General features: G+C 39.7%; 1 protein-coding gene across 1 annotated transcript; it reads right to left on the bottom strand.

Moving 5' to 3' along the window:
• Positions 1 to 5,046: 5,046 nt before the first annotated feature.
• On the bottom strand, positions 5,047 to 207,692 carry LOC149184187 (CLP protease regulatory subunit CLPX1, mitochondrial-like). Its single transcript, XM_089417418.1, has 15 exons — positions 206,944 to 207,692; positions 188,641 to 188,729; positions 188,307 to 188,401; positions 188,041 to 188,120; positions 154,263 to 154,313; positions 116,759 to 116,833; positions 116,556 to 116,633; positions 65,777 to 65,833; positions 65,442 to 65,512; positions 65,213 to 65,312; positions 65,000 to 65,104; positions 64,630 to 64,692; positions 64,365 to 64,487; positions 33,780 to 33,935; positions 5,047 to 5,517 (listed from the first exon to the last, which is right to left on the bottom strand). Exons 1-15 carry the CDS (start codon positions 207,358 to 207,360, stop codon positions 5,449 to 5,451), a joined length of 1,629 nt encoding a protein of 542 aa, XP_089273544.1. The 5' UTR covers positions 207,361 to 207,692; the 3' UTR covers positions 5,047 to 5,448.
• Between the last annotated feature and the right edge of the window lie 80,666 nt (positions 207,693 to 288,358).

Genomic DNA, 288,358 nt, shown 5'->3' on the forward strand with positions numbered 1-288,358 from the left:
CTTCTGAGTGGCATAAATTTTGCACACGCTCTGATTGAGGCACTTCTTGCGTCGTTGAAAAAGTCTCTGTGTAGAATAGCATGAATAATTGTTGAAGTAAAGCGACAAAGTTTTACCCCCACAAAATGTCATTTGATGCTTCAAAACGCTCTTGGAAGGTTACAGATCTCGTTTTGCCACACTAGATCCCGCCGGTAAAAACGATCTCGTGCGCTGATTCCTCCACCTTTTCCACTTCAAATGCATCGAGATGGATGATAAACAATATAATGATCCAATTCGGATCGATGCCCATTTTTTCCCAAGTGATCAAGTTTTCGCTCAATAACATTGTCAGTCTTGGAAGATTCAAGAAAAATCACATTTCTATACAGTAAAAACTTCTTATTTACTTCATCATAGAGACGATATGCTTTGGATGTATTCAAGTACCCCAAGAAGATACACTTTTGACTCTTTGCACCAAGTTTGTTTCTATGTTCCTTTGGAATTAAGGCATAACAAGTGGAACCAAAAACCCTAAGATGCCTTACCGAAGAAATGTGGCCATACCACATTTCATAAGATCTTGTTTTTCAGAGCATGAGATGGACATCTATTTTTAACATACACTGCACATAGAACTACATCAACCCAAAATATCAACTTTTCATTTTTGGAAAACATCGTTGAACGAACCATATTTAAGATTTCCCTGTTCATCCTTTTAGCGACAATAATGTTGAGGATTATAAGGCACAATTGCTTGATATTGAATCCCATGCCAATGAAGATAGTTTTCAAATTCATTTGAAGTGTATTCTTTTCCATTATCAATATGAATAGAGGCAATATAAATTTGTGTATTGTTTTCAATACATGAATGAAAGTTTTTGAAAGTTACAAAAATTTCAAATTTATTCTTCAATAAATATACCCAACACATTCTGGTGTAGTCATCAATAAAAGTTATCATATATTTATTTCTATTTGCAGAAGGGACATGCATAGGACCACATAAGTCAAAATTAATCAATTCAAGCTTTCTATGTGCTTTGGAAAGAGAATCATGAAATGGTTGTTTGTTATGTTTTCCCAAGATACAAGCATCACATTGTTTTAATTTTCTTGGAATGGTTGGAAAACTAGTAACACCATTTCTTTTCAATAAACGAAGGGTATCATATTTCAAATGTCCTAATATAACATGCCCTAAGGGACTGGATGGAAATGTACCTTCATCATATTGAGAACTATATACATAGTTTTGTGCCTAAGCAAATGTTCCTTGCAGTGTTCAAAGGTATTTCTTCTTCTATCCCGGTCATGACAAGTGAGTTTTCTAATGCTTTTCTCACCTCAACTTTGTCATCAAAGATGTGAATGTAGTGTCCTTGCTAGCGGATGTGAACCAATGACAACAAGCTTCTCCACAACTTTGGGAGGTAGAAAACATCATGCAAAAGAAAGTTAGGGAGTCCATGCAATTTGAGCTTGATTATGCCAAGTCTAGATGGCTTGAGTTTTTTATTTGTTTGCAAGGTAGATTTCTCCTTCTATATTGTCACTGAAATCTTCAAAGAATTCCATTCGAAAGGTCATGTCGCAGTTTCTCCTGTATCAAGCAACCATGCATATTTCCACTAAGCATGTGAAGTACTAAACAAGTCTTCAGTTACTCCAAAATTCCAATGTGCCACAATATAATGGATGGATTCAAGTGCTTTACCTTTCCTTGGATCCGGTGATTTTACCTTTCTCTTCATTTCTTTCTTGTTTGATTCTATCCCAAGAAAGTTTGCATGTGGAAGCATCATGTCCATTTTTGTTCCAGTGTATAAAATGAAGATTAGTTTTTCCTCCTTGGTAACATTTGCCCCTTGTGCCTCTGTTATTTTTCTTTCTACGTCCTCTTCTGCCACCTCTTCCTCTAGAAGGATCTTGTGCTTGATTCTTCTCTTTCTATGCAAGACACGCAACTTCTTTAGGAGATTGAGCAATTGTCTTCCTCTTTCCAAAAACTCTCTTTCTACAAACTTCTCCACAAGAGAGTCAAAAGTAATCTCTTTAAGTTTTCCACCCGCTTGTAATAGTTTAAAATAATGAGAATATGTGGGAGGTAATGCCTCGACAAAAGTTGTGAGAGAAACATCCATTTTAACGTTGGTGGCTTCTACATCATGCATAATAGCTCTGATTTCAAAGGCTAGGGGAAGAGAATCATCATCTTTCAATTCTAGATTGAAGAGTTTGATCATTAATTGGAATAATTCAAGCTCTGAGGGTGAGTCATACAAGTCTTTTAGCTTCTTTAAAGCACTAAAAGCATTGGTAAATGGTGTAATGTGACGACTCACCTCTTCATTTACTAATGCAGCAGTCAAGACATAGGCCTTGTTGTTTTTGTTCGCCCATATGGCAAGCTCTTTTTTTAATGTGGGTTTTTCAAGTGGATTCTCATCTTCTCTTTCACATACTCATTTCCATAATTCATTAAAAATGGGAGTATACTTTATTTTTCTGAATCATTCATGATAGTTCTCTTTTCCAGTGAAAACTACTCCAACTATTAAGATAAGAGAATGCGTCTTCAAAAAGCAACTATTTATTGACAATTCTTGTAAAAAAAAGCTTTCAATTTCAAAAACAAAAACCTTACTATCTACCTTTTTTGTTATTATCTCAACAAGATACTAGATACCCTTCATATTAAAATGTGTCAAAACTTTCCACTATCACATATAAGGCAATCACAATATATATGAAGGTGGCACCACAAACACAATAAAAGCATAAAGCATAAATATGTGATATGTGTCACATAATCGGACTGGAAAAGAAGCCACTAAACAAATAGGTCGAACAAAATATATAACTAACTTCAACAAACACGTATGGCTGAAACTTATATATGTATATACGCATTGTGAGTTCCATTCATATGCGGAGTAGTGAAAGAAACCACTAAACATATGGCCTTCATCCGCATATGAATGGAACCCACTAGTCGTACATATATAAAAGTTTCAGTACATGAATTAACAACTCTCAAATGAATACCAATGCGACACAGTCCATTATTCAACGCACATTACAAGAGTTTTAACCAACGCATATGAATATACTTTGAATGAACCCAATGCATAAATAAACTTCACCATTCCGACATTCAATTCAATACAACGCCAAAGGTTTTGTATTCCCTTCGACCAACGTATGAACTATGCATATGAACCAACGCATCAGAAATCATTGCAGATTTCACACTCTCCAACTTACAATGCAGAGGCATATACTCATTTTGTTCAAACTGCATATACTGTTCAATATATTCTAACAAATTGAGCAAATGGAAGAGAGCAGATGACCTAAGGTTGTCTTTAATGAAATATTGTGCAAAAGAAAAAAGATTTGGATGCAGCAAAATAACAAATGGTTTATTAAATGGGGTTGAACACATGTCCCATAAATAGTAAATAATAAAAGTTTTTGTTATGGATAAGTTACACAAACATGTTTGGAATAAGAATCTAGAGAGAAAAAAAAAGTACTAAATTGAAGTATTTAATCCCACTTATAATCATCAACAAAAAACATATATAGAGGTCAATATTTCTTGGAGAGCCAAAATTCATATTGCTCAGTTAAGGATTAATTCTCATCAACTCCGTTGTGAAACAGGGTGCTGGAAAAGGCCAAAAAAAGTGTGGGATGAAAGAGTATGTATTTTTTGTTCTTCTGGAAAAGTAGAAACAAAAAAACATTTCATTTTAGAATGCAAAGTCTTCAAACTTCAAAGGCAAGAAGGAAAGTTATGCAGATATTCTGGCAGCAAGCTCTTGTGATAATCTATTTAGAGAGGGTTTCTCAAGAAGCTAGGAGCGTTTATTGTGAGGCTTCATAAGAAAAGGGCCGAATACGTCAACTAGATGAAGAAGCAATTTGCCCCATAGGCTATCTTTAGCTTCATGGGCATTAAAATAATTTTCTTTCTTTCTTTCTTTCTTACATTCATCCAAGGCACTGACCTTCATCGCAAAGAGTAGAAAGACATACAAAGCAAATGTATCACACGCACCATTCAGCGTTGTATTCCCACTCTACATTCAACACAGAGAATATGAAGAGATCTTGGACAACTCTCAATAGATGCAACAGCCGCAACATAGAGTAGGGACAACTCTCAATAGATGCAACGGTCACAACAAAGAGCAAAGACAATTCTGAGGGGGAGCAGAAAAGTATTAGTAGAAAAGAGTTACTAGGCTAAAATAAGACTTGTAGCCCTGCACTATGATACCATGTCAGACCAAGTTTGGTAACTCCATGAATAGTGGAATTTCTCTCAAGTATCGTTAACATATACATAAGAGAAAGACCCTTGAGATTCACTTTCTAAGGTCTCTTCATCTTATTATTTTGTATATACATATTTACAAAATATTTTCCCAATCCTTAAGTATTAGGTGTCAACATTACTAACACATATGTACACATGTTCTCTTTGCACAATAAATATACTCTTTCATAGTAGTGGTTCCCCTGATTGCCAACATAACTTATTTATTTTAATCCACATTTATTAAAACCCTAGGTCCGTATAAAAACCCCAGCTATACGAATTCCAAAAACTCTTTCTGTTTTTCCATCGAAAAGACTCTGTACCCAATCTTACTCGAAAGTAAGAATAATGCCTTCTAAACATATAGGAATTGAAAACACTCAATTTACTGAATAGATAAACGTACCTAAGCATGTGTTATGTTTGTACTTTATTCCAATTTTTTTTTTTTTTTTTTTTTTTTTTAATTTCTTCACCTACATTTTCTTTTTTTGAAGGGTGTAACTTTGTCTCACGTAAGTATATTTATAACAGTGTATTAACATGTGCACAGTTCAGATGAATCTCTTCTTATGCTTAATACATAGTAAACAGTATGATGCTATTGATTCTTACAGCAATTCCAAAGCAAATTCAGTGTCTACATGCATGGGATTCTTTTAACTGCTCATGAGGTATACCAGATATTTTGATCCATTTCTAAAATTGAACTACGCACTCTGAAATAGAAGAAAACAAAAAATAGAAGAAAACACATGGGCCAGTACAACAGCAGCTTCTCTGGTGCAACTTTTGCCTATGTTGAGATATAATGCTCATGGCATGCCTCACATCTTGGATGATATAATCAAATGAAGATGACTGTTACACAATAAATGAATGGATGAAACTACAATTGCATCTGTTTTGTGCTTACAACCACGAGCACAGCTCGAGCAAGTTTCTGTACACTAATTTTCTGCTAGTCCTATATGTTGCACCCAACCCAGAAGGGTTTTCACTGGAGCCACATTGTTGGCCAATGATAATAGTGCATAGATTACAATTTCCAATTCTTCTTTGTATGGTGTAAAATGAATGGCTCTTTCCATTAACTCTCATTAGCTTATCTTCTTCAAGCTAAACAATTACATCACAGCAGCTCTCGCAGTAAGCTCAGACTCTGCTTCTCCCTCCTGAGGGGTATCAATGACAACCTGTAGGCAACGAAATAAATTTGTTAAACGAGTAAAGAGAAAAACTTTTCTTTTTTTAATAGATATTTAATCATGTTTTCATTTAATTCCAAATACTTGGGATATAACAATACACTCAACCACTAATTAATACAGATTAGAAACAAACTTATCTACCCGAGATAGGCAAAATTCAGCAAAAATTAAGCATCTCAGCCCAATATTGCTCATCAAACATACTATTAGAAAAGTCCCCACGGTATGACAGGGTAAAAGCAAGAAGCTAATCCCAACTTAAGGGAGATTGGCCATATAAGGTAAACCTTAATCTGACATTCTTCTCTTCAAACTTAAGTTGCACGGAAAAGGAAACATGGGAGAAAGGGATGGAACAAATTTTCAGAAAGGCCAAATACTACAATATGAGGCCAAATACGACAATACAACACAATAGGTAAGCAAAAAACATGTATCTGTTAGTAATGGGGGAATATGACACGGGTGTTGGGTATGTGTTATATTCTTTTCACAACTAGGCCTAGGCGCTGTTACGTTGCGCTAGGCAACGGGGGGTGGTAGCCCCCTTGCACGAGATCCGAAGCACTGCCTCGAGATTTTTTTATGCGGACCTAATAATAGTTGGGCATACCCAAAGATGGTGGGTGGACTTACCCATGGTTTTATACATGGTTTTTGCACATGGTTTTGGGCATGATGTTTTTAACCCATGGTATTTTATAGGTCCAGTCAAGAGAACTATGGTTGTTTTAATCCAGGGTTAATGGATTAAGGTTTTTATGAACGCTTCAGCATGTATATAATGTATTGTAACATTGAAAAGAATATAATGAAAAATCAATCTGGTTTTCCTAGTTTTGGTTCTAGGAGAAAATATTTGTGTATATTTTCAATTCTCACCATTGTATATTTTCTATTTTTTAAGAATTTGTTTGTAGGTCATTTTTGTACAAGGTTAAGCCCTACATCTAGTATCATAGTTGTTTCAGCTTCAAGGCGGCACCTTTACGATTGAGGGGTTTTGCTTGGACGTGTGGTAGACCCTGTTATAGTGGGAGATTTGCAGAATCGATTCTTGTGATGAAAGGAGATGGCAAATAGTGGAAAGATAGAGATCGATAAATTCAATGGACAGAGTTTTGAGCTATGGATGCTCAAGATGGAGGATCTGTTAGTGGACAGAGATCAGTGGATTGTTGTAGATCTAGGTATGACACCAACTAGAATGTCAGCAAAACACTCTGCGAAGTTAAATCGGAAGGTGAAGAGAAAAATACGATTGTGTCTCTCAAATTCAATATTGTTGAATGTATCAAGGGAAGCTACGACAAAGGCTTTGTGGGACAAGTTAGGGACTTTGTATCAATTTAAGTGTCTGGTGAACAAACTATTCCTGTGGAAAATATTGTATAACCTGCGGATGAAGGATGGAGACTCAGTGACCACCACAATAATGGAACGACCTATTTGCCTAGACAGAGCATTTAAACACCTTCAATACTGTGGTAAGCAATTGTTATCTGTTGATATCAAAATTTCAAACAAAGATAAGTGCATCAGTCTGTTGTGTTTTCTATCAGACGCGTGGGATAGTTTGGTTGTTGCTATGGGTAGCAATACAATTACCTTGAAGTTTGATGAAATAGTCTCATCCTTGTTGTTGTAAGAGATGACACAGAAAAATATGGAGAGCCAGAATGGAGATGCCTTGTCTGTAAGAAGACAATCCCAAACATAAATAGAAATAAGTCCTCAAGTGGGAAATTTAAATCTCTAGGAAAATCTGTAAAGGTACGCTGGAAATGCAAAAAAGAAGGACACTAAGAAAAGGATTGTAGATCTAAAATTCTTGAGAAAGGAAAAGGATCTAATGATGCTCCTTCTACAGAAGTGAAAACCACCTCAGATGAAGGTGGGATGTGTATTTGGCTTCTTCTTCACGAGGCATGGTTGATTGACTCAAGTGCATCATTTCATATGACTTCCCATAGCGACTAGTTCTGCGAGTACGAGCAATATGATGGTGGTTATGTCTTCCTAGGGGATGACAGGAAGACCAAAATCATTGGAAGTGAGAAATTCAAGCTAAAGTTGCAAGGGGGGAGGATTTGAACAATTCCTGGTGTTCTATGTATTCCTACATTAGCGAAAAATTTAATTTATGTAAGCAAGATGGATGATGCAGGAGTAAAAATAGTGTTTGAGAAAGATACTTGCAAGATGGTTTGGGGAGCACTGGTATTGATGAGGGGAGTTCGGATTGGAACTTTGTACAAGCTTCTGGGTAGCATTGTTATTGAAGGGTGTAACAATTCTGTGGTTCTTGAAAGTGGAGCAGAAAATCTAGTGGTCTCTAGAGAAAACACTATGGTGTGGCATCAAAGACTTGTATATATTGAAGAGAAGGGATTCGAATGTTGTATGGTAATCGTATGGTAGAAGATATGTCTAATTTCTCTCTAGATTTCGATCAAGGTTGCACGAAACGGGGAAACGGGTACGAGTTTCCGAAACGGGAAGCGATACGAAACGCGACCTCCCCAAATTTTGGAAACGGGGAAACGCGAATATATATATATATATATATATATATTAGGAATTTAAGAAATATGTGCAATCATAAAGCATATATGATACATTCTAATTTATTACATTATGATAAAATTGTCAATTGTCAATGCATAGACTATAAGTATCTAAATTTACATCACATTTACTCATGAATAATCACATAATGAAAATAGAAATATCCAAAATCAGCCACGAGAAATTTCTAATTTTTTGTCTCGTGGTTGATTGGGAGTCTCCTCCTACATAGTCGAATGACCTTAGTGCTCTTGATTAAATACAAGTTTCATACCCTAGTACCCTACATTCTCTTGATTATTGGGAGTCTCCCCTGCATAGAGGGCTTTGTTCTCTCGATAAATACAAGTTCCATACCCTAGTACATGATAAAATCCAATGGAAACATTGAAATCCCCCCAATCCTGAAATCCTGAAAAACAGATAAGTCTGCTGGATTTTGAGTAAGATCTAAAATTCTACTTTCTCCATATGAAATCCAATGACGACGAAACCACTCTCAAACATCCTGAGTCATTTCATGGTAATGTTAAAAATTTAAGTAAAAGGATGAAAATAAAAAACAAAGGAGAATATCACTTTTACTTTAAGAATTTAACATTACCATGAACTGCATATCAACACTAGGGCAAACAAATGTAAGAGATCTACATTAGAAAAAAAAATTAAAAAACAAATGTTTTTTTGGGGGAAACATGGCCCGTACGGCTTGGAAACGCGTTTCCAGCCGTACGGCCACGTTTCCGTTTCGGGAAACGTGGCCGTACGGTCGGAAACGCGTTTCCAGGCCGTACGGTACGGGGAAACGCGTTTCGTTTCGTTTCCCCTGGCGAAACGCCCCCTAGGGCCACGTTTCCTGCAACTTAGATTTCGATTTTTGTGAACATTGTGTATATGGGAAGTAGAATCAGGTGAGTTTCCCCTTTAGTGCTAAGAGGGCAAAAGGGATATTAAAGCTTGTGCACAGTGATGTGTTTAGACCTGTGTCAGTTCCATCACTGGGTAAGTCTATGTACTATGTCTCATTTATAGATCATTTCTCAAGGAATACATGGATATATTTCCTCAGGAAGAAATTTGAAGTCTTTGACAGGTTTAAATAATTTCAAGCTCTGGTGGAAAATCAGACAAAGAAGAAGATTACAGTGATAAGGAAAGATAATGGTGGAGAGTTTTGCAAGAAGGAATTCGAAGAGTTCTGTAAGAAGTGTGGTATAGCCCGACAAAAGACTACTCCATACACAGCTCAACAAAATGGAATTGTAGAAAAAATGAACAGGACGTTGATGGAAAAGGCAAGAAGCATGCTCAGTGGTGTCGAGTTAAGACAATAATTCCGCACAGAGACAGTGGATACTGCATGTTACCTGTTTAATAGATCACCTTCATCAGCATTGGAAGATAAGACTCCACATGAGGTATGGACTGGTTAGAAACACTCTCTCACATCTCAGGTTATTTGGCTATGATGCATATGTACATGTTCCAAAGGAGAAAAGAACCAAGTTAGATAATAAATCTGACATGTGCATCTTTATTGGATATAAGGATGGTTTAAAAGGTTACAAGATTTGGAATTGATAAACAAGGAAGGTTGTGTAGAGTCGAAATGTGGTGTTTAGAGAAGTGAAAGAAGATAGAGTTCGAGATGAAGGAGGAAGAATCAGACTTTGCATAGGAACAAGAATTAGAAGAGGAAGAGCCACACAGTGTTGAGGACATCATTTCGAGAGAAAAGGCAGCGAAAGAGGTATAGTCCATATACCTTCTGTTCAATTTTTTTTATCTATTACTGATGATGATCCAAGAACTGTCAGGGAGGCAATGGATTCAGATGATGGAAAAGTTTAGAAAAAAGGCCATGGTTGAAGAAATTGAAGCCTTGGACAAAAATGAAGCTTAGGATCTGGTGGAGTTACTGGCTAGAAGAAAACCCATTGGCAACGAATGGGTGTTTAAGAAAAAGAATGCAGAAGGCAAGGTGGAGAAAAACAAAGCTTAGTTGGTAGCAAAAAGTTATTCCCAGATGCCAGGAATTGATTTTGATGATATTTTTTCTCTTGTTGCCAAGTTTTTCTCCTATTAGATTGTCTGTTGCTGTTAATTTTGATTTTAAGGTAGAACAGATAGATGTGAAGACAACATTTCTTCATGGAGGTCTGGAAGAAGAGATCTCCATGAAGCAACCAAAAGGCTTTGTGGTGAAAGGTAAGAAAGAATTGGTATGCAGATTAAAAAGGTCTCTACATGGGTTAAAGCAGTCACCAAAGATGTGGTATCAAAAATTTGATACATATATACGGGGACTTGGCTTCACAAGGAGCAAAGCAGATCACTGAGTGTATTTTAAATTAATTGGTGACCGTGTTATTTATTTGTGTCAGGCCAGGGTAACTCCAGGATGAGCGGGAGCAAAGAACTGATGATCTTATTCATTAACTAGCTCATGTTTATATACAAAAATAAAACGGATCAGTTCATCTTCTAGATGACTGTCCAGTTCACCCATCCGTTTCGGATTAGGTGTCAACATTCCCCCCCTTAATCTGAAGGGATGTTGGTGAGTCCAAGCATCGTTCTGAATCTTTCAAGCTTTTCTCTTCCAAGCGCTTTGGTGAAGATGTCTGCAATTTGCTCGTTTGTGGAACAATGACGAAGATGGATTGTTTTGGCCTCAACATGATGTCGGATCAGATGATATTTAGTATTGATGTGCTTAGTACGATCATGGAACTTTGGGTTCTTGGCCAACTTTATTGCAAATGTGTTATCAATCATGAGTGGAGTTGATTGTATTTGTTTTACTTGCAAATCTTCAAGAATTTTCCTGAGCCACACAATTTCTTTCGTTGCTTCAGCTGCTGCCACATATTCTTCTTCTGTTGTGGAATCTGCTGGTACTGATTGTTTGCATGATCTCCAGGAGACAACTCCTGATCCAAGACTCATAGCATATCCTGAAGTAGATACCCCAGTTTCTTTGTCTCCATCGAACTCTGAATCAGAGTATCCAATCAAGTTGAAGTCGTCCACCTGTGTATACTTGATTCCAAGGTCTTGAGTTCCCTTCAAGTACCTTAGAACTCTTTTTGCAGCAGACCAATGTCCCTCACAAGGCTTTTGCATGAACCTGGAGAGGATTCCAACAGCAAATGAAATGTCTGGTCTGGTAGTAGTGAGGTAGATGAGACTTCCTACAAGCTGTCTATACTTTGTTGCATCCTCAAATTCCTTTCCTTCAATAGATGTGAGCTTCAAGTTTTGTTCCATTGGAGTACAAAGGGGATTGCACTCTGTCATGCCAAATCTGTTTAACAAATCTCCAATGTATTTCTTTTGAGAAAGAAATATGGACTTTGGATGTTGGGTTACTTCAATGCCAAGATAGTAATGAACATAGCCCAAATCAGTCATTTCAAAATTTTTTCCTAATTCTTTCTTTATGGATGCAATATAGCTTTCATTGTTCCCTGTCATTAAAAGATCATCTACATATACCACAAGATATACAACTGTTTTGCCAACTTTCTTGACAAATAAAGTTGCATCATCAAGATCAAAATGTTTGAAGTTGAGTTTCAGAAGATGCTCAGTTAGTTTTTCATACCAGGCTCGTGGTGCTTGTTTGAGGCCATACAAGGACTTCACAAGTTTGCATACTTTGTGTTCATGTCCTTTCACAGCAAATCCTTCTGGATGGGACATAAAAACATTCTCTTTTAGGTCTCCATTCAAGAATGCAGTTTTTACATCCATTTGATGGACTTTCCAACCGTTCTGAGCAGCTAGTGCAAAGAGTGTCCGGATGGTGGCCCATTTTGCTGTGGGAGCAAAAGTTTCCTCATAATCGACCCCTTCCTTCTGTGCAAAACCTTTTGCCACAAGCCTAGCTTTGTGCTTGTCAAGTGAGCCATCAGCTTTGTACTTGTTCTTGTAGACCCACTTGCAGCCAATTGGTTTGGTTCCAAATGGAGGATCAACCAGCGTCCAAGTGCCATTCTTTATGAGGGCATCATACTCCTTCTGCATTGCTTCTTTCCATTCATCATGAGAAGCAGCTTCTTTGAAGGAAGTTGGTTCAAAATCTGTAGACAAGTTCAATTCACAATCATAAGTAACATCCATATCAACAGGTGAATTAGAGTTATCTACATCACCTCCATCTTGTCGATTTGTATTTCTGGTTCCTGTTTTTCCAATTTCATCAGGATGAACACTTTCAAGTGTCTTTGTCAGCCACTTTGGGGGACCTTTCTGAGATGGTCCAGGCTGTTCTGTTGATTGAGTTGGGACTGAATCAAAGATTAAGTCTCCCAATTCTATCAATTACACTCATCCGTTGTTGGAGTGTCATGCAGGGGAGATTGTTCTTCAGAAGGAGATTCCACATGTTGATCTAGTATAGGAACCCCCCCTTCAAGATGTGGAATCTGATTATCAAACTCTTGGAATGATTTCGGTTTTGTGAATCTATCCAAGCGATCAAGTTGCCGCTCAACAACACTGTCAGATTTGGATGATTCAAGAAAAATGACATCTCTAGATAAAACAAACTTTTTATTTACTTCATCATAGAGGCGGTATGCTTTAGATGTGTTTGAATACCCCAGGAAGATACACTTACGACTTCTAGCACCAAGTTTGTTTCTATGTACCTTTGGTATTAAAGCATAACAGGTGGAACCAAAAATCCTGAGATGTTTTACCGAAGGAACATGTCCATACCACAATTCATAAGGAGTCTTGTTTCTTATAGCACTAGATGGACATCTATTCTTTATATATGCAGCACATAGAACAGCATCAGCCCAAAACATTGTCTTTACATTTTTGAAGAAAAGCATGGATCGTACCATATTCAAAATTGTTCTGTTCATTCTTTCAGCTACACCATTCTGTTGAGGATTATAAGGCACAGTTGTTTGATGTTTAATCCCATGTTGGCGAAGATAGTGTTCAAATTCATTTGATGTATATTCTTTTCCATTATCAGTGCGAATAGACCCAATATGAGATTGTGCATCATTTTCAATCCATTTATGAAAATTCTTGAATGTTTGAAAAGCATCAGATTTGTTCTTCAAAAAATAAACCCAACACATTCTGGTGTAATCATCAATAAATGTCATGATATATTTATTTCCATTTGCAGAAGAAACAGGCATTGGACCACATAAATCTGAATGAATGAGTTCAAGCTTCCTATGTGCTCTTGAATGTGAATCATGAAAAGACTGTTTGCTATGCTTTCCTAGAATGCAAGCATCACATTGCTTATGTTTTCTAGGAATTGTAGGCAAACCAGCAACACCATTTTTCTTCAACAAGCGGAGACTATCATAGTTTAAATGTCCAAATCTAGCATGCCATAATAAACTTGATGGAAGTGTACCTTCTTCATGATGAGAAATATATGAAAAATGTTGTGCATGAGCAGAGGTTCCTTGCAGTTTAAGAAGTCTTTCTTCTTCTATACCCCTCATGACAAGTGAGTGGTCAGATGCCTTTCTTACCTCAAGCTTGCCATCAAACATGTGAATGGAGTGACCTTGCTGGCGGATGTGGACCAGGGACAGCAAGTTTCTCTTGAGTTGTGGGAGATATAGAACATGATCCAGAAGAAAGTCTGGAAGACCAGGCAGTTTAAGCCTGATTGTGCCAAGCCCTGATGGCTTGATTTTTGACTGATCTGCAAAGTATACTGCTCCATCAACATTGTCAGTGAACTCTTCAAAAAAATCTTTCATATGAGTCATATGACAGGTTGCTCCTGAATCAAGCAACCAGTCATTTTTCGAAGAAGCAAGTGAAGCATTAAACAAATCTTCATTTACTCCAATGTTACATTGTGCCTCAATATAGTGAGCGGATTCAGGTGCTTTACCTTTGTCTGTGTCATCAGTTTTACCTTTCTGCTGATTTCTTCTCTGCTCAATCTTGTCCCATGGTAGCTTGCATGTAGAAGCATCATGTGATCCATTTCGTTTGCAGCGAATGCAATGCAAATCTGCCTTTTCTGCTTGAGGATGTCTGCCCCCCCTGCCTCTGAAGTATCTTCCTCTTCCTCTTCGTCCACCTCTTCCTCTTGTAGAATCTTGAGCAGGATGCTTTTCTTTATGAGCAAGGCAAACAGTCTCTTCAGAAGATTCAGGGACTGTTTTCTTTCCAAAGGCTTTCTCTCTTTCAGCAAACTTTTTCACAAGAGAGTCAAAGGTTATATCTTTAAGATTTCCATTTGCTTGTAAAGACTCAAGATAATTGGAGTAGGTAGGATAGAGTGCTTTGAGAAAGGCAATAAGAGAGATATCCAGCTCAACCTTAGTGGATTTAATGTCATGCATTATAGACTTTATTTCAGATGCAAGAGCAAGAGGATCATTATTTTTCAGTTCAAGAGTGAAGAGTTTAATCATGAGCTGAACAACTTCAAGTGCAGAATGTGTATCATAGAGTTCTTTCAGCTTTTGTAGAGCTTCAAAGGCAGTGGAATAGGATGAAATATGACGACTTACTTCTTCATTTACAGATGTTGCGATCAGTGCATAGGCTTTGCTGTTCTTGTTTTCCCAAATGGCAAGTTCTTTATCTGATGTAGGCTGCACAGGGGTCTTTGTCTTCTTCTCCGACACACACTCCTTTCCGCAACTCATTGTAGATGAGGGTGTGTTTTACCATCCGAGACCATTCTGAATAGTTCTCCTTGCCAGTGAGAACTATTCCTACCATAGAAATGATTGAATGCATTCTGTAAAAAAAAATATCTCTGCTAAAAAACTTCTATTGATAAAAGACTTCTAGGTTAGTGGAGGTAAAACCAAAATGTACAGTTGTTATTTGTCGGTGAAATGATATCGTGATATGAATCACAAACCAGAAATTTCATCATTCTGCCTTATAAAATCTCAAGCAATCCTCTTTCTTGTCCCTAAATATCATAATGCTGACTTATGAAAAAATCGAACTTCATTTACTGCTGCAATAACATCACTTTGACTTCAAACATTCCAAATAATAAAAATCTGCAACTTCATTCCCATTTGCTGTTGCAATAATATCACTTTGACTTACAATAATCTCAAACCATAATCGGAAACCATAATTTGAGGCTCCTTATTACTACACCGAATAGAGGCGCAGCGGTTAGAGCGTGCAACAATAGGAGCAGTTCTTACAATAACTGAATGATACCACAGTTCTTACAATAAAAACGCAGCGATACCACAGTTCTTACAATAAAAACTGAGCGAATAATAAAACTGAGGTCTCTTCTTAAAAACTGAGCGATACCACAGTTTGGTATCAGAGCTCTGAGCGATACCACTGAGCGAATAATAAAACTGAGGTCTCTTCTTAAAAACTGAGCGATACAATAAAAACGCAGCAATACACAGTCATATTTCAGGTGAGATGGGGGTAGAGTAATAAACCCAACGCAGCAATACACTGTTCTACCATACGCAGTAATAAACCACAGTCATATTTCAACACAGCAATACACTGTTCTACCATACGCAGTAATAAACCACAGTCATATTTCAACGCAGCAATACAAAGTCATATTTCAAATGAGATGGGGGTTGGAGTATGTCGTAATAACCTCTGAAATTGAATGTCTCCACTGAAATTCGCTTCCATTCACCCGTGAATTGCAGAGGAAAATTTTAGTTTTTGTTTTTTTTTTTACCAAATCCCGCGCCTTGACCATGCAGCAGAAAAACGGATGCGCAGATGCGTTGGAATATGGACAGATATGTCAGGTCAGAGGCAGCGCAGAGAGGGGCAGCGAATTCAGGCAAACGTTTATAAAAAATTCGCAGTCTCCAGGACAGAGGTTTCATGAGGCAGCAGAGACCTGGCAGAGGCAGGAGTTACAGCTATTTCTGGGACCTGTGCTCTGATACCATGTCAGGCCAGGGTAACTCCAGGATGAGCGGGAGCAAAGAACTGATGATCTTATTCATTAACTAACTCATGTTTATATACAAAAATAAAACGGATCAGTTCATCTTCTAGATGACTGTCCAGTTCACCCATCCGTTTCGGATTAGGTGTCAACAATTTGGTCATGTATGTGGATGATATGTTGCTAATTGGAAATGACAAAGAAATTATCTAGGATTTGAAGATCCAATTGTCCTCCAAATTCGGCATGAAGGATCTTGGTGCTACAGATTATATTTTGAGCATGGAAATTAAACAATATCGGGCAAAGAGGAAGCTCTGGTTAAACCAAAGAAAGTATATCGAGACAATATTACAGAGGTTTAAACAGGTGAAGGTTCCTGTTACTCACCATCTGAGGGTAGTTTATATAGGAGAAATGTTTTCTCCTAGATGATCCTCAGCCGACAACCAACAACCACTTGCAGCCACTAGATAGCTCAATGTGCCATGGTCTCCACCACCTGAGCTAGCTATGTGGTCCCTCGACTAGTTGTCATGAATGTATGTTTGAAGGTGGGCCTCCCGACCCCAAAGGTATGGCTTTTCATTGGTATAATTGAGTAAATTTCCTTGCTTGTCATGGACACTTTTGGACATGGATTGGTGGGGAGATTTGGCGGAAAGAGTGGGTTAGGCTTGTATTCTTGTCTCCACTACCCGATTATGTGGTTACCCATGTATCTAGTCCCGTGGGATCTCCTTTGCTGGCCATTAGCTTTAGGGATGACACTACATAAGAAATCTTGATTTTGATTGCGTGGTCCCGCTTTTCAATACCACCTACATCACTCCCCTTCCACTCTTTTTAGCCCCATTCCTCTGTTTTCCCATCTGAGTCCACATGTGTCCACTGGGTCCACATAGGGTTAGCCTCCCCCTCCCCTTGTCCACACCTTGGGTCGGGCCAAAACTAATGCCCCAAACATTGATGCAACTAAAAGAAAATAAAAAGCATAATTTGGTCAGTCTCAATAGGAAATGTACCACAAAATGCAAAAGATGGCCGGGACAAATTTAGCAAGTGCGCAAAAGCTAAACATGAGCTCTACCCTTATCCATGGTAGACAATGAACTGTCAGTCTGCCCCACCTCAAGGGGGGATCCACTACTACATATTACACATCATGTTCTCCATCCCCTGGAGCCCCAAGCAGTCATGAAGAAAAATCAATCAAAGGCAAAAGGCATATGAAGAAGGGTGGAAAAATAAAGGTCAGGGTAACTCATGTACCACGATTTTCTCTCTCCTACACTCCTATACTTAGGTGTGGGCTTCCCCTTATTGTGGCTACCCATGAACCATGACATGTGATTTGGATGTTTTCCCTTGATCCCCACTCCGCTCCATTATTATATCATTGCCACCTACCATTTGAGGGATGTACCATTGATATGTCACCCCCTTTAGAGGTTGAAACCACCTAATAGGTTCCTTGGTTAACCCGTCGATTGAGCTTGGAGACACTTGTACATGCAAAACCCCACTACAGAAAGGCATGCCACCATGAAGTGCCCCATTGATCCTGTGATTTGTAAGCTTTATTACTTGATTATTCTAATGACTTGTTGTATTGAAGGGCAAAAGGGACACATTGGATCTTATGCAAGATGGCAGGTGGATCTCCATTTGGGGCTTGGTCTCCCTATACGGGGTCCTAGCCCTCTAGAGGGCCACATTAGCACTTGTAGGGTGAGTGTTGAAAGCCCTGGGCCTCCAACATAGCAAAGATTACTTCATGGATCCCCAACAACACTCATGGATTGCTCGTATTCCACCTTTTGAATGAAGATAATGCACCTGGTTCACCATGCCCAGTCGACTCCACACTTGCACAATCCACTTGGCAGATGTTCCAGAGTGAAAGGATCTCTCTTGCTGCAGAGGGAGGGCTTATGTCATCATTCTAGCCATTGCAGATGGTGTACATGCATCTTCGATCCATTTAGAGACCCATGAGGATGTCCTTTATGCCCCCACACCCACTTGGGAGCACTACATGTTCTCGCTCGGAAAACAAGGGGCCAACCCCTTCTCCACTATGTTTGGAGTCAATTTTCACATCATGGCACCCCTTGGACTTCATTAGGCCTTCTTAGAGGCCCAATTACTCACTATATTGATCATTTAGCCCTCTTGAGAGTCTAATTATTCTTATTATGGAGCTATTTGGTGGGCTTGTCACCAAAAGTATGTCAAAATTTCTAAATCTACACATCAAAAATCCTACTGCAATCACTGGTTTATCATCTCCTACTTGTTCACATTCAACAAGTTATTTAATTATTTAAATCGCAATGAAAACACTATTGCAGACTACACATACATACAGATCATGAACTAAAATAGAACGAGACAAATATACAAGGGACACTGTTATTTTTGGACAATCGTCCCCAGAAAAACCCAATGCGGGAAAACTGGTGCAGCATATAGAGGGTTTGTATTATTAAGTAGATTTCTGAATACAACTAGGGTGCCAAATCTAGCTCACCCAACAGAGAATAAACCCAGCCAACACCTAGATGAACAAACCCCACAAGTGACTGTGTTGTTTCCAGTGATGGGCAACAATGGCTGCTCCAAGCTCTGTGTTGGAACTGTGTCACCTCCTTTAGGAGCTGCTCACTGCGACACTGCGTCACTAAGACCCCTTGGCCTCCATTGTGTCACTACATCACTGCGACACTCTATCACTACATCACTACATCACTGCGACACTGTGTCAGAGCTCTCCTTCTGCATTGTCTCTCCTGGTATTGCTTTTCATCTCTGCTATGTATTTTCGGCCTTGGATTGAAGTCCCTCTGCCGAACTTCCCCTCACTGCAACTCAGATCACCTATTCGATTTTCTCAGCAAACCACACCCCAAAAAAATCAAACTGACTGATCTCTCAAGTGTCTCTCCAACTGACCCTCAAGCCTCCTCTTATATTTTTTCTATTGATGAATCAACGACCGAGATTAAGTCTCTAATCGACGACTAAGATTAAAACAGACTTGAACCTCGTCTCTTGGAAGCTTCTCACCCATATTTTTATTATAACCCATTAATAATTTTTTTTCTTAAGTTTAGACTTAGGAACCCCATTAAAAATATTAATTATTTTAATAAAAAAGCAATCCGGGTGGAATTTCACCAAACGATTTCTGAGTCTTGGAGATCTCATGTATTCTAGCCCATCCACAAAATTTCGGAGCTAGAGCACATCTAATGCTACCCAAAATCAACACTCCCTCTTAGCAAGGAATGTGCTCTAGCAATATTTCCCAATAGAAGCATCACACTGATCCATGACATCGGTCCTCTATGTTGTTGATGCTTGGCCTGTTTCCCTTCATCCACTGCACTGTTGCAACCTGTATTGTTGCCCATGACACTGCCACTGCCACTGCCATTGCTGCATCTGTACTACAACTCCCTCTCAATATGTTGCATCATGTTGCCCATAACACTGCCACTACTAACTGCTGCACTGCAACTTAGTAGTTGAGAAGTAAGCAACTAAAAAAAGCCACCCAAAGTTGACATGCGGGTCAGTCTGGATACCCCGTGATGTTGAAGCTACCTCTACTGCTAATCTGTGTTGACCCTCTGATGTTACTGCGTTGTTGTTGTATCTGCTTTGTGCCTCCCGCACTGCTCAACACTCTACTGTGTTGCTTTAGACTTTGGCACTCTAGCTCTGCCACTGTCGCTCCATCATCCCTCGCACCAACTGAATACCGTCATTTTGCTACTGTCATTGAGGGCTCTCACAACCGTATGTGATCCAAGAGTTTGGGCACCTCAAGGATCCTTCCCATCATGTAGTCCTCTCGACTACAACTCCATGTTGCCCCACTTCTTCTCTAGAGGCGCATGAGCACTCATGGTACAATCGTCATCCTCGCCTTCCCTATCACCTTTCGTTGGAGCAACCTTCAAATCAGAAGCCTCCTCCTTGCCCTTCTTCCGAGGGCACTGAGTTGCGAAATGTCCAAGTTCCCCATACTTGAAGCATCTGACCTTGGAAATATCATTCTTCTTTCTCTTTTGCTGCCCTTGCTATCCCAATGATGTGAGAACTGCATCCTCCTCCTCCTCCTTCTTAACTCGGGCTCCTTTGTTGCACTCCCTACCTTGGTCAACCTGCTGATCTCTTCTCGTTGAAGAGCTGCCCACATCTCCTCCCAATTGGGGAGAGTCGCTCTGCCCAAGATACTTTGGGCAAATGTCTCCCAGTCGTCAGTGACTGCATTCAATGCAGTCCTGACCATGAACTCAAGATCTGGTGTAGACCCCATGGAAGTCAACATGTCGCGAATCCCTTGCAACCTAAGGAGGAAGGGATCGATCTCTTCTCCCTTCTGCATCTGGTACTGTCTCAACTGATTTTCTAATAGCAGCTTCCATTGGACGGAAGTGCCCTGGTACAAGGTGGTCAGCACCTCCCACATCCCCTTCTTGTTTCCTTCTCAGCAATCTGTGGTACTACATGATCCTTGACCACATGTAGGATCATGCACTTGGCCTTCGCTTGGGCCTCCTCGTACTATTTTAACGGATCAGCATCGACCGAAACAATAACTACTTTCAAGGCATAGTCCTTGATGTGATTTTTGTCTAGGATTGCTAGGATCCTGGCCTTCCAGATGACAAAATTGGAAGCTCCATCCAATCTGTCCTGATCCCTCAGTCCATTGACTACCATCTCTGCTCAACAAATATAGGACAGGTTCTCTTCTCCCTCTCCTGCTGCTAATCCAACAAGACTTGGATCTGGATTTCTTTGGCGCAAGAAACCCTCTAAGGAACAAGCTCCTCTAGACTCCCTTTGAGTCCTGATTTCCTTCACGGAAATCCTCTGGCCAAATGTCGAATCACTCCTCTCTAATCCTCCTTTGTTGCTGCAACCCGGATCTAGATTTCTTTGGCTATAATTCTGTCAAGGTAGTGATTCCCTCTACCTCGGCTCTGTCTCTACAGACACTGTTATGTACCAACAGCAACAACGTCCCACCAACGCCTCAAATCAAATATGCTCTGCTCCCCCAACCCCGACAACTGAAGAATCTTAGCTCCTCTGGCTTTGCGCAATCACTGTGTGAGCTAGATCAACTCCTGGCAACTGTGTCACTCCTTCCTGGTCTGAAAAGATGACGTGGCTCTACGTGAGCCTGATCTGCCCCTCTTTTTCTGCGTTGGCCTAGACAGCTGACGCAGTTACTGTGTGGGCTCCTCCCAGCTACCGCATCACCCTCACCAAGCTCAGAATGCTAACGCAGGCACTGTGTGAGCCTCTATGTCACCTCTTCGGCTCTGCATCACCCTCCCTCTGCGTCTTTGGCTCTCGAACAATGTTGTCACTAAGGACAGTTGCCTTTCTGCAGCAAATTCTTTGGATCTCTCGACTAGTGTCTTTAGTCTCCTATGATCTGCAATGCTTTGATACCATGTGAAAATTTCTGAATCTACACATCAAAAATCCTACCACAATCACGAGTTTACCATCTCCTACTTGTTTTTACATTCAACAAGCTATTTAATTATTTAAATAGCAATGAAAACACTATTGCAGACTACACATACATATAGATCATGAACTGAAATAGAACGAGACAAATACACAAGTGACACCATTATTTTTGGACAATCGTCCTCGAAAAAACCCAATGCGGGAAAACCGGTGCAGCATATAGAGGGTTTGTATTATTAAGTAGATTTCTGAATACAACTAGAGTGCCAAATCTGGTTCACCCAACAGTATTGTTATTATGCGCATTATTTTATTTTAGAGTGCTCAATTAGGCCAATTTAGCAAAATCGAATTCATTAGTGTATAAATAGAAGTGAGATGATTCATTTTGATCATCATCACTTGGATTGGGTTCTTTGCTCTTGTGAAATTTTTGCTATCCCTTTTGGAGGACGAGTTTGGATGTTATGGATGAATTTTGATGTTTGGATATCTCTCTCTTTTTCTTGGAGCTTCATTATTGGCATAATTTGATGATTGGATATACTCTCTTATACATGTAAGAACTCTTTTAATGCTTATTCTTGTCATTTACTTTTGTCACATGAATGTTGTTGGGATTTTTGCTATACAAGTCTAAAATTTACTACTTCTCTATATGAAATTGTGGGAATTTTTGTTCTTTATAGCATTGCATCATGTCATGGGCCATGTATGAATGGATGAATGTTCTTAGGGATAATTTATGTTAAATACATCTCGATAAATCATCATTTATTGCAAACCGAAGTATAAAGTCCTTGCAATAGTTGTTCGCATGCTCTAAATGCCATGTGAATTTGTTGAAGGCCTCCTTGATTAGGTGAATTCTTCCCAAACCATAAATTCTCCTTGACTCCATCTCTCCCAAAGTACACGACACTAATCCTTCATTGGTGATCATTTTCAATGCTTATTCTTTTTCTAGCCCTAGCCTACATAGGTCACCTAGGGCATCAATTATCTCACAATCTAGCCATTCAAACACTTCGATTTTTTATCCACAACTGCGTTAAGGTTTTCTCTAGAGGCCCTCCAAATTTGAAGCAAATCAGATAGTGGGATTTCGAGATATAGCAAGCCCTAGCTCAAGGATGATTTCTTGCCCTAGTTTTCCCTTGGTTGTGTTTTCAATAGGATCATTGAATTCAAATCTCAAAGAAAATTTGTCCTTTGATCCTCTTCTCCTCCCTAATTAGGTCAAGCCCCTCATTGGGTGATCAACTCCATACCCTTGACCTAATTTTGGGTCCACTTGGTCCCGTGTGGTCCCACAACCTATTAACGTCAATTCCACAAAGATCACACAAAGACCAATCCTCCATAAGGATTTCCAGGCATCAGAATCATCCTTGCAAGATATATTCCCAAAACCTAGCCTCGAGAATCCTCTTATCCCTTCCTAGAGAGCATATCACCTTGCTTCCTAAGCAAGAAAACCATATAATTGAGTCTCTTTTGTGAATAGGCCCTAGGAATCACTCCTTGCCCTCTCATTGTTCCATTCATCTAGTGACTCCCCTTTATACTAGGTCTCCTCCCATCGGTGAAAGTCCGTAAAGAGCAGGGAGCTTTAGCTGAGGTGACAGTGGGTTATCGCTCCATTGTTGCCCTTCACCTAGTAGTTGCTCTATAAGATCCCATCCTAGGACCCCTGCTAGTTTGAGTGGTAACATTTTTGGCGTCGTTGCCAGGGACACAAGATGTGTGTCATGTTTCCTTTATGACATTATTGATATATCATTATTGGCAGCTCCATCGGAAGAACGAAGCCATAGTTCTTCATTGTACTTTAAGGTCTATGCTTGTAGGGTGAAGCAAGCATTTTTCTAGGGATATTTAAATTCAACCTGGCGACTCCTACATAATTTACATGTATATCTCAATAGGATGTCTTTCTTTGATGATTTCCCGCTTTGGACATCACTAGCATCCCTGGGCACCCTAATCATGTCATAAGAAGGATGGTACGTGGAGTGCCCATATTTGATGGTGATCCACTCTCCACAATTGATCATGTGGAAAGATTTATTGTGCATGCTTCAAAGGAGAAAGTGGTCCACCAGGATGTCCTTATACTATTATTCATGAGATCTCTCTATGGTCATAACTCATGGTTGCATAATCACAAACCTAAAAGCATCTCATCTATTGAGGAGTTAGTTGATGGCTTTCTTAGACATTTTCAAGTATGCCTCGCATTAAGCATTCAAGAGGAAGCCTTCATTAAGCATCATCAAAACCTTGAGAATCTAAATGATGAATGGGAAGACAAGTTCTCCTTGGGTTCACATCATGAAAAGGATGATTTTGAGAACGCGTGTTGGGTAGGATGAGTCTATGGAAAGTCAATTTGAGGCTAACCTTACTTGTCTCAAGAACATTACTCCTGATGACTCTTCTTTGGAGAACCTTGGGGAAGGTAATCCCATTAGCCCCTTGGAAGTTGATATTGGAGATTATTTTCATATTGAAAAGGAGAAATGGGAAATTATTGGTCCTCAATTTGATTGTGCTCCCATTTATGATATTGACAGGGAGGATGAGGTTGGGATTGGTCTTCCCTTTATTTATGATGACATATCCATCGATACCCTTGGGAAGGAGGATCATTATTTTCCCTTGCATGAAAGAGGGAAGTTGGAAATAATTGATTCTCCTTTTTGGGAAAACCCTATCTTTGATACTAATGATGAGGCCCTTGCTCCTACCTGCCTTCCTTGTGATTCTGGGAGTATATCCAAATCACTTGAGCCTTTAGAATATGATTTTCAAGAAAGGAGCCCATCGTCGTTCCTTCGTGTTCATCAGTTTGAGTCATCCATAAGTGATTCCCTCACCCCTTGTCATATTATCTCAAGTGACTATGAGCCCGTTCCCCCTTCTAAGTATAGTGTCAAGGAAGAGCCCCTCATTTAATATACTTTTATCTCCTTCGACACACCTTTAGGCTTATGATCACTCCATGACCTCCCCTCTCTAATGTGACCATCACCTTGAACAACCTATTCGTTACACTCCTTCCTTCCCTTACCCTCTATTCCCCTCCCATCATTACCTTGTGGCATCCACAAAGCATAAAATTATGAGCAATGATTGCGATAGGGAGTTTTTGAGAGTGATCATTCATTCCACTTTTGTGTACTTAGAGGGAAAACCTCGCACTTCGAGATCGACTTATTTTCCTAGGGCTTCTTGTTATCTCAAATGGAGATCATATTTTCCCACCTCTCACCCATTTCATCCTCTTTGTGATTGTGTCAATATTCACTTTTGGATTTGCTACATGAGTAATTATATTAGTAGGCATATGTATATTGATATGATGATATGTTGGTTGCATTGGATTTATGGTTTTACTTAGTATTAACATTGTATTATATGCATGTTAGGGTAGGATGCATTGCATGCTGATTTTCTCATTAGAACTAACATCATATGACATTTCTCATGGTAGATTAGTTGCATTTAGATTAAATTTGCATATTTTTGCTTTCTTGTTGATTTTTATGGCCTAATACTAAGCATAGGTGATCATAAGACAACACAAAAACATGCTGCCCCGTGTGCTTGGTCTTTGACATGTGTAGGTAACAGGTCTACAGTACCAAGAGATTACTGGTCTTCTCATGACCTCCCGTTCGAGGAGCTTCGTGCACTTTCCCAAGAGCTCATGTCCCAATTGATGCTAGATGTTAACCACCACCTGTGGGTCATGTATATAGGAGAAAAATTTTCTCCTAGATGGTTCTCAGTCAGTAGCCAACAACCCCTTGTAGCCACCAAATTGCTCAATGTGCCATCGTCTCCGCCACTTGAGCCATCCATATGGTCGCTTAACCACTTGTCATGAATGTATGTTTGAAGGTGAGCCTCCTGACGCCAAAGGTATGACTTTTCATTGGCATAATTGAATAAATTTCCTTGCTTGTCATGGGCACTTTTGGGCATGGATTGGTGATGGGATTCAGCAGAAAGAGTGGGTTAGGCTTGTATTCTTGTCTCTACTGTCCGATTACGTGGTGACCGTTGTATGTAGTCCCATGGGATCTCATTTACTAGCCATTAGCTTTAGGGCTGACACTACATGAAAAATCCCGATTTTGGTTGCATGGCACCGCTTGCCGATACCACCTACATCACTCCCCTTCCACTCATTTTAGCCCCATTCATCTATTTTCCCATTCGGGTCCACATGTGTCGATGGGTCCACATAAGGTTAGCCTCCCCCTCCCCTTGTCCACACCTTCGGTCAGGCCTGGAATGATGTTTAGGAAGTTGATGAATCTAAAAGAAAATAAAAGGCATAATTTGGCCACTCTCAATAAGAAATGTACCATAAAATGAAAAAGATGGTCGGGACACAAATTTAGCACGTGGGAAAAATCCAAACATGAGCTTATCCATGGACATCACCCTTGTTCCTACGGGCCCCAGAGGAGCCCTCTCCATCATTGAGGAACACATGATTGTCCAAACCCCTGGTGGGCGATGAACTGCGAGTCTGCCCCACCTCAAGGGGCTATCCACTGCAACATATTACACATCATGTTCTCCCTCCCCTGGAACCCCGAGTAGTGATGAAGAAAAAACAATCAAGGGCAAAAGGCATATTGTTGAAATTTCTAGGTCTAACCCATTAGAAATCCCTATTGCATCCTTTGTTTTACATTCTCCTACTTGTTTATTACATTAGCAAGTTATTTACAAATATAAATACTGAAAATCAACACAGATGCAACCTTAACTCATATAAAGATCATCAACTGAAATACTGGAAGAAACACACAAGGGACACCATTATTTTTGGACAATCTTCCCCGAAAAAACCCAATGCGAGAAAACCGGTGCAGCAGTTCTGAGGGTTTTATTATTATGCAGAATCTTGAGTACAACTAGGGTGCTGAAATGGCTCACCCAACAGAGAATGTTACACTGCAGTAATACCTCTTCTCGAAGACAAATATCTAGCTTCTCAACACTAGTCTACCCCACGAAAATCCTTCTAGCGCTTCTCCTAGGCTATGCGTCAACCTTGCTAGCCTCAGCGTCACTCCTGAAACCTCTGCGTCAGCCTTTTGCTTCTCTTCGTTATCTCTCTGGCCTTCTACGTCACCCACGCAAGCCCCTCAGCCTCTCGCAGTCTCTAGCTATCTTTGTGTGGCTCCTACTACCTCTGCGTAGCTCTGGCTGCCTCTGCGTACCCTCTCTATCACTGCGTTGCCCCTCAGGCACTATCTCTGCCTCTCTACTATGTACTCACTGCCCCTCATTGCAACTCAAATATTTTGTTCGAATTTTCTCAGTAGACCCCACTCTAGAAAATCGAACTGACTGACCCTCAAGCCTCCTCTTATTCTTTTCCTGTTGAGTCTTCAACGGTCGAGATTAAGTCTCTAATCAATGGCTAAGATTAGATCTGGCTTGATCTATGTCATTTAGAACATTCTAACCCAGTTTCATATTAATACTCATTAATATTTTAATTTTCCTAAGTTTAGACTTAGGAACTGTTGGAATTTCTAAGTCTAACCATTAGAAATTATTCCTGTACTATCTGATTTATTTCTTCGTACTTGTTTAGTTACTTAATAAGTTATTTACCATGTAAATACCGAAAATAGATAAAAGTACAGTATCAACACATACAAATCATCAACTGAAAGAAACAAGCACACAAGTACATTGTTGTTTTTGGACTAATGTCCCAGGAAAAACATGATGCGGGAAAACTGGTGCAGCTATTCAAAAGGTTTTATTATTATGAAATTTTCATAATACAACCTGGGTGCCAGAAATGGCTCAACCAATAGAGAATGCCCTCGACAGTAGTACCTCTCAGTCGGAGATAGATATTCCAGCTAAATCACCGGATGAATGATCCCACAGAAACAATACAACTTCTGTTGCTCTGCGTCACCCTATCCAACTCTCCAGCTCCAATCTATCCCTCGAAAATTTCCCAGCGTTGCCTCTAGGACCTGCGTCAGCCTATCTGGCCCAACGTCAGCCTCTTGGGGCTTTGTGTCAACCTCTGGAGCCTCTGCGTCTCACACATTGGCCCTCTCTAGCTCTGCGCAGCTCCTCACTGCCTCTGTATGGCCTTTGGCTGCCTCTACATGGCCTCTGGCTGCCTCTGTGTGGCCTCTAACTCGCTCTATGTCAACCTCTCCCGACTTCTGCGTTGATCCTCCCGGTACTAACTCTGCCTCTCTGCTATGTATTCACTACCCCTTAGCTGCAACTCAGATCACTTCACTCAATTTCCTCAGCAAACCCTGCCCCAGAAAATCGAGTTCTTGATCTCTCTTGGTGTATTCTCCAACTGACCCTCAAGCCTCCTCTTATACTTTTCTCGTTGGTCCTTCAACGACCGTGATTACATCTCTAATCAATGGCTAAGATTAGATTTGGCTTGATCCATGTCTTTTGGAACCTTCTAACCCAGTTTTATATTAATACCCATTAATATTTTATTTTTCCTAAGTTTAGACTTAGGAACTCCATTAAAAATATTAATTATTTTAATATCTCCTAAACCGGGTAGAATCTGTCCAAACCATTTCTGGGTCTTGGAGATCTCATGTGCTTTAGCCTCTCCACCAATTTTCATGGCTAGAGCACATCTGATGCTACCCCAAATCAACACTCCCTCTTAGCGAGGACTATGCTCTAGTAATACTCCAACTGAGCATCACTCTGATTATACGGCACCAGTACCTGTGCTAATGCTAGGCCTCCTCGCCCAACATCCTCTGCACTTTTGCATCTTGTATTGCTACCCATGGCTCTACCACTGCCACTGCTGCATCCGTACGACAACTCCCTCTGCATTCTTGCTGCTGCTGGACCTTTCTCCCAACACTGCATTTGGAAAGAAGGGAATCTTCATGGGCTATAGCGAAAATTCTAAGGGCTATAGAATCTATGTGGCTGGTCAAAGGGAATTCGAGATTAGTCATGATGTCACCTTTGACGAAGACATGGCTCTTAGCAAGGTTGAAAATCTTCCTATTCTAAGGAAAACTAAAGAAGGTGACACCAAGAAGCCGGATGAGGAGGAAGATGAGACGATGCCTGAAATGGAAGAACCTATGGATCCTATTGATCCCCCTCCACAAGAGTCTTCTAGGAAGAGGCCCTCATGGCTTAGGGGGGCACTTGATGATGCTAAAGGACACATTGCACCGAGAGGGACTTTCCGTCAAAGTAAGAAGTCGACTAGGTATCAAGGATACTTGACCATTATAAGCACGATCATTCAAAATGAGCCCTCATCGTTCGCAGAAGTCGGTAAGCATCAAGTATGGAAGGATGCTATGACAGAGGAATACGAGTCCATCATGAAGAACTATGTCTAGGATGTGGTCCCCAGACCGCAGGACAAAACAGTTGTCACCTCGAAGTGGCTTTACAAAAAAAGCATGGAGCTGATGGAAGTCATGAAAAGTATAAGGCTCGTTTTGTCACTCATGACTTCTCTCAAAAGGAAGGTATAGATTATGACGAGATATTTGCACCTGTTGCCTGATACACCACCATCCGCTTGATCATAGCCCTTGCTGCTTCACAAGGATGGAACCTACATCAGATGGATGTCAAGGCCGCGTTTTTGCGTGGTTCGATCAAAGAGGAAGTCTATGTGGAACAACCCGAGGGATTTTAGATTCATGATCGGGAATCTCACGTGTGCAGGTTGAAGAAAGCCCTTTATGGGCTAAAGCAAGCACCTCGAGCTTAGTATGAGAGGATCGATAGCTGCTTGATGAAGCTGGGATTCACTAGGAGTGAGCCAATCCGAATCTTTACATTAAGGTTGAAGATGATAAGCTTCTCATACTGGTGATGTATGTTGACAACCTCTTTCTGATAGGTGCAAGCCCTCTCATTCACAAATGTAAGAGGGAGTTGGCTTCCAAGTTTGAAATGAAGGACCTAGGACTGATGCACTATTTCCTAGGGCTGGAAGTCTGGCACAAACCAAGGGAGATTTTCCTATCTCAAGGAAAATATGTGGTGAAGATATTGGAGAGATTCGATATGGTGGACTGCAAACTTGTGACTACCCCGATGGAGCTTGACTTCAAGAAGTTAAGCGGTAGTGTTGTCGGCCCTGCGTTGGGAAATGTTACCAAGTATCGTCAACTCACAGGGGCATTGATGTTCTTGGTGAACTCCCATCCAGATATATGTTTTGCAGTCAACACGTTGAGCCAACATATGGTTGAGCCTCACCACTCACATTGGAACTTTCTGAGGTATCTTCAGGGCACAATCACTCATGGGTTGAGATACACTGCCGGAGATGTGAGGCTACATGGATATACCAATGTTGATTGGGTAGGCAATGTGGTGGACCAAAAGAGCACTTTCGGGTGTTTTTTCTCAATGGGATCTACCTCGATATCCTGGATGAGCAGGAAGCAGAAGTCAGTGGCTTTGAGCACTGCTGAGTATGGCCTCTTGTGAGTATGGCCTCTTATGAGTATGGCTTCTTGTGATGCTGTCTGGTTGCTGAAGCTCTTCAGTGAGTTGTTTGGATATACATTGGATACTACCGTGATCTTTTGTGACAACCAGAGTGGGATTCGTTTATCAGAGAATCTCATATTTCATGATTGCTCCAAACATATCGATATCCGGAACCACTTTATCCGCGATATGGTATAGCGAGGAGCAATAAGGCTCCATCATATCGGTACAGCTGAGCAGGTCGCCGACATTCTTATAAAGCCCCTGGGAAAGGTCAAATTCTTGACTTTCTGAGAACGACTTGGAGTCGTTGAGAGACCCTCTTATGAGGGTCCAGTATGATGCATGCATTGAGCTCTAGGAGCTCCGGGGGGCTTGGGGTACTTTGAAAGCGACAAGCGACCATAAGGCGACTCACCCAATGCTGCACGAAGCGGGGGCGAAGCGGAAGCGTTTTTTGGAAGCGGGGATGCAGAAGCGCCATTTTCCTAAAATCTAGGAAGCGAAGCGTCCGCGGAAGCGTTTGCTATATATATATATATATGTTTTTATATTTTTTTGCATTTATACTCAAAACAAACATCCCAAATAGCAAATTAATTGTAGAAGACATGAAAACATGCATATTTTTGCATAAATCAAGATAGATATAACATCCATTGTACATTAATGATTAACCATTCGAGCATCAACCATTTAGATGCATCAACCATCTAGAATCTAGATTCTTCTCCTCTTGTCTAGCCTTTGCCTCTACCTCAATTGTCTAGGGATATTAGTCAACATTGCCCAATTTTGATCAAACTACCTAATTCAAGACTTAAAATATGGTAGAAAAAGCTTAGCATGCTTGATCAATGATTTTGACTTGATTGAAAGGTAATTTTTTGCTAAGGGCGTGCCGCGTGACAAAGGAGTTTAACAATTAACACCACCAACACTAGGGTACATATAGGGCTTGGTGCTCTTGATTAAATGAATCACATACCTTCATACTTGATATAATCTAATGAAATGCCACAATCCCATTGACCCTGAATTCCTGAAAACTGTTAAGTCAGCTGAATTTTGAATAGGATATGAAATTCTATTTTCTCCATATGAAGTCCAATGAGGCTAGAACCACTCTCAAACATCCTGAGTCATTTCATGGTAATGTTAAAAATTTAAATAAAATGATGAAAATGAAAAATAAAGGAGAATGTCACTTTTACTTTAAGAATTTAACATTACCATGAGGGAGCATCTGCTATATTTATATTTTTTTTTGCCTTCATTCATCACCCTAACCCAAGGTGGACCCACCCCCAACAAGCAAACTCACCTAAAATAAAAAAAAAAAATTGAAAAAAAAACGATTTTCGAAACGCTTTTTCGGAAGCGTACAGGAAGCATATGCTTCCTCCTCTGAAGCGTCGTACGAAGCGGCGCTTCCGTACGGGGCGCACTTCGGGCTTGGAACTGTGCGGGGGGGGGGGGCGCTTCGTGCAACATTGGACTGACCCTCCCCTAGTGGTGCGATGTGTATAGGGTGAATGGTTCAGCCTGCCCCTGTGATACCCCATGGCAACTTATGGACAGGATGAGTGGTTCTCCTATCGAGGCATCCTACCCATGCAGTCTGGGACTCATGGGAAATACCTCTCATTTGGCCAATAAGTAGGGAAATGGGGTTAGGGACCATAGTAGTACCGATGGACGCATCGTGTATCTACTGTACTCCCTGTGCTAGGATGACCGACATTGATCTAGGATCAATTGGCACTGACTTCGGGTCAGTAAGAGTGATATAGCTCACTCTCTTTTGGCACTAATCTGGGATCAGTAAGAGTGGTATGACACACTCTCTGAAACTGACTTCGGGTCAGTAAGAGCTCCATTGAGCACTCTCTTTTATCTGGGACTGACTTCGAATCACTAGAGGTTGGTATGATACATCCTCGATCATTTCTTCTTCTTCATAATTCCGCAGAGCAAAGCAGAGCCAAGCAGTGTAGGGCCGTGCATTTGATGGCAGAGATAGTACCGACGATCAGATGGATTAGCAGATGGAGTTCTCCCTAGTTGAGAGGGAGCGTTAAAATTGGCAACTAGGGCCAAACTCCATGTGGGTCATCTTATTTATGGCAGCTGATATTTTTCTTGGATTCCTCTCGTCGAGAGGTGTAGGATTGATCTAACGATCATCCGATTCCAACATGTATTTATGGAGATATGAATTTATTTGTATATACCTGACAATTTGTCAAGGTCGGCCAACAATCAAATGTGTGGCACACATCCTCAAAAATTCATATAAATAGAAGACACCTTGTGGCATTATTCACTCATCTCATCTCATCACATATTCTTCTTTCTCGTTATTTGATTGGGTACACATCTGGGAGCAGCATCTCTCTCACATGTCTGGAAGGACGAAGTGATTTCTGGCTAGGGCTGCATTGACCGAGTTTGACTAGGGCTGCAGAAAGACACTTTGACCAGCGTTGACCAGCGTGGACTTTCTTGGACTGCGGATTTGGTGTGGCTGCTTCTCCTAGGCAGGCCGCAGATTTTGGCACACAAACCGAGGTGATCTGACCTCAGGTTTGACCAGTGTTGACTGCCCTAATTGCTGGCTGCAAGTTGACTTATGTTGACCTTCATTTGACTGAGTTTTTTGGACTGTTTTGGGCTGTCTCTTCTTGCTGTTGGAGGCCGAGTTGACTGGGATATTGACCAAGCTGATTGGAGGTCAATTCTGACTTGTTTGACCAGCTTTGACTTTGCTGGTTAGGGTTTTGTTGCTGCTGTCATAAAATTACAGAATTGTATATTTGTACTATTTCTCTCTCTCTGCTGAATTATTGAAGATTATAGAAGAATTGATCAAAGGGTTTCCCCACATTGGGGTTTGTCCCTGGCTAGCCGCCACATCTGGTGTCTCTTGTCTTGGCTTGTCTTCTGTCGATTTATTTATGTTCTATCAGCGTTTTACTTTATGTTAATGTGATTGCTAAACAGTGAAATTGACATTGGGATAATAAGTAGAAATTGAAGTAAATTGCACTAAGCATAGAACATATCATAACATAACAACTATTATATACATGATCAATAGAGATGGAGGTATGATGCACTGTATAAAATGATGTTTCCTTCACTCTTGATAACTCAATTGAAATTGGGGGCTCCTTATACACATAGAAGAGCATGTACACAACAGCTCAGACACATTGTTCATCCAACTAATTAGGACTTCCTAATAACAATGATATTCTTAGCTAACTCACAACCCAAGGTAAAAGTAATAAGCAATCACATCAATGACACCAATGTATAAGTTTCTAAAGAAAAAAATTGACTACAGAACATTGCCTCATAGTAACCAGTCTGGAGATAACATGTAAGACTTGAATAAAATGGACGGATCCAAGGAAAAGAATTTCGTTCAATAAAGACCATATTGGTAGACTTTATCCCAGCTCAAAGTAGACTATTTTCAGGGACACCCCATGGTGAAGGCATAATAGGGTTTAGGTTCATGAATCTGAGCATAGAATAGCTAAAATCAATAACTGTTTAAGCTGAAGCATTGAAAGTGGCAACTATCTAAGGTGAAAATGATGCTTTTTGTTTTATATATATGTATATATACTGCTACTGAACAAGTAGTAGTAGAAAACTGCAAAAGATAGAAAAAAAACCTTAATAAAAATGCATCTTTAGAAATGATTAATGGAAATCATAAACTAAGACTAATGTATATAGTTGATTGGAAACATACCAATGAATCCTTTCCTTGTTCTAAAAGATACCGCTCCAATGCACCTACTCCACGAAGGATCTTGGCCACTTTTCCCTCTGATTTTGTAGATGATACCACCTCTTCATCAACGACCACGGCATCAATTCTATTGTAGCCTGTTGTTGCCTCTGGAATCTGAGATTGGAATTGACAAAAGCCTGTAAGGAATGTATGGTGGATACAAGAATCAAGATAGTAAAGAAACATTCATCACATCCATAGTCCATTGAACTGGGTTTTGTTAGGTCCCTATAAGGCCACAGCAACATTTATATTCTTCGATTTCTGCAAATCATTCCTGCTGCAGCATCAGTCATATCACTACTCTAGCACATCTATCACCAGCATAGATCTATCTTAACCCTGGATCTATTAAGCACTAAGAGGGATCAAAAGGAAATGCAAGCAAAAAATTGTATATGCCTAAAAGATTGAGGTTAAGATGCATCAACGCTGGTTTAGTTTACAGTTATTATGGTTAGCTTTATTTTTGTTAGTTTTTGTAGCTCGGACAGCGGTTTTAGATTCAGATGGTGTCTATGAGGCTAGGAACACATGGATTAATTATCTCCAATATTCAAAAACAAAGTTTCTAAGTGAAATGTCTTAATTAGATTTAATTAACCAGTTTTAATTATTTTTCCTAAATAAAGGAATGAATTAATTGATGAGGATTAATTGGGACAAACTGATTCTGCTCTAGTGACTTCTAGAAAAGTGACTGGAAGGAGTCAAATTGATCTTAGCCATCGATTGGAATTAGATCGTGACCATTGGTTCGTCAACAAGAGATTATAAGAGGAGATCGATGGGACCTTTGGAGATCATTCGAACAACAGATTTACGGTGATAGCAAGGACGCAATGATAGCATGAGAGACACCAGCAGCAGGGTTTTCAACAGAAGAAATTGAGGAGAGAATTTCTGAAGAAATTCATCACAGTGATTCCAATTTTCCGAGAGCAAGGAGGAGGCCAAATTATTTTGCAAGAGAAAGGTTGAGTCAAATAGTGCGAGTAGCTAGTTTATCCAGTATGAGTCGCCAAAGGGTCGTTTTTGTTGCCAGTTACCAAAATAATTTCCCAGAGGCAATGCAAGTTCGTTAGTCAAGTTGTTGGACGCAGTATTACTCATGAGATTGATTTCTCCGAGGCAGTGCAAGTTTTTGGGAGGCCAGTTCGCATTTTCCAGTTTGGCATTGCGAGTCGTTGGAGGAGGTGCAAATAGCCTAGGAGACACCGAGTTGATTTGTAGAGGGAGAATTTGTTAGTTTTTGAAGCATCAGAGGTGTTATGTTAGTTTTGTAGCATCAGATGTGTTCTAGCCTTGAAATTTTGTGGAGAGGCTAAAATGCATGAGACCTCCAAAACCCAGAAATTGTTTCTGGAAATTCTGACTAGAAATGACTTGATTAGATTATTATTCAGTTTTTAAATATTTCCTAAGTCTAAACTTAGGGAATATGACTAATTAATCAGAATTAATTAAGTTATGGTGTGAATGTTCTAGAAACTCACACAGATCAACTTCAAATTAATGTTAACCATCGATTAAGATCTAATCTTGGTCATTGAAGTCTCAACATAGGATTATAAGAAGAAGTCGATGGGGCTTGGAGAAATCACTTGAGCAGTTTGATTTCATGAGCAGATCGATTTCCTGAGTAGCAGCATTCAGTTGCCGGAGAGAGAGACAGAGAAATCGAAGCAGTGAGAGAGGGGCAGGGACAGTGAAGCCGGAGGAATATTCCCTGATCCGGTGAGTGCATTTGCAGAGAAATCTAAGCAGTGAGAGAGGGGCAAGGACAGTGAAGCCGAAGGAAGATTTCCTGATCCGGTGAGTGCATTTGCAGAGAGGCTGAGAAGCCACAGTGAGGTTGACGTGGAGCAGCCTCTAAAGGCAAAGTCAAATTGTTGGGGAGAAGCAAAATTTCAATGCCAGAAGTTGAGCAGAGGCTCCAGAGGCCAGGAGAGAAGTTTTCACAAACAACAGTTAGTCAAATAGCTTTAGGAATTGTTCCAAGTTGAGAACAGCAACAACTACGCTAGGGTGACGGAGTGACTACGCAAAGGCAGTTTGGACGACTAAATTTGAGCTGAGGTCAATGCCGGGATTTGCCTGTGGAATGAGGAATTTCTCCTCGCTATATTTTATTGCCAGTATTTCTCTGTAGGATTGCACATTTCAGCATCCAGCTGTACTCAATTTATTTCACTGTTGCATAATAATAAAACCCTCAGTTGGTGCACCGATTTTCCCGAATTGGGTTTTTCTAGGGACATTGGTCCAAAAATAAATGTGTTATTTTATGTGTGTGCTAGTATTTCTTCCAGTGTTTATTTCTTCCGCAATTTATTTGTGTAGGTTGCAGTGTGATTGATTCAGTGTTTGTTGTAGCACACAACAAATAAATTGTTAAAAATAATTTAACAATTAGGAAAATTATTTCCAATTGCTATAATAGGAATCAAGTTTCCAATTTTTCACATGGTGTCAGAGGACAGATGATCAACCGAAGTGCTCAGTAGTGAAGAAGGAGTTTCGTTGTTCATTGAGGGACAACAGTTCAAAACCCCGAAGGCAGTGCAGTCACCTTGGCCAAGAGGTCAAATTCTTGAGGAGAATCGATTTTTCTGAGAGGGACAAAAAAAATCGATCTCTCCAGATCGAGGATTTCCAGAAGCAGAGGGAGCAGCTAGTATTTTTTCGCAGAGCAGATCTCTAGTTGAACGCAATAGTTTTGCAGCAATTTGCTAGTGCAGAGCTAGCGTTGGGAAGAAGAAGAGCACACACTGAGAGAAACTTTTCCTCAGGGAACTTCTAGTCTCAAGAAGTTTGAAATCCCTTGAAGAAACAATCGTTGTGAGCAGTTTTTCTCACTCCAGAAGGGAGTGGGAATAGCCTAGAAGCAACTGAGCAGAAGGAAAGAGGAGATTTTCGACATCATCTAAGATGGCCACTGCCAGACTACAAGATCAAGATAGGTTTGATGTTGCTTCCAACTATGTCATCTGGAAAGCAAGGACGTCCTTCCTTCGAGATGAATATGGCCTGAAGCCATAAATTGATGCAATGGTAGCTATTCCCCAAGACACAGATCAACTGAAGGAATATAGAAAGGAAATGGTGAGGGAAAAGAGGTTGATACTTGACGGTGTTCGAGATCACAATGCGTCACACATAGCGGGCCAAGGAACGGCTAGGGAGATGTGGGATACACTTTCCATGTTGTACCAAGGCGATTCCGAGCAGCAAAAGATGTATTTGGAGGAGAAGATGAGATGCACCAGGATGCAGAAAGGGGAACACAGACCCCTTCCTCACCAGAATTCAGGAGATCTGGGATTAGTTGTCAGTTGTTGGCACCTCAAGCCACAAAGCTAGTGTGATTGGCACTTAACAAAGTCTCCGAGGAGTGACAAGTATTCGTACAAAGAATTTTGGGCTAAGAAACCTTGCCAAGGTGGGATAGGATGAGGGTCGATTTGCAGTAGGATGAGACTTAGTGAAGAGCTCCATCAGTGGCAACTGTAGCGGATCGAAACAGGTGAAGGAGGAGAAAAATGTGGCACTCACATCGAAGGGTCCCAGTCAGGGACAAGGGGTGCAACGTAAGAAGAAGACGGATCTGTCGAAGGTCAAGTGCATTGGATGTCGTGAGCTTGGTCACTACAATACCCAGTTTCCTCTCAAGAAGAAGGACAAGGAGGAGAAGCAGGACCAATAGGCAACATCAGCAGAGATCAATATGCTATCCTCCAAGCTGGAGGAAGACTTCGCTATGTTTGCTGACATACCCCCAGGAGTGAAATGGGGCGACTTAGTGCTATAGCCCTAGAGTGCTACAGATGGGCAGGATTCTTGAGGAGGTCCACCTCTTGAATCAATACCTTGCTACAGGGGCCCACAGTATTTTGTAGCAAGATGGATCAATGGCAATAGATGCAGTCAGATGCCAAAGTGACAGATGCAGAGACTATTTGCAGTCAGAGGTTGGACAATGCAGTGTAGAGTTGGCAGCAGTGCAAAGTGGCACAATGCAGAGTGAGTAGTAGTGCAAATGACTCAGTGACAGCGCAGATGCTAGTAGCATTCAGAGACTCGGATGATAGATGCATCATACTGATCACAGTTGATTCAGTATTTAGGATTCTTTTTAGTTGCAAATGTTGCAGTTGCAGCAGCAACAGAAGGAGAGGGAGTTGCAGTGCAGATGTGATGTTGGCAGCAGTTCAACAGAATCAACAACAGTGAAGATGCAGCAGATATCAGAGTTGCGCAGTAGTTGGTGGGCAGCAGCAGCCAAACGTCAACAGCGTGACAAGAGATGATACAGTGAAAGGTTGTTGCTACAGGGGGCAGCAACACTAGAACACATTCCTCGCTAAGAGGGAGTGTTATTTTTTCTAGCATCGGATGTGTTTCTAGCCTTGAAATTTTGTGGAGAGGCTAGAATGCATGAGATCTACAAAAGCTAGAAATTATCTCTGGAAATTCCGCCTAGAAATGACTTAATTAGATTATTATTCTATTTTTAAATATTTCCTAAGTCTAACTTAGGGAATATGACTAATTAGTCAAAATTGATTAAGTTATGGTGTGAATGTTCTAGAAACTCACACAGATCGACTTCACGTTAATCCTAGCCATCTATTAAGATCTAATATTGGTCGTTGAAGTCTCAACAAAGGATTATAAGAAGTCGATAGGGCTTGGAGAAATCACTTGTGCAATTCAATTTCATGAGAAAATTGATTTCCTTAGTAGCAGAATTCAGTTGCCGGAGAGAGAGCCAAAGAAATCGAAGCGATGAGAGAGGGGTAGGGACAGTGAAGCCGAAGGAAGATTTCTTGATCCAATGACTGCATTTGCAGACGCTGAAAAGCCATAGTGAGGCCAACGTAGAGCAATGTAGTAGCCTCTCGAAGCAAATTCGAATGGCTGGGGAGAAGCAGAATTTCAATGTCAGAAGTTGGGCAGAGGCTCCAGAGGCCAGGAGAGAAGTTTTCCTAGACAGCAGTTGGTCAGATAGCTTGAGGAGAAGTTGTTCCAAGCTGAGAGCAGCAACAACTGCGCTAGGGTGACGTAGTGACTGTGCAGAGGCAGCTTTGATGGCTCAATTTGAGTTGAGGTCAATGTCGAGATTTGCCTGTGGAGTGAGAATTTCTCCTCACTAGATTTTCATTTTCTTGCCAGTCTTTCTCTGTAGGATTTCCAGTTTCGGCATCCATTTGTACTCAATTTATTTCACCGTTGCATAATAATAAAACCCTCAACTGCAGCACTGGTTTTCCAGGGTTGGGTTTTTCCGGGGACATTGGTCAAAAAATAACTGTGTTATTTTATGTGTGTGTGCAAGTATTTCTTCCAGTGTTTATTTCTTCCGCAGTTTATTTGTGTAGGTAGCAGTGTGATTGATTCAGTATTTGTTGTAGCACACAGTAAATAAATTGTTAAAATTAATTTAATAATCGGAAGAATTATTTCCAGTTGCTACAATAGGAATCATGTTTTTGATTTTTCACAAGTTCTAGTCTCGAAACTTGGTGGAGAGGCTAAAACACAGGAGTTCTCCATAACCCACAAATTGTTTCTGGTATTCCACCTAGAAGTGTCTTTACTAGAATATTAGCCTATTTTAAATGTTTCCTAAGTCTAAACTTAGGGAAACTGGTTAATTAATCGTAATTAATTGAGATAAGGCGTGAATCATTTAGAAACTCACACGGATCGACAAGGAAATAATATTAGCCATCAATTAAGATTTAATCTTGGTAGTTGGAGGTCCAACAAAAGATTATAAGAAGAAGTAGATGGGTAGATGGAGAACACACACACAATAGATCGATTTCCTTGGAGAGTTCGATTTTTCCAAAGTGAAATTTTTGTTGGAAGAGTTCGAGCTTCAGAAGGGAAGCAGAGACAAAGAGGGGTAGGGAGAGTGAATCCGAAGGAAGATTTTTCCAAATCTGGTGAGTACATTGCAAAGAGGCCGAAATTTCTCCAGGAGGTTATGCAGAGGCAACATAGAAGCTTCATAGGGAAGTTTGATTTTGTTGGGGTGAAGCTGGTTATCGTTTCTAGAGGCCTGAAGACATTTCTAGAGTGTTGGAGAGACAATTTCCCAATCAACAACAAGCAGGATGACTTGATTTTCAAAAGTTTTACACTGGGACTGCATAGAGGTGACGCAGGGCCTACGCAGAGCTAGGTAGACAACTTGCTTTTCAGAGGCAATCAAGTGTCAGGATTGCTCGAAGTGAGGGAAATTTCCCTTAGATAATTTTTTACTGTATTTTCTTTGCAGGATAGAAAGTATTTGGCATCCAGATTGTACTCAGATAATTTCACTTTTGCATAAAAATAAAAACCCTCAGTTGTTGCAAAGGTTTTCCCAGATTGGGTTTTTCCGAGGACTTTAGTCCAAAAATAATTGTGTCAAGTTTTATGTGTGTGCGGTAGAATATTTCTCAATTTTCAACGCTATTATTTTCGGCAACATTTTTGTGAAGATTGCAGTGCATTTATTTCATTGTTGTCGTAGCAATAAACTACTATTTAATTAACAGTTAGAAGAAATAATACCAGTTGCTACAATAGGATTTCAGTGGTGAAATTTTCACATTATATTAGAGCATGATTGATTATATAGGGAAGCTTAGAAGCAGAGGCAAAAATTCATTTTTCGGACTAAGTAGTAGGACAAATTTCTGGATATTGTGCAGAGCCTAAGCTAGGTAGATCAAATTGCTTAGGGAAATTTGATTTTTCAGTGCAGGATGGCAGAAAAAATTTGGCTTTGCCAGTTGAGTCATTTTGTCGTGTATCATATCCAGCAGCCAAGTAGAGGGAAAGAGGGAGATTTTTTACCAGATCTAGAGATGGCCACAATTGGGCTTAGAGATTAGGATAGGTTGGAGGGAGCCTCCAACTATGTCATCTAGAAGGCTAGGATGTCCTTCCTTCTGGATGAATATGGCTTGAAAGCCTATGTGGATAATGTGGTAGCAGTCCCATAGGATGTGTATCAACTGAAAGAATACAAAAAAAAAATGGCGAATCAAAGTGGATGATCTTGGATGGAGTCCGAGATCATATAGTCTCACATATATTTGGAAAGAACACTGCCAAAGAGATGTGGGATGCTCTCTGCCAATTATATTAGAGTTCTTCTGAGCAGCGGAAGATGTTCCTCCAGGAGAAGCTGAGAAGCATCAGGATGTAGAAGGGTGAAGGCATAGATCCCTTCCTCATCAGGATTCATGAGATCTATGATCAGCTTTCCGCAGTTGGAGAGGCACCTCAACCGACAGAGCTTATACGGTTGGCACTGAACAGTGTCTCGGAGGAGTGGCAAGTGTTTGTCCAAAGCATCTTGGGCAGAGAGTCGAGACACATTGTCTGGATGGGCGAGGATGTGGTCCGACCTAGAGCAAGCAGAGTTGAGGCAAGATTTAGTAAAGAGCACCATCAGCGAAAGCAGCAGTAAGGTCGTGAAGGGTGACAAGGAAGAGGAGAATGTGACGCTAACATCAGAGGGCTCCAGTCAGGGACAAGGGGAGAAGAAGAAGAAGGTCCTATCCAAGGTCAAGTGCTTAAGATGTGGTGGGTTTGGCCACTACAATACGCAATGTCCTCTCAAGAGAAGGACAAGCAGGAGAAGCAGGACCAGGCGACAACATAGAGATAGACAAGTTGTCCTCCAGGCTGGAGGAAGATTTCGCCATGTTTGCAGCTATACCTCCAAAAGTGAGGTGGGGCAATATGGGGTTATAGTCCCAGAGTTGCAGAGGTTTGGGAAAGGTCCATTAAGGAGTCCTCCTCATAGATCATTACCTTGCTACAAGGGCCCACAGTATTTAGTAGCAGGATGGATCAATGTCAGCGATGCAGTTAGATTGTGAAATGATATTTGCAAACTAGTAGCAGTCAGATGCTGAGGAGCGCAGTGCAGTGTTGACAATAGTGCAGAGCCAGCAGCAACGTAGATCCTTCAGTAGACAGAACAGTGGCCAGTAGCAGTCAAGACTCAGGAGATAAATGTAACAGATGCAGTTGATTTAGTATTTAGGATGCTTCTTAGTTGCAATAGTTGCAGCAATAGTTGAGAGGGAGTTGCAATGCAAATGCAAAGTTGGCAGCAGTATAGCAGTGTCAACAGCAACACAGATGCAATATCATAGTTTCGCAGTGGTTGGTGGGCAGTGGAAAGCAGTCAAAGTAGCCAGACATCAACAGCGTGACAGAGGGTGATACAGAGACAAGGTGTTGTAGCAATAGGGCAGCACTAGAACACCTTCCTTGCTAAGAGGGAGTGTTAGTTTTTGTAGCACCAGAGGTGTTCCAGTCTCGAAACTTGGTGGAGAGGCTAAAACACGAGAGTTTTCCATAACTCAAAAATCGTTTCTAGAAATTCTACCAAGAAGTGTCTCAATTAGATTAGTAGCCTATTTTTAAATGTCTCCCAAGTCTAAACGTAGGAAAACTAGCTAATTAATCATAATTAATTGAGATAAGGTGTGAATCATCTAGAAACTCACACGGATCAACAGGGAAATAATCGTAGCCATCGATTAGGATTTAATCTTGGCCATTGGAGGTCCAACAGAAAATTAAAAGAAGTTGATGGGTAGATAGAGAACACACACACAAGAGATTGATTTCCTTGGAGAGTTCAATTTTCCAAAAATCAGTTGTTGTCGTCAGAGTTCGAGCTTCAAAAGGGAAGCAGAGATAGAGAGGGGCAGGGACAGGGAAGCCAGAGGAAGAGTTTTCCAGATTCGGTGAGTAAATTGCAGAGAGGCCGAAATTTCTCCAAGAGACTACGTAGAGGCAACGCAAAAGCTTTAAATGGTAGTTCGATTTTGCTGGGGTGAAGCTGGCTATTAGTTCCAAAGGCTGGAAGACATTTCCAAAGTGTCAAAGAGACAGTTCCCCAGTCAAGAGCAGCAGGCAGGATGACTTGATTTGCAGAAATTCTGAGCTGAAGCTTTTGAGGGACTGCGCAAAGGTGACACAAGGCCTAAGTAAAGCTAGGAGGAAGGCTTGTTTTTCAAACGCAGTCAAGTGTCAGGATTTCTAGGAATGAGGGTAATTTCCTTCAGATAATTTTTGTCGGTATTTTCTTTACAAGATAGCCAATATTTGGCATCGAAATTGTACTTAGATAATTTTAATGCTACATAATAATAATAATAATAACCCTTTGTTGCTGCACTGGTTTTCCCGCATTGGATATTTCTGGGGACTTCAGTCAAAAAATAAGTGTCAAATTTTATGTGTGTGTGCTAGAATATTTCTCAGTTTCCAGCACTATTATTTTCTGCAATATTTTTATGAAGATTGCAGTGTGTTTATTTCATTGTTAACGTAGCAATAAACTGCTAATTAATTAATAGTTAGAAGAAATAATACCAGTTGTTGCAATATGATTTCAGTGGTGAAATTTTCACAAATTCTTGATTTCCCAATTCAATTTGGTCAGCGATAGTTAAGAGAAAAATTGTCAGAGCTTTTCCAATGAGAGGCACACAATTTATGTAATCCTTGATTTGCTGAAGAAATAATATAAACCTTCATCTATAGAACAAGTTTTTCCCTTTAGAGATTTTCTAGGGACTATTTTGTCCAAAAATATCGGTTTCCAATTTTTATGAGGGTCATTTTCTCAGTTCCTGGGATTAATTTTTGGTGAAATTGCAATTGTGTTTTATTCATTATTTGTCATGAATTAATTTCCATAAAACAAATAATCTGCAAAGGTAGACGAATAATAACTAGTAGCCGCAATAGAATTTTCTCATGGTATCAGAGAAACTCAGTGAAGCATAAATTTGGGGGCAAAAAAGCTCAAGGTAGGGCACAAGAAGAGAAATCAATGGTTTATAAAACCCAGTTTCAACTTTTTCCAGATTTATTTGGGTTTTGTCTATTTTTCAAGGGTTTTCAAAAATGGCTTCAGGTAGATTGAGAGACCATGATAGAATGGGTGGAGCTTCAAGTGTTTTGGATGCGGTTAGCAAGGACACTATGTCAATCAATGCCTGAACAAAAAAAAGGGCGACAAGAAGAAAGGGAAGCAGGAGATAACAACTTTGGTAGGTATTGGTGAACTATCTTTGAGACTAGAGGATGAGGTCACTCACATAACTTGCCTCTCTAGCTCTACCTTCACAAGTGTTTGGTATATTGATAGTAGGGCATCATGTCACATGACAGGAGTTAGAGAATACCTTTCCAGTTACCAGGAACAAGATATAGGCTTCAATATTTAGATTTGAAATAAGTCCATGTGAACACTAGTTGGGAGAGGGACAGCTACCTTTTAGAGGGAGTCGGGAAAGAGCACTAATTTTAAAGGAATGTTGCATGTACCAGGTTTAGGAATGGACTTGATTTTAGTTTCAAATCTTCAAGATAAGAGATATGATGTCTAATTTATAGCACCAAAGGTGTACATAATGTGAAAATTTCTGAATCTAACACATCAGAAACCCTACTGCAATTATTGGTTAATAATCTCCTACTTGTTTTTTGCACTAACAAGTTATTTAATTACATAAACATTGATGTAAACACTATTGTAGCCTACACAAATATACAAATCATGAACTAAAATAAAATGAGACAATAACACAAGGGTCACCGTTATTTTTGGACAAACGTCGCCGAAAAAACCCAATTTGGAAACTGGTGCAGCGTATAGAGGGTTTGTATTATTAAGCAGATTTCATGAATACAACTAAGGTGCCAGAAATGGCTCACCCAACAAAGAATATCCTTGGTAGTAGCACCTCTATCCGGAGACAGATATTCCGAAAAATCAGCATACGAATGATGAAACCCCACAACAACTCTGGCTGTTCCCTATGCTGGAAAGCGAGAGCTGCTCCAAGCACTGCTCTGGAACTGCGTCACTCCTCCGGGAGCTGCATCACTCTCTCCTGGCTCAGAATCTACTGATCTGCTCCTAGTCTGCACCACAGAATCTCCCCACTGCTGCCTCTGAAGCCCAGGGTCAACGTCTGCAGCTTCTACGTCTCACTTCGTCAACCCTTTGCGTCCTCTGCCCCAACCCTTCTAGGGCCAGCGTTGTCTCTCTCGACACTGCGCTACCTCTCTGCTATGTATTCTTGACCCTCGGATGAAAATCCCTTGCTGAACTTCCCCTCGCTACAACTTTGATTACTAACCCGATTTCCTTAGCAAACCACGCCCCAAAAAATCGAATTCTTTGATCTCTCTTGGTGTATCTCCAACTAACCCTCAAGCCTCCTCTTATTCTTTTCTTGTTGAATCTTCACCTAATCAACGGCTAAGATTAGAACTAACTTGATCCTCGTCACTTAGAACTTTCTCACCCATATTTTATTAATACACATTAATATTTTTGTTTTCCTGAGTTTACACTTAGGAACTCATTAAAAATGTTAATTATTTTAATAACTCCTCATCCGAGTGGAATTTCTCCAAACGATTTCTGGGTCTTGGAGATCTCAAGTGCCTTAGCCTCTCCACCAATTTTAAAGGCTAGAGCACATCCGATGCTACCCAAAATCAACACATAAAGCACCAGGATTGGTAGTCAGTGAAATTGTTAATTTTAGATAATAATGGTATGTTCAATGCTTAATAGCAATTTACTTCAATTTTCTTATTAGCCCAATATCAATTTCCAGATTAGCAATCACATTAACATGACAGGAAATGCAAATAGAACATAAATAAAAATAGTAGAAGACAAGCCAAGACAAAAGGACACAAGATGTGGCGCCAGACAGGGAAAAACCCCAATGTGGGGAAACCCTTTGACCAATTCTTCTTATTATTCTTCAAAATTTCAGTAGAGAGAGTACAATATGCAATATTCACTTGCCCAATCAAAGTGAAATTTGTCCAATCAAACAGCAGCCACAAGAAGCCCTAACCAGAAAATCAACGCTAGTCAACTAGGCAGAATTATCCTCCAAAACATCTCAGTCAAACCTAGTCAACTCGACCTCCAACAGTCATCTGAATCAATCCAAAATAGTCCCCAAAAACTCAGTCAAACTTGGTCAACACATAGTCAAACCCTCATGCAATCAACGTTGGTCAAACAGCTCAGATTGCCTCGATTTCTATGCCCAAAAATGCGACCTGCCCAAACAAAAATTCTCAAAAGAAAAATGCAGTCAAATCAAGTCAATAGTTTCTCAGTCAACGCTAGTCAACCCTTCTAGAAATTCGGTCAATGTTGAAACAAAAAATCCTTGTCTTCTTCTTTACACATGTGGAGAGAGAGGTCGCCTAGAAAAGTGTACACACCAATCAAATGAGAGAGAGAGAGATGTGTGTGAAAGATTGATGTCCAAATGAGGTAAACGCACCTTCTATTTACATGCAACGTTGAGGATGAATATACGTGTCTTTTGGGCTTCTGAGCCTACATTAGATTGTTGGTTGACCTTGACAATTTGTCCATAAACGAAATAAATTCATAATTCCATTTGTACATGTCAAAATGAGATGATCTTTAGATCAATCCTACACCTCTCGGAGATAGGAATCCAATAAAAATATCAGTTGCATCATATATGCGTTGTCCAAGGTGGAGTTTGGTCCTAGTTGCCAAATTTAACACTCCCTCTCAACTAGGAAGAACTCCACCTGCCAAACCATCTGACAATTTGTACCATCCCTGTCATCCCTACTCTACTTTGTTGAACCATGAAGAAATAATGAAGAAGAAATGATCGAGAATGTATCATACCATTCTCCACTAACTCGAAGTCAGTCTCCAATAATCGAGTGTATCATACTACTCTCCACTGACCCGAAGTCAGTCTCCATTGATCCCAAATCAATATCAAACATCCTAGCATAGGGAGTACGGTAGTACACGATGCGTCCATCGGTAGTACTATGGTCCCTATCCTCATTTCCCTACTCATTGGCCAGATGAGAGGTACATCCCATGAATCCCGGACTGCATGGATAGGATGTATCGATAGGAGAAGGTGAACCACTCATCCTGCTCATATGCCATAGGAGAAGGTGAACCACTCATCCTATGCATATATCAACATGGGGTATCACAGGGGAAGGTGAACCACTCACCCTATGGTCACTCATCGCTCCAAGAAGTACCCCAAGCCCCCCAGAGCTCTTAGAGCTCAACATCCATCTCATACGGGACCCTCATAAGAGGATCTCTCCATGACTCCAACTCGTTCATGGAAGGCTAAGAATTTGACCTTCCCCAAGGGTTTCGTAAGAATATCTGCGACCTAACCATCAATCCCAATATGAAGGAGCCTTATTGCTCCCCGTTGTACCATATCCCGGATAAAGTGGTACCTGATATCAGTGTGCTTAGAGCAGTTATGAAACACAAGATTCTCAGAAAGACAAATCCCACTTTGGTTGTCGCAATAGATCACGGTGGTATCCAGCACATGTCCAAACAGCTCACTAAAGAGCTTCCTTAACCAAATAGCTTTACAAGAGGCCATACTAGCAGTAATATATTCAGCCTCAACGAAGCTCAAAGCAACCAACTTCTGCTTCTTGCTCATCCATCTAGGATATCGAAGCAGACCCTAGAAAGAAGAAACATCCAGATATGCTCTTACGATCCACCACACTGCCAACCCAATCAACCTCAGAATAACCATGGAGCCTCACATTCCCGACAGTGTATCTCAATCCATAGGTGATTGTGCCACGGAGATATCTCAAGAGATTCTTGGCAGCAATCCAGTATATGTGATGAGGCTCGACCATAAACTGACTCAAAGTATTCACTGCAAACCATATGTCCAGAAGAGAGTTCACCAAGAACATCAGGGCCCCCACGAGTTGACGATACTCAAAAGGATTTTCCAAATCATGCCCAGCAGCACTTCGGGATAACTTCTTGAAGTTAAGTTCCACTGGAGTAGTCACAGACTTGCAGTCCACCATCCCAAATCTTTCAAGTAGCTTCACAATGTATTTTCCTTGAGAAAGGAAAATCTCACCTGGCTTTTTCCAGACCTCCAATCCTAGGAAATAATGCATTAGTCCTAGGTCCTTCATCTCAAATTCGGAAGCCAACTCCATCTTGCATTGATGAATGAGAGGGTCTACACCTGTCAAAAAAAGATCATCCACATAAAATACCAAGATGAGAGCTCTATCATTCTCAACCTTAAAATAAAGGTTCAGATCAGCTTCACTTCTCGTAAATCCCAACTTCAACATATAGTTTTCGATCCTCTACTACCAAGTTCGGGGAGCTTGCTTCAACCCATAAAGAGCTTTCTTCAACCTGCATACATGTGTCTGACAATCTTAAACTTTGAACTTCTCGGGTTGTTCTACAAAAACTTCCTCCTTAATTGGACCACGTAAGAAGGTGGTCTTGACATCCATCTAGTGTAGATTCCATCCTTGCGAGGCAGCAAGGGCTATAATCGAACGGATGGTAGCATATCGGGCAACAGGGGCAAATATCTCATCATAGTCCACACTTTCCTTTTGAGAGAAGCCTCGAGCAACAAATCTAGCCTTGAACTTTTCAGCACTTTCATCAGCGCCATGCCTGATCTTGTAGAGCCATTTCGAGGTGACAACGGATTTGTCCTTCGGTCTAGGGACTACATCCCAGACATCATTCTTCAGAATCAACTCATACTTTTCGTTCATTGCATCCTTCCAAACATGGTGCTCCACAGCTTCTTTGAATGTGCAAGGCTTAGATTGAACAATGGTGCTCATGGCAGTTAAGTACCCTTGGTACCTATTTGGCTTCTTACTTTCACGAAATGTCCCCCTTGGTGCAACATGTCTCTTAGCATCTTTGAGAGTTTCCCTAAGCCGTGAGGGTCTCCTTTTTTAAGAGGAGGGCTCATGAGGAGGTGGATCAATGGGATCCATTGGTCCTTCAGCATCGGGCATCGTCTCATCCTGCGGTTCTCCCTGTTTTCCTAAATCTACTTCTTTTTCCTTCCTTGGAATAGGAAGGTTACTAATCTTCCCAAGGGCAGCATCCTCATCGAAGGTGACATCATGACTTATCTCCACTTCTCTTTGGTCAAGCACATAGATTCTATATGCCTTAGAAGTTTCATTGTAGCCCACAAATGTTCCTTTCTTCCCAGAAGCATCCAATTTGCTTCTCTTTTCTTTCGGCACATGAAAATATACGGGACTACCAAAAATTCTAAAGTGAGAAACATCAGGTTTCTTATCAGTGAAAACTTCTTCAGGAGTTTTGGAGTCAAACGCTTGATGAGGGCATCTATTTTGAACATACACGGCAGTGTTGGCAGCTTTGGCCCATAGAAAGTTCGGAAGGCTTTGATCATTAAGCATGGCACGAGTGGCTTATATAATAGAACGGTTCTTCCTTTCAACAACACCATTTTGATCCGGAGTATATGCGGTAGTAGTCTCCCTCTTAATGCCAGCACCTCTATAATAGTCATTGAACTCATTTGATTCATATTCGGTTCCATTATCGATCTTCAATATTTTGATCTTCTTCCCAGTTTGATTTTCGACCAAAGCTTTGAAAGAACGAAACCATGAGAATACTTCGTCCTTCTTTTTCAAGAAATAAATCCAAGTCTTGCGAGAGAAATCATCCACAAGGATAGCATAATATAAATATCCTCCCAAAGAGGTCACGGGCATCATACCAGATAGATCAGAATGGACCAATTGCAATATGTCAGTATTCTTGCTATCACTTGAGGGGAATGGTCCCCTTGTATGTTTTCCTTCGGCACACCCCTGACAAACACCTTCATGTTCTACTTTAAATTCAGGCATACATGTCACCATCTTCCTCACATCAGGTAGAGCCTTATAATGTAGATGAGCAAACCTCCGGTGCCATAATTCAAATTGAAGAGATGTGTCACAAGACATAGCTCCCAATGGACTTCCTCCAACTTAATATAGGTTATCAACCCTGAATCCAAGTGTAAATGCATCTTTGAAATTTTTATTCCACACACGTACATTTCCATCGATGAAAGCCACCTTGAATCCTTTGTCCTCCATTGCCAAGATAGATGCCAAGTTCTTCTTTAGATCGGGTACATATAGTACTTCTTGTAGATGAATGGTTTTACCTTGATTCAATTGAAGAGTAACATTCCCAACTCCCTTCACCGGATAGGTGGCATTGTCTCTAAGGATAATTTCCAAATTTGTATCATTTTCAATCAAATTTGAAAGAGCTTCGTTATACCTAGTGAAGTGCCTTGAGGCACCACTATCAATCAACCAATTTCCCAAGGTGTTCAAAGGAGAGGCAGTAGAGAGGGCAAATATAAGATAAAATTGTTTTTGCTTGTTATCAACAACATTAGATTCATCATGTTAAGTTATGGTATGTTTTATGCTTATAGCAGTTTACTTTTCTTTCTTATTATTATCCACAGATTAGCAATCACATGTACATAAAGTAAAGTGCAGATAGAACATTAAACGATCAACAGAAAACAAGCCAAGACAAGAGACACAAGATGTGGCGGCTAGCCAGGGACAAACCCCACAATGTGTGGAGAAACACTTTGATCAAATCTTCTTTTATCTTCAATAATTCAACAGAGAGAAATAGTACAATAAATCTGATTTATATCAGCAATAGCAAACCCTAGATCAGCAGCATCAGCATTAGCGGCTTCATCATCAAACTAGGGCAGACGATATCTCACAAATCGACTATCGGATCGGCTTGATTCCACCACCAAAAGTTGCAGCTTCCAGAGGAGGTTCAGATGAACCTACAACGCATTTCAGATGAGGAGATATTCTAGTCCACGCAGGTCAAACTTCACTTCTGCAGTTGCATCTTCAGTTTCAGCAGCGTCGTTCAAAATAGCGCAGTCGATATCTTGCAAACCGTCCGTCGGATTGACTTGATTCCACCACCAAAAGTTGTGGCTTTTAGAGGAGGTTCAGATGAACCTACAGCGCAGTTCAGATGAGGAGATCTTCTAGTCCACGCAGGTCAAAATTCACTTCTGTAGTTGTAGCTTCAGTTTCAGCAGCTTCCTTCAAACTAGGGCAGTCGATATCTTGCAAACCGTCCGTCGGATTGACTTGATTCCACCACCAAAAGTTGCGGCTTTCAGAGGAGGTTCAGATGAACCTACAACGTAGTTCAAATGAGGAGATCTTCTAGTCCACGCAGGTCAAACTTTACTGCTGCAGTTGTGACTTCAATTTCAGCGGCTTCCGTCATCACATGTGTGAGGGAGAGACCCTTTTCTGCGCAGTAGAGAAGAGACTCTTTTCTACGCAGTAGAGAAAGAGAGATGTGATGAGATGAGTGAGTCCAAATGAGGATAAGTCCTCCTATATTTATACACAACGTTGGTGTTTGAATAGATGCGACTGTTGGGCTTGTGAGCCTACATGAGTTGTAGGTCGGCTTGATAATAATTCCATAATCAAAATAAATTCATATCTCCATGAATACTTATCGGAATCGGATGATCTTTATATCAATCCTACACCTCTCGACGAGAGGAATCTAATAAAGTATTATCAACCATGAATAAGATGACCCACATGAAGTTGTGCCCTGATTGCCAATTTTAACACTCCCTCTCAACTAGGGAGAACTTCATCTGCAATCTGTCTATCGGTCGTTACTATTCATCCATCAAATGCACTGCCCTGTACAGCCTGACCCTTGCCTTGCTTTGCTCTATTCTGCCTGTTATGCTTTGTCTTGTTCTGCCCTGTACTAATCTGTATTGTTCTGCTCTGTTTTGCTCTACTCTTGCATTGTTCTGTTCTGCTTTGATTTTTTCCGAATTATGAAGAAGAAGAAATGATCGAGGATGTATCATACTGACTCAAAGTCAGTCTCAGAGTATGTACCACTGGTCCCAGACCAGTCTCAACCAACCCGAAGTCAGCGTCATAGTGAGTACAACTCCACTCGTCCCAGACCAGTATCATCCTCCACTAACTCAAAGTCAGTCTCAGAGTGTGTACCACTGGACCTAGACCAATCTAAACCAACCTGAAGTCAGCGTCATAGTGAGTACAACTCCACTGGTCCCAGACCAGTATCATCCTCCACTAACTCAAAGTCAATCTCAGAGTGCGTACCACTCCTACCACTGGTCCCAGACCAGTATCGCAGTCTCAGAGACTGTACCACTGGTCCCAGACCAGTCCCAACCAACCCGAAGTCAACGTCATAGTATGTACCACTCTCGCTGGTCCCAGACCAGTACTGCACTGACACGAAGTCAGTCTCAAAGTATGTACCACTAGTCCCAGACCAGTCTCAACCGACCCGAAGTCAGTGTCATAGTATGGTACAACTCCTACCACTGGTCCCAGACCAGTATCATTGATCCCAGATCAATGGAGGTCATCCTATCGTAGGGAGTACGGTAGATAAAACAATGCATCCATCGATACTACTATGGTCCCTAACTTCATTTCCCTGCTCATTGATCAGATGAGAGGTATTTCCTGTGAGTCCCAGACTGCATGGGTAGGATGCCTCAATCCAGGCTTCACAGGAGAACACATCAATCCTGCTACAATCTCCATGGACAACACATCAATCCAGGCCTCACAGGAGAACACATCAATCCTGCTACAGTCACCATGGAGAACACATCAATCCAGGCCTCACAGGAGAACACATCAATCCTACTACAGTGGCCATGGAGAACACATCAATCCAGGCCTCACAGGAGAACTAATCATCCTGCTACACAGGAGAGCGAATCATCCTGTTCCACAAGAGAGCGAATCATCTTGTCCCACAAGAGAGCAAATCATCTTGTTCCAGTGCACACCACTAGGGGAGGGTGAGTCACCCTGTGGTCGTATGTTGCTCCAGTAAGAACCGCAAGCCCTCAGAGTTCTCAGAGCTCAATGTATGCAACATGCACGACCCGTGTACAAGGGTTTCTTGACGACTCCAAGTCGTTTGGGAAAATCACAGATTAGATCTTTCCTCGGGGCTTTGACAAGGTGTATCGACCTGTACATCATCTTAATGCGATGGAGCCTCCCTGCTCATCGTCTTACCATATCCAAAATGATGTCTATCTACTGGAGCAATCGAAAAATACGGGATTCCTCAATAATCGAATCCCACCTCTGGTTGTTACAGAAAATCACAGTGGTATCTATTCAAACAGCTCACTGAAGAGCTTCCCCAACCAAGCAGCTTCATATGAGATCATACTCGTAGATACGTATCCGATCTCGGTGGTGCATATGGCAACCGACTTTTGCTTCCTGCTCACCCATTATATCGAAGCAGAATCCAAGGAGAAATAACACTAAAAAGTGCTCCAGTGATCCTCCACACTACCTGCCTAATCAGCATTCAAATAATCATACAGTTTCATATTTTCGGTAGTGTATCTCAATCCATGAGAGATTGTGTCCTGAAAACATCTCAGAAGATTCTTGACACCAATCTACCGAGGCTCAACCAAATATGAGCTCACAATGCTAACTACAAAACATATGTTCGGATGGAGGTTCACCAAGAACATCAATGCGAATGAGTTTGGAGACGCAGAGGCATTTCCCAAATCTAGTCCGACATCACTACCATATAACTTCTGATAGTTAGGATCCTCGAGGTAGTCATAGGCTCGCAGTCCACCATACCAAATCTTTCTAGAATCTTCACCACATGTTTTCCTTGAGATAGGAAAATTTCCCTTGGCTTTTGCCACACTTAAAGTCCTTGGTCCTTCATTTCAAATTCAGAAGCCAACTCCCTCTTACATTCGTGAATGAGAGGGTATGCACCTGTTAGAAAGAGGTCATCCACATACAACACCAGTATGAGAGGCTTGTCATCTTCAACCTTAAGGTAAAGGTTAGGATCGGCTTCACTCCTAGTGAATCCCAGCTTCATCAAGTAGCTATCGATCCTCTCATACCATGCTCAGGGTGCTTGCTTCAGCCCATAGAGAGCCTTCTTCAACCTGCATACATGAGATTTTCAATCATAAATCTCAAATCCTTCGGGTTGCTCCACATAGACCTCTTCTTTGATCGAACCATGCAAGAACGCGGTCTTGACATCCATCTGATGTAGGTTCCATCCTTGTGAAGCCACAAGGGCTATGATCAAGCAGATGGTCGTATATCTAGCAACAAGTGCAAATATCACATCATAGTCTATACCTTCCTTCTGGGAGAAACCACGAGCAACAAAACGAGCCTTATACTATTTCGTACTTCCATCTGTTGTAGCTTTATCTTGTAAAGCCATTTTGAAGTAACAATTGTCTTGTCCTAGGGTCTGGGAACTACTTCCCAGACATCGTTCTCCATAATAGACTCATATTCTTTGGTCATAGCATCCTTCCATACTTGATACTTAACAGCATCTGAGAATGATGAAGGCTCATTTTGTATAATCGTGCTCATGATGGTCAGGTATCCCTGATACCTGTTAGTTTTCTTACTTTCACGGAAGGTTCCTCGGGGTGCAGCATGTCCTTCAGCATCATAAAGTATCCCCCTAAGCCATGAAGGCCTCTTCCTAGAAGAGGGAGGCTCAGGTGGATAAATAGGATCCATGGGTTCCTCCACATCAGGCATTGTTACATCATCCACCCATAGAGACAGCTTCCACAATCGTACGGTTCTTCCTTTCCGCCACACCATTCTGCTCAGGAGTATGTGGTGTAGTAGTCTCCCTCTTAATGACAGCCTCAAATATGCCTGAGTGAACCAACTGTAATATATCGGAACTCACCAGGCTATCGTAGATTTCCTTGGAGGTGTCCAGTTCAGAGATGTAGGCCACCAAGTGCTTGTCGATAGAGTCCCGGATGATCTTTTGTTTTGACTTCTCCGGTTTTCCATTTGTTCCATGCAGCAGCGGACGCATTTGATGGAGGCTCAACAATATTGCCTCTTACATGGTCCAGCACTCCTTGATCTTCTAGGATTAGATCGATACACATCTTCCATCCGTGATAGTCAGCGTTCTCACGAAGCTTGTCTTCGGCAGGAAAGAGTGTTGAAGACCCCATAGTTCTTTTAGGATAGCCTTGCCAATCTTCTCTTTGGTGATTGCTTTTGCTCTTGCTTGGGCTTTGTCTTCACCTTAGCTCTGATACCATGTTAAGTTATGGCATGTTCTATGCTTATAGCAGTTTACTTTTCTTTCTTATTATTATCCTCAGATTAGCAATCACATGTACATAAAGTAAAGTGCAAATAGAACATTAAACGATCGATAGAAAACAAGCCAAGACAAGAGACACAAGATGTGGTGGCTAGCCAGGGACAAACCCCACAATGTGTGGGGAAACCCTTTGATCAAATCTTCTTTTATCTTCAATAATTCAGCAGAGAGAAAAAGTACAATAAATCTGATTTATATCAGCAGTAGCAAACCCTAGATCAGCAGCATCAGCATTAGCGGCTTCATCATCAAACTAGGGCAGACGATATCTCACAAATCAACTATCGGATCGGCTTGATTCCACCACCAAAAGTTGTAGCTTCCAGAGGAGGTTCAGATGAACCTACAGCACAGTTCAGATGAGGAGATCTTCTAGTCCACGCAGGTCAAACTTCACTTCTGCAGTTGCATCTTCAGTTTCAGCAGCTTCCTTCAAAATAGGGCAGTTGATATCTTGCAAACTGTCCGTCGGATTGACTTGATTCTACCACCAAAAGTTGTGGCTTTCAGAGGAGGTTCAGATGAACCTACAGCGCAGTTCAGATGAGGAGATCTTCTAGTCCATGCAGGTCAAACTTCATTTCTGTAGTTGCAGCTTCAGTTTCAGCAGCTTCCTTCAAACTAGGGCAATCGATATCTTGCAAACCATCTGTCGGATTGACTTGATTCCACCACCAAAAGTTGCGGCTTTTAGAGGAGGTTCAGATGAACCTATAGCACAGTTCAGATGAGGAGATCTTCTAGTCCACACAAGTCAAAATTTACTGTTGCAGTTGCGGCTTCAGTTTCAGCAGCTTCCGTCATCACATGTGTGAGGGAGAAACCCTTTTTTGTGCAGTAGAGAAGAGACTCTTTTTTGCGCAGTAGAGAGAGAGATGTGATGAGATGAGTGAGTCCAAATGACGATAAGTCTTCCTATATTTATACACAATGTTGGTGTTTGAATAGATACGACTGTTGGGCTTCTGAGCCTACATGAGTTGTAGGTCGGCTTGATAATAATTCCATAATCAAAATAAATTCATATCTCCATGAATACTTATCGGAGTCGGATGATATTTATATCAATCCTACAGCTCTCGACGAGAGGAATCTAATAAAAATATTATCAGCCATAAATAAGATGACCCACATGAAGTTTTTCCCTGGTTGCCAATTTTAACACATCATACCTGGAGTTTCTTGATCTTTTGGGAGGTCAACCATTTCCATGCTGAGTAGTGAGAGCATTCTTTTTTCTTTTATTGTTGACTCTGCCATTCCTTTGATTGTTGTTGCCCTTGAAATTGTTATTTTTGTGGTTGTCATCATCATGAGGTGTATCCCTTCTATTAGGACACTCCCTAGCATAGTGACCAAACTTGTTGCAAATGAAACATCTTCCCTTCCTTTAATTTTTGAAACCCGATCTTCCTTGACATTGCTTTTTTTAACCTACATTGTTCTTCTTTTTAGCATGAGCGAAGAATGCAGTGGGATCATTCCTCTTTGAAGGCATATACATTTCCATCATCCTTGTTTCTTCTTGAGAACATCTAGTCAGCAATTCTTCAAAACCTTGAATCCTGTCGTTGTTGAGAATAGTAGTGTTGAACACATGCCATTCACGAGGGAGTCCTCCAAGGGCAATGAGAGTGAGCTCCCTATCAGCAATAGCTTCTCCAATCGAAAGAAGATCATTTTTTATCTCAGTAATCCTCATGAAGTAGGATTGAATATCTTCACCTCTTCCCTTCTTTATGTCCTTCAATTTGTTCTTGAGAAAGAGAACTTGGTTTGCATTGCTAGCTTTGAACATGCCAACCAACCTGTCATATATCTCCTTTGATGTGTTCAAATCAGAAACATAAGCAACTATTGCTTATGAATGGAATCTTTGATGATCTTCTTTGCTTTAACTTCACCCTTCTTGTACTTTGTCTTAGCAGTAGCCGATGCATTTGAAGGAGGTTCAGTAATCTTTCCCTGCACATTGTCCATAATGTCTTGCTCTTCTAAAGTCAAATCAAGAGACATCTTCCATGCATGATAATCAGACTTATCATGAAGCTTGTCATCATATTTGAAGTAGGATGTGGAGGCCATTAACTCTTTTCCTTTTCTAACGAATCTCAGTGATTGCTCTTCTCACTCTTGCTTTGGCTTTGTCTTCACCTCAGCTCTGATACCATGTTAATTTTAGATAACAATGGTATGTTCTATGCTTAAGAACAATTTACTTCAATTTTCTTAGTAGCCAAATATCAATTTCTAGATTAGCAATCACATTAACATGACAGTAAATGCACATAGAGCATAAATAAAAACAGTAGAAGACAAGCCAAGACAAGAGGACACAAGATGTTGCGCCAACCAGGGCCAAACCCCAATGTGGGGAAACCCTTTGATCAATTCTTATTATTCTTCAAAAGTTCAGCAGAGAGAGAGTACAACATGCAATATTCACTTGCCCAATCAAAGTGTAATCTTTCTAGTCAAACAGCAGCCATAGGAAGCCCTAACCAGAAAGTCAACGTTGGTCAACATGGCAAAATTTATCCTCCAAAACAGCTCAGTCAAACCCAGTGAACTTGGCCTCCAAGAATCATCTGAATCAGCCCAAAACATTCTCGAAAAACTCAGTGAAACTTGGTCAACGCAAAGTCAAACCTCGGGCAAACCCTCTTCAGTCAACGCCAATCAAACAACTCGGATTGCCTCGATTTCTGTGCCCATAAATGCAGCTTGCCCAAACATAAATTCTCCAAGGAAAAATGCAATAAAATCAAGTCAATAGCAGCTCGGTCAACACTGGTCCACCCTCCCTGAAATTCGATCAACGCTGACACAGAAAATCCATGTCATCTTCTTCACACGTGTGGAGAGAGAGGCTGCCCAGAAAAGTGTACGAACCAATCTAATAAGAGAGAGAGAGATGTGTGTGAATGATTGATGTCCAAATGAGGCAAATGCACCTTCTATTTATATGCAACGTTGTGGATGAATAGACGTGTTTTTTGGGCTTCTACGCCTACATTAGATTGTTGGCCGACCTTGACAATTTGTCCATAAACGAAATAAATTCATAATTCCATTTGTACATGTCAAAATGAAAAGATCTTTAGATCAATCCTACACCTCTCAGAGAGAGGAATCCAATAAAAATATCACCTGCATCATATGAGTTGTCCAAGGTGGAGTTTGGCCCCATTTTCCAATTTAACAGAAATAGATTGGGGTGAGAAGTAACAAGTTATACAAGTTGCAGTTGGACACTCCAAAGGTACCAGTGAGTAACAACAGAAGTAGAGACATTGGAGAATTATGGCATAGGAGGATGGGACATATCCAACATGGTGCACTCAAATTGCTCAGGGAGACAGTAATATGAGTTACATAAATTAGCACAGAACACGATGATGTGTGTAGAGGGTGTGTGCTTGGGAAGTTTAAAGCAACATTTCCAACAAGTGATAATAGAGCCATGGGTGTGCTGGACCTGATACAGTTTGATATATGCGGCCAGTTGCACAATTTTTGTCAAAGTTCCAAGGAAGCAGAAGTACCAATTTTTTCAACAAGATTGGGTCATCTACGAGCAATCTACATGTCATCGTAAATCCATTCTGCAAGTTATGTAATGTAAATTATCCTAGTAAGACCTTGAATAAATGTAGCAACCTAGGTAAGCCTATTGTTTTGGTGACGAATTTCATCCTAGGAGGTTTTTTAACCTCGCCGATTACCTGTGTTTCTAGACACAACTAATCAAAAGAATCTTTTCCCTCCAGCTTAACACCAAAGCTAGGGTGAAGCACTCAATGGGTGCTTGACCTATAAAATAAAAGTACCTGAGCATGAAATGTTGGAAAATGTAACTAGGTTCGGTCTTCATAATTGTACTTGAAGTCTAAATGTAATATATTTGTCAAAAGGAATTTTATTATTATTGAAATTGACTTATTAAAGCATGGGTTTCATGCTTGGGTCATTTGTATTAGTTCAAGCCTCCATTGTAGGCTTTAGGTTATTTGTCAAAGTCATTTATTGTTTGACTCCTCCATCAAGTCATCCCCTTCAGCAAAGTAATCTACTTGGCCTCTTCAAAGTCCTCAAGAAAGTCTTCATCAAAGTCTTCAAGTCGGCCTCAAAAGAATTATTATCAAAAGAACTCATGTCGGCTCAATTAAAGGACACATCTCTTCATAATACATGTCGGTTCATTTTAGGATGGACAAACCACTATATATACCTGCCTAGGATCTTCGCATTTCACAAATTCAGAGCTCGCAATCACAGAGAGGAAGTTTCAGTATATCTCAGAGGGAGTTCCAGTATATCTCAGAGGGAGTTTTGGTGAAATCTCAGAGACAGTTTCGGTGTTGATTACAGTGAGAAGTTTGGGTCTCAGTGAGACATACCCTCATTGTTGTCATAGTTAAGGGAATGCAGATTGTTCAATCTACCACAGTTCGGTGCCTTGGTGTAACTACAGTATGGTGGGCTTGATGCCACCACAGAATTAAAGTCTATTGTTGCTATGACCTCAAAGATATTGCAGTGATGATGTATTCGATGGTAACACAATGAAAGGAAGAAGGGTCACTTGATGGAAGTAGTCTCGAATGTAAGGGTCTTGGTCGTCTCATCTTTGAATCTACTGAAGGAAGAATTTGTGACTGGGTTTTCCCCTCGGGGGGGGTGTTTTCCCTTGCAGCGTGCCTATATCTTGTGTTCTCTTCTTTTGCTCTTTGACATTCATCTTGATGATAAGAAAGGATAATTAAGAAATCTAACACTAATAATGAAAAAATCACAAGTTAGTGTCATAATAAGGGAAAATTGTTTTAACTGCCAACCTATGGATTTTCCAACATGAAGCCCATGCTCCAATAATAATAATACTTTCTTTTCATTTTATAATTTATGAGAATACATTTCATACCTATGAAGACCAAACCTAGTTACACATTTTTCAACACTCTCTTCGGCTCCAACATAAACTGACTGAGAGTTTTGACCGTGAAGCAGATATCTGGCCTAATGTTGACCAGATACATGAGAGAAACGATAAGCTATCTATACAAGGAGGGGTCAACATCCTTGTCCTCTGATGCATCTATCTTCTTCCAGTTGGTAATCATGGGCGTATACATAGGTCTAAAATCTTGCATCTTGAATCTCGTCAAAATCTCTGTAGCATATCTCCCTTGGCCAAGGAAGATCTTCCCATCCTTCTGCCACACTTCCAATCCTAGGAAATAGTGCATCAACCCCAAGTCCTTCATGTCAAAATTCGCTGCCAGGTTCCTCTTGCAGTCCTCTATGAGCTCTATGACCCTATCAAGAAGAGATCATCCACATACAATACTAGGATGCGTGGCTCATCCTCTACCATCAAATAGTAAAGGTTGGGATATACGTCACACTTGATGAATCCCATCTACTACAAGTAGCTATCTATCTGACCATACCATGCCCTAGGAACCTGCTTGAGCTCGTATAGATGTTTATTTAGCCTACACACATGTGTGCGCCTTTCATGAGTCTCAAAGCCCTATGGTTGTTCGATGTTTACTTCTTCATCTATCACCAATTCAAGAAGGTTGTCTTGACATTCATCTGTTGAATCTGCCACCCCATATGTGCTGCTAGGGATATAACTGACCAGATAGAAGTATATCTAGCAACTGGGGCGAAGGTCTCCTCATAATTTATCCCTTCTTTCTACACATACCCCTTTGCCATGAACCTAGCTTTGTATATCTCCACGCTACCATATGCAGCATACTTGATCTTGTATATCATCGACAACTGACAATTGACATCTCCTCAAGCCTTGACACCACCTCCCAAACGTCATTCGTCAAGATAGAACTGTACTCTTCTATCATGGCATCTATCTGCACCTGATGTTGTGCGGCCTCCTGATAGCTGGAAGGTCTTCAACCTGTGCCACCAATGCTTAGTTACCTGTTTGACTATCTGTGTTCTCTCTTGTTCATCCTAGGAGCTCCAACAAACTCCTCTGCACCTCTCAATGTCTATGAACTTCTCTGTTGGTTCGACCACTAGTGGTGGGAGGCTCAACCAGCTCCTCATCCTGCCTCTATGGCTTCGTCTGTTGTGAACACACAGGGTGTCCTGCACTTGAGGATATGCTGGTACTGGTAACTGTACTAGATCCTTGTGATGACCCAATCGGCAGTCCCACTGGCTGAACCTGTGGTTGCCCCTGCTGCTGAACCAGTGGAGCTTTTGCTGGCTCACTCTGACCACGTGTTGGCATCTCGCAAGATTTCTTGAAGGCTTTGTCCTCCATGAACTTTACGTCTCGTCTCACTGAGAAGACCTCTTTTGGTGTTATCTTCCCCAATGCCTTATGAGGAATCTTGTTCTGAATATACATCATTGTGTTACATGCCTCTGCCCATAGAAACCTAGGCAAATTTTGGTCATATAACATTGCCTTTTGCAGCCCCAACTATAGATATGTTTTTCTGCTCCACCACCTCATTTTGTTGTGGACTATATGGAGTTATCCACTCCCTTCTAATGCCTTCCTTGGCACAGAAGTCTATGAAGTCTTTATCTGTGTAATCTCCACCATTGTCTTAGCGAAGCACCTTGATCATCTTCCTTGTCACATTCTCCACCAAAGCCTTGAACTCCTTGAAGCAATCGATGACCTCATCCTTGGTCTTCAAGAAGTAGATCCAAGTTTCTTGGAATGGTCATCAATAAAGGTGATGAAATACCCGGCCCCACCAAGAGCTCTAGTGGCCATAGGGCCACAAATGTCTGAATGTATTAGTCCCAACACACCATCTGCTCTGTGGTCACTTCTTGGGAATGCTTCCTTAGCATATTTCCAAAGCACACACCCTATGAACACATCATCATGTTCTGTGCCAAGTTCTCAAACACTTGTCACTATCTCCCTAAGCATTCTAAGTGCTCCATGGTGTAAATGTCCCATTCTCCTATGCCATATAGCTCATTCAAGTCTTTCCCCCTGTCACTATCATTTCCTATCCGTTCCATTGGAAAATCGAGCTTCAACCTATACAACCTGTTGCTTCGAACTCCAATCTGTTTCACCCTTTTCCAGCTCGGGTGTTTAAAAAACACCTTCTTCCCTACGAAGTGGACATCATATCCCTTATCTTGTAGCTGGGATACTAAAATCAGGTTCATGCCCAATCCCAGCACATGCAATACATCTGTAGCACTAGTACTTGTTGCTGACTCCCTCTGAAAATCGATGATACCTCTCCCCACTGGAGTGCACTTAGTCTTGTTTCTCATCGTAATCTGGAAGTCCATCTGCTCTTCACTGTAGCTAGAGAAATATTCTCTAACCCCTGTCATGTGAGTTAATGCTCCACTTTCGATGTACCAAACACCTTGTGAAGCTGAGCTATTTAAGCAAAAAAACTCATCCTCCAATCTAGAAGACAATTTTGAAGCCCTCTGAATATCAAATCTGTCCATGGCCACATTGGAGAATTTTGGAGAATTTACTGAAGACATCTTGAATATAAATTTGTGTGCTATTATTTCTCTTCCACCTGACACTGAACCTACTCTAGCGAACTGCTGCAAACTCTTTGTGCTCAGACAAGAAATCTGCTCTGCGAAAATATTGAGTTGTTTCTCCCTCTTCCTACTAGAACTGCTTCCCTAGACAAGTCGAACTTTTCTGCAACCTCCAACTAGAAAATTGAACCATGTCCAACAATTTGTACTGCCTGGCTAGGTACTGCACAACCCTTGAAAATTTCATTTTGTTGCCCCCTCTGCACAATGAAATTTTTCTTCTTCGACTTTGAGCCTCCTGTCTGTCAAATATGCGCAGGTTCCATGTGAAAATTCCTTGAAATGCAGCTACTGGAAATAACTCTTCTAACTGATAAATTAATTATGCAGTTTATTTTGTTTACGACAAAATAACGAATTATTCCCACTGCAATTTCTTCACCATAAAAAATATTGTAGAAGCAAAAAATAGGAATTGAGAAATGCTGGCATACACACGTAAAAGTGACACAATTATTTTTGGACAAATGTCCTCGGAAAAAGCCAATGTGGGAAAATCGATGCAATAGTTGAGGGTTTTTATTATTATGCAGCAGCAGAAATTCTGATTATAATAAAATGATGCCAAATTGGTGTTTCTATCTAAGAGTAATACTGGCAAAAATATCTAAGGGAATTAACCCTCCTCCTCAAGCAATCTTGCAACAAACTAAACCTCAGAAACTGGCTCTCCAAACCCTTGCACTAACCAGTCTGTGCTACCTTTGCGTAGGCCTACATGCACTAGATGGAATTTACCTCTGTAGATGATGTCCTCCCTGTTGCTGCCTCTGGAAGTGGTTCTCTCGACCTCTTGGAATTTTTCCCGACCACTGGAAGCTGAATCGACCCCTCCTGGTTGAATCGAACTGCCTTTCTTGACGCACTACGCAATCCCTGCGTAACCTCCTGAAAAATAATTTTGGCCTCCTCTTCTGACTCTTCTAAAACTAGAAACTCTTCCGGAAAATCTCTTTGATATCCCTCTGCCACCTGCCACTCGATCACTGGCTCGATCTCACTACTAAATCACCTGCCACTGGGAAATCGAACTACCTTGATCACTAAGTCTCTGCAATTGGTGTGTTCGCCATCTACCCATCGACCTCTTTTTATAATCTCCAGTTGAGACTTCAACGGACAAGATTAAAACTTAATCGACGGTTGAGATCATCTCCAAGTCGATTCGTGTGAGTTTCTAGAGAATTCTCACCTTTCTCAATTAATTACTATTAATTAACCAGTTTTCCTAAGTTAGACTTCAAAAAAAAATTAAATGATAGTCAATTAATTTAATTGAGCTATCTCTAGGTGGAATTTCTATAAACAATTTTTAGGTTTTGGATAACTCTCGTGTTTTAGCCTCTCCACAAAGTTTTGAAACTAGAACACCATCCAATGCTACAAAAACTAACATTTTATGCCTTATGTCATTCTCTGTTCTATTTTGTACTCGAGCTGTTTCATGCACTCCCTTTTTTGTCTATAAATACTCTTGTTCTTTCTAATCCCTTTGACCTTTCTGGTCTTTTGTGGATAACAATATAAATTTCAGTTCATTTTATTTCTCATAATTAGAATGGAGTCTTATTTACAACTATAGGATGACTATGTTGTTCTCTCTATGCACCTAACATCCCAATTTACCATTCAATGTGTGAACCAGAAGAAAAAATCACAAATTGAGAAATACATTGCTTTGGTTAAGTTCCATGACCACTACAACTTGTAGTGAAACAATTATTGGTGAATTATGTAACATAAACTCATCAAAGAGAAAACTGCAAGTTATTTACAGTCTAAAACACACAAAAGAAATAGTAAGTGTCCAAACTATTTACCTCAAACATGGCTTCAGTCAAAAGGTTTTCAAGGATGGAACGTAAACCACGGGCTCCAGTATTCTTAGCCAATGCTTTCTTTGCAATCTGTCGCATTGCTCCTTCTGTGAAGTGCAACTTAACCTAGAAGAGATCACAGATTAGTGAGTATTTACAGCCAATAGATGTAACTGCTCAACGACTCTTTCAACATTTTGAATGAACCCTGTTGTTCTCAACACATTTAAAAATATTACATAGAGATTAGCTTCATGGCCTATCTTACATTGTCCATAGAAAACAATTTTCTATACTGCCTGCCAAGTGCATTTCTAGGCTCCGTGAGAACCTTGCAGAAAAGGAAAAACAAAGAAATTAACATGCCTGTCACAAAATGTCAATGTATTTGTTTCTGATGCAAACAATCCAAGGATAATTTTCATGAAGAAATAATCTCAGAAGAGACATGGCATACAATCCTAACATTTGATATTATGCCAAATGCTCAAGCTGAAATCTCAATCCTGTGAGCAGAACAATTTAGATCCTATATTGATCAATAAAGAAGATATGATACTAAATAAATCCTAAGGAATAAGCTAACAAGAAAGTGAATGTAACTATCAAAAGTGACAAGAAGGATTACAAGGATCCACCTTAATAAGTTGGTCTTCACTTAAAGCTGAAATGCTCACAAAAACAGGAAACCGACCAACAAACTCTGGTATCAAACCATAAGCAACCAAGTCACTACTCTCAGCCTGTGTAAAGCGATGAATTGTAAGTTACCTTTCGGTTAAACAACATTTACAGGCTATATTCAAATCGCATTTGTTTGCAATTCCTGCTGTTCAAAATGGGATCTTTACCAACTCCAGTAATGATGATGTAATTGCTGCATTTGTTAGGCCACTTGACCTCATATTTGTACGTACAGGTGCTCCAAAGCCAATTGAAGCATCTTGTCGTCTGCTATCTTGACTCTTCCATGGGTGAGAAATGAAATAGGACAAACACATGAACCGAATTTACTTACTTGCAGACAGTTTACTCAGTGGATTTTGATAAATACCTAACAAGCAGTGCAGACAACTTTACCTTTCTGCAATTGTTTTCTCCAGGTCCACAAATGCCCCACCACAAATAAAAAGAATATCCTTTGTATCTATCTGCAGGACACCACAGTTAAAAACTAGATCCTTCAATAACCCACAATAAGCAATAGCTTGAACGTTTAAGCAATAAATCAACATTTGCCCCTCTTTATTATTTATATAGGATATTAGGGTCATATCCTTGTATAGGATATTAGTATCATATCCTCGTATTATAAAATAGATGATTTTGCTTGAACAGATGCACATATATCCATAAAACAGGTAAATAATTGGAGCAACAATATCAGAAAATGTTCTGATTACAAATAGATGCACCTGAATGTGATCACCACGAGGATTCTTGCGAGTTCCCTTTTCTGAAATACTTACAACCTAGACAGAGGTAAACATGTCAAATCACATAATGTCCTTTTCTAAATTTATTTCTCAACTTACATAACCACAACAAAGAAAAGCATCCATATGCATGTATTTTTAGTCAAAGGATAATAGAATGGTGTACATTTTAATTCAAATGAGATCATTAAACCAGTGTTGCAAACATCATGTTGGTGAATATATCGCCAAGGGTCCTGGAAGAAACTAATTGGCAACATAGAGGAAAATATCAGGAAATATTGGAAATATTTGCAAAATAAAATAAAATAAAAAATCAAATATTTAAACATTTTAAAGCAACCCCCGCCTTCTACCACTTTTATGGGCTAATGTGAAAGTGAACAACCCCTTTATTATCAATCCCCTATTTTCCCTCTTCAAACTGCTCAAAAAAATCCATAAATCTTCTTGTTGACCACTGCGTGTCAACTACCCATAGCAGTACACCCCCTTTTGCGAAAAAAAGGGTAGTGCTTGATCAACATGTCTGTGCCATTCGACTGACATCATCAGCCCCATCATGTTATGTTATAAACCCAGTCTGCATATGTATAAATTGTAAATAATCTTAGCAAATATATGTCATGTATGTATTTGCCTAGGTAAACCTAATTTTCTAGTGATGATCTACGTTCCAGAAGGTTTTTTGTTTCACCAACCCATGGTCAGTAGAGTTTTCCTTCAGCCTAACCCCAAAGCCGAAATGGATTTTGTCACTAGAATCTTAGGGCAGTCCTAGTGTGCTAGGTCGCGTCTATGTAAAAGTAATTTGGAAATAATTTTAACTATTTGGTTAGGTTATTACAAATTGCTTGATCTGCTAGATTATGTTTGTATCACAGAACTGGGTAGTTTATGAGGGTCTTTGTCAAATGGGATTCCCCCTTTGAGATGTAAAATTATAAAAGGCATGATGTAAAATATCTTGAGGGTTAGAAAATGTTTTATCCCCTCATAAGTCCTAGGTCCTAGGTGATTTTTCCAAAGGCTAAGTTCGAGGGTCCAAAAATAAAATATAATAATAAATAATAAATAATAATAGTAAAATTAATTAATTAAAAAATAATAAAATAACAATAAGTAAAAGTTTTGAGGAAATAAATGCAAAATTTTAATTTTTTAATATATTAAAATGCATTTAAAATTTCAATGGATGAGATTAAAAGGGATTTTGATCCTCATCGACGGTCAAGATTAGTTTAGCATGGATCACTCAAACTAACCGTTGGGAAATTTTCCTTTAAATAGGGTGTTAGGGGTCATTTGAGATCATTGGATCTTGGAGTCTTGCGCTAAAGAAAGCTCTCTTGTAATCATTTTCAAGTGCAATAAAGAAAGACTTTAGGGTTGAAATCTTGCTGGTGTTACTCTTCTCGAAATGTTGTAAGATGTTTTATTTTTCTGCATAATTTTAATTTCAGCCATTGATGATAGCTTTATGAAGAGTGAATTCAAACACAGGTATCTTGTTTAGTCGCTAGGGTTTTAATAGTAGTTAAATTTATGAATATGATGGCAAGTATCTCCATTAGATCTGGATTTTAGTATCGTTTTCTCCCTCTTTGTTAATGGTTGAATTAAGTTGTGCAAGAAATCTTGATTTTGAAGATTAACAGGCGTTTTGGGAAGTTCTTGGCTAAACCAACCGACTCCTGAGAAGCATATTCTAAAGAGCCCGGCTAGAGTTGATCCCGGGCTTATCATTTGAAATTTTCTTGTGAATGCATGAAGGGTTTTCTGAAGCATCTCATATTAGATTTAAAATTCTGAAAATATTTTTGTGGCCTACTGATAAATCTGCCTACATAGAGCCTTTGGAACTGTGAATATTGTAATTATTTAGCCGGTTTTAGGGATTTTAGTTTTGTTTCTTGCCTATTTTGTTTCTGGATGTTTGTTTTTGTCATTATAGGTTGCAGATCTAAAGGCGTAGTATTGTTCTGAAGCCAGATCTAGGCCCTGGAGGGTAAAATCTGGCCTCAACGTCATTTTTGCAGGGATATTCTTCAAAAGATTTTCTGAAGAAATTCGAGGGTCTATTCAAGCTATCTGTCTGTTGTGCCTGGGGTATTAATTTTGCAGTCTAAGGGTTTTTCGAATGTTTTAAATATGGAAGCAATCTTTCGAGGGTTTCATTGATAATCCTAAAAGCGTAAGTGTGAAATTCGTCTTCTGGGATTTGGGATAATTTTCTGAGGGTTTCAAAATCATTTTAGTTTATTTCTCTCTGGCTGCGTTTTTCTTGTTCTGGCAGACTTTGAATTTTTATTTTTTTTTGTTGTATCTGCCCTCAATTTGTTTCTCACTGTTAACCTCTTGCAGCTACAATCTTCCCAATCTAGAAGCCTTTTTCGCATTGCCAGAAAAGTTGTCTTCCTGCAGTTCTGCCTCCAATCAACACATCAAAATGCTGCAGCCATTTAATCAGCTCCTCATCGCATTCCTCTTCCCACCATCGCACCATCTCTACGCTGCGTTCAACTATTCAACCTCGCTGGTGCCACACCTTCTCACGCCATCTGCATGATTTCATTGCAGCTCTGTTTTCCAATTCCTCATTTCCTCAAACTCTCATATAGTCCTGCTTGCCATCCTCAGCTCCTCCCTCATCTGCACAGTACATTATTGCCTTACGCATCCTCACATGTCTAGCCTGCATGCGCCCTTCCTCCATTCTTCACTATTCGCTCTTCTCACCGCAAATCCCGTCGGCTTCATCAAACCATTGCTTGTTGCTCCCTCCGCCTGTGTTCCTTGCAGCCATCAATTCATCTCCAAACCCTCGCCTCTCCAGCTCCGCATCTCATCCGCTGCATCTGCGTGCTATTCCCGTTGTACACCTGCAAAACACATCAAATTCACTCATTTGCGTTGCTAGATCCACGCAAGTAACCTCTAAGCTGCTCATCTCCCCACGGATTTCCTCCCTGCTCGCTCCACTACCCTCACTCCTCTCGCTCGAGCCCATCCCCTGTCCGTCTAACTCCATTCCATCGCTGCAATCTTCGTTGCCGTCAGACGCCCAAGCTTGCACACAAAAAAAAAATCGTTTAGGCTTTATGTGTATGGTATTTCAGTTTTCATTTTCATTTGGATCAGATTAATTTAGTTGTTAAAGTTAGTGTATAGTTTTATTTTTAAATTTAAAAAATTAGAAAAGTTTAACTTTAGTTTTGTTCCATTTTGGTTTTGATTTTAAAGCTTTAAAATAAAAAATAAAAAAATAAAAAATATATATAATAATAATAATAATCATAAACATTAAAATTTAGCTTTAGGATTAGACTTTTTACTTTTGATTTCATCATTCTAGTTTTAGTTTTGGACTTCGATAATTTTGTTTGATTTTGATTTTAAGATAAATCAAAATTAAAAATTAAAAAATCCTAAAAAGCATAAAAAGTTAATCTTAGGGTTTTTATTTATTTCCATTTAATCTATAAAAAAAAGTTTTAAAAAGAAAAATATATATATATATATATATATATATATAATAAAATTTCCAAAAACATTTAAAATTTTCCAAAAATTCTAAAAAAATTTAAATTTTGTGATTAAGGATTTGAATTAAAGGGTTTTTCGCTTAAAAAAATAAATAAATAATGTGGCCTATGGCCCATTAAAATTTTGATTTTGGACCCGTTGATTAATTTCCTTGGTAACTCTGATGTTTCTAACGTTAAATCTTAATTTCTCATGATTTTCCCATGGTCAAATTACGATAAATGTTTTAAGTCTAGAATTCTCGTGCATGTTGCATCGTTGGGCATTTCTATGGATTATCGTTATTTTTTTCATCACATATTGAAAATCGATCAGGATAGTTTGTTTTATTGATGGATGATTTAAATATTGAAGGCACTGGTCTAAAATTTTCTATCTTGTGGTCGCGTCTCATCTTGGCATTTACTCTATCTGACTTAATCTTTTAAATCCATCAAGTTATCTGTCATTAAAATCTCCAAGTGCTTGATTTCCCCCCGCTGTGTCTCCCAAGCCAGCTATTTCTCAATTGGTTTTCCTTTATCCCATAGGGTCTACCCCCCTTAGCCTAGGGAGACGGCTTAAACGGAGAGATTGGGGATCAGGGTGACAGCCCCCCCGTCTGAGCGTTGTCGCGGTGCTTAGACACTTTGCGCAACAACATTTTTTGGCGTCATTGCCAGGGATAGAGTTTTTTCTGTCCTTGGTAACTTCAACATTCGTCTCGTTTCTTTCCTCTCGTCCTTTCCTGTCCTTAAGCTCTCTCCTTTCGAGTTTTTTTTGTGTTATATTCTCTGTCCAGGTGGCGACTTCACTTCATATATCCTCGGCAAGAGTGTATACTAGCAGACATCCAAGTAGTTTGGATAATCCTGCTCCTGATCCTAAAAGGGCTCTCAGAGTACAATTACACAAACTCTCTTCTCGTACACTTCTTGTTAACCTCGGACAAGAAGCCCTCTCTGATATCCGCTTGCTCTTTACTAGCCCGGTTGAGCACGACATCATGGACATATTCGCCCCGTGTAACTTTGCTAACATTCAAGGTTATCCCAATGATATTCCTAAGCATGGGATGGATAAATTGCCTATCTTTCAAGGAGATAATGCAATTAATGCTAATTCACATCTGAAAGCTTTTAGTTCATGGCTGGTAAGTACGCAAGGTTTGCTGATTTTAATCATGAAGATGTTAAAATGACCCTTTTTGTTCTAACCTTGGAGGGTGATGCTTTAGATTGGTTTACGGAAAAGCCTCAAAATTCATTTGATTCCTTGCAATCGATTGTTAATGCCTTTAAGGAAAAGTATGGAGATAAGAGAGAAGGAAGACACCTCGTGAAAGCTATCATCGTAATCAAAAAGAGAGAGAATGAAACTGCTAAAGAATTTAATAAAAGGTTTAATGATATTATTAAAGAATTACCTCAAGATTATAAACCTACCGACAAATCTCTTCGAAATTTTTATATTGACGCCTTTAGTCCTGAGCCTTCCTATGAGTTGAGATTATAGGGATTGTCAAGCCTTAGCAATAGAGCTTGAAAAGGACAAGGCAGCATCTGGGAAGTCGAGATCCTAGGGTTTGATAGGGCTGCTACGAAACTAAAAGAACCTAAAGGAAAAGCGGTGCAAGAACTTGATAGCGAGCTTGTTCAGAAATTGCTCCAGAAGATCGAAAGCATGGAAATTAATCAAGCGAAATTAACATCTAACCATGCTAAGGAGATAGCTACTTTGCAGAATAGGTTGGTCCAAATGGAAAGAGCGCAAACGCAAAATTTCCATCCCATAAATAATAATAATAATAGAAATAATAATTGGCAAAAGAAGGGTCAATCTAGCGAGCAGAGACCTCCTAATCCGCTTGAACATACTAATTTGGTCGATGATGCTCCGCCTTACTGTCGGGTTTGCGATGCTCTTCATGAGCAGGCCACTTGTCCCATCGTTAGAAGAATTTTGGATAATGGAATGTTTGGGGTGGGTGATCAAATAAATGTAGTGGGTAAAGAGTTTCCTTTGTCTATGAACGACTGGATGGAAGTTAAGGAAAATAGTCGAGATGTTATGCATCCCTCGTTAGCTTTTAGTATAAATAACCTTGAAAATGAAGATGACATTTTGGCTAAGCTGTATGGCGAAAAGCCCTCTCCAGAGCAAATAATGGAAATTGCTAGAGACAAAGGTCTAACTTATCAAAGAAGGGATAAAGATCAGAGCGGGAATCCAATTCCTCCTCGAACCTTTAACCCAGGTTTAAACTCTGGATTAGATGTCGATCTGGGAAGTTGGTTTAACAATGCGAAAATTTGGGTTCCTGTATTCGAAATTGCAAAAATCCCTTCCCAAAGAGATAAGTTACTAAAAGCTATTCAAGGTCCTCAAGCAAATATTTCTCAACAGAAGACCCCAGAAGTTGATTATCACGATGCTCCCATATATTTGCAAAGTTTAGATTCGGATAACAAAGATCACCAGCCTTTCTTTATCACCTTATTGGTTAATGGATATAAATTGAATAATTGCATGTTGGATTCTGGTGCATCAGCTTGTGTCATGACTAAGAGGGTCATGGAACAACTTAACTTAAGAGTTTCTAGACCCTATTACAATATATGCGCCATGGATTCTAAAAAGATTGAAGTTCATGGTCTAATCAAGGATTTACAGGTTCATTTATCAGTTTACCTGGACATCATGATTGTTATGGACATTGTTGTTGTTGATGTGCCTAATGCTTGGGGTATGCCTTTATCCAAAAAATGGGCTTCTGATCTAGGAGGGAGTATTCAAATGAATTGGTCATATGCTATGATTCCTTCTCCTAGAGGTGATGGTTTTGTGAGACTTAATAGAGAGCCCGAGAGAAAATTCCATGTTGAAGATCCTAAGAGACCTCATAACGAGATAATTAAAGAACAATCCGACATTGGGAATTATGCTATCATGTCTAATTTCATAGTTCCTCCTGATGATAAGGTTGATAAAAAGATTAGGGATCTCAATGATAAAGTTTGGTACATGTATTTTGATGGTGCATCGTCTAGACATGGTAAAGGTGCGGGTATAGTTTTGAAATCTCCCCTTGGTCATATTTTCAAGTTTGCCTATTGATTGGAATTTGAAGCAACCAACAACATCGTTGAATATGAAGCTTTGTTGTTGGGTCTTGAATTGGCAAAGGCTTTGAGAATCAAGTTGCTTAGCATTAAGGGGGATTCTGACTTAATTATCATGCAGCTTAAAAATAAATTTACATGTAAAAATCAAAGGTTAAGGAATTATCGAAATGTTGTATGGGATACTATGGAACACTTTGATGCCCTTGACCTTGAGGCAATCCCAAGAGAGCATAATACTTACGCAGATGAGCTTGTCGTCACTACTTCTACTTTGCAATTGTCTGATGAGCTAATTGAGGATAAGATTAAAATGGAAATTATATTTAGGCCTTCTGTTCCAAATAACTCAAAGCATTGGCAGGTCTTTAATGATGAAAATCAAGTGATTTGTTTTCTCGATAATTTGGATGAATTTGAAAATTTTCAGATAAATTCTGAGGATGGATCTGGTAATCATGAGCATATCATAAATCCTACTCCTAGGAATGTGATTGCTTTAGAACAACACTTTGATCGGCATGATGCCACAAAGTTGAAAGAGGAAAATAAAATGGACCCAGGAGAATACCTCGAGATAAACATTGGTACTCCTGTGAACCCAAAAATTGTTAAAATTGGTAAAGGTACTAGTGTTGAAGAAAGAAAAAAGTTAATCAATTTACTTCACGAATATCAGGATGTTTTAGCATTTTCTTATGATGAATTCAAAGGCTATAGGGAAGATGTCATGGAACATATTATCCCCCTAAAAGATGAAAATGCTAAACCCTTTTGCCAGAAGCTTAGGCAGATTAATCCTAAGTTAGCCCCTTTGGTTCAAAAAGAGCTTTCAAAGATGCTTGCAGCAGGAATTATTGCTCAAACGAGACATTCAACATGGTGTTCCAACCTGGTGATTGTTAGGAAAAAGAATGGTACAATAAGGCTTTGTGTCGATTTTCGAAATCTTAATCTAGCATGTAAGAAGGATAATTACCCTTTGCCAAACATGGAGACTCTGTTGCAAAGAGTAACTGGTTCTGGAATGATGTCATTGCTAGATGGTTTTTCTGGATATAATCAAGTATGGGTTAAAAAAGAGGATCGTCACAAAACCACATTCACCACACCATGGGGTACTTTCGAATACATTAGAATGTCGTTTGGATTAACCAACGTTGGGGCTACATTTCAAAGGGCTATGGATTATGCCTTCAAGGGTTTAATTGGGAAATTTATCGAAATTTACCAAGATGATCTTACTGTTTTTTCTAAGGATGGTATTAGTCATATAAGTCATCTTCGGCAAGTTTTTGATAGATGTAGAGAGTACGGGATTTCTTTAAATCCGGCTAAGTCTGTTTTTGGAGTAACCGAAGGGAAATTACTTGGTCACATCATTTCTAAAGATGGAATCAAGATTGATCCTGAAAGAGTTGAGGCGATCCAAAAGATTCCTCTTCCCCATAATCTTAAGTCCCTTCAGTCTTTTCTTAGGAAAACAAATTTTCTTAGAAGGTTTATTCCAAATTACGCAGAAATAGCTAAGCCTATTCAAAGTCTTCTGAAGAAAGATGTAAAATTTGTTTGGCAAGAAGATGGTAAAAAGGCTTTTCAGGAAATCAAATGCGTTATTGCAAGAGCTCCTGTCTTAGTTAGTCCTGATTATTCCAAGGATTTCATGATTTTCTCTTTCGCTTCTGAAGACACCATTGTTGGTGTCCTATTACAGAAAAATAAAGATGGTCACGAGCAACCTATTGCTTTCATGAGTAGAGCGCTTCAAAATTCCGAGTTAAAATACAATACCATGGAAAAGCAAGCCTATGCCTTAGTCAAATCTCTTAAGCATTTCAAAACTTATGTGGGTTATTCTAAAGTCATTGCTTTTGTCCCACATTCTGCTGTTAAAGATATATTAACTCAAACTGATTGCTTAGGGACTCATGCTAGGTGGGTTACTAAAATACAAGAATATGATTTAGAAATTAGACCCACCAAGCTAGTCAAAGGCCAAGGCTTGGCTCAAATGTTGACCGAAGGTAACGAAAAGGCTCTTGATTTGATTTGTCTTAACGATCTATCTTCGCCTGAGTTGCAGAGATTAGGAGAGCATGAGTGGTACAAGGACATTATTTATTGCTTGTTAAATCTTACATGTCCTAACCATTAGTTGCTCATAAGAGAAGGGCTCTTAGACTAAAAGCCACTAAGTATTGCCTTATGAAGGATGGCCTTGGATGGAGAAATCCTGAGGGCATAATACTTAGGTGTGTTGATGAAATTGAGTCCAAAAAGTTAGTTTCTGAGATCTATTCAGGATTTTGTGGTGGTCATTATGCTGCTAGAACTACTGCCCACAAAATTTTGAGAGCTGGTTATTATTAGCCTTCTATTATTTTTGATGTGCATAAGTTTGTTAGAAGTTGTCAAGCTTGTCAATTGTTCAATAGGAAACAAAATCTCGTTGCCCTGCACCTACAGCCTGTCATTGTGGAGGCACCTTTTCAGCATTGGGGTCTAGACTTCATCGGGAAGTTCCATGAAAATTCTAGCAATGGCTACTCATGGATTTTGACTGCTACTGATTATTTCACTAAATGGGTTGAAGCCATTCCTGCTAAGAATGCCACTGAAAAGGTTATTATGGATTTCACTAAAAATAATATCATTACTAGATTTGGTGTCCCTGCTAAGATCACTACTGATAATGCCAAGGCTTTTAGTTCCTCGGAGTTTTCGTCTTTCTGTTTCAAGTATGGCATTGTCTTATCTCATTCATCAAATTACTATCCTCAGGGTAATGGTCTGGCTGAATCAAGTAACAAGAATCTCATAACCATTATCAAGAAGATAGCAGGAGATAATAAGAAATCATGGGATAACAAAATCAAATATGCTTTATGGGCGGATAGGATCACTAAAAAGAAAGCGACTGGTAAATCTCCCTTGAATTGGTTTATGGCTTGGATGTGACCTTACCTGTGCACCTAAAATTGCTAGTTTATCAACTCCTTCAGCATTTTTCTACTAACAAAGATGTTGTTCAAAATAGAATAGATCAGATTGAGGAGTTAGATGAAGCTCGTAGGACAGCTTTTGATGCTATATGTAAAAATCAATTTAACATTAAGAAAAGCTTTGATAAATCATCTCAATCTAGATCTTCGCAGGTTGGAGATATGGTACTTCTTTGGGATCGCAAGAATGAAAAACCAGGAGAGCATAAGAAGTTCAATAGTTTGTGGCTGGGACCATATATTATTCGAGATATTGTTGGACCTAACTCATTCCACTTGAGCAGATTGGATGGCGAACCACTTGATTTACCTACAAATGGCCAAATTCTCAAGTTGTTCTTCAAAGATGATATCTGATGCCATGGGGCATCCTCTGTATTGTATTTCTAACCTTACTCCTTGTCATTTCAGCATTTTATTTCTGTTTGAGGATTAGATTTACTTTTCATGTTACTAGATAGTTAATAAATGAAGAGCTTATATTTTTCATGTGCTTAATGTTATATGATGATTTTTGAATGGACGCTACTTATGTTTTGTTGTGTGTTGCGTGGGTGTAGATTCTGGATTCTCACATTCCTACAGTGCAGCAATGTGTCAACAAGTAGATCCAGATGTTGACCACTGCGTGTGAACTACCCATAGTAGTACACCCCCTTTTGCGAAAAAAGGGGTAGCGCTTGATCGACGTGTTTGTGCCATTCGACTGACATCATCAGCCCCATCATGTTATGTTATAAACCCAGTCTGCATATGTATAAATTGTAAATAATCTTAGCAGATCTGTCATGTATGTATTTGCCTAGGTAAACCTAATCTTCTAGTGATAATCTACGTTCCAGAAGGTTTTTTGTCTCATCGACCCATGTTCGGCAAAGTTTTCCTTTAGCCTAACCCCAAAGTCGGAATGGATTTTGTCACTAGAATCTTAGGGGAGTCCTAGTGTGCTAGGACGCGTCTATGTAAAAGTAATTTGGAAATAATTCTAACTATTTGGTTAGGTTATTACAAATTGCTTGATCTGCTAGATTATGTTTGTGTCACAGAACTGGGTAGTCTATGAGGGTCTTTGTCAAATGGGATTTCCCCCTTGAGATGTAAAATTGTAGAAGTCATGATCTAAACTATCTTGAGGGTTATAAAATGTTTTATCCCCTCATAAGTCCTAGGTTCTAGGTGATTTTTCCAAAGGCTAAGTTCGAGGGTCCAAAATAAATAATATATAATAATAAATAATATATAATAATAAAAAATTAAAAAATATAAAATTAAAAAAATTAATTAATTAAAAAATAAAAATAAAATATATATAAAAAAAATAATAATAATAAAATAACAATAAGTCAAAGTTGTGAGGAAATAAATGCAAAATTTTAATTTTTTTAAATATTAAAATGCATTTAAAATTTCGACGGATGAGATTAAAAGGGATTTTGATCCTCATTGGCAGTCAAGATTAGTTTGGCATGGATCACTCGAGCCGTTGGGAAATTTTCCTTTAAATAGGGTGTTAGGGGTCATTTGAGATCATTGGATCTTGGAGTCTTGTGCTAAAGAAAGCTCTCTTGTAATCATTTTCATGTGCAATAAAGGAAGACTTTGGGGTTGAAATCTTGCTAGTGTTAATCTTCTAGAAATGTTGTAAGATGTTTTATTTTTATGCATAATTTTAATTTCAGCCATTGATGATAGCTTTATGAAGAGCGATTTCAAACACAGGTATCTTGTTTAGTCGCTAGGGTTTGAATGGTAGTTAAATTTCTGAATATGATGGCAGGTATCTCCATTAGATCTGGATTTTAGTATCGTTTTATCCCTCTTTGTTAATGGTTGAAGTAAGTTGTGCAGGAAATCTTGATTTTGAAGATTAACAGGCATTTGGGGAAGTTCTTGGTTGAACCAGCCGACTCCTGAGAAGCATATTCTGAAGAGCCTAGCTAGAGTTGATCCCAGGCTTATCATTTGAAATTTTCTTGTGAATGCATGAAGGGTCTTCTGAAGCATCTCATATTAAATTTAAAATTCTGAAAATGTTTATGTGGCCTACTGATAAATCTGGCTACTTAGAGTCTTTGGAACTGTGAATATTGTAATTATTTAGCCGGTTTTAGGGTTTTTAGTTTTGTTTCTTGCATATTTTGTTTCTGGATGTTTGTTTTTGTCATTACAGGTTGCAGATCTAAAGGCGTAGTCTTGTTCTGAAGCCAAACCTAGGCCCTGGAGGGTAAGATCTGTCCTCAGCGTCATTTTTGCATGGATATTCTTCAAAAGATTTTCTGAAGAAATTCGAGGGTCTGTTCAGGCTATCTGTCTGTTGTGCCTGGGGTATTAATTTTGCAGTCTAAGGGTTTTTCAAATGTTTTAAATCTGGAAGCAATCTTTCGAGGGTTTCATTGATATTTCTGAAAGCATAAGTGTGAAATTCGTCTTCTGGGATTTGGGATAATTTTCTGAGGGTTTCAAAATCGTTTTAGTTTATTTCTCTCTGGCTGCGTTTTTCTTATTCTGGCAGACTTCGAATTTTTTTTTTGGCTGTTGTATCCGCCCTCAATTTGTTGCTCACCATTAACCTCTTGCAGCTACGATCTTCCCAATCTGGAAGCCTTTTTCGCACTGCCAAAAAAGTTGTCTTCCCGCAGCTCTGCCTCCAATCAACACATCAAAATCCCGTAGCCATTTAATCATCTCCTCATCGCATTCCTCTTCCCACCATCGCACCATCTGTAAAGACTGATATTAAATTTCAATCAAATTAACAAATTTCTTTCGTAAAAATGTAAAGATTGATATTAAATTTCATCAAGATTGACAGATTCCTTTTCGTAAAATTCTATCAAGTTAATTCTATCAAATTAAATACATTTGCATACCTGATTCTTTGTGTACCTGATTCTCCCATCTGGTGTTGATCACATTGCTCCAAATTTTCTGGTTCCGTTACCAAACCAACTGATTCCTTCCTGCCTATCTGGGATCAACCTCTGCGGTTCCCAGATCCAGAGAACTTCGAAATGGAAGTCCACTGGCCCCTGTGCCCAAAACTCCAAGAACAGTTGAAGATTTTCCAGTTTTCAGTTCCAAAATTCAGCCCTTGGCTCATCCCTCAAATAGTTTGATTTTCCATCACCCTTCTCTGTATTATTTTTCCTCCCCCTTGAAATCCTCCTTCCTCTCTTTAAATAGTAGAGGTCCCTTCACCTCTACGTATCTGTTCACCACCTTTATGAAAGGATATTATTTTTTTGTTAAGCGGTGGTTGCTTTGTCATGCTTCTTACCTTTAATTGAATCAGATCCCCTTACAACATCGAGTGGTATCACTTTTTAATTATGACAGTTGGTACTTTAATTTATTAAATAGTATATGACCATAATGATTTTAAATATTAAATATTATTTTATGTTTATAACATATCAGGTTTAATAGTAAGGTTTATGGGTTTAGTTTATTTAATATACATTTTGTGTTATATATGAGCTGGAAAACCTATGAATAAACTCAACTATATTTCTTACTAAATTAGTTATTTAATTAACACTTTTGATAATTAATTCATTTATCTTATATTTAGACATTCTCCATGAATAGTCAATATATATACTAATGCAATGTATATGATGCATGCATAAGTAGCTATCATATGCATGCCTCACATGCATGCTAATATTACTATGTTGTTCGTGTTTTGAGATGGGTTGTTACACCATCTCCACGCTGCGTTCAACTATTCAACCTCGCTGTTGCCACACCTTCTCACACCATCTGCGTGATTTCATTGCAGCTTTGTTTTCTAATTCCTCATTTCCTCAAACTCTCATAGAGTCCTGTGTGCCATCCTCAACTCCTCTCTAATCTGCACAGTACATTATTGCCTTACGCAACCTCACTTGTCTAGCCTGCATGCGCCCTTCCTCCATTCTTCACTACTCGCTCTTCTCACTGCAAATCACGTCGGCTTCATCAAACCATTTCCTGTTGCTCCCTCTGCCTGCGTTCCTTGCAGCCATCAGTCCATCTCCAAACCCTCGCCTCTCCAGCTCCGCATCTCATCCGCTGCCTCTGCATGCCATTCCCGTTGTACACCTGCAAAACACATCAAATTCACTCATTTGCGTTGCCAGAACCACGCGCAAGTAACCTCCGATCTGCTCATCTCCCTGTGGATTTCCTCCCTGCTCGCTCCACTGCCCTCACTCCTCTCGCTCGAGCCCATCCCCTGTCCGTCAAACTCCATTCCATCGCTGCAATCTCCGCTGCCGTCAAACGCCAAAGCTTGCACACAAAAAAAAAATCGTTTAGGCTTTATGCGTATGGTATTTCAGTTTCCATTTTCATTTGGATCAGATAAATTTAGTTGTTTTAAGTTAGCATATATTTTTTTTTTAATTTAAAAATTTAGAAAAGTTTAACTTTAGTTTTGTTCCATTTTGGTTTTGATTTTAAAGCTTTAAAATAAAAAAATCTAAAAATAAAAAATATATATAATAATAATAATCATAAACATTAAAATTTAGCTTTAGCATTAGACTTTTTACTTTTGATTTCATAGTTCTAGTTTTAGTTTTGGAATCTGATAATTTTGTTTTGATTTTGATTTTCAGATAAATCAAAATTAAAAATTAAAAAATCCTAAAAAGCATAAAAAGTTAATCTTAGGGTTTTGATTTATTTCCATTTAATCTATAAAAAAATAATAATAATATATATATATATATATAATTTCCAAAAACATTAAAAAATTTCCAAAAATTCTAAAAAAATTTAAATTTTGTGATTAAGGATTTGAATTAAAGGGTTTTTCGCTTGAAAAAAAAAAATTTAATGTGGCCAATGGCCCATTAAAATTTTGATTTTGGACCAATGTTTTAAAACTCCGACTCGGCCGAGGGTCGACTCCGACTCCGACTCCGACTCGGTATCGACTCGGCCGGCTCGATTTCAATGACTCGGTCGTTGTAAAAAATACATTAAATATTTATTTTTTATAAAAACACATAATTTTAAAGATTTTCATTCATGTTTCCAAACACACAGCATTAGAATATAGATAGAAGACAACATATTATCAAAGTAGGCTCATGAATATATCCATTATATCAAAATGGCACCCAGTGCATTGTCCAATACATACACGATGATGATATAGAGATCAAAAGAAAAACAAATAACCAAGGAGGCTATAAATGGCCTCTACAACAAAACTCTGTGACCAGTATTACTGGCTACTGCTAGAGTAGCCAACATCATCTGGCTCAGTGTTACTTGGGAGCGGGAGCGAAAGTGGGGAGCAAGAGCGAAAACGGGAGCTGGAGCGACATTTTCAGAAGCTCCTGGTTTGGGAGCGAATCCTGGAGAAGTTCGACAACCAATGTCACTAACATCAAGGTACAAAGAGGGATTGGTGCTCTTGGTTAAATACGAGTTCCATACCCTAATACAGGACAAAATTCAATGGAAACATTGCAATCCTCCAATCCTGAAATCCTGAAAATCTGATAAGTCTGCTGAATTTTGAATGAAATCTAAAATTCTACTTTCTCCATATGAAATCCAATGAGGCCGGAACCACTCTCAAACATCCTGAGTCATTTCATGGTAATGTTAAAAATTTAAGTAAAAGGATGAAAATGAAGATTAAGGAGAATGTCACTTTTACTTTAAGAATTTAACATTACCATGAAATTTGAGTAGCATATCAATACTAAGAGAGGTGAATGGACCCCAAATAGCACTTAACCAATTTAGAAAACACCTTGGAGTCCCCAACAATCAGCTAAATGTTAAAAAGTTAAAAAAAAATTAGAAAAGTCGTTGTTTTTTGTGGGGACTGGCTAGATTTAATGACTCGACCGAGTAGATGTGGAAACGGCCGGGTTGACCGAGTCATGATTGACTCGGCCGAGTCATGCAATAACTCGGCCGAGTCAGTCATGACTCGGCCTCCCGAACTGGTTTTTCTGTCGAGTCATAAAATTCTTCAATGACTCGGATCAACTCGGCCGTTTCGGATTCGATTCGGTCGAATTTTAAAACTATGTTTTGGACCCGTTGATTAATTTCCTTGGTATCTCTGATGTTTCTAACGTTAAATCTTAATTTCTCATGATTTTCCCATGGTCAAATTACGATAAACGTTTCAAATCTGGAATTCTCGTGCATGCTGCATCGTTGGGCATTTCTATGGATTATCGTTATTTTTTTCATCACATATTGAAAATCGATCTAGATAGTTTGTTTAATTGATGGATGATTTAAATATTGAAGGCACTGGTCTAAAATATTTCCATCTTGTGGTCGTGTCTCATCTTGGAATTTACTCTATCTAACTTAATCTTTTAAATCCATCAAGTTATCTGTCATTAAAATCTCCAGGTGCTTGATTTCCCCCCGCTGTGTCTCCCAAGCCAACTATTTCTCAGTTGGTTTTCCTTTATCCCATAGGGTCTACCCCCCTTAGCCTAGGGAGACGGCTTAGACAGAGAGATTGGAGATTAGGGTGACAGCCCCCAGTCTAAGTGTTGTCGCGGTGCTTAGACACTTTGCGCGACAACACTTCTATCTCAACTAATGATTTTCAACTTCTAATGATATTTTGCCAGTATATATGGCCATGTTGGCAATATATCACTGATATTTGCATCACTTAATTAAACTATGAGCATAAGTTTGATTTAAAAATAATATGGCCACTGTTAAGTATTACAATTATTTTCCAAAGCACATCTTTGGCAAGCCTTTTGGGAAAGTACCTAGACACAGGTTTTATAGAGCATGCATGTCATCATTATGGACAGGTTGAAAGTTGAAACAAGTCAATATTTATTCTGGAATTGCAATTTTACGCATGAGTGTTGGACTTTTGTTCGAGACAAGCAGAGAAATATCTTTAGTAAGATCCACTGGGAAGCAGCTCTCTTGGGTGACAAATATTTTTTTATCCCCCTTCATTTCTGTTGACACCTAATCATTGGGATTGGGTGAACATATGTAAATATTGTAAATAGTAGATAATGGAGAATAAAAAAATGAAGAGACACTAGGAGATGAAGCCCAAGTCTTTCATTTCTTGTATATAACCATGAGCAACCTTAATGAATAAACAAAATTCGATTTGAGGAGTTACCTCCTGGCCTAACATGGTATCAGAGCCAGCTCCAGTTCCCTCTCTGCCCTTGTAACTCCCTCCTACCTATGTTCTGTCTATTTTGCAGAACTGACACCTCTGCCATTACTCTTGAGGCTCGAACCCACCTTCCATACACTGTCATATGCATTTTTAATATTCCATCTCTGAACACATACTCCTGAACATTGTTGGTTAACGCATAGTCCTGAACGTTGTTGGCTGAACACTGCTTCGCTGATATGATTTGTGGCGCTGGTTGCTCTAGCAGAGTTGGTTGCATTGACCCCTGTGGTTCCCCACCACCGTTGCACAGTTTACACACCCTCTCTACATCCTCGACTCATCTCATCGGACCTGTCAACTCCATACCCACCAATCCCCTCCCACCCCTCATAGTGCTGCTCCACAGTCGGCCTCACTTTACCACAATGTTGCTCCAGTCTCTTAGCATTCATATGTCACTTGGTATCACAGTCCTGTTTGACTATCACGTGAGGATTTTCACCTCCATACCACACTAAGTCGGTAGCTACCATCACACTGAATCCTCATACTCTGCCACCGCCTCTCCTCCCACTGGTCAGCGTTCCTCCCATAGCACTGGTTCACAACTCTCACACTGCATTTTACATTGCGTTGTTTTTTAACGCTGCCATGGTTTGAATCCGCTCCAGTTTTTTAACTGTGATATATGTGCGGTTTTGTTAATATATTACACCACTCCCATCGCTCTGGTTACACTCCTATACTCCTCGGTCCTACAATACCACCCTCCAATCCGCTGCTGCCCAATCTGCGGTGCATTTTTTTGTGTGGTGATATGCTGCAAAAATCTGCTCCCCAGTTTGGTTATATGTTGCATAAATCTGCTCCCCGGTTTTTCACTGTGATACGTTGACCCGCATCCCCCACTTAAATGCATTCATTGATCTCTATAATTGGAGTAGTTCTCTCTAGAAAGGAGAACTATCCTGAGTGGTCTCGGAAGACCAACCACACTCTCATTTTCAATGAGTTGTGGAAAGGAGTCCGTGAAGGTGTAGGAGACAATGCACCTGAAAATCCCACTTCAGATAAGGAGTTCGCCATTTGGGAAAACAAGAACAACAAGGCCTATGCCTTGATTGCAGCATCTGTAAATGAAGAGGTGAGTCGCCATATTTCACCATTTTCAAATGATTTTGGAGCCTTACAGAAGTTGAACTCTATGACTCACACTTTGTGCTTGAAGTTGTCCAATTGATGATTAAATTGTTCAGTCTTGAATTAAAAAATGATGATCCTCTTGCTCTAGCATCTGAAGTAAAATCTATTATGCATGATATCAAAGTCACTAATGCTAAACTAGACATTCCTCTGATAGCTTTTGTCAAGGCACTTTATCCCACTTATTCAAATTATCTTGAGTCATTGCAAGCAAATGGAAACCTCAAAGAGATTACCTTTGACTCCCTTGTGAATAAATTTGCAGAGAGAGAGAAAGATTTTAGGAAGAAGATAACGCCTTAGTTATCCCACGTATTCAAATTATCTGGAGTCATTGCAAGCAAATGGAAACCTCAAAGAGATTACCTTTGACTCCCTTGTGAATAAATTTGCTAAGAGAGAGGAAGCTTTTGGGAAGAAGACAGCGCCTCAATCTTCTGAAGAAGTTGTGTGTCTTGCACATAGAGAGAAGAATCATGCTCAAGATTCTTCCAGAGGAAGAGGTGGTCAAAGAGGAAGAGGAAGAAGAAATTTCAGAGGTGGGGGGGTAGACACTCTCAAGGAGAAAAGTCTGATCTTCATTGCATACGTTGCAATAGAGATGGATCACATGATGCATCCACATGCAAGTTTCCTTGGGACAAAATTGAGCAGGAAAGAAATCAAGCCAAAGGTAAAACCAATGACAAAGAGAAAGGTAAAGCACCTGAATCCGCTCATTGTGTTGAGGCACATTGTAATATTGGAGTGAATGAAGACTTGTTTAATGCTTCACTTGCTTCTTTGGAAAATGATTCGTTGCTTGATTCAAGAGCAACTTGCCACATGGCTTTTAGAAGAGATGAAGCAATATACTTTGCAAACAAATCAAAACTCAAGCTATGAGGGCTTGGCACAATTAGGCTCAAATTCTCCAATCTTCTAGACTTTCTTTTGCATGATGTTTTATATCTCCCACAACTAAGGAGAAACTTGTTGTCCTTGGTCCACGTCCGCCAGCAAGAACACTCCATTCATATGTTTGATGGCAAAGTTGAGGTGAGAAAAGCATGAGATCACTCATTTGTCATGACGGGGATAGAAGAAGAAATAATTCTGAAGCTGCAAGGTACCTCTGCTCGTGCACAAAATTTCTCATATAGTTCTCATTACAATGAAGGTACATTTCCATCAAGTCTATTATGGCATGCTAGATTTGGACACTTGAACTATGACAGCCTTCGCTTGTTGAAGAAAAATGGTGTTATTGGTTCACCTACAATCCCTAGGAAACTTAAGCAATGTGATGCTTGTATTCTAGGAAAGCATAGTAAACAGTATTTCCATGATTCACATTCTAGAGCACATAGAAAACTTGAACTCGTTCATTCAAATTTATGCGGTCCAATCCCTATTCCTTCTGCAAATGGAAATAAATATATGATGACATTTAGTGATGACTACACCAGAATGTGTTGGGTTTATTTATTGAAGAACAAATCTGATGCTTTTAAAACATTCAAAAACTTTCACACATGGATTGAAAATGATGCACAATCTCATATTGCCTCTATTCACATTGATAATGGAAAAGAATACACTTCAAATGAATTTGAAAACTATCTTCGCCTACATGGGATCAAACATCAAACAATTGTGCCTTATAATCCCCAACAGAATGGAGTAGCTGAAAGAATGAAAAGGACAATCTTAAATATGGTATGTTCCATGATGTTTTTCAAGAATGTAAAACTGATGTTTTGGGCTAATGCAGTTCTATGTGTTGTATATGTAAAGAATAGGTGTCCATCTAATGCTATTAGAAACAAGACTCTTTATGAAATGTGGTATGGCCACATTCCTTTAGTAAAGCATCTCAGGGTCTTTGGTTCCACCTATTATGCCTTGATACCAAAGGTACAAAGAGACAAACTTGGTGCAAGGAGTCGTAAGTGTATCCTCTTAGGGTATTCAAATACCTCCAAAACATATCGTCTCTATGATAAAGTTAATAAAAAGTTTGTTGTATCTAGAGATGTAATCTTTCACAAATCTTCCAAAGCTAACAATGTTGTTGTGCTGCAACTTGATCACTTAGATAGATTCGGATATGCAAAATCATTTCAAGAATTTGCTAATCAGATTCCACATCTTTAGGAGGGGGATTCCTATACTGGATCAATATGTGGAATCTTCTTCTAAAGCGCTCTCTCCCCCACATGAAACTCCAACCACTGATGATACTTTGAGTGATGTGATTGGCAAAATTGGGAGACTCAATCTTGATTCAGTCCCAACTCAGTCAAATGAGCAGCCTGGACCATCTCAAAAAGGTCCCCCAAAGTGGCTGACAAAGACACTTGAAAGTGTTCATCCTGATGAGGTTGGAAAGACAGGAACAAGAAATTCAACTAAACAAAATGGAGGTGATATAGATGATTCTAATTCACCTATTGATATGGATGTTTCTTATGATTGTGAACTGAATTTGTCTACAGATTTTGAACCAACTTCCTTCAAAGAAGTTGCTTCTCACGATGAATGGAAAGAAACGATGCAAAAGGAGTATGATGCCTTGATAAAGAATGGCACTTGGACACTGGTTGATCCTCCATTGGGAACCAAACCAATTGGTTGCAAGTGGGTCTACAAGAACAAGTATAAAGTTAATGGCTCACTTGACAAACGCAAAGTCAGGCTTGTGGCAAAAGGTTTTGCACAGAAGGAAGGGGTCGATTATGAGGAGACTTTTGCCCCCACAGCAAAATGGGCTACCATCCAGACACACTTTGCCTTAGCAGCTCAGAACGATTGGAAAGTCCATCAAATGGATGTAAAAACTGGTTTTTTAAATGGAGATTTGAAAGAAAATGCTTTTATGTCCCAGCCAGAAGGATTTGTTCTGAAGGGACATGAACATAAAGTATGCAAACTTGTGAAATCCTTGTATGGCCTCAAGCAAGCACTGCGAGCCTGGTATGAAAAGTTAACTAAGCATCTTCTGAAACTCAACTTCAAACATTATGATCTTATGATGAAACTTTGTTTGTCAAGTAAGTTGGCAAAACAGTGGTATATCTTGTGGTATATGTAGATGATCTTTTGATGATAGGGAACAATGACTGCTACATTGCATCCATAAAGAAGGAATTAAGGAAAGGTTTTGAAATGACTGACTTGGGCTATGTTCACTACTATCTCGGTATTGAAGTAACTCAACAATCGAAGTATATATTCCTCTCTCAAAAGAAATACATTGACGATTTGTTAAACAGGTTTGACATGGCTGAGTGCAATCCTTTGACTACTCCAATGGAACATAACTTCAAGCTCACATCCATTGAAGGAAAAGAATTTGAGGATGCAACAAGGTATAGATAGTGTAGGAAGTCTCAACTACTTCGCTCCTACTAAACCAGATATTTCATTTTGTTGGAATCCTCTCCAAGTCTATGTAAAAGCCTTGTAAGGGACATTGGTTCGCTGCAAAAAGAGTTCTAAAGTACTTGAAGGGAACCCAAGACTTTGGACTCAAGTATACACAGGTGGGCGACTTCAACTTGATTGGATACTCTAATTCAAAGTTCGATGGAGACAAAGAAACTGAGGCATCTACTTCACGTTATGTTATGAGTCTTGGATCAGGAGATGGCTCCCAGAGATCGCGCAAACAATTAGTCCAGCAGATTCCACAACAGAGGCAAAATATGTGGCAGCTGCTGAGGCAACAAAAGAAATTGTGTGGCTCGGGAAAATTCTGGAAGATTTGCAAGTAAAACAAGTACATTCAATTCCACTCATGATTGACAACACCTCTGCAATAAGTTGGCCAAGAACCCAAAGTTCCATGATCGAACGAAGCACATCAATACAAAATACCATCTTATTCGACATCATGTTGAGGCCAAGAAAATCCATCTACACCATTGTTCCACTAATGAGCAGATTGCAGACATCTTCACCCAAGCGCTTGGAAGAGAAAAGTTCGAAAGATTCAAAACGATGCTTGGACTCATCAACATCCCATCAAGTTAAGGGGGGGGAATGTTGACACCTAATCATTGGATTGGGTGAACATTTGTAAATATTGTAAATAGTAAATAATGTAGAATAAGAAAATGAAGAGACACTGGGAGGTGAAGCCCAAGAGTCTCTCCCTTCTTGTATATAACTGTGAGCAGCCTTAATGAAGAAACACAAATCGATTTGAGGAGTTACCTCTTGGCCTGACAATTTCAGAGGCATATGGCAATGTATGGGTGATAACTTTCCATATGTTGTGCAAAATTTATACATATTTAGTGTTATTGTTTTCTTTGGATAGTTTTAAGGATTGTTTATTGGATGCGATGAAATTACAGCTTAGAACCAAAAGCACTCTCTTTCACAGAGATGTACGAGGTTGTTCCACAGAGGCACAATCTTACATGAAGACTTTATCTTAGCTTTTAGGAAGACTTGCCTAGTTGTATTCTTCGTTCTGCTATATTTTTTTGTTAAATATGTTGCATTCTTGTGTGTGTGTGTCATAGTTATTAGAACTAGACCGGTCATTGGACCAGTAGAACCCCGGACCGGGAATTGGTCAGAACCATACAGAAACCTGTAAAAAAGCCGAACCAAAAAACTAGTCAACCAAAAACACAGAAAATATTCAAATTTTGACAAAAACGTATATATTCATGTGCATCCATATGAATCCAAACCATTTATACACAAATACGCAAAAATTCTCATTTATATAACATGTAAGGGTGCACATAAAAAAAATAGCACCCACTGCAAGCCATCTCTAAACCAAAAATACATCAGCAAACAAGCTCCACATGGCCTCTAGCATACAAAAAAATTATGTTACAATAAATACATGCATATCATCAAAATCATTGCCAATATTAGGATCTTCGTCATCAATCTCACCCTCTAAGCATTAAAATAAAATAGAAAAATCATAGCATTTCAAGTCAAGATTTTGTTTGAGTGATGGGTATTTTTTTTAGTAGGCTCATGATAGAGGAGTTCAACAACCAATGCCACTAACATCAAGGTACATAGAGGGCTTGGTGCTCCTAATTAAATATTAGTTTCGTACCCTCGAACATGAGAAAATCCAATGTAATGTTGCAATCCCCCTAATCCTGAAATCCTGGAAACTGCTACGTCTATTGGATTTTGGGTGAGATCTAAAATTCTACTTTCTCCATATAAAATCCAATGAGGTCAAAACCACTCTCAAACATCCTGAGTCATTTCATGGTAATGTTAAAAATTTAAGTAAAAGGACTTTACTTTAAGAATTTAACATTACCATGAAATGTATAGCAATAGTAGGGCCATATGCTTGAATATTAGGCACCTATTCTTGTTATTTTTTTCAACTAGGGTCAAATTCCACCTTGGATAGCTTAGATGACCGAGATGATGATTCCATTAAATTCCTCTTTTTGAGAGGACCAAAATCGACCTAAAGATGACCCCATTTGGACAAGCGAAAGTTGATTTTTGAATTATTTCATTCATTCATGTATAATGGAATGGGTCGGCCCTAAGCACATGTGAAATTGGTTAGGTCGGCATCAACCCCAAGTGGACCCTCATGAAAGCCTATAAATAGAAGGGACCTCAAGCTCATTTCTACACATTGATCAAGCCATCTTTTACTCTTCTCTTTTGTCTTGCTTCGCACAGGTCTGACGAAAGAAGTTCGTGCAAGGGTCCAGAATCACAAGGGGTGAAGTTTGCATGGATCTAGGATTTCTGTCCCTTGAACATAGACACGTAACTAAGCTTTTTCATCTCCGAACGCACGCACATAGTGGATAAGGGAGCGTCCAGGAAGTCTCGAACACTCACACAGAGGCTTGAAGGGAGCGTCCAGGAAGTCTCGGACACTCACACAGAGGCTTGAAGGGAGCGTCCAGGGTTTATGAGGCAAATCGGACAGTATTAGTCCCCAGACACTCGCACTGAGTGGTTAAGGGAGCGTCCAGGTAGTCTCGGGCACACGCACATTAACTGGAAGAGGGTGTTTGGGGGTTTGAAGTAGGGTCTGAGTGAGTTTGACCCTGGACACATGCACACAGTCTTCCTAAGAGTGCCCGGGCAGACACAGACGCCCTCACACAGTGGCTGAGGGAGCGTCCAAGGAGTTTCAAACGCACGCAGTCAATCTTGCTAAGAACGTCTAGGGTTTTGATCTAGGGTTTTACAATTGACTTCAGTTGTCTTCAGTGGTCTGTGTTGATCTAGATTGTCATTGATGTCAATATGGCAATATTCTCGATAGTAAATAATGATGTAAAGCCAAGCAAAGCAGAATGGGAGTAGGAAGAGTTCATCGAAAGCCATTGAAGAAGAGTTATCAGAGCAGAGAAGAGCTAATCGGAAGAAGAGGTATCAGAGCAATATATCGGAATTCATAGGAATAGAGAGAAACCACAGGAGCGAAGAGCCAAGACAATGCAGATCTATCACATATGCCAAGAGTAAGAGCCATATCTGAGGAAGTAATAAATCATGGGAACCCTTTCGACAGTATATAATATCGACAGAAATCTTATCGGCGGTTCTATTATATTAAGTTATGTAAACACTGCTCAAACACCCGACTGTGATATGAGTTACGGACCCAATGGTCCCATTACAACAAGCCCTAAAAAATATCGCATTTGCCATATCACTAACCTTAAAACCCTGTCACATACAAATCCGTCAATTGTGATATAATATGCGGATCCGCTGAACCATTATATTACACCTTAATGGAATATCACATCCGCATTGAAAGTTATGTATCACAAAGGAATGCCACTTAAATCCTCCGATTGCGATAATATTGTGGACCCGCAGGACCATTACAATTCACCTTAATGAAATATTGTGTCTGCCTATCGGAACGTTCATATCGCAAGCCATAAGGGATGTATATCCAAATCCTCTAATTACGATAATGTTGAGGACCCGCTGCACCATTCTAACATGACTTAATGAAATATCGCATCCACAGTAATCACAAGTTTCAAAAGGATGTCAAAACGCCGATTGTGATATAATACGCAGACCCGATATCTCCATAGAATATACCTTTATGTAATATCGCATCCAGGTATCGGGGAAGTTACACAAATCATAAGGGTTGTCACCGTCGGACCGTCGATTGCGATAAGACTTGTGAACCCGACCGCTGATTTCAATATTAGTTGTGGACCCAACGGATCTATTGACGATGGTTTAATATTATATCACGTTTGTTTCATCGGCAGTATGAATATCGACCATGTTACATCAGTGATGTTAAGAGTTGCGATTACGAGACCTCGAAAGTTGCGATTGCGATTGATGACATGGATGTGGGACCTCTTTGGGTACGGTCTCTCCTATAAAATCTTCCGTAAATAAAACAAGTTTATGAGTAATTGGATGAATATCCATAAGTTAGCCTCTCCTTTCAAATGAACGTGTCTTTTGAGTATTGGGGAAACCCGTATAAATACAAGTTATAAAACCTCACCTTAAGCATCGATCGAGAATCGGAAAAAAAAAAGAAGAATTAAAGAAGTTCACAACTCGTGAACTTGAAGAGACAGAGGAAGCCGAAGGTCTAGCAGACGACAAAGGTGCAGCAGAAGCCAAAGGCCGAGCGAAGAAGGAAGCAAAAGACAGAGCGGGAGGACAAAATTTTGACCTGATTCATCTTGGAAGCATCAGACGCGAAGTGAATCCATAGCGCAAACAACGATCTGTTGCAAAGACCTAGCACAAATATATTATTAAAAAAAACATCAACAGATCTTGGAGACTTTATTGAAGATCATGATGCATTGTTGAGATCATCATGAGGTAAACTTTGCAAACTATGTTGGATAGTATGAAGAATTGTGAAGACTCCTTCATATGAAGACAGGTTGTCATTGATGATGTAGCATGGAGACTACAGTGAAACTGTAGATTGACAGAATTCAGCGAAGAAGATTTTGGGAGCAGAGAATTAATATCAAAACATATCTAGACAAAATATAGCAGTGGGTTGGAGCCCAAAGGGTTGGTTCCCTGAAGGTTGGAGCCTCGAACAAACAAGGTAGGTGCCTTGAAGGATAGGGTTGGAGCCCTAGAGGATCGGTGTCCTCAAGAAACCAGGTCGGAGCTTGTACCAGAGAAGGGTTGGAGCCCTAGGGGTTGGAGCCTCTAAACACAAGGTTGGTGCCTTGAGAAGATAGGGTCGGTGCCCTAGAGGTTGGAGCCTCACAAAAGACCAAGTTGGTGCTTGGCAACAGGTTGGAGCCTAGAAGATTGAAGATCGGTGTCTTCATCAAGGGTTGGAGCCCTATATATATTGTACCTGATTTATTATAAATATTATATTAATAAAAGCATTTATTCCTATTGTTCATTTTGTGTTCCCAACATAATTGATTTAACTGGTAAAAGTAACAATTGAAAATAAATATTGATTTACCCCCCCCCACCTTCTCAGTATTTCCAACAGTCTGATGGATCACGGGTTTCTCTCTGTTGTTCTGTAGATCTGCAATCTGTTTCTATAAATTTGTGGTGCAAATTTATGTATTAGAATCATTGTACTCTCCGCTGAAAAAAATTTATGACAATCTAATAAAGAAGAAGATTTGAAAGGGTTTTCCCCCTTGTGGGGTTTTTCCCTGGTCTTGGAACAATTTGTTGTCTTTTATGGTTGTATCATTGTCTTCTTTGTCATTGCATATATTGTTCTATCTTCAATTACAGTTTATGATTGGTTACATTGCTAATAATTGGATGCATTGTTAATGAAGAAGTAAATTGGGCTAAAGTAATTGATACAACATAGAACAATCTGAAAAATTAACATGGTATCAGAGCTGAGGTGAAGGACAAGCCCAAAAGAAGACAAGCATTGAAGCCCTCATTATTAGAAAGAATATTGCCTAGTCAAGGTCAAGATGTCTTCCTCTACCTTCAAGGAGCATGAAAAGTTGGGTGACGCATCAAACTTTGCTGCATGGAAAGTCAAGTTGGAGATCATAGCTGACAACAATGATGTGTTGGAATACATTCAAGGAAGGATTCCCGAGCCTCTAGAAAATGCTTCCAATTCCCTCAAAAACAAGTACAAGAAAGGTGAGTCCAAAACAAAGCAAATTATAATTGATGGCTCACAAGATCATTTACTTGCATATGTTGGGAATTTAAGAAATTCTAAAGACATGTATGACAAGATAGTCGGCATGTATGAAATCAAAAATTTGAATGCAATCATCACCTTGAAAGATCAACACAAGGAAACCAAGATGAACAAAAGGAGAAGTTGTTCAATCCTACATTATGAGGATTTCTTGCTTAGAGATCAATTGCAGAGAGTTGGAGAAAACTAGTAGTCGTGACTCTTAGAGGTCTCCCTCGTATTTGGGAAACCTTCATTACTACTATAAGCAACAATAATGTCCTTCCATCATCTAATGAAATTGTTGGGAATCTTAGTCAAGAAGAATCATGGATGATAATAAGAGGAAGGATTCAAAAGCAATGAGAGCTCGCTGCATATATCACTCATGACAAAAGAAGAAGGGAAAAGGAGGTCCATCAAGGAAGCTTCCTTCTCAAAATTCAAAGGGAAGGAATGACAAATCTTTATCTCATATTGAATGCTATAAATGCCACAAGAAAATTCATTATGCTCGAGATTGTCTCGAGAAGAGAAAAAGGCCACGTTACAACACCAAAAGCAACAACAATAATAAAAGAAGGAAAGACAATAAAAGGTATAACCGCGAAAAAAGATATGAAAGAAGAAGAGATTCCTCAAGCGACCATGGAGAAGATCATCCTCCTCAAAAGAAGTCGAGCTCCCATGTATGAAAGTAATGTTGTAAATAAATATGAATACATTTTTATTTCTACCCTTACTAGTTCTTCTCCACCGGATTCATGGGATAGTTGGTTGGTTGATAGTGGTGTCCTCATCATTTCTCTAGATACAAGAAAATCCTCTCTAATCTAGTAGAGAGGGAGACTAAGTTGAAGATCATTCTTGGAGATAACTCCACTCGTCCCGTGAACAGTGAGTAGAGAGGGAGACTAAGTTGAAGATCATTCTTGGAGATAACTCCACTCATCCCGTGAACAGTTTTGAGTCTGCCAAATTTCAGTTGAATTCTAGGGAATCAATTATGTTGCACGATGTTATGTATGTTTCGGGATTAATGAAGAACTTGGTATCTATATCCGCATTGGAAGGTAAAGGGATAAGGGTTTGATCAAAGGAATTTTTTTGACTTGGTCTGTTGATTCACCTATGAGAGATGCATTCACATTAGGATCAAGATTTGAAGTACTCTATAGAGTCAATGGAAGGCCACTTCTAGCATTGGTTCATAATACCAATCATCTTGTTGAGAATCCAATGGAGCAATGTATATGTTAATTCTCTTAACTCGATAACTGTTTGTGTTACCTTTTTACTTATTATCTTTCATCTTTCTTATTCCAATCTGCAATAAATCAAAGAACTACCAAAAAAAAGTAAGAACAATGACACAATATATAGGATGCAAGTAAGGGCCAAAATCCCTCCTCTTGAGAGGAAAAACCGTAAAATATCTTCTTACCTTTCAGCTCCTTCAATTGACGAATACCATGACCTACACTCAGACAAATACCCTCCAAGATCAAGTCTTCCTTGACCTCCCAGTAGATCCGAAATTCTTCTCCCCAGTAACTACTGCAACTGTTGTTGCTTCTATAGGAGCCTTTGATCTCCCTCTAACTGCCTTTCCCTTGACCTCACTTGCCTTAACTTGAGTCCTAGAGCTAGTAAGATGCCCTAAGAGCCCTTCGCTCGCCTTCCTTTCTCTCTTGCTTCCAAAACTGAATCTCAGACTTTCCCATAGCAGAAACCCTAACTTCGCACTTCCAAAAGAATGGAGAGAGACCCAAACACTTCAACTTCTTCGCCCTTCTCTTCTTCATACTTCCATCTTCTGCCTTCTTCGCATAAGAGATGAGTAAATGAATGATCCAAGTGGAGGACGAGTTCCTCTTATATATAGGCTTCCTCAAGGGTGGGCATGGCTCTTCATGTAGGCCGACTTGACAGCTCATTAGGCTGACACGATCTTGGAGGAATTTTGACATTTCAAGACAAAATAATTTTTTCTTTACAATATACAATGTGCCCATAGGGTCTTCCATATATGACAATGACTCTTATACCTAGGACAAACCCTAGAAGCACTCAATGGGTGCTTGAGCTATAAAATAAAAGAACTCGAGTATGAAACCCACGCTTCAACAATAATAATAATTTATTTTTCACTTTACATTTAAAAGAATGCATTTCATACTAATGAAGACCGAACCTAGTTACACATTTTTCAACATTCCCTCTTAACCAGGGAGGTATTCATTAGAGGTACATAGTCATTCTCAATCTAAAGAGATCTCATAAGAAGAGTTAGATTGGTAACCCATCTGCCTAGCATCATAATAACCAGCATTGTCACATAGCAAGGCCTTGACTAATAGCTCTATCTCTCCACAAGATCAGAGCACAATTCTAGCAGGACCAATGATGTATAAACACCATCATCATTGTCTCTCCAAGGTACATATCCCACCCGGGTTTTCACAGAGTATGACCTCCGATTGGATTATTCTTATTTTGGGTAGCTAATCCTCAAAGAATATCGGTCCACGACTACTCTTGTCTTGAATGCCCTACTACATTCTCAAAAAGTATCGAATGCCAGATGGTTACCCAATCCTCCATTCTTTCTTCCCAAGTGAAGACAAGAATGTTGTGTCTATCTCTCCCTCTCAATTAAGGAGGACAAATCCACCAAACCAAGCTTGTCCCATAAGTATACAAGCTTCTTGTTTGGAAGTGATTTCATCAATATGTCAGCTACCTGCTCACCAGTGGAGATATACCGTAGTTGCACCACACCATTTTGTACTAGCTCTCGTATATAGTGATACATGTTGTTGATATGCTTTGTCTTCCCATGAAACACTGGGTCCTCGAACAAACGAATACAACTGGTGTTATCACAACGTATCATTATAGGGTTCATCGGTCCTTCAAACAAATCAGATAGAAACTTCTTTAACCAAACTGCTTCCCTGCTAACTTCGCATGCTGCGACATATTCAGCTTCAGCACTACTCAAAGCAACAGTGTCTTGCTTTCTGCTCATTCATGAGACCATAGATCCTAGACTAAAACATCCTCTCGAAGTGCTTCTTTCGTCCTGTTCACTGCCTCCCAAATCAGAATTTGTTTAACCAGTCAATTGAACATCATTCCTTCTATCATATTTCAAGCAGTAGTGTTGATTTTGGGTAGCATCGGATGTGCTCTAGCTTCGAAATTTTGTGGAGGGGCTAGAATACATGAGATCTCCAAGACCCAGAAATCCTTTGGTGAAATTCCACCCGGATTGTATTTTATTAAAATAATTAATATTTTTATTGGGGTCCCTAAGTCTAAACTTAGGAAAATAAAAATATTAATGGGTATTAATAAAAATATGGGTGAGAAGCTTCTAAGAGACGAGGATCAAGTCTGTTTTAATCTTAGCCATTGATTAGGGACTTAATCTCGGTCGTTGATTCATCAACAAGAAAAGTATAAGAGGAGGCCTGAGGGTCATTTGGAGATACACCAAGTTGATCAGTTAGTTCGATTTTTTGGGGCGTGGTTTGCTGAAAGAATCGAACAAGTGATCTGTTGCAGTGAAAGGGGTAGAAGCAGAGATTTGGATCAGAGAGGAAGTTCGGAGCCAAAAAGTACATAGCAGAGAGGCAGTTTGAGCATCAGGAAGGCAGCGCAGAGACCTACGACGCCCAAGAGGGGCTCACGCAGAACTGACGCAGTCTAGAGGGGCTCTTGCAGTGGCACTGCAGAGTATTCGTCAGTAGTCCGAGATTTTGCTGGAGAAGCAAGATTCTGAGTCGGGAGAGCTGAATGTGAGAATTTCTGAATATACACATCAGAAATCCTACTGCAATCACCGGTTTATCCTCTCCTACTTGTTCTTTACATTAAAAAAGTTATTTAATTATTTAAACAATGATCAGACTACACATATATATAGATCATGAACTGAAATAAAATGAGACAATCACACAAGGGACACCGTTATTTTTGGACAATCGTCCCCGAAAAAACCCAATGCGAGAAAATCGGTGCAACATATAGAGGGTTTGTATTATTAAAAAAAATTATGAATACAACTAGGGTGTCAATTCTGGGTCACCCAACAGAGAATAAACCTGGCAGAAGTACCTCTATCCAGAGACAGAAGTGAGCCTCCCTTGCTTAGAAGTTGATATGCTAAACTGTTGCTCTCTCTGGCCCACAAAAAAAGCCCAGCGCTGCCTCTAAGGGACTGCGTCAGCCCCTCTAGCTTCTGCGTCACCCTCTCTGGAGCTGCATTGTTTCTCCAGTGCTGTTATGCCTCTCTACTATGTATTCTCGGCCTTGGACAGAGGTCTCTTTGCCGAACTGCCCCTCTTCCTGCAACTCAAATCACTAGCTCGATTTTCTCAGCAAAGCTCACCCCAGAAAAATCGAACTCTTTGAACTCACAGGTGCATCTCCAACTGACCCTCAAGCCTCCTCTTATACTTTTCATGTTGATGAATCGACGGCCGAGATTAAGTCCCTAATCAACAGCTAAGATTAAAACAAGATTGATCCTCGTCACTTAGAATTTTCTTACCCATATTCTTATTAATACCCATTAATATTTTTATTTTCGTAAGTTTAGACTTATGAACCCATTAAAAATTTTAATTATTTTAATAACTCTTCATCTGGGTGGAATTTCTCCAAACGATTTCTGGGTTCTGGAGATCTCATGTGTTGTAACCCTTTCACAAAATTTTGGATCTAGAGCACATTCGATGCTACCCAAAATCAACACTGAATAATAGCTTTCATTGAGCAAATCGATCCAGCAGAAGGGGTGACGCAGTGCTCTAGAGGCAAGACGTTGGCCCAGGCAGTGATTGCATAGGGACTTCGCAGTCTTTGTCGGGAGGGTGTCAGATCACTCACTGGATCAACTATGACTTGGGAAGCGAGATAAACCCTTGAAATATATTTCTTATTGTCGTGATTTCTCTGTAAGGTTAGCCAATGTGAGAGGCAACCTGTTGTACTCATATTCTACGTGCTTAATAATACAAACCCTCTATCTACTGAACCGGTTTTCCCAAGTTGGGTTTTTCCGGGGATGTGTTATCCAAAAATAACGGTGTCCCTTGTGTGTTTGTCTCATCTATTGTTTCAGTTTATGATTTGTATGTCAGTGTAATCTGGACTCTGCAGTAGTGTTTACATCACTGTTTATCTAATTAAATAACTTGTTGAATGAAATAACAAGTAGATATTAAACCAGTAACTGTAGTAGGATTTCTATTTGTAAAGATTTAGAAATTTCCACATGGTATCGAAGCGATTGCAGATCATACGACACTGAAAACATCAGCCGAGAGATCCAGCAAATCTGCTGCAAAGAGGCAGTTGTCCCGAGTGACAATGTTGTTCCAAAGCTTGAAACATAAAGGAAGGGTGACGCAGTGCAGAAGAAGTGACGCAGAGACTCACGCAGTGCATGCATCAACATTCTGAGCTAGGAGAGGGTGACGTAGAAGCCGAGAGGAGCCCACGCAGTGACTGTGTCAGCTCTCTAAGCCAACGCAGAAGCAAAGAGGAGCAAATCAGGCTCACGCAGAGCAACGACATCTTTCAAGACCAGGAAGGAGTGACACAGCGGCCAAGAGGAGTTAATCTAGCTCATGCAGTGACTACGCAGAACCTGAGGAGCTAAGATTCTTCAGTTGCTGGGGCAGAAGGAGCAGTGCAGGTCAGATCGGAGCGGGGTGATTCGACATTATTTGGTAGAAGGATTTCCGTGAAGGAAATCAAAACTCAGAGGGAGTCTAGAGGGAACTTATTCCTTAGAGGATTTCTAGCACCAAAGAAATCAAGATTCGAGTTTGCTGGGGCAGCAGTGAAAGTAGGAGAAGAGAACCTCTTAAACACTCATTTGAGCAGAGATGGCAGTTAATGGACAGAGGGATTAGGACAGATTGGATGGTGCAGCCAACTTTGTCATCTGAAAGGCCAGGATCCTGGCAGTCTTGGACAAGAATCACATCAAGGATTATTCCTTGAAGACGATTGTTGTTTTGGTCGATGTTGATCCTCTCAAGAAATACGAGGAGGCTCAAGCAAAAGGCGCAGTGCGTGATTTTTGACGGGGTCAAGGATCATGTGGTCCCACATATTGCTGAAAAGGACACATCAAATGAAATGTGGGAGGCCTTGACCACCTTGTACGAGGGAACTTCCGTTCAACAGAAGATGTTGCTTGAGAATCAGCTAAGACAGTAACAGATGTAGAAAGGAGAAGAAATCAATCCCTTCCTTCTAAGATTACAAGGGGTTTGAGACCAGTTGACTTCCATAGGGTCTACACCAGATCCTTAGTTCATGATCAGGATTGCCCTAAATGCAATCATTGAAGACTAGGAGACCTTTGTCTAGAGCATCTTGGGCAAGGCTTCTCTCCCCAGTTGTGAGAAGATGTGGGAAGCTCTTCGACAGGAAGAGATCAGACGGTTAACCAAAGCAGGAAGTAGCGGCAAAGCAATCAGAGTCGAGGAGGAGGAAGAGGAGGATGCAGCTCTCGCATCAACGGAACAACAAAGATAGCAAAAGAGGAAAAAGAAAAACATATCCAAAGTCAAATGCTTCAAATGTGAGGAGCTGGGCATTTCGCCACACCCAATGCCCTCGAAAAAAGGGCAAGGAAGAGAAGTTTGACTCAAAGGCTGCTCTAGCGAAAGCTGACAAGGAGGACAATGATGAGGATTGCGCCATGAGTGCTCATGCACCTCTGGATAAGAGGTGGGGCAATATTGAGCTGTAGTCGGGAGGACTACATAGGGGAAAAATCCTTGAGGTGCCCAAACTCTTGGATCACATACGACTATGAGAGCCCTTAATGACAGTAGCAAAATGACGGGAGTCAGTTGGTGCGAGGGATGATGGAGCGATAGTGGCAGAGCTAGAGTGTCAAAGTCTGAAGTAGCGCAGTAGAGTATTGAGCAGTGTAGGAGGCACAGAGCAGATACAACAACAGCACAGTAGCATCAGAGGGTCAGCACAGATTAGCAGCAGAGGTAGCTTTAGCATCACAGGGTATCCAGACTGACCCGCATGTCAGCTTTGGGTGACCTTTTTCAGTTGCTTACTTCTCAGCAACTAAGTTGCAGTGCGGCAGTTAGCAGTGGCAGTGCTATCGATAGCATGATAAAGCATATTGAGAGGGAGTTGTAGTACAAATGCAGCAGTGGGAGTGGCAGTGTCATGGGCAGCAGTACAGGTTGTAGTAGTGCAGTGGATGAAGGGCAGCAGGCCAAGCATCAGTAGCGCAAAGGACCGATGTCGTGGATCAATGTGATGCTTCTATTGGGAAGTATTGCTAGAGCACATTCCTTGCTAAGAGGGAGTGTTGACTTTGGGTAGCATCGGATGTGCTTTAGCTCCAAAATTTTGTGGAGGTGCTAAAATACATGAGATCTCCAAGACCCAAAAATCGTTTGGTGAAATTCCACACGGATTGTATTTTATTAAAATAATAAATATTTTTAATGAGGTTCCTAAGTCTAAACTTAGGAAAATAAAAATATTAATGGGTATTAATAAAAATATGGGTGAGAAGCTTCTGAGAGACGAGGATTGAGTCTGTTTTAATCTTAGTCGTTGATTAGGGACTTAATGTCGGCTGTTGATTCTTCAACAAGAAAAGTATAAGAGAAGGCTTGAGGGTCAGTTAGAGATACACCAACTTGATCAGTTAGTTTGATTTTCTAGGGTGTGGTTTGTTGAGAGAATCGAACAAGTGATATGTTGCAGCGAGAGGGGCAGAAGCAGAGATTTGGATCGAAGAGGAAATTCCGAGCCAAAGAGTACGTAGCAGAGAGGGAGCTTTAGCATCAAGGAGGCAATGCAGAGAGGCCTATGCAGCCGAGGAGGGGCTCATGCAGAGTTGACGCAATCTAGAGGGGCTCTTGCAATAGTCTGAGATTTTACTGGAGAAGCGAGGTTCTTGTTGATTTTTGGTAGCATCGGAGGTGCTCTAGTCGTGAAATTTGGTAAAGAGGCTAAGGCACGTGAGATCTCCAAGACCCAGAAATCATTTGTAGAAATTCCACCCGAATGAAGAGATATTAAAATAATTAATATTTTTAATGGGGTTCCTAAGTCTAAACTTATGAAAATTAAAATATTAATGTGTATTAATATAGAATGGGTGAGAAAGTTCTAAGAGACGAGGATCAAGCCAGATCTAATCTTAGCGTTGACTAGGGACTTAATCTTAACGGTTAAATCGTCAACAGGAAAAGTATAAGAGGAGGCTTGAGGATCAGTTGGAGATACACCAAGAGAGATCAAGAATTCGATTTTATGGGGCTGGGTTTGCTGAGGAAATCGAGTTAGAGATCAGTTGCAGTGATGGGCAGTTCAGCAAGGGATTTCAATCCAAGGCTGAAGAATACATATCAGAGAGGCAGCAAAGCGACGGAAGAGGCAGTGCAGAGCCTAGGAGGGTTGATGCAGAGGCTAAGGAAGCCAGCGCAGAGGACGCAAAAGCCATAGAGGTAGACACAGAGAACGCAGAGGCTGACGCAGAAAGTCACAGAGGTTGACGCAAACAACGCTGAGGGTTGTAGAGGCTGACACAGAAAGCCGCAGAGGCTGACACAAACAACGTAGAGGGTTGTAGAGGCTGACGCTAAGCTGAAGAGGTTGCGTTGAGGAGGTTTTGTGGGGCAGACCGAAAGCAGATCAGCCGGGAGAGGCTGACACAGTTCCAGAGGAGTGCTAGGAGAAGCTTTCATTGTCCAGCACAAGGAATAGTCAGAGTCACTGTGGGGTTGATCATCCGGTTGCTAATTTGTCGGAATATTTGTCTCCAAAGAGAGGTACTACTGTCGAGGATGTTTTCTGAAGGGTGAACCATTTCTAGCACCCTAGTTGTATTCAAAAATCTGCTTAATAATAAAACCCTCATATATGTTGCACCGTTTTTCCCGCATTGTGGTTTTCCAGGGACGATTGTCCAAAAATAATGGTGTCCCTTATGTTGTCTGAGTTTATTTCAGTTGTTGATCTGTATTTTTGTGAAGGTTGCAATTGTGTTTACCTCGAAGTTTATGTAGTTAAATAACTTGTTAATGTAAAGAACAAGTAGGAGATAGTAAACCAGATATTGCAATAGGGGTTTCTGATGTGTTAAATTCAAAAAATTTCACAGTTCTGAGCCGGGAGGGCTGAAAAACAGTGTTCATCCATCAAATCGATTGAGCAGAAGGGGTGATTCAATGCTCTAGAGGCAAGACATTGGGCCACGCAGTGACTGCATAGGGACTTCGCAGTGTTTGTCGGGAGGGTGTCAGATCACTCATTGGATCAGCTATGACTTGGGGAGCGAGGTAAACCCTCGAATGTATTTCTTGTTGTCGTGATTTCTTTGTAACGTTAGCAGGTGTGAGAGGCAACCTGTTGTACTTAGATTTTGCTTGCTTAATAATACAAACCCTCTATCTACTGCATCGGTTTTCCCAAGTTGGGTTTTCGAGGACATGTTGTCCAAAAATAACGGTGTCCCTTGTGTGTTTGTCTCATCTATTGTTTCAATTCATGATATGTATGTTAGTGTAGTCTACGTAGTGTTTACATCACTGTTTATCTAATTAAATAACTTGTTGAATGAAATAACAAGTAGGAAATGTTAAACCAGTAACTATAGTAGGATTTTTGTTTGTAAAGATTCAGAAATTTTCACAAGTTGTTGATGGTTCCTTGTAGATATCTCAGAATATGTTTTGCTGTTATCCAATGATCATGCTTCGGCTCCACTTGGAATTAACTGAGTACATTTACTACAAAACACATGTTCTGTCGAGTATTCACCAAGTACATCAATGAGCCAATCAATTGTCTATACCTGGAGGAATCCAAAGGGCTCGATTCGCAACTCCTTAGTCTTTTCAAGTTTGTGATCATCAGAGTGGTCATAGTTTTACAGTCCATCATGTCGAACTTCTTCAGTATCTCGATCACATACTTTCCTTGATCTAAATAGACTTCTTTAGGTGTCTGCAAGACTTCTAGTCCCAAATAGTAATGCATCAGCCCATGATCCTTCATGTCAAACTCTGCTGCCAATTGCTTCTTACATTCTTTAATTCGACCTATTGACCACTGCGTGTCAACAACCCATAGCAGTACACCCCCTTTTTTCGCAAAAAGGATAGCGCCTGATCAATGTGTCCATGTCGTCCAGCTATCATCATCACCTTGATTTCCAAGATGTTATGTAAACTCTTTCTGCATGTGTATAATGTAAATAATCTTAGCAGACTTGTGTCATGTATGTAACAACCTAGGTAAAACTACCTTTCTAGTGACAATCTCCATTCCAGGAGGTTTTTCGTCTCACCGATCCATTCTCGAATGGTCAGCAGAGTTTTCCCCTCCAGTCTTACCCCAAAGCTAGAATGGATTTTGTCACTACGATTTTAGGCAAGTCCTAGTGTTCTAGATCAAGTATGTAAAAGTGATTTGGGAATAATCCTAATTATTTGTTAGGTTGTTTTATTACAAATTGTTTGGTCTGCTGTATTATATGTGGCACAGAAATGGGTAGTCTATGAGGGCCTATTACAAATGAGTTTCCCCCTTATGATGTAAAAAATATGAAAATTATAATGTAAAGTGTCTTGAGAATTGGAAAAATAATTTATCCTCTCATAGGTTAATTAATTAAATTTTCTGGCCAAAAATTAATTAAAATCCTAAACCAAAAATTTAATTAATTCTAGGTCCTAGGTAAATTTAAATTCTCCAAAGGCAAAATTCGTCGGTCCTAAAAAATTAAATTTTAAAAGGTCCCGAGACTAAGGTAAATTAATTATTTTGTTAAATTTTAAACCTTTGATCCCTAGGGTTAAGTCAAAGTCAAATTTTTGGGGAAATTAACTCAAAAAAAATATTTTTTAGTTAATTAAAATGCATTTAATGAAAAATTTCGAATTTCCCCAAATATTTAAATATTTTGATGAATGAGATTAAAAGAAATTTTAATCTTCATCAACGGTCAAGATTGTTTTGACGAGGATCACTCAAACTAGCCGTTGGAGGATTTATCTTTAAATAGGAAGTCATTTGTCAGTCGATCCATCCGATCTCTGAGTCGTGTGCTAAGCAAAAAGCTCTTGTGTAATCTTTTTTTCTGGATAATAAAGAAAAACTTTGGAGTTAAATTTTGTTGGTGTTACTCTTCATGGGAATATTGTAAGATGTGTTGTTTTCATGCATAATTTTTCTAAAGTCATTGATGATAGCTTCTGAAGAGTGATTTGAGTGCAGGTATCTTGCTCAGTCGCTGGGGTTAAATAATAATTTAAATTTTGAATGTAATAGCAGGTATCTCTATTTGTCTTAATTTTATTATTATTTGCTTGCTCTATTTTGATGGTTGGATTGAGTTTTACAGGGAAATCTTGATTTTAAATCCTCGAGTGTTAGGGGAAGTTTTCAGTTGAACCAACGAACTCCTGATCCGTGTTTTTCAAAGAGTCTAGCTAAATTAGCTCCGGACTTATGATAAGATTTTATTGGTGATACACGAAGGGTTTTGAGTTAGCACCTCCTTTAAAATTTAAAATTTTACTTTTTTTGTGTGGAAAATTGGTAGATCTGGCTATTGAAAGCCTTAGATTATTAGATCTGGGAGCGGAATTGGACTCATACTCCTCAGATCTTATAGATCTACCATTTTTGTGCATAGATCTATAAAAAAAATTGGTTTTCTGACTGCGGTTTCTGGACTTTATTTATTTTTGTATATTTGGGTTCTGGGGCTTTTTTTTCGTTTTTGTAGGTAAAGGGCGCAGATCTAAAGGAGATTTTTTTTATTTGAAGCCAGATCTAGGCTCTGGAGGGTAAGATCTGACCTCAATACCATTTTGCAGGGGCATTATTCTAAATTATTTTCAGTTTGAGGATCTCAGAGTTTAGATTTGGGCTTTTTCTACAAGTGTTTCGGCGACAAATTTTATATAGAAGAACATATCATTTTAATCAAAAATTTATGGGAAATTTTCTTAAGTTTTTGGCTACCATTTGTCTCCTGACCGCTGTCGTATTGAGCCGCTCTCTTCTACTGTTGGGTTTTCTCGTTTCTGGAAAAAAAAATTATTCTCTGCTTGCGTTTTTGGGTTTATTCCTTTCTCTGTCTGCGTTTTTTTTGCTGCTTCTCACATTCTTCAACTTTCCTTCTGCTTTTCTCCTTGTTGCTCAACATCCCTGCCTGCGTTTTTATTTGCTTCTTGCAAAAAACGCGTCCCTTATTCCCTGCCAAATCGCCACTCTCAAACCTCCTCCATCTTTTCTTTTAGGCTGCCCTCGCTCTAGCTGTCATCATCACTGCTCGGACTCGCATTTCTTTCTCCTTTGTCGGCTGTCTTCTCCTCTGTCGCCATCGAGCTAGCTCCTGCCACCACCGAGTTCCCTTATCCCTCATTTCCTCGAGCTCCCTAACCCGCAGCTCTTTCCTCCCTCGCCCGTCGACTTTCTTCCCTTGCGTCCTCGCTACCTGCATTCTCTTTTCTCTTCTTCGCTACCTTCTTCTCCTATGCGTGTTGCCTCCGCTCCTCAACTCCATCGACCTGCAATAAACCCTCGTCTCCTTACCCTTGTTGTCGCTGCTTTCTCCGCCACCAAACTTGCAAGCAAGCTCTAAAAGCGATTTCTCTTTGTTTTTGTTTTGCTTTGATCTTTTTTTAAGGTTTAGGTTTTACTTTTTTATTTTAGTTTTATTTATGCTAGGTTAGTTTAGTTAGTTCCTTTTGATTTCATTTGATTTTTTACTTTGGTTAACTTATTCATTTTTAATTTTTAATTTGATTTTTATTGTTTGTGTTTGTTTAGTTTAGGATTTGCGTTAGATTTATTTTATTTTGTCTTTTGACTTTTAGATTGGTTTATTTTGATTTTGTTTTGGTTTTTTTTTATATTTTTTTTTGTAAGACTGTGTTTTGATTTTTTCATTTTCATTTTTTTCATTCGAAAAATATTTCAAAAAAATTAAATTTTGGTGACTTTGATTGCGAATGAAATAAATCAAAAGAAATTTAAGCTTCCGCATATAGAAAATTAATTTTTTATGTTTAAATTTAGTTAACTACTTTTGATTTTTACTTTCGGTCACATAAAAAAATTTCATTTGCCACATAAAACTTAGCACATCGAAGAATTTTTCCTAAGGAATAATTAAACTGTTAATCTAAAGTTCCTTCTTGGTATCTTTTTTGTGTTAAGGGTAAAAAATCTAAAAGAAACTTTGTGGTATCAAACATTTTAATTCCTCTATAGTCAAACGCTTAATTTCTAATCATATCTAAAGATTGACTATAGGAGAAAGATAAATTTTCTCTAGATCTGGGTCATTAAAGAAAAATCATTTGAATTCTAGGATTGTGAATTGCTTAGCATTTGAATTTCATGGTTCTTCATGGTATTTAGATCTTTCGGAATTTAATTGCTATACTAATTTGCATGTTAAGATCGTTGTTTCTTCTGACTAGCTTGATTGTGTTTCTTCAAGTAGGTTCATGGTTAATTGAACATCTAAGGCACTGGTCTTCATTTCTATCTTGTGGTTGTGTCTTATTCATCTCAGTTAATCATAACTTGTCTCATTTGCATTAAGATTTTCAGCGTTAAGTCTCCTAGAGCCTATGTTCCACAGGTTTCCTTCATTCATTTACCCCTAGGGACTACCCCCCTGACTTGTCTAGGAGAAATTCTAAATAGAGTGAGTAAAGATTAGAGTGACAGCCGTTACTCCGAGCGTTGCCGCGGTCCCTGGACACTTTATGCAACAACACGACCTTCTACACCTGTCAAGAGAAGATCATCTACATACAAAAGAATAACTACAGGTTCATTGTTTACAACCTTAATATAGAGGTTTGAGTCAGCAGAACTTTTCGTGAAGCCTAATCTCTGTAGGTATGCATACATCCTAGCATACCATGCCCTAGGTGCTTACTAGAGACCATATAATGCTTTCTTTAATCTACAAACATATGCCTTCATATCTTTGACTTCAAATCCCAAGGTTTGTTCTATATAGACTTCTTCATCTATAATGCCATTCGGAAACGCAATCTTGACATCCATTTGGTGGATGTTCCATCCCATCGATGCTGACAGTGAGACTAATGATCGAATCATTGTATATCTTGCTATTGGAGCAAATGTTTCTTCATAGTTGATGCCTTTAAGTTGTGAGAACCCTCTAGCCACAAATCTTGCTTTATACTTATCTATACTTCCATCTATTGCATGCTTGATCTTATAGATCCATTTGGAAGTAACCACAGATTTGTCTTCAGGCCTAGGTACGATCTCCCAAACTCCATTCTTCATTATAGATTGATATTCTTCATTCATGGCATCCTTCCATTCTCGATGTTCTACAGCCTCTTCAAAGGTGGATGGTTCTGCTTCTATTAATTTTGTTATGTATGGAGCATACCCAAAATATCTCTTGGGTCTTTTACTTTCTCTAAATGATCCTTGAGCTGCCCCATGACCTTCTGCATCAAGTAGTGTAGATTTCAACCAGTTAGGTATTTTCCTTGTCTCTTGAATGACCATGGGTTTATTGATTTGGGGTAGCATCGGATGTGCTCTAGGCCTCAAATTTTGAAGGGAGGCTTAGGCACATGCATTCCAGAGAACCCAGAAACTGTTTTGGGAAATTCCACCGAGAGACGATTATATTAAAATACTTAATATTTTTAATGAGGTTCCTAAGTCTAAACTTAGGAAAATTAAAATAGTAATGGGTATTAATCTAATTGTGGGTGGATCTTCTAGAAAAAGACAAAGATCAAGTCAAAAGTATCTGAGCCTTTGATTAAGAGTTAATTGAGGCCATTGGTTGTCCAACAGGAAGATGTAAAAAGGGGCTTGAGGGTCATTTGGAAGATACACCAGAGGCAAATACTCAATGCCCTGAGTAAGATCGATTTTCTCACTAGTCGAAGTTCGACAAGAGAAAATCGATTCAGAGGGAGAGTTGTAGGTGAGACAGAGAGAGAGGGCATCAGCACATTCAAAGGCGCAAGGCAGCGAGACGTAGAGCAGCAACAAGGTGACGTAGAAAGAGGCAGCGCAGAGGCAGTTTGAAGTGGAGCCTGCATGGGCAGCTTAATGCTGAGCCTGGGAAAGCAGTTTGACGCAGAGAGGATCAAAGGATTCTGCAGAAAAAGAAGTGCTTTATCTGGGGTAGAACTTGGTCAAGAAGTGTTTGTAAAATTTTTCATTCCTATTTTGTTGGTTGTAATTTGTACAAGAGAATTCGCTGAAGAATAATAAAAACCCTCATTTGTCGCACCGATTTTCCCACATTGGGTTTTTCCGGGGACAATTGTCCAAAATAACTATGTCATTATGATTGTATTTGTGCCAGTATATTTCCTTACATTTACCTTCTGCAATGTTTTAATTGTGAAGGCTACAGTAGAATATATTTCGATATTTGTTGCAAGAATATATTATAGATAACTCATTTTTTATATAATAAGTAGAAGAAACAATATTAACCACTGCAATAGGATTTCTATACAGAAATTTTCAAAGGGTTCAACAAGTTCACTAGGTCCTTCTTCATGGTGAGATTCTTCTCCTTCCTTGTCAACTTCTTCCTCAAATATAGGAAGTTCTTCGTCATCAGAATCTATAGAAAGTTCTTTTGATTTCTTAAATGTTATGCTCTCGTCAAATATGACATCACGACTAACTTCAATGTGATGTCCATCTTTCATATAGATTCTATAGGCTTTCGATGAGTTACTATACCCAACAAATATGCCCTTCACACCGGAAGGATCCAGCTTCTTTCTTTTGTCCTTTGGTATATGAATATACACAGGACATCCAAAGATTCGGAGATGATCTACGGATGCCTTTTTCCCAGTGAACACTTTTTCCAAAGTTTTGTTATCTAGAGATTTGTGGGGACATCGATTGTGCATGTAAACTACTCTCTTTGTTTCCTTAGCCCACAAAAACTTGGGTAGATCTTGATTGTGTAACATTGCTTTTACACTTTCTTCAATGGATCTGTTCTTTCTTTCTGCAACTCCATTTTGTTCGGGATTGTATGGAACTATCAACTCCCTCTTAATCCCAGATTCCTTACAGAATGCTATAATCTCTTTGGATGTATATTCTCCTCCATTATCAGATCTTAGTATCTTGATTCTTTTTTCTGTAATGTTCTCCACTTCAGCTTTGAATTCTTGAAATTTAGTAAATACTTCATCCTTGGTTTTCATTAAGTAAACCCAGGTCTTTCTTGAGTGATCATCTATGAATGTCACATAATAAAGATGTCCTCCAAGAAATTTTGCAGTCATAGTGCCACACACATTAGAGTGAATGAGATCCAAGATTTCTTTCGACCGTGAAGCACTGCTTCCAAATGGTCTCTATGTATTCTTGCCCAATACACATCCTTTACAGACACCTTCATGATCCTTTTTAGATTTGGTATTCCATCTACTATGGAATTTAGAGTCGGAAGTATTTTGAAATGTAGATGACCAAACCTCCAATGCCAAAGTTCACATGGACTAATCTCAGTGCGAACTAGGGCATGGTTTACAGGAGATATTAACCTGTAGAGCCTTCCTTCTCGAATACCAATCACTTTTGCTTGTTCTATGCTTGAGCCCTTTTCCCATACAACTACTTTACCATCAATGAAGGCTACTCTATCTCCTTTATCTTCTAAGCTTGAAATAGAAAGTATCTTTTTTTGTCCAAACCTGGACCAAACAGAATGTTGTTGAGGTGGATGTTGCTTCCATCTTCGAGCCTTATGGATGTTGATCCAATGCCTTTCACTAGATAGCTTTTGTTGTCTCCAAGTTCCACAGAGTATGCAAATTTTCCTTTTGACAAGGTCTTCAATTGGTGGGAGTGACCAGTCATGTGCCTTGATGCACCGCTATCAATCACCCAAATGTCTTTGTCTTGGAATGTCCCAGAGAGAGCCGAGAAGAGTCCTTCATCCCTTTCTTTGAGTGATACCTTCTTTGAAGAGAATATGAGACTCCATACTTCTTTGATACCTTTCTTGAGATGGCTTGCAATCTTCTTGATGACCTTCTTCGTTGTAGAAGAGATCTTCATGATGCCCTTAGAGAACCAAAGCTTTGATACCATGTTGAAAATTCAATGGGGCAATGTATATGTTAATTCTCTTAACTTGATAACTGTTTGTGTTACCATTTTACTTATTAGCTTTGATCTTTCTTATTCCAATGTGAAATCCATCAAACAGCTACCAAAAAACAACAAGAACAATGACACAGTATATAGGCTTCCAGCGTGGGCCAAAACCCCTCCTCTTGAGGGGAAAACCGGTAAAATCTCTTCTTATCTTTCAGATCTTTCAATTGACGAATAACATGACCTAGACTCAAACAAATACCCTCGAATATCAATTCTTCCTCGGCCTCTTGCTGAAATATCTTCAACCTCCTAGTAGATCTGAAATTTTGCTCCCCAGTAATTGTTGCAACTGTTGTTGCTTCTCTAGGAGACTTCGATCTCCCTCTAACTGCCTTCCCCTTGACCTTGCTTGCCTTGACTTGAGTCCTAGGGCTAGTAAGATGCCTTAAGAGACCTTCGCTTGCCTTCCTTTCTCTCTTGCTTCCAAAATCGAACCTCATACTTTCCCAGCACAGAAACCCTAACTTCGCACTTCCAGAAGAATGGAGAGAGACCCAAACACTTCGACTTCTTCGTCCTTCTCTTCTTCGCATTTCTTCGAATTCCTTCTTTTGCCTTCTTCGCATAAGAGATGAGTGAATGAATGATCCAAGTGGAAGACAAGTTCCTCTTATATATAGGCTTCCTCAAGGGTGGGCGTGGCTCTTCATGTAGGCCGACTTGATCTTGGACGTATTTTGACATTTTCAAGACAAAATAATTTTTTCTTTACAATATACAATGTGCCCATAGGGTCTTCCGTATATGAAAATGACTCTTATACCTAGGACAAACCTTAGACACACTCAATGGGTGCTTGACCTATAAAATAAAAGAACTTGAGCATGAAACCCATGCTTCAACAATAATAATAATTTCTTTTTCATTTTATATTTACAAGAATAGATTTCATACTAATGAACACTGAACCTAGTTACACATTTTTCAACACATCTGAGCGAGTTGTGACTCCGCAAACTGGCTCATCTACACTATGATGCTCTTCCAAAATTGAAGAAATTGGTCTCAGGTATTCCCAATGTTCAAGCTCATCATGATGGAGTTTGTCCAGGTTGTGCGAGTGGAAAGAAAACAAGGGGACCATTCCCCTCTAGTGAGAACAAGACAAATGACATCCTCCATCTCATTCATTCTGATATGTGGTTTGATGCCTATGCATTCTATTGGTGGTCATCTCTACTACATCACCTTCATTGATGACTTCTCAAGAAAGACATGGATATACTACCTTAAGCACAAGGATGAAGCCTTTGAAATGTTCAAGGAATTCAAAGCCTTGATTGAAAATCAAACAAGGAAGAGAATCAAAGTATTCGGGTATGACAATGGAAAGGAATACATGTCAAACGAATTCATAGCATTTTGCAAGAAAGAAGGGATCAAGAAGGAAACAATTGTGCCATATACTCTTGAACATAATGGTTTAGCTGAAAGGAAGAACAGGTCTATATTAGAAGTTGTTCGTGCCATGCTCCATGATCAAAAGGTACCAAAGTTCCTTTGGGCTGAAGTCACACATTCTGTTGTATATGTTCAAAACAAGGTGCCTCATCAAGCATTATAAAACAAGACCCCCAAAGAAATATTCACAGGTGTCAAGCCCGATATTAGCCATCTTCGTGTATTTGGATGCCCTGTATATTTTCATGTGCCGAAGGACAAAAGGAATATGTTGGAAGATACAGAAAGAAAAGGTATGTTTGTGGGTTATTGTGAAAATTCTAAAGCATATAGATTCTAGAATATATATTCCTAGTCAAAGGAAGGTCGAAATTAGGAGGGACGTAACATTTGATGAAGATGCGGCTCTTGAAAAAGCAAGAGATCTTCCTCCGCCTCCTCCTCCCAAGGAAAGAGAATGATGATTGGGATATTGTAGATGGTCCTTTCATGCCTAAGTCCGATATTGTTGATGATCCCATGGAGCGTATGGATCCTTTAGATCCTCCTCCAGGTGATCCTCCTAATAGGAAGAGACCACTTTAGCTCTGCGATACTCTATAGGATGTTGAAAGAAATGTTCCCATTCGCAGATCATTTAGAGAAAGGAAGCAACCATGCAGGTATCAAGGATATGTTGCAGCGATGAGCACTATGATCAAGCCGAAATGTCCTCATTCGAAGAAGTTGTAAAAGAACAAGTTTGGAAGGATGCTATGGCCAAGGAATATAAATTGACTGTGAAAAATGAAGTATGGGTTGTTGTACCAAGACCGAATGGGAAGTTTGCCGTGACTTCAAAGTGGTTATTCAAGATCAAACATGGAATTGATGGCAGCATTGAGAAATAAAAAGCAACGTTCGTAGCTCGAGGATTCTATCAGAAAGAGGGAGAAGATTATGATGACATATTTGCTCCTGTGGCTCGATATACAACCATCTGTTCGATAGTTTCCTTTGCTGCTAGTCAAGGATGGACTCTTCATTAGATGGACGTAAAGACCACATTCCTTCATGGCATGTTACAGGAAGAAGTATATGTTGAACAACCACATGGATTTGAAGTGGAAGATCGAAGAACACATGTTTGCAAGTTGAAGAAGGCATTGTATGGTTTGAAGCAAGCTCCCCGAGCTTGGTATGCACGCATTGACAGTTACTTAATGAAGTTGGGATTCACAAGAAGCAATGTCGATCCAAACCTCTACTTCAAGGTAGTCCAAGGTATGCCATTGATTTTGGTTTTATATGTTGACGATCTATTCTTGACAGGTAGTGAGCCTCTGATGATCGAGTGTAAGAGGGGGCTAGCATCCAAATTTGAGATGAAGGACCTTGGTCTCATGCACTACTTTCTAGGTCTTGAGGTGTGGCAAAGGCCTAGTGAGATTTTCCTTTCACAAGGAAAATACATTGTGAAGCTGTTGGAAAGATTTGGAATGAATGAATGCAAATCCATGGCTACACCGATGGAAATGAACTTCAAGAAGTTATGTGGAGAAGCTACAGGATTTGATTTGGCAAATCCATCAAAGTATAGACAACTAATTGGGGCTCTGATGTTCCTTATGAACACCCATCTAGACATATGCTATGCAATAAACACATTGAGTCAATTCATGACCGAGCCCCTCCATGCACATTGAATCACTACCAAACACGTGTTGAGATATTTGCATGGGACGATCACACATGGTCTATGCAGAGTATACCCCAGTTGGCATCATACCCTCAAGCAAGGCTTGTTGGGAATACCGCTCCTTATTTGGCCAACGGGTTGAGAGTGTACTTGGGGTGTACAACCCAAGTCGATTATGATGCAAGTGTTCTACCACATGACTATTGAGGGTCATTTGATGGGAAGATTAGTAGGCAATAGGATTGGGTTGAGACTTGCTCCCCTTTTGATATTTTGGGTTGAGAATGAGCTCCCCGATGAGATTTCAAGGTCAAAGATGAGTTCCCTTGTATGAATAATTTATCCTATTGCTCGTTATGGGTGGAAGTTATTGCTCCCTGATTCTTCTTCTTTTAGATCCGAAAAAGTTCAGCAGATAGAGTTGAGCAGAGACAGTGAAAGCATGGCGACACCATGACAAGATGACATGATGATCAACAAACAGATATTGGCAGGTGGAATTCTTCCTAGTTGAGAGGCAGTGTTAATTTTTGCAACTAGGATAAAATTCTACCTTGGACAGCTCAGATGACTGAGATGATGATTCCATTAAATTCCTCTTTTCGAGAGGACCAAAATCAATCTAAAGATCACCCCATTTGGACAAGTGGAAGTTTATTTTTGAATTATTTTATTCATTCATGTATAATGGAATGGGTCGGCCTAAGCACATGTGAACTTGGTTAGGTCAGCCTCAACACCAAGTGGACCCTCATGAAAGCCTATAATTAGAAGTGAACTCAAACTCATTTCTACACATTGATCAAGCCATACTCTACTCTTCTCTTTTGTCTTGCTTCGCACAGGTCTGACGGAAGAAGTTCGCGCAAAGGTCCAAAATCTCAGGGGGTGAAGTTTGCACGCATCTAGAGTTTCTATCCTTCGAACGCAGGCATGTAACTGAGCTTTTTTGTCCCTGGACTAGTCTTGCAGGAACCGCCCCCTCCCCCAAGGATCCAAAGGCAGATCCGCGTTCCGTACAGATCCGCCACCAATCCTTCGGTGGAACTGCAGATCGGAAAATCAGATCCATGGATCGTCTTTTTTTGGCGGTCCCTGCAAAAATGGATTCGCGGGGCCCCGATCCACGGTTCCTATTTTCCGATCCGCGGATCACGAGCGGATCCGAGAGAAGGCGGACGGTTCCACAGGGCTTTTTTTTGTTTTTGGAAATTTCGAACTGTTATGTGAGGAACTACACTTTCCGAATACTCCCAAGGCGCTCCCTAATGGTAATGTTAAATTCTTAGTAAAACTGACATTCTCCTTTATCTCTCATTTCCATCCTTTTACTTAAATTTTTAACATTACCATGAAACGACTCAGGATGTTTGCACCGGTTTTCCCGCATTGGGTTTTTCCAGGGACGTGTTGTCCAAAACTAACGGTGTCCCTTGTGTATTGGTCTCATTCTATTTTCAGTTCATCATCTATATGTATGTGCAGTGTGCAATAGTTTTATCATCACTGTTTAAATAATTAAATAACTTGTTGAATGTAAAAACAAGTAGGAAATGATAAACCAGTGATTGCAGTAGGATTTCTGATGTGTAGATTCAGAAATTTTCACATATTATACTTCAAGGAGGCAACCTTAGCTATGACATCAAATACCATTTTATTGAGAAAACTAGAAGAGAACAGATAAACTGTATTGTATTATGAAGACTCAGATAAAAGAAAAGCATCTCCTTCAGAGATTGTTTTAGTGCTTCAAAAAGCATTTCCCCATTGCTGACGTTTGATTTTAGCTGGCAGTATATCCTAAGCAGAAACACAATGAACTCGTCCAGTGTCAATGGGACTTCTAAGAAAGGCGCTGTTCTGATTCCCAAATGCCAAAGTACTCTACTTTCAGATTAGTTAGGCTTATTATATCTTCACATATCCTGCTTGAATGGACATGACATTGTTTATATAATGCATTATAGTTGTAACCTAAGTCACAGGACACGTCCTCCAGGGTCCCGTGTCCCGTATTTTACATACTGGACACGAAAACGGCCCTAATACGTGTCAAATACGGTTTTTATCGTGTCCTATAAAATGGAATACGTATTCGCCGGTTTTTGTCGTGTCCTGAATTTGGGAAACGCGTATTTCGTTGGTAGAAAATGTTCCCTGCATAAGCTGCAATTTTTTTTGAAAGAAACAAATAATTTTTGAGTGGGGCAGCTTAATGATCAAGTCTAGGCCCTAGTATTGATATGTTATTCATGGTAATGTTAAATTCTTAAAGTAAAAGTGGCATTCTCCTTAATCTTCATTTTCATCATTTTACTTAAATTTTTAACATTACCATGAAATGACTCAGGATGTTTGAGAGTGGTTCCGGCTTCATTGGATTTCATATGGAGAAAGTAGAATTTTAGATTTCATTCAAATGCAGCAGACTTATCAGTTTTTCAGGATTTCAGGATTGGGAGATTGCAATGTTTCCAGGTGACACCACCTGCCCGGGCTACCCCTGCCACCAGTAGAGGACGTGGTCTACCTCCTATAGCTCCTACTTCTAGTTCTTCAGCTTCTAGAGCATAGCAAACTCCACTGCCAACTCCACCAGCACCAGCATCTACATCTAGAGGGAAAGGGAAAGCTGTGGCATTTTCTCGCAAGAGGGGCAGAGGAAATCAATAGGATTAGACTTTACTTATTTTCTTATGTGCTTGTAAGTTGTACATGAACAATGAACATTAAATATTCAAGAATCAAGACCAAGCATATCACATTCTAATTTCTAAATAGTAAATTTTGATTCTATTTATTTTTTTAAAGTGAACTATGAACTTTGAGAAGTAATTATATTTTAATTTGATTAGATAAGCTGCAACTTGCAATTTAATATGGATAAAAAACTATATTTTGGTATATATATATATATATATATATATATAAAACGTGTCCCCCGTGTCCTGTTTCTAGGTCGCTGCGTTTCGTATTGAATACTCGTATTTACGTGTCTTCCGTGTCTCGTGTCCCCGTGTCATGTGACTTAGGTTGTAACATTGGAGGCAAAATAAAGTCAATGGCAATAAAGCTTCATGTAATACCAAGTAAAAAAATTATGATAGTTACCAAGTTTAGGACTTTCTCATAACCCAATTAAAATCTTGCAACTACATTTAGTACTTTATAGTTTCATGGGTAAAGAGCATCATCAAAAAGCCCACAGGGGGCAGCTCAATTGGCAATTGCCACGTTATGAAGTATTATGTAAACCATGAGATTCAAGGTTCAAATCCCCCCTGGGTCAAACCAAAAAAAAAGAGCATCATCAAAGAGCAAAAGCAGACTCACTGTTCCTTCCAGCATTTTTAGCAATGCTTGCTGAACACCCTCTCCAGACACATCCCTACTTATATTCAAGCTTTCAGCCTGCAAATCCACAATATGATTGACTCTGGTTAAAACTTGACACTTGCCATTAAGAAAAAAAATGACTGAAATGTTTTTATAGTTCAATTCCACTTTGACAAGAGCAAAGAGTAACAATAAGTTACCTTCTTTGTGATTTTATCAACTTCATCAATATAAACAATTCCTTTTTGAGCCGCTGCAACATCGAACTCAGCTGCCTGTACAAACTCAGTCAGATAACTATAATCAATATCCACATTTTACATAAAAGAAAGTCTGTGAATTTACTATTAGGACATTTAGCTTAGAGCAATCAATCATTTCAAGATGAGAGGAGGGGAGGGGATTACTAAAAGAACATATTTTTCATCACTTGCATTGTTGATAACCAACCACACAGGATCCAAGAATGCCCAAGCAAGCAAGTTCACGTGCATATATTCTGAAAAACATCCGTTACTGGATCATTTTATAAGCTTCATAACAAATATTATGAAAGTGTAGATTTCCTTGGGAATTAAAAAAAATAATCCTTGGATTCATGACCATCAGCATTTAACGAAAGGAAAGTTGGAAACTGATCAGCTTGAACCCACAGGATGTCTAACACGTAGGAAATGCATAACTTACTGCAAACATGTATAAAAGCAGCACCTACAAAATGAATGCTGATAGCGAGTCCAGGAACATTGAGCTTATGATTATCAACTCGCATTATCCTTTGAAAAAATACTTCAGACCAAGAAAGTGTGAAAATTGTTATGGCTACTGATTGATAGTGATGATCAAACACCATGAACAAAGACTTCATGCAAAATATCAGAAAGGAAGCTCCAATATCCAAATTTCCTCCATAAAGTAGTGAATAAATAGAACAGCCAAAACCAAACAGTTCAAAACAAGAACAAATAACACAGGGAATGGAACACAAAACATGAGGTGACCAGCTTCCAATTTTGGAATAACATTCTCTAAATGCCCATCATTATTTTTGACATTTTTCAATTTTTCCATGGCTATAATGTATGAAGCATGTATGCAAGTATTACTCATGAACACGTGGTCATGGGAAGGGTCAACCATGCCTCCAACTTTATAAGACACTTTAAGTAAAAGCAATTTACACTCCATGTCTTTCTTCTTAAATACATGATGGTAATTGGTCAATTACAATCTCCAATTCCTCAAGGTTAAAATCCAATAATAAGCAATCTCATCAACACTTGTGATGTCATGGTACAGGAGTGAATGTGTTCATGTTAAAGTTTTGAAGATAATAAATGGAGTACGTGACTAATATTTGTGTCATCCAGACACTAGGGAATATTCAAGTCCAAAAGAACTATGAAATTTGTCGATCATTCTCCTTGATATCCATGAGTATATTATTAAGACATGATAATCTGCAGTTGAATGGTGCAAATGAGCCTTCCAACCAGGAAGTCTAAAAAAGATTATCTGAAGAATTACACCCGTTTTTGGAATTATCTGATTTGCAAAAAATGAACTTCAATCAATGAAGATATCCCTACAGCACCAACTCATGAAGTGTAAGAAATTTTGATAATCACCACAGAAAACTTCGCTTTTGTTGATCCATTTTTCTTGATCTATCTTGAGAAAAGGCCAAAGATTTTCCAGTATGTTGTGTGTTCATAACACCAATTGAGGTAGATGTAAATGCCGATAAAGAGGTAGACAGTGTGCGAAAGAAAGCATGATGACATTATTATGTGACAAGCTACCAATACAAGCATGCATAGATCTCCAAGTAGATAATTTTAAAAAGGAGTGCGTGTGATTTTCTCCAAAGCAATATCAATATAATCTGGAGATAAGTATCCTATCCCTCGGATAATTTTTTTAGATATCTGTGAAAATATATTTACATTGAATTTTCCTTTGCTCCAACACCAGGAATTTTGTATTCTCATTGAATAAAGTAGTATCACAATTGTGAGAAAGATAGTTATTTAATTCGAATGATTATTAAATTTAATGAAACTCTCAGTGTGACAATATTATTTTGATGAATCATTGAAGTTGATACATGGAGCAAAGATGGAGGACTAAAGAGTCCCAAAATCATTCAATTTTCATCACTTTACCCATATTCCTCAAATAAAAACATGTATAAAAATAGGGCCTACGAGGTGAATGCTGATAGAGATTCCAGGAACATTGAGGTTATGATTACCAACTGGCATTATCATTTAACTAAACACTTCACTTTAACTTTTTCACTTTCAAAACAATATTTTATATCACTTGTAGAATAGCTGGGACCAAAAGTAGACACCTTCACAATTAATTGGAAATTATTCTCCTAACTAAATGCAGTTTATTTGTCTTCTGGTAATTATTAACAGCAAATAGCAAATAATTCACAATTGCATTCTTCGCATTAAAAATGTTGCGGAAATATAAAATACGGAACTAAGAAATAGATGCGCACACACAAAATTAACACGCTTATTTTTGGACAACTATCCCTTCAAAAACCCCAAAGGGAAAACCAGTGCAACAGATAAGGGTTTTATTATTATGTGGCAACTTGAAAGTACAATCAATTAGATGCCTTTTACTAGCAATCCTCCAGCAAACACTGATCACAACTAGCAAAATAAACTAGAGATCCAAGATCTCCCTTTGCAACTCAATCTAGCCTTGTCCCGGCAACTCACACTCTCCCAGGCTATTTGCACTACCTCTGGGAAATGCACGTTCTTGCTTAAGATGAATTCGTACAGCCCTAAATTTGCCTCCAGGTGAGATGTCTAGGCTCCCTCTACCTCTCGAACTAACTCAATCTGCCTATGGGACCCTGATCCGACAACAAGCAACCGAAACAAATATCTTCCGGCAACTCACATTTGGGTTTTGGCTATTCAAACTGCGTTGTACGACCTCCTCTTTCCTACCTCCCGGACACTAGAAATATTGTGGAATTCTTCCTCCCAAATCTCTGTTGCTCCCTCGCTCTATGATGCTTCCCTAGCTTCAATTGTTCCCTACTAAATACCTACAACTGTTGATTTCTAGTAGCATCAGATGTGCTCTAAGTCTCAAAATTTGCAGGGAAGCTTAGACACATGCATTCTCCAATACCCAGAAATCGTTTTGGGAAATTCCACCTGGAGACAATTTTATTAAAATAATTAATTATTTTTAATGGGACCCTAAATCTAAACTTAGGAAATTAAAATAATTAATGGGTATTAATCTAAACTATGGGTGTAACTTCTAGAAGAAGATGAGGATCAAGCCAAAATGATCTAAGCCATTGATTAGAAGTTAATCTGGGTTGTTGGTTGTCCAACAGAAAGATATAAGAAGAGGCTTGAGGGGCACTTGGAGAACACATCGAGTGAAGATCAAAAGATCGAATTTCTGAAGCAGAGCAGCTACCGAAGAGAATTTCAAAGTGATCTTTTGCAATGAGGGGCAGGGATAGTATTCGAAGAGAAATTTTCCTAGTCGGAGAGTACAAGGCAGAGAAGGCAGAACAAAGTCCAGAGAGGCTGACGCTAGCCCAAGCAAAGCTGACGCTGGCCCACGCAGGGCCTGAAGGGAGATCGAATTCCTACTGAGGAAATCGAGTTTCAGAAGTTGGGAGCCAGGGTGTGAGATCGGGAGGCTGAAAGTCAAAGTTTCCAGCCAACAGAGGGTCAGAAGGAGGAGCAGCGCAATCCCCAGCAGAGGTGATGCAGAGATTGCATGGGGTTGATGCAATTCTGCGCAGAAGGGACGCAAAGGCTCATTCCCAGTGAGATCAGAGTCGGATCTTTGAGTGACAACATGAGATCATCTCAATATTCGTTTGCAGAGGTGATGCAGAGATTGCATGGGGTTGATGCAATTCTGCGCAGAAGGGACGCAAAGGCTCATTCCCAGTGAGATCAGAGTCGGATCTTTGAGTGACAACATGAGATCATCTCAATATTCGTTTTGTCTAGTTTCTCTTGGTATTGGATTGCCAGTTGGGCATCCAACGAATTGTACTCAGAATTACTACTGCATAATAATAAAACCCTCAGCTACTGCACCAGTTTTCCCACACATAATTTTTTCGGGGACATTTCTCCAAATACAGCTGTGTAGATGTCTTGTGTATTTCTTTCTTTCTCAGTTTCTTGTTTCCGCATTTTATTTAAATGGTGAAGGTTGTAGTGTATTAGTTTCGATAATTGTTGTAGGAAGCAGTAAATAATTTGTTCAGTAATTAACAAATAGGAGAAACCCTCAGTTGTAGTAGGAATTTGGGCCTCCAAATTTTCACATGGTATCAGAGCAGCAGGTGGAACAAGAGAGCAGTGTTGGAAGAGCCCGGCGTTGAAGGAGGAAGGGAGTTCAAAATTCCTACACAGGCAGCAATTCGAATCCCCAGAGGGAGCAGTTCAGGCCAGGCGGGCTAGATTTTCGTGGTAAATCTCTCTCTGAGTGAGTCGGCAAAGAGATAGGATTTCCAGATCGAAATCTATCAGCGATAGAGGGAGCAGCGCAACAAAAGCCTCAGCAAAGAGGGGTTCCTGGTGTGACGCAGTGTTCTACAGGCAGTTGCTGGGCAAAAAGATATCAGAAGGAAGAAGAGACACTTGAGGGAATTTCTTCCTCAAAGAATTCCTAGCCAGGGAATTAGAATTCTCATTTGCTAAGCAGCAACAGGAAAGAGGAGGCCATTTGACATTTTGATAGGCAGAGATGGCAGCCAGTGGACAGAGAGATCAGGATAGGTTGCATGGGGCATCCAACTATGTGATCCGGAAGGCAAGGATGTTGTGCCTTCTGGATGATCATTTTCTCAAAGTCTATGTCGATAGCGTGGTAGCTAAGCCCGCAGATCCAGATCCGCTCAAGAAGTACAGGGGAGAAATGGCGAAGACAAAGAGAATGATCCTAGACGGAGTAAAGAATAATATATTCTGTCACATCGCTGGCAAAAACACTGCCAAGGAGATGTGGGATGCATTGTCGATGTTGTATCAAGGATATTCCGAGTAGCAAAAGACGTACTTGGAGCAGAAGATGAGATCTCTGCAGATGCACAAGGGGGAACACATTGATCTATTCCTCTCTAAGCTTCAAGAGACTCGAGATGAGCTAGCAGCTGCGAGGTCAACACCTCAAGGTTCCGAGATGGTAAGACTTGCCCTAAATTCAATATCCGAGGAGTGGCAAGTCCTTGTCCAAAGCATCCTGGGCAAGGCAACTTTGCCAAACTGGGATGAAATGTGGGCAGCTCTTAAGCAGGAGGAGCTGAGGAGGGATTTGGTCAAGTGTAAACATGACGGAACCAGCAGCGATGGGTCGAAGTCCAAGGAGGAGGAAGAAAATGCAGCCCCCATATCCAAGGGGTAGCAGGAGCAATAGAAGAAGAAGAAAGATGTTTCGAAGATCAAATGCTTCAGGTATGGTGAATTCGGTCACTACGCAACACAATGTCCTCTCAAGGAGGAGGACAAAGATGAGAAGCATGATCCGAAGGTTGCAGCTGCAAAGATCAAGGAGTTCACCATGACAACCCAGGCAGCTCTAAGAGGGAGGTGGGGTGTCTTAGAGTTGTAATTCAAAAGGACTACAGGGAACAGGATCCTTGAGGAGTCCACCTCTCGGATCAACTCCTTGCTACAGGAGCCTAGATCAAAAGTAGCAGGATGTACCAGTGTTAGTTGGTGCAGAGGAGTGTCGGAGTGGCAGTTGCAGTGGCTAGGAGCGCCAGAGACTGAGCAGCGCAAAGCAAAGTTGACAGTTGTGCAATTGGAACAGAGCAAAGGTCAGCAGCAAAGCAGAGGCTTCAAAGGGTCAGCGTAGAGACTAGGAACAGCCAGAACTCCAGCAACAAGATGCATCGTGTTGAACACCAGTTCAGTAATTTTGGATGCTTTTCCGTTGCTGATGCAGTAGCAACAATAGTTGGAAAAGGTTGCAGTGAAAATGCAATATTGCCAATGGCAGTGCAAGTACCAGCACAGGTGCAGAATTTGAGAGGGAGTTGCATTATGGATGCAGTGCTGGCAATGGCAGTGTCAATAGCAATACAGATGCAGCATTTGCGTAATAGTTGGTGGGCAGCGATGTCAAACATCAGCAGCACAGAGGGAGATGTTACAAAACAGGGTGATGCAGCTGCATTGCTAGAGCACATTCCCCACTAAGAGGGGGTGTTGATTTCTGATAACATCAGATGTGCTATAAGTCTCAAAATTTGCAGGGAGGCTAAAATCATTTTGGGAAATTCCACCTGGAGACAATTTTATTAAAATAATTAATTATTTTTAATGGGACCCTAAGTCTAAACTTAGGAGATTAAAATAATTAATGGGTATTAATCTAAACTATGGGTGTAACTTCTAGAAGAAGACGAGGATCAAGCCAAAATGATCTAAGCCATTGATTAGAAGTTAATCTAGGTCGTTGCTTGTCCAGCAGAAAGATATAAGAAGAGGCTTGAGGGGCACTTGGAGAACACATCGAGTGAAAATCAGAAGATCGAATTTTTGAAGCAGAGCAGCTACCAGAGATAATTTCGAAGTGATCGTTTGCAGTTAGGGGCAGGGATAGTATCCGAAGGGAAATTTTCCTAGTCAGACAGTACAAGGCAGAGAGGGTAGAACAAAGTCCAGTGAGGCTGACGCTGGCCCATGCAGAGCTGACGCAATGGCAACACAAAGCCTGTAGGGAGATCGAATTCCTGCTGAGGAAATTGAGTTTCAGTAGCCGGGAGCTAGGGTGTGAGACTGGGAGGCTGAAAGTCAAAGTTTCCAGCCAGCAGAGGGTCAAAAGGAGGAGCAGTGCAGTCCCCAACAGAGGTGACGCAGAGACTGCGTGGGGTTGATGCAGTTCTGCGCAGAGGCTGACGCAGAAGGGACGCAGTTCTGTGCAGAGGCTGACACAGAAGGCATGCAGAGGCCCATTCCCAGCGAGATCAGAGTCGAATCTTCCAGTGACAGGTTGAGATCATCTCACTACTCGTTTTGTCCAGTTTCTCTATATATCCGATTGTCAATTGGGCATCCAACAAATTATACTCATAATTACTACTGCATAATAATAAAACCCTCAACTGTTGCACCAGTTTTCCCACACTAGGTTTTTCCGGGGACATTTGTCCAAAAACAAATTTGTAGATGTGTTGTGTATTTCTTTCTTGCTCAGTTTCTTGTTTTTGCATTTTATTTAAATGGTGAAGGTTGCAATGTATTAGTTTCGACATTTGTTGTAGGAAGCAATAAAGAATTTGTTCAGTAACTAACAAATAGGAGAAACGTAATCAGTTGTTGCAATAGGAATTTGGGCATCCAAATTTTCACAACAACTAGGTAGTCAAACTGCTCAAAATAATATTCGATGCCACTTCCCCAAGCCCTCGACTTGCTCTTATAATCTTTTTTTGGGAAACCAACGGCCAAGATCTAATCCCGATCAATGGCTTAGATCAATTTGACTCCATCAATATTAGTCTCTAGAGCAAAATCGAATTACCTTAATTAATTGACTTTAATTAACCAACTTCCCTAAGTTATCCTTAGGAAATAATTGAATTATTGGCTAATTAATTTAATTAAAGTGTTTCCCAAGATTATCTTGTGAAACATTTTCTAGGTGATGGAGATCTCAGGTTCCTTAGCTTCTTCAACATCATAGAGACTAGAACACCTATCCGTTGTTACCATAACCTAACAAATATGTCTGAGGCAAGCAATCTAATGTCAAGAAGAAAATGAACCTAAGGCTAGTAGAGATATCTTCTGAGGCAGATGTTTGTGCATAAATCTCTGTCATGAAGGGTCGAATCTCAGTGTGATAACTCCTTGTGGGAGGATAGAACTCCTGAGGTCAATGGCACTATGTGATACCAGCAAGAAAAGGCATTGTTGTGGAGCAGACTTGACTAGGAGGTGTTGAAAATTGGTAGCTTTAGTTAGTATTTTCATAATCAAAATTGAAGGAGAAATCTTTTATATTCCAGTTGTCGAAGTCGGCCTCATTTGCACAAGTCGGTCATGTTACCTACCACTAATGGGTGAACCCTATAGGAGAATTTTTCTCCTAGATTTGTCTTCAGCAGACAGTCAATAGCCCCTTGCGTCCCCCAGATAGCTCGATGTGCCACCATTCTCCACCCCCTGAGCCAGCCATTATGTGCCCTCGCTCATTTGTTATGATCATATGTTTGAAAGTGAGCATTCCCACCCCAAAGGTATGGTTTTTCATTATGTAATTGGATGTTTATGCTTGCTTTTCTTGGACATATTTGGACATGAATTAGTGGGGACATGCGATGGAAAGAATGGGCTTGGTCAGTACTCTTGTTACCTTGTCCCAACATGGTGGTTAAATCTTGTATCCTATTCCAGTGGGATCTCCTCTATTGGGTACTAGCTTTAGGAGTGGCACTACATGGAATACCTTGATTTTGGTTGTGTGGTCCTCCCACTTCCCGACACCATATATATCACTCCCCACTGCTCATTGTAACCCCTTTTCACACTTTTCCCATCCGGGTCGAAATTTGTCCATTGGGTCCACACGGAGTTAGCGTCGCCCTCCCCCCTTGTCCACACTTTGGGTTGGGCCTAAAATGATGCCCGAAGGTTGATGCAGCTAAAAAGAAAGTTAAAAGCATAATTTGGCCACTTATAACAAGAAATGTACCATAAAATGCAAAAGATGGTCGCGACATAAAAATTTAACGCGTGGGAAAAAGCCAAACATGAGCTCTACCCCCTATCATTATGGCCATCGCCTTGGTTCCTAGGGACCCTATCTATGCCCCATGCATCATTAAGGAACCCATGATTGTCCCAACCCCTGGTGCGAGATGAATTTCCCAACCTTAAGGGGTTAATCATTGTTTTATCATACACATCATGTTCTCATTCCTTAGAGCCCCGAGCAGTTAAAAGAAATAAAAAACCCAATAAAAGGCATATGAAGAAAAGGTGGAAAAACAAAGGTCGAGGTAACTCAGGTACCATGATTTCTCCCTCCTACATCTATACACCGAATGTGTGGGCTTCCCTCATTATCACTACCCTTGGACCATGGCATGTGGCTTGGAGCCTTCCCTATTACCCCACTCCATTCAACCATCATTTCACATGACACCTATCATTTGACGAATGAATCATGGACTTGTTGCTCCCTTAAAGGTTGAATCCACCTAATAGGGTACTTTGCTAACCTCTCTTGTTAAGCAAGGAAACACCTGTACCTTCTAAAGCCCATTTGGAAGGGCATGCCACTATGAAGTGTCCACTTTTCCCCTTGGTTTGCAAGCTTATTTACTCAATTGCACCATTGAATTGTTGTATTGGAAGGTGAGGAGACGCAATGGTTCTTATACAGGATTGTAGGTGGGTCTCCATTTGGACTTGGTTTCCCTATACAGGGTCTAATCCCTCCAGAGGGTCATAATGGCACTTGTAGGGTGAGAGTTGAGAGCCATGGGCCTCCACCACAACAGAGCATTGATTGCCACGCCATGCTTCTTTAGCACCACATATTTCTTGCTCACGCCCTAGCTATACAAAGGTGTTGATACACTTGGACCACGTTTCCCAGCCGACCACATACTTGCACCTAACACCTGGCCGCTGATCCAGAGCCCAAACGAGGTGTTGTCTCATTTGGAGAGAGACATGGGAGGGCTTGTGTCATAATTCTAGCCCTTATTGATGGAGCATTGACATGTTTCATCCAGTTGGAGACCCATGAGACCACTCATTGCACCCCTCAACCATTTAGGAGCACCACAAATGTTTTGCTTGGAAACCAAAGGGCCAACCACTTGGTCATCAATTTGAGAGCCCTCCTCTTCATCTTGGCACATGGAGGACTTATCTTGGCCTTCCGACAGCCTTTTTGCACCATTATTCTATCAATTTGGCCTCATTAGTATGAAAATTTGAGAATCCCACCCGAATCTACTACTGCAGCAACTGATTAAACTTCTCCTATTTGTTAATTTTTGAAACAAATTATTTATGTTGAAATTTGGTACCAGAGGACAGGTGGTTCCCTTAGGCTTTGATCTTTGGCCTAGGGAAAAGTGTCCAAAAGAATTTAATTTTTCTCCTAAAGTAACTTTATAATTTTATAAAGTTAAATTTAATTTAAAAGTGACTTTAAGTGATAAAGTTACTAAGTCTAATTTTAAAGTGACTTTTATAAAGTCAATGAAAAATTAGAAAGGAAAAGTGACTTTGGAAATAAATGACTAAGTGGGTCTTTATTAAAGTGAGGTGAATTAAAAAATAGAAAGTGAGATTTAAATGAGCATTTAATCTCAGCCATTGATTTAAATCTATTTCAGCCATTGGATTTAGAGATCACCCAAAAGTCACTTGGATCACCCAAAAGTCACTTGGAGTTATATTAAAGGAGGAAAAGGAGGAAAATGTCATTCATTCTTTCATGAGCAGATTGGGAGAAGGAGAGCAAGAGAGATTTCTGAGCAGGGAGGAGAAGGAGACAGCAGCTTGGCACACATTCCAAGGCAGCAGTTGAGCAGATTTGTACCGCTGATTCAGCAGATAGTGAAAGGCAGAGTTTTGCACAAAAATCGAGGAGCAGTTTGCTGATTTTTCTGCACACAAAACGGGGGCCGTACAACATTTATTGTTGTCCTGTTTGCTGTAATTTTCAGATTGCTGTGAGGCACGAGAAAGGAGATAAGTTGTAAATTTTCTTGTTGATTTTTTGCTAAATAATTCTCACTGTAAAAAGACAATTTTCAGAAATAAAGAAGAGCTCTCAAACTGGTTTTCCCCAAGAGTTGTAGGGGGTTTTTCCAGGGTCAAGTTGACCAAAAATATCAATGTTTTAATGTATTTTAATGGTTGTTTTTTATTGCTGATTTTTAATTCTGCAATTTCCAGCATTCTGAAAAATTTCTAGAATTTGTGTTTTCAGCAATATTTATTTTTTCAGTCTGTTAAATGTATGTTTATGGGAATGGGCATTTAACTACATGGGAGAAATAAGGAGAAACTGAAAACCGGGGTGGGAAAACAGAAATTTTTACAATTTACTGCTTCCTACAGCAAATATTGAAGATAACGCACTGCAGCCTACACCATTTAAATTATATGCCCAAAACAAGAACAAAACAATAAAGAAAGATACACACAAGTGACATAGTATTTTTTGGACAAATGTCCCCAGAAAAACCCAATGTGGGAAAACCGGTGCAACAGATCTAAGGGTTTTTATGATTATGCAGAAGTATTTTGAATACAACTCTGGATGCCCTCCCGGTAATCTAGTTACAGAGAAAATCACTTCGCAACAAATACTGGTGAGATTACCTCACTCAACACTGTTGATCCTGGCTGATTCGGTAGTTGAACTGCGAGTTCCCTGACTACTTCTGCGATGCCCCTACATGGGCCCTACGTAGGCATCTAAGTTAGTGCGTTAGCCCAATTGACAATCGATTTGCCTTCAGGAGCCTTTGCCAGCCATCCCAGCTCATAAATGCCAGCTCCTTTAGCGAATTTGGACCTCTACAATGGAAGTTGCTACACTGCTCTGCGTGGGGCCTGCGTGAGCCCTTCCTGGCTCTACGTCACCCTCCCTGCCCTCTGCGCTGCCTCCTCTGTGTGTCTTTCTACCTCTCTGTTGAGTATGCTTGGCTCCGGAGAAGATCCTCCAGCCAAAACTATCCCTACCCCTCACTGCAAAAGCTCAATATCGAAATTCTCACGGTAGCTCCTCTACTCTACATCAAAAAATCAAACTTCTGAACTCTCTATGTGTCCTTCCAAGTGACCCTCAAGCCTCCTTAAATAATCTTCCCGTTGACATTCAACGGCCCAGATTAGAAGCTAATCAATGGCTAAGATCATTTATGCTTGATCCTCGTCTTCTTCTAGAAGTTACACCCACAATTTATATTAATACCCTTTAATTATTTTATTTTCCTAAGTTTAGGGTTAGGGTCCCTTTAAAAAAAATTAATTATTTTAATAAAACTGTTTCTCGATGGAATTTCCCAAAACGCTTTCTGGGTTCTTTAGAATACATGTGCCTAAGTCTCCCGGGAAAATTTAAGACTTAGAGCACATCTGATGCCCCCATAAATCAACACTCCCTCTTAGTGAGGAATGTGCTCTAGCAATGCACCCTGCTGGAGCATCACTCTGTTCTGTAACATCTCCCTCTCCACTGCTGATGTCTAACATGTTGTCCATCAACTGCTGCGCAAATGTTGCATCTGTAACGTTGTCGACCCTGCCACTGCCAACACCGCATCCATACTGCAACTCCCTCTGAATTTTTGCATCTATGTTACTGTTGGCACTGCCACTGCACTGCAAATAGTTGTTGCTACTCTATCAGCAACGGAAAAACACCCCAAATTACTGAACTAACTGTGTTCAGTATGATACCATGTGAATGTTGGAGCCTAAATGCTACTAGTTTATGCGCTAACCCTCTAAATCTACTGCATTGTTGTTGACCTCTGCGATGTGCCATTTGCACTGTTGCCAACTCTGCTCTGCATTGCTCAGTGTCTGGCGCTCGTAGCCACTGCAACTCTCTCTAACACTCCTCGGCACCATCTGACACTAGTCCATCCTGCTACTTCCAATCTAGGCTCCCGTAGCAAGGAATTGATCCGAGAGGTGGGCTCGTCAAGGATCCTGCCCATCTGTAGCTTCTTTCGTACTACAGCTCCAAATCAGCCCACCTCCCTCCTGGACATATATCGGCAGTCATGGCGAACTCCTCGTCAATCTTCGCGGGCGCAGCCTTCAGATCGTGCTTCTCATCTTTGTCCTTCTTCCTGAGAGGACACTGTGTAGCGTAGTGACCCATCTCACCACACCTGAAGCACTTTATCTTCAAGACATCCTTCTTACGTCTCTGCTGCTCCTGCTGTCCCTTCGATGCAAGGGCTGCATTATCCTCCTCCTCCTTGGGCTTCGACCCACTGCTGCTGCTTCCATCAAGCTTACACTTGACCAAGTCTCTCCTCAACTCCTCTTTTTTGAGAGTTACCCACATCTCATCCCAATTCGGCAAAGTTGCCCTGCCCAAGATACTCTGGACAAAGACTTGCCACTCATCTGAGACTGAATTGAGGGCCAGTCTAACCAACTATGAGTCTTGAGGTGTAGACCCCACAACAGATAACTCATCACGGGTCTCCTGAAGCTTCGTGAGGAATGGATCCACACGCTCCCCCTTCTGCATCTGAGCAGATCTCAACTTCTGCTCCAAGTACATCTTTCGTTGCTCGGAAGATCCCTGATATAGCGTAGACAACGCATCCCACATCTCCTTAGCAGTCCCTCTGCTAGCGATGTGACAAACAACATGATCCTTCACTCCGTCGAGGATCATTCTTTTTTCCTTTGCCATTTCAGCTCGGTACTTCTTCAACGGATCTGCATCTGCAGGCACAGCCACCACACTGTCGACATATGTCTTGAGGGCATGCTCATCTAGAAGGAATGACATTCTAGCCTTCCAGATGACATAGTTGGATGCTCCGTCCAACCTATCCTGATCCCTCAATCCATTGGTTGCCATCTCTGCCACAAATGTTGAAAATATCCTATCTAGTTCTTACAACTGCTGCTTAGCCAAACAACCTGCAAAAAGAACTGCGTCCCACCAGCTTCTCCTCACGTTGAGGCTTCAACGTTGCTTCCTCTGCCCCGGCAAACTTTTGAACTGGGAGTCCTTCCTCTCTGTCAACTCACTAAAAGAGAGACTACCTCGAAATTCTACCCTCCGGCTAGGACTGCGCAAACCCTCTTGGGTTTTGAACTGCTGCCTCCTGCAGCTATTTCAATCTCCCTCTTATGCTTAGCACTGGGTTCTCTGGCACTGTTCTTCTTGCTTCACCTGCACTAGCTCTGATACCATGTGAAAATTCGAGAATCCCACCCAAATCTACTACTGCAGCAACTGATTAAACTTCTCTTATTTGTTAATTTTTGAAACAAATTATTTACTGCTTCCTACATCAAATATTGAAGCTAACACACTGAAACCTACATCATTTAAATGATATGCCCAAAACAAGAACAAAACAAAGAGAAAGATACACACAAGTGACACGGTATTTTTTGAACAAATTGTTGACACCTAATCCTCACGATTGCGTGAATTCATGTAAATAATTAAATTAGGAATGTGAACAGTCATCAGGAGATGAACTAAACAGTGACACCCTTTTGTATATAACAATAACATACTTGATGGAATAACACGAATCAGTTTTTTCTGCCAAATGGAGTTACTCCTGGCCTGACATGGTATCAAAGCCAGCTCCTTGTTTTAGCTATTATGCTCCTGTAACTCCTCTGACCTGTCCTGACATGGTACAGTCCTGAGTTACCTTCCAGCACTGCTCTGCCTCTGCCATATTCCTTTCCAACGCTGCCTCATAACACATCTGTCCATAAAAACTACGGCATCTCACTATCGATCGCCCATTTTTTACACCTCATAATTAAACGCTCTACACATAACCGTCCGAGCTCATGGTATAGTGAATCCTGCAACGTTCTAGCTGTCCATAGCTGTCCATAGCTGTCAAATCCGCGCAGAGTGTAAAGATACTTCTTACACCTGAGCTTACCAAACGGGTGCTCTAACCCACTGAAGGTATCAATACATGCGCCCACCGTGGGGCTCGAACCCACTACAGCGACCATTCCCAGCGACCATTCCGCCTTGTTCTAGCTGTTTGGGGGGCGGCAGGCCTGTTGGGGAAACTGTTTCTGGAGCATTTGACAGCGTTAATCCAATCCTCTTCTTGAACATTGACCAACTCATACTCCACAAGAGAGAGATTATTCTCCTCCTTCACGGAGAATTCCGCAGGCTCAGTCACCTCAATCCAAGTCGCATTGAACCTTTAAACATATCAATCTTAGCATTGCGCAAGATGACTGTAGACCCTCCCTTGGTAAGATCCACTTGATCATTTCTGGCCGTGAAAGGAGCTTCAATCATTTTATTCCAAAGATCTTGTGAGGTTCTGCACACATTTCGAATTTATTCTTTTCCTTTTGCCGTTGCTCGAGGTCTGCGGATCGATCCCCAGCCGTTCAAGACCAGGTTTGATACCTCTGGGCCACTTGTTCGCCGGGGTTGTGGAGAATTTTCTGTTCAAAGATAAAATACTGGGGGGCAAGGGTTTGCTGAATGGTTTTCAAATCCCGCAAACCCTCGACGCAGTATGTCTGGAGGCATGCGTGGACATGGATACTGATGGTGTATTGGTAAAGTTGTGGAGTTTGTATTGTATAGGTCACGGGTTTGAATCCCGTTAATGTTTGAATGGTGTTAAAATACAATGCATTAAAATATTATATGCAGCGAAGATTTTTAGGGCAGCAAGGTATAATGTTTGAGAATACATACGTATGTATTATACCATAGTGTTGTTTGGGCTACCATAGTGTTGTTTTCATAAAGCTGTTTTCAAAGTGACTAACATAGTTAACGCTCCTGCGTTTGACTGTGTTTAATATATTGTTTGAGGCCAGATTACATTTTGATATCAGAATCAATTTTCTTTTAGCAGCAGAAGTATTTTTACAACGCTTGGATTTTACAATGCATTCAATCATATCTATGGTGGGAATAGCTCTCACTAGCAAGGAAAACTATCCTTAATGGTCCCGGATGATAAAACACACCCTCATTTTCAATGAGTTGTGGAAAGGAGTATGTGTCGGAGAAGGAGACAATGACCCAGTACAGCCTACCTCAGACAAAGAGCTCGTCATTTGGGAAAACAAGAACAGCAATGCTTATGCATTAATCGCAGCATCTATAAATGAAGAGGTGAGTCGCCATATTTCATCATATTCAACTGCCTTTGAAGCCTTACAAAAGCTGAAAGAACTCTATGATTCACATTCTACACTTGAAGTTGTTCAACTTATGATTAAACTCTTCACTCTTGAACTGCAAAATAATGATCCTCTTGCTCTTGCATCTAAAGTAAAGTCTATAATGCATGATATAAATTCCACTAAATTTGAGCTGGATATTCCTCTTATTGCTTTTCTCAAGGCACTTTATCCTACTTATTCCAACTATCTTGAGTCATTGCAAGCAAATGGAAATCTCAAAGATATAACCTTTGACTCTCTTGTGAAAAAGTTTGCTGAAAGAGAGAAAGCTTTTGGAAAGAAGACAACCCCTGAATCTTCTGAAGAGACTGTGTGCCTTGCTCATAAAGAAAAGCATCCTGCTCAAGATTCTACAAGAGGAAGAGGTGGACGAAGAGGAAGACGAAGATATTTCAGAGGCAGGGGGGCAGACATTCTCAAGGAGAAAAGGCAGATCTGCACTGCATTCGCTGCAAAAGAAATGGATCACATGATGCCTCTACATGCAAGCTACCATGGGACAAAATTGAGCAGAAAAGAAACCAACAGAAAGGTAAAAATGATGATACAGACAAAGGTAAAGCACCTAAATCCGCTCACTATATTGAGGCACAATGTAACATTGGAGTAAATGAAAATTTGTTTAATGCTTCACTTGCTTCTTGGAAAAATGATGGGTTGTTTGATTCAAGAGCAACCTGTCACATGACTCATAGAAAAGATTTTTTTGAAGATTTCACTAACAATGTTAACGGAGCAGTATACTTTGCAGATCAATCAAAAATCAAGCCATCAGGGCTTGGCACAATCAGGCTTAAACTGCCAGGTCTTCCAGACTTTCTTCTAGATCATGTTCTATATCTCCCACAGCTCAAGAGAAACTTGTTGTCCTTGGTCCACATCAGCCAGCAAGGTCACTCCATTCATATGTTTGACGGCAAGCTTGAGGTAAGAAAAGCATCTGACCACTCACTTGTCATGAGGGGAATAGAAGAAGAAAGGCTTCTCAAACTGCAAGAAACCTCGCTCATGCACAACATTTCTCATATATTTCTCATCATGAAGAAGGTACACTTCCATCAAGTTTATTATGGCATGCTAGATTTGGACATTTAAACTATGACAGTGTTCGCTTATTAAAGAAAATGGTGTTGCTGGTTTGCCTACAATTCCTAGGAAACTTAAGCAATGTGCTGCTTGCATTCTAGGAAAGCATAGCAAACAATCTTTTCATGATTCACATTCAAGAGCACATAAGAAGCTTGAACTCATTCATTCAGATTTATGTGGTCCAATGCCTGTTCCTTCTACAAATGGAAATAAATATATCATGACATTTATTGATGACTACACCAGAATGTGTTGGGTTTATTTATTGAAGAACAAATCTGATGATTTTCAAACATTCAAGAATTTTCATAAATGGATTGAAAATGATGCACAATCTCATATTGGGTCTATTCGCACGGATAATGGAAAAGAATATACATCAAATGAATTTGAAAACTATCTTCGCCAACATGGGATCAAACATCAAACAATTGTGCCTTATAATCCCCAACAGAATGGTGTAGCTGAAAGAATGAATAGAACAATCTTGAATATGGTACGATCCATACTTTTCTTCAAAAATGTAAAGATAATGTTTTGGGCTGATGCTGTTCTATGTGCTGCGTATATAAAGAATAGATGTCCATCTAATGCTATAAGAAAAAAGACTCCTTATGAATTGTGGTATGGACATGTTCCTTCGGTAAAACATCTCAGGGTCTTTGGTTCCACCTGTTATGCTTTGATACCAAAGGTACATAGAGACAAACTTGGTGCTAGAAGTTGTAAGTGTATCTTCCTGGGGTATTCAAACACCTCCAAAGCATACCGCCTCTATGATGAAGTAAATAAAAAGTTTGTTGTATCTAGAGATGTAATTTTTCTTGAATCATCCAAATCTGACAATGTTGTTGAGCGGCAACTTGATCGCTTGGATAGATTCACAAAAACAAAATCATTTCAAGAATTTGATAATCAGATTCCACATCTTGAAGGGGGGATTCCTATTCTAGATCAACATGTGGAATCTTCTTTTGAAGAACACTCTCCCCCAAATGAAACTCCAACAACGGATGATGCTTTAAGTGATGTAATTGATAGAATTGGGAGACTCAATCTTGATTCAGTCCCAACTCAATCAACAAAGCAGCCTGGACCATCTCAAAAAGGTCCCCCAAAGTGGCTGACAAAGACACTTGAAAGTGTTCATCCTGATGAAATTGGAAAAACAGGAACCAGAAATTCAAACCGACAAAATGGAGGTGATGTAGATGACTCTAATTCACCTGTTGATATGGATGTTTCTTATGATTGTGAATTAAACTTGTCTACAGATTTTGAACCAACTTCCTTTAAAGAAGCTGCTTCTCATGATGAATGGAAAGAAGCGATGCAAAAGGAGTATGATGCCCTCATAAAGAACGGCACTTGGAAGCTGGTTGATCCTCCATTTGGAACCAAACCAATTGGCTGCAAGTGGGTCTACAAGAACAAGTACAACGTTGATGGCTCACTTGACAAGCACAAAGCTAGGCTTGTGGCAAAAGGTTTTGCACAGAAGGAAGGGGTCGATTATGAGGAAACTTTTGCCCCCACAGCAAAATGGGCCACCATCCGAACACTCTTTGCACTAGCAGCTCAGAACGGTTGGAAAGCCCATCAAATGGATGTAAAAACTGCCTTCTTGAATGGAGATCTAAAAGAAAATGTTTTTATGTCCCAGCCTAAAGGATTTGTTGTGAAAGGACATGAACATAAAGTATGCAAACTTGTGAAGTCCTTGTATGGCCTCAAACAAGCACCGCGAGCCTGGTATGAAAAACTAACTGAGCATCTTCTGAAACTCAATTTCAATCATTTTGATCTTGATGATGCAACTTTATTTGTCGAGAAAGTTGGCAAAACAGTTGTATATCTTGTGGTATATGTAGATGATTTTTTAATGACAGGGAACAATGAAAGATACATTGCATCCATAAAGAAGGAATTGGGAAAAAGTTTTGAAATGACTGATTTGGGCTATGTTCATTACTTTCTTGGCATTGAAGTAACCCAACATCCAAAGTCCATATTTCTTTCTCAAAAGAAATACATTGGAGATTTGTTGAACAGGTTTGGCATGACAGAATGCAATCCTCTTACTACTCCAATGGAACAAAACTTGAAGCTCACATCTATTAAAGGAAAGGAATTTGAGGATGCAACAAAGTATAGACAGCTTGTAGGAAGTCTCAACTACCTAACTACCACCAGACTAGACATTTCATTTGCTATTGGAATCCTCTCTAGGTTTATGCAAAAGCCTTGTGAGGGACATTGGTCTGCCGCAAGTACTTGAAGGAAACTCAAGACTTTGGAATCAAGTACACACAGGTGGATGACTTCAGTTTAATCGGATACTCTGATTAAGACTTCGATGGAGACAAAGAAACTGGGGTATCTACTTCAGGATATGCTATGAGTCTTGGATCAAGGGCTATCTCCTGGAGATCACGCAAACAATCAGTTCCAGCAGATTCCACAACAGAAGCAGAATATGTGGCAGCAGCTGAAGCAACAAAATAAATTGTGTGGCTCAGGAAAATTCTTGAAGATTTGCAGGTAAAACAAGTACAATCAACTCCACTCATGATTGACAACACCTCTGCATAAAAATTGGCCAAGAACCCAAAGTTCCATGATCGAACAAAGCACATCAATACTAAATATCATCTGATCCGACATCATGTTGAGGCCAAAACAATCCATCTCCGTCATTGTTCCACAAATGAGCAAATTGCAGACATCTTCACCAAAGCGCTTGGAAGAGAAAAGCTTGAAAGATTCAGAATGATGCTTGGACTCACCAACATCCCTTCAGATTAAGGGGGGGGAACGTTGACACCAGTGTTGAAAATATCGGTATCGGCAAAATATCGGCGAGGGTCCAGAAAATATCTTATTGGCAATATCGGCGAAAATATCGGCAAATATCGGCAAGCATAAAAAATAATTTTTTCAAATTTTTAAATATAGCCGATATTTTGCCGATATTTTCAAAATATCACGATATTTTGCCGATATTTTCCGATATTTGCCGATATTTTGAAAATATCGCGATATTTTCAAAACAGAAAATATTGCGATATTTTCTCGGCGATATATCGTTTTGCCGAAAATATCGCGATATTTCCGAATATCGCCGATATTATCAACAGTGGTTGACACCTAATCCTCACGATTGGGTGAATTCATGTAAATAATTAAATTAGGAATGTGAGCAGTCATCAGGAGATGAACTGAACAGTCACACCCTTTTGTATATAACAATAACATACCTGATGGAATAACACGAATCAGTTTTTTCTGCCAAATGGAGTTACTCCTGGCCTGACACAAATGTCCCCGGAAAAACCCAATGCGGGAAAACCGGTGCAGCAGATCTGAGGGTTTTCATTATTATGCAAAAGTATTCTAAATACAACTCTGGATGCCCTCCCACCAATCCAGTTACAGAGAAAATCACTTGGCAAAAAAAACTGGTCAAATTACCTCACGCAACACTGTTGATCCCCGCTAATCGGGCAGCTGAACTGCAAGTTCCTTTGGCTACTTCTGCGCTACCCCTATGTGGGCCCTGTGTCAGCCCAATTATGAATCGATCTGCCTTCAAGAGCCTTTTCCAGCCCTCCCAGCTCACAAACGTCAGCTCCTTCAACAAATTTGGACCTCTGCACTGGAAGTTGTTGCGCTGTCTGTGTGGGACCTTCGTGAGCCCTTCCTACTCTGCGTTGTTGATTTCTGGTAGCATCGATGTGCTCTAAGTCTCAAATTTTGTAGGGAGGCTTGGGCACATCTATTCCAAAGAACCCAGAAAGCATTTTGGGAAATTCCACCCAGAAATAGTTTTATTAAAATAATTAATTATTTTTATAAATACCTTAAGTCTAAACTCCGGAAAATAAAATAATTAAAGGGTACTAATGTAAACTGTGGGTGTAACTTCTAGAAGAAGACGAGGATCAAGCAGAAATGATCTTGGCCATTGATTAGCTTCTAATCTAGGTCGTTAAATGTCAACAAAGATATTATTTAAGGAGGCTTGCGGGTCACTTGGAAGGACACATAGAGAGTTCAGAAGTTCAATTTTCTGAAGTAGAGCAGCTGCCGGGAGATTTTCGATAGTGAGTTGTTGCAGTGAGGGGCAGGGATAGTTGGGTTGGAGTATCTTCTCTAAGACCCAGAATATGCAACAGAGAGGTAGAGAGACTCCAAGAGGAAGCAGCGCTGACCTAGGAGGGGATGACGCTGGGCCAAAAGGGCCCACGCAGTGCTTGACGTAGAGCCAGCAGCGCTCACGCAGAAGCAGTGCACTCTTCTAGCAGATGTCCGAGATTTGTCAGGGAATTGACGTCTAAGCCGGGAGGGTTGACATCAGAGCTCCAAGAGGCAAGTGGATTCAGTGCAAAGCTGATGCAGAGCCTTTGAGGTTGATGCAGGGCTAGCGCAGAGATAGCCAGGGACATTTGGTTCAGCTGTCCGATCAGCCGAGACTTGCCGAGTAGAGTGAGGTAATCTCATAAGTTTTTTATGCCAGTGTTTCTCTATAATTGGATTGCCAGAAGGGCATCCAAAGTTGTATTCAAAAACTACTACTTAATAATATAAAACCCTCGAAGTTGCTGCACCGGTTTTCCCACATTGGGTTTTTCCAGGGACATTTGTCCAAAAAATATTGTCATTTTGGATTTTTCTCTATTGTTCTGTTCTTGTTTTGGGCAAATTAATAAATTAAGAGAAGGTTGCAGTTGTATTAGCTTCGATATTTGTTGTAGGAAGCAGCAAATAATTTGTTTCAGTAATTAACAAATAGGAGAATTTTAATCAGTTGCTGCAGTAGGTGATTTGGGTGGGATTCTCGAATTTTCACATGGTATCAGAGCTAGTGCATGTGAAGCAAGAAGAACAGTGCCATAGAATGCAGCGCTGAGCAGAAGAGGGAGATCGAAATAGCTGCAAGAGGCAGCAGTTCGAAACCCTAGAGGGTTTACACAATCCTAGCCGAAGGACTGATTTTCGAGGCAGTGTCTCTCTAAGTGAGTCGACGGAGAGGAAGGACTTCCAATTCAAAAGTTTGTCGGGGCAGAGGGAGCAGCGTTGAAGCCTCAGTGTGAGGAGAAGCTATTGGAACGTAATCTTTTCTGCACGCTGTTTTGTTGGGCAAAAAGACGTCATAAGAGAAGGAAATAGCACAGTTGAGGGAATTTCTTCCTCAGTAAGACTTCCTGCCAAGAAGTTCGTTTTCTTATTGGCTGAGCAGCAACAGTAAGAACCAGAGAGGAGACTTTTTACATTTGTGGCAAAGATGGCACCCAGTGGCTTGAGGGATCAGGATAGGTTAGACGAAGCATCCAACTATGTCATCTGGAAGGCTAGAATGTCATTCCTTCTAGATGAGCATGCCCTCAAGACATATGTCGACAGCGTGGTGGCTGAACCAGCAAATCCAAATCCGCTGAAGAAGTACCGAGCTGAGATGGCAAAGGCGAAAAGAATGATCCTCGACGGAGTGAAGGATCATGTTGTCTGTCACATTGCTAGTAGAGGGACTACTAAGGAGATGTGGGACACATTGTCTACGTTATATCAAGGATCTTCCAAGCAACGAAAGATGTACTTAGAGCAGAAGCTGTGATCTACTCAGATGCAAAAGGGGGAGCGTGTGGATCCATTCCTCACGAAGCTTCAGGAGACCTGTGATGAGTTATCTATTGTGGGGTCTACACCTCAAGACTCAAGTTGGTTAAATTGGCCCTCAATTTTGTCTCAAATGAGTGGCAAGTCTTTGTCCAGAGTATCCTGGGCGGGGCGGTTTTACCAAATTGGGATGACGTGGGCAGTGCTCAAGCAAGAGATGCTGAGGAGAGACTTGGTCAAGTGTAAACTTGACGGGAGCAGCAACAGTGGGTCGAAACCCGAGGAGGAGGATAATGCAACCCTTACATCAAAGGGACAGCAGGAGTAGCAGAGACGTAAGAAGGACGTCTTGAGGATAAAGTGCTTCAGAAGTGGTGAGATGGGTCACTACACAACACAGTGTCCTCTCAGAAAGAATGACAAAGATGATAAGCACAATCCGAAGGTTGCACCCGTGAAGATCGAGGAGTTCACCATGACAGCGGAGATACCTCCAGGAGGGAGGTGGGCTGATTTGGAGTTGTAGTTCGAAAGAGCTATAGAGGATCCTTAAGGAGCCCACCTCTTGGATCAATACCTTGCTACGGGAGCCTAGTTTTGTGGCAGCAGAATGGACTAGTGTTGAATGGTGCCGAGGAGTGTCGGAGAGACAGTTGTAGTGGCTAGGAGCACCAGAGACTGAACAGCGCAGAGCAGAGTTGGCAACAGTGCAGATGGCACATAGCAGAGGTCAGCAACAACACAGTAGATTCAGAGGGTCAACGCAGAGACTAGCAGTAATCAGGCTCCAACATTCACATGGTATCATACTGAACACAATTAGTTCAGTAATTTGGGATGTTTTTCCGTCGCTGATGCAGTAGCAGTAGTAGTTTGTAGTGCAGAGGTAGAGCTCAAGCTAGGCTTTTGTCCATGCACTTTCATTTATCCCTGCCAACCTTTTGCATTTTAGCATTATGGCACATGCTTTTTCATTTCTTTCTATTGCATTAACCTCTTAAGCAAAAGTTTATGGCCCCTATTCAAGGATGACAATGTTAAAATTTGGGTACAAGAGAACAAGTGGTTCCCTAAGACTTCGATCTTTGGCCTATGGAAAAGTGTCCAAATTTATCTGTACTTTTCTCCTAAAGTGAGTTTATAAGTGGTAAAGTCAATTTAATTTAAAAGTGACTTTATAAGTGGTAAAATTACATTCTAATTTAAAGGTGACTTTATTAAAGTCAATGAAGAATTAGAAAGTGAAAAAGTGACTATGAAAATAAAAGGCTAAGTGGGTCTTTATTTAAGTGGGTGAGTTAAAAAATAGAAAGTGAGAATTAAATGCATATTTATTCTCATCCCTAGATCTAAATGAATCTCAACCATTAGATCTTAGGGTAACCCAAAAGGTCATTTAGAGAGTAAAAGGAGAAGAGAAGAGAAAAAAATCAATTTATTCTTTCATGAGGATTTGAGAGAAAGAGAAGAGAGAGCAAGGAGAATTTATGAGCAGTGAGGAAGTGAAAGAGAGTAGCAAGAAGACATTTCAGCATATCTGGGCAGCATCATTTATTGGCATGCATCCCAAGGCAAAACCGTACAGCGGGAGAAAGGCACAGAAATCGAGGAAGAAGGACAGCAGCAAGGGTACAAATTTCGAGGCAAGTTTTGGGCACGATTTTCGAGGCATCCGTACTGTTGAAATCCTTACGATCCATATAGTCTGTACAACATGTTCCGGGCATGATTTTCGAGGCAAGTCATACAACATTTAATGTTGTTTTATTGCTGGAAAAAAATTTGTTTTGGCAGTTTGTTGATTGGCACAATTTTCGAAGCAGAGTTCAAGCACGGAAATCGAGATAAGTTGTAATTTTTGGTTGCTGGAATTTTTACTGTCTTTCAGTTTCTCTATAAAAGCATTTTTAGAAATAAAGAAGAGCTCTCAAACTGGTTTTCCCCAAGAGTTGTAGGTGGTTTTTTCAAGGTCACATTGACCAAAAATCACTGTGTTATTTTCTATGCGTGGCTTTCATAATTTTGCTGTGTTTTATTTCTGCAATTTCAGCGGTTGTGAAATCTCTAAATTTGTGTTTTCAGAAAATATTGTCATTTCCAGATTTTAGAATTTTTATCATGCTTAGATTTAAAACTAAATGCATGGAGTGATAAGGAAAATTGATAACCGAAGTGGGGATTGAATTTCTTCATGGTATCAAAGATTGGTTGGCTGAAAAGTGCAGTTTGGGACAGCAAAGTGAAAATTACAGCAAGTTGATTTTTACACAGAAAACAGAAGCCTTTACCACAGATTTGAAAATTTCAGTTTGGTAGGACAATGAAACATGTCTTTGGGTTTGAGAGTTGAAGACAGGTTGGATGGACTGAACAACTACAATGCATGGAAGGAAAAAATCTAGAGCATCTTTGAGGAAACAGAAGCCTGAGGCATTATGGTAAATACCACACAGAACCCCGTAGCAGTACCTGCTAACCCTGTACAATTGGCAAAGTTTAACAAGAAGAATGCTAAAGCAAAAAGATTGATTCCGGAAAGAGTCAAAGATCATGTCATTCCTCATGTGAGAGGAAAGACTTATGCACATGAGATGTGGACAGCCTTGACCATTCTTTATCAGTGCTCAAATGAAAACAGAAAAATGGTCCTAAAAGATAAACTAAAGGCTATAGAAATGGCTAAGACTGACAGTGCTATAGCATACCTCACAAAGATCACCTTAGTGAGAGATGAGTTGGAAATCGTAGGTGAGATCATTGCACCCACTGAGTTGGTGAGGATTTCTTTGAATGGTCTTCCCAAAACTTGGGAAAATTTTGTGGATGGCATTGTTGCACGAGAAAACCTTCCTGGATGGGAGAGTTTGTGGGATGATTGCATTCAGAATGAAATCAGAAAGAACCATCCGGGGGCAACCAAATAGGTGGAGGAGGATGATAATGTGGCATTGTTAGCAAGAGACCAGAAGGGCAAAGCAAAGAAGCAAGCTTTCAACAGTGGAGGCAAAGGCAAAGAGAAGGACTATTCCAAAAGTCAAATGTTGGAATTGTCAAAAGTTGGGACACTATGTTGTTGTGTGTCCAGAGAAGAAGAACATGAAAGGGAGAGAAAAACCCATGGCAGCTTTTGTAGAGGTAAAGAGATTCTCAGAGAGCTTTGATCAGGAGTTTGGGTTCATAACTTGTGAGGCCACTAGTGAAGGATCACCTGCCATACAGGTTCAGAGGGAGTGTGCACTCTCCACTACTAGCAGAGCATCATCTAGCATTTGGTATGTTGACAGTGGTGCTTCCCGCCATATGACAGGAGTCAGGGAGTACTCCTCAGAGCTTTCAGAGGATGATACTGATATGGAGGTAGTAATTGGTGATGACAACATGGTTAGAGCAGTGGGTGTGGGGACATTGACATTTGATAGGGGACCCAAACCTCCCTTGAAAGTGTCAGATGTTCTATATGGGCCTGGAATGAAGAAGGACCTGATATCTGTCTCAGCACTTGAGGACAGAGGGTATGATGTGTTGTTCAAGAGAGGGCAGGTGCTTATATCTCCTAGGGGAACTCCAGCTTCTTCAGCTAGAGTGATTGTTGTGCTTCATGCCAAGGTGTACAAGTTCTCATTCCAGCCCTTGATGGCATTGAGTAGCAGCACTCGAGACAGGATTGACAGCAGATCTAGCAGTTCAGAGTTGTGTGAGATTTAGCACTGCAGGATGGGGCCTTGAGTACATTGCAGGAGATCACCATTGGCGTGCCAGATTTCAGTTCTAATCACCTTGATGTATGCAGAGGATGTGTTATGCAGAAGTTTTCCAGATCCCCTTTTCCCAGAAATGACAGCAGAACGACCAGGATCCTTGACTTGATTCATACCGATGTGAGTGGTCAGATGTCTCATGTATCCTTGAGTCGCTATGAGTACTATGTTTTATTCATTGATGACCACTCCAGGAAGACCTGGATTTATTTCTTGAAGACCAAGAGTGAGGTCTTCAAGCGGTTTCAAGAATTCAAAGCTCTTGTGGAGACCCAGACAAGTAGGAAGATCAAGGTCCTCAGGTTGGACAATGGAGGGGAGTATACCCTTGGTGAGTTTGTTGATTTTTGTGCTGAGGCAGGCATTAGGAGGGAGTTCAAAGTTTCTTACAACCCCCAGCGGAATGGGGTTGCGGAGAGGAAGAACGGATCCATTGTAGGGGCTGCCAAAGCCATGCTTCATGATCAGGGGTTGCCTTTATTTTTGCGGGCAGATGCCTACAACACTGTTGTGTACTTGCAAAACAAGAGTCCACATCATGCATTGGGGAATGTGACTCTGAAGGAGGCTTTTTTTGGGAAGAAGCCTGATGTTGGGCACTTTCGTATCTTTGGGTGCCTTAATATTCCTATGTCCCCAAGGAGAACAGGACCAAGCTAGAGCCCACTACAGACAAGGGCATCTTTGTGGGTTATAGCGAGACCTTGAAAGATTATCAGATTTATATTCCTGCACAGAGGAAAGTGGTTGTCAGGCGGGATGTGAAGTTCGAGGAGGAGAGAGCTTTCAAGAGGTCACGGGAGTTAAGAGTATCCAGAGTCACCAGACCCTCAGGAGCAGCTGAGTCAGTCACAGGGATCCAATGGTCAGGGATCAGGAGGCACATCGATTACAATGTCAGGTCCATCAGTGAGCAGTGGCTCTTAGAGTCAGGTGGGTGGTTCTTCGAGTAGCATGCAGGGCAATCCGCAGAGCAGTTCACAGGGTAGTCCACTAATGGAAAATTCGCACAGTGCTTCAGCATCTACAAGCATAGATTCAGGCATGAAGTGAGTTGGCAGGCCTTCAGGAGTTCAGGCTTCTGATGATGATGAGGATTATTTCACTCTGGTCGAAGAAGTATGCTCAAGGAAGAGGAAGCCCAAGTGGCTTCAAGATACCTTGCACAAGGCCACATTAGTCGCTGGGCCAAAGAGACAAGTTAGAGAGAGTAAACCACCTGAGCGGTTCTGTAGTGACACGGCATTGGTAACAAGCATTGTTGACTCCAAGCCTTCTAGTTATGAGGAGGCCGCCGGCCATCAAGTCTAGAGAGAGGTCATGATGGAGGAGTATTCTTCTATTATGAAGAACGATGTTTGGGAGGTAGTGTCGAGGCAAGGTAAATCAATTGTTACTTCCAGACGGCTCTACAAGATAAAGCATGTTGCAGATGGCAGCATCGAGATGTTCAAGGCTCGATTTGTGGCAAAAGGGTCCTCACAGGTAGAGGGAGTTGACTATGAGGAGACCTTCGCTCCCGTAGCTCAGTATACATCTATTTGCTCCATTATATCGATTGCAACAGAGATGGGTTGGAAGATCCACCAGATGGATGTGAAGACCGCATTTCTTAATGGCTTCATTCAGGGGGAGGTTTATATTGAGCAGCCACAGGGCTTTGAGGTGCATGGGAAGGAGTCCCATGTATGTAGATTGAAAAAGGCACTCTATGCCTTGAAGCAAGCTCCTCTAGCTTGGTAATCGAGGATTGATACATACTTGCAGCAGTTGGGTTTCACAAAGAGTGAGGCTAATCTGAACCTATACTTCATTGTGGTGGGTGAGGAGCCTCTCATTTTGGCGTTGTATGTTGATGACTTGATCATCACTGGTGCAGAGAGACTCATTGAGGGCTGCAAGAGAGATCTTGCTTCAGAGTTTGAGATGAAGGATATCGGCTTGATGCATTATTTTCTGGGATTGGAGGTGTGGCAAGAGGAGGGGCATTTCTTCCTGGGACAAGGGAAGTACATTGTGGATATTCTTAGCAAATTTCAGATAGAGGACTGCAAACCCATGTCTACACCTATGATCACTAACTAGAAGAAGCTTCATGCTTCTAATTCCGAGTTGGTGGATCTTACTCTATACAGACAAATGATTGGTAAATTGATGTATTTGGTCAACACTCGACCAAAGATATGTTTTGCAGTTAACACTATGAGTCAGTTCATGTGTGAGCCCAGGAGAGTGCACTGGGTGGCTGAAAGACAGATTCTTCGTTACTTGCAGGGGACTGTGGATTTTGGTTTGGATTATAGACAGGGTGATGGAGTGAGACTAGTAGGGTACATGGATTCAGATTGGGCAAGTTGTGCTTCAGATAGGAAGAGTACATCTGAGAGTTGTTTTGGGTTGGGTTTGGCAGTTGTGTCGTGGATCAGCTGAAAACAACAGTCAGTTGCATTGAGCTCAACTGAGGCAGAGTATATGGTTGCTAGTTTGGCTTGTTGTGAGGCCATATGGCTTCACAAGATGTTGTTTGGTCTATTTGGTCAGGCATATAGACCTTCAGTAATTTACTGTGATAATCAGAGTTGCATACAACTCACGGAGAATCCAATTTTTCATGACAAGTCAAAGCATATTGAGATCAAGTATCACTTCATTAGAGACTATGCCCAAAAGGGAGTTGTCAAGCTTGAGTACATTTCCACAAATGAGCAGGTAGCGGACATTTTCGCCAAAGCCTTACCACAGGACAAGCATGTCTACTTCAAAGACAAGATGGGAGTGATGAGGAACACTTTCCTCGGTAAGAGAGAGTGTTAAAATTTGGGTACTAGAGGACAAGTGGTTCCCTAAGGCTTTGATCTTTGGCCTAGGGAAAAGAATACAAATTTATTTGTACTTTTCTCCTAAAGTGACTTTATAAGTGGTAAAGTCAATTTAATTTAAAACTAACTTTATAAGTGGTAAAGTTACATTCTAATTTAAAAGTGACTTTATTAAAGTCAATGAAGAATTAGAAAGTGAAACAGTAACTATGAAAATAAAAGGCTAAGTGGGTCTTTATTTAAGTGGGTGAGTTAAAAAATAGAAAGTGAGAATTAAATGCACATTTATTCTCATCCCTAGATCTAAATGAATCTTAGATCTTAGGGTAACCCAAAAGGTAATTTAGAGAGTAAAAGGAAAAGAGAAGAGAAAAAGATCAATTCATTCTTTCATGAGCATTTGAGAGAAAGAGAAGAGATAGCAAGGAGAAAATTTATGGGCAGTGAGGAAGTGAAAGAGAGCAGCAAGAAGACATTTCAACAAATCTGGGCAGCAGCTTTTATTGGCACGCATCCCAAGGCAAAATCGTACAACAGAAGAAAGGCGCAGAAATCGAGGAAGAGGGACAACAACAAGGGCATGAATTTCGAGGCAGGTTTTGGGCACGATTTTCAAGGCAAGCCGTAAAACATTTAATGTTGTTTTATTGCTGGAAAAAATTATGTTTTGGCAGTTTGTTGATTGGCATGCTTTTCAAGGCAGATTTCAAGCACGGAAATTGAAATAAGTTGTAATTTGTGGTTGTTGGAATTTTTACTGTGTATTTCAGTTTCTCTATAAAAGCATTTTCAGAAATAAAGAAGAGCTCTCAAACTAGTTTTCCCCAAGAGTTGTAGGGGGTTTCTCCAAGGTCACATTGACCAAAAATCATTGTGTTATTTTCTATGTGGCTGTCATAATTTTGATGTGTTTTATTTCTGCAATTTCAGCGGTTGTGAAATCTCTAAATTTGTGTTTTCAAAAAATATTTATCATATCATTTCTAGATTTCAGAATTTTTATCATGCTTGGATTTAAAACTAAATGCATGGGGTGATAAGGAAAACTAATAACCGAAGTGGGGGTTGAAATTCTTCAGACAAAACAAGGAACCAATATTGGTAGTTGTTAATTTTAGGCAACAATGGTATGTTCTATGCTTTGGAGCAATTTTACTTCAATTTCTTTATGAGCCCAATATCAATTTCAGTTTAGCAATCACATAAACATGTAAGTAAAATGCTGATAGAACATAAACATAAACAGTAGAAGAAAAGCCAAGACAAGAGGACACAAGATGTGGCACCAGCCAAGGACAAACCCCAATGTGGGGAACCCTTGATCAAATCTTCTTTTACTCTTCAATAGTTCAGTAGAGAGAGAGTACAATTTACAGTTTTTGATAATTTATAATAGCAGCAAAAGAGCCCTAACCAGAAAAGTCAACGTTGGTCAACAGAGCAGATTTGACCTCCAAAACAGCTCGATCAAACTCAGTCAACTTGACCTCCAACAGTTCTCTGAATCAGCCCAAAACAGTCCCGAAAATCACAGTCAAACTTGGTCAATGCAAAAGTCAAACTTGCGGTCAATTCTTTGCAGTCAACACTGGTCAAACAGTATGGAATGCCTCGATTTCTATGCCCAAAAATGTGGCCTGCCCAAACAGAAATTTCCCTCACAAAAACGCAGTCAAACAAGTCAACGCTGGTCAAAACCCAAAACAGAAAATGACTACCTTCTTCTTTGCACGTGTGGAAAGGCTGCCCAGAAATGTACCCAATCATGTGAGGAGAGAGAGATATGTGAGAAGTGAAGTGTGTCCAAATGAGGAGGAGGCATCATGTATTTATAGGCAAACGTTGAGGATGAATAGACGTGATTGTTGGGCTTCTGGGCCTACATGAGTTCGTTGGCCGACCATGACAATTTGACCATAATCAAAATAAATTCATAACTTCATTTGTACATGTTAAAATCGGATGATCTTTAGATCAATCCTAAACCTCTCCAAGAGAGGAATCTAATAAAAATATCCGTTGTCATAAATAAGATGACCCATGTGGAGTTTGGCCCTAGTTTCCAATTTTAACAGTAATAGATAGCAATCAACCCAAAGATGGGACATGGAAACAAGGGAGAGATAGAAAGTGTTAAGTGTATTACCATGGACACACAACATCAATCGGTGCCTCTTATTTGTGCCCTTCATAAATAGTGGGAAAAAAAACTTCAAGGAAGGTCACACTGGACTAGGGGTAAGGGATAATCACCAAGATGAAGCATGGGAACAAGAATATTAAACATTAAATGAAAGCACTTGAATACAAAAATGGTTAATGTACCTTGCAATAAATGACACACCTTCATTTGATGAGGAAGCTAGATGATATAAAGCATTGATCGAAGCATTAATGGAAGTTCCCTGACACTAGCTATATGTGGATCATCATAGGGCTGCTAGCTAGCAAGATGAACAAGAAGCAGAAAAAATTTCTCCAAGGGGCTACCCACTTAGGTAGGTGACAAGGAGCACTAAAAAGAACTACTGCTAAAAAACTAAAGACAATGTATTTCACTGGAAATCATTTAAATTCTATAAAAACATTATCATAAATAACTATAATTCATGCACACTGTGTACATGTCTTATTTCATCACACTACACCTACTCAAGAAATTCCCTAAATTTCATTTTCAGGGTCTAAATTGTTGATTTGGGGTAGCATCGAATGTGCTCTAGCCACGAAATTCGGTAGAGAGGTTGGGGCACATGAGATCTCCAATACCCAGAAAGGGTTTGAGCAGATCCTAAACAAATCAGAAGATATTAAAATAATTAATATTTTTAATGGAGTCCCTAAGTCTAAACTTAGGGAAAATAAAATATTAATGTGTATTAGTATGAATCTGTGTTAGAATGGTCCAAAAGACATGGATCAAGCCAGATCTAATTGTAGCTGTTGATTAGGGACTTAATCTCGGCCGTTGATATGTCAACAGAAAAAGTATAAGAGGAGGCTTGAGGGTCACTTGGAGAACACACCAGAGTGATCAATCATTCTGTTCTCTAAAGAGGGGTTTGCTAAAAGAGATAGAATTAGTGATTGGGAGATGCAACAGAGGGGCATTTGAATACAGAGAGAGAGAGAGGCAGAGATAGTGTCAGGAGAGCAGCGCAACAGCCAAGGAGAGAGACGCAGAGCCAGCCAGGGCTCACGCAGGGTCACGTAGAAGCAGTCGGGAGCTGCGCAGAGCCTCAGAGAGGCCAGCGCTGCTGACGCAGGGCCTCCCAGGGCTGACGCAAACCCATCCGGGGTGACGCAGAGCCAACGTGGGGCAGAGAGGGGTTGACGCAGTCTAGAGAGAGGTTGATGCTAGGGTTTCTAGGGCAGATTTGTGCTAAGTAGCTGCTGAAAGGTTTATCCGGGATTTCAGCTAAGAGATTTGTCAGAAACTAAGAGGTATTACTGCCAAGAAAATTCTCTGTTGAGTAGGCTAGTTTCGGCACCCAGATTGTACTCTGATATTGCTTAATAAGAAAACCCTTAGATAGTTGCACCGGTTTTCCCACATTGGGTTTTTCCGGGGACATTAGTCCAAAAATAATGGTGTCATATGGTGTGTTTGTTTCTATTTCCTTTAGTCGCTGATCTGTAATATGTTGAGCATGCACTAGTGTTTATTTTCAGTATTTACATTGTAAATAACTTGTTAAGGAAAATAACAAGTAGGTAAGAATAAATCAGATAAAGTGCATGGAGGGTTTCTAACTAAGTAAACTTAGAAACTTCAACATGGTATCAGAGCGTGATTGCAGATCACAGAAAGACTAAAGGACATCAACCGAGTGGAGCAATAGCAGCAGAAAACAGTTGTCCCGAGGTGACAGAAGTTGTTTCTAGCAGAGCAGCAACAAGGAAGGGTGACGCAATGCCTGTGTCATCAAGGGTTAGCCGGGACAAGGCAGTGCAGAGACTAAGGAAAGCAAAAAAAGCCTCACATAGAGCCAGATAGTAGCTGGGAGGGCTGACGCAATTGGCTAAGGAGGTCGGATTGCTGGTGTCAGAATTGCGCAGAGCCTAGGAACTCTCACCCTCAGGTTGTTGGGGTTTAGAAGGCTATGGGAATATTGCAGATTGGAGCTGGTGAGGTACTGTAGTCAGAACAATACCTGACAGAGCAAGGCCAGAGGAGTTGCTACCGAGGGTTTCTAGCCGAGGAACCCGGATCAGTGGTGTGGTTGCACAAGACGATCAGAGTAGGGGGCATCTCGACAGCGGCAAAAGGATTTCCAGGAGGGAAATCAGGACTCAGAGGGAGTCCAGAAGAGAACTTCCAGACGGGAAGTAGAGACTCAAAGGAGTCGAACAGAGAACTTCCAGGAGGGAAGTAGAGGAGCATCATGGCACTACACGGAGTAAGAGACCAGGATAGACTAGACGGAGCATCGAACTTCGCAGTCTGGAAGGCCAGAATCTTATCCGTACTTGACAGGAATTGTGTCAAGAACTTCGCCTTGAAGGTAATAGCTATCCCAGTCAACCCCAATGATAATGATAGGTACGAGGAGGCAATGGCAAGGGCCAAGAGCATTATCCTTGACAGGGTCAAAGATAATGTAGTACCACACATAAGCCAAGAAGAGAACGACATTTGAGATGTAGGAGGCTCTCAAGAAGTTGTACCAGCATACTTTTGTGCAGAGAAGAATGCTGCTTGAGAATCAATTGAGATCGTATCAGATGAAGAAGGGAAAACCGATTGACACCTTCCTCGGAGGACTGAATGAGATCCGAGATCAGTTGACTGCTGTAGAGGCGACACTGGATCAGGAGTTGATGGTGAGCACAACCTTGAATGTTATCTCAAAAGATTGGGAGGTGTTTGTCCAGAGTATACTGGGAAGAGGGACTCTCCCACCTTGGGACGAGATGTGGGCAGCGCTTTGCTAGGAAGAGATCAGACGGCAATTGAAGACGGGTAGCAGCAGCAAGGGGACCAAAGTCAAGCAGGAGGAGGAAGATGTGGCCCTAACATCTGAGGGAAAGCAGGAGAAGCGGAAGAAGAAAGATCTCTCCAAGATCAAGTGATTCCACTGTGGGGAGCTGGGCCATTATGCGACCCAATGTCCAAGGAAGAGGAGTAAGGGAGAGTTTTCCGAGACTAAGGCAGCGCCAGCACGGGCAAAGAAGGAAGTTTTGATAGACGATGAATGTGCCATGAGTGCACATGTGCCACTTGAGAAGAAGTGGGGAGACATCGAGCTGTAGTCAGATGGACTACAGGCAATGAGGGATAGGATCCTGGAGGTACCCAGCCTTTTGGATCAAACCTTGCTACGGGAGGCCCGAAGAGGAGTAGCAGGACTGGCTGAGTCGGGTAGAGATAGATGTGGATGGAGCGACAAAGAGAGCTACAGTGCAGGAGTCCCGAGACAGCGCGAGGCTAGCAGGCTGCAACAATGCAAGAGGCACAGGAGTGTTGCACCAGTGCAGGACGGCACAGAGAGGTGTGCAATAGTGCGAGATGTAGGGAGTTGTTGCAGCAGCGCAAAGGTCAGAGAGGGAGCACTTGTTAGCAGCAGAGGGAGCTTCAGCATCAGTGGGTGTCTCTAGCCCAGCAGGGAGGTCAGCTTGGGAGATCAGCTACTTACTTCTCAGTAACAGAGTTGCAGTGCAACGGTGGGCAACACAATGCAGCATAATGAGAGGAAATGCAATGCAGATGCAGTGCTCGGAGAAAGGACCAGCAGCAGCACCGATGCAGAGGGAGTTGTCGTACAGATGCAGCAATGGCAGTGCCAGAACCATGAGCAGCAGTACATGATGCAGCAGTGCAGAGGATGTTGGGCAAGAGAGCCTAGCATCAGCACAGGTACCGATGCCAAATGATCACAGTAATACTCAGTGAAGAGTATTGCTAGAGCACAGTCCTCACTAAGGAGTGTTGATTTGAGGTAGCATCGGATGTGCTCTAGCGATGAAATTTGGTGGAGAGGTTGGGGCACATGAGAACTCCAATACCCAAAATGGGTTTGGGCAAATTCTAAACAGAATAGGAGATATTAAAATAATTAATATTCTTAATGGAGTCCCTCAGTCTAAACTTAGGGAAAATAAAATATTAATGTGTATTAATATGAATCTGTGTTAGAATGGTCCAAAAAACATGGATCAAGCCAGATCTAATCTTAGTCGTTGATTAGAGACTTAATCTCGGTCGTTGAAATGTCAACAGGAAAAGTATAAGAGGAGGCTTGAGAGTCACTTGGAGAACACACCAGAGTGATCAGTCATTCTATTCTCTAAAGCGAGGTTTGCTAAGAGAGATAGAATTAGCGATCGGGAGATGCAGTTGAGGGGTATTTGAGTACAGAGAGGCAGAGATAGTGTTGGCAGAGCAGCGCAGTAGCCAAGGAGAGAGATGCAGAGCCAGCTAGGGCCACGTAGAGGCAGCCAAGAGCTGCCCAGAGCCTCAGAGAGGCCAGCGTTGCTAACGCAGAGAGCCAGAGAGCTGATGCAGCGCCTCCTAGGACTGACGCAAACCCATCCGGGGTGATGCAAGGCCTCCCAGGGCTAACGCAGACCCATTCGGGGTGACGCAGGGCCAGCGTGGGCCAGAGAGGGGCTGATGCAGTCCAGAGAGAGGTTGACGCTAAGGTTTCTAGGGCAGATTTGTGCTGAGTAGTTGTCGGAAGGTTTATCCAGGGTTTCAGCCAGGACATTTGTCAGAAACTGAGAGGTATTACTACCAAGGAAATTCTCTATTGGGTAGGCTAGTTTCGGCACCTAGATTGTACTCTGATATTGCTTAATAAGAAAACTCTCAGACAGCTACATCAGTTTTCCCACATTGGGTTTTTCCAGGGACATTAGTCCAAAAATAATGGTGTCATATGGTGTGTTTGTTTCTGTTTCTTTTAGTTGCTCACCTGTAATATGTTGAGCATGCACTAGTGTTTATTTTCAATGTTTACATTGTAAATAACTTGTTAAGGAAAATAACAAGTAAGTAGGAATAAATCAGATAAAGTGCATGGAGGGTTTCTAACTAAGTAAACTTAGAAACTTCAACATAAATATTCTAGATGCTAATGCGGCATTGTTGACAAGGAAACTAGTATTCCAATTTGCCATTAAAATCCAAAATGACCCAAATGCTTGATTGAATGGTGTAACAAGAGAAGAAGATCATAGTAGCAAGACTACAAGCAACAAATGTCAAAAACAATTTACAAACACACTAACATATTGAATAGGATAAGATAATTTTATTAATCTTTGACAAATGACCACAAAAGTAAGTCAATGGGACTGAAGAGTACAACAGGTATGAATACAATGTGGGAGTGTCAATGCAACTAGAAAATGTCGAAAAATAACACAAATAAAGAAGCCTACATAACTATAACATTAAACATATGTATAAAACTGTGACCAAGGTATGGTGATACAAAACAATGAGTTTGTCCAAGACTGGAAAGGTGGACAACCCAACCCAAGAACCTAGCAAGAGAGACTGTGAGAGAGGGAGATCGGATAATGGGGGCTGATGATGTCAAGGTCTCCTCAGTTTGACGGTCAAGGAGGATGGGGGGGGGGGGAGCTGGCTCATTGTCAGAGTCTTCTAGAAGCATCAAGGAGCCTAGTTGCACAATCTAGGGGGGCATGTACAAGTGAGGGATACTCTTAACATCTGAGGTTGAAAAAATGAAACTCTGAATGGATCTTTGGTTGTTCATCCAAATCTGGGAGGTAGTCTGATGGGCAGGGTGTTTCTACTCTGGATCTGTCTAGAGCTGATCTCTCAAATGCTCTGAGGATGTGTGGCCTAATGTATGAATAGGAATCTGCGAACCAGCTCCACTTATGGTTGCCTGAAGAATGCAAGTTGTACTTTGCCACTATGGATTGTCTTAAATTTGCAGTCCCTCAGATAAGGTAAAAAAAAAAAACTAGAAAATTATCCATGTAAAAAGCAACAAATTTTGCTAATGATGAATTCGATCTAAGTTTTGTTCTAGGATTGACAATTATAAAAATATTTGAGGTAGAAACAGTCTATTTGAGTCAAAGTTTTTATCTCTTGCTTTTAGGATACAGCTTTATCATTCCTATCTTGCTTAATCATTAAAACTCTCACTTCCTTAAACTTCATTCTGTTTCTTCTAATGTATAAGTCTTGCATCTAAGATACTGTCATAAGCTTTGGGCATGTTAAATCTGGGAATCACAAACATCATTTTCAACTTTCCACAATGAAATTTGTCAAATACTGTTCATTAAGAAGCCTAAAACATCTGCAGCCTCATACATTATCTACATACAAGTTTTGAAATGTCTCAAGAAAGTAATAGAATGGAAAACTAAGGCTTCCTTTTTATGCCCAAAACACAAAGGTGTTCTCTTAGCATTTCACAAATAAGTAACAAAATGTCAGAAACTGATAGGCAAACTTCAAACAAAAGAGTAAACAAACAACAATAGGAACTAGAATAATACCATGAGAAGCTTATACAAAATGGACTCCACATCTTCCCCTACATACCCTGCCTGCATTCACAAGTAATGTGATCAGAGGATGCATGATACACAACTGCTAGACAAATTCCATCAAAACACAAAAACTTTACTATGACACCGTCCCTAGATTGAAAGTCCATGTGAATATTTGTTGAAACTAATAGAATATGCAATTAGAGAAAATGAAAAAACATTATCTCTAACAGAACGGAATCCCTTCCCCCCCTATCCCACCCCCCAGCCCCACCAAAGAAAATAGTTAAACCAGAACAACTTCTTAAATGCCTATCCAAAATTGACCTTCACAGATAAAAAGGACAACATAGGTCTCCCGGCCTACAATACATTGACTTTAATTTCAGCTATGTCAAGATGGACCAAATATTTGTTCGGTTTTTAGTAAATTCATATCCATTATGTAAGTATTCAAACTATATTTCTTTAAACATTTTTTCAGTAATTATGTTCAAACTTTGTTGATACACAAGGAAATATGATTTTCATATTTAAAACACTTTCACATGCAAAGTAGTCTATTGCAGCCAGCAAACTATCCAAACTCTGGTTTTAAGTTGCTGCAAAAGTCATCTGACTTGATAAAAAAGAGAGAATAAAAACAGAAAAATTGTAAAACAGCAATGTCACCAAATAGCAGCATTGTGTTCTCTGTTATTAAAATTTGTATGATGTCAAAGAGGGTCGTCCTACTTTTGGGGGCTTGTGGAACTTTTAGAAGCATTTTCGAGGTCATTCATTGGTCAAATGGGGCAAATGATCAATTTATTGGCATCTACAATTATTTTGCTACGGAACATGAGTTCTGGAAATTTTAAGCAATAAAGGATGTTAGAGATCTATACTTGGGGCTTACTTTTCTAGGAGATTAGACACACGTGTGGAGTAAGGAGAGCCCTCCAACCAACTCAAAGGAATCTTTGGACCAAGGAAAATGAACAAGTCAAGCAAGAACAAGTCTTCAAGCAAAGATAAGGACAAATTGGCATGGAAAGGTGTTAAAATTGGCAACTAGGGCCAAAATTCCACTATTGGATAGCTCATCTGTTGGAAATAATTATTGCATTGAATTCCTCTTTTCGAGAGGACCAAAATCGACCTAAAGATCACCAAATTTGGATAAGGAAAAATATTTATTTATTCAAAAGAAATTCTATAAGTCATGACCTTATCAAGGCGGGAAAAATTGAAAATTTGAAATTTGAATTTGCCTCCAAGTGTCAAGGTCGGCTTCACCTTCATAAGGACAAATCATCATGTCTAATTGTAGATAATGTCATCCTCCAACCTCCAATTTACATCAATCACACATTTTGCTTCTCTCCAAAATGGCCGCAGAAGGAAGTTGTCTCCATCAAAGGTCGAAGGGATTGGTTTACATCTGTGCAAGGTTGTTTGAAGGACCGAGTCCCCTAGGTAGAAGGTCGAGCCTCCTAGAAGCAAGTCTGGGCTTATTTATGAATTATTTTGGGTATGTTTATCCTCCATTGCAGGTCCGAGTTATTCCTGAGGTTGACCGCAGGCATAAGGGCATAGCTGGAGTAGTTAGATGCATTTCTTATGATGTGAAAACCATCTCTTAGGTGGGCCGCACCTTCTGAAGTCCTCCTCAGGTAGGCCGCAGGCATTATGTTGTTGAACAGTGAACCGTGAGGGTAAATTTCTGCCCAGGTAGACCGTTGACTTGTTTCAGTGAAGGCAGATTTGCATCAAGATGTGCTTGGGGGTTAGATTAAGCCTTGTCGTGTAGCAGATGGAGCACTAACTGTCTTGGAGGAAAGCCACAATTGTGAAAGGCTATTTGGGTGAATATGTAAGGGCAGATGCAGAGTGCCACATGCCCTAACCAGGAGTAGCCAGCAACTGCAGTATTCTACAACCTATGATCTAATGTATTCTTGTAGCCTTGAATGCTAATTGGATGGTTGTCCTGATTGATCAGATTATAGCCACTACTTGATAGACTGGATGTTGCCCTAACCAATTCAAGCTTCTTCTACAGTTTGTCACCAACCTAAGGAGGTATATCTTGTCAGCTTCAGAATTGCATTATGAGCTGTGATAGTGATTGGCAAGTCAATCTTGACCTTGTATTATTGTACTCTCTCTGTTGAACATTTGACGTTAATAATAAGAAGAATTGATCAAGGGTTTACCCATCTTGGGGTTTTTCCCTGGCTTGAGCATATTCTTGTGTTCTCTTGCCTTGGCCTGTCTTCAACATTTTTTTATTTATGTTCTTTCTTCAATTACTGTCAAAAGGATTTATGTGATTGTTAATGGAAATCTAATGGATTGAAAAATGGGCTATATGGAATTTTTTTTAAGTAATTGTCCTATGCGAAGAACATGTTCCTAAAATTAACATGGTATCAGAGCTAGGAGAAGACAAGCCCAAGCAAGAAAGGAAAACAAAAGCAATCACTGGAAGATCTTTTTTTACTAGACTTTATGGATTGTGGAACGCTGCACAAAGAAAGGGGTCTCGAAATCTTCAAATCAGATGAGGGAGAAAACCCTTTAATTTTGATAGCTCTAATTAGAGACTCAATTTCAGTCCAATGCGTAAAGGATTAGTTCCACATTGGTTGAGCTCTTTATTCGTCATTCAGATGGCTACTGTGATCCGAAGGTTCGGATGACAATTAGGTCTCCCTGTTTCAAGCTTGGATGACTCACGCTACTGTCTATACTCTCCCAGACAGTCTACAAGCCTTGCTCGACTTCAACATTCTGTGTCAGTCTCTCGCTCTCTGTCTTTTGGTTCCGCTCTTATGAAAAATTCCTTTTAGCTCTTCGATCAACACCAGCTATAGAGGATTTCTTTTGGCAGGAAAGTGCCAAGTTTGTAGCTAATCTACTTTTGCCCCATCAATTCAAGGAGATGAGGATTTCTTTTGGCAGGAAAGTGCCAAGGTTGTGGCTAATCTGTTTTTGCCCCACCAAATCAAGGAGATGTCAATATATGAAATGCAAGCACTAGTTTTGGAGAGGTCAATGATGTGTATTCTATCATATAATGTTGCAACTTTATTGAAAAGTTTTGTCAAACAAGAAAGCAAAGATGAGATGCAAAGTGAGTACCTTCATATACATAGCATCATCTCATTAGTGCATAGAATGACCTTGACATCAGATTATTGGCATATCAATGATATATAGTTTCTGCTATTATGTTCTACAATACAACATATGTGCACATTTGTCTTCAGTGTGTCGGCATGTCATTATATATGATCTGACAGAATATCATTATGTATGGCACACCATCACTCTGCGTTGAGGTATCATCTGATATCTCAGATAATATTATTGGTTCTGTTGTATGTATCTTGCAAATGAGTTCAGAATCGCATCTCTACAAAGCAAGGTGTAGGGCTTTTCTAGGAAAGGTTGATGAGGATTTGAGGGTTAGGTTTAGGGAGTATGTCCTACAATGGAGCTTCCTATTTCTCAAAATCCTTATGGAACTTGGATTCCTAAGTGATCCTTGAAAAGTTAGCTTTGATAGGAAACGAGACCACACAGGACCAAATGCACCCTAGGTTAGGTCGAGGGGGGAGGGTTTAGCAACCAATGATGAGCTTGACCTAATTAGGGAAGAGAAGGGGATCAAAGAAAAAAAAAATCAATGAAAGGTAGCACAATGATCCCTATGAGGTAACTATCTTAAGGAAAACCAAGGGCAAGAATTGGTCTTTTAGCTAGGGCTTTTGATATCTCAAGATCCCACCATCGAAATCTCATGAAATTTGGACGGATTCTTGAGGACACACCAGCGCAGTTGTGGACCAATTATCTAAGTATTTGGATGGCTAGTATTTCAAGCCCTGGCTCTGAGATTGATTATTGCCATTGGTTTCCCTTGGCTAGTGACCTCATTCGGATCATTGCATCAAAATTACCAACCCATATTCTAAGTCCTTTCCGATCAATGAATTACCACAAGAAAAACAAGAATCTCGGCCCTCCAAATGGGTAGATTCATCCTCCTAGTTAAATTAATCTAGACTCCTTTCTAACTGCCAACACACTTGTCCTCCAATTAAATAATGCCTTCTAGAACAACGATGGTCCACCCAAAACGTTTCTCTTGGCCCTAGGTAAGTTATGCATTAGATCTTTTGAAAAAATTGCTTGATCTGGCAAGAAGGAAGGAGCAACACGATAACAACTCGACTTTCCTTACTAAACTTGGCCCTCTGTTGAATATAATAAATAATCTTGACCTCCAATTGATAGTCACGACCCTTTGTGTACGTTGTTAATGCGAGAGTACTTTGACAAACAAGCATAAACCGGTGATCAATACTCTGCCATAAGAGAGTTAGATATTTGTGTGGCTTTTCTTCTACAACAAACTGCGTCCTATTAGTTTTGTAGCATCGGATGTGTTCTAGCCTTGAAATTTTGTGGAGAGGCTAGAATACATGAGATCTCCAAAAGCCAGAAATTGTTTCTGGAAATTCCTAAGTCTAAACTTAGGGAATATAGTTAATTAATCAACATTGATTGAGATAAGGTGAGAATCATCTAGAAACTCACTAGGATCGATCCAGTAATGATCTTAGCCATTGATTAAGTTTTAATCTTGGCCATTGGTACTAACAATGTATTATAAAAGGAAGTCGATGTGGTGATGAAGAAATCATCCAGTGCAGATACTCAGTTGCCTAGGCAATTCCATTTTCTCAGTAGCAGCAGCTCAACAGAGAAGATAGAGCCAGAGGGTGAGTAGCAAGTGGAAGAGGAGAGAAGTAGCATTCCGAGAGGAAGATTTTCAATTCCCGAAAGAGTCGAAGGAAGGCCAAAATCTCCAGAGGGCCAGCGTAAGCTCTATGCAGAGCATGACGCGAGGAGCTCTGCAAAGGCTGGGGAAGTTATTTCAGAGGCAGAAAATAGTTGTGGGGTGAGAGGAAATTCTCACAATATTTTTGCCAGTATTTTCCTCAAATTAAGATTGCCTATCGGGCATCTAAATTATTGTACTCGGAATTGTTGTTGAATATTAATAATAAAACCTACTGCATCGATTTACCCAAGTTGTGTTTTTCCAAGGACAATTGTCCAAAAATATCTGTGTCAAAATTATTGTGTGCTAAGATTTCTCAGTTTCCAGTATTTTATTTTCTGCAGTGTTTTTTGTGGTGAACATTGCAGATGTGATTTTATTCGTTATTTGTCGTAGCAAATAAACTGCATAATTAATTTTTGAGTTAGAAGAATAATTTCCAGTAGCCGCAATAGACAAATTTCACATGGTATCAGAGAGTAAGTGATCAATCGGGAAGCTCAGTAGCGAAGAGGAAAATTTCACTAATCAAAGGGAGTAGCAGGACGAAATTTTCAAAGGCAACGCAGTCCATTGACAGGCAGGCCAAGTTGCTAGGGCAGCAGTTCGATTTTCAATTGAAGGGAGGCAGGAAAATCGAATTGCCCAGATTAGTGATTCCAGCAGTCAAAGGGAGCAATTGCAGCTCAGATTTTCGCTAAACAGAATCCTAGTTGGATGCAGAGGGTTTTGTTGCAGGCTGCAAAAGAAAAATCCGCATTGGGTGGAAAAGAGGAATAGCACACTAAAGTTTTTCAAGTATAGCCATGGACAGAAATAACATTCAAGAGATTTCAGATTTGTCTTCCAAATTGGAAGACGAATTTGCTTGCTTAGCAGGATCAACTTCACAGGGATTCTGGTATATAGACAATGGAGCATCAGCTCACATGACAGGGGTTAGAGAATATTTCTCTAGCTACAAAGAGGAGCAGATGGACTTCCAAATTACTATGGGAAACAGAATGAAATGTACTCCAGTAGGGAGAGGTACCATAGATTTTCGGGGGGACTCAGGAGCAAACACTAGCGCTATAGATGTATTGCATGTGCCAGGGTATGAACTTGATTTCAGTATCCCAGTTATAGGATAAGGGGTATGATAGTCACTTCGTAGGAAAGAAAGTGTATTTCAAACACCCGAGCTAAGAAAAGGTAAGACAAATTGGAGTTCAAAGTAACAAGTTGTAACGGTTACAAATCGATTCTTCAATGGCAGTGATAGGCGGTGATATTAGTAGTGGGAACACGCTGATTGAGCTATGGCACAGGAGAATGGGATATCTACACCATGGAGCACTCAAGATGCTCAAAGAAACGGTAACAGGGGTTCCTAAACTTGGCACTGAACACGATGATGTGTGCAGGGGATGCATACTTGGGAACTATGCTAAGGCAGCATTTCCAAGAAGTGACAACAGAGTCGATGGTTTGTTAGGACTTACACACTCAGATATTTGCAACCCGATGTCCACTAGAGCTCTCAGCAGTGACAAGTATTTCATCACTTTTATTGATGATCATTCTAGGAAAACCTGGATCTACTTCTTGAAGACCAAGGATGAGGTCTTCGATCATTTCAGAGAGTTTAAATCTCTCATGGAGAATGTGACGGGGAAGAAGAACAAGGTGCTTTGCTCAAATAATGGTGGAGAATATATTGATAAAGACTTCACAAATTTCTGTGCAAAGGAAGGCATCAAGAGAGAATGGACAGCTCCATATAATCCACAGCAGAATGGTGTAGCGGAGCAGAAATACAGGACCATTGTTGGAGCTGCAAAGGCGATTTTATATGACTAAGATCTACCCAGATTTTTGTGGGCAAAAGCATGTAACACAACAGTATATATTCAGAACATGTAGTAATCAAAAACTTGAAAACAGGAACCGTAAAAAAAATTGATTTGTACTTACCTGAACTGCTATCTGATCCCGTGAAGTTGATGATGTTGCTGCTGTTTTGCTCCAATTACCCAGGGAGACCAATTCCACCCAGCCTGACTGAGCAGAGACTGGCTGCTCAATCCAGTAAGCTTCTCACAGAAGCTCACTGTCCCCCGTGCCCAGAACCTCAGACGGATTAAAGCTCTTCCAATGGCAGACCTCTCTCACTGCTGAATTTCCTCCTCCTGGTTTCTAACTCCGTTGTTACAGCCCCCTTTCTCGGTTCAGACCTCCGGTTTTTATCTGCGGGCCTGGCGGTGGCCGCCCTCCTACCTGCAGCCACCGCCTTCCCTCCTCCCGACACGCCTTCCATGCATTTGCGGCTCTCAGATATTTTCCCTGCTGTCATATGCGCTTTGTTATAAATATCCTGCTGGTTTATGCGTCCCCTTTTATATAAGGGTGCTTCTTTTGATTTTATTTTTATTATATAGTTTAGTTTTATAAAGTTTAATTTATATATTTTATAAAGTTTAAAATTTATATTTATAAAACTTAATCATATTTATTTTAAAGTTCATCATATCTGTTTTAATATAAAGATTAAAATTTATATTTATAAAGCTTCATCATATTTATTTTAAAGTTCATCATATCTGTTTTATTATAAAGTTTAAAACTTTATATAGTGGATTAGTTTAGATGGGTCGTTACAGAAGAGGACTCCTCATAGAGCATTGTGGAAGAAAATGCCAAGAGGAGTCTTCACAGGGAAGAAGCCAAAAGTTATCCACCTCAGAATTTTTGGCAGCATTGCTTATTGTCAAGTGCAAGATGATAAAAGGACCAAACTAGATCAAACTGCAAAGAAGGGGTTCTTTGTTGGGTACAGTAAAACCTCAAAGGCATTCAGAATCTACATTCCTAGCAATAGGAAGATAGTAGTAAGGCAAGACGTAAAGTTCATGGAGAACCGAGCTTTCAAGAGATCTCGTGAGATGCCTGCAGGTGATCAGAATCAGTGAGTAGAAGCTCCTTTAGTCCAGCAACAGGGGCAGTTAGTGGGACAGGCAGGAGGGCAGTCACAAGGGTCAAGTACTATGACCAGCACCAGTATTTCCTCAGGTGCAGGAAATCTAGGGAGTTCCCAACAGATAGAGCAGCAAAGACGATAAGGAGCTGGCAAAACCTCCCATGACTAGTGGTTGAGCCAACAGAGAGGTTTACCGTTTGTCAAACATTAAAAGATGTAAAGGAGTTTATTGGAACTCCTAAGATGAACAAGGGACAGCACAAACAGCCTGACAGGTACCAAGCATTGGTAGCTCAGGTTGCAGAACCTTCCAGCTTTCAGGAGGTCGCATAGCACCAAGTGTGGGTAGATGCCATGGTAGAAGAGTATAGCTCTATCATAATGAATGATGCTTGGGAGGTAGTGCCAAGGCCAGAAGACAAATCAATTGTAGGTTCGAGATGGATCTATAAGATCAAATATGCGGAAACGGCAGTGTGGAAAAGTACAAGGCTAGGTTCGTGGCAAAGGGGTATGCATAAAAAGAAGGGATAGATTATGAGGAGACCTTTGCCCCAGTTCCATATACACTTCTATCCAGTCAGTTATATCTCTAGCAGCTCAAATGGGATGGCAGATTCACCATATGGATGTCAAGACAACCTTCTTGAACGAATTGATAGAGGAAGAATTGTACATAGAACAGGCAAAGGGCTTTGAGACTCGAGTGAGGTGCATGCATGTGTGCAAATTGAAGAAAGCTATATACAAACTCAAGCAGGTTCCCTTGGCATGGTATGGTAGAATTGACACCTACTTGTAGCAGATGGGGTTCGTCATAAAGGATTGCAAGAGGAACCTGGCAGCAAAATTTGACATGAAAGATTCGGGGTTGATGCACTATTTCCTAGGATTGGAAGTGTGGTGGAAGGATGGGGAGATCTTCCTTGCGCAAGGAAGATACGCTACAGATCTTCTAAAGAGGTTCAGAATGCAGGATCGCATACCCATGTTTACACCCATGATTACTAACTGGAAGAAGATAGGCACGTCAGATGAGAAGGATGTCGACCTCACCTTGTATAGACAACTTATTGGGTCTCTATGTATTTGGTCAACACTAGACCAGATATCTACTTCATAGTCAATACCCTTAGTCCGTTCATGGTAGAACCAAACAGGGTACATTGGGCAGCAGCGATGCATATTTTGAGATATATTCATGGCACAGTCAAGTGTTGAAATATACTCAAGGAGATGGTGCCAGACGTAGTGAGCACACAGATGCAAATTGGGCAAGCAGTTCAATGTACAGAAAAAGTACCTCCAGATACTACTTCAGTGTTGGATCAGGGATGGTTTCCTGGTGTAGCAGGAAGCAAAAGTCAATAGCACCAAGCTCTGCAGAAGAAGAGTATATGGCAGCCAACACTGCTACATGTGAAGCTATATAGCTTCGGAAGCTGCTAGTAAGCTTGTTCAGGCAGAGGATGGAGGCGACCAGTGTCTATTGTGATAATTAGAGTTGCATAAAGCTATCTAAGAATCCAGTGTTTCATGACAGGTCAAAGCACGTCGATATTTGATGTCACTTTATCAGAGATTGTGTACAACGTGGAGCAATCCGACTACAGTATGTTCCTATAGAAGAGCAGGTTGCAAATATACTCACAAAAGCTCTAGGGCTAAGTTGCACGAAACGAGGAAACATGTACGAGTTTCCGAAACGGACACGGGTATGAAACGCGACCTCCCCAAACTTTGGAAACGGGGAAACGCGAATATATATATATATATATATATATATATATACATATACATATTAGAATTTAGAACATTTAAGAAATGTTATGTGCAATCATAAATCATACATGATACATTATAATTTATTACATTTAAACATTATGATTAAATTTACATCACAATTACTCATGAATGATCACATAATGAAAATAAAAATATCAAAATATCCAAAAGCAACCTTTATTATATATCCAAATCTCAAAATCAGTGTTTATTATATATATGAGGTTGCAAGTACAATAAAGACTATAAGGTTGCAAGAACTATGAGACAAAAGACTAATCCTCATCAAAAATAGAAGCAGAACCATGCTCAACAGTGGATGGTAGTGCTAAAGAAGATGATGGGCCAATTCCACTTCCAGGCTGGACCTCAATATTCAGGGCAGCAAGAAAGAGATCCAAATCAGGGCTTTTTGCATCCACATCCCATTCTTTAAAAGGACCACTGTTTTATTCTGAAGCCCTACGAGATGCAAGGCGAAGGTTGGAGTGCACATAAACAAGATCCTCTGCCTTCTGTGAGCCCAACCTATTGCCCTTCACAGAATGAATAAAACCATAAGTGCTCCAATTCCTTTCTACGGATGAAGAGCTTGCTACTTGTGAAAAAATACGAATGGCAGGGTTTTGCAAATGTACACCATTTGCTCCATGACAAATCCACCACCTAACTGAATTCATGGTGCTTCTCTCCTCCAAAGCTGATATATCTGCATAATCATCCGTTCCTGCAGCAAAACTGGCAAATTCTTCCTTTACCTCCCTGTGTAGATGAGCAAGAAACATTCTCATAAGGGCTTTTTTGACCCCATTAGCCACCTCACTATCCTTTTGGGATGCCTTCCTCTTCCCATTGCTTTGAGAAATAAGCTCCTCCTCATAAAATTTGGGGTTCAAGGCATGTGCTAAAGTGTGCAATGGAGTGTTGAAATTGTTCCACCTATCAACAATGATTTCCTTGACTAAACCAACAAAATGATCATCAACAAACAAAAGTTGTGGAGACTCTTGTGAAATGATTTCCATAGTTTTCTCAACCATGGAATCCATGACATAATATACCTCTCCTAAGAAGGGTTGGTCAGTGTCAGCACTCTGAAGAAGCTCAAATGCAAGGGTTGTGAACTTTAGCAAGAAATCTATCTTGCTCCACCAATCCTCATCAAGGCACAATCTACACACCATATATCCGCGCTCTGAATCTGCTTGTCTCCATTCAATCCAAAATTGATTCACCACCATAGAAACTAATGCATGCTTAACCTCAACAAGGTGGCACAACATCAGGAAGTTTGAGGCATATCTTGTCTCAACAACTTTTAACAACTCCAATTTGGAGTACTCTCGAAATATGGTCTAAGATTGGTGGTGGTTGGTGATGAATTTGACAATCTCCCTTGCTTCCCCTGTGATTTCCTTTATCCACGAAACTTTGTTGTCAATCTCCTCTAAGATCAGATTAAGATTATGGACAATGCATGGTGTCCAAAAGATGTGGTCATACCTCCCCTCAATAAGTAAACCAGCAGCTTTGCAAACTGGTGCATTATCTGTGATAACTTGCACCACCTTGTTAGGCCCTATTTGTTCAATAGCTTTTATAATAACATCAGCAATGAACTGTGCATCTTTTACCTCTCTTGAGTCGTCTTCCGCCTTCATAAACATTGCTCCTTTGGGGGAAGTGGCAATAATATTTATCAATGGTATGCGCCTTGTATCTGTCCATCCATCTGAGACTATGCTAACCCCAGAGCTACTCCAGGAAGAACAAATTGGTGATAAAATATCCTCCACAAGCTCTTTCTCATTTTTGAGACGCTGAGTTCTGACTTTCTCATAGTTGGGCCGCTTGTACCCTTAAGGAGCTTTCTTAATTGCCCTTATCATATCTTGCCAGTAAGGAGAGCGAACAACATTGAATGGGACACCACATGCATAAATGCACTTAGCCACTTTGGAATCATTTTCTTCTCTTGCTTGCACATTCACCAATTTAGCAATTCTTCTATCCTAACCTGAAGGGGATGCCCCTCTAGTATTTTTGGGTGATGGTTGTTCATGTTGTTGAGTGGCACCGGCTCTCCTCTTTCTTGCTTCAACTACAACCCTTGGCTCAATGTTAGATGGATCTTGAGGAGTAGCTTGAGTAAGCTCATCATGCCTTCTCTTAATAAAATCCGCCTCATCTTGCTCTCTTTGATATGCCCTCCTTGCCAATGGGTCTGCTATTTTTGTGCAACCCACAACCCCCTGTCCTCCTCCATGCAAAATATGTGCCTTCACTCTTGGGTAGGAGCCCTTGTACGAATTATTGCAAAGATTACATCGCCATTCCCATGAGCCACCACCTCCACATTTTTGAAGCTTCTAAACATGCCTCCAAAGAGGATAATATTCAGCCCTTGGGTTGGCCCTAGGGCTTGAACTTGCAGTTGCACTTTGGTTGGAAGTTCTTGCTACAAAAATAAATAAATAAAAACAAATCTGTAAATAAAAAAAGTTTTCATATTTTTGGCAGCATAAACCTCAAAAAATTGAAGAAATAGTAGGAAAAAACTAAAAAAATGAATGTTGCTTACCCAAATTAATTTTTTTGTAGCTGAAGCTACCCCAAAATGCCAGAAAAGACAAGAGAAATATGGCTGTAGCTGAGCCAAAAGCCAAGAATGTCGTAGTCGGAAACTCTGCACTCCAAATCTGCTGCTGAAATCTCTTTCTCTTGCTGCTGGAATCTCCTTTGCTCACTGTTGAAAACGCCCTGGATGAAACCACTGGCCTCTTCCTCTCTTCTCCTTTGCTAAAATCGCCAGTCTCCAAGAGAAACGACTTGCTCAATTGTGTGATGAGAGAATGAGGTGAGGATCACTTTTATAACTTGAGAGAGGCATCTAGAAGCAACTAGAAGCCACTTTAATCACCCAATAAAAAATTAGAAAACAAAATAATAATAATAAAACATAAGAAAAAGTCAAGGTGCATGAGGAAACTCCATCGTACGGCCCAGAAACTCATTTATGGCCGTACTGGCCACATTTCCTCTTCCAGAAACAGGCCAATATGGCCAGAAACAAGTTTTTGGACCGTACGGTACGAGTTTCCTCGTTTCCGTACAGAAAGGGATGCTAGACCCACGTTTCCAGCAACTTAGCTCTAGGGAGAGCTAAGTTCATCTATTTTAGAGAATAGATGGGTATTGTGGAGAACCCGTTTCAGTAGCAGGGACAAGCTATTTTGAATGCTCTTCAATTGCAAGTGTTGCAGTTGCAGCAGCGACAAATGAAGATGGAGTTGCAATGCAGGTGCAGTGATGGCAACAGAATAGCAGTGTCAGCAGCAACATAAATGCAGCTTATGTTTGAGTTGCACAGTGGTTGATGGGCAATATGACCAGACATCAGCAGCGTGGCAGGAGGTGATGCAAAAACAGGGCGTGCAGCAACACTAGAACACATTCCTTGCTAAGAGGGAGTGTTAGTTTTTGTAGCATTGGATGTGTTCTAGCCTTGAAATTTTGTGGAGGCTAGAATACATGAGATCTCCAAAACCCAGAAATCGTTTCTGGAAATTCCACCTAGAAGTGTCTCAATTAGATTATTAGCCGATTTTTAAATATTTCCTAAGTCTAAACTTAGGGAATATGGTTAATTAATCAATATTAATTGAGATAAGGTGAGAATCATCTAGAAACTCACTCAAATCGACCCAAAAATGATCCTAGCCATTGATTAAGTTTTAATCTTGGTTGTTGGTGCTCCAACAATGGATTATAAAAGGAAGTCGATGTGGTGATGGAGAAATCATCTAGTGCAGATACTCAGTTGCCCAAGCAGTTCGATTTTCTCAGTAGCAGCAGCTCAGCAGAGAAGATAGAGCCAGAGGGTGAGTAGCAGGTGGAAGAGGAGAGCAGTGGCATTCCAGGAGGAAGATTTCCAATTCCCGGAAGAGTCAAAGGAAGGAAAGCCGAAATCTCCATAGGGCCAGCGTAAGCTCTGCGTAGAGGGTGACGCAGGGAGCTCAGCGCAGAGGTTGGGGAAGCCATTTCAGAGGTCAAAAATAGTTGTGGGATGAGAGGAAATGCTCACAATATTTTTGTCAGTATTTTCCTCAAATTAAGATTGTCTGCCCATCATCTAAATTATTGTACTCAAAATTGTTGTTGAATATTAATAATAAAACCCTCATTTGCTGCACCATTTTTCCCAAATTGGGTTTTTCTGGGGACCATTTTCCAAAAATAACTGTCTAAATTATTGTGTGTGCTAGAATTTCTCAGTTTCCAATATTTTATTTTCCACAGTATTTTTTATAGTGAAAATTGCAGCTGTGATTTTCTTTGTTATTTGTCGTAGCAAATAAACTGCATAATTCATTTTTGAGTTAGAAGAATAATTTCCAGTCGCTGCAATAGATAAAATTTCACATGTCCCTCATCAAATTGCACGTAGCTGCAACCGTGAGCGATTACTCTAGGTTGAAACAAGTGGAACCTCCACCATTGGTTTAGCACATGTGTCAATGCTTCTACTGCAACCAGTGTTGTTGAAATAATCGTAATTTTTTCGTTGTCCCGATAAAATCACGATAACTATACGAAATAATCGCCGGAAGTTTTTTTTGCCGATTTTTATTGAAATTATCGTGATAATTTCGATTTTATCGCGATAAAAACGGAAAAAAATCGCGGGGCTTCGCGGCAGCGAGGTTTTATAACGTTTTTTTGGTTTTTTTATGAGCTCATTTGGACAGTCGCGCGCGGAGGGCAAAGGAGAGCTGGGAGACCAAGCTGGAGAGGGTTTTTAGCTAAATCTAAGTGCTTAGAGGAGAAAATCAAGAGGAGACCACTGATTTCTCCATAGAAACGGTATGTGGATTATTTTTTTTTGTTTTCATTGTTTAAAAACATTGTTTTTGTATGTTTTTCATTGTTTTTGGTTGGGTAACTTGGTATGGGCACCATTTTTCTTTTGTTTTCATTGTTTTTAAATATTTTTTTGTATTTCTTCATTGTTTTTGGTTGGGTAACTTGGTATGACTATGGGAACCAATTTTTTTTTGTTTTCATTGTTTTTAAATATTGTTTATGTATTTTTCATTGTTTTTGCCATTTGGTTGGGTAACTTGGGTTTGGAATGGTTGGGTAACTTGTGTTTGAAACTTTGAACTTTGGAATGGTTGTTTTAGGTTGGGTAACTTGGATTTTCAATGTACAATGTTAAGAATTAAAAATTAAAATACTAAATTGTAAATTTGTAACTTGTAATTTTGTGAATGCTAAATTGTAATCCTTATTTTCCCATAGGTTCACAACTGTACCAAAACACCATTCAAGAGTCAAGACTTCAAGTTTGCAACTTCAAAGTTCAAAAACAAACATGCCAAGGAAATTGGATCCTTTCTGGGAATATGGTGTACCTGATTCTCCGAATGATAGACTAAACTTGAGTTGCAAGTTGTGTGGCCACCCTATGTCCGGGGGGTGTACAGGTTGAAGTTTCACCTTGCAAAAATCCCTGGAAAAGATGTGGGGCCTTGTACAAATACAAATCCTGAACTTATCCAAAGAGCCATGAGAGCATTGGAAGAATTAGAGCAGACTAGAGAGGCCAAAGAAGAACTCAAAAGGCAACTAAAAAGGTCAGCTGAAGGAAGTGGGCCAAGTGGCACTGGTTCTACTGCAGCATCAACCAATCCGGTAGCTGCCACATCATTTTTTGTTCCTCGAACCACACCTAGTTCACAGCCATCTATCGGTTCAATGCTAAAAAGAACTGAGAAAGAACAAGCTGACAAGTTGCTGGCAAAATTTCTCCTCTGGAGTGATATTCCTTTCAGCATTGTAAGGAATAATCCATTTTTCCAACCTACTGTTGATGTTATTGCCAGTGTTGGCCCAGGGTACAAAATCCCTTCTTATCATGATTTCAGAGGCCGAATTCTTCAAAATGAAAAGCGTGACTGCACCCAAATATTGGAGGAATTTAGGGCATCATGGATACAAACAGGATGCACTATTATGTCAGATGGTTGGACTGACCAAAAGGGGAGAACCCTTATAAAATTCTTGGTTAGTTGTCCCAAGGGGACTATGTTTATCAAATCTGTTGATGCATCTGCACAAATCAAAGATGCAAGAACTTTATGTGATTTGCTGGATGTGTTTATTTTGGAGGTGGGTGAACAACATGTTGTCCAAGTCATAACAGACAATGCTGCAAATTATGTTGCTGCTGGCAGGATGCTTATGGACAGGCATCCTACTTTATTTTGGACACCTTGCGCTACCCACTGTCTTGATTTGATGTTGGAGGACATAGGGAAAATTCCCTTTGTCAAAGATATTGTTGATTCATCCAAAAGCATTACAAAATTTATATATAACCATACATCTGTGCTTAGCTTAATGAGAAGATTCACCAACAACAAAGAGTTGGTGCGCTCCGCCATTACACGGTTTACCACCAGTTTCATATCTCTTCAATCCCTCTTGAATTCTATGTGGGATGTGAAGAGAATGTTTCCTTCAGAGGAGTGGCGTGCTTTGCCAATGAGCCACAAACCAGAAGAAGAGGCCGTATGCAGACTAGTTTCATACCAGGAAGACTTCTGGGCGGGAGTGCAAGAGGTGGGTGCCGTTACTGAACCTTTGGTAAAGGTTCTTCGGTTGGTTGATGGTGAGAAGCCCGCAATGGGCTATTTGTATGAGGCAATGGACAAGGCCAAAGAAGCCATTCGGGCCTACTATGATGGTAAGGGAGATGATGGGTTTCAGAGACAATTCCTCCTATGGGGAGTGATTGATGAGCGATGGAACAACACACTCCATCGCCCCATTCATGTTGTTGGGCTTTTCCTAAACCCTGCATTTTCTTACGCATGTGGGTTTGATTTTGATGCTGAGATCATGGATGGATTCTTATCCTATATCCAGAAGATGGTGCGATCTCCAGAACAATGTACAGAAATCTCTAAACAAATTGAGACATATAGGATGGTAGGTGGCACATTTGGCTTTGAGATGGCTGTCACTGATAGGACGATTAAAATGCCAGGTATTTTTTAGTTTGTAACTTTGTTTCAAATTTCATTGTCTCTTCAAATTCCATTTTTTTCTTATGTTTATTTAAAATTTTATTTGTAATTTTGTTGTAGATGCATGGTGGAAAATGTATGGTGGCATGGTACCCCTTCCGCAAAAGCTTGCCATTCTCATCCTCAGCCAAACATGTAGCTCCTCAGGATGTGAGCGCAACTAGAGTGTATTTGAAAAAATACACAACAAGAAGTGCAACAGGTTAACACTTAAACATTTAAAATATTGCAAATTTCCAAATAAATTTTTGAATTCATTAAACAATATTTTTTTATAATTATTAATTATTATTTCATGATCTTTGTACAGGTTGGAGTCCCAGCGACTTAATGACATGGTCTACGTCTACTACAATCTTCGATTGTGGGTGAGACAACTTGAGAGGACACCTGATGTGGATGCCATCTCATTGGATGGGATTGACACCACTACTGCATGGAGGGTTGAGGCCGAGAGGCCTCTCATGGAGTCTGCTAATGATTGGTTAGTGCAGGATGTAGTGGAGGGGGAGGAGGAGCAGGAGGAGCAAGAGTTGGAGGAGGAGGAGGAACAAGAGGAGGAGGTGACACCACCTGCCCGGGCTACCACTGCCACCAGTAGAGGACGTGGTCTACCTCCTATAGCTCCTACTTCTAGTTCTTCAGCTTCTAGAGCACATCAGACTCCACTACCATCTCCACCAGCACGAGCACCAGCATCTACATCTAAAGGGAAAGGGAAAGCTGTGGCATTTTCCCGCAAGAGGGGCAGAGGAAATCAATAGGATTAGACTTTAGTTATTTTCTTCATTTTATTGTATATGACATTATGACATGATGAGATACATTATCATATCTTTTGTTGATATTTTGAGGCTGAGTTGGGACTCAGGAGTCGGGACTTACTATTTAGGACATGTTTCAATGTTATGCATGATTTTAGCACTAGAAATGATATTAAACATCTTATATATTAGTTCTTTTATCATATTTATGTGTCAATGTATTTATTTTATGTTGTAGATGGCTTAGATATTAAAAAAATTGAAAAAAATGAATTTTTTTGTATCAAACGATTATTTCCCGATAATTCCGATTTTTTCCTTGCACCGATATTATCCCGATAACGATTAATGCAACATTGACTGCAACGAATGCAAGTGTGATGAAGCCACCTATTGATTAAGCAAAACTTCATGTAATTTGTTGGCCCAGCATCAATAATCTCAGCCTAGATAAATAAATCAGGACTCGATATCAAGTTTTCGGGCTTCAATTTAGACGCAGCATGTAACGTCTTTGTATTAGTTACGTCCTCTCTAGCAACAATGCACTCAAGTCGATCAATCGTTCCACCATTGGTTGCAGACTTGGAAATAACCAAATTGCATTAAAGAACATGACAAACGACCCCACGTCCCGAGCTACACCAACTTATCCCAATGTGATATTATGAACTCAACGATCTGTAATCAGTAATCTTAGTTTAACAGGGCAATTTTCGACTTCAACACGAATTAACATGGGTTCTCTGCACCACTACACAGTGATCGCATCATAGGTATGCAATTGCATCCAACCGCATCACGCTATAGCTATCACACTACATGCTCGTAGTACAGCCTCCACTTTGCATTGATACCCTGTCCATGTGCACATCATCGTATCAAAACGTTCCTTCTTTCCTCTTTGTGTGAAGATGTAATACAATGCAGCAGCCAATCAGATGTCGCTTCTTCTTGGTCAAAAAATTATTGTAATTGTGATCGACCTACGTCCCTGAAAATGGCAGTATATGGCCCAAACTTGCCAAAGTGTAACATGTCGTCACAAACTCGACCTAGAGCACTGTTAGAATTCAACAGTACACATCTTCAAAAACTTGGTCGTGGTTCTTCAATATTTTGGCTTTCAGCTAAATCATAAAACTCGGCCTTCAAAAATTCCAAACCAATTTGGCCTATACTTTGGTCTACAAAGGGAACCCTCAGGTTGGTAGGAAAACCAACTCTAATACCACAGTAATATCTCGATTATTAAATTTTGATGGTTTTCTTGAGATTTTTTATTAAGATAAATATTGTCGTAAATTCATCAACCAAATTACATAATTTGTACCATAAATTAAACGAAATATAAGAAATATCAACTACAATGTAGAATGCAGTGAATCCCAACCTTATTATATTAATATGAACTATTACATACAATGCTAGAAATGTCTAAGAGGATGGCCTCCCAAAATATTTGCTACAATGTTGGATCGAGCCTCCAAAATAAAGTGAACTGATAAGTACAACCTATGAATTCTGAATGAATTCACCAAGGGATGAGACAGCGTTTCATTCAATCCCACCGAATCACCCACGGATTTTCATCCTGGGGCTACCTGGATCCTGAGAACCAAGTTCTCAATACCTCTCACAAAGGCAATGCATAAATCCAATATGTCCCAAATGATCTCATCCTCCTCCTTTTAAAGGCTCGATAGATAGATCTCCAGTCTTCTAGAAGTATTTTAGTTTGATTATTTTAGTATTATTCTAAAAGCTCCCCCTTGACTTCATCTAAGCGACTTTTAATATTATTTTATTTTACTTAAGTCACTTTTTCCTTTTTTCTTCAATTAATCATTTTCCCCTTATTTATTTGATTAAGTGACTAATTAAAGTCACTTTTAATCCAAGAAAATGGTAAATTTCCCACCAAATTATCTCTGGTCACTAGAAGTCACTTCTCGTCACCCCATTCGGTTCCAACAAGCTATTACACTAAGGTGTTCCATCAAATATTCCTCCTGCAATGCCACCTTAAGCGTAATTGATTAAGTTAGACTCAATAATAACCCTATTTTACAGAAATTATTGGAATGCAAAGAAAAAACAAAAGCAAGTTGTGCGAAACTGACCCTAATGATGGAATATGCTACGCGAACATCGTCGAACCCCATAAAACTCCTCAAAATCCCTTCAGGACCTCTAATGGTATAATCTTGCTCCTATTACCTAGCGATCACATACCCTAGAAATCCATCCTAGTTTTACTATAGAGAAAACTGAAAATGGGGACATTACATGGGGACTGAAAATGGGGATTTTTTTTGCCATTGGAGGGAATATGTTTTGGAGTAACTCCTCTCATTCTTCCCTTGTTAGTTTGAAATATTTGGTACCTTGTTTTGTCTATCCATCTGGAAACAATAGCAAGAAATATTGAGTATGTTTATCAAGCTATAGTTGATCTTGTTGGTGAAGTAGGACTTTGTTCCTCATTGAAAATATTGATTGGATGAGGGATTATTCTTCCTCTTGGTTCTAGTTTATTGTTACTAATCCTCGAATGAAATTGACCAATTCTTAAGAGAGTTTTCTGCTTGACCTTGTTGTCGCTCAGATTGTGCAAGCACGGTGCAACAACAACTCAGGTCGGGGGTCGTCATTCTGATCCTCGACCTCTCTATTCTAGCTGTCTCTCAACAGTGGGCTATGGGGGGTAGACCCTATGAAATGTGAAGATGAAAGACAAGTTGGCAACCAACAAGTCTGGGAGACATGATTGAATGGCCTAGCTACTTGGTTGATTTTAGCAAGTTACACGATTAGATTGAATTATTAAATGAGACCGGTGCCTTATGGAGTCAATTACTTGCTTTGAATCAATTAGAGACCAAGTGACCAGATGAACAACAGTTGCTTAATGAATGCTTATCTATCCTAGATAAGATGCAATCCCTATGACTTAGGTGTGATGCAAGAATCTTGGTTACTTTTAATTAGATGTCTATTCTAGCTGTATCCTCCCTTTTAACTATTTTGAAGCTAGTCTCTAGAGTAGGTTGTCAAAAAGAGGCCAAGGGGAAGCAAGCAGAGGCTTCATTAACAATACCTCCCCTTAGGTACTAACCACCCGGTGCCTCCAGCGCTGCAGAGACTGTGGCTTTGACAACTGCAAGGTCATCGTGTTAGCCACTAAAGAGGTGCTAGGCTCCTCAAGCTAGATGAGAAAGGTGGTCCTATTATCTTTATCAACCAAGCTTATGCTTGGAGGTGACTTATTAGATGCAAGACCAACTCTAGAATGAGATGCAAGGTGAACGAGTTAAGATTGTTTATGTTAAGTACTTAGTTATGATTTGATCTTAAGTTACATCAACAAGTACTTATCAAGAGACAATTTCAACCATAAGAGTATGTGCCAATTTAACAAGTGCCGACAATAAACAATAGATATCCACGAGACAATTGCTCAAGTGCTTAAGTTAAAATTATCATCCACAAAGATACTAATTAATAAATGATTACAACAATACACTTAAAGGAACTAGAGCACTTATTCACTTAGATAATTAGCCAATGAGACAACATGTAAATGTTCTTAGCCAATATTTCTCAACAATTAGCCTCGCCAATGTTAAAAAGACAATTATTAAGAGATATGCAATTAGATTCACCAATCCTCAATTTAAGAACACTTAGATCTTAGATGCAAATATCATAATGATAATTAGATTCTCAATTAGCCAAGATCACAAATTGCTCAAGAGACATTCAATGATATTCTTTAAACACAATTGGAACAAGACACTTTAATGCCAATTAGAGTGATATAACAATTAGATCTCAAAGGAAAAGTGATGTAACACGATGCCCAAGTAACAATGCCAAAAGATCAAAGTGCTTTAAAGAGTGAGCTTATTAATGTACAATTAGGATTATAGAACTTTCATAAGACAACAAACGTTAGTGCTCTTATCCAATAGCACAATAAAACAAATCAATTACACAATGAACTATTAGAGCATCAAACAATGGAAGCCTTATGATTAATGATAGCAGTGAGATATTCAATGCTAAATATGCCAAACAGTCCTAAAAATCCTTACTTCTTTTTGAGTTAAATTAGAATACTTTAGGTGAAGATGCAAATAAGTAAATATATGCTTATGTCACTGCGGATATCATACTTCAGCAAACTTATGACAGTCAGCAATGAGCCATGAAACTACCAATTAAGAGTTACCCAGTTGATGCAATGGATTACTCAATACGCCAAGCAATTTATATACGATTTTTAGGGTGTTTTAATTAAATATTTAGCACTGTTATGAAGAGATCAAACTTTTGTAAGGAAACAGTGAGAAAACTAAGGGTTTATAGGTCAAACCCTTAGGCCTTGTGGCCTTGAATATCTTATCCTTTTGCCCAACACTCTGCCACTGAAAAAGTTGCCTGCAAACACACAAAAATAGCTTGAACACCTCTGCAAAAAACCAATGTAATTAGACCAGAAATTGAAATGATCCAAATCAAAGGCACATAAGGCTAAGAAGGATAAATGTAGAGGGTTGGAAGGGAGGACGCAAGCCCAAGTTAGGCTCATGGCAAGGGCATCACTGTCCAAGGCAAGAGAGGCCCGCGCCCTTAGAAAATTAGGCTTTTAGACCTGGCAAGGAGGGACATAGGCCACGACAGTGGACCGAAGGCAAAGAGAGAGACTTCACAGCGTGCGGCAGGGGTTTAGAGCGCTGCCAAGAGGCAGCGAAGGGAATAGGAGGGTAGCGGAGGAGGACAGAGGGATAAGGAGGCTACACAGAGGGGAGAATGAGGGGAAATGAGGGTCGAGGAGGAGGAATGAACAGGTTGAGGCAGGGAGAAGGCTATGGCAGGGGATGGGAGGCCACTAAGGTCCACACCCAAGCCTGAAAGGCCTAGGAGGGATGACGACATCCCTTAAAAGGGCCACGCTAAGGCCTCAACGGCCAAAATAAATCTGTGGCCTAGCTCTGGAGGGCAAAGAAGAGCAGCGGCTATGCAATAGACGCAAAAATTTTGAAACCCTCGCCAGAAAATTGAATTTGCGTCAGATCTCGAAATTTGTTTAATCACTGCAAAAATCATTGATATTGGTCCTGCAAAAATTTTAGAGACTAGATCTTACCCTCAAGGGCCTAGATCTAGCTCAAACCCCAGCAAGTCTTCTTCAAATGGCTTGGATCCCACCTGCATAAATGAAAATACAAAAGTACCCAAAACTCCCAATATATACAAAAATTTAAAATAAAACCGCAAACCCCAGCTGCTACAAAACAAGGGTTAAGAAAATTTATTCTACAAAAATAGTTTACAAGTTATATACAAATATATAATGCTTGAAAGATTTTTGGAAGAATAATTTTAATAATAATGACAATGGCTTGATGTATTCGAAAGATAGATATTTAACCACAATCTTAGCGAAGTAAGAAAATCACATAAATTTCCAAAATCCAAACAAGGTCAGCCTATGCCCACAGTCTGTGAACTTGGAGCCCAAGGGTCGGGGAACCTGCAAACTCTATATATTTTCTTGAATAAAGCTTGTTAGACATATGGCGAATCAGATCACCTAAGATAGAACCAAAATCTACCAATAGAATTTTTTTATCACCATCTAATGAAAAAACAAGTTGATAAAAAATTAAAGCACAATATAGGAAAGCACATACCACATATCAATGAGACAAGGATACCATGAACTAAACCCCAAAGTCTTTTGTTATGAATTTCAAACGTTCCCAATAAAACAGTGACTTCACATTAACGTTATAAAATTCATTTAGACCAGAGTCACTATCATTGTGTTCCGAGAAGCAAATGGCTTCTAATATATAGATGAATCCTTCAAGTATAACGGCTAGTTGGCTTGATTCTCGTCAAAATAATCTCGACCGTCGATAAATACGCGATCAACTTTAAAGCTCTGTCGTCGAAAATATTTATTTTGAGGAATTTTCGAATTTCTCATTAAAACCATTTTTTAATAATCCAAAAATAACTATTTTGGAGTAACTTCCTCAGTAATTTGACTTTGACTTATCCACCAAGGTCCAAGGGCTTAATTTTTCTTAAAAAAACAATTTTTGCCTTAATGGGGATCTCCAAAAATTGACTTCTTTATGACCCAAGAATTTTTCGGTCATTTTCTGTAGAAATTTCTCATTTCCCACCTCGGTTTTCAGTTTCTCCTTATTTCTCCCATATAGTTAAATGCCCTTTCCCATAACCATACATTCAACAAGCTGAAAAAAATAAATATTGCTGAAAACACAAATTCTGGAAATTTTACAGAATGCTGGAAATTGCAGAAATAAAAATCAGCAGTAATAAACAGCCATTAAAACACATTTAAACACTGAGATTTTTGGTCAACTTGACCCTGGAAAAACCCCCTACAACTCTTGGGGAAAACCAGTTTGAGAGCTCTTCTTTATTTCTGGAAAATGCCTTTTTACAGTAGGAGAAATGTTCAGCAAACAAAAATCAACAAACAGACTTTTACAACTTATCTCAGCCTTGTTGAAACACCGTTGCTGTTACACCGCGGCTGTCGCTGTTACACCGCTGCTGTTGCTGTTACACCGCGGCTGTTGCTGTTACTCCGCTTTCAGCTTTGCTGTTGCTCCGCTTTCAGCTTTGCTGTTGCACCGCTTTCAGCTTTGCTGTTGCACCGCTTTCAGCTTTGCTGTTGCACCGCTTTCAGCTTTGCTGTTCCTCCGCTTTCAGCTTTGCTGTTGCTCCGCTTTCAGCTTTGCTGTTGCACCGCTTTCAGCTTTGCTGTTACTCCGCTTTCAGCTTTGCTGTTACACCGCTTTCAGCTTTGCTGTTACACCGCTTTCAGCTTTGCTGTTACTCCGCTTTCAGCTTTGCTGTTACACCGCTTTCAGCTTTGCTGTTACTCCGCTTTCAGCTTTGCTGTTACTCCGCTTTGTTGTAACACCGCTTTCAGCTGCTGAAACTCCGCTTTCAGCTGTCCAGAAATCTCCCTTGCTCTCCTTCTCTCAATCTGCTCATGAAAGAATGAATGATCTTTTTCCTCCCTTAACCCAACCCTAAGTGACTTTTGGGTGATCCCTAAATCCAATGGCTGAAATAGATTTAGATCAATGGCTGAGATTAAATGCTCATTTAAATCTCACTTTCTATTTTTTAATTCACCCCACTTTAATAAAGACCCACTTAGTCATTTATTTCCAAAGTCACTTTTCCTTTCTAATTTTTCATTGACTTTATAAAAGTCACTTTAAAATTAGACTTAGTAACTTTATCACTTAAAGTCACTTTTAAATTAGATTTAACTTTATAAAAATTATAAAGTTACTTTAGGAGAAAAATTAAATTCTTTTGGACACTTTTACCTAGGCCAAAGATCAAAGCCTAAGGGAACGACCTATCCTCTGGTACCAAATTTCAACACTCCCTCTTACCGAGGAAGGTGTTCCTCACCACACCCATCTTGTCTCTGAAGTAGACATGCTTGCCCCGTGGTAAGGCTTTCATAAGAATATCTGCAACCTGCTCATCAGTGGAAATATACTCAAGCTTCACAGCTCCCTTCTGAACATAGTCTCTGATGAAATGATATCTGATCCCGATATGCTTTGACCTGTCATGAAATACTGGATTCTCCGTGAGTTTAATGCAACTCTGATTATCACAGTAAATCACTGAAGGTCTCAACGGCTGACCAAATAAGCCAAACAACATCTTGCGAAGCCAGATGGCCTCACAACTAGCTAGACTGGCTGCCATATACTCTGCTTCCGCTGAACTCAGTGCTACTGACTGCTGCTTCCGGCTGAACCATGACACTACTGCTGAACCCAACCCAAAACAGCACCCTGAAGTGCTCTTCCTATCAGAAGCACAACCTGCCCAATCAGAATCAGTGTATCCTGCCAATCTCACTCCATCTCCCTGCCTGTAGTCCAGACCATAATCCACTGTCCCCTGCAAGTACCGCAAAATGTGTTTTGCAGCCACCCAGTGAACCTTCCTAGGCTCACACATAAACTGACTCATCGTGTTGACTGCAAAACTGATATCTGGTCTAGTGTTGACCAAATACATCAAGGAACCAATCAGCTGCCTGTACAATGTGGGATCCACCAACTCGGAACCCGAAGCATGAAGCTTCTTCCAGTTGGTGATCATCGGTGTCGACATGGGTCTACAATCCTCCATGTGGAATCTGCTAAGGATGTCCACAATATGCTTCCCCTGCCCCAGGAAGAAATGCCCCTCCTCCTGCCACACCTCCAAACCCAAAAAGTAATGCATCAAGCCGATGTCCTTCATCTCAAACTCCGCCGCAAGATCTCTCTTGCAGTGCTCTATGAGTCTCTCTGCACCTGTAATGATCAAGTCATCCACATACAGCACCAGAATGAGAGGCTCCTCACCAATCACAATAAAGTAAAGGTTCGGATCTGCCTCACTCTTTGTGAAACCCATCCCCTGCAAGTATGCATCTATCCTGGAGTACCAAGCTCTGGGAGCTTGCTTCAGGCCATAAAGGGCCTTCTTCAATCTGCACACATGGGACTCCTTCCCATGCACCTCAAAGCCCTGTGGCTGCTCAATGTACACCTCCTCCTGTACGAAGCCATTGAGAAATGCGGTCTTCACATCCATCTGGTGGATCTTCCAACCCATCTCTGCTGCTATCGATATAATGGAGCGTATCGAAGTATATCGAGCCACGGGAGCGAAGGTCTCCTCATAATCAACTCCTTCTACCTGGGAGAACCCTCTAGCCACAAACCTTGCTTTGAATTTCTCAATGCTGCCATCTGCAGCATGCTTTACCTTGTAAAGCCATCTGGAAGTAACCACGGATTTGCCCTCAGGCCTCGGCACCACCTCCCAAACATCATTCTTCATGACAGAAGAATACTCCTCCTGCATGGCCTCTCTCCAGACCTGCTGGCTAGCTGCCTCCTCATAGCTAGAAGGCTCAGAGTCAAGGATGCTGGTAACCATCGCCATATAGCTACAAAACCTCTCAGGTGGTCTACTCTCTCTGACCGGCCTCTTCGGCTCAGCAACAGATGTGGCATCTCTCAAGGTGTCCTGAAGCCACTTGGGCTTCCTCTTCCCTGAGCATGCTTCTCCCATAGGAGAATGAAACTCCTCCTCCTCATCACCATCAGTACCCTAAACTCCTGACTGTCTGTCTGCTGTCCTCCTGCCTGCACCTGAACCTATAGAAGCTGAGGTACCGTGTGAACTGTCCATCAGTGGACTCCCTAGTGAACTGCTCTGTGAACTGCTCTGCATGCTGCCCGGAGCACCACCCCTCTGGCTCGGCGAGCCACTGCTCACTGATGGACCTGACATCCTCATAGATGTACCTCCGGATCCTCCTGATCCCTGCCCACTGGATCCCTGCGACTGACTCAACTGCTGCTGAGGGTCTGGCTGATCCAGATACTCTAACTCCCGTGACCTCCTAAAGGCCCTGTCCTCCTCGAACTTCACATCCCGTCTGACAACAACTCTCCTTTGTGCAGGAATGTAAATCCGAAAGGCCTTTGAGGTCTCACTGTAGCCCACAAAGATACCCTTCTCTGCGGTGGGCTCTAGTTTGGTCCTCTTCTCCTTGGGTATATAGGAGTATGTAATGCATCCAAAGATATGAAGATGACCAAGATCAAGCTTCTTCCCAGAGAAAGCCTCCTCCGGAGTCATGTGCCCCAAGGCACGATGCGGACTCCTGTTCTGCAAGTAAACAGCTGTGTTGCAGGCCTCTGCCCACAAGAACAATGGCAGCCCCTGATCATGTAACATGGCTTTGGCAGCCCCTATGATGGATCTGTTCTTCCTCTCCGCAACCCCGTTCTGCTGGGGGTTGTAAGGAACAGTGAACTCCCTCCTAATGCCTGCCTCCGCACAATAGTCAACAAACTCTCCAAGGGTGTACTCTCCTCCATTGTCCGACCTCAGGGACTTAATCTTCCGACCTGTCTGTGTCTCCACAAGAGCTCTAAACTCCTGAAACCGCTTGAAGACCTCACTCTTGGTCTTCAAGAAATAAATCCAGGTCCTCCTGGAGTGATCATCAATGAATACAACATAGTACTCATATCCACTCAAGGAAACATGAGACATCCGACCGCTCACATCGGAATGAATCAAATCAAGTATCCCAATCGCTCTGCTGTCACTGCTGGGAAAAGGGGATTTGGCAAACTTGCCCATCGCACAACCTCTGCAAGTATCAAAGTGATCAGTACTGAAATCTGGCACACCTGTAGTGATCTCCCGCAACGTCCTCAAGGCTCCATGATACATATGTCCCATCCTACGGTGCCAAATCTCACACAGCTCAGAACTGCTAGCTCTGCTGTCGGTACTACTGCTCAATGCCAAAAGGGGCTGGAATGCAAACTTGTACACCTTTGCATGGCGTACACCTATCACTCTAGCTGAATCAGCTGGAGTGCCCCTGGGATACATCAACACCTGTCCTTCCCTGAACAGTACCTCATATCCTCTGTCCTCCAAAGCTGAGACGGATATGAGGTTCTTCCTCATCTCTAGCACATAAAGAACCTCTGACACCTTCAAGGGAGGTTTGGACTCCCTCTGAAATGTCACTGTCCCCACCCCGACTGCTCTAACAACTCTGTCATCACCGAGTACTACCTCAATATCAGTGCCACTCTCTGAAAGCTCTGAGAAGTACTCACGGACTCCTGTCATATGACGTGAAGCCCCACTGTCCACATACCAGATACCTGAAGATGCTCCACTAATCGAGGGAAAAGCATGCTCCCTCTGAACCTGTGTGGCAGGTGATCCTGCACTAGAGGACTCACATGTAGTGAACGCAAACTCCCGGCCAAAACGACCTGCAAAGTCCTCAATCTCTACTGAAGTTGCCACGTCCTGGTTCTTCCCCTTCTTCTTCTTCTTCTCCGGACACACAACTGCATAATGTCCCATCTTTTGACAATTCCAACACTTCACCTTGGAATAGTCCTTCTGTGTGTTCCCCTGTTTACCTTTACCTTTGCCTTTGCCCCCACCACCGCTTGTGGAAGCCTGCTTCTTCCCTTTGCCTTTCTTGCCTCCTGCCACCAGTGCTACGTCCTCATCCTGCTCAACTGGCTTGGCTGCCCCAAGCTGTCCTTTCCTGATCTCTGTCTGAATGCAATCATCCCAAAACCTCTCCCATGTGGGAAGGGTCTCACGTACACAAACCCCATCAGCAAAGTTCAACCATGAACGGGGGAGGCCATTCACTACAATCCGCACCAACTCAGTGGGTGGAATGGCCTCTCCAATCGCTGCCAACTCATCTCTCACATTGGTAATCTTTGTGAGATATCCAGCTGCACTATCATTACCCATCTTAATGTTCTTCAACTTCTCCTTCAGGACCATTTTTCGGTTCTCATTGGTACTCTGGTAGAGATTGGACAATGTTGTCCACATCTCATGGGCATTGCTCTTTCCTCTCACATGAGGAATGCAATGGTCTTTGATTCCGTCTAGAATCAGCCTCTTACCCTTGTTGTTCTTTTTATTATAAGCAGCCAACTGAGTAGCATCAGTAGGCACAACAACAGGTTCTGTGATGTATGCACCATGATATCCCAGACTTCTGCCTCCTCAAAGATACTCTGCATTCTCTCCTTCCAAACGTTGTAATTTGTATGCCCATCCAACCTATCCTCCACCCTCAATCCCAATGACATCCTGCTGTCCTAAAACTGAAAAATAGCACTGCTGTGGTAAAGATAAAACTGTTGTTTATAAAAAAATCAGCTTGCTGGAATTTTCTAAGTGAAAAATCAGCAGCTGTATTTTTTTTTTTTTTCCTTTTGCTGTCCCAAACTGCCCTTCAGCACTCAAGCTCTGATACCATGTAGAAATTTCTCATTTCCCACCTCGGTTTTCAGTTTCTCCTTATTTCTCGCATATAGTTAAATGCCATTTCCCATAACCATACATTCAACAAGCTGGAAAAAATAAATATTGCTGAAAACACAAATTCTGGAAATTGCAGAAATAAAAATCAGCAGTAATAAACAGCCATTAAAACACATTTAAACACTGAGATTTTTGGTCAACTTGACCCTGGAAAAACCCCCTACAACTCTTGGGGAAAACCAGTTTGAGAGCTCTTCTTTATTTCTGGAAAATGCCTTTTTACAGTAGGAGAAATGTTCAGCAAACAAAAATCAACAAACAGACTTTTACAACTTATCCCAGCCTTGCTGAAACACCGTTGCTGTTACACCGCGGCTGTTGCTGTTACACCGCTGTTGTTGCTGTTACACCGCGGCTGTTGCTGTTACACCGCGGCTATTGTTGTTATTCCGCTTCAGCTTTGTTGTTACTCCGCTTTCAGCTTTGTTGTTACACCGCTTTCAGCTTTGCTGTTACTCCGCTTTCAGCTTTGCTGTTACTCCGCTTTCAGCTTTGCTCTTGCACCGCTTTCAGCTTTGTTGTTACTCCGCTTTCAGCTTTGCTGTTACACCGCTTTCAGCTTTGCTGTTCCACCGCTTTCAGCTTTGCTGTTGCACCGCTTTCAGCTTTGCTGTTGCACCGCTTTCAGTTTTGCTATTACTCTGCTTTCAGCTTTGCTGTTGCTCCGCTTTCAGCTTTGCTGTTGCTCCGCTTTCAGCTTTGCTGTTACACCGCTTTCAGCTTTGCTGTTACTCCGCTTTCAGCTTTGTTGTTACACTGCTTTTAGCTTTGCTGGTACTCCGCTTTGCTGTAACACCGCTTTCAGCTGCTGAAACTCCGCTTTCAGCTGTCCAGAAATCTCCCTTGCTCTCTTGCTCTCCTTCTCTCAATCTGCTCATGAAAGAATGAATGATCTTTTTCCTCCTTTTCCTCCCTTAACCCAACCCTAAGTGACTTTTGGGTGATCCCTAAATCCAATGGCTGAAATAGATTTAGATTAATGGCTGAGATTAAATGCTCATTTAAATCTCACTTTCTATTTTTTAATTCACCCCACTTTAATAAAGACCCACTTAGTCATTTATTTCCAAAGTCACTTTTCCTTTCTAATTTTTCATTGACTTTATAAAAGTCACTTTTAAATTAGATTTAACTTTATAAAAATTATAAAGTTACTTTAGGAGAAAAATTAAATTCTTTTGGACACTTTTCCCTAGGCCAAAGATCAAAGCCTAAGGGAACCACCTGTCCTCCGGTACCAAATTTCAACATTTTCCACTTGCAGAAATTAATTTCTCTAATTTTTTATTTTTTTCTGAGTAAGACTAATTCTATTAACAAAGTAGAGAAATATAATTACATAGAGACCGAAGTCAAGACTCTGCTCTGATGAGAGGCAGAACTGTCAAGAGAAAACAGGTGAGAAGACAGAATTCAGAACCCGCGCAGGGGACCGGGATGATACTCTCCTGGTGCTTCATAGTTAACAAAAACATCAAAAAACACAGGAAATCCACAACACAGTTTACATAGCAAACTTGCCCAGTGATAGACGTAGCATAACCAAAAAACGACGCCGGGGAGAGCGCGCTAGTCATCTTGTGGTTCTTCCACGATATGGCACCATCCATATTCTGGCACATCCTTAGCTTGAGCCACGTTCTGATCAGAGGGACCAGGGTCAACCGGCATCATCTCCGCATCCTGAGTGCTGCAACCCGGAACATTCAAATCCTGCCGAGGCGCATTTCCAATTCCCAGCTGGATGGAAGGAGAAGGAACAGAGACTGCCCCCGATCCTCCCGGATGAGAATCAGAGTCCTCCATCTGAGTAGTCTCATGGAAGACCACCGTAATGTGAGTCGTTATCCTAGGCCGATGCAGGGAGCTATTAAAAGAGAAAATTGCAGAGCCAGACGAGGAAGGAGGCCCAGGGTGGTGTCTGGAGGCACGGAGCCGCCCTCTCCCACTGCGTGTGCTGGGGTAGCGTCCGGCAAACAGCTCACTGGAGAGGGAAGGCGAATCAGAGGACGAGCTTGTTGGCACATGCCGGGGCTGGCCTCTTCGGCACCCCATTCTTTGGCGAAGTCGAGGCATCTGAGAGGGGGCAGCAGTGAGATGCCGGACAGGCAGAGCAGCTATTAGGCAAGCAGAGCAACAAAGACACCGAGACCAGGAAGGGAGCCTGCGGATACCCTTCGCCGGTAAAACCAAATTGAACACTAAGTGATTCTCTCCAGAGAAAGTTCGAGCGACCTTAGGATTGACAGGGCCAATCTCCCGCCACCTTGTATCAGAGATGAGGCCTGAGACCAGATGATTAATCGTCGGGACAGAGGCTATGAAAACACAACTCAAAACCCACCACCCGAAGCCAGAGACAAGACCTGAGACCGGATGATGAAATGTCGAGACAAAGACCACCAGACAATAGCTCGAAACCCAGCGGAGGAACGAGAGGAGCAGCAGGAGCCGCTCCAGGAGGGCCGAGCCAAGCTCCAAAGAGACTTTCCCCTGCAAGTGCCGAGAGACCTCAAAGATAACAGAGCTAACCTCAAACAGCCTAAAAACCGAAATGAGACCTGAGGCGAGGGAATGAACCAAGTGAAACAGCCCAAATGACTTCATCGCGAACCCAAGACAGAGCCTGGCCTTAACCTTTTCTGGCATGCCTCGAGATGCCTCTTCCATTACTGCAGCATTGAAGAACGCCGCCATCTCTTGCAGGTCAGAGCGTGCGGAGGGAAGAGTCGTCGCGGTAGACAAGAAGTATGAACCAGAGCCACTGGAATGTGAGTTGTTTAACCTTACACTACGCGCATGCCAAGCGCTCTCCATCTTACAAGTATTTAACTCTTTGTACTGGGTGGGCAGGTGTCGAACTGCCTCGCCCCACTCCTGTCTCTTCACCGTAAATGCCGCCTCAAACACCTGCATCCGAGGTTAATTTCTCTAATTTTTATTTTTTGACTCTAAATTAATTAATTTTCTAGCTTAAGATTTAATTTTATTTTTGCCAGAAAAATTAATTAATTGACACAAGAGGCGATTAATTATTTTTCCACCCTCAAACACTTTAGCCATGGTGTCTGATTGCGAGGGACCATGCACTAATATATTTTTACGTCAGATAATTACAAATTCAACCCTCAAAAAGGAATACCCATTCGTTATAGACCCTCAAATATTACCCAATTCTACGACACAATATGATCTAGTAGACCAAGTGATCTATAATAAAATAATTTAGCCAAATAGCTTAAATTATTATGAAATCACTTTTACAATAGACTCGATTAAGAACACTAGGACTCACCTAAGACTTTGTCATAAATTACACCCTTGCTTTGCGGTTTAAGCTGGAGGGAAAAACTTTGCCAATTATCCGTGTTTAAAAACACACATAATGCGGTGAGATGAAAAACCTTCTAGGATGAAATTCGTTGCCAAAATCATAGACTAACGTAGGCTGTTACATAATTAACGATCGTACTAGCATCATTTAAATTACAATTTGCAGAAATTGGGTTTACAATGACATAATAAGCTTTTCGTTGATGATTCTGAACTTTGAAAAATTTCGTACAACTACTTCCTTGGACTTGTGACAAAATAGGTGCAACGGACCTCATAAGCCATTTGATTCACCTAGATTCCATTGCCTAGTTGGATTTGGCACTGATCACTACTTCCTTCCTTCATCTCCTTTAAAATCCTAAAAAGCCCCAAAAAACTTTGTTTTACTAAAATTACTCTCACTTCATCTTGTGTCTCATTACTTAGCTTTACTAATTCTATTAGGGATACCTCCCTTAAACTAGAGGAGAATCGACCTAAAGAGAAAAGGATAGGTTGCTAAGGTGACAATGCTGATAGTCCTAATAGTTTCCCCCTAAGTTGTACCCTGTGGATAAGGGCTTCTCTCATTAAGTACAGTTTTGGTGGTAATAGTTTCTGTAATCAAGGCTGACAGTTTACCTCGTCTACCATCCATGGATTATAGAGAAATACTCGTAGGGTTTTCCACAAGGTTTTACTTGAAATAAAAAGGAATGCAATTACCTATGAAGACTTGCTCTAGCTATGGTTCTTGTGGTTCCCTTAACCAAGGCACTGCCTATAAGTTGCTGCTCATTCTTCAATTATTTACTAATGTTGTCAAGCAATTTTGTAGCAATCCCAATGACTTTTAGCTATTAAAAACATCTCCTGCTTAGGTCTCCCATATTTTTCCAGTGATAGAATAAAACGAACTTACAAGTAAGAAAATAAAATGTTACAACATGTAATTATGTCATCAAGCTAGAGATCTACATTTAGATGAGATGCCACTTACGAAAAACACAATATCTGTTTATCCAGGAAAATCCAACAGGTCAATACATTTGATAATTTAGAAAAATACCTGCGTTAAATTTGTTGCATCAGCAATGACAAAGGGCACATTTACAAATTTAGCCAACGATTTTGCAAGCAATGTCTTCCCTGTTCTTGCATGGTAAATCAGTTGTGAGATTAATAATCAACTAAAATGCAATCGAACAAGAAGGTAACACCTGTTTATCTGGTAATCCAGCAAAATGGTATCCTGTATCAATGATGATTTATTTGTAACATATGCAGTCAGACTCAACAATATAAACAGATACAAAAAAAGACAAAAAGTAATACCACAGCCAGTAGGACCCATGATAAGAATATTGCTTTTCTCCAGTTCCACTATATCACCATCATCAATATCCTCCTCTAGAGGACAAGGCTCTGACCTGCAATTCAGAAATAGTTCACAAGTTAGTTATTACCACTCTCACAAGCAATAATCTCAAAACCAACAGAAAGTGAAAGAAATCAGCAGGTAGACATATGAAAGATACTGAACACTAACACCTGACATACCAAAACCGAAAAGTTAAAACACGTGCCAACCAGGGATTGATTTCAAAATGAAAGAAATATTTACGAAAAATATAGTACTTGCAGATGATGATGTGTGATATTAGCTTACCCATCTGTTGATCCATCCTGGTATTTATGTTTCTTTGACGATTCATAATATATCCGCTTGTAGTGATTATGAACAGCAACAGCTAAAACCTGCCATAATAATAAAGAGCCCTTAATGCTCTGTTGTGTCAAGTTGCTTCTAGAAAACATTGATAAAGCGTAAAAGTGAATTCTGACGATAATATATGCTTTAATTGGTAGGAAAGAATGGTTGTACAGCTAAAACTGGGAAGGTTCTTAGACAAGATATGCTTATCAAGAAAAGTGTGTCGGACAACTAAATAAAAATGAATGATCAATGTAATAATTAAGGAAGCCAGTTGATTTTTAACACAGAGAAAGAGGTAGCTGACAGCATAGTTTCCTAATGCCCAGCCATGGACACAAGAGCCCAACAACACACACCATTCACTAAATCTAGATGGTGGAAGGGGTGCATTGAATAAGGACAGTAGTATAGATTCTAGAACTTTCTAAATCCAGGTTTAACATGTACCTCGAGGTTGCTAGAACTGGAATTCATACCAAGGACACAAGAGCCCACCAACACACACCATTCACTAAATCTAGATGGTGGAAGGGGTGCATTGAATAAGGACAGTAGTATAGATTCTATAACTTTCTAAATCCAGTTTTAACATGTACCTCGAGGTTGCTAGAACTGGAATTCATACCAAGGAGACAAGAGCCCACCAAGACACACCATTCACAAAATCTAGATGGTGGAAGGGGTGTGTTAGCTTCCTATACCAATAGGTTTCATATTTCATGATTGACAGTGGAAGTGCCAAAAATTTTCATCTTTTCCATGCTGCAAAAGTTCCATTTTTGAAAGATTTCACAGTTAAGGGAAGGCCAAACAGCTCAATCTTGGCTTCCCTAGGTTTAAATTTCTTGTTTTAGAGATAGAGAATAAAGTGTCTGTCCAAATAGCTTAAGCTGGGCAGATGAGTAGCTAGGTAGAGAAATGAAGGAGCCCAACTGCTTAATCTGGGCCCTTGGAAGAGATAAGTATACATTTAGATAGGAGGGCAGTCAAAAGAAAAGAGGATAATCAGGGTCTGCAAGTCTAAGTGCACCCATTTCAAAAGGAAGAAAAAATGTTAGGTGTATTAAGCTGGGTAGGTAGCTTGAGGTTGCAGAGGCAAGGTGTTCACCACTTCATACATTATCAATCAGAGCTCATCTCATCAATGACAGAAATGTCAAAGCAGTGGTTTAATGGCAGAACTATGCAAGCATGTCTAACTCCCTTACACCTCCCCCTCAAAATCTCTCACTAACATCCCCTTGAGGACCCTGGGATCTGCCCAACAAGTCCTGTTTTCACTTCATTTTTTGTAAAAATACTAAGTCAAGCTTTGACTTTCTTCAATGAAAAGAAGCCACATTTCTTGTATAAAAATCACTCTTCCACATCCCTTCCCATTCTGATGTCTGAGTTTCATTTCATAAACTTAGCCTTTTTACTAGACTTTCACCTCACAAACCCATATTAACTTCTAATTCTATTTATATAGCTCCCTAGCTACTTTGCCATCCCTAATTGCTACAAAAACTATATAAAAATCCCAAAAATATTACATATCCCACCCTATAGCACTATAGCTATGTACATACAGTTCTGGGAAATAATAGTCCACCTGGGACCATTATCAACCCATCCGCGTCCTGAACTCTGGAATTGATCCAACCTCTGGTTGAGTTAATAACCTATATCTACTCCTCTACTCACCAAAACCCTATGATTTTACCCCTCCGCAGTCATTTTCCCAATGTTTAAATGTTTAATAGTTTTGGTTGAACATTAAAATTAATTCATACCCGCATAGCACTCCATAAAACCACCAAACCCGCATTAGCCTAAGGTTTTATACCCCCTTCGGCGCGTAATTATTTTAATATAGCGCGCGGGCCCCGCTCCAAAGTTGCACGCCACCCCAATTAACCCGCCAGTCGTCCGATGGCCAGCGCTCCAGATCCAAGGGTGGGTGGTCATTCCTGCTCCCCGATCCGCCGGAGGTTAACGTCCGGGGGACAGGCTTTCCTTGTCGTACCCCCGCCACGTGTTAGCCTCCCGGTGTGTTCGGAGGCCCCTCCCCCAATACCACCTACGCGGAAAAGCGGTGCGGGAGAAAACCGGATACCACTCCCCGCCTATGATGTCACCGCCACGTCCTCGTGACGTCACCCCTGCATCCCCGCCGCTACTCCACGTCACCTCTGCGTCGACCCCCCCACTGTTACGTGTCACTGCCACGTCACCCTGCCACGTCACCATGTCGTATCGGGACCCACCGCTGACGTCATGCTGACGTCATCACCGAAAAAGGCAAGAAAGGCGAAAATCGCAGCAAAGGATGCCCGAAATGAAAAATTGAGGCAGTTTTCGATGCACGATTAGCGCTCGCATCGCTAAGAAAAATTGGTCAAAATGGAGGGCCTCCTATGGCTCGGCTACCTGCAAAACCCAAAAATTCGCAATTTGACAGGATTTCTTCATTTATATTCATATTCAGATCGGCCAGCGCCGATAGCATTCCAGAGGCCACGAAAAGCATTTTCAGCAGCCATTTTTGCCTTGAAAGGGCAGAAAAGGGGGCGATTTTACAGTTTCAAACACATCAAGGGAGAGAAAGCGGCCCGATTCGAATGTGAAAGGGTATCAGAGGAAAGATGAAGCCCTGATCAAATCAAAGAGCATCAGTGAAGCGGCAAAGAGTATCAGATCGGCAATACCAAAGCAGGTGAACATTAAAGGCCCCCAAGCAAAGTCAAAGAAAGCGGTGAAGCCATTTAAGGCTCTCAAATCACAGTTAATGCACCTCAAAACCACTCAAGAACAGGGGATCAAAACCCGAAGCACAGTTATGGCCAAATGAACAGCACAGAGCCATAAGGACACCATATTAACTCATTTTGATACAGCTGCCTCCAACACAGCTCAAAGATATTTTCTTGCATTAATTTCAGGACAAGATTAAGTTAAAAAACTCGTTTCCCTCAGACCTGTTTAAGGTCTGCTGTAATAGATATTTTTGGAAATTTTTCTCTATATAAACCACCCTAATTTACTGTTTAGAGGGTTGGTTGGTTGATTCGCTCCACTAGAGACTCGCTCTGTATGTTTGATGATTTCTTTAATCAAAGACTGCTGAAAGTTTGGAAGATGGACTGTCTGCTGTGTTATTAATGTTTTGAAGAGTGAATTATGGAATTCTTGTGTTGCAACATGACTCAATAAGTGTTTCCTACCTCTGTTTTCCATTGATATATGCTCATATCATACATATGTCACCATCTAAAATAGCAGGAAAAATGAATAGCTCAGACTTTGTTTAATTGCACTCTGTGCTCAATTTCTGTTGTTTCCTTATGTTTTCATCTGAATTGGTAATGAATATGAATTCCCTTTGGCTCATATTTCCCTAATTCACCCATGTTTGACAGTTATCTAGGAATTCTTCACTGCTCCTAGATAGAGCTCATTCACCTTCCCTCTGTTAAGCTGAACGAGAGATTCTTAATTGCCTCTCATTCCTTAGCCTTCAATCCATCTCCATTTAGCTTGAAAGTTGTTTCATGTGTAGCTATCTTGCTCCATATTCCTCTTGTGACCAAGAAAATGCACCAGCAGTCCTACTCCTTGACTCCATGCCCAATGGTTTGAAACTTTCATACTATACCTACCTCTCTACTTGGAAGCATCATCCTTCCCACCAAACTTAAACAAAACCCCTTGAAATCAATAACTAGCCTAAAATCATCATCAACAAAGCTAAATCATTAAGAGATAGCCCTCTCTGATTGCAAGTGGGCTAGAACCTGCAGTCCAAAGATTGGTTAGTGGTTACCTCGGCCGTATCCCTTAAGGAGTCAAGGGACAACCTGAGTGTTAACATAATGGCAACTCCACTGGGGACGAATCATTTGTTTATTGTTGTAAATTACTAAATCCCCATTTTTTATCAGTTTGCCTTTCGAATAAGTCTTAAACTTGTTTTGAAAAATCCCAAAAAATCAAAAATTCTCATAAAATCTCAAAATATTTTGTTTCTTGAAGAAAATTCCCCTTTTTTAGTTTATTCCATATTTAGCTCTGGTCTGTGTTGGTGGACAGAGATCAGATCCTTCAAAGTTAGTTTATCCACCTGGCGACTCCACATCATCCTCATAATAAAGACTCCACTGGAGAAATGAACCCAAAAGAAATATATGAGCAGATCAGGCTGTTGACCCGGATTATTATCCAAGAGGTCATGTTCTTTCTCTTCCATAAAATTTTGCTGTGTATATTGTATTTTAAGTACGAGTTTAAATTTGATTTTTATGATTTGCCTTTTGAAAATGTTGAGGAAAGCCCTCCTTGCACATTAGAACAGCAGCCTTTAAATGCTGCTGAAGATCATCATACGGCCAAGGAGGAAACAAGTATCAAAGCAAATCATCCTATCCCTGTTCATATCGAGCCCAGCCATTCAATCCCTGTACATACTCCTGTGCCTCATAAAGTTCCTGATAGATATAAGCCTCTCATTTTGCCTCCCATGCTCAATCCTTTGCCTAAAAATCATCCTGAGTATCTCCCAAGATTTGATGGAGAGAATGGAGTTACTGCTCAGAAGCATGTCCAAGTTTTTGAAGATTATCTTAACTTGTTTGAAGTGGATGTTGAGAATGTTAGTATTAGGCTTTTCGCTCTTTCTTTGCAAGGCAAAATCAGGAGTTGGTTCAAAACTCTGCCTCACGCAAGCATCTCAAATCTTGAGCAATTTCTCAAACTCTTCCTTGATAGATGGATAATCAAAGTCAATCTCCTCATGATCATAGAAGAATATAATCAGTTAAAAAGACATCCAGATGAGACAGTACAACAATTTTCAGACAGATTCAATCAAATTTATCATTCAATGCCATTGAATATAAAACCTCCCCCTGATTTGGCTCTACTGCATTATCCAATAGCATTTGATCCAGAGATAGAATTTCATCTGAGAGAGAGAAACCCCTCCACTATGCAACAGATGCAGAACATGGCAGTAGATGTAGAGGTTAATTTGAAAGTTAGGCAGAGGAAGCTGAAAGCAGAAAAAGAGGAAGAACTTGATATCTTGATAAAGAAAGCAGAGGAATTAAAGCAGATGGTCACAATGAAAGTTGAATGTTTAGATCACCATGACACTTTTGCTCCACAAGAAGAAAGGGTTGACATTTCTGAACATATTTTTACCAATTCAACCAACCATAGATCAAAAGACACATTCACAGAACAATGTGTGGAGGAGCAATCCCCTAATTTACTATGTGCATTCGATAATATGGCTTCTTTTAGTAATGTGCCCAAATATGATCAATATGATGATGACTATGTTTTTCAGATCCAAAATAACCTTGCAGACGAATCAGAAGATAATTTGGGCAAAGACAAAGAGATCCAGGTTCAATAGCTTCAAAGTACTAATCAGCTCGGTCACTTCAGCAATAAGAATGACGAGGAAAGTGCAGAAAATTTTGAAATAAGTGAAGGAACTTTACCATTTTGTTTTGAGTCTTTTCAGTTTATCAGAGATAACTATCATGCTACAAAAAATCAAATATGAACAAGCCTTGGTATTGACCATCTGGAAAGCAAGCAAATCTTTGTTCAAAATTTGTCATATCTAAATTTGCAGCCCCAGAATCTCATTGAACATCAAATAGCAGAAAAAGGCGTGGAAGCAGCAACATATGATCAAAAAATCCAAGTTGGTTCCTTGCCCTTTTGTTTTGAATCATCTGAATTGTTCAAAGAAAAAGAAGAACAGCTGATAGGAATCTGTCAAGTTCCATTTGAACCTGTAGGTAATAAATTACAGCAGACCTTCCAAACTCTCTATGATCCAACCGCTGACAGGTCGAATGAGGAGAGAAATCAGAATTCTTCTCCATTAACAGACCATGAAGGTCCAAATCAAGATGATAATGGTTGCAGTAGACAGGCCCTACAGTCAGTTAAAATATCATCACAAACAGCAGTTGAAAGCATGAAGGGTGGTGAAGACAAGGATGATATTTCAGGTTCATGGCATGAAAGCTATCCAAAAAATTTGCATAGTTGTTTGATTCAGCTCAGGAGTAGTGTATATATTTTGTAAGATCCTTTTGTACAGTTTCTAGATTCAGCAAAGGAGATCAGGAGTTTCCTTATCTTCTCAAAGTTCAACAAAGCCAGATTTGATTGTAAGATCTCAGTTTTAAACACCATCAAATACAGGCAGCACAGAGCACTGATGTTTATAATGCTTAAGTGGCTACATTGGCTATTTCATTTCACCTAACCAGCAAAGAAAGTGTTGATTAGAGTAGGTAGGTAGGATTTCAGTTTTCTGTCTGGATAGCAGCTTCCTGTAGTTGAAGCCCGAAGTGAAGGCCCTAAGCTCTTCAAGTCTGCTGTCATATATATAAATAAAGCAGCCAGCAAAGGGAGGTTCTCAGAGTACAACAACAATTGAAGATCAAGGCAATCTGACCTGTTGTTCTTGACTTTTCACAAGGAAAAGCCATCCCCAAGTGGAGCCACTGTTAGCTTCCTATACCAATAGGTTTCATATTTCATGATTGACAGTGTAAGTGCCAAAAATTTTCATCTTTTCCATGCTGCAAAAGTTCCATTTTTTAAAGATTTCATAGTTAAGGGAAGGCCAAACAGCTCAATCTTGGCTTAGGTTTAAATTTTTTGTTTTAGAGATAGCGAATAAAGTGTCTGTCCAAATAGCTTAAGCTGGGCAGATGAGTAGCTAGGTAGAGAAATGAAGGAGCCCAACTGCTTAATCTGGGCCCTTGGAAGAGATAAGTATACATTTAGATAGGAGGGCAGTCAAAAGAAAAGAGGATAATCAGGGTCTACAAGTCTAAGTGCACCCATTTCAAAAGGAAGAAAAAATGTTAGGTGTATTAAGCTGGGTAGGTAGCCTGAGGTTGCAGAGGCAAGGTGTTCACCACCTCATACATTATCAATCAGAGCTCATCTCATCAATGACAGAAATGTCAAAGCAGTGGTTTAATGGCAGAACTATGCAAGCATGTCTAACTCCCTTACACCTCCCCCTCAAAATCTCTCACTAACATCCCCTTGAGGACCCTGGGATCTGCCCAACAAGTCCTGTTTTCACTTCATTTTTTGTAAAAATACTAAGTCAAGCTTTGACTTTCTTCAATGAAAAGAAGCCACATTTCTTGTATAAAAATCACTCTTCCACATCCCTTCCCATTCTGATGTCTGAGTTTCATTTCATAAACTTAGCCTTTTTACTAGATTTTCACCTCACAAACCCATATTAACTTCTAATTCTATTTATATAGCTCCCTAGCTACTTTCCCATCCCTAATTGCTACAAAAACTATATAAAAATCCCAAAAATATTACATATACCACCCTATAGCACTATAGCTATGTACATACAGTTCAGGGAAATAATAGTCCACCTGGGACCATTATCAACCCATCCGCATCCTAAACTCTGGAATTGATCCAACCTCTGGTTGAGTTAATAACCTATATCTACTCCTCTACTCACCAAAACCCTATGATTTTACCCCTCCGCAGTCATTTTCCCAATGTTTAAATGTTTAATAGTTTTGGTTGAACATTAAAATTAATTCATACCCGCATAACACTCCATAAAACCCCCAAACCCGCATCAGCCTAAGGTTTTATACCCCCTTCGGCGCGTAATTATGTTGATATAGCGCGCGGGCCCTGCTCCAAAGTTGCACGCCACCCCAATTAACCTGCCAGCCGTCCGATGGCCAGCTCTCCAGATCCAAGGGTGGGCGGTCATTCCTGCTCCCCGATCCGCCGGAGGTTAACGTCAGGGGGATGGGCGGTTTCCCTGTCGTACCCCCGCCATGTGTCAGCCTACCGATGTGTTCGGAGGCCCCTCCCCCAATACCACCTACGTGGAAAAGCGGTGCAGGAGAAAACCGGATACCGCTCCCCGCCTATGATGTCACCGCCACGTCCTCGTGACGTCACCCCTGCATCCCCGCCGTTGCTCCACGTCACCTCTGCGTCGACCCCCCCACTGTTACGTGTCACTGCCACGTCACCCTGCCACGTCACCATGCCGTACCGGGACCCACCGCTGATGTCATGCTGACGTCATCACCGAAAAAGGCACGAAAGGCGAAAATCACAGCAAAGGATGCCCGGAATGAAAAACTGAGGCAGTTTTCGATGCGCGATTAGCGCTCGCATCGCTAAGAAAAATTGGTCAAAATGGAGGGCCTCCTATGGCTCGGCTACCTGCAAAACCCAAAAATTCGCAATTTGACAGGATTTCTTCATTTATATTCATATTCAGATCGGCCAGCACCGATATCATTCCAGAGGCCACGAAAAGCATTTGCAGCAGCCATTTTTGCCTTGAAAGGGCAGAAAAGGGGGCGATTTGACAGTTTCAAACACATCAAGGGAGAGAAAGCGGCCCGATTCGACTGTGAAAGGGTATCAGAGGAAAGATGAAGCCCTGATCAAATCAAAGAGTATCAGTGAAGCGGCAAAGAGTATCAGATCGGCAATACCAAAGCAGGTGAACATTAAAGGCCCCCAAGCAAAGTCAAAGAAAGCGGTGAAGCCATTTAAGGCTCTCAAATCACAGTTAATGCACCTCAAAACCACTCAAGAGCAGGGGATCAAAACCCGAAGCACGTTATGGCTAAATGAACAGCACAGAGCCATAAGGACACCATATTAACTCATTTTAATACAGCTGCCTCCAGCGCAGCTCAAAGATATTTTCTTGCATTAATTTCAGGACAAGATTAAGTTAAAAAACTTGCTTCCCTCAGACCTGTTTAAGGTTTGCTGTAATAGATATTTTTGGAAATTTTTCTCTATATAAACCACCCTAATTTACTGTTTAAAGGGTTGGTTGGTTGATTCGCTCCACTAGAGACTCGCTCTGTATGTTTGATGATTTCTTTAATCAAAGACTGCTGAAAGTTTGGAAGATGGACTGTCTGCTGTGTTATTAATGTTTTGAAGAGTGAATTATGGAATTCTTGTGCTGCAACATGACTCAATAAGTGTTTCCTACCTCTGTTTTCCATTGATATATGCTCATATCATACATATGTCACCATCTAAAATAGCAGGAAAAATGAATAGCTCAGACTTTGTTTAATTGCACTCTGTGCTCAATTTCTGTTGTTTCCTTGTGTTTTCATCTGAATTGGTAATGAATATGAATTCCCTTTGGCTCATATTTCCCTAATTCACCCATGTTTGACAGTTATCTAGGAATTCTTCACTGCTCCTAGATAGAGCTCATTCACCTTCCCTCTGTTAAGTTGAACGAGAGATTCTTAATTGCCTCTCATTCCTTAGCCTTCAATCCATCTCCATTTAGCTTGAAAGTTGTTTCATGTGTAGCTATCTTGCTCCATATTCCTCTTGTGACCAAGAAAACGCACCAACAGTCCTACTCCTTGACTCCATGCCCAATGGTTTGAAACTTTCATACTATACCTACCTCTCTACTTGGAAGCATCATCCTTCCCACCAAAACTTAAACAAAACCCCTTGAAATCAATAACTAGCCTAAAATCATCATGAACAAAGCTAAATCATTAAGAGAGAGCCCTCTCTGATTGCAGGTGGGCTAGAACCAGAAGTCCAAAGATTGGTTAGTGGTTACCTCGGCCGTATCCCTTAAGGAGTCAAGGGACAACCTGAGTGTTAACAGGGTGCACTGAACAAGGACAACAGTATAGATTCTAGAACTTTCTAAATCCAGGTTTAAGATGTACCTCGAGGTTGCTAGAATTGGAATTTATACCAAGGCAGAGGACTTAAATATTGGAATTCAAGATATTCATAGCTTGAAGTCACAAAAAAATGCCTATGTATTAAATAATCGGACTCAACACAACCTTGAGTTACATATTGCCCACAGGAGCGTGGTCTAGCGGAAAGCAGCAGGATGGTCAGGCTTGTATTAACTTAGAAAGCTGAGTTCAAAACCCCCAGAGGGGATGCAGATGAGGCCACGTTCAAGTCCTGGTTGCCTTTGACAGCATCAACACTAAGAATATTCTTGGATCACTGTGCTATCTTAGTTTGTGTTTAGGTATTTTTTCCTAACAAGGAAATGTTTCATCGGAAAATTTGCCAAAACGATTGTTGCCATTGCCTGCACAACAAAAACAAAGATCACTGTAACTGCAGGTTTGCTCTTGAAAGAAGCCCAAATTTCTATAATCTCTCTTATCTTAGTTTGTGTTTACGCATTTTTCATTATTTCTCAGTTTCCCTGCTGAAAGAAACCGACATTTATATAATCTCTTCGCGCTCAACATTATGAGTATGTATAATCCACAGAAAATTGAAAGTCAATGACACAGTTTCAAAATTGCTAGTCAGCTTCCCTGAGTCTACTGTTTATATTTTAATGATTAAGCCAAAAAAAATCAAATGCATCAATATGTACCTACAGATACAGATATTTAGCTTTAAAAGAAGATAATAACACTGACTCATTTGTAGAAAATGATGCTTCTAGACCTGATAAACTTTGATACCAGCATTTTATATTCGACGTGTGTTGTTTATGTTTTTCTCTAATCATCTAGCTTTTTCGCACATTTGCCTTTTGTGCGTTAGGGGTTGCTTTTGCATCAGGGTTGTCTATTTGAACCCATTGACCATCTACTATTGTGACAATTATTTGGACATCAATAGAATTATCAAATCTTATCTATTCATAATGTATAACGGACATATAATGAAATCCAAAATTCTTTCTTGTGAAGAAAAAATAAATATCAAGCCATTACGAAACAAAACCTAAACAAATCGCAGAGCTGAGTAAAATGAACTTTCAACTGGCATTGAATATTACCGAATTTCGTACTCCTTTAAGCTTCAAACAATTACAAAACAAAAACGCTTCAATTTTGAAAAAAATGACAGCGCAAAATGAACAACCAGCAGCATTAAATTTTACTGGACATTGAAGTCCTCTTTTAATATTCGATTATTGCAGACCAAAAATTATTTAAATTTAAGCAAATAGCAGAGTAAATTGAACAATCAACCGGCATTTAATTTTGCAGAATACTGCAATCCTTTCTCATACAGAAATATCAAATAATTGTAACACAAAAACCATATAAATTTAATAAATAACGGAAATGAACATTCAACCAATTTTATTTTACTAAATATTTGAAATTGAAGGAGCCGGAGCGCGGGAGAGTATACGTCCCAGAGAGATCATGCCACCATTTCTCAGACTCAACAGGTTTCAGCCACTCGTCAAAGTATGAGCCAGACATCTTTCGGGAGTTCCTAAACCTCATGCAGCTGATTGTTTTTCCCTGGTTTAGATGAGTGTCATCAGTTGATTGGTTTTTGGGTCGGAAGGCATCATAGCCTCCTTCACGTTGCGCCACCCTGCTTCTAGTTGTAGTCTCCTGCATGCTCTCCCTCCCTATCCTTCGGACACGTAGAGATGGTATCATTTCTCGTTTCCATGCAAGAGAACGCCTGGAGGGGGAATTGTATGGTGCTACGTTGTCCCTTCTAAGTTATAAATATTCCCCCAGAAGCTATCTTGTGTTTTCCTTTTCCAATCCTGGGCCTCACGGCTTCGGGTTGCTCTGCAAGGATTGCCACGAGGGAGGTCTGTAAACTTCAAATTTTTTGCTATTCCTTGCAGTAAATATCTGGTTTTTTTGGGCTTTAGTTTTTCGTGGTTCTCTGCTACTTTGCTTGGATGGTTCTGGAATGGTAATGGACGCTCTCTCCCGCTGCTCCGGCAAAAGCTCAAAAAGGTCAGTATCGTTTCTCTTCGTATGTCATCTGATTTAATGGTCTTGAAGATGAAGGTTGTTCTTAATCAGGGTCTGTAGTAAATTGTCATCTATTAGTGGAATCGATAAGGCGAATTTTCTGGTTTTGATAAAAATGCTGAAGTCGATTTTTATTAAAATAAAGAACTCTATAGTTTTTTACAGTCCCTGTTCAGATTTTCGCATTAGATTTGGGAAATGGTGGTGTGTTTTCCATCCATTCTGTTGCTGCATCGATTGTCAAGACCACTCTTCTGCATAGTGCTACAGCTCCAATCTGGTTTTTCTCAAAGCTGTTTTAAAATGGTTGTCGGAATACCAGATGAGCTTCCGGCATTTCCTATCTCTCCGGCGATCTGAAAAATTCAAATCTTTTCGGATAATTATCAGCTTCAGTACTTCCTAACTTGGCACAGTACACCAAATCTCTTCCATTCATTTCTAGTTTTCGACTGGGGGAATGGAATTGTCCTTTCCTGTCTTTTCTATAGAAGCATATTCTAGAGTGCCAGTCATTCCGCCTCCAATTTCCCTTTCTGGAGCCCTCTATCTTTCGGATCCCGAGTCCTCATCTTGCTGGAGCTCTTAATTATCCCTTTCTAGCTGTGTCCTTTTGTCAGGATCGGATCTATGGTCTGGATCTTTCCTAACTTGCCCTATTAATTTCTTCAGCCTCTAGGAGTTACTCCATTTGGGGATTTTGTTCATAAAGGAATCTACGGGTTAGATATTGCTTGTACTGCTGCTGCGGTTGAATGTCTCAAAGCACCTGTCGGATTAATTGCACCCTTATCTCTATCAAATGGCGGATGGGTCTAACTCATCAGCCACGAGGGCGTTTGTACAGGCCACTATCCAAGCTGAGGAGGCACGAAAAACATGCTCGAACCTTACAGGCTGGCAAGCTACGGTGGAAGACATGATAATCAATCCAGCCTGTAAAGTGTTTCATAAGTCTAAAAAGGATTTTCCCAAAAAAGACGGGTCTCCTTCTCTCTTTTACAACAAATCCAAGAATCCTGTTAAGACTGTACCCCCTTCGCAAGCCATTTCTTTAGATGGTGCTACCCTCTCAGAACGAATTGACAGTCTGAAGAATTTAGCTCTGGTTGGGAAATGGCATTTCCCTGAAATGGGTGATTCGGACATGAGGAAGTGGTTGTCGGACAAATGGTCTCCTTTGATTGGATATTCTCCTATCATCTCCCGACTTATGAAGGAATGGTATTCTTTCCATTTCCTAAAAGTATCTGATTTAGAGTTTGTTCTAAATGCTCCCTGGGTTTTTGGAAGAAGCTTCTTGGCCCTTTCTCGATGGTATATTGGTTTTGATCCATTAAAGAACACCCCATCGAACAGTCTGAGATGGGTGAAACTTCCGAACTTGCCGTTGGAAGTATGGTCAGAAGATTCTCTCTCAAAAATTGGGAATTCGATATGCAAGTTTGTTTATGTAGACCCCTGGTGTAGAGGAGAGAAAGATAAGAGAATTGCTTGGATCCTTATAGAGAAGTCGTACAAAGGTGGATATCCTGATCATATGGAGATAGCTTGGGGCAATTCCAAAATCCATCAAAGATTAGACTTTTCGGGTATCCCCTTCAGGTGTTCCTTGTGCCATAAAACAAGACACCTGATTAAAAATTGCAGTCATCGGTTCTCCCGAAGGATCAAGAAATCTAACTTCAAACAAGTTAGGAAGTCTGAATCTGATCGCTCCCTGGACTTTTTGGATATTCGGGAGTCCTCTCTACTAGAAAATCAAAATCTTTCAGCTCCTGCTCAAAAAATTTCTCATAATCTCCCTATTTATGATCCACTGTCTGAGCCGGACCCATGCTGCTCCCTTCAAGACTCTCTTGGGCGTTTCAATGCTAATACCTCGCCTCCTCTATGCACTCCAATTCTGGAACCCCGAGAGGACATCCCGGTCCCTTCTCCCCCTGTTATGAATCAAAGGGACATTGTTGTTGGCTCTCTTCCTATTCAGATTTCCTCCTCTTCTCCGACACCTGTCAAATCTCGTCCTGCTGACCCAAAAGGGAAGGATCCAATCCAAATACAAGAAAATGATCCTTGTCACATGCTTTCCCCGGATAATTCGCTTTCAGCATCCCCAGTCAACAATTTTGATAGCGACATTGACTCCCTTCTCAATAGGACATCTCTGGAACTTGAACCATTGACCATTCATAAACCATACAGTCCATCCCATCTAATCATAAGTCCAAATTCTGCAAAAAATATCACGGTCGGGAAGAAATCCAAGGGTGGTAGTCATCATTTTAGAGGAAGATCTGTAGTGACAGAGCATGGTGTGAGGAACTTATCTCTAGTGGAAGTTCCTGTTCTGGATTCATCGGAGTTCCAGCCTCTTAGAGCATGCGTGGCTGGCGAGTCATCTAAATGACCTTTCTTGCTTCTATGAATATCAGGGGCTTAGGCACAGCCCCTAAGTTTAATGCGCTAAAAGATGTATTCTACCTGGCTCATCCAAAGATCATTTTTATACAGGAAACCATGCATCCTAGCTATGTGTCTATTGCTTTTTTTAGGAGAATGTTTCCGAAGTGGTATATGGTTGCCACTGAGGCAAATGGTCAGTCTGGTGGTTTGGTGGTTTTGTGGATCCTGCCTGGATAAGGGCAAAAGCTTATAAGTGCTGTGCAGGAATTTTAATATCAGCATCTATCAAGGGTCAAGCTTTTGCACTCAACTTGCTTAATGTCTATGCTCCATATAAAAACAGACTTTCCTTTTGGGAGAGGCTTTTTGAATCCCGAATTCTAGAGATCGAATCGTTGTTGATGGCTGGCGACTTTAATTTGACTCTCAGTTCTGATGAATGTTGGGGTAATTGCAGGAAAATTGACCCTTTGGCTGACAGAATAAGGAAGGAATTACTAAATAGGGATCTGGTGGACATTGCCCCTGATAAAATGAGGCCTACGTGGGATAACAGCAGGACTGGGCAGGCCTACATAGCAAAGAGAATTGACAGAATCATCATACATGCTAACATTATCGGGAAATTGGGTATGCCAGTATTATCTATCGGGAATGATCACTCCTCTGATCACAGACCCATCCTTTAATGAAATAATTGCCAGTAAATGGAAGAGTATCCTCGAATCCGAAATGGCGCCTTTTATGCCATTCCGTGTAAAGATGGAGAGATTGCGGGCTGTGACGAAGGAGTGGCAAAATCAAAAGAGGAGGATGGATAAACAAGAGCTGAATAATATTCGAAAAGAACTAGACTCCCTATTAGAGTTAGCTGATCCCAACAGTCTATCTCTAGAACTGAAAAGCAAGATAAGAAATTTGGAGAAAAGGAAACAATTGATCTTGCTAAAGGAGGAGGCTACATGGCGGCTAAAGAGCAGAGCCATTTGGCTCAAAGAGGGAGACAGAAATACGAGATTCTTCCACAAGTATGCAAATGCAAGAAGAGAAAAAAACTCTATCTGGAGCATTAAAGACGAAAAGAGGAATGTTCTCTTATCTCACCAAGAGATCTCGATGGAGGCTATGAGATTTTTCCAAAATCAATATAAAAGAAGGGAGGTTCTCTTTCAAGATGCCCTGTGGGGCATAGAGTTGGTTCCGGAAATGTTTGATGATGCAGCAAATGAAGAGTTCATAAAGCCAATCTCTGAAGATGAACTTTCAAGAGCTATCAAATCTTTTAAAAAGGATAAAAGTCCGGGGCCGGACAGATGGCCAATCGAATTTTTCTCTCATTTCTTCGACCTTCTCAAAACAGACTTGTTACGGATGGTTGAAGCATCCCGGATGTCTGGAAGCATACATCCGGACACTTCCTCTACCTTCATTGCTCTAATTCCAAAAAAGAATAGGTCTGAGTCCTTTCACGACTTTAGGCCTATATCGCTCTGCAACATCATGTTCAAATTAACCTCAAAAATCATTGCGGAAAGAATGAAGCCTATTCTAAATTCCTTCATTTTTGGAGACCAACATGCGTTCTTAAAGGGCCGTATTATCTTGGATGCGGTTGCCATGACTCAGGAAAGTCTGTTTTCAATGCTGACAAAGAATTTGGATGCGGCTATCCTTAAGATTGATCTGCAAAAAGTCTATGATTGTGCAGATTGGGGCTTTTTAAGAATTCTGCTGGCAAAAATTGGACTGAAGTCACAAAGTGTCAATTGGGTCATGTCCTGTGTTGAGAACGTCAAATATTCAGTGATTGTAAATGGACTTCCTTTGTCTTTCTTCCAAGCGGAGAGAGGACTCCGACAGGGATGTCCCCTTTCCCCGCTGCTCTTCATTCTGGTAATGAACTCTCTCAGTCTACAGATAAATAAAGCAGTTGAAGACAAGAGATGCCGCCCGGTAAAGATTTGTAAGGATGTCTCCCTCTCTCATAATCTCTTTGTTGATGATGTCCTCATCTTTGCTGTGCTTTTTAAGGTCTCCTGGGCATGCATAAATGATATTCTTTCAAAATTTCAGAAAGCTACAGGTCTGTTTATCAATAAGGAAAAATCCTCTTTGTTTCATAACGATTCAAATATGGAAATCGTTCATTGGATATCTGAATTGATGGGTGTTGCTCCTTTTTCAATTAAGCAAGGGTTTCAATACTTGGGCTTCACCTTAAAGGCTAAAGGAAACTCCAAAAGGGATTGGCAATGGCTACTGGACCGGTTTTATAAAAAGATCTCAGGATGGGAGTTTAAATTTCTTTCTCTGGCTGGCAGATTCATCTTAGTACAGGCCGTCCTTTCCCAACTTTCAGTCTACTGGGCTCATATCTTCTTTCTTCCTGCCAGCATTATAAACCAAATGAACAGATTGATTGCTAATTTCCTCTGGGGAGGACATGCTTTTCAGAACAAAATTCATCTTGTCAAAATGGCTTCTATATCAAAACCAAAATGGGCTGGTGGATGGGGCCTTTTAGATATGCGCACTTTCGGGAAAGCCCTCCTCTGTAAGTCTTTTCATAGAGGTATTTTTGGCGACGGGCCATGGAGTAAGATTATTAAGGCAAAATATTTAAAAGGCAAGAGTATAGATTTCTGGTACAGGAGGCGGTCCATTGGCATCAGGAGTGGATTGACGATTTGGCAAAGTCTCAAGAAGGTCCATCCTTTCTTCATGGAGAATCTTCGCTGGAAACTCTGCTCGGGAACTAGTATGTTTATTGGTTATGATTCTATTTCATGCGCTCGGGAGTTCTCATTCCCTTTTCCGTTGGTCCACAATCTTCACAGACTGGGATGTTTTACATGGGACAAGCTGATAAAAGAATGGTCTGGTTCTTCCCCGGTTTGGTATGATGGGGAGGATCTGCATTTGCCCCAATCGATGCTCCCTCTCTGGAATTCGGTAAAAGCGAGCCTTTGTAGTTTGGGGATTATTCGATCGGGATCAAAGGATCTTCTGGCTTGGTCTCTCAAAAAATCAAACCAGCCTGTGAGCGTAAAGCATATTTATGCAGATATGATCTCTGTCAATGCAAGGAGTCCTCATCCATTGTTTCCTCTATGTTTTTGGAAGGCTGCATGTCCTCTCAAAATGATTATTTTCTCTTGGCTGCTATTTGGGAACACAAATCTTACATGGGAGGTTCTTCAAAGGAAAAAATGGCAAGGTCCGAGCCGATGTGCTATGTGCCTCAATGAAGCGGAACCTAATCTACACATGTTCTTTCAATGTGCCTCGTCCCTTTATATTTGGTATGAGCTGTCTTTATATTTTGGTTTTCCTTACATTTATCTTTTCTTCTGTTCAGGATGCTTTTATATGGTGGAGTAGGCAATCCTCATCTTGAAGATCGTTGTTTATCATTTCCTGTTGGTTCTTGTGGAACTGGAGGAACGCACAAATTTTCCAAGGTTCTAAGGAACCCCTTCATGCTATTCTACAGCGTATTCAGGCATGCCATGAATCCTTTCATCAAAATGACTCTCAGCCAAAGGCGCCTGCAATATGATTCTGGGGGTTTTTGCTCCTGCAAGATGGGTTCAGTCTTTCTGGATCTCTGTTCCAAGGCTGGGCCGATTGCTCCTATTTTCATATGTGTTAATTGTATGTAATCTTTTAATAGGGCTGTTTCTTCAAATGATCGTATAATCTGTTAGCATCTTTGGACAAGCGGGTTTTGTAGATGGGATGTATATGTTTTCCCTTTTTAGATATGGAAAATTCGGACTATTTGTATCCAATTTTTGCAAAGGTTGCTGGGCATTTTGGCTCAATCCAACAACTTATGTATTGAAGATCTTTATATTTTCTTAATATAAATCTATGATGGTTTTTTTCCTCTGAAAAAGAAATTTAATAGCCAACCAAAAAAGCTTTAAATTTTTACAACGCATTCAACTGGCGTTTCATTTTACTGAATTCTTAAAATTAAAATTAAAAAATCATGAACACAAAATACATGTCAAACTATTACAAATGAAAGGGAATCTAAGCAAAATAACAGACAGAATCAAACCTTCTTTGCACGCTCCTGACCGACGACAAATTTGTCAAGGGCCTCGTAAATTTCTCTGGGAGTAGGCATATCCTTGCCTAAATTCGAACCACCCCAAGCTTCTTTAGTCGCACCGGCTGCACCGGATCTTCCGTTTCCGCGACGAGAGCGCGCCCGGTTTGAATCGAGAAGGATCAAAGGAATCGAGGGCGCATCGACCGGCACGACCGGTGGAATACTCTGACCGTTTTCCGGTTGCGAATCCGCCGGTGGCTTCCCGTGTTTCCCAGCCATTTCACGCGAATTGAGGCCCATTCTGTCCTCGCGACACTCTTCTACCATCGGAAGCCACGCCAGAGATCTGAAGCTCGAGCAATGTAATCTCCAGTCTGAAGATTTGTTCACGGGGTTGAATTTGGGATTGGGTTGTTGTGTCATATTTCTGGAATTGCAATTGTTATGTTTTCACGTTTGAATCTCTGAGACTGCTAATTTTCCCAGACGTTTCCATCGCGCCATTGTGTGGTGTTATGTAAATGAGGTGGGACGAGACTGGAGATTCGACCCCAGACCTCTGACGAAGGAAATATTGCGGAGACTAAAGATTCGATACCCAGACCTCTGGTAAGGGAAGAAGAGCGAAAATTTGCAGAGGAGAGGGACATGCATACGGATCTCGTCGCTCGGAGAATGAAGAATGCAGCTTTGGATTTATTTATAAATCTAAACGCGGAGAATGGAGGTATATATAATTGTGGTAAGGGGCTCCACATGCGCATATGACGTCGGATGCTTGCGGAAGTGTTGGGATCTGTGTCTATATCATGAATAAGCATCGTATTTTGGGCTGCCATAAATACCATGTTGGCCATGGCTTCAACTTTTCACGAGAGTTGTTTGAAACAGTTTGGGACTGTTGGAAAGTGTGATTAAATTTGGTAATAAGATGGAATTTTTAAAATTAGAAAAATGGTTATATGATTTTTGTTTCTAACCGTTAAGGATAAAAAGAGTGAAATTTTATGGAAAATTATATGTATTGGAAATTTTACCAGTTCATTGTTTTGATTATAGGATTGTGTTTTTGTAAATGAAAAGTTTTTGAATTTAAAATAAAATATAAAATTATTTATAATTAATTATTAATTAGTTTTAAATGGAAGAGGAATGATTTATTATAAAGTTTTGTGAACCCAACGTTTCAGATTACCAAGTGAGTTCATTAATTAGTTTTTTTTTTTTTAAATGGTAGGCTATAAATATTTCATAAGAGAGAGGGTTTAAATTTTTATAAGTTATTAATGAAATTGATAAAAAAAATTAATCACGTTAAATCTTAAGAATGATCTATATTTTTTATCTCAAATATTTTTGGAAGAAATCACATTGGAATATTTAGGTCAGCGTTTCGAGGGAGCCTTTATGATTCATCATCTTCAGATTCTAATGTGATTTCTTTCCAAAATGTTTCAAATAACAATTATTTCTATTATTAATAATCATGATAAATTATATTAAATAAAATATTTAATTTTGTTGAGATAAGCTTAATTTAATAAGGTTATAATTTTGTTTGGAAAATAATGGAAATGTTAGCAACATTTTTATTAAATTTTGGGAAAACCATATTATAACTTTAAGATTTTGAGTATTGAGGGGTTTTTTATCACATTCAAACACTCCTATAATCAATAAAAAATGAAGTGATTTTAGCCAAAAATAACTTTCCAAACGAAATTATAACTTGGTTGAAATATTATGAGTTAAATAAAAATAATAATGAATGTTATAACTCAAGATTATATCTAATGAACTCATAAACTAGCATTTGCACCAAAAGGTACAAAGCAATACCTATAGGAGAAGTGGGGAATATGGAAGCAAGTAAAAGGAACATTTGAGTAAAATGCTAGATATGTGTTGTACTACTCAACACCCCCATTATAGTTAATAATCGAATTAATAAATAATGGGGAGTGTTTTAAAATTTAAGTTATAATCCAAAAATTTCCAATAAAATAAGGAAATCTTAGCTTTAAGATTCCAAAAAACTTAATTAAAAAGAGAGATTTCCTTAATCGGAACTCAAAATTAGAGTTTGAACAATAAACTTTAGGTTTAACTTTAAAACCTAAAACCTTCCCCAAATAAATTATAAAGTTGTAAGGCTTAAATATTATAAAGGTCGGCATATGTATGTAAATAGTAATAAAGAGGCCGACCCCACAAAGGGAAACTAGTCCCATATCCCCACGAAGCCACCATTCCAAATGGAAAAGGAGTTGCATTAAATTCTGGACCGGGTGGTTTTGTAAACAGTAATAAAGAGGCTGACCCCACAAAGGGAAACTGGTTCCATATCCCAAGACATAGCCACCATTCCAAATGGAAAAGGAGTTGCATTAAGTTCCGGACCGGGGGGTTTCCTGATGTTGAGGCGGAGATTTTCAAGCCTCAACTCCATTTCATTTCTTAATTCCTCTAAATGATACAATTGTAAGAAATTGATATTAATCTTTTAATATTTTATCCTTTCATTTGTTTCGCATCTCTGCTATATATGATTAATTTTATTTTTATTTTGAAGTCAAAAACTACATAAGAAGAAACTGGATGCAAACAAAAAGGGAATGTTTGAGAAATAATGTAGCTTGTCTTTTAATTATTTCCTTACTTTGATTTTAATGAAAGGGAATGATTAGATAAAAAAATGTAACACAAAAGAAAAGCAGTTTTAGTTTTTTTTAGGCGCTGTGAAATAGTTAATATATGTTTTTTATTTCCTTAAATTAGAATTAGAATTGTACTAATCTAGAGATATTTTTGATGTTGATGATAATTAAAATTTAGCAAGGATGTAATCAATTGTATAGCCATATTGGGTATGTGTATTGCAGCTCTAAACAAATCGGAGATCTAAAAAAATTGGAGGTCGGAGGTAACACTATATCGGCAATCGGAGGTTTGAAGGGGTGGGACATAACCAAAACACCAATATGCAATTGCTCTAATAAGATTTCATTATATAAGATGTGCATTATATTTTTTTTTTGCGAACTTTGATTGAAAGGTTTTCAAAGTATCAGTTAAATACTCCGACAGTGTTTTATTACTCAAAGGGCCCATTTAACGTTGGTTCAATATAAAAGGGTTAAAGTCGGACAACAATATAAGTCTTGGACTCTGGGGCTATTTGTTTCATTTATTTTAATTAATGAACAATAAAAATAAGCTTTAAAAATAAGATTAAGTCAACTTGAAAAATAAAATAAAATAAATAAATAAATAAAAATAAAATAAACATAAGAAAAAATGAAATAACAAATTATCCAAAAACCAGTTGCAAATACATAAGGGTCCCCATTATTATTATGATAATAATATAGTGAAAAAGGGGGTGTTGTATTTTTCACCACAACAGTTTGGAAAGCTTGTTCAGAGTAGGTTTTGAGTCCTTTTGATGTTTGGAAAAATGGCTTCCAACTTTTGTGGTAAGTTACTCATGGGAGAGTTGAAAAGAGATTTTCCAATAAGTGAGAATAGACTCTCTTTTTTTCCTGTCAAGCATTTTGAAAGTATTTTATTTGAATTAGAGTTATAAAACCATGCTCACATCAATCACCAAAATGTGAACTTGTAAATTTTGTTCATTTTGTTCATTTTTATTTTTTTATTTTTTTCCTTGAACACAAGTGCACATTATATTTTTTTTAGGAAGGGGATTTTTTTTTTAATTTTAACTAATTTTCACAACAACTATTTGTAAAAGAAAGCAACTATTCTGAAATTGTATCAAAAGTATGCTTACTAAAATGAAATCAGAAGGGGCTAGATGCAGCGATCAAACTGTAGTTGGTTGTAAAGACTTTGATGCTAGTATGAATTCCTCTTGTTACCTACATTTAATGTAAGGATTGCCTTGCATGCGGGAGTAGCAGCTGAAGGAAAATGGTGGAGAGATGTGAAGATCAGCCAAGGTTCGAACTCTGGAGATGGCAGTGAATGTTAAGCCTTGTCGGTCTGTGTTGCCAATGTCCATTGTCGCCTTTGGTAATGTCATCCCTTGCGATTTATGTATTGTCAAACCCCATGCCATTCGAAGGGGAATTTTCCTGTGAGACCCTCACGTTATTGGGGGAATTGGAACATAAGATGGGTTGAAGGCATCCCATGGCGGGCCTTTGTATTAGAAGAAGTCAACAACAACAAAGGATGGTAATTTAGGGGGTTTTGATCCAGGTGCATAGAAAATGGAAACTACTTTTCCAAGTGCTCCGTTTACAAGACCTACTTCAACCCACAAGTTACATGTGAGGAAAACTTGTTGTTCATTGCAAATAAGAACTTTTTCATCCAATTTTTCATCTTCTTCGTGTGTACCAATAGGATGGTGGTTCCTTTTCTCTGCGTAGCATCGTGCAATTGGCATGTTCAATTTTTTGATAATTTTTTTGTTATGCAATGCGACAACTAGGTTGGTTGGATATAGGTGGATTGAATTGTCGAATTCCTGCTGCTCAAAGTTTGACAAAAAGGAATTTTTCCTTGACATGAGAAGGTTCTAGACTTCGATTGTTGGTGTTGCATTTATGAGATTCATGAGCAATTGGAAGAATGCAATTTGAAGAGGGTCAGTCCCCTATTGACGAAAGATGGTCGATAGTGTGACGACCATGTCGAAGCTGCGCCAAAGGGAATTGTCGTGCGATGTGCCCACATACATGGGGATGTCCTTCACATGAGGTAGTTTTCCAAGATCACCAACAAGTATGATAGACAAATTGCCGAAAGGCACATACTTATATGAAGGAAATACATCCATTAAATGATCATCTATGTGTGAAAGAAGTTTAGGCCAATAAAACTCATTTCATCAATTAAAATGTATTTGACGTGACGAAGTTTTTCTTGGAGATGCAGAAGTGGTTGGCCCTCAAGAGGATGCATTGACACTAAAGGAATTTGAAGGGAAGAATGGATTGTAAGTGCTTCTATGCTAAATGATGCCACACCTGTTGGAGTGAGTAGGAGTAATGGACTTGAATTCAAAGCAGATTCAGCAAGAAATGTATATTTTAGGCAATCAATTAAATGAGACTTCTGTGTGCTAGTAGTATATTGGATGAGCATTCTGAATCGAGGAATGGAGGAAGTGGTCCTAAAGTGGGTGAGGACAATGGTGAAAGAAATTTTCTGGGTGGGTGATAGTGAGGTGAGCAAGCGGGGAACTAGAGAGGGGCTCTAATGGATTTGGGTGGATGAGCGACTGAATTTTATGAAACGTATGGTTGTCTCTTGCAAAGGGAGAGGGATGGTAGTATGGGCCCAATTGTGGTTATACTCAAAGTCAAGATGTCCAAGCATGTAAAGGTCATCAATCTCCATGTTATTTCCAAGGTGTAGTTGAGAAAGGAATTGTCATTCATCGATGTCTACAGATTAGGGGGGTTCGACATATCATTAAGGGAGGTGTCACTAGAGAAAGGGGAAAGGGGGGTTTCAGGGGCTCGATGAGCATGCCATGGAACATATGCATATGTTTTTTGTTCCCAATGCGAAACGATTGCTTCATCTGTGGAGCCAATGTCTGAGGGGAGTGTGTGGAAAGGGAAGTATATAAGTAGTTCAATCCAGCAGAAAGAAGCGTAGAATGCGTCCGCAAGAGAAGGGATTGAGGAATAGAAAGGGAGGACATGAACAATCTTGCAATGATTTATTTGTTTCCATTGGTTATGTTTTCGGTGAGCAGAGAAGGACCAGGAACGTGCAGCCTCAAGAAGATTTAGTGTTTCAAGCGAAGGAGGTCTATTCATGTATGCTACAATGAAGTGTGGTGTTGGGAAGGGGGAACCTATACCATGAGAAACATGTTGAAAAACAGTTCGAGTAACATTGAGGGAAACATATGAGCGGCTGCAAAGTGAAAGGGGCATTTTTTGTAGCATGTGGCATGTTTCCTGTGCATCGATGTCTCTATCGGCAACTGTTTCTGTTTAAAATTTTCCGACAACATTAACAACAGGTGTTTCAAGGTGGACAACCTGGGAGACACGTGACAACATTTGCCAATAACTTTATGATTTTTTCTCTGGCTTTGCTGCATATTTCAAGATGTAGCGAAGAACAGCATGGCGAGACAAACCCAGTTGGAAATCGATGTTTTCTCTCCATATGGATAGCATGTCAAAGTTGTGTACATTTAACCTGTAATCATTATGAACGAGGACATATTTCTTTCATCCACTGTCATCAACCATAAAAGAGGAGGTGGGATTCAAATCCCATGGAACTCCATAGCAGAAAAAAAGAGTAGGACCTTTTTTGCAAAGGCATGAAGGGAGGTGGCATTTTGTATGTCATTGAACACAATTAAGAAGATCCTTGTAGTCCTTAAGGCGAGAGGATGCAAATATCGATGGCATGGGTCATGCTTTGTAGAGATGTGTAGATAAGGTCCGTGTTTTTCAATAGGTTGATGATTCCAAGCAAAAATGTGTTCATCCAAATAGCAATTCACTCTATCAACCGCACCTTGGTCATCCCAATCGAGGTTGTCCATATCATGTGCGTTTTTTAGCCAAAGGAAACCATGTATGTGTGCAGAGCCCCTATGTTTCACTCACACCTGCAAATATGAGAAAGGAAATTTGTGAGGCGAGTGTACATCTAGGAAAAATAACAAAAAGGAGAAGGATGGTCAAGTAAAAACCTGCACCATAAGTCCTTTGCATGGAAACCTTTTTGCAAGACCTCTTCGAGAAAGATTGTGAATCGACAATGAATGTGTTGCATTGTAAGATGTGGATTATTGATTATATTCTTGGATTTCTATTGAGACAGCTCCGATGAATCCCGCGGGGGTTGCCAAGTATCACCATATGCATGTCATGCCATTTGGTGCCAACTGCACTAAGGGTGAAGAAGAAAGTAGGGCTACCTATTTGTATGATCATATTAGTGAGTTCACCTCTGCTTTTGTTCCAGAACGAGCGTGCCCCTCTAAGGCCTGACCTGAATCGCATAATCTATTCAGGGAGCATGGAATCAGGCATGTCATCGAGACGTGCACGAAGGTCTGCAATGGTCATTGAAAGTCCTCTTCAAGGTTTATTTTCAAAAAAACAGCAGTAGTTGCTTGACTATGATGGCACAACATAAGATTGTACAAGTAATACGAGAATATTGGGTGCTAGGAAAAATGGTTATCATAGTAGCGTATGAGGTGAACAGCATATTCTTGCATTTCAACTTTTCTAAGACGTGGTTGACCAATCATGGCAGACGCTGTGGGGAAGTGTGTGGGGAACGCCATAACAAAGAGTCCTTTTGTGGTATATTCATTGATAGCGAAGGGGGAAACAGAGGGTCGAGAAAGTAAATTAGTGGAATTAGGATGGGGACTGTTGGAAAAAGTAACTATGTTTGGTCTTCAATAATGTACTTGAGTCATTATGTAATGTAATTGTCAAAAGAATAAAGAAAATTATTATTATTATTATTATGACTTGTTAAAGCATGGGTTTCATGCTTAGGTCACCATTTTTTAGGTCAAAGTCCCCATTGAGGACTTCTAGGATTTATTCTGAGTCTATAGAATTATTGTACATTTAAGGAGACCCTTTTTGGGCTTTTGAATCATGTAAATTTGTTAAGTATTGAATCAAATATGAATTATGGAACCTCCACACCATGTCGTCCTAAGAGAAGATAAATTCAGCCTAAGGACCCATTCTACCCCAGAAGAAGACTATAAAAGGAATTCATTTGGCACATCACTTCTCATTTTTTCTCTTTCTTCTCGGCAGAAGTGCGAAAATATTTTTGCTGGGCAAAAGTACGAAGTAGGAGGTCGGAAAAGTTTGTTGTCGGGAAGCCGAAGTGAATGAGAGTTTGTGGGAATCTACGGAGTCAAGGAAAATCAAAATGTTGGTGGTATTCTCTCTCTGTTTCGTGCTCTGGATTGGGAGAACGAAGTCTCCCAAGTTGGATTACTGCCGGAAACCGTGAGCTGCCACAAGTTGCTGCATAGTTGAAGTTGCTGGAAATGAATCAATCTTCTGGAGGTTGACTTGGTGTGGAGGGAAGGTCTCATCAAGGTCTAGGGTGAAGAGCCTCAAATAATACTATTGAAAGGAAGAATTATTTTGACTAGGTTTTCCCCTCGAGGGGGGTTTTTCCCTGGCATGTGCCTACATCTTGTGTTCATTGTTTTATTTGTTGTTGCTTTGTGTAATTACTTGATGAACTAAAGAAAGAAGATATAAAGAATCATAATAAAAAGTAACATCACAAGTAATTATCAATATAGATAAAATATCTACTGCCTTTCTGGTTTTCCAACATGGTATCAGAGCTTTGGTGAAGAAAGAAGAAAAATGCAGACATACTCATAGGCACTACCTCAGGGAAGGAGTCTATCATATTCAAAGAGGATGTCTAACTACATCAAGCGAGAGAACAAGCTTGAAGGAGCATCTAATTTCAGCTCCTAGAAGAAGAGATTGACCTAATCCTCGAAAAGAACAAGGTGCTAGATTTGGTAAAAGGAAATGTAAAGAAACCTACCGAAGAAGCCAGTGATGTCGACAAAGCAAAGTTCAGAGATTTAGAATTGGTGGCTATGACTCTAATGGTAGAAGGGATAAAAGGCAATCTTTTCCCATTCATATCTAACATCGATCATGCTCAAGATATGTATGAAGCCTTGTTGAAGTTGTTCACTATTAAGAACATCGGTCAAGTAGCAAGTTTGAAGAATGAGCTAAGGAATACGAAGATGAAAAAAGAAGATATTGTGGCAACCTTCTTTGTGAAGACAGCTAGACTCAAGGATGATCTCTCAGCCATTGATGAGATTGTTCTGGACAAAGAATCTGTGATCATTGCTATATTAGGATTTCCACCCTCTTGGAGTGCATTTTCTTTAGGTCTCAATAGTTGGAAGGAAGCTCCCACCTTTGAAGAATTATGGACCGCATGTAGTCAAGAAGAATTAAGGATCTCAATGTTTGCTAATCTTGAAGGAGTATCAAATGCTTATGTTTGCTCATCATAAAGGAAAGAGATCAAAGGAACGAAGGAATAAAGTTGACATGTCTAAGATAGAATGCTATTAATGTCATAAGAAGGGTCACTACAAAAGTGACTGTCCCAAGAATCCAAAGAATAAGAAGAGAGGAAGAGAACAAGCCAACCTTGTTGTAGAAGGGGACTCAAAGAAAGTCAAGCCTAAAGAGTCTGACATTAGGGACTTGCACTATTAAGTCTTTTATCTTGTTTTATATGTTTTAAGATTTATAGGTTCTTAACTTATTTTGGAAAAGACATTTTCGTATTAAGTTTGTAGGTTTCCCTCAAGTTTTGGAGGGAGCTCCCAACAACTCTCAAAGATAAGTATCTCATGTCTTTTCAGTTTTGGGCTCATGTACTCATTTAGTTTTTATTATATTAAAGTACTACTCACCTTTCTCCCTCTATTGTCTTGATTAGGAAAACATCTGCAAGAAGGAGAAACTCTCAAGACAAGGTTAATCAAGAAACAAAGCTATGGTTTGAATTCATTGATTGAAAGGATTATCCATTTGATGATCTATTACTAACCTTGTTATGACTATCAGTATTGAATCCTAGTGATTCTTGTTTTGGTGATTCATATCTTGGTAAATCTACCCAGCCCACTCTTATCTGATTTGGTAGAACTCTAGACAGGTTCTGGAAAAACCCTAACCGAAGGGTATGCTAATGTGAATGTCTGAAATCCTAAGTTGCTTAGGGTGATTGTGAAATGTTAGTTGAAGTTTTATTGATGATGTCTTGTTTGGGATTTTGGTGTGATATGGAAATCCTAACTAGTTAGGATTGAGTGATAAGGTCTGAAATCTTGGAACCTTTGAAGTTTTGGTAATGTTGGGTTTTTTATGTTTCTACATTGGAACCCTAGCTCATTAGGGTTTGGTGGAATGTGTAAGCAAGACCCTTACATTGTCTTAAAAATGTTTCTTTGTGATATAGTGTGTTTGTCTGATCAAACCCTAGTGTAATCAAAATGATTGTGTGTCTAACTCTTATTTGATATTGTTGTGAAGTTGGGTTTGACTAACACATGATATGATATATTTGCATGATGATAAAATCTAGGGATATATAGATATGTCCTTTTAGTTGAAGTCCTAGGTTGGTCTAGGACAAGATGTATTAATATTGTTGGACATGTGATATCCTTATGTATGGTTATGAATTCCTAGATATGCATTGAGCTAGTCATTGATGGTCATAGTCCTTGTCTGAGATTCTAGGATGTTGATGTTTGAAAATATAGGGTGTTATAGCTAAACCCTAGTGAAGCTAAAAGTTGTTTAGTATGTGTGGCATAACAATGTGAAATTTATTAGATGACTGTTGGAAAATGAAAATACAGGGTTTGGAAATTAAACCCTAGTAGTGACATTGTCTAGTGTGAAATATAACAGTCTGATATTTATGCATGTAATGATTGTTGAGATTGGAAATCTAAGGTTTTGGAATTAAACCTTAGTCAAAGTAAAATCTCCAAAATATGATGATTTAAGATTTGTATAAGATTTTTGTATTTGAAAATGGAATTCTATGGTTTTGGAGTTAAACCTTAATCAAAGTAGAAATCTGTGATGAATGTCGACTATATGATAATTTGTGATTTGTGAATAAATTGTTGAAATTTGAATTTTTTGGCTAAGTATGATGATTTCTCGGAAATATAGGGTTTGAAACTGACCTTAGTTGTAATTGATCATGTTAGTGATTGATTAATGGTTGATTGAAAATCTAGGGGTTTGGAACTAACCATAGTGGAAGCTAGTCAGGTTAATGACTCTATTGTGATTGACATTGATTAATTCTTTTGAAATCTAGGATTTGTATAAATCCCTAATGAGGAGTCTAACACATGTACTTTGGAAGGTTGTTAGATGATTTGTAGATCCATATTTGTGTGAATGGTTTCTAGGGTTTGCTATATGTTGTAGTAAGATATGCCATACCTTTGGAGGACACATTGAAACCCTAGATGGAATGAGTATTGTTATGAAGTAGTCTAGGGTGTATGACAAAGTCCCTAGCAAGATGTTGTAGAATATATGTTCTTGTTTTTAAAGTTTGGGTATCTGATATATATATGAAATGCTTTCGTGATTCTTATATGGCTAACATCATGCTTCTATATTTTTGGTTTTACTTGCTATCTAAGCTATGCAAGTACACATTATTCAACTTGGTGAAGATGCTCGATGTGATAAGAAAGTTGTGCAGGTACACAATCTTCAACTTAGTGAAGATGCTCGATGTGACAAGAAAGATGTGTTGGTACACAATCTTCAACTTGCTGAAGATGTTCATTGATGTGATAAGCATGATGGGGGTGATAATAACTCTGATGAAATGGTTGGAAGGCATGAAAGATTCTCTGATGTCGAAAAGGAAGAAGATGATCTCGAGGAGGAAGCATGATTAGAAGAAATCTCCCTAAGATTAAGAGGGAGTCTGGATAAAGAGGTGCTTCATGGTTGAGAGGGAGTGGAAGATATGGTTCTTTGCTTCATGTGTCATGCACTAGACAAGAACTAACAGTTGTAAGTCTGAGTGAAGGCCATGAGCAGGATAAGGAAATTGGAGAATGCATTTTGAAGTGTTACTGAAAGAAGAAAAGTAGGATTCGATTGAAGAATATGTCGTTGCATATGAAGTAGGAAGAAAAATGTATGATTGAGGAATCTTCTATCAAAGATTTGATTGATAGTCCTACTGTGGAGAATTGAGAAGCAACATCTGTATCTTGGAAGACCCCGAAGGTTTATATTTATATACTTATGAAGGTATGTTATTGATTGGGGTTGTGTTTGTACAGGTGAATCTCTCGAAGGAAAGCATGTTGGTTACTAATTAGTTTGATTGGGAAAGATTGGTTATTCTTGATCTGTTGGATCAAGGGGTGTTGAGGCTTTGTGAGTGAATCATTACCTAGGGAGACATATGGTTGACACTTTATTTTGATGTCTGAGTCCCCAAAGTTGGAAAGGTGGCATTGGTTATTGAGCTCTCACACGTACCTGGATTTTTGGGTTGGTGGTTAGCAAGTAAGCCTGATAGTACCTTGAGGGGTTGAAAGCTTGAGTCAACCTTAGTCCCATTTGGATAGATTTCCCTGGTCGGGAATCTAGTCCATGGAATTGAGATGCCTAAATTGTTGAATGACTGGTTGGATAGATTTCCCTGGTCAAGAATCTAGTCCATGGCATTGCAATGCCTAAACTGTTGAATGATCGATTGGATAGATTTCCCTGGTCAAGAATCTAGTCCATGGCATTGCGGTGCCTAAAGTTCTTCATGGTTCATATAGTTTGAGATCTTCCATTGTATATGTACATTATGAATAACTCCCTAATTAAGAGGAAGTGTTGGAAAAAGTAATTGTGTTCGGTCTTCAATAATGTACTTGATTCATTATGTAATGTACTTGTCAAAAGAATAAAAAGAAGAGAATTTTTATTATTATTATTGTCACTTATTAAAGCACATGTTTCATGCTTGGGTCACCATTTTTTAGGTCAAAGTCCCCATTAAGGACTTATAGGATTTATTCTGGGTCTATAGAATTATTATACATTTAAATAGACCCTTCTTGGGCTTTTGAATCATGTTAAGTATTGAGTCAAATATGAATTATGGAACCTCCACATCATGTCGGCCTAAGAGAAGATAAGTTGCCCTAAGGACCCATTCCACCCCACAAGAATCCTATAAAATGAAGGACTACAAATTCATTTGGCGCATCACTTCTCGTTTTTTCTCTCTCTTTTGGGCAGAAGTGCAAAAATCAGTGTGTCAGGTAGAAGTGCGAAGTAGGAGGCTGGGAAAGTCTGTTGTCGGGAAGCTAAAGTGAATGTGAGTTTGGGGGAGTCTAAGGAGTCAAGGAAAATCAAAATTTTGGTGGTGGTCTCTCTCTGTTTCGTGCTCTGGATTAGGAGAACGAAGCCTCCCAAGTTGGACTGTTGCCGAAAGCTGTGAGCTACCACAAGTTGCTGCATAGTCGAAGTTGTTAGAAAGGGGTCAATCTTTTGGAGGTTAACTTGATGTGGAGGGAAGGTCTAGTCAAGTTCTACGGTGAAGAGTCTCAAAGAATACTATTGAAAGGAAGAATTACTTTGAATGGGTTTTCCCATCAAGGGGGGTTTTTCCCTAGCATGTGCCTACATCTTGTGTTCATTGTTTTATGTGTTGTTGCTTTGTGTAATTACTTGATGAACTAAAGAAAGAAGATATAAAGAATCGTAATAGCAAGTAACATCACAAGTAATTATCAAGATCGAGAAAATCTTTAATGCCTTTCTGATTTTCCAACGGGGAGAGTGAAGGTAGTTGCATATTTCTTCAAGCTCAGTATGGGAATTTGGGAGTGTTGATACAGAAGAGGATGGTTGGAGGTTTGTTGGGGCGGGTTGTGCAGGAATGTTATCATCAAAAGTAGGGAAGGCAAGTCATGGTTCAACAGAGGAGGGGGTGATGCGACGGACAAGAGAAGACATATCGGTAGGGTGAGTCGGCAAGGAAGATATTGCAGCTTGGTTCAAATGGACATCCTTGTAGTAGGGATCATGGGTTAGTTTGTACTCTAAAGCTAAAAGAACATTGGTCCTGCTAAAAATGGAATCATATGTTTTGTGTTCAAAGCCATGTCTAGTAACAACAACGATGTCCAATTTAGAAACCAAGCGTGGCAAAAAGTTGGTGATAGTAGTGATGTCTTGGGGGAAACAAATAGTATGACTAATGTATTTGTACTGCCCACCTTGTGCATGGGTGACTTGCAAGATTGGGTTGATACGTGATATGATAATTTCCTCTATTTATGTTAGATAAACAAGGACAAACAGTTGCTTTCCAGGGTCCATGTTGTTTGCAAGGGAGAAGCGGTGGGTGGATTTTGTAGCTGCACATCAGGAGCATCAAAGGTTACCATGTAAGAATTTTATTTTCATATTTGGGTATGATTCTTTGCATATGGAGCATACATGCAAGGGAGAAAGGTCATCTATCCTTTCACGAAATCAGTGGTGTGCATGGTTAAGGGTAGGGTTGAGCAAAATATGGGGATGGGAGGGTGAAGGAGGATGAGTCGATGGTGGGGTGTGCGATGTATATGGGGAATAAGTGAAAGTGAATGGAGGAAGTTTAAGGGTACGTACAGTCGGAGCAGGGAATGTTGAAGGATATGGGTTTGCAAGTGAAGCTTCAAGATGTTGGGGAAGTGAAACATTACACGGGGGTATACCTAGAAAGGTTTCGGTGTTTAAATCAGCTTTATATTTGAGTCGTCTTTGTTTGTTTGAGGCATACTTATTATGTGCATAAAGGAGTCCCTTGCGAGCATTTATTGAGGGGTTTGTAGAAGACGTTGGCATGTCCATCTTGGTACAAACATGGGGACACAAGTATTACTGAATATAGGATATGAGAAAGAGTAGTCTTAAACACAAAGATAAAGTACATAGCCCCCCAAAACCAAGAACTTCATTAGTGGCTATATTTTCAAAATAGTTCCTTTTAGCTTATAAAGTAGATGTGTCTTTTGTTAAAGTGGTTGCAATTTATTGGTCGGAGAAACCTTTTTATAGTAGAGTTTATGTTTCTTTGACATTATGCACTAATGTGGTGTCATTGAAATTTTGTTGTTGGAACTTTGTTAAAGCTATCTTTGCAGGTTAGAATGAGATCATAATCAATCTTATTTCAGTGAAATATTTTTGTGGTGACCGATAACTATTTATCATTCATTTAGAAAATAGATTTAATGTAACAAAACAACAATCCTTTCTAAAAAGCTAGTTTTTGTATTTAGTTTCACAAACCATACTTTAAAAGGATTCAAATATTCTATTTTGTTTATAAGGAAGAAGAAAAAAACATATATATTATATTTAAAGGTAAAAGATGGAGAATTATGCAAAGGTGGAAGCTGCAACATGTAACATAGGTGTATATACATAAAGGAGAGAAGTACAATGATGAAGTGAACAAAAGAATAGGGCAACAGGGGACTAAACGACAATGAACGCAAAAGCATATAGAAGTTGTTGTTTACACTTGAGGGTGGCATGGGGAAAAGAAAACGAGTTTCAAAGGCGGCGAACAACTGAAGTAGTAGACATTCTTTCGATATCCTGGAGGAGAACGGAACATGTAGAGCCATAGTTGATTTCCTTTGAATTTATTAGTACAAACTTCAAATGGTCGACACCATTGAAGCTATCTATTTTTACAGACAATGTGAAGAGGAAAGGACAACATGAAACCCTTGCACGAAGCTCATGGATAGCAGCAGGATCACAGGAGAGTATGAGCAAGTCTTTTGCTTAGACACCCATGAGTTCAGTTGCAACATCATAAAAAGCAATGACATTTTCCAGTAGGCCTTTAGGGTCATGTATTTCAAATTTTAGCACACAACGATAGTCACGTTCTAGGAAATCCCCACCACATTTTGTGCAGTTCCACATTCCATCTGAGTGGCTAACAACTTTTTTCATGCATTGCATTCCATCAGATGAGAGAGGGCATGCAAGGAAGTAGAAATATTGCATGTCAATGGAGGTGATGGTTCCACGAACAGAGAACCATGTTGTTTTTCCAGCGGGATGTGAGTGTATGAGGTCGACAATTGTACGTTGTGGGTGGACCCACTTAGAAGACCCCAAGAATTTTCTACTTAATGATGGTGAAGAGGCCAAGCGGCCTCTTTGATGAAACCATGACTGGAGCTGTTTAGTCTCTAGAATGTCGGGATCTAGCACGAGGCTGGTGGTCAAGATTGTCCCAACAGTTCTTCCATTAAATTCAGATATGCGTCCCCCATTGATTGCAAGCACGGTCGAAGCAGCAGAAGAGGCGAGTTCAACGATTTTCTTGCCTATGGTGTGGCAATGCTCCCACCATAGGGTGATGTCAATACTATACCCAGACATGTCTTCCAAGCTGAGAGTTTTTCTAGGTGTTTTAGAGCAATCTCTTCGACTAATGGTGGGAGTTGGAGAAGTGGACCTGACAATGCTAATGATGTTGACAATTGAGCCAAGGTTTGCAAATTTGATTTCATCTATAGATTTAAAATGGAAATGGTGCAAAGGAATTATTAGAACATCGTCTAGGGAAGGTCCAACAGCGGAAGTTGCAGAGAGGGAGACTTCCCATTTGCTATTGAGATGGTTGTAATTTGTGTTTGTTGGTTTCACTATGCCATTTGAAACCATGTAAATTTTCCCAATTTGGACAAGGTCATGCAAGGAATCTGCCAGATCACCAAAGGTAGAGAGATGAATTGCATCATTGGCAGAATCAATGAGATCAAATCCAAATACCTTTCTAGAGGCTTAAGTATTGTTGTATGAGTGAACGACTGTTTTTCCAAGCACCCTACCTAGGATCGACCATTGTTTATGATAGGGGCTTAGCACCATGAATGGAATGGTAGTAGGCAGAGTAGAGGACACTTGAGTTGATGATGAAGTAGAAGCCTGGCTGGAAGCAGTAGTATACGAGGCGGGGTAGTGTGACGTTGAAGAGCCCAGTTGGTATGTGGACGGGTGTACAAATTTAAGAATGTTTGGGTCCCTAATCAAAGTTGCATGATGTTTGAGAACTTCGAGTTTAATAACTTATAGAGTCATGAATGTTGGGTTGTGTAATATTCTTTCACGACTAGCCCGCCTAGTTTACCGGGGATTTAGAGGGGGGCCGAAGCCCCTCCTTCGTTGCGTCGATTATGCAGGGGGGGTCACAGGGGGTTTGAGGGGGGGCAGGTAGCCCCCCTCTATGGGGTTTAGGGCAACGCCCTGGCGATTTTTTTTTGGATCCTATATTAGGTGCGGTGAACCTATCAATGGTTTTGTGCATGGTTTTCACACATGGTTTTAGGCGCGATGGTTTTCAGTCCATGGTATTGGATGCTTTGGAATGTATAATATGTATTGTAACATCGAAAGGAACATAATGAAAAATCAATCTGGAAGTCCTGGTTTTGGGATCCGGGGAAAATCTCTGTGTATATGTGTTTTATGTGTTATGCTCTCGCATTGTTTATTTTCTGTGTTTTAGAATTCGTATGCAGGTAATTTCTGTACGGAGTTAAAACCTACATTTGGTATTAGAGCTATTTTGGCTTCAAGGGGATGCCTTTATTGCTCAGGGGTTTCGCTCAGGCCTATGGTAGAGCCTGTTCAGTGGGAGATCTGCGGGATCGATTCTGGCGGTGAAAGAAGATGGAGAGAAGTGGAAAGATAGAGATCGAGAAATTGAATGGTCAGAGTTTTGAGTTATGGAAACTCAAGATGGAGGATCTGTTGGTAGATAAAGATCAGTGGATCGCGGTAGATCCGGGTACTAAACCAATGGGAGTGTCTGATGAAGAATGGAAAAAGTTGGATCGGAAGACAAAGAGCACAATACAATTGTGTGTCTCAGATTCAGTATTGTTGAATGTATTAGGGGAAGCTACGACTAAGGCTTTGTGGGTCAAGTTAGGGACTTTGTACCAATCTAAGTCTGGTGAATAAATTGTTCCTATGGAAAAAGTTGTATAACCTGAGGATGAAAGATGGAGACTCGGTGACAAAGCATTTGAACGCATTTAATATTGTGGCAAGTCAGTTATTATATGTTGATATTAAAATTTCAGATGAAGATAAGTGCATCAATTTGTTGTGTTCTCTACCAGATTTTTGGGATAGTCAAGTTATTGCAATATGTAGCAATGCAACTAACTTGCAGTTTGATGAAATAGTCTCATCCTTGCTGACGGAGGATATGAGATGGAAAAATATGGCGAGCCAGAATGGTGATGTCTTATCTGTACAAGGATGGTCCCAGAACAGAAACAAAAATAAGTCATTGAGTGGGAGATCTAAATCTAGAGGGAGCTCTAAATCTCCAGGAAAACCTGTAAAGGTGTGCTGGAAATGCGGAAAGTAAGGGCACTACAAAAGGGACTGTGAATCTAAAGCTCCTGACAGAGGAAAGTGATTTGATGATGCTCCTTCTGCAGAGGCGAAAAACACCTCAAATGAAGGTGGGGATGTATACTTGGCTTCTTCAAGTACACATGTAGATCATGAGGCATGGTTGATTGACTCAGGTGCATCCTTTCATTTCACTCTCCATAGGGAGTGGTTCTGCGAGTATGAGAAATATGATGGTGGTGATGTCTTTGTAGGGGATGATAGGAAGGCTAAAATCGTTGGTCACGGAAAAGTAAAGTTGAAGTTGCAAGGAGGAAGGGTTAACACACTTCCGAGTGTTCTGCATATTCTTGCATTGGCCAAAAATCTGATTTTTGTAAGAAAGTTGGATGATGCAGGTGTAAAACAGTGTTCGAGAAAGATACCTGCAAGATGGTTCTGGGAGCACTGGTATTGATGCGGGGAGTTTGGATTGGAACTCTGTACAAGCTGCAAGGTAGCACTGTTATTGATGGGTGCAACACTTTTGAGGTTCCTGAAAGTGGAGTATAAAATCTAGTGGTCTCTGGAGAAAAGATCATGCTATGGCATCAAAGGCTTGGACATATTGGAGAGAAGGGCCTTGAATACTTCATGGTAAAGGTATGGTAGAAGGTATGACTAATAGCTCTCTGGATTTTGATTTCTGTGAAAATTGTGTATAAGGGAAGCAGAATCGGGTGAGTTTCCCCTCTAGAATTGTGTACTATGTATCATTTATAGATGACTTCTCAAGGAATACATGGATATATTTCCTCAATAAGAAATCTGAAGTCTTTGACAGGTTTAAAGAATTTAAGGCTCTGGTGGAAAACCAGACAAAGAAGAAGATAAAGGTGTTGAGGACAGATAATGGTGGAGAGTTTTCCAGTAAGGAATTTGAAGAATTCTATAAGAAGTGTACTATAGCACGACAGAAGACTACTCCATACACACCTGAGAAAAATGGAGTTGCATAAAAAATTAACAAGACGTTGATGGAAACGGTAAGAAGAAGGCTTAGTGGTGCCGGGTTAGGACATGAATTCTGGTGCCGGGTTAACTTCCCTGAGAGAGACATTATAGAATAGCATGATATCATCCACGAACAACTGGTGGGTTATCGGAAGATCATTCCCCCATACCCTTATCCCTTTGATTCTATCCTCCTGCACTTCCTTTTTGATATACCTTCCTAGCCCATCTGCAACAATAATGAAGAGGTAGGGTGATAAGGGATCCCCTTGCCGAAGACCTCTAGTGGTTCTGAAGGTGGATGACGGGGTTCCATTTAAGAGGATTGAAAAGACCGAGGTAGATATCATTGCTAGAATCCATTCTATCCATCTGCTACAGAAACCAAAGGCTTCCAGAACTTTCCTCAGGTACTCCCAATTTAATCTATCGTAGGCTTTGGATAGATCCAATTTGATCATCATTCCAGCCACCTTTTTTGATTTTAGCGAGTGCACCACTTCCTGGGATGCTATCAGGCCATCTAGAATCTGTCTACCCTCCACAAAACCTGTTTGTTCAGGGGATATAATACTAGGGAGAATCGGTTTCAATCTTTTAACTATCAGAGTGGAGATAATTTTATAAATAACATTACAAAGGGAAATAGGTCTAAATCCCTACGGCTCATCTGACTTGGAGGTTTTAGGGATGAGAGAGAGAAGGGTGGCATTTAAACCTGGACATACCTTTTGGTTTCTTCTGGATTCTTCCATCATCTCTAGGATGTCATTGCCTATGAACTTCCATGTAGTTTGATAGAATTCTGTTGTAAAGCCATCCGGACCTGGGGCCTTATTTTTCTTCAATCCTTTCACCGCTTCTTCGACCTCCTCTATCGTAGCTGCTCTCATTAATGCAAGGTTTTTATCTCTAGTGATCATCTTAGGGATCTGGTTGCATATTCTGCGAGTTGCCTCTTGCCTTTCCTCCTATGGCTCCATTAAAAGATCTTTAAAATGTCTAACTAGGGTTGCCTCCATATCCTCATGCTGAGTTTGTCGAACTCCTTCTTCATTTTTCAGGGAAAAAATTATGTTTCTCTGTCTATGCTATACCATCGCTTTGTGGAAAAATTTGGTGTTCCTTTCTCCCTCCCTTAACCAGTTCACTCTTGACTTTTGCCTCCATAAGATTTCTTCCTGCTTCCTTCTTTCCTCTATTTGGCTGACCAATATGCCTTCTTCTATTACTAATTCTTCACTTCGCCCTTCCCTTATGATTTCTTGTTGAATTTCCATCATCCTTTGATTTAACTGTTGTTGGTCCTGTATTATGTTTCCAAATTCCTTTTGGTTCCACTTCTTAATTTTTTGCTTCATTTCCTTTAACTTGAGCTGGAACGTTTGCATTCTATTTCTTCCCCTTTGTTCACTTTGCTTCCACCATTCCTCTACCTTGTTTATAAACTTAGGGTCTCTAAGCCAGAAAGCCTCAAATCGAAATGGTCGATTTTTAGGACTGGCTTTGAGGTCAATCTCTAATCTCACCGGCCAGTGGTCTGACCCCATCCCAGGTAATATCATTGCTTCCACAAAAATATCTCTGCTAACAATCTGCTCCGATATTAGGAATCTATCTAACCTTGAGGCTATTTTATGCCTCCCTCCTCTTCTATTATTTCAGGTGTGTATCGCATTATTAGTTATGATATCTACTAGCCTCTGGTCATTTATGGTATTCGTAAACAATTCCATATCTCCATTTATCCTCCTCACACCTCCTCTTTTTTCATTCAAGGATTTAATCATGTTGAAATCCCCTCGTATAATCCATGGTATATTTTGGTACAAACCACTCACATTTATTAAGTTTCTAACAAAGTTCATTCTTTCTCCTGGGATATGGGGACCATAGACCCCTGAGAGGAGAATCCATTCTCTGGATCCAATATTTCTGAATTTGCCAGAGAGTATTCTTGGCATACTTACCCATTCTTCGAATCTTACTTCTTCTAGCTTCCATAGTATGGCCAGACCGCCTGCACTTCCCAGAGCATCTTGTCCTACTACCTCATACCTGGGCTTGAAGTTTCCCATGATCTCCTTCAGTTTTAGTTCACCGATCTTGGTTTCTTGCAGTATCATAACACTAGGTTTATCTTTCCTTAATCTTTTTTTGAGATATCTTTGTTTCCCTTTACTGTTCAGACCTCCTATATTCCAGGTCGTCATTATCATTTCAACAGTTTGGTTGGTTGGTGGAATACCTCTGATAATGGCACCACTCTTCCGGAGTTAACGCGCATTTCTCCCACCATTTGGATGGATTCACTCATGGGCTGTCTACCCATTTTCTTCCCTCCTTTGCCTGATGCTCCTGCTTCCTGCCCCTGTCCCCCCTGTGATGCAAGATGCTTGGGTTGACTTATCACGATCACTCCTAGCTTCATTTTATATTGTTGAAACATTTCTTTCTATAGTTGTTTGGGGTCTTCTAGGATGAACCTCTCATCCAAGTGTCACCATTCCTGTATTAATCTCTTCATTACTTGTTCCTCTTCACTAAAATTTTCTTTCTGAGGGTCTATCTCCATCTGGCTTTGCTATGTCTGCATTCTATTTATTTCTCCTTCGTTTTCTTCCACTATTTTGACCTTTTCTTGCTTTTTCCATTTGTCTTTATGTATTGTTTCTATTGGTTCCTCACTGCTTTCCTCATTAATCTCTTCCATTTCCTCTTCCTGTAGCACAACAAATTTGTTTTGATTTTCCTGTTCCTTCTCTTTCTGAGGATTCTTATGGATACTCGTCGGTTTTTTATTCCTTTTCCTTCTGTGGACCTCCTGAAATCCCTCTTCCATTTCCTTGCCCAATCCTTCTTCCTTTTTGCTTCCCTGAGTGGACTCTGGAATGTTCTGAGGGCAAGATCTGAATAGGTGCCCATATTCATGGCATCTCCTACACCTGAAGGGTATGTGCTCATAATCCAAAGGTTGTTGCCAGATTTCATCATGATATTCTACTTCTATGCAGTCAGGGAGAGGTTCTGTAATGTTCATGTAAACACAGATCTGGGCATAAGAAGTGTACCTTCCTTTTCTTGTTGTTTCTGCCACCTTGACGAAGGTCCCAATCGAGTTACATATTCCTTCCAAGATTTCCGGATCCCAGAAATCCATTGGGAGGCCAAACAGTCGGACCCAATTTGGCACCGCCAACATTTTTTCGTTATCTAGATTATAACATTCTTCCCAGTGGCGCATAAATAATCCAGCATTATTAAAGAAATATGGACCCTCCTCAAATACCTACTCTTTGTCTTCTAGGTTAGAGAATACTACTGAAAAGAATCCTTTCACTCCTAGTTTTAGATCTATGTGCCCTTTCGGTTGCCAGCGTTGTATCCATTTAACCAGTTCCTTTTCTATAGGCAAGGCCCCTATGAATTTGTAGATCAACGTGTGATCTTTCATAAACCCCCTATATTCCTCCAGTTTGTTGTTGGGAATGACAAACCTAGGTTTTTTTGCTGCTTTGGGCAGACATTTACCTCCTAGACCAGCTTGCCAACGCTCTCCCATGACCGATGTGTCTTTGATCCTTTTACCATGACTTCCCGTAGTCCCATTTCTGCTTGCTTCTCCCGCCGGTACATTCTTATAGGAGGGGACCGCTCCCCCCCCCCTTCCAAGCTCATCACACCTCCGTCAGTCCGCACCTGCCTTAGTCGGTCTCGCTCTGTGGTCTGTAATGGTGCTCTCTCGTCCGACTCTACTATATCCCCTGTCCTCTGTTGTTGTTACAGGCTTGCCAGGGAAAACCTGCATCAAACCCTAGCCCGTGACCCTAAGCTCGACAACCGTAATATCTCGAGTAATTTAATTTTAACTAGAACATTGTTTATCATAAATGTTTTCTTAATAATAATAATGGGAAGCCTGGAATATGTTTTTTATCATAAGTTATCATCTGTAAATATTCATATTTGCTTTAAATTATGGGACACATAACTGATAAGCACTCTTTGACAAGAGCAATTTTGATTCAAATTTTTGTTGAACTAGCAAATGTGCCTCACTACGTGGATCAAGGCACATGTTTATGCTTTTTTGGACTTTGCTTAAGTGTTGATAGACACTCTGCTTCTTCTACAACATATGCAACACACATATACAACATGTAATTTTCTTCTTTTAATGAAAATTACGATATTTTCCAGGGAAAAAAAAAGAGGGAATTATTAGTTATATGTATTTCCTTCCCATTTAAAGTAGGAAATTATTTTAATATAAATATTATCAATATTAACTATACCTTTTAAACTTAAAACATTATGATGTAAGTTTTCTTTTTAATCAAAATAATTATTATATTAAAAGGTTTTGAGCTAAAACTCAATTTAGATACACGATTTATGTAAGTAAATTGAAATTAGTGAATATGGTCGGAATGAAATATGTATCAACTATCATTTATAGAATTCTAACTTTGAAGCTTCTAAACAAAATGCTACAATATCTAAAGAATTCCACTTGTACATCCCCAATAATGATGTAACAAAAATCAAAATTTACAAAGCATCAAAATGTTTTTTTTTTTGTATAATGTTCGGCTTTATATTACTGAATCAAAAAGATACATATGGATTTTCTATGTGCAATTGATCACCCTATTGGGAAACCAACCCAATATCATAAGTTTAGCTTCTTAAGATTACAAATGTTTTTCCCAACTAACTTATCTAACAAAATGAAATTATGACTTAGACTTGAGCTACTATGCATACAATTACAAAATTGATGCTTCTACCCCAGAGAGCCATTTAAACTAAGACAAAAAATGTCTAGTTGCTCCATGATTAGGTTAATTCTTCAAAGAGAAAAATAATGTGATGAGGGACTAACCATGTGTTTGCTTTCTTTATGGGACTTCGAGCTACAAAGCTAAGAAAAGCTTGTGACCACCACTCATCCCAACGGTTGGCAACTTTGTTCGGGGATGAAGTTTTGATCACCCGCCAACCTAAAGCTTCTTGAAAACTGATGTTGCCTGCTAACCTAGACCACCGGAGAATTATCATAGGTTGTCGTGTGGAGCTTTGAAACACTAACCCGGGGGGGATTCCACACAATGCACAGAGTTTATATGCCATATGCTACCAAATAATGCCATTCTAACCCCATCGAGATGCAAATTGAAGTGTTTTAGAACCAATTGTTACTGACAGCAATCCAGGGTCACTCATGCGTCGTAAATTGGGTCTTGTATACAATGAAGGAGAATTCTCCTGTATTTTTGTGAGTGTGGTTCGTGGGAGAGTATTCAATAGTTGAGGTCATGCTTATACTTCTTGCCTCATTGAGCATGCCCAAATTGCTCCAAATGAGGTCTGTCACCCAACTCAAATTTCATAAACTACTACCTGAGTGCTCAACAGACAGAGTAATAAGGAGATAGATAGAGAGACCTATAATTTCACCTTTGGAACTATAACTTGCGAATGATGAGAAAACAAAAGATGTTATGGCAAGGACAAATTAATACAATGAGACTAGGGGGCCATTGAAGATGCCAAATAATCATGAAAGCATTGGAGGTTAGGGATAGTTGAGATTCCAACCAATTGCTACACAAGCATTCCATCTCTGAGATAACCACAGTTGATCTAGGTGGCTCTGAAGAAGCTCAAAAATCAAATTCTTCAACTCTCAGTGAAACCAAGTCCAAGTCATAGATCTTTTCATTCTAAATCTGGTGGCGCAAATGACACTCAAAGCTGTGTTCGTATGGCCAACTTATCGCAATCAGAAGTTTATAAGTTAAAGCAGGAAAATGAGATCCATAAGGAATATGTAGCATTTGATTTGCCAATTAGCCAACAACAAATGGCACTCCATCCTTCCATCCTTCGCTCTTGTCCCGACAGAAAAGACAAATTTATTTATTTTTATTTATTTTATTTTATTTTATTTATATATATATATATATATATATAGAGTTTATTTATTTATCTATTTATTCTTATTATTATTATTATTTATTTATTTTATGTATTCAAGCTTTTGTGATCCATAATGAATTAAACAAAGTCTTTCGGTAGAAATCACATGAGAGAATTTTTTGGCCGGCGCGTTTCGAACCAACAAGTATGGTTCAGAACCATACTTGTTGGTTCGAAACGCGCCGGCCAAAAAATTCTCGCATGTGATTTCTACCGAAAGACTTTGTTAAATAAATAAAAAATAGTATTAAATAAATCCTATATAAAAACAAAACTATTTAAAAATGGTTATTAAAATAAAATAACCATATAAAATCGAAAACCCATATGATAACAAGGTCATTAAATAGATATGATCCAACTATATATATATATATATATATATATTATATAGTTGGATCATATCCAACTATATATATATATAGATATGATCATATCCAACTATATATATATATATATATATATATATCAACTGAATCAAAATTAAATAATAACAAGTTTTGGGTTATTAGTCATTAAGGTTATAAGAATAACCATAAAGCCTAAGTTTCCAGTTATCCAAAACATATTAAAAAGTTTGGTGGGTTATTATGGTCATAATACATAATAATAAGTTTTAGTTATAAACTAAGTTCCGGGGACATGGAATATATGGTCGGATAAATATATATATATATATATATATATGATAAAAACTTAATCAAAATTAAATAATAACAAGTTTTGGGTTATTATTCATTATGGTTATAAGAATAACCATAAAGCCTAAGTTTTGGGTTATCCAAAACATATTAAAAAGTTCGGTGGGTAATTGTGGTCATAATACATAATCATAAGTTTTAGTTCTCGGGACATGTCATATATATATATATTGCAAATCAAATAACGATGGGGAGTGGTTCCACATGCAACAAACCACGATAGTTAGCATGTAACTATTTGAAATCCATGTCACATGGCAAGTCAAAAGTTTGAATGGTTGGAACGACGGCATATGGTAACCAACAACAAATAGTGACATGTTTTCAAATTTTGTTATAACAGAAAGCGGTCGACAACCACGATAGTTAACATGTGAACACTTTTAAGTTCGGTGACATGGAACCTATATGTAAAATGATGCACCAAAATTAATATGAGTTCGCGGGTTTGATCTTATGACTCTTACACTTTCCAATGTATTTAGACCTGCCCACTGGCCATGGTGTCAGGGATACACCCTATTGAAAATTTTGTCGAATGATTTATATTTAAGTAAAGTTTGAAGACACGACATGGGGGGAGAGTGCCGAGCGGAACAAAACCAAGAGCACAAAGGAGGCTGAGTGCAGAACCCAATGCAGAGCAGATTTTCTAGAGACAAATTGTTGAGGACGAAACTATGAAGGTGGAACCACGACACAAGAATTTGCATGGAATCTAAAAGATTCCCTAGAGGCCAATTTTTGAAGGTGATCGAAGTGAGCCAACTTTATACTCATTTTTCTCAATTTTTTGCAAGGATTATGACAGTGTAATCAGTTTCCTCATTTGAGAAACATAATTCCATTGAATCTGCAGAAAAGAATATTTGTGGAATCTAAAAGATTCCCTTAAGCCTTGAAAATGACAATTTCAGAACCATACCTACTTTATACCCATTCTTCTCAGTTTTTCGCAAGGAATATGATGGTGTGATCAATTTCTTCATCTGAGCAGCCAAATTTCAGTAATCCCCTAGAAGAGAATCTTCAGGGAATATTTAAGATTCTCACGAAGATTAAACTTGAACGATTCAAAAAAGAGGTTAAGTTTACGGTTGGATTTCATGATTTTTCGTCAGGAATTCAATCATGCAGTCTGTTTCTTCAGCAGAGGTGTGCATTTTCAGGCCATCCCTGTAAGTGGAGGTATAAGATGCATTGATGTCATGTCTTCTTTTGTTTTTGCATAGATGATGCTTTGATGTTCAAATCCTTGTTTGCTACTATGTTGGAGGATCCTTGTCTGCCACTTCATGTGATAGTTTGGTATCTTGTCATGATGATGGAGATATTTTATGAGTGAGAGTTCTTATAGAAGAGCGTCTTGTGGAGAGACATGTCACTCTAGTGGAGTATAAAATCTGGTGGTCTCTGGAGAAAAGATCATGCTATGGCATCAAAGGCTTGGACATATTGGAGAGAAGGGCCTTCAATACTTCATGGTAAAGGTATGGTAGAAGGTATGACTAATAGCTCTCTGGATTTTGATTTCTGTGAAAATTGTGTATAAGGGAAGCAGAATCGGGTGAGTTTCCCCTCTAGAATTGTGTACTATGTATCATTTATAGATGACTTCTCAAGGAATACATGGATATATTTCCTCAAGAAGAAATCTGAAGTCTTTGACAGGTTTAAAGAATTTAAGGCTCTAGTGGAAAACCAGCCAGAGAAGAAGATAAAGGTGTTGAGGACAGATAATGGTGGAGAGTTTTGCAGTAAGGAATTTGAAGAATTCTATAAGAAGTGTACTATAGCACGACAGAAGACTACTCCATACACACCTGAGAAAAATGGAGTTGCATAAAAAATGAACAAGACGTTGATGGAAACGGTAAGAAGAAGGCTTAGTGGTGTCGGGTTAGGACAAGAATTCTGGGCAGAGGCGATGGAGACAACATGTTACCTGGTCAACAGATCATCTTTATCAGCGTTGGAGGATAAGACTCCACAAGAGCTATGGACTGGGAAGAAACCCTCTCTTTCTCATATGAGGGTATTTGGATGTGACGCATATGTACATGTTACAAAGGAGAAAAGAACAAAGTTGGATAGTAAATCTGAAATGTGAATCTTTATTGGGTATAAGGATGGTTTAAAGGGTTATAAGCTTTGGAACCCAGTAACAAGGAAGGCTGTGTACAACTGAGATGTGGTGTTCAGAGAGATGAAAAATGTTATTAAACATGAAGTCTCATCAAAGGAACCTGAGAAGATAGAGTTTGAGCTAAAGGAGGAAGAATCATACTCTGCAACAGAAGATGAATCAAAAGATGAAGAACCACAAACTCTGGTTGTGAGAAGATCAGTTTGAGAAAGAAGGCAACCAGAAAGGTATAGTCCATTTGCTTTCTCTTCAAATTTTGTTTTATCTATTACTGATGATGAACCCAGAACTGTGAAGGAAACAATAGATTCAGAGGATGGAAAACTCTAGAAAGAGGCCATGGTTGATGAAATGGCATCTTTGCACAAAAATGAAGGTTGGGATCTGGTGGAGTTGTCGGCTGGAAGGAAACCCATTGGCAGTAAATGGGTGTTCAAGAAGAAGACAAATGTAGAAGGAAAGGTGGAGAAATACAAAGCTTGGTTGGTAGAAAAAGGTTATTCCCAGGTGTCGGGAATTGATTTTGGTGATATTTTTTCTCCTGTTGCCAAGGTAGCTTCTATTAGATTACTTTTATCTGTTGTTGTTGCTTTTGATTTTGAGGTAGAACAGATGGATGTGAAGACAACATTTCTCCATGGGGATCTGGAAGAGGAGATCTACATGAAGCAACCTGAAGGCTTTGCGGTGAAGGGTAAGAAAGAATTTGTATGCAAGTTAAAGAAGTCTTTGTATGGGCTAAAACATTCACCAAGGATGCGGTATCATAAATTTGATACATTTATATGGGGACTTGGCTTCACTAAACGCAAAGCAGATCACCATGTGTATTTTAAATTAATTGCTGACCATGTTATTTATCTGGTCTTGTATGTGGATGACATGTTGCTGGTTGGAAATGACAAAGAAATTATCCAGGATTTGAAGACCCAATTATCCTCCAAATTCGACATGAAAGATCTTGGTGCTGCAAACTATATTTTGGGCATGGAAATTAAAAGAGGTCGGGCAAAGAGGAAGCTCTGGTTAAACCAGAGGAAGTATGTTGAGAAAATATTGCAGAGGTTTAATATGAAGGATAGTAAATCGGTGAAGGTTCCTATTCCTGTAGGTGTAAAGTTATCCGTTGAATAGTGTCCGAAGACACAAGAAGAGGAAGAGGACATGTCCCGTGTTCCATATGCAAGTGCAGTTGGTAGCTTGATGTATGCAATGGTCTGTACTAGACCAGACATTGCACATGCAGTGGGAGTATTGAGCAGGTTTATGTCAAAACCAGGGAAGGAACATTGGACAACAATGAAGCGGGTTTTTAGGTATTTGCATGGCACTAGTGATTATGGTTTGTGCTACCAAGGAGGACTAGGATTGGACAAAGTTTTGGATATTCGTGGCTTACTATTCAAATACAAAGCACATTGATGTTCAGTATCACTTTATGAGGGATATGATAAAAGACAAAAAGGTGTTGCTAGTAAAGGTGGACACTTTGAAGAATACTGCAGATGCATTGACAAAATCTGTGAGATCTGAGAAGTTCTCTTAGTGTAGAGAAACAATGAGCGTTACAGGGCTGGATAAATGACTAAGCTCTCTTGTGGCCCCCTGTGGAAAGAAAACAACAAGTGGGAGACTGTTGGGTTGTGTTATATTCTTTCCGCGACTAGCCCGCCTAGTTTACCAGGGGGGCGGAGCCCTCCCTTCGTTGCGTCGATTGCACAGTGGGGGGGGTCACAAGGGGTTTGAAGGGGGTGGGTAGCCCCCTCTACGGTGTTGCCCCGGGGAAATTGTTTTTGGACCCTATATTAGGTGGGGCGAACCTACCTATGGTTTTGTGCATGGTTTTCGCACATGGTTTTGGGCACGATAGTTTTCGGTCCATGGTATTGGATGCTTCGGCATGTATACATATGTATTTTAACATTGAAAGGAACATAATGAAAATCAATCTGGTAGTCCCGGTTTTGGGATCCAGGGGAAAATCTCTGTGTATATGTGTTTTATGTGTTATGCTCTCGCATTATTTATTTTCTATGTTTTAGAATTCGTATGCAGGTAATTTCTGTATGGGGTTAAAACCTACACTGAAAAGAAGGAAAGAAAGAGAAAATAAATGCGGCGTTAGTCGGAGTGACAGTGGCGCAGAGAGGGAAGGAATAGAAAAACATGAAGGATATGGTGAAGACTGAACATACACGTAGTTTTGAAAAAAATTGCAAGTGACTTCTTTGAGAATGATAATCGACCCCAACTGGAGGGCATCAAAGACAAAATGTCCATTGCAAGCAGATGGAAGCAAAGTTCTGTGTTGAGAGGTATTGTCGGAGAGGGAAATGCGGCAACATTGGGACGTTGTCTTTGTTGAAGGAAGAAGGTCAATTTCAACTATTTGGAGCAATGGTTGGATCATTGTAGAGCTAACCAACAAGAAATTGATGGCATTAGATGTCAAGGTAACTTCCATGATGAGGAGGAAAGGAGGTGTCTTGAAAGGTGGAATCGTATGAAATGTTGTCAACAATAGAAGAAAAGCTGAATAAAGTAGTGAGCGGGGCCGTTCACGTGATTAGTATATTTGGAGCGAAATGAAAGAAGAACAATTTACAATTTAGATTGTTTCCAATAGTGAAAGCATAGAAAGTTGGCTCTCTATATATGACGCTTCAGAAACTCTACAGGTCGGTATTTTGTACGTTGTGACAATGCAAATATTATTTTAAGCTATATATGCAGTATGAAACATCGATACTTGCCATTTGAGTGTATAAGGCGATATTGTTAGCAGGTTTTCGATTCTCACCTGCTTGTTAATGAAATTATGGGACAATTATCCGGTTGAAGGAAGTAGCACAACGTGCAGTAGCAAAAACAAGAGAAATAGCAAGAGACCAATAATAGCATAGCAACAACAACTAGAAAAAAAAGCATAATAGTGTGAGGTGAAGAGGCTAAATAGAGCGCACGCCCATCTACAAACTCAACAGAGAAAGCAATAAATGAGAGTTAGGACACGTGACAGATATCATGGGGCTACCAATGACAGAGACAATTTCATAGTTGCTTGTCTGAGTGAGAGTAAAGTGAGAATAAATGCACATAGTCGGGTCATTAATTAGATTATTGAATAAAAAAGGCCTCGACGCCAAGATGTGTGGATAGGTTTCAAACCTTAATCAAAGGAAAATGTGACATATTGATTAAGTATATACGGGAGTTTTTGGGCTTTGAAACTTTGACATGAGAATAATCCTTTTGGAAATATTGGAAGTCGAAAGTCTGATCCAGCATATGAATGTGGCTCGTTTCAATAAACGCATACCATAAAATGGCCAGGGAATAATACATATCAACTTTATGCGAGCGAGAATAAAGTGAAAATAAACACACATAGTCGGTCCATTAATTAGATTAATGAATAGAATAGCCATCAAGACCAAGATGCGTGTATAGGTTTTAAGTTGCAATCATTAAACAATGTGGCACATTGATTAAATATATATTGGATTTTTTGGGCATTGAAACCTTGACATCAGAAGAAATATTTTGGAAATCTCCAAAACCAAAAGTCCAATCCATCGTATTAATGTGGCTTTATAAAAGGGCATAAAACATATTATCTTCGTACAAGGGAGAATAAAACGACAGTAAATGCACATAGTTGGTTAATCAGGCTTAATTAATGAATAAAATAGACAACAAGAGCAAGATACGTGCATAGATAGTGGATCTTATCGAATCTCGTATTCCAAAAGCTGTGATAAGGGGCGGATGTGATTTTACATTTAAGTTTGATATGATAAAACAATTGGGTTTGCATATTGGTGGTTGGAGGTCCATAACACAGTTCAGATTTTCAGAGTTTAGATATTTGTTTATTATTATATAGGAGATATCAAGTCTGCAAGACATATCATAATCGGAGATCAGCGGATCTAAGCGGAGGTCTCATTCCAAAAGCTCTGATGAAGGGCGGATGCAATTTTATATTAAAGATGTTCTGATAAAATTGACCGGGTGTGCATATCGGCAGTTCAGATGTCGGAGGCCTGTTTATTAGAAATTTCGTCATGACATATATTTAAAATCGCTGATAATACGGATGCGATATTGAAAATAAAATGGGTTTAATTGTGATATCGCGTCCGCCGCATATTGGAGCCTCCCAATATCGGTGAGTCAACGTTTTTCGTTTGTAGACAATGTTAAAACCTCTGATTTCCATTTCTCCGATACCGCTTAGCTCTTGCCACTTGTCATTTCCAGGGCATACTTTGACCTCTCATGGATGCGATATTTTAAGTAAATTGTTTTGATAGTCCTATCGGGCCAAAATTATGGATCCCACAGTTCAAAGGTGCTTGGTCATATCGGCAGTCAGAGGTCTTGTGATATCAACAATCGACAATCAGGGGTCTAGGCATATCGATGTTCGGCGATCGGCGATTTGCCATTGAGGCAGAGTGACCACATTTCAAAAACACCAATATGCGATGAAATCGTCGGGAATGGGCCGCTAGTGTTAAAGTGTCGGGATGACCGATAATAAATTAACAAATGATTTGTGTGCAAAACCAAAGAAGCTCAGGCCTTTTCTCTTTCCTCCAAAAGGGATGCGTGGCAACAAAAAAATATATTCGATAAGAGACACATGACAAACATCGACTAGATGCGACAAGGGATGCATGGCATCCAACAATTAGTTCCAACAAGTGACATGTGGAGGTTGACGTCACCATGACGTGGCAACACAGTTGACAGGTGACGAACATATTCGGTAGTTTCAGGGCTCACAATAGGTTAAAAAAGGTGACACGTGTCAACACTCACAAGGTGACACGTGGCAGGTACATGGCAGTGATGGCCTCACCGTATTAGATATCAATGATCAGAGGTTCAAGTGTATTGTCCATCAGAGTGAAACCTTCAATTGATAACCTATGATTTATGGGCTCCGATACGAGGTCTAGACTACGGTCACGTGAAGAGATGTAGGACCAAAGGCCAAACACAGAAGGTGATCGGTGATCGATAATCGACGGCCGATAGGCCTTCTTTTGAATCAGTTTAGTAGTCTACACTTTCATTTTCTGATTGACATTTGGCATATGGTTTTCTCTTTGACATTTGGCTACAGATATTATGTTGTTTGACATCTGGCTACCGTATTTATGTTGCAGAATTATGCTATCTCCAGTTCCTAACAATTTCTCCCTCTCCAAAACTGACGATTTCTCCCTCTCCGAAATGCATGGCTACATTTCTGTTGTGTGCATGACCTGCTTCCAGTTTCTGCTATGCATGATCTACTTCCATGACAATGAACAATTATGCTGTTGTTTAGCCTTACAGCTCATCATCTACCCTACCCTTCATAGACCATGTTCAGTATAGCAGAGCGGCCCATGTTCAGAAGTTTCATGCACAAAATCTCACAGACAACTCAGGGAGACCAGAGAAGGAGTCTGCCGTGTTCAGTATAGTATATTCTCTGGAGGTGCTAAAGCCCTTTAGGTAGGTTCTAAATGCAAAAAAATATCACCGATGCTTTGCAGGGTTTGTTTGTGACATTCTCGTTTGATAGATTTAAAAAATTATAGTTAAAGAAATGCAGATTGAACTGAAGTAGTACCACCCTTCATTTATAAGGTCTGCATGGTTGCAAGCAGATAGAACACCAACAAAGGTGATATAGTCTGGTTGTATGCCTGCTACTTACATTTTTTGGAGGACTTTGATGGCCTCCTTACCATACCCATGCCTAGCGTATCCTGCAATCATAGTAGTCCATGAGATGAGAACTCAAATGTCAAACACATAACGTGAATATATTATGCTTCCACCTTTGGCATACACGTCAATGAGAGCATTCATCATAAATAAATTTAAATGAAATACTTTTCTAAGTATGTGGGCATGGACTTGATTTCCATTGTCAAGGAGTGGCAGGCTAGCACAAGTAGCTAGAACACTTGCAAACGTATATTGGTCTGGCTTCGCCCCTTTGGATTGCATTTCTCTAAAGAATAGGAGGGCTTCCTTACCATACCCAACTTTTCCACACCCTGCAATTATTGTATTCCATGAGATAACATCCAGATCAAGCATTCTATCAAAGGCTTCAAATGCATCTTCTATGCTTTCACATCTGGCATACATGTTTATAAGGGTGTTTCCCAAAAAAGTATCAGTCTCGAATCTAGTTTTGATTATGTGGGCAGAGGAGTTCCTGAAACAGGATCAACTATATTTGCTTCACTATTTGAAGACAACAAGCCAACCGTCCCATAGTGTCTACTTTCATCTTGACTGTCTATGGATGCTCCTACTCTCAATGTTCTTGTTAGCCTGCAGCCCTACAAAATTTCATGTAACCTTGAGAAAAAGCATAACCTCATTGTAAGCCTTTAGATGGATATCCTCCAATAATATCCATGTTGTCCAAAATGCACAGAGCATGATTGTTGTAGCTGTAGATTGCCCAAAACTGTAATTTTCAGTGAAACATAGTTACGCTCAACTTTGACATCTTTCTTTACTATAATTTTGTGTCATCTATATCATGCAGCACAAAGTTTGTGTTAGGAACATACCCAACTCCTTTCATCTCCCTTTCCAACCCCCACAAAGTCTCACGGATCTCCCGGATCTGTGGGTGGAATTTATCTCCAACAGGAAATTCATGCACTACGTTCTTAACCTCGATCCGGCTACGTCCTTAGTCCTTTTTTATTCCCCTGTTTTTCATCAAGCTTCTCATCTTTGCTGCAGCATCCCACCTGCCAGATGCAGCATAAATGTTTGATAAGCTCAACTTTGACATCTTTCTTTACTAGAATTTTGTGTTGCCTATATCGTGCAACACAAAGTTTGTTTTAGGAACATGCCCAGCTCCTTTCATCTCCCCTTCCAACCCCCACAAAGTCTCATGGATCTCTCGAATTTGTAGGTGGAATTTATCTCGAACAAGAAATTCATGCACTACGTTCTTGACCTCGATCTAGCTGCATCCTTGGTCCTTTTTTATTCCCCCATTTTTCATCAAGATTCTCATCTTTGCTACAGCATCCCACCTGTTCCAACATTTTGTGGCTTTAATTCAAGAAGGCACTCAACAGCTAGCTTCCCTAGCTCCAAATTAACACATACTCTGCAAGCACTAAGCAAGGCTCCCCAAACAGAAGCATATGGTTCATTTGACATTGTACTAATCAACTCACGTGCCTCATCCAAGTGTCCAACACGGCCTAAGAGCTCAACCATACAAGCATAATGCTCTGATCTGGGTGAAATACCATAATCTCTACTCATAGAATTGAAGTAGTACCACCCTTCATTTATAAGGCCTGCATGGCTGCAAGCAGATAGAACACCAACAGAGGTGATATAATTTGGTTGTATGCCTCTTACTTGCATTTTTTGGAAGACTTTGATGGCCTCCTTACCATACCCATGCCTAGCGTATCCTGCAATCATGGTAGTCCATGAGATGAGAACTCGAAGGGGTATTCTGTCAAAGACATAACATGAATATATTATGCTTCCACATTTGGCATACACGTCAATGAGAGCATTCATCAAAAATACATTTAACTTAAATCCTTTTCTAAGTATGTGGGCATGGATTTGCTTGCCATTGTCAAGGAGTGCTAGGCTAGCACAAATAGCTAGAACACTTGCAAACTTATACAGGTTACACCTCCGATTGGAAATCCCCAACAGAGAGGGCTATGATTTGGGGGCTAGCACCATGGTCACAAAGAATCTGAAGGAATCAAGGGCTATGGGTGCATCGGAGGAGCGACGATAGTTTAAATATTTGTTTTATCTATCTAAATCATGAAGTTGGGCGGACATATGTTAATAAAGGTTTTTATGTAAAGTTGGGTGGGAAGGGTTGACACAGGTTTTATATGATAAAATTTCATGGGGCGCTTCACTCATTTCCTCTCCATGTAGATCAAGTCATGTCAGTCATCAAAGATCGCAAGTTTTGGGATTGCAACCAAATGCTACATTGTGAAATCGTTGATTGCGATTCCACGATATTATAAAGACCCTAATGTGTGTGATGTGGTCCCATGCATTACACATTGGAACCATTTGTAGCACAGTATTCTAAAGAATCGACCCCTTGTCCCAAGCTAAAGGGCTTAGTCCCGGAAGATTAAGTTTATGGCACCGCTCATTGGCTTTATGGCGTAACGTCATATCCACAGTCATGATGTCATACTTCGCCATGTCACCGGCACACGGTTATCAAGAGTCAAAGAACCTTGGGAGGATCAAATCAGTGATCAGAGGCCCACGGTCAATCAAACCATCGAAAAGGTGTATTCTTTGAAGGTCGACAAATGTGCTACACGTGTCAACACTCACAAGGTGACACGTGGCAGGTATGTGACAGTGATGGCGTTGTGTATCGGAGATCGGCGATTGGAGGTTCAGGCGTATTGCGCATCAAAGTTAAACCTCCGATTGATAACCTGTGATTGATGGGCTTCGATACTTGGGCTAGACTGCGGTCACGTGAAGAGATACAGGACCAAGGGCCAAACATAGAAGGTGATCGGCAATCACCAATTGGCGAATTGACATGTCATGCACCAAGGTTACACCTCCAATTGGAAATGTTCAATAGAGAGGGCTCTGATTTGGGGGCTAGCACCACAGTCACAAAGAGTTCAAAGGAATAAAGGGTTATTGGCACATCGGAGGGATGACGACAATTTAAATATTTGTTCTATCTATCTAAATCATGAAGTTGGGTGGACATAGGTTAATAAAGGTTTTTATGTAAAGTTGGGCAAGAAGGGTTAACACAGGTTTTATATGATAAAATTTCGCAGGGGTCTTCACTCATTTCCTCTCCATGTAGATCAGGCCACATCACTCATTGGATATTGCAAGTTTTGGGACTGCAACCAAATGGTACATTGTGAAATTGCCAATTACAATTCCCCGATATTATAAAGGCCTAGGTGTGTGTGTTGTGGTCCCATGCGTTACACATTGGAACCATTTGTAGCGCAGTATTCTAAAGAATCGACCCCCTGTCCCAAGCTAAAGGGCTTAGCCCCAAAAGATTAAGTTTATGGCACCGCTCACTGGCTTTATGGTGTAACGTCCTATCCACAATCATGATGTCATACTCCGCCATGTGGCTACTGCGTGGTTATTAAGAGTTAAAGAACCTTGGGCGGATCAAATCGAAGATTGGAGGCCCACAGTCAATCACACCGTCCAAATGATATATTCTTTGAAGACCAACGAATCTGCTACAGTCTCGTGAGAAAGAACCTCACGATAAAAAGCTTATCAACTTAATTAAATATATTTACAATAAACCAATTTTTATTGAAATTTTAAATTTAAATGATGAAAATACAAAAACTATTTTTTATTATTTCAACTAATAAAAAATATTAAAATAAATTAATTTCAATATTCTAAAAAATTTAAGACAATTAAATAATACGTTTTACGATAACAATTCACAAATTTTAAAAAATATTAAAATTAATTAATTTCAATATCTTAAGACAACTAAATAATACTTTTTATAATAAAAGTTAATAATTTTTTTAATTATTTAGATTTGAGTAATTTAATTTTTTTTGTAAGCTTAGGTAGGTCCTCCTTTTCTATTTATATAAAAGCAAAATGAAACCACATACTGTCAATAGGTGGCCTCAACTTGCCCATTGGGAAACCAAGTCTGTTGGCCACCTATGCATATTATAAGCCATCCAAAAACGGTAGGTTATCAGTCTTTCTACCCAAGCAATATATACACAACTATTTAAAAACCAGTCTTTAATCTTAGGTCCCATAAGCATGCATATAAAAGAAAAGCTATCCGCTAAAAAAAGAAACCTGAGGTCACTGAGCTCGAGCTATTCTTTGGGGTCTTCCGGTTCTGACTCTACGTTTGCTGGGTCTTCAGCTGAATCTCCAGGCGCTGGTGTCATTTCAATGATACATGGAATGTGTCTCTATATCCGGTCTAATCTTATGTCTTGCTTACAAAGCTGGAACTGGATAGTTTGCAGATCTTTTTTATAGTCTGGCATGTCTCTGATTATCAGAGCCATTCCCATGGACACTTGTTCCATCGCTTTTCCCACCAGTCTCTTCATGAGCCAGTACAGATGTAGGGTCTATTTAAATTTGGAGAGCCTCCCTCTGGTATTTCCTGGATCGGGAATGAGATCTTTCCATTCCTCCATTTCTTCCTCCGAGTCCTCTTCCATAATCCTTTCCTCCATTTCCTCTATAATTTTTCGTATCCCTTCATTTGTGCCTTTCTTATAAGCTTTGGCTGCTTCCCTTACAGTTTCATCCAGGGGTTGTCTTCCTGTCCTTTTTTCCGAGGTTCCCATATCTTGAGATCGAGGACCATTATTTCCCCGTCCTCTGCGACCTCTTCCTCTGGCTGCCCACGCCATGTCTCCGGTATCTGCTGCCTGTTCACAATGGTCACACTTCAAAGTCAGGATAAAAAAGCCATTACCCATCCAAATTCCAGTTGTTTCGTGGGGTTGCTGTTTGCCAGAACTATCTCCCCTCTATCTACTCTCCACTGATCCCAGGCAATCAGGTGAGCCAGGGATGGTCTGCATCTTCTCCCTGCTCCCCTCTTCCTGCCTCTCGTTCGGACCCCTAGTTACTGTCTCTCCCCCTTTTTCACGGCCTCCCCCCTTGGGTTCCCTCAGGCTAACCCACTCCCTATGCAGCCCCAGTATAGTGAACGAGGGGCGCTTCCCACTAGGATTCTCCTCTCCCTCCCTGCCCTGCTTGCTGACACAACTCCCTCTCCTCTCAGCACTACCTCCTCTGTGGGTCACCCCTTCCTTTCTTAGCTTCCTTCCTAACTTCCCCTCCCATACTCGCTCTTCTCTGCTGCCCAAACTCCCCCTATCTACCCAGAATTTCTGCCTGAGGAAATTTTCTAGACTCTCAGACCTCCCTGCCATCCGGATATGGTCCTCTCTGGCCTCTCTATCCTTAGCCCTGAGCAAAATGCGCCACTCCCTATGGTCTGCTATGCCCTCCAGCCTTTCTAGCCTTGAAGCAAAGCTACCGAGCCACTCTCTCTCGCTAATTTTGCTCTGTCTGCACAGCCTAACCTCTCTGCGAGGTCTCTCCTTCCCATCCTGGCCTGAGTTCCTTTCCCCTCCCAACATACTGAATTTTCCTTTGCAAATTACAGAAAAAAAAGACAATAAACATACCCGAGGTTACTCTTCCTGCTTGTTGGATGCGCGTTTGGCTTGTCCTCCGCTCTCCTTCTCCTTCCCCCTTGCAATCTAACCATCCTCCTTTCCTTATGTCTACTTTCATACTCTATCTTACCTACCTACCGTCCCATCCTCCTTCCGTCGTCGTCCTTACCACCTCTCCTCTTCCCAACATTCCTAACGCCACTTCTCCCTTCTGACATCACTCTTGGCAGGCAGTACTCCTCCACGTCCTATGATATAATCATGCGGGCTGCGGTAGGTAGTCCTTTTGCCTCCTGGCTTCTGACATCGCCATTACTTTTGATTACCCACTCTATCACCCCGATCGGGGGTTTATTCTGAACCTTATCACTTCATTTATTCATGGGAGTCATCATGGGCTAATATTTCTCTTAGCGGGTCCATTCTTGTATCTCTTGGTTGTATAGGCCAAGTTCTTTCCATGTGTCCTCCTTGTTGATTACATCCCCAGTTGGCCAGGAAATCGGCCGCTTTATTCCCTTCTCTTTTTATGTGCTTGATTATCATATAATCAAACCTTTTCATTAGTTCTCCCAACTCTTGGATGAGGCTTGCTATTCTCCAACTATGGCTGAGCTTTTCCCATGCCTTTCCGTTGTAAAGTTTCCTCATCATGTTGATTACCAGCAATGAGTCCCCCTCAACTTCCAGTTGTTTGTACCCTAGCCTTACTGCTATTCTCATACCTTGTCGTACTGCCATGAGTTCTACTTCATTGTTGCTCATCATGCCGCCATATGCAAAATACAACAGTCGGACCCTGCCATGGCAGTCTCTAAAGATGCCACCTATTCCTGCAATACTCGGGTTCCCTTTGGAGGCTCCGTCAAAGTTCAATTTAATGAATCCTTCTGCTGGTCTGTTGAAGTTCTGGCACGATACCCTGCTCGTTTGTGTTGCTTTCCATGTATGCACTCCCACCATTTCTTTGGCTAGGTTGAGCTTTTTTAGAATTCTTGCTTCCTGAGGCAGGATCTCCCAATCTTCTTGGTGCCATTCTTCTACTAGGATGGTTTCTCTGATATGTTCTATTACTCCTCTCCATACCTGCTCTGGCGTGGATTCTTTACTTTTGAAAATCTGCCGATTCCGTTCCTTCCATATCATCCATAGATTAAATCCTACGGCTAGCCCCCATGCTCTATTTAGAACCGGGCTGGTAAAGTGGCCTCGTCCCCATTGTTGAATAGTCTCTCTTATGCTCTATTGATTCCTATCCATCCTTCCAAAGACCTCATAGATAGCTTCCCATTGTCGATGTGTGAACGAGCATGAGTTCATTAGGTGTTCTATATTTTCATTGTCCTTCTTGCATAGACCACATAGGGACGGTCCCTGCATCCCTCTTTTTTGAAGTTGGTCCGAAGTCAAAATTCGACCTTTACATGTTAACCATAAGAAGTGAGCGACTTTCGGCCACTATTTGTTGTGCCAGATTTGTTTCCATAGATGATGGTGTTCTTCCTGTTCCTATTCAGTTTTTAGATCGTATGCCTCTTTGACTGAGAAGGTTCCTTTCGTAGAATGTCCCCATCTCAATATATCCAGTCCTGATCTGATTGGTATCTTTCTTGTTCCCATTTCTTTCACATAGAGCTCTCTCTATTCTTCTATATTTTGACCCCACTCTTCTGGTTTTTTCCAGACTCTCCAATTCTCCTCATTGTTGTCATCCTTCCAAAATTCATCTACTTGATTTAGGCCTACATCTTTTGAAAACTGCAGAATGTTTCTGAGTTCTTGCTTTCCATTTAATTTTTCTCGTTGTTGCCAAGCCTCATCCCAAAACTTTGTTGTTTTTCCATTTCGTATTTCCCAGAAGGCATGGTTTGTGATTATGTCCCTATTCTCGCTAGCCAAGTTCCAAATGGTAGATCCTCTCAGCGGTTCTGCATACCTTAATATATCCTCGATTCTCCCTGGCATGTTATACTTCCTCGTCCATATTCGTTTCCAGAGGTCCCCTCCTCCTGCCATCCATCTCCACCACAGCTTGGCCCCCATAATTTGGTTGGTGAGGTATGGGTCCCTCAGCCCTAGGCCCCCTTCCTCCTTTTTTCTTGTCAATCCCTGCCATGAAATCAAAGCCCATTTTTTCTGTTGTTGAGGCCCTCCCCATATGAATTTCTTAAAAATTTCCACCATTTTGGAACAAGCCCATTTCAGGGTGGCCATCCCCGATAGTTGGTAAATCAGTATTGATTGCAGGACTACTTTTACCAAAACTACTCTTCCTGCAAGGTTTAGAGACCTGAACGACCAGTTGGCTAGCCTTCCTAGGATCTTTTGTATAGTCTGTTGCCAATTTTCCATTTTGAGAGAGTTGATTTCCAGAGGTATTCCTAGATACTTGGTGGGTAGCTCTCCTTCCCTAAATCCCAAAATTCGCGCAAGGTAAGTTTTTACATTACCGGTTGTGTTGAAGAAATAAGCGCAAGATTTCTCTTTGTTAATTTGGGTGCCCGAGGCTTCCATGAAGAGATCCAAGATGTCTTTCATCCTTTTAACTTCCCTGAGAGAGACATTATAGAATAGCATGATATCATCCACGAACTGCTGGTGGGTTATCGGGAGATCATTCCCCCATACCCTTATCCCTTTGATTCTATCCTCTTGCACTTCCTTTTTGATATACCTTCCTAGCCCATCTGCAACAATAATGAAGAGGAAGGGTGATAAGGGATCCCCTTGCCGAAGACCTCTAGTGGCGTTGAAGGTGGATGACGGGGTTCCATTTAAGAGGATTGAAAAGACCGGGGTAGATATCATCGCTAGAATCCATTCTATCCATCTACTACAGAAACCAAAGGCTTCCAAAACTTTCTTCAGGTACTCCAAATTTAATCTATCATAGGCTTTGGATAGATCCAATTTGATCAACATTCCAGCCACCTTATTTGATTTTAGCAAGTGCACCACTTCCTGGGATGCTATTAGGCCTTCTAGAATCTGTCTACCCTCCACAAAACCTGTTTGTTCAGGGGATATAATACTAGGGAGAATCGGTTTCAATCTTTTAACTATCAGAGTGGAGATAATTTTATAAATAATGTTACAAAGGGAAATAGGTCTAAATCCCTACGGCTCATCTGACTTGGAGGTTTTAGGGATGAGAGAGAGAAGGGTGGCATTTAAACCTGGACATACCTTTTGGTTTCTTCTGGATTCTTCCACCATCTCTAGGATGTCATTTCCTATGAACTTCCATGCATCTTGATAGAATTCTGTTGTAAAGCCATCTGGACCCGGGGTCTTATTTTTCTTCAATCCTTTCACCACTTCCTCGACCTCCTCTATCGTAGCTGCTCTCATTAATGCAAGGTTTTGATCTCTGGTGATCATCTTAGGGATCTGGTTGCATATTCTGCGAGTTGCCTCTTGCCTTTCCTCCTGTGGCTCCATTAAAATATCTTTGAAATGTCTAACTAGGGTTGCCTCCATATCCTCATGCTGAGTTTGTCGGACTCCTTCTTCATTTTTCAGGGAAAAAATTATGTTTCTCTGTCTATGCTATACCATCGCTTTGTGGAAAAATTTGGTGTTCCTTTCTCCCTCCCTTAACCAGTTCACTCTTGACTTTTGCCTCCATAAGATTTCTTCCTGTTTCCTTCTTTCCTCTATTTGGTTGACCAATATGCCTTCTTCTATTACCAATTCTTCACTTCGCCCTTCCCTTATGATTTCTTGTTGAATTTCCATCATCCTTTGATTTAACTATTGTTGGTCCTGTATTATGTTTCCAAATTCCTTTTGGTTCCACTTCTTAATTTTTTGCTTCATTTCCTTTAACTTGAGCTGGAACGTTTGCATTATATTTCTTCCCCTTTGTTCACTTTGCTTCCACCATTCCTCTACCTTGTTTATAAACTTAGGGTCTCTAAGCCAGAAAGCCTCAAATCGAAATGGTCGATTTTTAGGACTGGCTTTGAGGTCAATCTCTAATGTCACCGGCCAGTGGTCTGACCCCATCCCAAGTAATATCATTGCTTCCAAAAAAATATCTCTGCTAACAATCTGCTCCGATATTAGGAATATTTCTAACCTTGAGGCTATTTTATGCCTCCCTCCTCTTCTATTATTTCAGGTGTGTATCGCATTATTAGTTATGATATCTACTAGCCTCTGGTCATTTATGGTATCCGTAAACAATTCCATATCTCCATTTATCCTCCTCACACCTCCTCTTTTTTCATTCAAGGATTTAATCATGTTGAAATCCCCTCGTATAATCCATGGTATCTTTTGGTACAAACCACTCACATTTATTAAGTTTCTAACAAAGTTCCTTCTTTCTCCTGGGATATGGGGACCATAGACCCCTGAGAGGAGAATCCATTCTCTGGATCCAATATTTCTGAATTTGCCAGAGAGTATTCTTGGCATACTTACCCATTCTTCGAATCTTACTTCTTCTAGGTTCCATAGTATGGCCAGACCGCCTGCACTTCCCAGAGCATCTTGTCCTACTACCTCATACCTGGGCTTGAAGTTTCCCATGATCTCCTTCAGTTTTAGTTCACTGATCTTGGTTTCTTGCAGTATCATAACACTAGGTTTATCTTTCCTTAATCTTTCTTTGAGATATCTCTGTTTCCCTTTACTGTTCAGACCTCTTATGTTCCAGGTCGTTATTATCATTTCAACAGTTTGGTTGGTTGGTGGAATACCTCTGATAATGGCACCACTCTTCCGGAGTTAACGAGCATTTCTCCCACCATTTGGATGGATTCACTCATGGGCTATCTACCCATTTTTTTCCCTCCTTTGCCTGATGCTCCTGCTTCCTGCCCCTGTCCCTCGTGTGATGCAAGATGCTTGGGTTGACTTATCACGATCACTCCAAGTTTCATTTTATATTGTTGAAACATTTCTTTCTATAGTTGTTTTGGGTCTTCTAGGATGAACCTCTCATCCAAGTGTCACCATTCCTGTAGTAATCTCTTCATTACTTGTTCCTCTTCACTAAAATTTTCTTTCTGAGGGTCTATCTCCATCTGGCTTTGCTCTGTTTGCATTCTATTTATTTCTCCTTCGTTTTCTTCCACTGTTTTGACCTTTTCTTGCTTTTTCCATTTGTCTTTATGTATTGTTTCTATTGGTTCCTCACTGCTTTCCTCATTAATCTCTTCCATTTCCTCTTCCTATAGCACAACAAATTTGTTTTGATTTTCATGTTCCTTCTCTTTCTGAGGATTCTTAAGGATACTGTCGGTTTTTTATTCCTTTTCCTTCTGTGGACCTCCTGAAATCCCTCTTCCATTTCCTTGCCCAATCCTTCTTCCCTTTTGCTTCCCTGAGTGGACTCTGGAATGTTCTGAGGGCAAGATTTGAATAGGTGCCCATATTCATGGCATCCCCTACACCTGAAAGGTATGTGCTCATAATCCAAAGGTTTTTGCCAGATTTCATCATGATATTCTACTTCTATGCAGTTAGGGAGAGGTTCTGTAATTTTCATGTAAACACAGATCTGGGCATAAGAAGTGTACCTTCCTTTTCTTGTTGTTTCTGCCACCTTGACGAAGGTCCCAATCGAGTTACATATTCCTTCCAAGATTTCCGGATCCTAGAAATCCATTGGGAGGCCAAACAGTCGGACCCAATTTGGCACCGCCAACATTTTTTCCTTATATAGATTATAACATTCTTCCCAGTGGCGCATAAATAATCCAGCATTATTAAAGAAATAAGGACCCTCCTCAAATACCTTCTCTTTGTCTTCTAGGTTAGAGAATACTACTGAAAAGAATCCTTTCACTCCTAGTTTTAGATCTATGTGCCCTTTCGGTTGCCAGCGTTGTTGTATCCATTTAACCAGTTCCTTTTCTATAGGCCAGGCCCCTATGAATTTGTAGATCAACGTGTGATCTTTCATAAACCCCCTATATTCCTCCAGTTTGTTGTTGGGAATGACAAACCTAGGTTTTTTTGCTGCTCTGGGCAGGCATTTACCTCCTAGACCAGCTTGCCAACGCGCTCCCATGACCGGTGTGTCTTTGCTCCTTTTACCATGACTTCCCGTAGTCCCATTTCTGCTTGCTTCTCCCGCCGTCACATTCTTATAGGAGGGGATCGCTCCCCCCCCCCTTCCAAGCTCATCATACCTCCGTCAGTCCGCACCTGCCTTAGTCGGTCTCGCTCTGCGGTCTGTGATGGTGCTCTCTCGTCCGACTCTACTGTATCCCCTGTCCTCTGTTGTTGTTACAAGCTTGCCAGGGAAAACTTGCATCAAACCCTAGCCCGTGACCCTAAGCTCGACAGTCGTAATATCTCGCGTAATTTAATTTTAACTAGAACATTGTTTATCATAAATGTTTTCTAAATAATAATAATGGGAAGCCTGGAATATGTTTTTTATCATAAGTTATCATCTGTAAATATTCATATTTTCTTTAAATTATGAGACACATAACTGATAAGCACTCTTTGACAAGAGCAATTTTGATTCAAATTTTTGTTGAACTAGCAAATGTGCCTCACTACGTGGATCAAGGCACATGTTTATGCTTTTTTGGACTTTGCTTAAGTGTTGATAGACACTCTGCTTCTTCTACAACATATGCAACACACATATACAACATGTAATTTTCTTCTTTTAATGAAAATTACGATATTTTCCAGGGAAAAAAAGAGAGGGAATTATTAGTTATATGTATTTCCTTCCCATTTAAAGTAGGAAATTATTTTAATATAAATATTATCAATATTAACTATACCTTTTAAACTTAAAACATTATGATGTAAGTTTTCTTTTTAATCAAAATAATTATTATATTAAAAGGTTTTGAGCTAAAACTCAATTTAGATACACGATTTATGTAAGTAAATTGAAATTAGTGAATATGGTCGGAATGAAATATGTATCAAATATCATTTATAGAATTCTAAATTTGAAGCTTCTAAACAAAATTCTACAATATCTAAAGAATTCCACTTGTACATCCCCAATAATGATGTAACAAAAATCAAAATTTACAAAGCATCAAAATGTTTTTTTTTTTTTTGTATAATGTTCGGCTTTATATTACTAAATCAAAAAGATACATATGGATTTTCTATGTGCAATTGATCACCCTATTGGGAAACCAACCCAATATCATAAGTTTAGCTTCTTAAGATTACAAATGTTTTTCCCAACTAACTTATCTAACAAAATGAAATTATGACTTAGACTCGAGCTACTATGCATACAATTACAAAATTGATGCTTCTACCCCAGAGAGCCATTTAAACTAAGACAAAAAATGTCCAGTTGCTCCATGATTAGGTTAATTCTTCAAAGAGAAAAATAATGTGATGAGGGACTAACCATGTGTTTGCTTCCTTTATGGGACTTCGAGCTAGAAAGCTAAGAAAAACTTGTGACCACCACTCATCCCAACGGTTGGCAACTTTGTTCAGGGATGAAGTTTTGATCACCCACCAACCTAAAGCTTCTTGAAAACTGATGTTGCCTGCTAACCTAGACCACCAGAGAATTATCATAGGTTGTCGTGTGGAGCTTTGAAACACTAACCGATTCCACTGCGGAGAGATGCTCCCAACTCCCGGGGGGTATTCCACACAATGCACAGAGTTTATATGCCATATGCTACCAAATAATGCCATTCTGACCCCATCGAGATGCAAATTGAGGTGTTTTAGAACCAATTGTTACTGACAGCAATCCAGGGTCACTCATGCGCCGTAAATTGGGTCTTGTATACAATGAAGGAGAATTCTCCTGTATTTTTGTGAGTGTGGTTCGTGGGAGAGTATTCAATAGTTGAGGTCATGCTTATACTTCTTGCCTCATTGAGCATGCCCAAATTGCTCCAAATGAGGTCTGTCACCCAACTCAAATTTCATAAACTACTACCTGAGTGCTCAACAGATAGAGTAATAAGGAGATAGATAGAGAGACCTATAATTTCACCTTTGGAACTATAACTTGCGAATGATGAGAAAACAAAAGATGTTATGGCAAGGAAAAATGAATACAATGAGACTAGGGGGCCATTGAAGATGCCAAATAATCATGCAAGCATTGGAGGTTAGGGATAGTTGAGATTCCAACCAATTGCTACACAAGCATTCCATCTCTGAGATAACCACAGTTGATCTAGGTGGCTCTGAAGAAGCTCAAAAATCAAATTCTTCAACTCTCAGTGAAACCAAGTCCAAGTCATAGATCTTTTCATTCTAAATCTGGTGGCGCAAATGACACTCAAAGTTGTGTTCGTATGGCCAACTTATTGCAATCAGAAGTTTATAAGTTAAAGCAGGAAAATGAGATCCATAAGGAATATGTAGCATTTCATTGGCCAATTAGCCAACAACAAATGGCACTCCATCCTTCCATCCTTCGCTCTTGTCCCGACAGAAAAGACAAATTTATTTATTTTTATTTATTTATTTTATTTTATTTTATTTATATATATATATAGAATTTATTTATTTATTATTATTATTATTATTATTTATTTATTTTATGTATTCAAGCTTTTGTGATCCATAATGAATTAAACAAAGTCTTTCGGTAGAAATCACATGAGAGAATTTTTTGGCGGCGCGTTTCGAACCAACAAGTATGGTTCAGAACCATACTTGTTGGTTCGAAACGCGCCGCCAAAAAATTCTCTCATGTGATTTCCACCGAAAGACTTTGTTAAATAAATAAAAAATAATATTAAATAAATCTTATATAAAAACAAAACTATTTAAAAATGGTTATTAAAATAAAATAACCATATAAAATCAAAAACCCATATGATAACAAGGTCATTAAATAGATATGATCCAACTATATATATATATATATATAGATATATATATCAACTGAATCAAAATTAAATAATAACAAGTTTTGGGTTATTAGTCATTAAGGTTATAAGAATAACCATAAAGCCTAAGTTTCCAGTTATCCAAAACATATTAAAAAGTTTGGTGGGTTATTATGGTCATAATACATAATAATAAGTTTTAGTTATAAACTAAGTTCCGGGGACATGGAATATATGGTCGGATAAATATATATATATATATATATATATATATATGATAAAAACTTAATCAAAATTAAATAATAACAAGTTTTGGGTTATTATTCATTATGGTTATAAGAATAACCATAAAGCCTAAGTTTTGGGTTATCCAAAACATATTAAAAAGTTCGGTGGGTAATTGTGGTCATAATACATAATCATAAGTTTTAGTTCTGGGGACATGTCATATATATATATTGCAAATCAAATAACGATGGGGAGTGGTTCCACATGCAACAAACCACGATAGTTAGCATGTAACTATTTGAAATCCATGTCACATGGCAAGTCAAAAGTTTGAATGGTTGGAACGACGGCATATGGTAACCAACAACAAATAGTGACATGTTTTCAAATTTTGTTATAACAGAAAGCGGTCGACAACCACGATAGTTAACATGTGAACACTTTTAGGTTCGGTGACATGGAACCTATATGTAAAATGATGCACCAAAATTAATATGAGTTCGCGGGTTTGATCTTATGACTCTTACACTTTCCAATGTATTTAGACCTGCCCACTGGCCATGGTGTCAGGGATACGCCCCATTGAAAAATTTGTCGAATGATTTATATTTAAGTAAAGTTTGAAGACACGACATGGGGGGAGAGTGTCGAGCGGAACAGAACCAAGAGCACAAAGGAGGCTGAGTGCAAAACCCAATGCAGAGCAGATTTTCTAGAGACAGATTGTTGAGGACCGAACTATGAAGGTGGAACCACGACACAAGAATCTGCATGGAATCTAAAAGATTCCCTAGAGGCCAATTTTTGAAGGTGATCGAAGTGAGCCAACTTTATACTCATTTTTCTCAATTTTTTGCAAGGATTATGACAATGTAATCAGTTTCCTCATTTGAGAAACATAATTCCATTGAATTTGCAGAAAAGAATCTTTGTGGAATCTAACAGATTCCCTTAGGCCTTGAAAATGACAATTTCAGAACCATACCTACTTTATACCCATTCTTCTCAGTTTTTCACAAGGAATATGATGGTGTGATCAATTTCTTCATCTTAGCAGCCAAATTTCAGTAAGCCCCTAGAAGAGAATCTTCGGGGAATATTTAAGATTCTCGGGGAGATTAAACTTGAACGATTCAAAAAAGGGGTTAAGTTTACGGTTGGATTTCATGATTTTTCGTCAGGAATTCAATCATGCAGTCTGTTTCTTCAACAGAGGTGTGCATTTTCAGGCCATCCCTGTAAGTGGAGGTATAAGATGCATTGATGTCATGTCTTCTTTTGTTTTTGCATAGATGATGCTTTGATGTTCAGATCCTTGTTTGCTACTATGTTGGAGGATCCTTGTTTGCCACTTCATGTGATAGTTTGGTATCTTGTCATGATGATGGAGATATTTTATGAGTGAGAGTTCTTATAGAAGAGCGTCTTGTGGAGAGACATGTCACTCTAGTTAAAGGAGTTCTTCCTTGCATTGATAAAGAACACATCATGTATTCATCATCATCTTGCAGCAATTAATGAAGCGACCTCCCCACTCTTGACACTAAGCCCGGAGACGTAGCCCACACTGGGTTAACTCCGTTATCAACTTATGTGCATTTTGATTTGATGGTTGACTTTATGTTTCCTCTTCTTTAAAGTATGCATATCTGGTTTTTCATACTCGTTCACATGCAATTCTACTAACATCACAGAAGTAAAAGATCTTGGTTAATTTCGGCAGCTGAGAGAATTTGAATCAAGTTTGGTATCTGAGCGGTCTTCTTGTTGATGTGAACTGCGTGTGTGAATACCAGATATTGACCGTGCAACAAGAAAGAAAATGGAGGATCATAGAGATCTCTACGAGGATTTATATAAGATGGAAAGCATGGTAGATATAATGTATGCAGGCTATGAGGAGAAAATGGAAAAAGAGGAACAAGAGAAAGAGACAGCAGAGGAAAATAATCCATCTCCATCTTTGAGTGAATATACTGCATCTTCATATTCTTTTCATCACGAAAGCCTTCAAGTGGAGAACACTGAATTGAAGAGAATTCTACAACAAGTAGAAGAGGAGAAGCAAAGATTGTAGCTTCAATTACGAGCCATGGAATATGATCTCATAATCACCCTTTGAGTGACCTCAGTTAAGAATTATTAAATGAAGGTATTACAGACTCATATGTTGGTGTGTGTGTCTATGCTATTTAAGCAACGGATCGATCAGATTGCAAATACACAGACACTTAAAATGGAAAACAACAGAGAAATACAGTAAGCAAAGACAAGAACACAAGAAATTAATAAGGAGTTCACCCTATCCTCCAAGGCTACATCTCCGGTCTAGCTCTCAGTGGTGGCCTTCTTTTTATTGTGTCTTGAAGCAGAGAATTACAATGAAGGAGATCAATATGAGTCTCTTGAAACAGATTGGCTTGGCAGGGTGGTTCTTGGATTCCCCAAACCACTGGAGTACACAGACTCTCTTCCTTACCAGCTCTTTGACCTCTCTGGTCTGACAGATCCTCTCAGGGATGGCTTGAACCTTTCAAGCTCTCTGGTGCTCGACACTGCCTTTAGTCAGCTCGACCCTCTGTCTTCTTTTTGCTTTTTGCTTCACTGTTTCTTTCTCTTCTCTGTCTTTTGTCTTCGGTATTCCTCTCTAGGTTCCCGACTCTTTGTCCTCTGTCCTTTCTATTCTCTATTCATGGATTTTAAGCCATTCGAGCTCATGGTGATTCGGTTCCTCTTCCACCTTCGTCGGTTCGCCTGCTTGCAGTTTCACTTGGAGTTCCTTGTTCCCAATGTCATCATTAGGCTCACAGGGATGACCACTTGTCCTCCTGCGAACTGCGCTAGCCTGTGTCGTCAGTTCATTTCTTCGTTTACGTCGTGGAATGAGTCTTCCTCCACTTTGGCGGTAAAGGAGCACCTATATTCTTCTAAATCACGGCTTATTCCCTTGTTAAATCCAACTTCTCCATCGGGCGTGATCTTAGCCGTTAGATCTGGAGCCCCCAAATCTGACGTCATTCGCTCATCCCGTGCGGTTGACTATCTTGACTGTTAGCGCGCGATAAGCGGCGGTTTTCTCTCTCCTCTGCTTGCCACGCGTCAGGCGCTGAGTGGAATCGCTCCTTTTCCATCAAAACTGCTTACTTCCCATGGATGCCCGTGATCAATACCACCAATTTTGGAGCGGGTCCCGCCTTTAGTGCTTAGCCTTTTATCCCACGGTTTTCCGACTCCCACGCAACCGAGTGCTCGGGGCTTCCCCATTTTGAGGTTTTTTGCCCAGCGATGCACATGCATCAAAAAACTCCCCTGTTTCCCGATCCGGGCCTCCCAGGGGCTAATTTTGCCTCCCGCGCAATGTCCATGGGCCTCGGTCAGCGCGCTTTGACCGAGGTCCTTGTCGTTGCACGCTGGCTGCCATTGCCACTGGTTTAGAGGTGTTTTTAATTGTTGTTGTAAATTATTTGAAGTCTGCCCCGACCTGGTATAACCATGGCTCTATTTATCACTCTTTATGGATCCAATTCAGATCAGAATAGGCCTTGGAAAAGTTGAAGTGCAACGAAGTCTCAACAAAGCCATCAACACCTACTTCAGAATCAACAATCAAGGTAAACAATTTTGGTAATTCTTGAGTTTCATTTTCACATGATTTTATTTCTATTGGAAGCCTTAAGGTACCCATTTCAATAAATCACATGAGATTCCTTACCAAGATGGGATATAAAGGAGGAGGACTTGGTGTTAATGGCCAAGGAATGACGTAATCATTGGAGGTTGTACAAAGACCTCGATTTGCAGGACTGGGATACATTGAAGGAGAGTGCTTGAAGCCATTATCGAAATTATCAAGGAAAGAGGATGATGGGAACACATCACAATCATCCTATGGCATTTCACATTGCAGAGGAAGAGCTAAGGCAAGCTCTGATCACTAGGATTGCACCAGAGACAACCAAGAGAGGTATAAAAAGTCTCATTATGCTAATGTTAATTTTGATTACAAGAACATTATTTAAGGATGAACGAAATTTGTGGCATAAAAAACCATGTATTTTTTGTGGCTTGTATAACCATGTGGTTGTCGAGTGCTGGAAGAAAATGAAAACAAGAAAGAGGACAAGAAGTGAAAGGTTTTCTCCACACAAGGGAAGGAAGAAGGTTAAGCAGGTTTGGAGGAAGAAGAATTTTTGCAGCCATTGCAATAGAGATGGACATTAGAGATCCACATGTTGGAGGCTCCATCCAGAGCAACATCTCAAGGACAAAGCACCCATGCAGGAACCAATTGGAAAAGTTGTTCAACAAGCGAATCAACTACAAAAAGATGACCCATTCAATTCGTTGAGTGAGAAATGGTTTTTTTCAGAGAGTATCTTGTCATGGCCACATTTTGTAAATCATATGTTGTGACATGCTTATAAAAGTGATGATGTGTTTTCCATCTCTTATGTAAGCAACATGAAGATGTTTTTGGCCTTTTTAGATGGTGTATTGGTTTCTATTATGATGTTGATGTAAACTTGACGAAAGAGTGTGTTATAAACTCTTGAAAAGTATGGGGTTTGTTTGGGTCATGATAGGTCATGTAATTGGACATTTATTTTACAAGGTTGTACTATAGGTTTGTATAGGATGCAAGCGTTGGTTCATCACTGCTGGATTCGAAGAAAAAAAGTGAAGGAGAAGGAAGTGTGGCCTGTTAGGGAACTTGTTGTGTAGGAGAGGGAGTACAACAAATTGTAGATTATGTTCATGATTTTGGAGGACTAAAATCTCCTCAATGGGGAAGAATGATCCAGGTGGCTCTAGAGAAGCTCAAAAATCAATGTCTTCAACTCTCAGTGAAACTAAATCCAACTCGTAGATCTTGTAGTTCTGAATCTGGAGGCGCAAACAAGACTCAAACCCGTGTCCGTATGGCCAACTTATTGTTGTCAAAACTTCACAAGTTAAAGCAAGAAAGTAGGACCCATAAGGCATATGTAGAAGTTGACTGGCTGATTAGCCAAGAACACATGGCACTCTATAATTTGCTCTTGTCCCTGCAGAAAAGACCAAAAAGGTAATATTAAATAAATCTCATATAAAAACAAAATTATTGGAAATTGATTAATAAAATAAAATAACCATATAAAGTCAAAAATCCATATGATAAAAAGGGTCATTAAATAGATGTGATCCAACTCACATAAAAAACCAAAATTCAAAAAAATATATTAAATAAAAACCAAATTAAAATTAAATAATAATAAGTTTGGGTTATTATTCGTTATGGTTATAAGAATAACCATAAAACCTACGTTTTGGGCTATCCCAAACATATTAAAAAGTTTGGTGGGTTATTATGGTCATAATGCATAACCATAAGTTTTAGTTATAACCTAAGTTTGGGGGGCATCACCCACACACACACACACACACATATTCAAACATTGCAAATCAAATAACGACGGGGAGTGGTTCCACATGCAACAACCACGATAGTAAGCATGTGATTATTGTTGGGTTGTGTTATATTCTTTCCACGACTAATCGACGTAGTTAACTGGGGAGTTAGAAGGGGGGCAGAGCCCCCCATTCAGTGCACCGATTACATAGCGGGGCGGTGGGGGTCACAGGGGTTTGAGGGGTGTAGGTAACCCAACTCTACGGGGTCCGGGGTAGCGCCCTGAATTTTTTTGTTTTTGGACCCTATATTAGGTTGGGCAGCCCTACCTATGGTTTTGTGCATGATTTTCACACATGGTTTTGGACGCAATGGTTTTCGGTCCATGGTTTTGGACACGATGGTTTTGGGTCCATGGTTTTGGACGCGATGGTTTTCAGTCCATGGTATTGGATGCTTCGACATGTATAAATATGTATTGTAACATTGAAAGGAACATAATGAAAAATCAAGTTGGTGGTCCCGGTTTTGGGATCCAAGGGAAAATCTCTGTGTGTATGTGTTTTATGTGTTATGGTCTCGCATTGTTTATTTTTTGTGTTTTTAGAATTCATATGCAGGTAATTTCTATACATGGTTAAAACCTACATTTTGTATTGGAGATATTTTGGCTTCAAGAGGATGCCTTTGTTGCTGAGAGGTTTCGCTCGAGCCTATGGTAGACCCTATTCAGTGGGAGATTTGCAAGATCGATTTTGGTGGCAAAAGAAGCTGGCGAGCAGTGGAAAGATAGAGATCAAGAAATTTAATGGTTAGAGTTTTGAGTTGTGGAAACTCAAGGTGGAGGATTTGTTGGTGGATAAGATCAGTGGATTGCGGTAGATCCGGGTATTAAACCAACGGAGTGTCTGATGAAGAATGGAAGAAGTTGGATTGGAAGGCAAAGAACACAATATGATTGTGTGTGTCAGATTCAGTATTGCTGAATGTATCAGGGGAAGCTACAACAAAGGCTTTGTGGGACAAGTTACGAACTTTGTACCAATCTAAGTCTCTGGTGAACAAACTATTCCTGCAGAAAAAGCTGTATAACATGAGGATGAAAGATGGAGACTCGGTGACAGAGCATCTGAATGAATTTAATACTGTGGTAAGTCAGTTATTATCTTTTGATATTAAAATTTTAGATGAAGATAAGTGCATCAGTTTGTTGTGTTCTCTACCAGATTCGTGGGATAGTCTGGTTATTGTAATAAGTAGCAATACAATTGCCTTGTAGTTTGATGAAATAGTCTCATCCTTGCTGATGGAGGAAATGAGACGGAAAAATATGGAGAGCCAAAATGGTGATGCCTTGTTTATACGAGGATAGTCCCAGAACAGAAACAAAAATAAGTCATCAAGTGGGAGATCTAAATCTCCAGGAAAACTTGTAAAGGTGGTGTGCTGGAAATGCAGAAAGGAAGGGCACTACAAAAGGGACTATAAATTTAAAGCTCTTGATAAAGGAAAGGGATCTAATGATGCTCCTTCTATAGAGGCGAAAGCCACCTCAGATGAAGGTGGGATGTGTACTTGGATTCATCAAGTACACATGTAGATCATCAGGCATGGTTGATTGACTAAGGTGCATCCTTTCACTTCACTCCCCATAGAGAGTAGTTCTGCGAGTATGAGAAATATGATGGTGATGATGTCTTCTTGGGGGATGACAGGAAAGCTAGAATCGTTGGTCGTGGAAAAGTAAAGTTGAAGTTGCAAGGTGGAAGGGTTAGAATACTTGCGGGTGTTCTCCATATTCCTGCATTAGCCAGAAATCTGATTTCTGTAAGCAAGCTGGATGGTGCAGGTGTAAAAACAGTGTTAGAGAAGGATACCTGAAAGATGGTTTGGGGGGCACTGGTATTGATGCGGGGAGTTTGAATTGGAACTCTGTACAAGCTGCAAGGTAGCACTGTTGTTAATGGGTGCAACAGTTCTGTGGTTCCTGAAAGTGGAGCAAAAAATCTAGTGGTCTCTGGAGAAAAGACCATGTTGTGGCATCAAAGGCTTGGACATATTGGAGAGAAGGGCCTTCAAATACTTCATGGTAAAGGTATGGTAGAAGGTATGAGTAATAGCTCTCTGGATTTTGATTTCTGTGAAAATTGTGTATATGGGAAGCAAAATCGGGTGAGTTTCCCCTCTAGTGGTAAGAGGGCGAAACAAAAATTAGGACTTGTGCACAGTGATGTGTTTGGACCTGTAAAGGTTCCATCACTCGGTAAGTCTATGTACTATGTATCATTTATAGATGACTTCTCAAGGAATACATGGATATATTTCCGAAGAAATATGAAGTCTTTGACAGATTTAAAGAATTTAAGGCTCTGGTGGAAAACCAGACAAAGAAGAAGATAAAGGTGTTGAGGACAGATAACGGTGGAGAGTTTTGAAATAAGGAATTTGAAGAATTCTATAAGAAGTATGGTATAGCACGACAAAAGACTACTCCATACACACCTGAGCAAAATGGAGTTGCAGAAAGAATGAACAAGATGTTGATGGAAAGGGAAAGAAGCATGCTCAATGGTGTCGGGTTAGGACAGGAATTCTGGGCAGAGGCGGTGGAGAAAACATGTTACCTGGTCAACAGATCACCTTCATTAGCATTGGATGATAAGACTCCACAAGTGGTATGGACTAGTAAGAAACTCTCTCTTTCACATTTGAGGGTATTTGCATGTGATGCATATGTACATGTTCCAAAGGAGAAAAGAATCAAGTTGGATAGTAAATCAGAAAACTACATATTTATCGGGTATAAGGATGGTTTAAAGGGTTATAAGCTTTGGAACCCATTAACAAGGAAGGTTGTGTACAGCCGAGATGTGGTGTTCAGAGAGGTGAAAGATGTTATTAAACATGAAGTCCAATCAAAGGAACCTGAGAAGATAGAGTTTGAGCTAAAGGAGGAAGAACCAGACTCTACAACAGAGGAGGAATCAGAAGATGAAGAGCCACAAACTCCAGGTGTGTGAAGATCAGTTCGAGAAAGAAGGGAGCCAGAAAGGTATAGTCCATCTGCTTTCTGTTCAAATTTTGCTTTATCTATTACTGATGATGATCCCAAAACTGTGAAGGAAACAGTAGATTCAGAGGATGGAAAACTCTAGAAAGAGGCCATTGTTGATGAAATGACATCTTTGCATAAAAGTGAGGCTTGGGATCTAGTGGAGTTTCCGGCTGGAAGGAAACACATCGGTAGCAAATGGGTGTTCAAGAAGAAGAAAAATACAAAAGGAAAGGTGGAGAAAGACAAAGCTCGGTTGGTAGCAAAAGGTTATTCCCAGGTGCCGAGAATTGATTTTGGTGATATTTTTTCTCCTATTGCCAAGGTAACTTCTATTAGATTACTTTTATCTATTGCTGCTGCTTTTGATTTTGAGGTAGAATAGATGGATGTGAAGACAACATTTCTTCACGGGGATCTGGAAGAGGAGATCTACATGAAGCAACCTGAAGGTTTTGTGGTGAAGGGTAAGAAAGAACTGGTATGAAAATTAAAGAAGTCTTTGTATGGGTAAAAGCAATCAACAAGGATGTGGTATCAAAAATTTGATACATTTATACAGGGACTTGGCTTCACCAGAAGCAAAGCAGATCATTGCGTGCATTTTAAATTAATTGGTGACCACGTTATTTATCTGGTCTTGTATGTGGATGATATGTTGCTGGTTGGAAATGACAAAGAAATGATCCAAGATTTAAAGACCCATTTGTCCTCCAAATTTGACATGAAAGATCTTGGTGCTGCAAACTATATTTTGGGCATGGAAATTAAAAGAGATCGGACAAAGAGGAAGCTCTGGTTAAACCAGAGGAAGTATGTCAAGACAATATTGCAGAGGTTTAATATGTAGGATAGTAAACTGGTGAAGGTTCCTATCCCTGTAGGTGTAAAGTTATCTGTTAAACAATGTCCCAAGACACAAGAAGAGGAAGAGGACATGTCCCGTGTTCCATATGCAAGTGCAGTCGGTAGCCTATCCCTTTTAAATTGAGATTTATCAAGTTCGGTGAGGACCTAAAAATTAAACAACTTTTATAATACACATTTTCTATATTTATATTTTAAAAATAAATAATAAAATATATTAAAAGAAAAACAAATATTTACGAAATATGATTCTCCATATTTGCATAATAGAAAAACATACAATACAAATTTGAATCATAAAAAAGTTAACTATTTTTGTTGTTGTTGTTGGATTTTGAACTTTGAATCTCATGGTTTACATATTACATCATATCACAACCATAGCTAGTTAAGCTACATAAAAAAATTAAGTATTAATTAAATAATAAAATTGTAATTTTTTAGGAGGAGTGAAAGTTTGCACCCTTATAGACTACCGCCCCTAAATTAGAGGTGATGTGGTTTTTCTGGAATAATAGTGAAAGAAAAAAGAAAGAAATTAAACGTCCACAAGGCTAAAGATAACTTATGGAACAAATTTATTCTCCATCTAGGTCTTCTATTTGGCCCTTTTCCTATGAAGTCTCACAATAAACGCTCCCATCTTCTTGACAAACCCCTCGTTGTGTAGATTATCCCAAGAGCTAGTTGCCATAATATCTGCATAACTTTCCCTACTGTCTTTGAATCTCATGGTTTACATAATACATCATAGCACAACCATAGCCAGTGATGCTACATAAAAAAATTAAGTATTAATTAAATAATAAAATTGTAATTTTTTAGGAGGAGCGAAAGTTTGCACCCTTACAGATTGCCACCCCTAAATTAGAGGTGATGTGTTTTTTCTGGAATAATAGTGAAAGAAAGAAGAAAGAAATTAAATTAACATCCGCAAGGTTGAAGATAACCTATGGAACAAATTTCTTCTCCATCTAGCTCTTCTATTCAGCCCTTTTCCTGTGAAGTCTCACAATAAATGCTCTCATCTTCTTGACAAACCCCTCATTGTGTAGATAATCCCAAGAGGTAGTTGCCACAATATCTGCATAACTTTCCCTACTGTCTTTGAAGGCCTCACATTCTAAAATGAAATGCTTTTCTGTTTCCACTTTTCTGGAAGAGAAAAAATTACATACTCTTTCCTCCCACACTTCTTTTGGTCTTTTCCAGTGCCCTGTTTCACAACGGATTTGGTGAGAATTAGTCCTTAGTTAAGCAATAATAATTTTGGCTCTCCAAGAAATATTCACGCATATGTACGATTTTTGTTGATGATTAGGAGTGGGATTAAACTCTTCAATATAGTACTTTTTCTTTCTCCCAAGTACGTTTGTTGAACTTATCCATAACAAAAGTTTTTATCTCTTTACTTTTGGTGGGACACATTCTCAAGAAAATACCCCATTTACTAAACAATTTTTTTTTATGCATCCAAGTCTTCTTTCTTTTGAACAATATGTCATTAAACACAACCATAGGCCATCTTCCCTCTTCAATTTGCTCATTTTTTTTAAATACCTTATGACTTCCACCATAAAAATTGTTTCAATTGGAGCAGCCCTTGTTTCAATTAACAAGAGAACATAAGGAATTACAATTTTAATTTTGAATTTGTTTGTATCCAAACGCTTCTAAATTTTCTCAATTTGTTTCCACTGCATGTCAGATGTACTATTGGCCCATAGTTCACAACCGTAGAGAATCACTAGAATCACTAAAATCCCAAAAAGAGCCAGAGTGGTGTTTCAGTCCCATAACTTTGCCTCTCTACACCTATTTTGAAAAGCATAAAATGCTTTCCAACCCCCCAAAGTTCTTTTCTTTTTATAACCATCCCAACTTAGATTTTTGTTGAATTCAGTTATGAGGTATTTGTAGTCTGCAACTTCTTCTAGAATTCTTCCTTCAAAGTAGAACTTATGTTGGTTATGTTTTCTTTTGTTAGAGAAAACAACTACTTTCGTTTTGGTTATATTGACTTGCATCCCCGCCCTTCTACAAAAATGCTCAAGGGAAAGTAAGTGCTCTTGCAAACCAAGAGTAGATTTAGCAATTAGAATAAGGTCATCTGCATACAAAAGAAGCCGTATATCAAACTTGCCCAAATGGACATCGTCACCCCCTCGTGAATTTATCCACTCTTCAAGCTTGTCGATATATAAACCAAAAATGGTAGGAGACAATGGGCAACCTTGCTTGACCCTGAAATCGCTTCTAAAACTTTAAAAAATGCTTGTTGAAGTTCTAATTTTGACTTTCACCTCTTCATACAGCCTATGCACAACTGCTCTCAAATGCTTAGGAACCCCAAGTTCCTCCATTTTGTGCCAAAGATTATCCCTGGGAACCATGTCAAAGGATTTTATGAAATTAATAAAGCAATAAAAGGCTTCTTCCTTTTTCTCCCAAACTTTTTTAATGATGTGCCTTAAAGTTATACAATGATCAATTGTGGAATGTTTAGGTTTAAAACCTGCTTCCCCTTTAGCACATTTATCTCTTTCCTCTGCCCACTTGCTGATTTTTTTTTCTACCATGCTTCCAAATAACTTTGCAAACAAGGGGGGTCCGACTGCAACCTAACACGAGGTAGGCCCTCTGCGGTACAGATGATACTCGCCTACAGTGACTAGGTCCATTCCCCATAGCTCCTCGATTACTAGCCATTACGCTCCCTCCATTCTGACGCAAACCTGCCTTACCTCCCACAATGGTGACTGAAACCCTACCGCCCATCGATTTTGCGCTATCATTTTGGTCTCCTCCTGTGACGGTTATTCCAGAAATTGGTGGTAGCTGGCATAACCCCCGGCGCATCAATGGAGCCCGACCTACTAGACTACTCTAAGGACCCCCTCGAGGGCATATCCATTTTTAGCAAGCAGTCTAGCTCCGAGGTTTACTTCCCGTTTAGTAGAGAACTTACCGAGGTTATCGCGGTGCTCCCGTCGTTCATGGGTCAGATCAGCATAGTCATCGAACTCCCGGAAGTGCCATCATCCTGGTCGGCCTCAGCCATCCCCCCCTTGGCGCCAATCCCCCATCAATTTGCATCCAGGATCTCTGGGCCTGATTGGCAGTTGGGTCTTCCGACCTTTCTTCACTCCAACCCTCTGCAGCTTCACATTATCCCTCATAGTCTCTGTAGGGAGTGGCTCTGCCCATTCTTACTCCCACTATTCCTCCCCTAGGTCTTGCTCCCCCCTCCAGTTTCTACTCAAACGTCCCTCCCCTCCCGGGCACATTCCCTCCTAGCCTTGACCCGTCGTCACCAAACCCTAACCCTAACCTTGAAGAAGCTCAAGGGTGTGCAAAGGACACAGAGCCAAGACTTTGAAAGAGGCAAAGGTGCATTAAGCCCGGGGCACAATAAGTTTTTATTGACTGGGAAGAGGACTTCCAGTGGCAAGATACCATGGACATGGCGAGGACAGTCCCGGTAACCAGAATTAGGGGACAAAATTACTCTGCGGCAAGACTTAAGTAGTGGGTCGCGGAAATCTAGGGCCATCATTTGGCCGATCTGCCATTTATACAAACTTTTGTCCATGGCTGGTTTGCTCTGCGATTTGTGCAAGTAGAACACACCAATTGGGTATTATCATCCTTCTGGCACATTGAACAGGCCCTGGTAATGCTAAGGAGATGGAGTCCACTTTTTGACCTGGACAGAGAATAGCTTGGGGTTGGGCCAATTTGGGTTTGCCTCCTTGGATTGCCACCCCATTTTTGGACCGAAGGCATCTTCAAGAGAATTGGGAATTCTCTGAGTACCTATCTTGACTATGATAGATCTTACCTCTCCACTGGGATTATGGCCTATGCGCAGATACTCGTTCACCTGGACATTAGAGGAGGGTTGTAAGAACAAGTTACCCTACGATGGAGGAACTACAATCACACCCAGATACTTGACTATGAAGGGTCCCCTTCCAATGCAGATGATGCCACAAGGTGGGACACCTTTACAAGGATTGCCCTCTACTCGCGAAATCAAAGGCTGGAAACAAGGGGAAGTCATCTCCCTCAGTGAGAGCTCAGACATAAGCAGATCACTCGGATGAGGCTGAGCAAATGGAAACTGATGCATCTGGATCCAAGACGACCTTGATGACTCTGAAGAAGAGCGGGAAAACACCTCTTCGGGCTCCTTCACCTCCACTGACCAGGTTTAAGGCGGTCGTTAGAGTTGCGCTATCTTTGGGTATGTCTATTCTAACCCTTTCTCTGAATCAATAACTAGTACTTCTTCTCATAAGGGTAATGCTATGGGAACTTGGCAGAACCCGGATATATTGCATCCAAGTCTAAGTTACCCATAACTCCCCCTCAATTTCCCTGCGCTTGTTACATCCTATACTCCCCCTACCACCTCTGAGGAAATTCCATCATATTTGAACACTCGAATTGAACCCATCCCACATAGATACCACCTCTGCTCACTTTCTCGGCCTTAGGATCTAGATGCTATAGGCATTGGACTTGTCCCTCCCTCCACGACTCTGAAGCTCCCTCGAGGCAGACCTTCCTCCCTGTCAAAAGCTAAACAGAAGGCAAGAATGGAGGTGGCCACGGGCAAGCATCTTACTCTCGACAAGGTCCTTAGAGTGCAGAGCCCCCTGGAGTCGTCTCCACCATGAAGGTCCTCTCCTACAGCTACTGAGGGATTGCTAGTCCCGAGAAAAAACTAGCACTGCGAAGGCTTCTCTAGAAGGAGCCGATCGACATGGTCTTCCTACAAGAAACCCTGGGTGTCGTTAATGCCATTTCCCCTCTATTGGAATCCATGCTCCCAGGATGGCATTTCCAAGCCATTGATGTAAATGGCCACTCGGGGGGCATTTCCCTGTGATACAATCCTCGCTCGATAAAACTGAACGACACTTGGGGTGGCATCGGTTTCATTGGGGCGAATATCTACTCTACCAACCTAGGAACAGATATCAGACTGTTGAATGTCTATGGGCCCTGTCACCACCGAGAGAATTTCTGGGAGCATCTACTGTTAGCCAATATCCTGCAACCTGAAAACATCATTATGGGGGGAGACCTAAACTTCTCTTTGGGCTTCTCAGAGTCATGGGGGCACCATGCCCAAGTTGACCCCTTATCGGACTTCTTCGAGCACCTCCTGGAAACACATAGTCTCATTGATATCCCATCTGCAAAACTTGTCCCGACCTGGAGGAATAGAAGAAGCGGGGAGGATAGTCTTGCCAGGAGACTCGATCGTTTCCTCATCAACGAACGATTCTTGGAGTAGGGTTTCACTTACTACCAGTGGGTGGGATCGGGTGGACTATCAGACCACCTGCCGATATACCTTGACATTTGGGGCGACATTAGCAAGCCACGAGCCCCTTTCAAATTCAACTCCTCTTGGTTGAAGGATAATTCCTATACCCACCTCATCACAGACTTTTGGAAGGCCCACCCACATGCTGCCAAAAGGAACATCACGGAAGGGTTTGTCACCAACCTAAAGGAATTGAAGAAGCTATCTAAGATATGGGCACATAAGAAGAGGTGTTTAGAAGAGCAACTGTTAAAAGATATTGAATTAGAAATTGCTGACTTGGAGGAAAACAGTGGGGGTATCTTCCCATAAAATGATCTCAGGGATAATCTCACAAACTTAACAACCAAACGAGGGAACATACTTAAGGAAAGGGAGGAAACTTGGAGACTGCGGAGCAGAGAGATATGACTAAAGGAAGGATATGATAACTCTAAATTCTTCCATAAATTTGCAAATGGAAGAAAATCTATTAACACAATCTGGAAACTGACAAATGAGCAAGGAATTAAGGTCGACACCTTCCCTCACCTAGCCACCCTAGCAACCTCACATTTCAAATAGGTCTACCAGGCCCCTCGAATTCCACCCTAGTAGAGGTCATTAGGGTAGCATAACTATTCCCTTGGTTTATAGAACAAGAGGATGTTATGGATCTAAATAGAGAAGTCACTCTTGGGGAACTAGAAGCCACCCTGAAATGGTTTAAGAGGGATAAGAGCCCCGGTCCAGATGGCTAGTTAGTGGAGTTCTATCTGGCTTTTTTCGATATATTAAGGCAAGATTTACTCAAGGTCATTGAGGAATGCAGGATAACTGGCCGCATGCATGGGGCCATCAATTCCACCTTCATCGCCCTCATCCCCAAATCAGACAATCCGTCAACTTTCAATGATTTCCGACCCATCTACCTGTGCAATTGCATATACAAAATTATATCCAAAATCATTTCTAATCGTCTCCGCCATATACTATCTGTCCACATCTCCTTAGAACATTTTTCCTTCCTATAAGATCGTGAGATACATGAAGCCATAAGAACGGCCCAAGAAGTTCTGCACTCCATACAGACTAAGAAGATCAAAGGTATGATTCTTAAGGCTGATCTATCAAAGGCATTCGCCAGGTAAGCTGGTTATATATCAGAATTCTCCTAACCCATTTAGGATTTCCTGTGGGAGTTATAAAATGGATTATGTGCTGCATTACTAACATATCCTTTAGTGTCCTGATAAATGGGGCTGCATCTCCTTTCTTCAGCTCTGAAAGAGGACTCAGACAAGGATTCCCATTATCTCCCCTTCTCTTCCTCCTGGTCATGGAAGGGCTCAGCATATTGCTCAAGGATATGCACCTTAGAGGCAGGCTCTCGGGAATCAGGATCTCGGACAGATGCATAATAACACACCTCCTTTTCGTGGATGATGTGTTAATTTTCCTTAATGGGGGTCTTGGATACCTAACCACCATACATCACACTATCAATCTATTCAAAACTACTACTTGCATGATCATTAATAACTCAAAATCCACCATTACCGTTTTGGAATGCTCCCCTCATGAGATTCAGTTTGCACTACAAAGGTTCCCTTTCACCCTGTTGCAGCTAGATGAAGGCCTTCGGTATCCATGATATAGGTTGAAGCCACTCGGACACAAAATAGCTGACTGGATATGGTTGATTTCTAAGCTTGAAAGGAGACTTAATATACGGTATCACAAGTATCTCTCCAGAGCCGGAAGACTAGTGCTCATCAAAACTATCCTTGAAGCCACCCCTATATACTGGATGTCACTTGCGTGGATTCCAAGGGGCATCCTTAATAGAATACAAAACCTCTACTGTAGATTCCTGTGGAAAGGCAAACAAACAAGGAGGATATTTGCATGGGAAAAATGGGATCTGCTATCTATCCCTAAGAAAGGAGGAGGATGGGGTATTAAGAAAATGGAAGATTTCTCCTCAGCACTAGCGGCCAAGCTAGAGTGGCAATTAATCACCACTAGCAGTGTCTGGACCAAAGTTTCATCCTCTAAATATATCGATCCACTAAGGCTGATGGATTGGCTGAGATAGACAAATTGGAACAAATCTGGGATCTCAAACATATGGAAAGCGGTTCTGAATTCATTGTCACTTATTTGTGATGGCCTTACGTGGCGAATATTTGATGGGACATCTGTCCTCATAGGCCTTGACCCATGGATAGGATGTGGGAATGCACACTTACTACCTGAAGGATTACTCTAGAACCTAATAGAGAAAGGAATCACACATATCTTGTAGAATTTTTCCTACAAATCGACTAGCTCTGATACCATGTAGAATTTTCTAAAAAATTTCTACAAATCAACTAGCTCTGGTACCATGTAGAACTTTTTCTACAAATCATCTAGCTCTGATACCATGTATAAATTTCCCACCTGTAGATCACCTGGTAATGCAATGCACTAAAGCAAAACACTTGATCTACTTCTACAAACAATTTAGCGGAAGCTTAATCAACCATGAGCAACATCAATAAGAACACATATAACTGATAAGAAGGAATCAACCACACATAACACAGAAGAATTTAACCAGGGAAAGCACCTGCCTAAAACCCCATCTCTGTATTATCATACAAGTAGAAATATAGTCTGGATTACACAAAGCCTTAGCTCGGAAGCTATCCAACTCTCAGTACAATCCCTTTGCTACTCATAGACAATCAAAGGCTTCTCACAAACCTTCTCCTTTGCCCTCCAAGCCTCCTATTTCCTTGTGCAATTTCCATGAGGTCCAGTGCTGCCACCTGTGTGAATTGGCCTCTTCACACATTCACTAACTCTAATCTAACTGCACAAACTTGAAGGAGATAAATCCTCATCATGGATGAGCTTCCTTTATAGGAAAAATATTCATCCAACTGATAGTACAATGTCCCACATCTTATCTCAACTGGGTCTTTGACAGAACTAACATGCAACAGTTATCCATGACTGAATCCTCAGTTATCTAAAGTAATAGTTGTCACATGCATGCAAGCATCAACAAACTATATTTTATTATTTTAACAACTTGTTAAAATAATCTAACTGGACTTGACTAGTTAGAACTAAGTCAACTGATTCTCTCATTATAGAAATCATACTTATTCCCTTAATCAGTGGAGGAAATTAAGGATAAAATCCTCAATCAATGGGACAACTCATGTGCATGCTCACAAAGACTTCAAATTCGAATTTCCTTAACTAATTAACTCAACTGAATTAATTAATTAATATTTCCAACTGTTGTTAAGACCAAAATTAATTTTACTTCCTATAGATAGACTAGGGACTGCTATAAATAGGAAGGGACCCAGAAATGTTATTTTTAGAACTTTCTATTTTTAGAAGTTTCACCTCTCACCCAATGTGGCCAATGACCTCATTGGCCAAACTGCTATTTTTAGACATGCTATTTTTAGCAGGCCTATTTTTAGCACATTCTAAATTTAGCATTTCTTGTTGCACATTTTTCAACATATCTGCCATATTGCTGACCAGGAGAGATCAACCTTCCTGCACCAATCTTGGAAGTCTACCCAAATCTTGCTCTTACCCCTTTATTGGCACCAACCTTGGAGAGCATACACATCGGCCCTCACTGAGTCTCACATCCGTATATTGGAAGGGGAGGATGAGATTACATGGGAAATAACAAAAAATGGTCGGTGCTCTCCAAAAGAGGGGTATCTACACCTTGCCAATAGACACAGACCACAACACATCGATATATGGTGGAACGGAATGTGGAAGCTCAAAGCCCCTCCTCGAACAAGATTACTCATGTGGTCCATTCTGAAGAACAAAGTCCCGACTGGAGAAAACCTGATCAAAAGGGGGCAAAATGGGCCATATTGGTGCTGTCTATGTAAGGACAACACAGAAACCATGTATCACCCGTTCCTCTCGTGCCCCATCACCACTGACCTCTGGAACTCCACTCTCTCACACATCCCTTCAACCTCCATCTGGAGGGGTCAGACCACTAGGGAGGTATGGGCCAACTGGTGGATTTCTGCATCCCCGTAGAAAGCAAGGAACCTCCCCCTTCTCATTAGCTGGGAAATTTGGATACCCAGGAACTGTATAATCTTTTAGGATTTCTTCCCCCATTGGCCAACCATCATAGCCAGAATCCTTACTGATTACAACATTATACCTGAGGATGATGCTAACTCTCCTCCTAGAAATATCATCCCTGAGACCATTGATCAATCAAACCTTGGGCATATTTTGACTGATTGGCACAAGAGACAGGATGGTGGGTAGGGGCTATCCTATATATAACAAATTCCCATTACTATCATATACAAATGGGACTTGGAGGTGGCACAAACAATGATGCAGAACTCGTCACAACAAAAATCTCATTCAATTTGCAATTAAAAAAAACTGTCGGAATCTTCAAGTTTTTGGTGACCCAAAAATTGTTTGCAATTGGATAAACAAATCTACAACATGTCATGCTTACACATTGCGAACACATATTGTATGAGGTACATAGATACATAACATATTTTGACAGTTTTGCATGTCATCATATGTACAGGGAACAAAACACACTCGCTGATAAACTTTCCAAAGAGGCAGTGATCTGGTCACACAACCTCTAGATGATTCAGGAGTAGAGAGAAGGGGAGCACTACCAGTACTACCACCGCCCATACATGGACCATGCAACACAGGCTCAACAGGAGCCTTATATCATCTAATATGCGACTTGTTATTTTTCTTTGTATTTATTTTGCTTATACATAAACAATACATGTTACATGAATACTCTCTGCGTAGAGTAATTAAAATTTTGAATTTTTAAACAACTCATATATAAGGAGCTGTCTCCCCGCATGGAGAACATATCTGCTTTTATTTTTTGACAGGCACACAACCTTTTAAATCATGCATATGCGCCTAGCATCTACAACATGTAATTTTCCTTATATTAATGAAAATTACGATTTTTCCAAGGGGAAAAAAACTTTACAAACAAGGGGTTTATAATAATGGTCCTATAATTGGAGGGATTATTGACATCACCACTCTTGGAAAGAGGTATTTCCATACTAGTTGTCCAATCTGTGGGGAACCCTTTTTGTATAATGTTATTGAAAAATTTTGTAATGTGAGGTGCAAAATTTTTTAAGCCCCACCTTAGATACTATGATTGGAGTTCAGCTAAGTTTTTTTCTTTTCCAACCCCCGACTTCTTGATATTATCTCTACCTCTTACACCGTGAAGAGTTTTGTATCAATGTTGACCAAGGGAGGAGGGTCAACATTGCGATCCTACTCATAGAGTTTTCCTGCATTGTCAAACCATTTAGTAGTTGTAATATTATTTTCAGTTTACATCTTTCTCGGTTGGAGCTCCTTCCAAAATAGTTTGGGCTTATTTTTCCCAAGGAAGATTAGTTCTTCTCTCCTCGAAACTATGAAATCAACCTTTTTCTTTCTTAATATATGCTTTTAAGCTTTGAGCTTTATGTTATCCTTGTTTGAATCTTTCCACATTCTCCTTGCCTTTTTGCATTCCTCGTCAAACCAAGCATTAACCAGAAATCAATTTGTTTCATACTTCTTAAATTTTGCTCTTTTGCACTCTACAAGTGCGCTTTGAATTAAATGTGTTAATTCGTGACTATGAAGGTCATAAAATGGGATTTTTTCCTTATCGAAGAGCCTCTCTAATGTTATTTTGAAGGTATTACCATTTTCTGGAGTCAAACAAATTATGCCCTTTGCGAGATTTTATTGAACACACTGAGTTTTTAACCCTAATTGTTTCTTTTTGGTCCAAGAGAAACTTAAATAAATTGGCTTGGGGTATGATTTTAAGTCCCAAAGCTGATCTCCAATCAAAACTTCCTCCATTTTCTCACACAAACTATGCGAGCAAATTATATAATCTACTACACTTGCTCCATTGTAAGTATTGCAAGTGAAATTACCATACTTTTCCCATCTAGTCAAACCATTACAAATGAAGAAATTGAAAACCCTACATAGAGTAAGCAATTGTTCACCAAAGAGATTGCAACCCTTGTCCTCTGAAATTCTTTCCCACTCATGATACTCTCTTTTGTAAGCCAGATAAGGTTGCAATCTTCTTTACAACAAAGAATGCTAGCTTGCTCACTTGTAGTCCTAACATCTTTTTGGTCAAACCCTCTACTTTTGTAGAATTTTGAAACTTGCGACGCAAAATAGCATGCTGCAATTCTGATGTGATTTCCATTTTTTGATATTTTAAACCAAACAAATTGTTTATTTGAGTCTTATTTTTCTAGTTGAATGAAATGACTTTCTTTTTCTCTCACTAATACCATGATACCCTTGTGTCGTTTGTCATTCCTGCTTTGTTGCACACTGCCATCTTCCAGTACCCTTCAAACAAAAGTGTTTTGCACCCTTCATGCTCATGTGTTTTTATGAGGCAAATTATGTCTCTATCTTCCACAATAAGTCCTAACCCAGATCCTCGTCTCATAAATATCCTTTGCAGTTTCAACAAATTAGTGATGATTGTCCCACTCGTGATTTGACATGAGTTACAATAATTTTTCCACCATATATGAAAAATAATTATCAATCAAATCATAAAATCTTAAATAAAAAACATGATATATAATTTTTAAATCAAAAAATTCTTAAATAAAAAACTTGATATATAATTTTTAAATAAAAAAAATGATGGTGTATGTAGATGAGGAAAAAGAGAAAATATAAAAACGTTGGCAAATAATTTTAAAAATTGAATTATGACCATGAAAAAAACATAACGTTGTTATTAAAAAATTTCGACACTTCAAAAAAAGACATTTCTAACCAATTTTATTTTGCATTATTAAAAACATCTTACTTTTTAATTCTTCATTCAAAACGAAAAGTCAAAACCGTGATGGGAAGGAGGAATCCTTGAATTTCGAAAATTCACTAAAGACAAACACATTAATTTTTAAGGAATCTTATACAAATAAGAAATCAAAGGTTATATTATATAATATAGAGTAGTTATTACAAAAGTGTTTTAAATATTTTATTTATAAATAAAAAAATAGGTTGGTTTAAAACTAAATTAAAATACTTAAAATCTAAAATATTAATAACGTGAAAATAATAACGTGAAATCGTATATTTTATATGTAATAGATATTAAATTTGTTTATATATTTGAAAAATTCTTTTTATGCACAGATTTTTTTTGTTTTCTTCCGCAGAGGTTTTGCTATATGACATCTTATTAACATGATCCAGCTCTATCTGATTGGATATCCATTTTTTCATATGTTTTACATTGTAGCTTTTTATATTGACTTAATATAATTTATTTAGCTTTTTCTTCTGAAAAAAAGAAACTAAGCCATTACAATAATAGCTCTTATCATCACATCACTCTTATTGAACTAAAACTAAATAAGGAAATAATAATCATTATGTTTAACCATTCAACATAATTCTAATTAATTTAAAAATATATAATTTTATTAATAATATTATAATTAAAATTTAATTAATTTTTATTAATAATTTTATAATTAAATTAATCATTATGTTTAACCATTCAACATAATTCTAATTAATTTAAAAATATATAATTTTATTAATAATATTATAATTAAAATTTAATTAGTTTTTATTAATAATTTTATAATTAAAATTTAATTATAATTATAAATATAAAAATAAAATATTTAAATTATCTTTAAAATTATTCATTTCCCTACTTATAATAATATATGTATTATTTATATTTTATTAATAAATATTAAATTGGTTTTTCAAATTACGATGTTTTGACTTCTTGAATTCTTTTATTTTTTCTCTCTTATTGAACCCACGATCTTTATCATTTTCCCTTACTGAAATTTTATAAATCAACTTTATTTTCTAATTAATATTATATTTAATTTAAATTGAAATTTTATTATATTTTTCTTTAAACTCAACCATACACAAAATAATTATAAAAAACAAACTAATAAAATTATTACATCAACTTCTTGTATATTTAACTTTGATCTAAAATTGCAATTTATAAATAAACTTTAATTTCCAATTAATATTATATTTAATTTGCCCACGGGGTTTTGGATTGAAGGTGAATGGGTGTGCTGTTAAGGCACTCCTTGCCATAAGTCACTGGTTCAAATCTCCAGTGGGTACTTAGGTTAGTCTAAACTAGAAAAAAAAATATTATATTTAATTTAAATTTAAATATTATTATATTTCTCTTTTAAACTCAACAATATACTTAAAATATAAACTAAAATAATTATGAAAAACAGATCAATAAAATTATTAATCTAATTTAGAATTGCAATTTTCGACAATTTTCTATTATTTATAGTTTTTTTTAATATAAATATAAAATAATTATTTACATTTTAATTATTCAATTGAAAATGATTTTCTAATTCGTCTACCGAGACCACACTACCCAAAGTAATTACCGCCCCAACAAGGCCCGCGATGTGACAAACAATCTAGGCATTTGAGAATAAGAATTACTCTTATCAAGTGCTCTGCTACACTTAGTGTATTTTTCTCCCTCTCGTGCCATAGAGAAAACTTAACAACAAAGCACATTGGCCATAATGCATGGAGTTCACCCCTCCATACCTTTAGTTCATGATACTTACACCCAACCAATCTCAAGGGGTCGTTAAACCAATTCCATAGCATGGTATGATGTCATCATGGCTGCCATATAAATTCTTGTTAATTCAATATGTTCAAGCCATGGATTTCATCCACCACAGTTACACATCCAAACCCTCGATCAATAACAAGTCATGGACCGTTGAAAGCATAACAATTGAACAAGGAACCTCAAGCTCCTACAACATGAGAATAAGCATTCATACCATTTGTTGAAATACACAAGAATCATGCATTCCTTATATATATATATATATATATATATATATCAGCAAATAATAACATTCAAATTAAAACAACGTGCCTCCTACCACAGAGCCTCCACACCACTTTTAACATTATGACCATGGAACTCACACACCACAACAATATATATGAAAGCTTATAACATTTGACTAGGCCATGAAATTACTATGATTATACTAGTAGCAGAGTGATACCTAGATCCCCCATATAACGAGGATGAACATTTAGGAACACATAATTAACTTTGGTGTACCTCATGCAACCATTCACAATAATGCAAACAAATCTGCAACCATTAAAATAATAGATACCCACAATTCATGTGATTTTGGAAGCAGCGGTATAATCCGGAGAACGAAGATTTTCTTGATACACCAACATGGGTATGACTTTTTTCTCCTCCCAAGGAATATTAGGAGGAGGAAACCCTTGAAGGCATTAACAATTCCATTGGAAACTTTGTCAAACTATCAGAGGCTACTAAGAGAGGGAGGTACACATCATATTCTTAGATCTATGTTTATATCAATATCTCCCAACATTTTCTAGCTTCCATAGATATTTATTATCAAGTTAGTGTTAAGAAGAAGACTCTAAATTATGAACATGTCCCATTTAAATGCAAGCATTTCATGAATATGGGAATCTTATTAGGGACTATCTCATGAATACCAAGGAATCGCTTGAAGAACACCCTTCTAAGAAAGAGAAAGATGATTTGGGAAAAGTCCTCTAAAGAAGAAGAAATCAGAGTCAAGGTAACTCAAATCCTAACTAGATCCCTAGATTTGGTAATAGGTTTTAATCTCTCTCCTCTTTGAAGGAGTATCAAGAGAAAGGCAACATTTAGTCAAGCACATAATCATAATAGAAGGAAAATACGATAAACCCTACTGAATCCTACAAAGGCCATGCAAAAGTTTCTTAAAGATCATTATCAAAATCCGTTATCACGCGAAATGGTTAGCTTCCTACAAGAAGAAGTTGAAGTAGAAACTCTATTAGAAGATATGGATCTGGATGATCCATGATTAATTTCCCTTGCAAAAGAATGACATGGAAAAGATTTAAAGGACGCACCAACTCATTATGATAGGATTTTGTACAATGTCTATCTTCGAAGCAAGGAAAAAGACCAACTGGGCTTGAGTTATTAATAGTCCGTTCTTGGGGTTCACATGAAGGATTTCAAGGTGGTCTCCGAGCAAGACAAAAAATCAAAAAAACTATGCTACAATAGCAATAATACATTGATCTAAGAAGAAAATGAACAATTAGTTAACTCAAGGAAGATCGTGTTAATGTAAGAGGCATTTCCCTCCTTGAAATTTTGAATCTTCAAGTACTTTTCTATGTAGTTATGATTGTCATAGTCAGTTGCTTTATATGTAGTCATGATTGTCATAGTCAATTTTTGATTGTCTGAGTTATTGATAAGTAGCTTGCTAGTCTCAATAATCTCTTGTATTTTAGTCGTCTTTTAAAAATCCAAACTATATGTAACTTTTTCTCATTAATAAAATAATCCATTTACCCCACAAAATAATAATAAAAATAAAATTAATGAATAAACATATAATACATATTGTTTTTCTAACTACACTCTCTCTATACGTGTATTACATTAAAAAATTAAATTATATATTACATTGCATATTACATTAAAGAAATTATGTATATATAAAGTATTTAACATAACTATAAGAAATAATGAAAAGAACAAGAACCTTGATGATAATACATCAATAGGGAAGCATAAATATTATATACAAAGTCTAGTTATTCGATGCCAAGATCAATTTGAAATAATTGTTCGTGGAAATTGAAATAAGGCACCACAAGTAAATAACTAGAGGTTTGCATTTTAGCATCCTCTATACTCATATAGGTAGTTTTCGATTGATATTAAAACCCTAAATATAACATGGAGCTATCAGTAGCATAATATGACAGAAAATCAACTTGTATATTTTAGATATGTATTCAACTTGCATGAGTACAATCACATGAACTAGTAAGCAGTGTAGGAATTTTAAATTGGAAGCACCTGTGAAATTTGATGGTTTCTACAACTTTAATGATCATTTCAATGATTTTAAAATAGAATGTTGATGTCCCCAATGGGGGAGACAAATGGTGATGGAGAGGATATGGCGACCTCCTCGTCATCCTTTCCCACATGACACCAATTTTAATGGTGCGTGTTGGGCACACCTCCCAGGGAAAGTGCATGTCGAAGACTCTGGAAAGAATGAAGGTTAAATATGTGAGAGTGCTTAGAGTTGGTTATCATGGTCAGTGGGAGGTTATGGGAATTTTGGTTTTGAAGGAGTTTGGACGCTTATGCTTCCAAGGTGGAACTCTAGCAGTGCCATCCCATGCAAACCAAGTTGCGAGGAGCTACAAAGAACACAAAGCTAGAATTATTGTGATTGTTCATGCTAAAGGTGAAATTTAGTGGGTGAAAGTTTGGTATCCGAAATACGAAATCATCCCTCTCTAAGCTGGGATGTTGCATTCACCTTGCTATTTTGGTAATGATGGCGGAAGGATGTTAGCTGAGTAGTATTGACAACCTCTCCAAGTATTTGGATTGTGGTAGGTGTTGTTTCTATGGATTCTTTGTTAGTGCATATTTGTTTCTTTTGTTGGTTTAGTCAGTGGTTTGGTGAATTGCGTGGATGTTTTATAGTAATTTCTCTTTTCAAAGAGCAACGAGAGTATCTCGAGGTGGGGCCAACATCCTTGCTGGGTTTGGTATCAGGTTGGACCTTGTGTGAGTCATGGCTACGCTAGAAGGTCTTTATTTTGGCATAATTTGTGGTAGAGAATGGTGTGGGCTCTTTTAGTGAAGTTAGCTGGATATCAAGAGTTCATGGAAACTTACACATTCTCAATCCTCATCTTTGGGGGCTTATCTCAGAGTGTGAAGGGAGGGGATTCGATGGCATAACCTAGAAATTCTCTGGTGCAACATATTTTGCAAACAATTGGGGCATCTTAGGTAGTCCCGACCCCACTTAGGTAGTCCAGACCCCATGATTCGCCATAGAGGTCACGCTCAAAGGGGAGTGGGACCTCGGGGCCAAGGGGCTATTCATTAATGTGATAACCGAGATTTAGGTGAGGAAGTAGTCCCTCCATAAGTGCAATATCCAGGCATAATAGAAATGCCTTCTCCCTTTGATTTGTTGGATGAAAGGTTGCAACAGATCTCTATGGTATTGGACCAACTCATTTAGTGTCGAAATGATTATAGAAAAGAGTTAATTAGCTTTCTAAATGACATCCAACATAACCAGTGTAGTATGTTGGATAGGCTAGCTTCACTTCGATGTGGGCAAAGAAGGATAAATGGTAGGCTTGTGAATTTGGGAGGCAAGCTAGGGCATATAGAAGCTCATGTCCACAAGGCTTTTCGCCCTCCTTCGCCATATGATAATGACATACCATCCCAATTCCGATTGTCCATCAAGATTAAGGATGATAATAAGTTGTTTTTGATTTCTTGGTACCTTTTGGTTTTCTTGGGCTATCCATTTCCAATTATATAATTTGTTTTACTTGTTTTTAATGTGGTTATGTTTCTATCTTTGGGCCAACAAATCTGATAGGATTGGGGCCCTTAGTTTTTTGAGATTGCCACGATGTAAAACTAATAATGAATTAATAGAAAATTTGACTTACAAAAAAACCATAGAATGTTGATGGGAAAAGAAAAAGATTAGCCGTGTTTGATGGACAAATCACCCTTTGACAAGAAATTTGCCCATCAAATTCCATCTGCACTAGCAAGCGTAACATGCAGTGGACATGTTCTTTTAGTGTTAAGTCTTAGTTCACTCAGTTCGGTTACCGCGCAAGAATTAATACAAAGCAAGAAAATGTCGAGCGACTTTGTGTGGATTAACCAAAAGACCACATCAAACCAAACTAGACCAATAGATTTTGACTAGTATTGGAGCCAACTTCTTATTCCACCATCAAATCTTGTCGTCTGAGTTCTCAATCCTAATTATTTATATGTACAAAGTATTGAGATTCAATTGGAATGGATAGGGAGACACAATATGAGTAAAGAATTTCTCAATCCTAGTTTTTTAAATGTACAACATATCATGATTCAATTGGAATGGACAAGGAGGGATAAGATGAGTAAAGAAGATCGATAGAAAACATTAATTCATCTATCTATTTTGATTGGGGTGATATATATATATATATATATATATATATCTTAAATTGAGATTTATTAAGTTCGGAGAGGACTTAAAAATTAAACAACTTTTATAATACACATTTTCTATATTTTTATTTAAAAGATAATAATAAAAAATATTAAAAGAAAAACAATTATTTACGAAATATAATTCTCCATATTTTGCATAATAGAAAAACATACAATACAAAATTTGAATCATAAAAAAGTTAACTATTTTTTTGTTTTGTTGGAATTTGAACTTTGAATCTCATGGTTGACATAATACATCATAGCACAACCATAGCTAGTTAAGCTACATAAAAAATTAAGTATTAATTAAATAATAAAATTGTAATTTTTTAGCGGGAGTGAAAGTTTCTACCCTTACAGATTACCACTCCTAAATTAGACATGATGTGGTTTTTCTGGAATAATAGTGAAAGAAAGAAGAAAGAAATTAAATTAATGTCCACAAGGTTAAAGATAACCTATGGAACAAATTGCTTCTCCATATGGCTCTTGTATTCAACCCTTTTCCTATGAAGTCTCACAATAAACGCTCCCAACTTCTTGACAAACCCCTCGTTGTATAGATTATCCCAAGCGCTAGTTGCCATAATATCTGCATAATTTTCCCTACTGTCTTTGAAGGCCTCACATTCTAAAATGAAATTATTTTCTGTTTCCACTTTTCTGGAAGAGAAAAAATTACAGACTCTTTCCTCCCACACTTCTTATTGTCTTTTCCAATGCCTTGTTTCACAACGGAGTTGGTGAGAATTAGTTTTTAGTTAAGCAATAAGAATTTTGGCTCTCCAAGAAATATTCATGTATATGTACACTTTTTGTTGATGATTAGGAGTGGGATTAAACTCTTCAATATAGTACTTTTTCTTTCTCCCTATCTTCTTCTCCCAAGTATGTTTGTTGAACTTATCAATAACAAAAGTTTTTATCTCTTCACTGTTTCTGGGACACATGCTCAAGCAAATAGCCCATTTACTAAACCATTTTTTTTTTACGCATCCAAGTATTCTTTCTTTTGCACAATATGTCATTAGACAAAACCTTAGGCCATCTGCCCTCTTCCATTTGCTCAATTTTTTTAAATACCTTATGACTTGCACCATAACAATTATTTCAATAGGAGTAGCCCTTGTTTCAATTAACAAGATAACATAAGGAATTGCACTAATAATTTTGAATTTGTTTATATTCAAACACTTCTGAATTTTCTCAATTTGTTTCCACTGCATGTCGGTTGTACTACTGGACCATAATTCACAATTGTAGAGAATCACCAGAATCACTAAAAGCCCAAAAAGAGTTAGAGTGGTGTTTCAATCCCATAACTCTGCCTCTCTACACCTATTTTGAAAAGCATAAAATGCTTTCCAACCCCCCAAGGTTTTTTTCTTTCGAAAACCATCCCAACTTAGATTTTTGTTGAAGTTAATTATGAGGTATTTGTAATCCGCAACTTCTTCTAGAATGCTTCCTTCAAAGTAGAACTTATGTTGGCTATGTTTTCTTTTGTTAGAGAAAACCACTACTTTCGTTTTGCTAATATTGACTTGCATCCCCGCCCTTCTACAAAAATGCTCAAGGGAAAGTAAGTGTTCTTGCAAACCAAGAGTAGATTTAGCAATCAGAATAAGGTCATCTGCGTACAAAAGAAGCCTTATAACAAACTTGCCCAAATGGACACCGTCATGCCCTTGCAAATTTAGCCACTCTTCAGGTTTGTCCATATATAAACCAAAAAGGGTAGGAGACAGTGGTCAACCTTGCTTGACCCTGTAATCGCTTCTAAAACTTTCAAAAAAGCTTGTTGAAGTTCTAATTTTGACTTTCAGCTCTTCATACGGCCTATGCACAACTGCTCTCAAATGCCTAGGAACCCCAAGTTCCTCTATTTTGTGCCAAAGATTATCCCTAGGAACCATGTCAAAGGATTTTCTAAAATCAATAAAGCAACAAAAGGCTTCTTCCTTTTTCTCCCAAACTTTTTCGATGATGTGCCTTAAAGTTATACAATAATCAACCGTGGAATGTTTAGGTCTAAGACTTACTTCCGCTTTAGCACATTTATCTCTTTCCTCTACCCACTTACTGATTTTATTTTCCAACATGCTTCCAAATAACTTTGAAAACAAGGGGTTTATAATAATGGTCCTATAATTGGAGGGATTATTGACATCACCACTCTTGAAAAGAGGTATTTCTAGACTAGTTGTCCAATTTGTGGGGAACCCTTTTTGTATGATGTTATAGAAAAATTTTCTAATTTGAGGAGAATTTTTTTTAAGCCCCACTTTAGATACTATGATTGGAGTTCAGCTAAGTCTTTTTCTTTTCCAACCCCCAACGTCTTCATATTATCTCTACCTCTTGCACCGTGAAGAGTTTTATATCAATGTTGATCAAGGGAGGAGGGTCAACCTTACGATCGTGCTCATAATTTTTTCTTGCATAGTCAAACCATTTAGTAGTTGTAATAATATTTTCAGTTTGCATCTTTCTTAGTTGGAGCTCCTTCCAAAATAACTTGGGCTTATTTTTCCCAAGGAAGATTAGTTCTTCTCTCCTCGAAACCATGAAATCAACCTTTTTCTTTCTTAATATCTACTTTTAAGCTTTGAACTTTATGTTATCTTTGTTTGGCTCTTTCCACGTTCTCCTTGCCTTTTTGCATTCCCCATCAAACCAAGCATTAACCAAAAAACAATTTGTTTCATACTTCTTAATTTTTGCTGTTTGGCACTCTGCAAGTGCGCTTTGAATTAAATGTGTTAATTCGTGACTATGAAGGGCGTGAAATGGGATATTTTCCTTATCGAAGAGCCTCTCTAGTGTTATTTTGAAGGTATTACCATTTTCTAGAGTCAAAAGAATTCTGCCCTTTGGGAGATTTTATTGAACACACTGAGTTTTGACCCTAATTACTTCTTTTTGGTCCAAGAGAAACTTAAATAAATTGGCTTGTGATATGATTTTAAGTCCCAAAGCTAATCTCCAATCAAAACTACCTCCATTTTCTCACACAAACTATGCGAGAAAATTACATAATCTACTACACTTGCTCCATCGTAAGTATTGCAAGTGAAATTACAAGACTTTTCCCATCTAATCAAACCATTACAAATGAAGAAATTGAAAGCCCCACATAGAGTAAGCAATTGTTCACCAAAGAGATTGCAACTCTTGTCCTCTGAAATTCTGTCCCACTGATGATTACTCTCTTATGTAAGCGAGATAGGGTTGTAGTCTTCTTTACAACAAAGAATGCTAGCCTGCTCACTTGTAGTCCTAGCATCTTTGTGGTCAAACCCTCTACTTTTGTAGATTTTTTAAACTTGCGGCACAAAATAGCATTCTAATGTGATTTCTAGTTTCTGATATTTTAAACCAAACAAATTGTTTACTTGAGTCTTCTTTTTCTAGCTGAATGAAATGACCACCTTTTTCACCCACTAATACCATGGTACCCTCGTGCCATTTGCCATTCTCCACTGCTTTGCTCCACACTGGCATATCCGAGTACCCTTCAAACAAAAATTTCTTGCACCCTTCATGCTCATGTATTTTTATGAGGCAAATTATGTCTCTGTCTTCCACAATAAATCCTAACCCATATCCTCATCTCCATAAATATCCTTTGCAGTTCGAACAAATTAATGATAATTGTTCCACTACTAATTATAATAGTTTTCCTACCTTATATGAAAAATAACTATCAATCACATCATAAAATCTTAAATAAAAAACATGATAAATAATTTTTAAATAAAAAAAATCTTGAAAAACATGATAGATAGTTTTTAAATCGAAAAAATGATGGTCAACGTAGACGAGGAAAAAGAAAAAATATAAAAACGTTGGCAAATTATTTAAAAATTGAATTATGACCATGAAAAAAAATATTATTCTTTTAAATTTCAAGTAGACTAAAAAATTTCGACACTTCAAAAAAATACAATTTTTTTTTTGCAATATTAGAAACATCTTACTTGTTAATTCTCCATTTAAAATGAAAAGTCAAAACCGTGATGGGAAAGAGGAATTCTTGAATTTCGAAAATTCACAAAAGACAAACACATTAATTTTTAAGGAACCTTATACGAATAACAAATCAAAAGTTTTACAAATATTATATAATATAGAGTAGTTATTACAAAAGTGTTTTAAATATTTTATTTATAAATAAAATATTAGGGTGTTTTGAAATTGAAAAATATAATTAAAATTTAAAATATTAATAATGTTAAATATATATTTTATATGTAATAGATATTAAACTTATTTATACATTTAAATGTTTTTTTTGTTTTGTTCGAAGTCAATATAACACTAAGCCATTACAGTAATAGCTCTTATCATCACATCACTCACATCGAATTAAGAATAGATGAGGAGATAATAATCATTATGTTTATCCACTTAACATAATTCTAATTAATTTTAAAAAGCATTTTCTTTATTAATAATTTTATAATTAAAATTTATTTATTTATTTTAAATGATTTTTAAAATTATTTATTTTTGTTTTATATAATAATATTTTTATTATTGGGTGGGGAAGGGTTGAAAAGAAAAAAAGGCAAAAAGCTTGACTTTTCTCTTCATTTGTACATTATTACTTGTTTCTTGTTTTTTTACATGATCTTTGATCAACAGCCACACTGGTGATGCAATGCACTATAGCATCTGCAAAATGTAATTTTGTTTTAATTAATAAAATTACGATCTTTCTTTGGAAAAAAATAATATCTCTATTATTTATATTTTTTATTAATAAATATTAAATTAGTTTTTCAAATTACAATGTTTTGACTTTTAGAATTCTTTTATTTTTCTCTCTTATTGAACTCACAATTTTTATCATTTTTCCTTGGAGCTAATATTTGGTGGAGGACAAAGGTTTTTATTGCTCAATTAAGGACCAACTCACATCAACTTCGGTGTGAAACAGGACTGTGGAAAAGGCCTAAAAAAGCTTAGGGAGAACGAGTGTGTACATTTTGCAGGTACGTATGGGGCTATGGAATTGGAAAAAACATTTCATTTTGGAATGCGATGCATTTAAAGACATCAGAGAAAGTTATGAGAACATTTTAGCGTCAGGGTCTTGGCATTGTCTTTTTAGAGAGGGGATTGTTGGAAGGTTGGATCAGCTCATCATCAATTTGAATCGAAAAAAAATTGAATTGCAAAAAGCCCAAAACAAAGAACTAATGGTCTAATAGACTATTTTTAATCTTATAAAGATTAAAATATCATTTCTTATTAAAATTTTATAAATTAACCTTAATTTCTAATTCATATTATATTTAATTTAAATTTAAATTTAAATTTTAATATTAATATATTTCTCTTTTAAACTCAACAATATACTTAAAATATAAATTAAAATAATTATGAAAAACAAACCAATGAAATTATTACATCAACTTCTTGTGTATTTAAGTCCAATCTTGCAAAATTCTTTTTCCAAATTTAGATGGAGACGATTTTGTATTATTCATCGTGTTTTTTTAATTATATTATTTGAATTTTATAATATATAAATATAAAATAATTATTTACATTTTAGTTATT

Source organism: Pinus tabuliformis, chromosome 3_2, assembly GCF_031772625.1.
Source record: "Pinus tabuliformis cultivar Carrire ecotype Pingquan chromosome 3_2, CPIR1, whole genome shotgun sequence".
In the NCBI taxonomy this organism is placed as follows: domain Eukaryota; kingdom Viridiplantae; phylum Streptophyta; class Pinopsida; order Pinales; family Pinaceae; genus Pinus; species Pinus tabuliformis.

Bases quoted from the DNA above. Each gene is read 5' to 3' on its own strand.
- LOC149184187 (XM_089417418.1), bottom strand. From the start codon at position 207,360: ATGACACAACAACCCAATCCCAAATTCAACCCCGTGAACAAATCTTCA. The intron at 116,834-154,262 runs GTATTATTCTAG...GAGTTTGTACAG, and splicing joins TTTTGTATAAGCTTCTCATG to GCAGCTGAGTTCGATGTTGC. The intron at 116,634-116,758 runs GTAACTTATTGT...GTGGATTTGCAG, and splicing joins TTGATAAAATCACAAAGAAG to GCTGAAAGCTTGAATATAAG.